Below are 280,806 nucleotides of genomic sequence, written 5' to 3'. Positions count from 1 at the left end.
AGTTTTCGAGAAAGAAGTAATTTTCCACGAATTTGATTTCGATACCTCAGATTTAGAACTTGAAGTCTCGAAATCAACCATCTAACAACTTCGTGTGGCAAGGGTGTTTTTTTCTTTCATTATTATCTCACAAGTTCGATGACTGATTGAGCTCAAATACTCACAGGTTTATTATTTTATGCATATGTTGAGATACACCAACTGTAAAGGCTAGTCTTTGACAATTACCAATAGTGTCCACTGCCTTTGAAACAAGCCCACTGTTATACGATCATGTACAAACATGTTTTTCATATAAATGTAAACTAATTATATAACAATACATGTAATCAGTACTCCATTATTGTTCTCTGCTATATACAATGTCGGTAAATAAATAATTATATAACTATGGTACATTATAACTGCATCTTTAACTGTAATAACCATGTACACGTATATCTTGATTCATTTAACATTTTGCCTGTGGAAGGAGCAAAACTAATGAAAATATTAACAATAAGATGTCAAGAAGATTACTTTTTTATGAAACTTGTGAAAATATCACCGAAATGTTGAACTGATTCACTGCAGCGGGCTGCATGCATAAGAGTTCATTCTTTCATTCATTCAAAATGGTTTGTCGAAAATACTTCTTGACAAATATTTAAAATGGGAAAATGGTTCGATAAGATCTCGCATCGCAGCAAAAGGCTGAATTGCAATTGATTCACAGTAAAAAACACAATAATAATAATGAAACGTCTGCATTAGAATTTGTACAACTAATATCTGCTAAGGAAAAACTATCATGAGAATGCTTTCGGACGCAGATGAAGCTTTTATTCCTGACAGTTGAATAAAAAATAATCATGACGAAATTAGCAACACTCACAATCACTTATAACAGTTCTCTAGTGTAGACATGTGTTAAAAACATCTCGTCCATCCAGGCAGTCTCACAGGCAGCGCAGTCCTGCACCATGCGCATGTGCTGTATGCAGTATGTTTTCCCAATGGTGTTGGTTTGGGTGAGAGTCCAATCAAACTATTCAACGTTGGTGGCGTCCCCCCTCCCATCCTCCGGCCGTTTTGAACAAACTGACAATAAAATCAAGTTTAATGTAACCAAACAATCCATTGTTATTAGTGGCTTCTTACAGGCACCGGATACTGTTGGTAATTACTCAAAATAATTGCTAATAACATAAAAACTAACTTGGTAACGAGTAAATGGAGAGTGGATAGTATTAGACCATTGTGAGAAACGGCTCCCTCTGAAGTAACGTAGTTTTCGAGAAAAAAAGTAATTCTCCACGATTTTGATTTCAATACTTTGAGCATCTGAGCACACAACTTCGTGTGACAACGGTGTTTTTTCTTTCATTTATTATCGCGCAACTTCGACGACCAAATGAGCTCAAATTTTCACAAATTGTTGTTTTATGCATATGTTGAGATACACCAAATGAGAAGACTGGTCTTTGACAATTACCAAAGCTGTCCAGTGTCTTTAAAGACGTGTTGTGTCTGTGTTGACGGAAGGGCCCGTTTTTGAATGACTCTGTGTCCCACTGACAACCAACTGATTAGTCTTCTTTCGTCTCGTCTGACGTTGCTTCTTTGAACGACTGTAATGCTCATTAAGAAGGTTATGTACCCGCTTTGTAAAGCAGAAACTGAGAAAGATCAAAACGCCTTGTGAAGAGTTTAAGATGTCAAAGATGAAGATGACTGCGTATCCGTCTATGATTTGCATTAAGAACCCTAGTATCCAAGAGAGTCCCATTAGAACGCACAGCTGGAAAAGACAAAATAAGATAAAATAATAGCAACATTAAAATTATAGGAGTGGCAAGATGGAGCTAAACCGTATAACTGATTTTGAAAGCGCACATAATGCAAAATTAAAGGCAAAGTATTTTTTGAACGGTTAGATTGCTTTAATCCTATTAATATAGATAGAATAAAACGCAGTGAAAACTTCATGTCAAAAGGTGGTAGCGTTTATGAAAATTGCGGACCCTCCGTCGAGGTTATGATGTCCGCAAAGGAAGAATAATCCGCAATGGGAAGACACAATCTGATAAACCTATCCGACAGTTTCTCAGATTCAACTTTTGGAGGATAAAACCTGATAGTACTTTATTTGCATTACCGCAAGTGAAATGATTTTTAAAATACTATCTACTATCGAAATGTTAAAAAGCTGCTTTGTAACCCCATAATTTAAAGTGTGTGATTACCAAACGTAGGCCGTCCCTTTAAAAATATAACGTTGGATAACTATGGTGGTTGACAGACAGGTTACTGTGGTATTTTGGAATGACGACATCTCGGTTTGATTGCTATTATATATTTGTTAAATGTAAAATACAAAAAAAAGTCTTTACCCTGATGTAAATAAGGAGCTCCACTTTGACCTCTTGAAGTCGCGTCTCACTTCTCGCTGCACGAGTAGAGCTTCGAGATCTTCTCAGAAAAACTACGGTGTATACGAAGAAACATATACTGAGAGCAAGGGTTAAGGCGACTGGGATACCAAAGGCGTATAAGTTAACTAATGGACTCACTATGTAACACCTGGTCTGGTCTACGTATATTGGACCGGCACTGGTATACTGACAGAAGTGTAGTGTGATACATATTGCAACGATTACCAGTGGTACACCCCAGGCAAATAGCATATATAGAAGTAGTGGTTTCGTTGGTGACTCGTGGGTCTTATTGACCACTTTACTGCTGAGAGTTCGTGCAACATTGCAAGACAAAACAGCCATCCACATGAACGCTGCCAGCCATGTGAAGTGGATTAGGGGGGCCGCGATGAGACACAGCGTTGGTACATCGAGTAATTGCCCCGAGAGTAAGAGGAGGAGATTTGCTATAAAGAGCGCCCCCACAAGGTTCATGATGGACAGACCTGCCAAGTTGCGCAGTGGTGGTAGTAGGGAGTAAATGAGGAATGTTACAGCAAGAGCAATGACTGATAGAGTGTAGAGTATATAGCTAAGGTATATCAATGCGAGGGCCGTAGCATTCTGTGGTTGTGGACCGGTCAGATAGTCAGCACAAATGACTGCACTTCCATCTGCAAGAAGAACGTACGCGTCGTGAGGTATAGAAACATCAGATGGGATATACTTTAACACTGTTACATTCCCTTCTGCTGACAGCACAAACTCAGTTGAATTCAACGCCATGAGTGAAGTGCATGTTAGTTTGATTTCAAGACAAGCCTCATCAATCCCATAGACATGGTAGTCATTCATTACATTGTAATCAAACTGTCTAATACGAAATACGTCATTCCTGGTGACGTAACCATGGAAAAGGTCAAGTCCACTGGTGTTAAAATCTTTACAAGTCTGCGCGGGAAGAATACTTTGTAGTTCTAAAAACAGAACAAACTGAGAAATATTACAAATACTAGATTTGTAACTCAAGATGACGCTCTGAATGCTATCCACGACTGTTTTGTTTCCTGCTAGAAAATTCACGGTAAGCAACTCTACTGTTGATGAGTTATTTAGTGTTGCGTCCCAAAAGACGATACCAAAAGTATCAACAAGAAACAACCGTAGACAATCCACCAAACCAACGTTGACTGTATTATTTGGGTTGAATGCAAACTCCTGAACTGCTACAGGTGCTGACGTTGAGGGCACTGTCTTTTCAACACACTCGTTTCCTTGGATTTCGAACCCAGAATTACAAGTCAACGCTCTGCAGCTACTGAGAAAAGGATCAAAGATCTCTCCCGTTGTACAGGAAACGATGCTATCGCTTAAAGTGTTATCGCTCTTAAAGTTAAAGAGCAAATCAAGAGTTAGAATGCCAGTAAAACTCTCACACGTTTCAAAACACCTTGACCATGGATCCGTGACGTCACATCTATCTACGCACAAGAAATAGTCACATGACTCTCTGAGTGTGAGACTGACGTTATTGCACATTGCGCAATAGGGATTGCGATAATTGGTTATGGTTGAACCAATGACAGGCCGGTAAGCTAGAGGTCCAACATAGCTCTCTGAGTGTGAGACTGACGTTATTGCACATTGCGCAATAGGGATTGCGATAATTGGTTATGGTTGAACCAATGACAGGCCGGTAAGCTAGAGGTCCAACATAGCTCAGACAACCCTGTTCCGTTTCGCTTTCACTAAACTCATCCAAACAAGTATTTATGGTAGGTGCTGAACACCTCCGAACTTCCCCTTCTATACTACTTGGAACTTGAACCATAAAGTCACCAGTAAATAAACCTGGAAGTTCAGTGTCGTTAAAGTTTGGAACATAGGATTTTGCACCATACACGTTATAGGCTGCATGGACCGACCATGGTAGCATGTTATCATACGATTCTCCATTGCATATAGCACAGTATATATTTCTGTATTGATATAGCGAGTCATTATTGTACACTGGTAGAGAGCCAATGATATCCTCTCCATTCCATGGCATTTTACATAAGTCTCTTATTCCGCCCTCTAACCAAGATTCTGGGCAAACACTGATTAAATAATACCCAACATATTTTCCATAAAGGCTCGGCAACGCAATGCATTGATACCACTCCACAGGGAGACCTTGTAGTGACGTAGGTGGGGGAAGTCCTTCCGGGTTACAGTTTATCTGGTAGTCATAGCAACAATCACCAAGAGCCTGGCAAAGTTGATCACAATGACATCCGATCCTAGGAGTGTTGTTTTCGATGGTTTGCGCACACTCAGTACCACAAAGATCATTGATTCCACATAGTCCAACACGGAATCCAAACTCACTGGTTTCTATGGAAACATAATATAATCAACATCTTAAGATCAGATTTATATATTTAAGAGTTATGTTAAGACCTTGTTTAAAATGAAATAAAATAAATTAAATTCACTTCAATTCAATTAAATTCACTTTATTATTCCCTATGGGATATTCAAACAAAACGTACTCTGAGTTAATTTCTGTGAGATTTGATATCTAACATTTGAGTTTTCGTTTTTTAAGTTCCATGACCCAGTTTTGGCCGATTTTATATTTTGAATTTTATTCGTTATATTTCACTTTATAAATCCTATTTATAAAATTATTATTATTTATTTTTTTGTCTCAACGAATTAAGACAGATCTACGACCAGTTTTCACGAGGAGACATTGTTTTCTAAAATCGGGATGTGGTCTTTTGTCGGGCAAATCTGTATTTGCATAATGTCGTCACAAGACCATCACCGCGCACTCACTGTGGTAAATGAAAACCTATCATTGGCTAATACATGTAGTTGTGTGTGGAAAGACAAGCTAGTCTGAACATCTGACGTCACACTGTTAGGCTGGTGAAAGCAAGTAGGTCCAACCTGTTTTTAACCTTGCGGATGAGATCAGGGTACCAGTCTACGTGCACGCGTGCTATGTCCATTATTTGACTGCATTGCATTGCATTGACAGCCAATGATCTAATTCTTACCTGTTCCACATGATATTCTTGGTATTATGCTACATGTTGAACGCACCAAGCCCAACCCACACTCTATAAGATTAGTTTCATTTCCCACACATCCAACCTCGGATATGATCACTCTATCGGGAACATCTATAGGGTCTAGAGTGGAGACGTAGATGTTCTTGGTCTCAACAGCAAATGAGAAACCAAGATGGCGGCAAGCAGATTCAGTATCTCTATGATCCCATAGGTTACCAGCACACACAGAGCTCCATTGTTGACTGCTTGTACAACGTGCTTGCAGTGTGCCTGTAAATGAAGATATCGGGTTGGCCAGACGTAGCTCCAAATCACCGGGATCTATATGACGACGATAAGTGAGAGCAAATAAGTTGGTTTCACTAACAATAATAATATGTAATTACATTTACGATATTGAAATCGGTACAGACGTATCCCCATACGTTTGCTTGGGCACTGGCCTGGTGACCAGTCTGTTTTCTTTGTCTTTTTCTTCCACTTTGTGCTTTTTAACATGTGTTCTGCGCCTTTGATCATTTTGTATGTGAGGGGCGCAATATAAATTTGAAATGTTATTATTATTATTAGCCGACTGTATTATTAGCCGACGCCCGAAGTCAATTATTGTTTCTGTTATCGTACTGGATGGACCCCAAAGTGCCAAGATTAACAAGGCAGAGGGCGCCCTATCTAGGAGTTAAATTTGTTAGACTAAACAATTGAAAACATCAATACAAACCCTCTGTTTTATAGTGATTGTGATATTTTCTTTATTTCATATTAATTTGACCTTGTCAACAACACTATTAAAACAAGTTAAGTATTAAAATCAAATGTTGTTGGATATAATTTACAAGTTAATTCGGCCTTTTTGATCGGTCGTGATGACTATTGAAATATTTTGTATTAACCACTGCTGAACCATCTAACCCTGACATGTCTATAAACTCACGGGCAGGCACACACTGTGCTCTCACAGGGTAAGCTTCATTTGAAACTGCGAGCGGCATGTAGTAGTGCTACACACATCGTCTTGTGTGTATTGCAGCACATTAGCGAAGGCCACTTCACTTTCGGACAATGTGAAATCCAGCCATTGTAGCATGTATTGAATTATAGTCAATTGTTTGCCACCTATTCATGATGACAATTTGTTAAATAAACACATTGAGCGCAGCTGTTGAAATTCACTGGTATTTAATATACATGTATGTGCAACTCCTACCTTCTAATACAAACAAAATACACATGCTTCGGTTATCAGCAGTGGGGCTAGATTTTGCTGGTAGATGTAAGCTGGCTGGGGTCAAAGGTTCTTTGAAAGAAAGAATACTGAGTAGACTACAGTCGGTGTCCTGTAGAATCCTCAGTCATTGTGAATGGTGGTAGTCTCCAATGCACTGCACCTGGTGAGACCACACTAATACCGGACGTCTGAGCTCTCTTAAAAAAGCTGTCGATCAAAACGTGTGTGCGGTAGGGTTTTATTATATTACCTCTTGATTCACTCGTGGCCCTACAGTACTAGACGTAAAATTGTTATAATACTATTACTATAATTACAAGTAGCATCATTTTCAGGAATAGGAACGATATTACACTAGCTAGGGGTCAATGGATGGATATGGTATGTTCTTTTAGCGTATATAGCAACTGACTTAAGTTAAACGAACTCAAGAAATATTCAAGGACAGAGCCCTTAATTGTTCATGTACCATGATTGTACGTTGTACGGGATGCGACACTTCTCATGAAGTTTCCATTGCCTCTGACTCGGGAGGATCCTTAAAGGAACACGTTTGCCTTGGATCGGACGAGTTGGTGTATAAAAAGCGTTTGTAACCGTTTATTATGAAATGCATGGTTAGAAAGATGTTGTAAAAGTAGAAAACAATGATCCACGGGTTGCTTCGAAATTGCGTGGTTTTCATTTTACTTTGCGAACTAACACGGTCGGCCATTTATGGGAGTCAAAAATTTGACTACCATAAATGGCCACTTAGTCGACGAGGTTAAAGAAAAACCGTGCATTTTCGAGGCATGTTTGTGTGGATCATTGTATTCTACTTTTACAACATCTTTCTCACTTCAGTTCAGTTCAATAATACGTTTATTCCATATTATTCTTGTTGAAAAAAAAAACAATTGTGAGAATTTTACTACCCATATGCATTTTAAAACAAACGGTTACTGAAACGCTTTTCAAAGACCAACTCGAATAATCCAGGGACGTATTAAGGGTGCTTGATTGGTGGAATGCAGAAAGGCAAAGTGCTACCATAACTATTATTTGGAGAACTGTGCTGAAGACAAGACAACTGGAACTTAAACAAATTGGGGATTTTAAGCCAGTTTCTTCTTCCGGGTCAACTTGACCCGAAAACGGGTCAACAAAACAGGACTCGGAATCCGGGTCAATTTTGACCCGGGTGTTTTTCGTGTGTATATCTGCCTTTAACGACATTATGCAATTGGACCGACATTTGCTTTCATATTATGATTGGTACAGCAAGTCTATGTTCTTTTTTGTCCTGACCAGCGAGAGCTTGTATCGTGTGAGAACTAAGGTCCCGACAATGTGTACTTAGTTTGTGTGTAAAGTAAACAAAACACAGATAGCATTCTCTTTTGCTTGTTTTTTATTTTGTCTGTTTTTTTATGCATGATCATCAGACAGCAAATAACACATTTTACAGAAAACGATCTTTGAGTTGGAAGTTATTAATACAGACATCTATTTAAATAGGTCTTGCTTATGTCGCCTGATGCTATTAAAGGTAAAAACAAATTGCGGAGGAAACGTTAGTTGTAATTAGGCTGTAAAAGCAATTCATTCTCAGGTTTAGAGATCATTTTAAACTTAAGGTATTCAAACAAACTGTCTATGGTTGTAATATTTTATGCCAAAATTGAATGGTATAATATTTCTGAATCTACAAAAATAACTAATGGCCTGCTGAATCGACCTAGGCCTTTGATCGAGAAAGACCCCGCTATGGTCGAAACGCCAGGTCATTTAATACTGTTTTATAACATCGGGCCTTTATTGGTAAGCAGTCAGCTATTATTCCATTTTCTTCACTTCTGAAATTCTTAATGATTTTAACATCTTTTGACACAATGGGCGCTACCGTGATTTTATCAAATCTCCTTCATATCATCAACAAAGATGGACTGCGATAATGTTTTAATTATTAATTTATTGGGTGGTTTTGTTTACTCGGGGACCAGATTTATGAATCCACTGTTCCCCACCCCTATAGGGCCAATGAGACATGACAAACGTCGACAATAAAAGAGATAACAAACTAAATGTCTATACATTTTAGCCAAACAGTATTGTACCCCAAAGTTATATTGAACTAATTAGGGAGTTATAACTTAAATAAATACAAAACATTACGTCCAAGTTCGTTATATATCGTAAAAAGTAAAAAGTTTTGGGGATAAGACACTGGACACGTTTGGTAATTGTCAAAGACCAGTCTGCTCACTTGGTCTCAACATATGCACAAAATAACAAACCTGTGAAAATTTGAGCTCAATTAACCGTCGAAGTTGCGAGATAAAAAAGAAAGAAAAAACACCCTTGTCAAACGAAGTTGTGTGCTTTCAGATGCTTGATTTCGAGACCTCAAAAGCTAATTCTGAGGTATCGGATTCAAATTCGTGGAAATTACTTCACGTTAATACTTACTTCAGAGGGAGCAGTTTCTCACAATGTTTTATATTATCAACAGCTCCCCATCTTTACCAAGTAAGGTTTTGTGCTATAATAACTATTTTGAGTAATTACCAATAGTGTACACTGCCTTTAAGTGATGATTTATCTTTTACAATACTTCAGATCTGTTTTGGTTTGGAAAGATAGTCTTCAACAACAACAACGACAATGGGATGGAAATTAGCAGTCAGTGTTCTACTGATTGGTGTATTAGCTGCCTACATGAGTGGCATCTTCAGCTCACCACCAAGTCCCCCTGAGATAGGGGATGGGTGGTGGGGACGAGGTGAAAGACCAACAACCAAAGAGGATACATCCATCAGAAAGTTCAAGATCAATGTTACTGACGAAGACATGGACGATTTGAAAGGTGGGTTAGGGTCAAGTCACACTGCAGCGATAACGAAAATGATAACGAAAACCACGCACAGAGTACTCATTCTATTGGTTGAATTGTTCCGCACAGAATACGCACATCCACTCATCCAACCAATCGAGGGCGTGCATTTTTAACGTTCTCATTTTTGTTCTCGTTTTTGTTCTCGTTTTCGTTCTCGTTATCGGGGCCTGTGTGACCGGGCCTTTATAATGATGAGCAATCTATCCTTTGTACTGTATCGAGCTCATCTTAGCATATTTTTTAGTAGAGCAAAATAATTACCTTACGTTTCGACCCTGGCAGATCTTTCATTTTACCTCAAACTTTATAAATATGTTGCCCTTCTATCCTTATTCAGATCGTTTGAGAAAGACCCGATGGTTTGAGAGTGTTGAAGAAACCAAGTTTCATTTTGGTATCAAACCAGAATACATGAAGTCAATACAGGAATACTGGCTCAACGAATACGAGTAAGTTTAATATCTCCAATCAATCAAGAACAGTTAGTTATCTATAAGCCGTAGATTGAAAACCTCCGTATGACCTATATGGTATGACAATGGTATAAGCCTGGGAGGCCTTTACCCCTCCCCCACCCCCTCCCCTTATGCATTATGACCTCTATGGTATGACAATGGTATAAGCCTGGGAGGCCTTTACCCCTCCCCCACCCCCTCCCCTTATGCATTATGACCTCTATGGTATGACAATGGTATAAGCCTGGGAGGCCTTTACCCCTCCCCCACCCCCTCCCCTTATGCATTATGAACTATATGGTATGGCAATGGTATAAGCCTGGGAGGCCTTTGCCCCTCCCCACCCCCTCCCCTTATGCATTATGAACTCTATGGTATGACAATGGTATTAACCTGGGAGGCCTTTACCCCTCCCCACCCCCTCCCCTTATGCATTATGAATTCTATGGTATGACAATGGTATAAGCCTGGGAGGCCTTTACCCCTCCCCCACCCCCTCCCCTTATGCATTATGAACTCTATGGTATGACAATGGTATAAGCCTGGGAGGCCTTTATCCCTCCCCACCCCCTTCCCTTATGCATTATGTTGGGATACACCAAGTGTAGACTGGTCTTTGACAAATTACCAAAGGTGTCCAGTGATAACAAGACAAGTAGTACTTGCACCTTGTTGGCATTACAGGGGAAAATCAATTCTCGCTCAAAAACATGGTATAAGACACAATTTAAATAACTTAATTGTTCTATTTTCAAACAAACAGTTGGCGTAAACAAGAGAAGGTTCTGAACAAGTATCCACAGTTTAAGACAAATATTGAAGGAATTGATATCCACTTTGTACGAGCCACACCCAGTAAGCTGAAACCTGGACAGAAAGCAAAACCAATACTGATGGTGCATGGATGGCCAGGATCGTTCTACGAGTTCAGTAAAGTATGTCTCTCATCGTTTTCATTCAGAGATGTATTTCACGACCACAGAGTGTGCATGTTTCGCGTAATTTGTTCGTTAAGTTTTAACGTAATTTCACGCCCAATATGCAGATTCAGAAGTGTTTGTTTTAAAACAGCATCATCTGTCAAAATTAGTTCTTAGAAACATTCTAAATAAAATCTTTCGGCAAATCATTGGCACATGATTAAAAAACAGCATAATGTTTATTTTTTGTATGCTATTTGACTTGTAAGTAATGGTCGAAGTAGTCGAAATAAACGAGACGTCGCCACCAATTTACCACAACAAGGGCGCCCTTGCAATCAATCTCCGTTATGACGTCACATCACTGGGATTCTTGTTACATGTTATTCTGTATCAATCTGTCTTACCGCGTGTATTTTTTTGCATCTCAGATCATTCCAATGTTAATCGACCCGACTAATCATGGTGGGACGGATGCGGACGTCTTTGAAGTCATCTGCCCGTCTCTTCCCGGTTATGGCTTCTCTGAGGCTGCGCATAAGAAAGGTTTAATGTTGTATCTTATCATTGTCTGGTCTCAATTATTTAAAGGGAACGCAGGATTGGGCGATTAAAAAGTATAATATAAATACTTACATGCTTCGAAAGAGTGTGGCTTTCCTTTACTACGTGAACTAACACGAAGTCACTTAATAGGGCTAAAACTGCTCCCCAAAATGGCGGACCGTGTTTTAGGCTGTGTCTGCGACATCGGCTACAGCTATGGCTAGATCGTATGCGTTTGCCTAAAACTAACACTGGCAGATGCGCAAGATCTATAGCTGTAGCTCTAGCCGAAGTCATTCTGGACTCGACATAAGTCACAAGTAAGAAGAGAATGACTTAAATTCGAGCATATCAACTGTGTGGATCATAAATTAATTTCTACTTTAAAAAAAGACCTTTCCAACCATTAATTCACAAGCGTGTTTTTATCACTGTAACTTGTCCCTTTAAAATCTATTAGACGCTTTATATACTCCATCTGAGACAAATTTATTCATTCCAATTCTCTGTAATAATGGTAAATGTAAATATTATTTGAATATTGTTATGTAATGTGCCCTATAGGCTTATCATTTCTCGTTGTTGGGTGGTTTGTAGATAGCTTTTTGATAAGGGAAATATCCAAAACGGGAACATTGTTTGTGTCATTCAGGCCTAATTCATCCAAAAAGTTATTTCAAATTGATGTCACCTTGCAAACTATACCATCCCAGATATTAGGGCAGAGGCTATCTGCTAATGTTTCCATTTGTTTTTCGTTTGTCTTAAAAATCCCATTCCTCTAAAACCAGCTAAAGAGTTCCAGAGACTTCAATAGAGGGAGTATAGCCTACTACATATACACTGCATCTTATCAGGCACCAAATTTTGCAATGCACAGAACTTTATGGCATATGATTTGGGATTCAACGAGGACAAAATTAGTAGAGTTTGAACCAACAACCTCAGTTTTACTTGCGGCGTCATACCAACTGAGCTATCTACCCCTTTGTTGGCGCGGACTCTGACATTGTCTGTCGCTGTTCTGCGTCCCTGTGCAGTTGATTTTCTGATATCTGCTCGGATTTAAAGAGTTTTATTCTATTGCACATTAGGTCTGAACGCGAAGGAAATTGGACGTATATTCCACAAGTTGATGACTCGATTGGAGTTTGACAATTACTACATTCAAGGAGGTGACTGGGGCGGTCTAATTGTTGACCTTATGGCTGGTATGTTTCCAAGGTAACGAGTAAACAAATACTTATCTAGTTCAAGTTATGTTGGTTAAGTCATGTGAGTGTGGGTTCGAATCCCGATACTCTAATTGCTTCTCTTCACCCAGGGGTGGATTTCACAAAGGTAGTCCTAACTTAGGACTAGTCCTATATAGGCAATGCTAAGAGATAGGACCAGTCCTAATTTAGGATGAGTTACTGGTCCTAACTTAGGACCAGTCCTATCTCTTAGCATTGCCTAGGACTAGTTTTGTGAAATCCACCCCAGGGCGTATAAAATGGGTACCTGCGAGGGTAGAGGTTCGATATTGCGTATAAAACCACCGGGGCGCCATACGGTTGCCCGGGTTTACTCCCTAGCGGCCCAGGGTACTAATGTAAAGAGCATTGAGACGGTTACTGTCAAATGCACTCTTATTATCAGAACTAGTTATTCTTATCTGAACAACTAATTTGCCAAAAATAATTTATGAACTGACATTTCGACGCTGGCAAAGTTGTTCACGAAAGGTAGTTGACAAGACAACACAGAGAGAATGAGAAAACACAGGGAAAAAACAAGGAAAAACCATTATTGGGGAGACCAATAATTGTTGGTAAAATTTACGTAATGGATAAACCAAACTTAGTATAATACATGTACTCATCTAGCGTTGTATAGAGAATCACGTGCTTGATATCAGCGTTTTGATTAAACCTTGCTCGTTATAAGAAAGTACTCATATCAGTATCGTTTCAAAGACTTAAATCATTATTTCTCAACTTGGAAACTATCTTGTATGATCGTCTGGACAAATGCAGTTAAACACCTGATGGGACCAGCCAAATTTAATGTCTAAATAGTCCTGACGGATAGACCTTTCACTAAACACAAACCACTTCATATCAGTTTAAAGGCAGTGGACACTATTGGTAATTACTCAAAATAAATATTAGTATAAAACTTTACCCAGTAATGATTAATGGGGAGAGGTTGATGGTATAAAACATTGGGAGAAACGGCTCCCTCTGAAGTGACATAGTTTTTGAGAAAGAAGTATTTTTCCACGAATTTGATTTCGAGACCTCAAGTTTAGAATTTGAGGTCTCGAAATCAACCATCTAAAAGCACACAACTTCGTGTGACAAGGGTGTTTTTGTTCCATTATTATCTCGCAACTTCGACGACCGATTGAGCTCAAATTGGCACATGTTTGTTATTTTATGCATATGTTGAGATACACCAAGTGAGAAGACTGGTCTTTGACAATTACCAATAGTGTCCACTGTCTTTAAGTATATACGTCCCATAAATAAGGGAATCAATGTGTGGTGAAGAGGTTTTCAACTAGTGGTTAAAACTTGCCGAGGCCTGGTTCTTGATAATTTTACCGAAACGAAGTCGAGGTAAATTATCAAGAACCAGGCCTCGGCGGGTTTAAATCACTAGTTGAAAACCGATTCAACACACTTTGATTCCCATTCATGAATACCTTTTCGGTCAAAAAACTACACACTTTTTGTAAAAAAAAAAATAAATACAAACATTATAATTGTTCAATGATTTCTTTCAACACAACACCCCTCCAGCTACATGAAATGGTAAGGCCCTCGGGTAAACAACTCCTTATAAGAAGATTGCTGTGCGCGTCGCGCGTATCGCGTGATGTGGCACTACTGCCCCGGCCGTTGCTCTCGACCAATAGGAATGAAGAAACTGTCTTATAAGCACAGGTGCAAGCTCGCGTGTCACGCCCATGTTTCAACACTTTTTACTGGTCATCATCAAAGGTTTAAACACCCCCACGTGACGGGCTCTCCACCAATAGGACTAGCGAAACTGTCTTAGGTATTTATTAATAATACTTTAACAAAACAACCGTGTTAGTCTGAAAGATAAAACACTCCAGGGAATGTGCAAAAACTATAGGATGTTAAATTGAATCTTCTTGGTATACTTAATTATTTGCCAACACCAACATGGAATTATTTATTCCCATTACTATAATTATCGTTGGTGACATTAACACCGTGTCGATGTTGTCGCATGCTGATACCAAGAAAATCAATTTAACACCCCATTTTTTGCAGTGTGGTAGCATTAACTGCTCCTTTTGATGCAACAACTACTTCATTAGATGCAATGAAGGGGACAAGCCAATACCATTATTATACAAGAAAGTAACGGGTGAACGAATCCGATTAACAAGAGAGGTGACAATGTTGAAGAAAAAAAACCTAGAACAAATATTGACAGTGTGAAATTAAGATGGACTAGTAAACAACTTATTGCCCCAATTTCATAAAGGACTACTTGATGTAAGCACAAAATGTGCTTACAAGAATTACCATCCAAACTGTACATTTTGTTACTGGTATCCTGCTCATTTCTGCTACGCAGAACATTCTTAAGCAACATTTCCTGCTTAAGCAGCTCTATGAAATTGGGTCTGGTCCTGCTGGCTAGTCACTAAAGACGTTAAAGTCAAACCTTAATGATGAGTGTTTTGTTTCATTTCTTTCTTTTATTAATAGTCATATCAGAGGAATGCATAGTAACTTCATCACAGTGCAGCCGAGTTTAAGTCAGATGATCCTAGTCAAGATATTTCCCTCTATCGTGCTAGATGATGAAGCATACGCAAGGGCTTTGCCAAGTTTTGAAAATCTTGGTTTTTGGTTGCAGGAGACGGGATACCTGCATATCCAGGCCACCAAACCTGATACTGTTGGTAAGAAGTTTAAACCATTCAAATTTTAATTTGGGTTTTACTATAACGGTCGGCCATTTATGGGAGTCAACATTTTGATATGACGGGGTAAAAAGAAAACCACGCAATTTCGAGGCATATTTGTGTAGATCGTTGTATTCTACTTTTACATCATCTTTCTAACCATATGCATTTTATAACAAACGGTCACAAAACGCTTTTCAAAGACCAACTCGACCGATCCAAAGCAACGTGTTCCTTTAAATCATTCACACAATTTTAACATTGACCTTTATTCAGGACACGCCCTCACCGACTCCCCAGTTGGGCTCGCTGCTTACATCATTGAGAAGTTTTCTGTTTGGACCAATTACGATTGGATTGACTTAGACGACGGTGGACTGGATGGCTATTGGTCCAAAGATGATCTGCTAAACAACGTCATGATCTATTGGGTGTCGGGATGCATTACGTCATCATTGCGCCTGTACAAAGAGACCATTTCCAAGTCTTTTGAATTGGCCAAGTGAGTTGATATGATAGTTAATAAATAGTTAACTGCATGATGGGGGCTGTGTCGTCATGATCAAAGCAGGCTTTTGGTTGTATAAGGATTAATATGTACTCCATTCACATACCATAATAACAATACAAATGGCCGATTGTGAGACTTCTGAACGCTAGGTGGCAGCAGACTTACTAGGTAAACTGTCATTGTATAAGTAATTCTGAGCATGTACACATCCAAGAATAATGGATTAACCTGGAAAGTCTGCTGCCACCTAGCGTCCCAAACATCTACCGTTCATTCAGCTTCTGATAATTCGGGTTGTTTATAAGATGGAGTTTACATTTGCAAGTCAGGTGCATTACTGCATGGAAGACCGTAGCTCAGGTTATTTATTGAGTCTGATAGGCTATAATCGGTGTAGACTAAAAAGGAAATAATGTTCTTATACTTTTATTTATTTGCAGTTTCATAAACACAGTTCCCGTTGGTTTAGCGGATGTACCCAATGAGTTGGGTAGATGTCAGCGTAATTGGGCGGCAACTCACTACACTGATATCGTTTCGTATAAGACGTACGTACGAGGTGGTCACTTTGCTGCCCTCGAGGTGCCGGAACTACTTGCCGAAGACATCCGACAGTTTGTTCAGCAAGTGGAGATACGTCCGCCGAAACAGACAAAGTAGCAAGGCCAATCGTACTTCACGTGAAATTAGTTTAGTTTGCTTTCAAATTGTACTGAGCAAGGTTGCTGTAATTGTATAACAAATAATGTAATGCTCAGTAGACATTGGAGTGTGAAACTTTTCAGTGACCAATACAAGTATTATCACTCTTGATTTAATTGAAGTTGAATATTTCTGCTGTAGGTATGGATCCCATGTGACATTCATTCAATCTAGCATACCTTGCTGAACGATGGTCACAGTTTCCACTCCCTAAAAGGCAGCGTATACACCCGCATGTATAGGCGTACATTTGCAAAACACATCGTTTCCAACGGTAGTCAGAATTTCCGCTAGTCTTTGGGGCACAGGAGACGGATGCATTTCTTTATGTTGAACTAGTGGTAGCAATGGTGGTGGTGGTGGCGGTATGAGGGACGGCGGAAGAGCGAGTACACACAACCTATCCATTGCCAAGTCATCTATGATCAATCTATTGATTGCTAACATACACCAAGGCGTACACCATTTCAATTACATCATCAATTCAGTTCAGGAGATCTTCCTTCCATTCTTAAACGTTTCTATCTTAACATGTTTAACCACGGGGTTAGGCTAAAGTTATCAATAAATAAATCCACTTAGCCCCCCCCCCCCACATTTACCAATAACTGGGCGGTATGTAACTCAGTGAGAAACATCATTGCTGCTTCCCCCTCTTCTACATCCAGGCTTGATCCGATTCCCACATGGTTTTTGAAGATGTGTTTAGGCGAGCTCGTTCCTATCATCACGAATATCGTCAATCATTATCTGCTGCATGGTCATTTCCAAGAAGCAATGAAACATGCCCACATCACTCCCTTGCTTAAGAAACCTAACCTGGACACAGAACAACTCAAGAACTACAGGCCCATTGCAAACCTGCCGTTTCTTTCAAAGACAATAGAACGTGCAGCCGCTGCCCAACTTCAAAATTACCTCACCGACAACAATCTTCATGGACACTTCCAGTCCGCTTACAGAAAACATCATAGTGTTGAGACTGCCCTTCTACGTGTTCAAAACGACCTACTCCTGGATGCCGATAAGGGGCAAGAAGCTATTCTTGTCCTCCTTGAGTATTCATCTGCCTTCGACACGATCGACCATAACAGCATGCTTCAGCGTCTTACGAACAGATACAGCGTGTCCGGTCACGCTATCGGTTGGTTTGAATCCTATCTAGAAAATCGCACCCAGAGTGTCGTCATCAATGGTGCTCTTTCGAACCCTCAAGTGCCATTCTGCGGTGTTCCTCAAGGATCTGTTTCTGGACCGTTATGTTTCACTCTCTACACATCCCCCTCGAAGACATCATCGAGGGCCATGATATCAATAGAATGTTGTACGCCGACGACACCCAGGTATACGTCATCACTAACGTCATCAACAAACTAAAATTGAATGAAGAGAAGACCGAGGTCATTCACATTACATCTCGCTTCAGAAGCTATAGCACACTTTCACCTATCTTAATTGGCAGTTTTCCAATAGAACCGGTTCAGAGAGTACGAGATCTCGGTGTCACTTTTCAGAACGATCTTCGAACGGACATCCATGTGAAAAATATCTGCAAAACTTCGTACCTCGCATTACACAAAATTGGACAAATTCGCAATCTTCTTGACAAATCCACCACGGAAAAACTGGTTCACGCCTTCATTACATCCCGCCTTGATTTTTGTAATAGTCTTCTTCTCGGTCTACCTGACTCCGGTATCTCCAAACTTCAGCGAGTTCAGAACTCAGCAGCCAGATTGGTCACACGATCCAAAACCTGTGACCACATTTCATCTATTTTCTCGGACTTGCACTGGCTTCCGGTTAGACAACGGATTGCTTACAAAACCCTTATTCTGACATACAGCTGTATCCATGTCCACGCACCTACATACTTGCAAAAACTTGTTCACAAATACCAGCCTTCTCGAAATCTCCGCTCTCAATCACAATCTCTACTTGCCTGTTCATCCGCTTCTACTAAGTCTTACGGCCAGCGTGCATTTTCTACGTCTTCTACTCTTTGGAACAAACTCCCCCGCAATATCAAAGACGCTAAAACTCTGGATAAATTCAAACGCCTTCTCAAAACTCTCTTGTTAAACTCCAACTAGTTTTGTCTGTTTTTTCTTTCTGACTTTGTACAGCGCATTGGGACTCCGTGTGTAATGCGCTTTAAAAAAAAAAACGGTGTATTATTATTCTTATGTATAGTTCTGCGAGTGAATTATATATTACAGTGCAAAGTTCATTGTTCATTATTTAGAACCGGGCGTACGCCAAGTGGAATAATTAGTAACCATGTGACATTTATCAGGTGGCGGCCTGCTGCACACTCATGGACGTTATTTTTAGGTTTCCGTACGTCCCTTACGTTTACGTTATGGTATATACCGACTGAGACGAAAGCTGTTTTCGTGACATGTTTCAACTCATTTTTCAAAAACTGCAGCACTAGTACCTCGGCAAGTAGTATTTAAAGGGAAACATTCGACCACCACTATCTTCAAACCGCGTAAGTTTAATGTAAATCTGTGGACATTGTGTTTTGTGTACCCGCAGTCTTTAATGGAAAAAAATGGAAGATTTGAAATTTTGTGAAGATTGCACCTTCAGTTTTAATCCACTTTTTGTGTGTATTTTGTTATGGGAGGGAACACGACGCTTGTTCGTCTGATACTTTCTTTATAAAACGGCAATTATCATAGAAAGTCATGACTGAAGTAAATTTAATTTCTTTCTAGAATTTCCTGCAACATTGAAGGACATTCTATTCTTAGCATTGTCAATTTATTTTGAGACTCATCTGCACAGTTTCAGGTGGAGAGAATATTTCTGTATATTAATGACAGTAAATTGGATGTAAATTATTTTCTACATATTTGGACCAAACAAAACTTTCTGATTTTTTAAAGATAAAAATAAAAGAACAATACTCTGAATATCTATTGGTTTTGTTTGTATTATAAGCCAACAACATGGCGCTTTAATATGGCACGTAGAAAGATGGATCGAGTCCCAATGGAGATATAGTTTGAATACTTGAGATCAGTAGGAAAGGTTGAATATCAACTGAATAATTGATAATTGGGCACAACGCGTCAATCAATTGATCATCCCAGCTTGAGGGCAGTGGAAACTATAGGTAAATACTCTAAATAATTATTAGCATAAAACCTTACGTGGTAACGAGTAATGGGAAGTAACGTAGTTTTCCGGAATGAAGTAATATTCCAAGATTTCGATTTCGAGACCTCTGAATCTGAAAGCACATCCGTGTGACAAGGGTATTTTTGTTCTTCCATTATTACCTCGCAACTTCGACGACCAATCGAGTTAAAATTTTCACGGGTGTCATATATTATTTAATGCATATGAGACACACCAAGTGAGAAGACTGGTCTTTGACAATTACCTATAGTGCCCAGTGTCTTTCAATCTGTATTTGTGTAGTGTTGCTCCACAACATGACAATATTAAAAGAACCGCTTATGTAAACTGCACTGGGGAGCTGTTGTTAGGATCGACCTCTTTAAAGGAGTTTAGCTTCAGAGAAAGAGGGAATTGTTCAACACAAACTCAAATAATTTTCGAACGACAAAAGTGCGGCAATTAAAATGAGTCGGTGACAAACGTCGAATTTATTGATAATAGTTTGCAGCACTTTAAGCATTTCAAAATGACAACGCTGGAAAACAGTTGCTAACGAATAATGTATAACAATAACTTGCTTAGTCACTATGTACAACTTGCATTTGAATTCCTCAGGTGATATCCAATGGATTGGGGCAAGCCTTTGCATAGAAACCACCAGATGAACAAACCCTGGTAGCATTGTGCCATACATATCCATTCAAAATGGTGTATGGGTGTTCACCTCTTCCGTAAATCGCAAAAGCTTGCCCGTGGTCCTGTGACATAGCAACTGTCTTGATAAAAATTCAAATTTAAGTGGTTACTTGTGATCAAGCACGTGCTTGTATTAGACAGACAATATTTAAAGACCCTGGACACTTCTGGCAAAGACTAGTATTCTCACTCGGTGCATCTCAACATGCACAAAATAACAAACCTGCGAAAATTTTAACTAAGTTGGTTGTTGCGAAGATAGTAATGCAAGACAAACACGCTTGTTACACGAAGTTGTGTGCTTTCAAATGCTTTCGGGACCTCATAATCTAATTCTGTGATCTCGAACTCAAATTCAAATAAAATTATTTTAATGGAAAATTACTTCTTTATTCAAAACTACGTAACTTTAGAGGGAGCAATTTCTCTGATTATTTAGTGTCCATACAGTGCCTTTAAATATAACTCCCAAAATGACGTGTAGGTGATCTTCGCAATATTGAGCTTACGATTGAGGTCGCCCATTATGTAGCAGAGCTTCCCCTCATTGGTATCCTTTCAAGGCAATACATCTGTTTTAAAGTCACCAAGCGGGGTACCAGGAGATTATCAAAGATCAGTTACAAACGCTGAATTTCAAGTTGCTTATAAACATGGCTTCCCAGACCGCCGGGTCTTTGAAGACTCTTTATTTCTCTAGAGAAATGTACTTATTGGAAATTAGATAGACTTCAATGGGTGAACAAGTTGGTAAGTTTTCATAGGTAGATAACCTCGACTCATAACACTCACTAGATATAAAGACCACATCAGCCCAGTCCTTCATTCCTTGCATTGGCTGCCCATTGAATCTTGTATCATATTTAAAATATTGTTGTTTGTCTTTCATTGTGTCCACGGTTCTGCCCCTGAATATAATATCAGTCTCATTCAACGCTATGTTCCCTCCAGGCGTCTCCATTCTTTGGATTCCGGCTTACTTGCAGTGCCCAAAACGCGCACTAACTGGGGGGACAGGTCCTTTGTGCACGCTGGACCATTCCTATGGAATCAGTTGCCAAAACACATTCGGGATAGTGGCACCGTGGACACATTTAAAGACAAATTGAAATTTCATTTGTTTCAAACAGCTTTTCAGTAGTTTATTTCTTTTGTTTTCCTAATGTTCCCTCTTCCCTCTGTTGATTTGTTTCTGCTTTCTTCTTTTCATGCGCTTTGAGCACCTTTTTAGGTGGATACATGCGCAATATAAATTGTCCTTTTTATTATTATTATTATTATTATTATTATTATTATTATTATTATTATTATTATTATTATTATTATTATTATTATTATTATTATTATTATTATTATTATTATTATTATTATACGATCGAGGGGCTTCTATAAACCACGTTTCAGTAATAATATCAGTATGTATTTGTTACACTTTCTGTGAACGGTTCATTGAAAGTACAAACTCTAGTCATGTATAATTTATGTGACAACAGGAAAAATCCTTGGATTTTTTTTTCTTTTTCCACTTTGTTTTGAACGTCAATTTGGTTAATGGTTCTTTTGACTAATTTGGTTAATGGTTCTTTTGATTGTTCAGTTGACGAATCCCACTTTAAGGGAACATTACAGAATTGGTTTTTGCTAATAAAACAGTTGCTGGCAGTATGAGCACTTTAAGTAATCCACCATAATATACAAAAACTGACAAACTTGTAGAAGTTTGAGATCGATCGGCCATCTGGGTCACGAAAGAAAAGTGAAGAACCGATTACAAGTTTTGCATTGCATCGATGCCAAAATAAAAATGAATAAAACGCTCACTGAGAAATATTTCAAGGGATGTTTTCAACTATCATAATCACTAGACCATGGAGGAATAAATTATTCCTAATTATTCTAATTTATTCCTCCATGATTAGACCGTATAACTTTTACGTAAATCTGTGATCTTCACAATTTTTGTTTCTTACCAATTCTGTAACGTTCCTTTAAAATTATACCAATAATACAGGTTTCTTGCTGTAGAGCACCTGTCCAATCTTTTCACCTTGCTTTACTCAGCGTAGACCCATTTCTATAATTGGTGCTGAATATGGGTCACAATGCTACTGATAGTCAATTCCGCGCTACCAGAATAAATTATGCCAAAGTATGTGGCCAGGTGTACGTTTTTTTTTTTTTCTCACTTCTTTTATTCTCACTGATGCATGACGACAGCTGGGGTACAAGTAGATAACTTCACAGCAGATTGACGATCAGCTCTTGTCCAACACGTACAACTGTATTCACACATTCATGGCGGAAGGAAGAGAAGGAGCTCGAACGATCCGCAAAACCGCAGAGTAACAAAAGAATACCCTGACAATGCCCCTGTCTGACCAGTGGAAAAAGATAGGACACCTCCAGCTGGACGGCCTAATAACGAGCAGGATTACCTCTCTTTGTACAGAACGTGCAGTACCGCCGCTCTGCACCGTTGCCTTCGTGTAAAGTTGAATCATTGGAGACAAGAATTGTGAATATACATGTTTTCAATTACCGTTTGTGGTGTTTCACTGAAACATCGTGGCATATTTTTACATTTTTTTTTTACTTTCCGGTCACTAGCGGTGGTTCAAAATTTTGGTATTAGCATACGAGGGTGATTGGTATTCAATTGAGTTTTTCGATTTGGTGGGCACAAGTGTACACAAATTTTATCAGGTCTCAAAAAAGTTGTTTTTCTGTATTATATCCATACGACATACGACACGTAGTTGAGTGAAGAACCAAGTGCGCACGCGCAAACTCACATACGTGAGGTCGCCTATTGTCTGTATAAGGTATGTGGGTGATTACGAGGTGTCGTTAAACGACCGCGGTACCACGGGTTCGACTTTTGAAGTCCCTTCGTTCGAGCTCCATCTCTTCTTCCTCCATGGTTAAAGGCAGTGGACACTAATTACTCAAAATAATTATTAGCATAAAGCCTTACTTGGTAACGAGTAATGGGGAGAGGTTGATAGTATAAAGCATTCTTAGAAACGGCTCCCTTTGAAGTGACGTAGTTTTCGAGAAAGAAGTAATTTTCCACGAATTTGATATCGAGACCTCAAGTTTAGAATATGAGGTCTCGAAATCAAGCATCAGAGAGCACAGAACTTTGTGTGACAAGGGTGTTTTTTCTTTCATTGTTATCTCGCAAATTCGACAACCGATTGAGCTCAAATTTTCACAGGTTTGTTATTTTATGCATAATGTTGAGATACATTAAAGGAACACGTTGCCTTGGATCGGTCGAGTTGGTATTTGAAAATCGTTCTGTAACCGTTTGTTGTAAAATGTATATGGTTAGAACTACACAAATATGCCTCGAAATTGCGTAGTTTTCTTTTTACCCTGTCGACTAACACGGTCGGCCATTTATGGGAGTCAACATTTTGACTCCCATAAATGGCCGACCGTGATAGTTCGCGACGTAAAAAGAAAACCGTGCAGTTTCGAGTGATACTTGGGTGGATCATTATATTTGATGAGAAAAACTATGTCGGTAACTGAACATGGATGGCACTGCTGGAGCTCCGTGGCTATAGCACGCACATTTTATTTTGAGCATTCTGTTGGACATAATTTTGTTATTTCCTTGTCCCTAAAGAACCTCCCCATAGACTCTGTAGACAATATTCCTTAGAGCACACCAGTTAGATTTCCCCTCTTCGGAAATCTTTAATTTTGTTTTCCCTTTTTGGTTTTGTTCTCGCGGTCCTCATGTAGTGATAAATCAATTTGATATTAGAATCGACATACACATACTTGGGTTATGACAAGCTTGTCTGATAGTGATCGATGTGGTATACTCCGCTACTTACGAATTCATTGTATAGTGGGAAGGTACGCAATGTGGTGTTAGTGTCACCGATCTCAGCTCTCAGCTCTCAGCTCTCAGCTCTCAGCTCAGTGGATTTCAAATTGGAGTAACTACTGGAGTCTGGGCTCGCACTGCGTATTAAGTAAAGTGCAATACCTACCAAAAAGTGTAGTTGCTTGGAGCATGCATGTTTGATATATCCAAGGTCAGATCGTAAGACGGACTTTGCAAGCAAGTACATACATGTTGTAGTAGGATGTATGCTAGTCTTGGTGCAAGACGTTTCTCGTTTCACGCACACCACGGCCAATTCACCGACAGCGCCCGCACCGACTCAAACGTTTTGCACCAAGACTAGGTGTATGCCCGCTTTATGTGAGTGGAGAGATTCAACTGCCCGAAGCTAAGTGGTAGCAGTGACCCACAGGAGACCCTTGGCCATCCTTGCTCTATATACATTGACATAACGACGGTGAAATAAGTGGGTGAGACTGTGCGACTTCAATCGGCAGGTAAGCAAAGACTAAGATATGACTTTATTCTATTTTACCATTTTGACTTTTAGCAATCAGTTGAAATGTCTATGTTTATGGTATGAACTTGCAGACAAAATTTTCTGACTTCTTATGTTTTTACACTTTAATACGCAATGTTTTGCTCCGCCTGGAGTGTTGGTCAATGCTTCAACTCAGAGGCGTATATGAGTGGACTGTGGGGGTCTTTATGTATTATGTTTGTTTTTGCACAATACAAATACACATAAATAAATGATAAACTCCACATCTTTTAATTTTTTTTATCAAATGACATACATTTTTATTTGCCTGGAATTGCCTCCTTTTCATTATTGTGTTTTGCCTTTAGATTCTTAAATTGTGTTGAGCTATAGGCTATACTTCTGATAAGGCTACGTTATTATTATTACTACTTCAACAAGTATCGTCGTGTGATGTTGGCACATATTCAATTTACAGGTCTGTGTAGCAAAAAAGGTTGAATTGCAACGATTTTCGACAGATGTCTCATAACGAAAAGCATATAAACATTTTCTGATATTATCACGGACAAAACACAAGCATGAACAAAATGGTGTAAAAATCTTTTATCAAAGGTCACGATGCAGGTTAAGGCACACCATGGAGGTAGAAATTCCCCCATGTCTTGGCCCAGCGTCTAAAAATTAGTGTAGGCCCTACCCAGTGTACCGTATAATACCTAATAAAAAGGTACGGAAAGCTTCAAATTAAAATAAAAGCACTATATACCCGACACGTAGACCTACCTCCCCCCCCCCCCCCCATCACGATGGCCCCTCGACCTAGCCTATCAAGTCTTGGTTATGTCGCTGGTTAAACGGGATGGGGTCATAGTTAATGTTGAGCGGGGCACAAATAATAACATGACCAGCAGTTAGCTTTCTATGGTTGTTATTCATCAACGACAAGCAACATACATTAAACGTGTTTGTGTATGTCTAGTGTTATGCATAATGCACTTAATGTTACCGCCTATGTCTGGGGCCCTCGGAAGGTTTAGCAACTATCTGACTGCAATCCACAGTAACCTACATTCTTGTGCTCGTTCAAGCTCTTTGTCCATTGTTTGAGCCATCAATGAGTTGTCGGTTTCAATTGACCAATTTAGTTCTTTTGCCCTTAAATTCCAGTGTCCCATCATAACCATTGTAGCTTTTGTTTATGTGTATGCTGGTGTATGTAGGCCTAATCTCCTTGTGCACTATTCTGATGCATTTAGGGTTAAGGGAACTCTGGGAAAAGTGTTGCGTGCGAACTGGACATTACATCCAAAATAGAAATATTTATATTGTTAATTACGCGCGCAACATTAGCATTTTACAGTCTGTAATATCGAGATATCTCTATTAATTAAATGAGGAGATTATCTCTTCTTCTTTTTTTTCATGGAGAAATTATTGTCTCTAATATTAAAAGATTAATATTAAGACTGATGCTATAAATATAATATGGACTAGACTAAAACTAGCTTGACTGATATTATTATTGTTTCCTGTATTCATCTTTTTAAGTCAAAAGATTGAGGTACTTATCATTGTATTGCCTCTCCCATACCTGCTGCAAGCGTATGGTGGCACTCAACTACGTCACTAATCAGTTCACCTTCAACATACAGTTCCCTATTATTATGGTTTGCATGTACAGATTGACATGTATCAATAATTCAACTGCATTTAATTGCCCTGGTAGACAGTTTTTAACAGGGCTAAGATTTATCTGGGGGCGGGCGGGGCCTATGCCACCAATTATAATAACGAATCGGACAGTACAGGTTAATAATTAATGTTACTTGCTCTACGAAGAAATTAGCGACGGTTTCTTCACTGCGTTTCCCTTTAAAATGTGATGTAAATTATGTATAGTGTTCCAGACACAGTAGGCTAATTGCTTGCAGTCGTACACGTCCAAACTGGCATTGAATAGTAATTAGAGAAAAATAAGTTGCAGTTTGTCGTTTGTAGAGATCGTTGGATGATAACACAGACTGTGTCAATCAATGAAGATTTTGTAATAATTATTTTTTTTAGGGGGGGGGGGGTAGGGCATTATCAGAAACTGGACAGCATCGTCTTATGTTCTAACGGCACTTTGTCAAAATTGTGGAGCCTGACAAATACATAGCAGATTGAAAGGTTTTAAACTGAGCTCCAGACACATTAAATTAGTAAATGTGGACAGTTCTCACATAGATTTGACATCATGAAAACCCAATTAAGGCGTAACTTGGTCACTACAATCGAACAGGCTGTATCACTTTAAAGGCAGTGGACACTATTGGTAATTACCCAATTAGCAATAAAAACCTTACTTGGTGACGAGTAATGGGGAGAGGTTGATGGTATAAAACATTGTGAGAAACGGCACCCTCTGAAGTGACATAGTTTTCAAGAAAGACGTAATTTTCCACGAATTTGATTTCGAGACCTCAGATTTAAAACTTGAGGTCACGAAATCAACCATCTAAACGCACACAACTTCGCGTGAAAAGGGTGTTTTTCTGTCATTATTATCTCGCAAGTTCGATGACCGATTGAGCTCACAGGTTTGTTATTTTATGCATATGTTGAGATACACCAAGTGTGAAGACTAGTTTTTGACAATTACCAATAGTGTCCACTTCCTTTAATCAGACAGTAATTACTGAACCAATTACAATGGTAGTGTACGGATTAACTTCGATTATATAATTGTTTATTTTGATTTGTCCTTTGATTTTTACTTTTCACAGAACAAATTCGACCTTAAAGGCAGTGAACACAATTGGTAAATACTCAACACAGTTATTGGCATAAAACCTCACTTTGTCATGAGTAAAGGGGGGAGGTTGATAGTATAAAACTCTGTGTGAAACGGCCTTCCTCTGAAGTGACGTAGTTTTCGGGAACGAAGTAATTTTCCACGAATTCGAGACCTCAGTATTAGAATTTGAAGTCACGAAATCAAGCATCTGAAAGCACACAACTTTGTGTGACCAGGGTGTTTTATCTTTCATTATTATCTCGCAACTTCGATGACCAAATTGAGCTCAAAACTTCACAAACCCTTTTATTATTTTATGCATGTTGAGATACACCAACAAGTGAGAAGACTGGTCTTTGACAATAATTACCAATAGTGTCCATTGTCTTTAACTTTTGTTGTGATCATTAGTAGAAATTAGACTGAATATGATGTAAAAGGGCAATTAATTGTTTCCACATCAATTGGTTATATAATGCTGAAACAATCATGAAAATTGGCGCAAAAACAGCCGTCAACATCAGTGATGACTAAAACCCATAAAACCTCGCGAAAACTTCTACGCCACCTATCTTGTGCACAAAATAATTACCAGAGTTCACACATGCGCACAAAGTAAACTTTTCCACAGAACGTAGCGCTAGGCGGCGCTATACGATCTTTGGTTTGTATCCACACACACAGTAAAGTACACCACACACAGTACACGTGTAGTTCACAGCCAGCACAATCTTCAATCAGGTGAGGCTACCAAACTTTCTTCGTTGTTTTAAACTTTTCATTTAATCATTTTAATTCATTCATATCAATCCATGCTTATGCTCATTACATCCGCAAACATCCATAGGTACTTATTGTGCTGTAGATTTAAGGAATTTCATTGCGTAAAATTTGTAAATTTACAGTCTGAAAATTTGTAATTATTGTGTGGGTCTCAAAATTGAAGTGGACGTTATGTTGCAGTACACTCGTGCACGCGTAATCGTGTACATGTAAATGTGTATAATAGGAGTTAATGTTCGTTGCTATAATGGACGGATGTATGTAAGACAATCACTGTTGGAAATGAATAGTGTGTTTGTTGTTGGGCGCTCAATGATGTAGTTTAAACTGTGTGTGACTGTACTCATAATCCCCGTTGACCAAGTTATTCTGTGTCACTGCCATTAGGACCTACATGTATAACAGAGTCTAGAGTTAATTGAGATTGTATAAGACGAGGCTCAAACTGTATTAAAGTTAGTAAGAGCAGAACTCTTCAAAGTCACCTGGAAATAGATTTGTTTTTTCTTTCAAACATAAGAGTATATGCTTACAAACAATAAAACAATTGTTTTAGTAATTGTTTGCTACCCCTTTTGTGACGTCAATCGAGGCAGACTTTGCCTGCAATGCGTATAGTAAACACACGTGCAAAGTACATGTACGTCCAAGTCGTGAGTTGGTACATTTCAAAAAGTGTTTTTCTGCATTCAGCAGCAATACACCTGGTCGGCATTGCCGGAAAAAAAAAAAAAAAAAAAATTTGGAAACGTACAAACTCACGACTTGGTCCGTACATGTACTTTGCAATTGTGTTTACTCTACGCATTACAGGCAAAGTCTGCCTCGATGACGTCACAAACAGCGCCCTCTCAGGTCGGGGTCTACTCTTAAATTTGTAAATAACATAAGAACTGATTTTTTAAAACTTTAGTTAACTGTTTATTTACATTCCACTCATCAAAACACATATATTAATGACAAAAGCTTTATTTTGAAAAAATACCACTTCAGGTGACTTTAACCCTGGTGACTTCACAACTCTCACTTCCTTCCAGGTCGCATTGAGAGGGGAAGGAACCGTCTAGTATTTTATTTACTTCACCTGTACAACATACATCCTGTGAATATATTCTGTACATGAGAGTTGGAGAGCGGGCATAACCTCGCAGTGCGATCTTCACACCATACCTGTATAAAGTCTTTAAGTCTGCATTGTACTTGGAAGATGTATTGCACTAATGCACTGCAGTTAATCCTATAATATACTAATGGATAAAATGAGTAGAATATCGGTAGGGTTTTCATGGCAGGTGTCTTGAATTATGCAACTCATGTGAAATTGTTTACATGTAAATGGCCGTAGTAGTTGCTGGTTCGAATGTACTAATCTGTATTCCTCACTACTTCCTGCACAAACCTTCAACAGATCAATGTGTAGTTTAACCATATTGATTGTATTGTGACATCGCTTGTTGTGAAATCAGCCCCCCCCCCCCCTGGAAATACTTGTTAGTCGATGGAAACGAACTGCAAAATACAATTACACTTCGAAACGTTGGACAATCTTGTTAGCATGGGCAGTCAATGAACCAAAGCGTTGTTGCAACCAACAAGTTCTCGATTTTAGCATCGAGAGAAAGCAGAGGAAAAAAAACCTTCCTGATAAAAGGTTATAAGTACTCCTATTTTTCATTTCTTTTAAAACCTTTTTTTCTCAATTTTAAGCAAAACCTTATCTAGATGTCAAATCCGTATCAATGTAGCGCTATCTGCATGCAGAATACAAACACCATTATTATGATTTAAGAAGAAATTCGATACACAGAATATTTTCATCGTGAATTGTGGTTTTAATGCGTTAGAGTTTTACGGTTTATAGTTTACAATGAATGAAATCATTCAATAATTTATTACCAAGATTTAAGTAACATTAATGGTGAATCTATCATAGAGTTCTTTAACAATTACAAGTCTCTAACCCTTGGCAGCACTGCCCCTTGACTCTGGAATGATTTCCTAATACAGTGCTAGTCTTGATTAGTGACGTTCATTTTGTTAACGTAGTCACCGATATACTGTCCACGATTTACTGTCCACGGCACGAATTACTGGAGAAGAGATAGTTTCACACAAGCATCCGGCTTTTTCTTCCTTTCGTTAAACTGAAGTAAAATGGTCAATCGACAGTTTCCTTTGCGTTTTTGTTGAACACTGCAAGATCTGTCGAGATGCAAAGGTTAGGTATGGTACATGCCAAACAAGGCAGTGTCCAAAGTATGGTCAACTTCTTCATCAGAATGGTTGGGCAAGTCAAAAGCCCAATCTGACAAGATCGTCTTGTGATTGATTGTACAGTTCTTCTCCGGAAGACGATCGGAGCATCTGGTCGAAACGTCGAGTTGAAACCAACAGTTCTTTTTCAGAACCACCATAATTCCTTGGGAGATTATCATGTTGTTACCGCTAACTTTATATTATAGTGTCCAGTTCGTGTTTTGAGGCAGTCGAGTGTTTTCCATCGAGCCTATGGGCCTTTTAGGCTAGAGGCTATAGGCTTTCATCATCAGTGGGGTTATTCCCATTACAGGTTGAGGATGGTCCTCCTCAAGCTTTTCTATTCAGAGTTCGATTCTGGTTTCTTCCGGAGATTTTGTTAGGTGTTGGACATGTTTTTTTTTTAAGAAGACTTCTTGATTTTTGCCGTGCGGCTGGATGATGACATCCATGGATGGTTGGTTGGTATCGTTCACCACAATTAACACGCTGCTTCGATCCCGATGTATTTCAGCCTTGCCCAGTCCATCCGCGTGTCAGCCTCCCAAACATCTGTTGTTGCGCCCTCTACCGGTGACTAATCTAACCAAACAGCGTGACCAATCAAGACAAACACAGTGCATCAGCTACTCCTCTTCCGTAAAGCTTTTAAGAACTCTGAAAACTCAGCTTTGTAGGCTCTGATCAGAACTGTGTTACATCCTTGAAGAGTACGATCGAGCGCAACTCTTCGTCAGTCTTCAAGTTTAACTTTTTTTCAAATTGACGTAACATTTCTAATAATATTTAGAATGGTACGTCATCGAACGTTTTATGGTCAGTCTGTACACTTGTGTACATGTAGTTTTTATAAGGGATGTTAAATTTGCATCAGGGGTAAATAATATTAATGTTGGTTATACCCCATACGTCGATGTGTGTTAGCACTGTATACTTAACTTTCCCGAGTCCTGTGAAAAAATATCACAAACATGTAATTTTTAGTTCATTCCCTATTTTGTTTGGCATTCAATCAAAACCACACATTTATTGTATTAAATTGTTAAAATGTACTCTTCGTTAGTATTCAAATGTAATATTTTTCAAAATCCAAAAACGTTCTATTGACGTAACATTTCTAATAATATTTATAGAATGGTACGTCATCGAACGTTTTATGGTCACTAAGTACATTTTAGTACATTTGATTTTAAGTTCATTCCCTATTTGATATGGTATTCAACCAAAATCACATTGAATTTGACCTTTTGACAGGCAAGAACATTCCCCAATGAAATGAACAGACCAATGTCCGATGACGTCCCGTTTGGAATTACACTCTGAAAGACCTTAAAATTAAACTACAGTACACATTTTTTTGTTTTAATTTTGGTTAGAGACTTCAATTTTAACATCAGGTTATGAGAACTCTATCTTGGAAAATAAATGATCACAAAGTGGAATTTGACCCGAGAGCATTTCTTAAAAAACGCTTGATATTCACTTTGGAAATTATTGGCAATGCAAACTGTTGCTTGGATGCCTACAGCAGCTTTAGATAGTATAAAGCATGTTGAGAAACACCTCACTTCTACAAGTGTGATTATGTTAAAAGATATCAGCTTGATGTCTACAGCAGCTCTAGATAGTATAAAGCATGTTGAGAAACACCTCACTTCTACAAGTGTGATTATGTTAAAAGATATCAGCTTGATGTCTACAGCAGCTCTAGATAGTATAAAGCATGTTGAGAAACACCTCACTTCTACAAGTGTGATTATGTTAAAAGATATCAGCTTGATGTGCACCAAAAGTTGAATCTGAGAAGCTTTACCGCATAACGTTTCTCAGATTGTGTTTGTCTATAAGGGATTATTTTTCCTGCGTGGACATCGCTCTGGATTGTCGGCGATATCACAAAAATCGTGACAAACTTTTTACAGATTAGTTTGTTGGTCTACATGTACATTTATATAGGACTATAGCAACCGAACGGTTATAACGACAAGTAGTTATTTATTGTATATATTCAAATACTATATTATGTGGTTAGTCGGCTAAATATGTACCAATCGTGGGTCCGATTTTATATCTTAAAATTGTATGAACGATGACAATAATATTTACCGGGTACCAACCGGCTGGTATCAAACGCGGGATAGTCACAATAGCTTTATTCCATAGCTTGACATGGCAACACTATAAACATAAACTGACAAACCTGTAGAAGTTTGATCAGATTATGGAAACCGAGTACACATTTTGCATGACATCGATTTAAAAACAAATGAATAAAACGCTCAATGAGCGATAAACTTTAACTCCAAACAGGAAGATAGGTTTACATATTATTTCTAAGGCAGAAATATTTTAAGGGATATTTATAATATCATTATCATTAAACTATGTAAGTTTTATGAAATCTGTGATCTTAGAGGTTTTTTTCTTACCAATTCTGTAATGTCCCTTTAATGTATAATAATTAATATTTGTTGTGCATTACCTAAACAATTTTAAATAATAAGTGACTTTTTAACATGCCGAGATATTGGTTGGAGATATTTGGGTTCATTAATTACCCAGTATTGATCTATTATTCCCTTAACTATTTATATTATTAATGGCTTCTTACATAGCGCTCATCCGTCACCCCGTCACGCTCAAGGCGCTTCAACGTTTGGTAGTTTCCTGCAATGTGTATTAGACTACCTATGACGTATGGTATCTACTCCTTTAAGTCAAAACACCATGTTATGATTTACAAGATAATGTGGCACAATGTGACAATTATCGGGGCGTCTCCGACTTTATCCCAAGAGAGCAAACAGGCAAAAATCAGTAATACCTATCATAATTTGTGTGGGTTTTTTTCCAAATAATTTTGAAAATCTTAAAGCTGTTTCACATTGTATTAAATACATTTTTTTAATTTGATGTTTGTTTGTAGTTGCTGGGTACCTCGGAAAAAACAGTGTTTCACTGAGAGGTCTCCCCAGGGTAAAGAAGAAATGCGTAAAATAAATAAATAAATCACATCTTTGACCTGATCCCGCTATTATATTATGTGGAACGGTCCATTCTAGGAAATTAATTAATTTTAGCCCCTAGACATCTGACGTTGAAGTTTTGTCGAGTTTTGTCGAGTTTTGTTGCTTAAAAGTGCAAGTAAATAATCAGTGATGTTTAATGTTGTATATGAAGAAAAATGTTTTTATATACAAACATTATCGAGTGCTAAAATGGTAGCTATAAACGATTATCATAGTATTTACTTCGTACAGATGAACTTGTGTTACCAAGAGCAGTTTGTACCGAGTGCCAAATGGCCGGTATGAACGATGTTCAAAGCACAGATGAACTTGAATAAACAATGAATGTAGTTTTACCGAGTGCCAAGTGGCTGGTATGAACTATGTTCATAGTAAAGATGAACTTGCGTTAACAATGGTAGTTTTTACCAATGGCCCAAACGGCTGGTATGAACTATGTTCATAGTACAGATGAACATGAAAAAACAATGAATGTAGTTTTACCGAGTGCCAAATAGCTGGTATCAACGATGTACACATAGTGTAGATGAACTTGTATTAACATTGGTAGTTTTTACCGAGTGCCAATTGGCTGATATCCATGAGGTTCACTTCATAGTGGAGATGAACCTATATTAACAATGGTAGTTTTTACCGAGTTTTTCTTTTGCCGGGTGCAATTCTAGGATTGTTTTTGATTAGAGCAAATAAATTTATATCAGCGACATTTTATATTTGTGTTACTTACTTCAGACGATGTACATATTAGTTTTTAACATAAGTGATTATAAACTTATATCAACATTGATATTTTAAATAATTCGTGCGTTCGATAAGCTTTCCTCGGTTGAACCTAGTATGGTCATCGTGTTTAGCCTCTTATAGCAACCGATCCAACTTCCGTTTCCCGCAACCAATGCATCTTGGGACAACCGACCGGAACTATTCCAAAGTGTGCGGTAATTCTGAAACTTGTGGATTAACGAACAGATAGTAAACTAAAGAGTTCAGGCTAAAACTGCAACGTAAATTGTTAAATCCAACGTTGCTACAAAAGCATCAACGGAAACGAAAAACTTTAATAATCAAAATTCGCTGGTGTAGGGGTGAAAATGTATGTCAAACGTACTTAAAGACCTCCGCTGAGTTAAAAACAAGAAACGTATCGTTGTGAGTACTTGGGTCAGATCCGAGTGAGCCCCAACAATGACGTAAATTCTACTCAAACCCACTGGGGTCGGACCCTTGACCCGGGGAGGTTATCGAACGCACCATTATAGTTTTACAATAACGACTATAATATTCACGACGATATTGAATATGTAGGTTTACCAAGCGCAGACGACACAGTTTTTAATTGGTGCTGATAACTTTCTTTTTCAATTTTTTTTTTCAATAATATATAATTTTACTATGTGCATTGTAAGTATTGTTTGAAGCTTTGCATGTTGTGGGGAAATAAGAAGAAACTATACATAAATAGTAAACTTGCGGGTACAACCATTTGTAAATATTTTAGGATGAGATGTAAATTGTTTAACTCTTTGCTGATAAACATAATAACTTAACAGCACTTAATCACACCGATGGTGTCTCAAAGCGCTCAGTGTTTATATAACAAGTTATGTGGAGCTACAGTTTTGAAAGATGAGAACTATACTAGTTCTTTGCTCCCACCATGCAATGGTTTACACTATACTGGCACAACATGCAATGGTTAAGTGTTCTGCTTGAGAAACAGGTGCCACGACCAGGACTCGAACCCACACTCTGCTGATTAGAAACACCACAGCTTGAGTCCGATGTTCTCATTTGCTCGGACACGATACGCCACCGACGCTAATTCACCAAAAGTGCAAACGATGTATATAGTTTTTACCTCATGCAGATATTACAGCTGTCACATTGATAATTAATATATAGTTTTGCTAAATGCAGACAATGTACACGTACATAGTTTCCAGTGTTTTCAGATAAACGTATATCAATGGTGTAAATGAACTTATTCTTCAAGCAGGCTTGAATCATTGTTCTGGTTGGCCAATATAGTTTTGCCAAGTGCAGGCGACGTAAACGGTTTTTACTCGGTGCAGATAAACTTACATCATCAGTGATATTTAATATATAGTTTTACAGAGTGCAGACGTTGTACGTATTGTGCATAAACTTTTATCAACGATGTTTATAATACACTTGGTGAAGATAACTTATATCAACATTGATGTTTATGAAATAGTTTCACAAAGTGTACACGATGTACACATATACTTGGTGAAGATATACTTATATTAACATTGATGTTAATGTTTATGTTTATGAATTAAGCTCACAAAGTATAGCAATGTACACATTTAAACTTGGTGAAGATTTACTTTGGTGTTTATGAAATAGTTTCACCAAGTGCAAACGATTTGCACATTTTATAATTGGTAAAGATATACTTTATAAAATAGCTAGTGCAGACGATGTACATATTTGTAACGTGGTGAATGGAGACATTAATATCAATGATATTATTTAAGGTTAAAGTTTTACCAAGTGCAGACATTATTCCTAGTTTTACTTTGTGCAGATAACCTTAAAATATATCAACGATGATATTTTTTAAAAAAAATTGTCAAGCCCATCTATAGAAGAAGGAAACCTCTGATTTCAAACTCGGGTGGTTGGGACTCCTAGCCTTGGCAGCCGACCTATAGAAGAAGGAAACCTCTGATTTCAAACTCGGGTGGTTGGGACTCTTGGCCTTGGCAGCCCACCTATAGAAGAAGGAAACCTCTGATTTCAAACTCGGGTGGTTGTGACTCTTAGCCTTGGCAGCCCATCTATAGAAGAAGGAAACCTCTGATTTCAAACTCGGGTGGTTGTGACTCTTAGCCTTGGCAGCCCACCTATAGAAGAAGGAAACCTCTGAATTCAAACTCGGGTGGTTGGGACTCTTAGCCTTGGCAGCCCACCTATAGAAGAAGGAAGCCTCTGATTTCAAACTCGGGTGGTTGGGACTCTTAGCCTTGGCAGCCCACCTATAGAAGAAGGAAACCTCTGATTTCAAACTCGGGTGGTTGGAACTCTTAGCCTTGGCAGCCCATCTATAGAAGAAGGAAACCTCTGATTTCAAACTCGGGTGGTTGGAACTCTTAGCCTTGGCAGCCGACCTATAGAAGAAGGAAACCTCTGATTTCAAACTCGGGTGGTTGGGACTCTTAGCCTTGGCAGCCCACCTATAGAAGAAGGAAACCTCTGATTTCAAACTCGGGTGGTTGGGACTCTTAGCCTTGGCAGCCGACCTATAGAAGAAGGAAACCTCTGATTTCGAACTCGGGTGGTTGGGACTCTTAGCCTTGGCAGCCCACCTATAGAAGAAGGAAACCTCTGATTTCAAACTCGGGTGGTTGGGACTCTTAGCCTTGGCAGCCCACCTATAGAAGAAGGAAACCTCTGATTTCAAACTCGGGTGGTTGGGACTCTTAGCCTTGGCAGCCGACCTATAGAAGAAGGAAACCTCTGATTTCGAACTCGGGTGGTTGGGACTCTTAGCCTTGGCAGCCCACCTATAGAAGAAGGAAACCTCTGAATTCAAACTCGGGTGGTTGTGACTCTTAGCCTTGGCAGCCCACCTATAGAAGAAGGAAACCTCTGATTTCAAACTCGGGTGGTTGGAACTCTTAGCCTTGGCAGCCGACCTATAGAAGAAGGAAACCTCTGAATTCAAACTCGGGTGGTTGGGACTCTTAGCCTTGGCAGCCGACCTATAGAAGAAGGAAACCTCTGAATTCAAACTCGGGTGGTTGGGACTCTTAGCCTTGGCAGCCCACCTATAGAAGAAGGAAACCTCTGAATTCAAACTCGGGTGGTTGGAACTCTTAGCCTTGGCAGCCCACCTATAGAAGAAGGAAACCTCTGATTTCAAACTCGGGTGGTTGGGACTCTTAGCCTTGGCAGCCGACCTATAGAAGAAGGAAACCTCTGATTTCAAACTCGGGTGGTTGGGACTCTTAGCCTTGGCAGCCCACCTATAGAAGAAGGAAACCTCTGATTTCAAACTCGGGTGGTTGGAACTCTTAGCCTTGGCAGCCCACCTATAGAAGAAGGAAACCTCTGAATTCAAACTCGGGTGGTTGGGACTCTTAGCCTTGGCAGCCCACCTATAGAAGAAGGAAACCTCTGATTTCAAACTCGGGTGGTTGTGACTCTTAGCCTTGGCAGCCCACCTATAGAAGAAGGAAACCTCTGATTTCAAACTCGGGTGGTTGGGACTCTTAGCCTTGGCAGCCCACCTATAGAAGAAGGAAACCTCTGATTTCAAACTCGGGTGGTTGGGACTCTTAGCCTTGGCAGCCCACCTATAGAAGAAGGAAACCTCTGATTTCAAACTCGGGTGGTTGGAACTCTTAGCCTTGGCAGCCCACCTATAGAAGAAGGAAACCTCTGAATTCAAACTCGGGTGGTTGGGACTCTTAGCCTTGGCAGCCCACCTATAGAAGAAGGAAACCTCTGATTTCAAACTCGGGTGGTTGTGACTCTTAGCCTTGGCAGCCCACCTATAGAAGAAGGAAACCTCTGATTTCAAACTCGGGTGGTTGGGACTCTTAGCCTTGGCAGCCGACCTATAGAAGAAGGAAACCTCTGAATTCAAACTCGGGTGGTTGGGACTCTTAGCCTTGGCAGCCGACCTATAGAAGAAGGAAACCTCTGAATTCAAACTCGGGTGGTTGGGACTCTTAGCCTTGGCAGCCCACCTATAGAAGAAGGAAACCTCTGATTTCAAACTCGGGTGGTTGGGACTCCTAGCCTTGGCAGCCCACCTATAGAAGAAGGAAACCTCTGATTTCAAACTCGGGTGGTTGTGACTCTTAGCCTTGGCAGCCCACCTATAGAAGAAGGAAGCCTCTGATTTCAAACTCGGGTGGTTGTGACTCTTAGCCTTGGCAGCCCACCTATAGAAGAAGGAAACCTCTGATTTCAAACCCTAGTGCCTCCAGATCTGTATGGGGTATCAACAGTAACCGAACACAGTCATCAGCGCTGGGCAGCAGCAATGCGCTCGGACAGCAGTTTATCACTGGCTTCACTGCGGAATGGGAGAGACTCGGACACCACCCATTCTATGTCAGAAAATTCACTAATAACATAGAAGAGTATGGGATAGTGTTAGATCCTGATATCTTACCAGAGTTAATCACTTCAAGGATCTACAAGATTCAACTTTCCTGGTTTGACCACAATGGGAATGAAAAACAAAATGCATCCTACTTCAAACAGCAACTGAGAAAAAATAGACGGGGTAGGACTCGGAAGAGGTGTGAAAATTACATCATCCTTCTTCAGTGACGAATTTCAGTCTATCAGAAACGGCCTCTCTTCTGCCACATCTGTTGCAGTTCAACGACCCGTCCTTGGACTCGTCCTTGAATTCCTATAGCTTGCGACGTAGAAGTAGGTGGGATTATTTCATGTGGACCATGGAAAGGCAAGGTATCGCCGTTTTAGTTCTGCTTGACCTCAGTGCCGCTTTTGGCGCGATTGACCACAATGTGTTACTTGCTCGGATGGAAGAACTGCAGTTCTATTCCACTGAAGTGGTTCACATCATACCTGTCTGGAAGAACGCAACGTCTTCATATCAACAACCAGGTCTCGCAACCACGTGAGCTTCTGTCTGGTGTTCCACAAGGGTCGATCCTTGGGCCCCTGCTGTTTTTTGATATACACTCTTCCTCTTGAACAGATCATTCGTAAACATGGCTTGGTACTACACATGTACACAGACGACACACAGATTTACACTTATATCTGCCCTGTCTTCTGAGGTCCTTCAAAATGTGTCAAAAGTCGAAGACTGCATAACTGAGGTACATGCCTGGATGTCAACTAGTTTTCCCAAACTCAAGGCTGACAAGACCGAGGTAATAGCGATCCGTTTCAGAGCACAACTCGCAAAGTTTAATCTCCAATCAGTGAAAGTTGCAGGAGTCGACGTCTTAGTCGAAACCAAGCCAGTCAGAAATCTTGGAGTCGTGTTTGGCCATGCGATGACCATGTCCGCGCAAGTTTCAAGCATCATCAAGGCTGCCAACTTCTACCTCACTGACATCGGCTGGTCCCGCAAACTACTGATTGTCGACGCAACCAAGCTTCCAGTGCACACTGGTCACTTCATGACTCGACAACAGTCTTCTGATTGGAGTCAGTCAAAAATAATCTCAAAAGGAGGCTAAATAATGATTAACGAACTGCAGCTGGACTCATCACAAAGAAACGCAAGTTCGACTCTATCACCCGGAACTCGTCAAACTACAATGGCTCCCAATCCAACAAAGGATCGACTTCAAGGCCATCATTCTCATGTTTAAGGCCATTTATCAACAAGCCCCTCATTACATCAAAGACATTCTGCAAGTTAGTGCTGAACGGAGACTCCTTCGGTCAAACAGCTCATGTTCACAATACTTTTTAGTGCCAAGAACAAGTCAAATCACTTTTGCTGATAGAGCCTCCTCGATATTTTTGGACCCAAGCTCTGGATAAACTAATTTCCGATCACATCAGGGACTCAACATCATTCGACACATTCAAGGCACTTCTGAAAGCCCACTTGTTTCAGGAGGCCTACCATCAACGACTTTTTATTTCTTCTGTGCCGTAGCTTCTTTGAGCAAACTTTTGATTTAGGCGCTTAACAAATGTTGTTTGATTGATTGATTGATTTATCATTATAAACAACACCCTGAACCCGGAACATCGGAGAGCGCAAGATAGGCAAGAGTGCAGAGTGAACATTCGTGGAGGCAACTTCCTGCGGGATTGTGCAAGATTGACTGATTGACTGATACAGTGGAGTCGATACACGTAGTTAATACTTAGTGCAAATCTTGTATCAACGATGGTATTTTTACATCTAGTTTACCGAATGCAGACGGTGTACATGGTCTTTACTTGGTGCGGATAAACTTTATTCACTATTGATATTTAGTACCACTGGCAGTCAATATAAACAGTTTGTACGTAAGTCATCATCTAAACAATGATATTGAATAGCAACTGGTAGTATTTACAAATTGCCAAATGTTTGATATCCATAGTTTTAATTAGTGCAGCTATTTTATCACTGTGGATATGCAGTATAGTTTTCACCAAGTACAGTTCAATAAAAGTAATTTAAAGACCTGCTTGAACGAAAATGTCAAGTCGGGAACTTTGCTGAATTCCACTTAAAATGTTTTCGATGAATAAGGAAAACAATCATTTTGTATGCCCTTGTCCAGAGCTTTTCTGCGAGTTTTGCGAAAATTCCCGTTACGTAATCACTCTCAAAACGTCATAAGTAGATAAAGCCGCTTTGTTGCAGCGTGGATGTATAACAAAGCAAACTCCCACAAATGACGTCAGCGGCATTGTCCTTTGACGCCCGCTCTCAACGGCAGAAGTGTTTTTAGTTTTTCGAAAAACCTTTAGGTAGGGGCCTGATTTTTTACTCGATAATTACGAGAATTTCAGAAGTGTACACATATCAAAATGACCTTAAAATGGTGAACAAGTGCATTATAAACAAGTAAAAATACCATTTCAGTTGAAAACATTCCGCTCAGGTAGCTGTTTAAACGAGGTTATGTACAGTAGTCTGTTATACCGAGCGCCAGAGTAACAACTTTGGTTATAGAGTTTTTTGGTGTTTTGTTTAATGCCCGGTTTTAATGATGCAAACAAAAAGTTAATTTCGACCCTCAAGACAATAAATAAGAAAACCATTTTTAGTTTTCTGAAACACATTCAATATTCAGTTCCTTGAATGTACTCATTTTAAATTCTGCCTGGGACGTGTTGTTGAACTTGGTTGGACCTGTTACAGCGTGTACTACATGGGCATAGGACGGCAATACAGGCTCTGCGTAGCTGTGTGTATTTGAATCCATATACAATTGGATTTATGACAGAGTTACATGAAATCAATATAGAGTTGATTTTAGAAAGGCATTCCGATAAGTCGTAATTACCACCAAAATAATTAGTGTAAATTATTAACAGCCTTAACATTTGACCTGGCAGAATGAGAATGAAGAAGGCTGCTACGACGAAGCTAAGAGCTTGAGTGACTTTCTTGTGAGCTCGATAAAGCTCTTGAGGTGGCCCCTGGACTCCTTGTTCTTCAAGATGTCGAGCTCCTGACTTCAAATTTACCAAGATCTTGATGTACATGAAAGCCAGTACAATGCAAGGCAATACAAACGTCGCGAATGTTCTCACTACTTCTAGTACAAGCAAACCTGGGTACTTGTCGTATGTTGGTATTGTGCAGTTATCGGATACGTACAGGATGATAAAGGCTATTGTTGTCGGCAACTCATACAGAAGCGGTAACACCCAGGTAGAACACAACATACTGATGATCTTTCTTCTTGTCAAGAAACTCGAATGCTGGAATGGGTGAATGATCCCAATGTAGCGTTCGAATGTTGCTAAAGTCAGACTCAGTATTGAGCATGTATATAAACTTTTCACAAAGTAGCCGTACATGAAATGGGAGTTGAAATTGAAGATGAATGATGGAGTGCAATATCCGAATATACCGATTTTGGAACGGAAATGAAGTCCAAAGTAAAGCTCCAAGAAAGCCATGAGTGACACGCATGCGTCTGCCGAAGCCAAGTTGAAAAGAAGGCAGTTGGTTACATTATGCATTGATTTAGTTTTTGCAATTGTCAAACACACTAGAAGATTCCCGATTACACCAACCGAACCCTGTACCGCCATGACATACTGTAACACGACAAGGGCTTGTTCCATCGTGGCAAATAAATTTCAAATCTGCCGTAAAAGTTAAAATTCGTACAACGGCCCAGTGCAGGAATCTAATTACTGTTTGTAGAATAGGTGGAGTAACACAAAGTCCCTGGTTGAGATTTAGTATTGGTGAAGATTTGGAACAAGATGAAACATCTGCTTTTTCAAACTCTGAAGAGATTGAGAGTCATATAGAGAGCCTGGTCAGGCCTTTATACAGATTCCTCCGCTAGATATGGTATGTACTGGTATCCTCACCACACGTTACATCGTTAGTTGACGCACTATAAATAGCAATTTTGAAAATCGCGTACCAAAAGAAGGTATAAAGGGAGCTTCAGATTCCTAACAATGAATAATTTGCCGATGGAAAAATGGAATTGCAAACTAGAAGAACAAGATGGCGTAATCAATGACTAATTTTGTTAATGTCTTGGTAAATAATCTTGTTAGAGAACGTATTAATTTTGGATCTACATTAATTGTTTGTGTATGTGCAGTTACAGTCGAGTAGTGTTATAAATTACATGCAAGAATAAGGTTTGGATTGTATTACATCAGAATCGCGGCAAGGTGTCAATGATCCAAAGTTGATTCTAACGGCCTGACGTTTCGATCCTAGCGGAGTTTTTATTGAATGCTACATGGCAAACAGACATGAACAGGGGCAACTATTAGTATAACATGAGCAGTGAAGTTGATTTGGATTGAGTTAGAAATCACACAGGAAAAGCCAGGGTTAAACGATGAAAAGCCAGAGCTGAGGAGCAGGCAGCAATCCTTTCATCTTGGAAGTGTTTTTCAGAGAAGTTACACCAAAAGTACCGATGATGGCTGTGTTTGTGACCTGCTCCCGTATACTTTGGATTTCAATAATATCGCTACGGCGTTGACACCCCGTACAGTCAACAGGAAATAAGTTTCATTTTATATGTTTCATACTGAAATATTCAATGTACAATTCCTTGAATCGACTTTAATGTTTAAATTCTGCCTTGGCAGCTTGTTTAACTTGATTGGACCTGGTACAGCGTGTACTACATGGGCATATGATAGCAATACATGCTCTACGTAGCTGCGTGTATTTGAATCCATACAAAATTGGATTTATGGCAGAGTTGGATGTTATCAACATGGAAGCGATTTTACTCAGGGATTCAGATAAATCGTAATTACCACCAAACGTGCCAGTGTAAACTATTAAGAGCCTTAAGATTTGACCTGGCAGAATGAGAATGAAGAAGGCTCCTATGACGAAGCTAAGAGCTTGAGTGACTTTCTTGTGAGCTCGATACAGTTCTTGAGGTAGCCCCTGGACTCCTTGTTCTTCAAGATGTTGAGCTCCTGACTTCAAATTGATCATGATCTTGATGTACATGAAAGCCAGTACAATACAAGACAATACAAACGTCGCGATTGTTTTCACTACTTCTTGTATGAGCGAACCTGGGTACTTGTCATTTGTTGGTATTGTGCAGTTATCGGATACGTACAGGATGATAAAGGCTACTGTAAACGGTATCTCAGTAAGAAACAAAATCACCCAGACGGAACACAGCAAAATAATGATCTTTCTTCTTGTCAAGAAACTCGAATGCTGGAATGGGTGAATGATCCCAATGTAGCGTTCGAGGGTTGCTAAAGTCAGACTCAGTATTGAGCATGTAAAAATACTTCTCTCGAAGCATTTGAGTATGAAATGGCAGGCGAAGTTGTAAATGAATGATGGGGTGCAGTAAACGACTATACCGATTCCGTGAAGGAAATAACGTCCAATGACAAGTTCCAAGGAGGCAATAACTGAAACGCAGGCGTCTACCGAAGCCAGGTTAAAAAGCAGGCAGTTTGTTACATTATGCATTGATTTAGTTTTTGCAATTGTCAAACACACTAGAAGATTCCCGATTACACCAACGCAACCCTGTGCCGGCGTCATTACAGATGATAGCTTGGCATTCATTTGTTCCATAGTGACACGTAAAAATCAACTCTGTTGTTTTTATTTAAACTTCAGACTACGGCCCAGTGCAGGAAACTATCAGCTTGTAGATTGTGTGGAGTAATACAGTTCCTGGTTAAGATTTAGTATTGATGAAGGTTTTAAAATAAACGAAACATCTGCTTCCTTCAAACTCTGAAGAGATTTAGAGTCAAGCAGAGAGCCTGATCAGGCCTTTATACAGATTCCTCCCCTAGATATGGCATGTACAGGTCACCTAACCACACGTTGCATCGTCAGTTGACGCAATACCACACTACCATAAATAGCATTAGTGTAGCTTGTGTGTCGAAAAAGGTACCAAGGGAGTTACAGGATCCGATCAAAAAAATAATTTACGAAAGGACAACAATTAAATGGCAAAAAATGAGAAAATTACCTCTCAGTATGATCAATGACTAATTTTTAATGAATTGTGTGTTTACTAGTCTTTCTTTGATATTTGATCTACTTTTAATTGCGTTTTGGGGGGAAAATCCAAGTTGAATTGAACAATAGCATTAATGCAGTAAGGATTATCGGCATGACTAGTCCAAATACTTAATTTTGTCTGGGTTAAAACTTGCCGGGGTGTACTAATTGTTCAGTAACGACATGTTTGTGCATATTAATTGGTGGTTATTGTTGGAAGTCTGTTGAATGCTCGGTCTTATTCTTCTTCAAAACCTTTACTGAAACAACCCGCTCATGATGTTTCCACTGTATGAAATCGGATCCCCTTCAACGTAATTTGTTGACTTTCCCCATTTCGCCTCTCCTTTAAACCCCATCCACGCCAGCCAACCCCTCTTTTTAAGAACGAAGAACGCTTCAGAAAATGTCTTCACGCAACTATGGTATCGATGTCGTATGGATATAATAAAGAAGAAAAAACTGTTTTGAGATCTGATACAAAATATGTACGCGTTCGCCCACCAAAACGAAAAACACAATTGAATACCAACCACTCTTGTGTGCTAATACCCATATTTTGAACCACCGCTAGTGACAGGAAAGTCGCTTAAAATGTAAAAATATTCTATGATATTTCCATGAAAACACCACAAGCAGTAAATGAAGAAGTCAATCACAACTCACCTTTTACACTTCCGATTTTCATGTGGAAAAAACCCCTACAGAACCGGCAAAAAATAACGCCATCAATCCTCGCGAGTCACTCCCTTCAGGTACGGATCATCGTCGGATAACATGGCTCGTTATAACTGACTGCACTCAGGCCATGGAAATGCAACAAGAAATGGGTTCTCCAAGTGTGGACCAGGACCCCAGACTATGTACCACCTATTGAACTGTGGCTTGCTGCATATAACACATATAGGGTGTAGGAACTCGCAGAGACCAATGACAATGTACTCCAAGTTGCCCAACATTAGCACTTGTGTGATGACACGGAATGTTGATCCATCACTCGCACAAGCTGATCAACTACATGAGTTATCACCATCTTCATGAGCCTATGCAGTCTGCATGTAAGCGCTTTCACAGCATCGAAACAGCACTCACTCTGGTTCATAAACGACATCATGTAGACCATGGAAAAGCAAGGTATCTGCTTGACCTCAGTACCGCTTTTGGCACGATCGACCACAATGTGTTACCAGCTCGGGTGGAAGAACTGCTGGGAGTGAAGGATGTTCCACTGAAGTGGTTCACATCATACCTGTCTGGAAGAACCCAACGTTTTCATATCAACAATCAGTTTTCGCAACCTCATGAGCTGATGTCTGGTGTTCCACAAGGGTCATCCTTGGTCCCCTGCTGTTTTTGATCCTGGAGTCATGTTTGGCCATGCGATGACGATGTCCGCACAAGTTTCAAGCATCATCAAGGCTGCCAACTTCTACCTCACTGACATCGGCTGGGCCCGCAGACTACTGACTGTCGACGCAACCAAGCTTGCAGTGCACACTTTGGTCACGTTAAGACTCGACTACAGCCTTCTGATTGGAGTAAGCCAAAATCTCAAAAGGAGGCTAAATATAGATTAACGAACTGCAGCTAGACTCATCACAAAGAAACGCAAGTTCGACTCTTTCACCCCGGAACTCATCAAACTACACTGGCTCCCAATCCAACAAATGATCGATTTCAAGGTCATCGTTTTCATGTTCAAGGCCTTACATCAACAAGCCCCTCATTACATCATGAACATTCTGCAAGTTGGTGCTGAACGGAGACTTCTTTTGTCATCAAATAGCTCATGTTCACCATTCTTTGTAGTGCCAAGAACAAGTCACATCACTTTTGCTGATAGAGCCTTCTCGGTTAACAGACCCAACCTCTGCATCAACTTCCAAATCACACCAGGGGTCGATTTCACTAACGCGTTTTGGTCATCGCAAACGCCGAAATCGATCGCTAAATCTAAAATCCATCGCAACTTAGTAATGGATTTTTAGCCGACGATTTCACTAAAACTTAACGATGAATATACTTGTCGCAAAGTTTTATTTTGCGATGACAGTCTTGCGATGACATGTTAGTGGTCGCAAGGTAAAAGTTCATCGCAAACTTATGATACATTGCGCCATTCTGTGCTTATAGCTATAGCGGTGTACGTTTTGACTGTCCGTGATTTAGAGTAAAATGAGTGGCGCTACATTATTTTAGTCTTGCGGTCTTTTACCTGGTAGACTCAGATTGCCGATGACAACTATCAGCGACGCAACTGCAGCAAAGAGCCCCTTAATATCGGTAAAAAGGAGATACTATATGGGTTCGATTATTTTAACCATCATTTTAAGAAAAAATGTGTAATGTATTGGCAAATTAACAGTGTGAAGCTTAGTATTATTAGACAGATATGTCAGTATGTTCATCAATCCCACCGTTACAACAGATTTACGAAAACTGTTTATTAAAATCTAAAATTATAATAGAGGCCAAAGGCCTATAAATGCTTTAACCCTTTGTAAATGAATGCCTAAACATCGTCCACAATAGTTCGTATGCACCAACATGACAACGATTCACATATAAACTGCACAATGCCATTTCATTTCGAGCGACGACCGACGATTTTGTCGCGGGATGTCAAAGGTCACTACTTTTAGCCTCGTACAAAAACTTTATTTCCCTTTTAACGTCATCGCAATTGCAATGACCTTAGTGAAACGCAGAATTAGCGACATCGCAATTGCGATTGATTTGAGGTTTGCGATCTCATCGCAAGTGTGTTAGCGATGATCGCAAACATAGACGTTAGTGAAATCGGCCCCAGGGACACAACATTCGACACATTCAAGACACTTCTGAAAGCCCACTTGTTTCAGAAGGCCTACCATCGGTGACTTTTTTTTTCTTCTGTGCCTCAGCGCCTTTGAGCAATCTTTTTTTAGGCGCTAAACCAATTATTTATGATTGATTGGTACAAAAACTCACACGCTCATCTCACGAACTAAATTTCCAAATCCTCCAAACAAACAAGGACGGCTACAAACAATCTCTCTACCCACGCACTTTCCCCAAATGGAACATACTACCACGAGAAGCAAAAATGGCCCAAGATTTCCCAGAACTTAAGATCATGCTAGAAAAAGGGAAAAATTTAGCAAAACATGTAAGACTGCACGCCAACAGCCACATCTCAGGCGGTTTGTGCAGTAAAAATATCAAGATCAAGAAGGTCAAACGTCAAATCATTTAACTATTATTTATTTTATGTTTGCATATACCCTGAGGCCCTTTTGGTTGATAAGCAGTTTGCAACAGCTTATTCTATGTTCAATCTTTCATTTAGTACAGATAATTATGTATCAGTAGTGATAAGTAGTTTTTACCTAGTTTAAAGCAGCTGGTATTGACGATGTTTAAACTATTTACTGAGTAATGCAGATAAATAAATTTGCATTACAGTAGTATTCAAATAAGTTTTACAAAGTGAAAAAAAATTAGATCGTATTGCTGTTAAACGGTGACATTAACGATGTACCTAGTTGGTACCTAGTGCAGATTAACTATGTCAAAGAATAGCGTAACAAAAACATATCCATAATGATGTAATGGCTGACCAATAGGTCTGTATTTCTTCTGATAAATAGCTTCATCAATTTGATTTCTTTGAGAAAAATTAATGCTACTTAGGGGGCAATGTTTCAACACGGCAGTCTATCTTGCCAGAATTCGAACCCTTGTAAGTAAGGTATACGTTTGGTAATAACTCTGAAAATTAAATAAAATAAAGTAAATAGTTCAACTTGAAAATTATTGTCTTTCCAAACTGAAAGATAGCATGAACAGTTGAAAATACGTTATCTTTCAATTTACAATAACATTTTCCAGCTACGAAAAATCACTTTAGTAGCACAATTTATTGTTAGCTGAGCAAACTGACGTTATACTCGATAATATTGCAAGCACTAATAGATGCCTATATATTTTGTAGAACAATCATAAAATGTGACCAACCGTCTATTACGGGATTAGATAGATTAACTAGGGTAGTGAGAAATCCAGTTCATTGAAACTGTGTTACATAACCAATTGGGGAAGAAGTTTAAGTCAAGGAATAGACTCTTAAATGTAGATTCGTGAATACAGTGTACTCGCCTTCGGCTCGTACATTCTATTCACGAATCTACACTTTCTCGTCCATTCTCCTTAACATAACATAAGGAAAATTTTATCTACCTGGAAATATTCACTCCGGACTTTCGGCGATATCTCAAAATTGTGAACAAACACATTATGAAATAAATGTTGAAAGTTAAACGGTTACTGTTTACAACATTTGTACATGATTAAACAATCAGTCGTTTCTAAAATCCAAATGCAAACCTTGCCTTTAAAATTACTATGAGAGCATTTCAGAATTAACTTTGTGGCAGAAACATTCAGTGTACAGCTCTTTGAATCGACTATTTTTAAGTTGTGCCTTGAACGTCTTGTTGAACTTGGTTGGACCTGTTACAGCGTGTACTACATGGGCATATAATGGCAATACAGGCTCTACGTAGCTGTGTGTATTTGAAACCATACACTATTGGGTTTATGGCAGAGTTTGTCGTAGTCGCTGTGGACGAGATTTTAGCGAGCAAATCGGATAAAACATAATTACCACCAAAGTAATTAGTGTAAACTATTAAATGCTTTAAGATTTGACCTGGCAAAATGAGTAAGAAGAAGGCTGCTACGACGAAGCTGAGAGCTTGTGTGACTTTCTTGTGAGCTCGATAAAGCTCTTGAGGTGGCCCCTGGACTCCTTGTTCTTCAAGATGTTGAGCTCCTGACTTCAAATTGATCATGATCTTGATGTACATGAAAGCCAGTACAATACAAGGCAATACAAACGTCGCGAATGATTTCACTACTCCTTGTATGAGCAAACCTGGGTACTTGTCGTTTGTTGGTATTGTGCAGTTTTCGGATACGTACAGCATTGTGAAGGCTACTACAAACGGTATCTCAGCAAGAAAGGGAGCGACCCAAACGGAACACAGCAAAATAATGATCTTTCTTCTTGTCAAGAAACTCGAATGCTGGAATGGGTGAACGATCCCAATGTAGCGTTCGAATGTTGCTAAAGTCAGGCTCAGTATTGAGCATGTATAAAAACTTCTCTCGAAGCCTTTGATAATGAAATGGCAGGCGAAGTTGTAGATGAATGATGGAGTGCAGTAACCGACCACACCCATTCTGGAACCGAAAAACCCGGCAAGGGATGTTTCCGAACAAGCCATAAATGAAACACAGGCGTCTGCGAAAGCCAGGTTGAAGAGCAGGCAGTTTGTTACATTATACATTGATTTAGTTTTTGCAATTGTCAAACACACTAGAAGATTCCCGATAACTCCAACGGAACCCTCTGCCATCATCACATATGGTAGCACGACGGTAGGTGGTGCCATAATGAACTTCAAGTGAGGAGTTGTAAAATTTCAGACAACGGCCCAGTGCAGGAAACTAACTGCTTGTATATTGTGTGGAGTCCCTGCGTGAGATTTGGTATTATTTGATGAACACTTTGAACAAGACGAAACATCTGCTTTCTTCAAACTCTGAAGAGATTTAGAGTCAACCAGAGCGCCTGGTCAGGCCTTTATACAGATTCCTCCGCTAGATATGATATGTACAGGCAACATAACCACGTGTTGCATCGTTAGAAGACGTGATACCGAACTCATAAAAAAGCAATAATGAAAATTGTGAAACTTAAGGAGATGTCAAGGGAGTTTCAGAGACCGAGCAACAAATAATTGGAAAGTCCGGTTGAATAAAAACGTTGAATGACAGGCATGAATACTCGGCATGGGTGTCCGGCTTGAATATTCATCGTTAGTTGAAGTTATACCAAACTTATTATTGAATAACAATATTGAAAACTGTGAAAAATAAGTAGGTGTCAAAGAATTTTAGGATCCAGGCAAGCAATGATTTAAGATTTTGAGTAGATTTATGTCATTTGATCTACCGTAATTGTTTTGGTGGAAAAGTCAAGTTAAATAAACAATATTCCGGCATGAATATTCAGCATGAATATCTGGCATGAATGCTCGGCTTGAATACTGAGCGTAATTCTTCGGCATGAAAATTTAGCAATAATGTTCGGTGTAAGGATTCGGCAGGAAGATTCGGCATAAATTATTGTCAAGAATGTTCAGCATGAATATTCGGCAAGAATGAATGACTTCTAATCTGGGAGAAAGTGTTTCTGTCCGGGTGACAACCTTAGCGATGGTGCCAATGTAAGTAATAACAATAATAACGAAAACATAAATAACAATTTAAGAACAAAAAAACAAAGGCTGAAAAGAACAAATCTAAGTAATTAATCATTAACAAACCTAAGAAATTAAAAACCAACAATACAATTATAAAAACACACTAAAAAATCTGGAAATGAACCATCCCTAAAACCTGGACCACCCAGAAGCAAATCTAAGCAAACAAGCTACAATATAGAGTAAACTTAAACCAAACTGTAACTAAAACCTGGAAGGCAGTACAAACATTTAAGAAACAAGTGGGTCTAAGGATTTTGAAGGAAGCCAGTAGCAGTTCTAAACAAACACATTACAACAATAAGTAAATTAAAACTTAAACTAAACAGTAACCAAAACCTAGAAGGCATTACATTCATTTAAGAAACAAGTGGGTCTTCAAACGGGTTTTGAAGGAAGCAATGGATATGGACGAGGTAATTTCAGTCGGCAGGCAGTTCCGAAGTGAAGTGGTAGAGGGTGTATTGAACGGCCTCCCCCTCAACAGTGTACTGGTCATGTATGGTTAGGCTAACTTTCCCCTTTTTTTCCTCACGTCCTCCTTTCCAACCGTACCTTCATCTCCTTCGTAGTCATTCCCCAGTGTCTGAAAGCGGTTGACCACCACCTCAACGGTGTACTGGTCATGTAGGGTTAGGCTAACTCTCCCCTTTGCTTCATTCCTCACGTCCTCCTTTCCAACCGTACCTTCATCACCTTCGTAATCATTCCCCAGTGTCTGGAAGCGGTTGACCACCACCTCAACAGTGTACTGGTCATGTATGGTTAGGCTAACTCTCCCCTTTGCTTCATTTCTCACGTCCTCCTTTCCAACCGTACCTTCATCTCCTTCGTAGTCATTCCCAGTGTCTGGAAGCGGTTGACCACCACCTCAACAGTGTACTGGTCATGTATGGTTAGGCTAACTCTCCCCTTTGCTTCATTCCTCACGTCCTCCTTTCCAACCGTACCTTCATCTCCTTCGTAATCATTCTCCAGTGTCTGGAAGCGGTTGACCACTCCCTCAACAGTGTACTGGTCATGTATGGTTAGGCTAACTCTCCCCTTTGCTTCTTCCCTACGTCCTCCTTTCCAACCGTACCTTCATCACCTTCGTAATCATTCTCCAGTGTCTGGAAGCGGTTGACCACCACCTCAACAGTGTACTGGTCATGTATGGTTGGGCTAACTTTTCCCCTTTGCTTCATTCCTCACGTCCTCCTTTCCAACCGTACCTTCATCTCCTTCGTAATCATTCCCCAGTGTCTGGAAGCGGTTGACCACCACCTCCACAGTGTTCTGGTCCTGTATGGTTAGGCTAACTTTCCCCTTTTCTTTTCCTCACGTCCTCCTTTCCAACCGTACCTTCATCTCCTTCGTAATCATTCTCCAGTGTCTGGAAGCGGTTGACCGCACCCCTACAGTGTACTGGTCATGTATGGTTAGGCTAACTCTCCCCCTTGCTTCTTCCCTACGTCCTCCTTTCCAACCGTACCTTCATCTCCTTCGTAATCATTCTCCAGTGTCTGGAAGCGGTTGACCACCACCTCAACTGTGTACTGGTCATGAATGGTACGGCTAACTCTCCCCTTTGCTTCTTCCCTACGTCCTCCTTTCCAACCCTAACCTTCATCTCCTTCGTAGTCATTCCCCAGTGTCTGGAAGCGGTTGACCATCACCTAAACTGTGTACTGGTCATGTATGGTACGGCTAACTCTCCCCTTTGCTTCTTCCCTACGTCCTCCTTTCCAACCGTACCTTCATCTCCTTCGTAGTCATTCCCCAGTGTCTGGAAGCGGTTGAGCACCACCCCCACAGTGTACTGGTCCTGTATGGTTGGGCTAACTCTCCCCTTTGCTTCTTCCCTACGTCCTCCTTTCCAACCGTACCTTCATCTCCTTCGTAATCATTCTCCAGTGTCTGGAAGCGGTTGACCACCACCTCAACTGTGTACTGGTCATGAATGGTACGGCTAACTCTCCCCTTTGCTTCTTCCATACGTCCTCCTTTCCAACCCTAACCTTCATCTCCTTCGTAGTCATTCCCCAGTGTCTGGAAGCGGTTGACCATCACCTCAACTGTGTACTGGTCATGTATGGTACGGCTAACTCTCCCCTTTGCTTCTTCCCTACGTCCTCCTTTCCAACCGTACCTTCATCTCCTTCGTAGTCATTCCCCAGTGTCTGGAAGCGGTTGACCACCACCCCCACAGTGTACTGTTCCTGTATGGTTTGGCTAACTCTCCCCTTTGCTTCTTCCCTACGTCCTCCTTTCCAACCGTACCTTCATCTCCTTCGTAATCATTCTCCAGTGTCTGGAAGCGGTTGACCACCACCTCAACAGTGTACTGGTCATGTATGGTTAGGCTAACTCTCCCCCTTGCTTCTTCCCTACGTCCTCCTTTCCAACCGTACCTTCATCTCCTTCGTAATCATTCTCCCGTGTCTGGAAGCGGTTGACCACCACCTCCACAGTGTACTGGTCCTGTATGGTTAGGCTAACTTTCCCTTTTGCTTCTTCCCTACGTCCTCCTTTCCAACCGTACCTTCATATCCTTCGTAATCATTCTCCAGTGTCTGGAAGCGGTTGACCACCACCCCAACGGTGTACTGGTCCTGTATGGTACAGCTAACTCTCCCCTGTGCTTCTTCCCTACGTCCTCCTTTCCAACCGTACCTTCATCTCCTTCGTAGTCGTTCCCCAGTGTCTGGAAGCGGTTGACCACCACCTCAACAGTGTACTGGTCATGTATGGTTAGGCTAACTCTCCCCTTTGCTTCATTCCTCACGTCCTCCTTTCCAACCGTACCTTCATCTCCTTCGTAATCATTCTCCAGTGTCTGGAAGCGGTTGACCACCACCTCAACAGTGTACTGGTCATGTATGGTTAGGCTAACTCTCCCCCTTGCTTCTTCCCTACGTCCTCCTTTCCAACCGTACCTTCATCTCCTTCGTAATCATTCTCCAGTGTCTGGAAGCGGTTGACCACCACCTCAACAGTGTAAGTCATGTATGGTTAGGCTAACTTTCCCCTTTGCTTCTTCCCTACGTCCTCCTTTCCAACCGTACCTTCATATCCTTCGTAATCATTCTCCAGTGTCTGGAAGCGGTTGACCACCACCTCAACGGTGTACTGGTCCAGTATGGAACGGCTAACTCTCCCCTTTGCTTCTTCCCTACGTCCTCTTTCCAACCGTACCTTCATATCCTTCGTAATCATTCTCCAGTGTCTGGAAGCAGTTGACCACCACCTCAACAGTGTACTGGTCATGTATGGTACGGCTAACTCTCCCCCTTGCTTCTTCCCTACGTCCTCCTTTCCAACCGTACCTTCATCTCCTTCGTAATCGTTCTCCAGTGTCTGGAAGCGGTTGACCACCACCTCAACAGTGTAAGTCATGTATGGTTAGGCTAACTTTCCCCCTTTGCTTCTTCCCTACGTCCTCCTTTCCAACCGTGCCTTCATATCCTTCGTAATCATTCTCCAGTGTCTGGAAGCGGTTGACCACCACCTCAACGGTGTACCGGTCCTGTATGGTTGGGCTAACTTTCCCCTTTGCTTCATTCCTCACGTCCTCCTTTCCAACCGTACCTTCATCTCCTTCGTAATCATTCCCCAGTGTCTGGAAGCGGTTGACCACCACCTCCACAGTGTACTGGTCATGTATGGTTAGGCTAACTCTCCCCTTTGCTTCTTCCCTACGTCCTCCTTTCCAACCGTACCTTCATATCCTTCGTAATCATTCTCCAGTGTCTGGAAGCGGTTGACCACCACCTCAACAGTGTACTGGTCATGTATGGTTAGGCTAACTCTCCCCTTTTCTTTTCCTCACTTCCTCCTTTCCAATCGTACCTTCATCTTCTTCGTAAACATTCCCCGGTGACTGGAAGCGGTTGACCACCTCAACAGTGTAAGTCATGTATGGTACAGCTAACTCTCCCCTTTGCTTCATTCCTCACGTCCTCTTTTCCAACCGTACCTTCATCTCCCTGGTAATCATGCCCCAGTGTCTGGAAGCGGTTGACCACCACCTTGCCTCCACAGTGTACTTGTCCTGTATTGTTGGGCTAACTCTCCCCTTTCCTTCATTTCTCACCGTACCTTCATCTCCTTCGTAGTCATTCCTCAGTGTCTGGAATCGGTTGACCACCACCCCCCACAGTTTACTGGTCATGTAGCTCAGGTCGGGAAGTAAAGCACTTTCAGTCAATCTTGTCTTTGGAGCTGGTTGAAAGTCAATAGCATCACCAACTTCTTTCCTTTAAGAAGGGGGCGCAGTGGACATGACACTGTAGTCAGACTTATCCCTATCGGATAGGTTTAAGGACCTGTCGTCATACTGCCTCAAAGGGCCAGGATCTCGGTCAGTTGCTGATCTCCGGCAGACTTCTGCCGCTGAAAGCTGTAAAGGAATTAATATATATTATTTTGCCTCAATATGCTTTTCATTGCCAAAACCAGTCATGGGGCGCCGCTTACCCCACCGTTATTTTCTTCACCATGCTATGACAAATAAATGTATGATAAATAGATCCATGTTCCCCAATCTCTAATCATCTTACCGGAAGCATCACGATACACACATGGCTCTTACTAGGGTTAAAAATGATTTACTGATGAGGATGAATTTCCAACATTCTGCTTGTCCTTTTAGACCTGAGTGCAGCGTTCGATTCTGTTGATCAATTGACACGTCTTCAGTCTAAATGTGGAGTCACTGACAAGGCCCTTGATTGGTTTTCGTCATATTTGTCAGATATAAGTCAACGTGTAACCATTCAAGGTACCTTATCAACTGTGGTGTTCCTCAGGGATTCTGCATAGGACCATTTTTATTTATTGTCTATGCCTCTAAATTGTTTGACATCGTAGAGAATCATTTTCCTGATGTCCATTGCTATGACGATGACACTCAGTTGTATCTATCTTTTAGACCCGACGACGACAAATCTTGTCAAGCTGCTGTGACTATAATCACAGATTTCATTAGGGATATCAGGTAAAATTAAAGGTTTAAGGGTTGCAATCATTTATCCGGGGTTTTCAATTTTAGATGAGGCTAAAAGCTAAGTTTCAAGAACCAACCTACTCAAAGTTGAAGTGTAAAAAGGGTTGAGTTTTCAGTCAATGTATTCGGTTCGATTTCATCAAGCACCCTAGGGACTATATATTGTTTCGAGTATATTATTCAACTGTCTTTGTATGCCGTGGGGAGTTTATTCAGTTACATGCAGTCCAACGATAATTGGATCACATTGGATTCAACCACGTGCTTTCTGTGCTGACTGCGCATGATAAATGCGATCTTGCTTCATTCAAGTCATGTTCTACCAATGCATTGTGAGCCATCGATCACGCACATTTAGTGATTCTGAAATTTTTAAAGGACCTGGGCCCAATATCATGGTCTTGCTTACCGTAAGCACAGAATCGGCGCTTACGGAAGCAGGGAATGCTGTGCTTACGGCAAGCGTATTTCACGGGTTAGCAGCTAGTTTTGACTTCTGCGCGTGCGTACTCCACGTTACTAGGCATTCTATGCTTACAAGGCTAGCGCAGAAATTCGGCGCTTGTAAGTAAGCTGGGCATCGGTGATCGTAAGCGCAGAATTCGGAGGTAAGCAGAGCCATAAAATTGGGCCCTGGACGCGTTTGGTTATTAATCAAAATAATGATGCATAAAAACTTAGTTGGTAACGAGTCGAGCTGTTGACAGTATAAAGCATTGTGTAAAAACACCTCCCTCTGAAGTAACGTAGTTTTTGACAAAGAGGTAAATTCTCACTCAAAGAAAGACTTCTGGCTTGACGCTTTCCTCAGTCATCCTAAAACACATACCTTTTGTGTAACAAGGTTGTTGATTATTTCATTTTTTTACTGCAACTTCGACGATCAATTTTTCGCAGATCCTGGTATTGGATGCATATGGTTGGATACACCAAGTGAGAGTACTGGTCTTTGTGACAGTTACAAAAACTGTCCAGTTTCTTTAGGTATGAATGTCCACGTTTAGTTCAAAATAAAGCGGCGATAATCTCAAGCTTCAAAAATCAATTGAATAACCTGCTACTGTATTACAATCATCGCCAGATCGTCATCGGTACATACAATTGTCACTGAGATTTTTGTTCCATTATTTATTTTGAGCTGCCCTGAAAGGTGTGTTAAAATTTAAATTTTATTTTTTATAGGTTTCACGTTGGGTTTAAGTTTTTCGTGTGTTTTTGTGGGGTTTTTTTCATATTAAGCTTTATGTAATTTGACATCTGATGACGTCATCACGACGTCATTGATCAAGTAGCGCATTTGTGTAAATGTTCATGTATATGCCAAGTTTAGAAGTTCAATTCAGTTTCAATCTTGAGTTATGCTGAGGAGCAGAGTTTCAAGACTTCACAAGATTGTATCTTTCGTAAGTTGCTAAAGTCAAACTTAGTATTACTGAGCTTGCTTAAAACCATTAGACACTTTCGGTCAACAGTGTTGTCCAAAGGCCCAAACTTCGTGTATCACAACTTATATATAAAATAACAAACCTGTGAAAATTTAGGCTCAATGGGTCATCGGAGTCGGGATAACGGAAAATAACGGAAAAACCCACGCTTGTTTCCGCACGTTTCGCCGCCTCATGACATGTGTTTAAAATAAATCTGTAATTCTCGATATCGAGAATTGATAATTGTTGTAATGTTTTCTCTAAAAGTAAAGCGTTTCATGGAGTAATATTTCATGAGAAGTTTTTCACCATTACCATCTGTAAACCCTGTTGTAAATCTGTGAACTTTTTTCTTTTTTCTTTTCCGAACGTGTCCAATGGCTTTTAAAAAAACTCCTTCCCTCGAAACATTTGATAAGCTGTTAAATGAAGATGAAAGTTGGGTTGCAGTCTTCGAAACTACCGATATACCAGTGAATGGTAGCAATAATTAAAGCCAATTACACAGGAGTCTACCGAAGCCAGGTTAAAAAGCAGGCAGTTGGTTACATCATGCATTGATTAAGGTGTTTGCGATTGTCAAACATGTGGAGATTTCCGATAACACTAAAGGAAACCTAGGGCCAAGTCAAAGTTTGTTCTTAATCTTGTTCATGGTTGCATGAGTGATATTTAAGTTTATATCGAGCAATGTAGTATCCCTGTTTAAAAAAAATAGATGAAAAATCTGCTTTGAAGAGATTGAGAGTCAACCAGAGAGCCTGGTCAGGCCTTTATACAGATTCCTCCCCTTGATATGGTATGTACAGGTAGCCTGACCACTTACTTGGTGCGAATAGTCTCGAATGATAAATTTTGAGTTTCGTTTTGAGCTTGTGGTACCATGAGGTGCTCACTTACATCAAGATTTGAGCCGGTTTACTTTCTGGCAGAGCAAATCTCAGTCTTTTATACACAATTCCCAGCGGAAAACGTTAATCAAATTTATTTGAATTTAACATCCAAACTGTGGAATTTATTTTTTCAAAGAGAGTATAATGTGAGATTTATTATGTTAAAAGATACAAATACAAAGAATCGCACTTTAATTGATTGATTAAACTCTTTGTAATTCGCCGCGTACTGAAGTAAACAACTGTGTTAGGTTTATAATCTCATATTATCTATACTGTGTATTAAATTTGTGTATGTAACATTATGATGATTATTAAATTCTGGAAAAAGTAATTATGATAGACAGGGTGAAATTGGAGACAAACTCGAATGGAAGGCCCACTCTGCTTTTACATATGAAAGTTAATTATTGAGGATACCGGTAAAGTTTACTTTAAAGATCCCTTAAAATAGTTTGAAGAAGTCCGCTCCGTGTCGTTCTCCGTATAGTTTATTTAAACCCAAGTATTCAACTTTAGAAAACAAAAAGATAAATTGTTGTTTCGTTGTGTGTGTGTTTTTTTTTGTGTTTTTTTTGGTACAGTGTTGTTAATAAACTAAAGGCAGTACGATTGGATAATTGGAACATACGCCACAGATTAGCGGGCGTTGGGCACATCTTTCTGGATGCGTCTAAGGCCCGTTTTCGTGATATGGGACTTGTTTACTTTTATGGTTAATCATGTTGGTTCAACAAAAGGTCTACTATTTTGCTAGGAAGCAGCTATGGGAACGAGGTTGTGTGTTACCACTTCCACTTCCGTGCATTTTTGGTGTGTGTCATCTCGTCATACGATCTCTCGGTTAACGATCCCTTCTATGCTAACGTATAACCATTTGGCGTGACTATATGCATTATGGTGATATTGTCATTTCCTGTTTGTAATTCAACGTGTTTCATGGTTTAAAAGAAACAAAAGTCAGTGCACTATAGGGTCATTCCTTATAATAATGATTGAAATCTGTTTTCTGATTTGCAGAAGTTGAAGTCGATTTACCAGTTTGAATCTAAGGACACGTTTTCAAGACAGACTCGTCCATTACCGACTAGACGCTGATTAACATGGCTTTAATGCTAGTAGCAGTCGGGGTGTTGTCTGCCGGGGTTCTGATTGTGTATTTGAGTGGTGCTTTTAGACGCTCTTCTGGTCCCCCCCGTAACATAGTGCCAGTGTTAGATGGGTGGTGGGGACGAGGCAAAAAACCAGAGGAGGAGGAAGATGCGGCAATTAGGGAATTCAAGCTGGAGGTATCTGCTGAAGAATTGGAAGATCTTAATGGTGAGAATCCTTCCTATAGTTCAATGTACTTGTTTGTATTGTTGAATCACAGAGGCGTGTTGTAAACAAGATTGGAGAGCTAAGACATATGTAACTCCAGTGTTCATACTTTTTTTAGTCAAGCATAGTTTTTAGCCAGTGACAATTTGGGCTTCATCTTTGCTTAGGTATAATAAAGTGAAAAACCAAGCTCGGAAACCAGCATGTTAACAACATGTCCTTGTTGTGACAACCAATATCAGTTGCTTTGCATTTTTCACATTTTAGTTTCATTCAAAATATGACTTCATTTCAGAGGGAAATATGTCACAGAAGAATGGTTCGAGTATAACTTCATAGTCTGTTTGAATTTAACAGATGTTAATAGACGTTTTTACAGTATTAAGGTTCGATATTTCTGTCGAATTTTATCGGCTTTCTGGAAAAAAAAATGGAAGAGCAAACAAATATCTTGTTTTCTTGTTAGATCGTTTGAGAAAGGCCCGATGGTTTGAGAGTGTTGAAGAAACCAAGTTTCATTTTGGTATCAAACCAGAATACATGAAGTTAATACAGGAATACTGGCTCAACGAATACGAGTAAGTACGATTTGAAACTTTTCACGATGGAAGTAAAATTCGATTGCCTCTAGCTACTTGGTAAGACACTGCTCTGGAATTGCAAAGGTCGTGGGTTCGAATCCCACCCGAGTAACATGGGATATTTTTTAAGGGAGTCGGGAAAGTACAACACACATCGGTGTATTTGAAAAAAAAAAAAAAATTAAATATTTTTTATCCCCGATGCAAATTTTACATCTCTTATAATATGGAAGTATAATTATTTAGGCGGGTTTGCTTTCGGTTCTGAAAAGAACCGATTGTTGAAAACTCAACGTTTCGATTCATACGCCCTGATTGTCTTCAGAATGTTAGGGCTAAGTCTAAAAGTGAAAAATAAGCAAAGATTTTATATGGAAATAAAGTCAGATTATGTGGTTTTTTTTCTTCTAATTTGTCGATTCGATTTCTTGTAAAATTTTTGGTTCTGTTTTGGGGTTGTTCACTTCTTTAAAGACTAGCATGAACAACAACGAACATTTGGTGAGGTTCAATAGAAATGTTTTCTACCAATAAAGATATTGAGTTCCTATGACATTTAACAAGTATTTAATCGTTTAAAGGGCAGATATTTTGAATGCCCTCCTATGGTTCTTTTAAGAAAGTTTCGCAAAAAAAACTGTTACGTCAGTGAAGTTAGGTCATAATTGTTATTTTCAGACGATCTACATGACCCTATGCATAACGCTATAATTATTTGTGTTCGTTTTAAGTTGGCGTAAACAAGAGAAGCGTCTGAACAAGTATCCACAGTTTAAGACAAATATTGAAGGAATTGATATCCACTTTGTACGAGCCACACCCAGTAAGCTGAAACCTGGACAGAGAGCAAAACCAATAATGATGGTGCATGGATGGCCAGGATCGTTCTACGAGTTCTTTAAGGTAAAGGGCTTTATAATGAAACATGTTCAGTCTCCAATTTAACATGCTAGATTTTTAGTATTTTTAAAAGCTTTTCTTGGTATGGACAAATAGGAAGAAGTTATTAATAAATAGCAAACTTGCGGGTACAATCATATTTAAATCTCTTTAGTGTGAGTGTTTGCTTTGAAAAGAGCCGGTGTGTGTTTTTTCATGAAGACGAGCAGAGTATACTGTTCGAAAACGGCATTTTTAGAGTTAACACTCACACAAAATCAAGAGATTTACACATGGTTGTACACGCAATTTCACTTGCTTATGGTTTCATCCTGTGCTAGTATTTCATGTTCTCATGTGAATGTGGAGACAATCACTGCGCTTTAATTCCAGTAATGTTAGCGGTTGAGTAATTTGTGCTTACTCACCAGCCACATTCAATTCAGTCACTAAGACATACAGGGCAGGTCACTGTCTCTACCCCACACGAGAGTGGGTATCAGGAGTTTGTCATTTGTTAGTAGGAATCAGAACGAACGAAGTATAGATTGTTAATCATACATAAAGAATTCTAAAATCGCCAATTATTTATCACTAAGACCTGGTTCATACTTCTTGTGAAGCAAATGTTCTTGCGTCACAATTTGAAGGGGACCACGTGCCGATTAATTCGCTTCGAAAGTGTAAACAATAATACATTATTTATTTTAAATAACAAATTCTCAATATCGGGATCCTTTACGTAATGGGACATGACAGTGTGAGGATCACCAGTGACATTGTGATCACTCCTTAACAAAATAACAGATCAATACACACACCGAAAATATGCTTTCTTGCATGCATAGTGCATACCCAAAGTTGACATTGCACTGTGATTTTTAAAGAGTCATTGATAAATATATTAAAAAATAATAATAATAATAAATATAATCTTATTGCTACGTATAGGTCATAAGGTTGCTCATTCTATCATTTAATTACACCCCCATGTGACCAGTCTTTGAGAAACTAGAGTGCCTAAACTCACTAAGTGAGTTTTTTATTTATATTTGACAACTCAGATTATTCCAATGTTAATCGACCCGACTAATCATGGAGGGACTGATGTGGACGTATTTGAAGTAATCTGCCCATCTCTTCCCGGGTACGGCTTCTCTGAGGCTGCGCATAAACAAGGTTGGTAGATAAAGTCAAAGGTTTTTAATTCCAAACAGAAATAAGTCCTTCAAACAAACAGCCAGTATACCACTAATTGAATTGCACATCGCGGGTACTTTCTCTACTAAGATTGATTAGAACCCACACGCGCAACACGGGAAGACGTTCAAATTCGAATCAAAAAAGGGTATCCTCTACAAACTAAATTCATGATTTTTTTAGTAACGGGGAGTACGCGCGCGCACAAGCATTGACGTTAATGCGGAACTCCACTCTTCCGTAAGCGTTAATTCTTCGCTTACGGTAAGCAGAGCCATACAATATAGGCCATGTGATCAATATTAGTGCTCTGTAGTCACTGTTGACCTTAGCGTTGCTGATTCATATCCGGACAGGCACCAGTTGTTGTAGTGTTGACAACCTATACTTCAAAAACCAGGATCAAAAACAGCTTTCTGTTGGTCAATTTACTAAGCCTTGTTCGAAGAGCCCTACTCGCTCGCAATGTAAGTAAGCCTTCTACTGCGAATCAACTGCTTGTCATCAGCTCTCTCTTTGCTTAAAGGATTTGGGTATTTTTTTTGTAACACAAAACACAATGTCCACAAGGTTACTTTAAACTTACACCGTTTGAAGATAATAATAGTAGAAAGCGTACCTTAAAATATTAGTTGCTGCTGAGGTGCTCTAGTTTTTTGAGAAATGAGTAAAACACTCATGAAACTACGTTTTGACATGTTAAAATAAGCCGTCTCATGATCACTGAGACGAAAATTGTTTTCATGACATTGTTTTACTCATTTCTCAAACATTCTAGCACCTCAGCAAGTAATATTTCAGGGCTGTGTTGCCTTGGATCGGACGAGTTGGTCTATAAAAAGCGTTTGAAACCGTTTGTTATGAAATGTATATGGTTAGAAAGATGTTTTAAAAGTAGAATATAATAATCCACACAAGTATCTCTCAAAATTGCACGGTTTTCTTTTTACGTCGCGAACTATCACGGTCGGCCATTTATGGGAGTCAAAATTTTGACTCCGATAAATGGCCGACCGTGTGATTGGACGAGGTGACAAAAAACAAACACGCAATTTCGAGGCATATTTGTGTAGATCATCGTATTCTTCCTTCACATCATATTTCTAACCATATGCATTTTATAATAAACGGTCACAAAAACGCTTTTCAAAGAGCAACTCGACCGATCCAAAGCAACGTGTTCCTTTTTCTTACAAAAAGTACAAAGCTCCATAGCTGTTTGTTATGTTCTCTTATTATTTCTTGGGCATTGATCTGTATAAATAACTTATTACTGGTACGTTTTGCATTATCGGTTTGTTTTGTTTTGTTTCTTTGTCTTTGCTTATTGTTGTCGTACTATTTCAGGGGCTGCTACCAACATGCCTCGGCTTGTTTGAACAGCCTCCTTACTCAAAGCTTAGAGTTTTAAGAACAATTGCAATATTATTATCATTGGCCATGCTTCCACTTTGCTTGTATTGTACTTTCATATTGTCCAATGATTCTGTCTTATCTTATTATGAGTACGGAAATAGATATTAGATTAAATTGAATTCAATTCAATTATAGAAGGGTGTATGATAATACGCATTGACGTTCTGCAAATGCTATATATATATTATTGATTCATATAATTATTTAGAACATAACATACTTTCATATTATTTTTTATTTTATTGTTATTTTAATACAGCATCCAACAGCGCAAGCGCCAATTAAAGGGTTGAATAAAGATTTGTATCTTGTTTAAAATGTAAACACGTATATTATAATGGTCTAGGTCTGAACGTGAGGGAGATTGGCCGTATTTTCCACAAGTTGATGCTTCGATTGGGGTTTGAAAGTTACTACCTTCAAGGAGGTGATTGGGGGTCTATGGTGATTGATCAGACGGCTGGAATGTTCCCAAAGTAAGACACTTATTTTTCTCATTCACTCATTCACTTAATCACTCAATCACTCACTCACTCATTCACTCACTCAATCAGTCGACCCAAGCTGTCACATTGCCGCATGTTTGAGTAGTCGGGCTTGATGTCTGCCAGGCCACATAACTCTATCCTAACGTTCAACCGATTAGCTCCTCACTTACTCCTGCGCGTCCTCAATCAGGGTCTTGAGTATGGACTTGCTGGGTCTTCCAGGACCCCGCCTGCTTTGGGATGATGGGCATCCACACGATGACAATTATTGTTGTCAAGACAGCAAGTTTACTCTCATGTGAATTCAAATATGTCCATAAAACTGATTTAATGAAACTGGAAGGAAATGGATATTGGTACCACATCCTCGGTTGAATGGAAAGATTTGAGTTCACACATAGTTCACTTTGATTATTTGCTGTTTAAAACACACAAGAGTCAGGAAGGTAAAGTGCTTTCTGCTCTACCAGCCAGGCTCCTAGTGGATGATACCCATGCCTACATCCATCTGGACTGTCAAGGGGGTAACCCTGTTTCAGCCCCAGGAGTAGGTAGCAACGTTCCTCTGGTTTCAGTTGATTTAGTTGACAGCCCAAAATCAGTTACGTGTAGCCCTCACATTACAGTGGCCTTTTGGCCGTGTGACGTGGAAGCGATATCTCATGAACAAGGTCACGTTATGACCTCTTTCCTATCGTGTCACTTCCCGCTGCAGTAGAAAACCGGAACAGATTGAAACCAAAAAAGAATTTTGGACTCAGATTTCACTCTGTGATCTTGGTCTTTTTGATAAGCTTACCTAGTGACTCAATCAAGCTTAGGCCGTTATACGGTATTGGTCAAAGTACAACAAACACCATTGTTATAACATGATACTTTTTGTGAAATATTTTCGAAGAATATTTCATATTGGACAAAAAGTGTAAATGAAATTTTAAAGAAAACACAACAGCTTGTAAATTTAAGGCCAACTTGCAGATATGACATGACAATGTGCTGGCTTACTAAATAGGAATTGTGAAAATGTTTTATTATTTTATCCTGGCCAACACAACGGATTAAAGGCAGTGGACACTATTGGTAATTACTCAAAATAATTATTAGCATAAAACCTTTCTTGGTGACGAGTAATGTGGAGAGGTAGATGGTATAAAACATTGTGAGAAACTGCTCCCTCTGAAGTGCCATAGTTTCCGAGAGAGAAGTAATTTTCCACGAATTTGATTTCCAAATGTGAAGGCTAGTCTTTGACAATTACCAATAGTGTCCACTGCCTTTAAGCCTGGTTGATCACTCAAAATATGAACACTGTCTTTGGATATTATGTTAGTATAAAGCTCAACCACTCGATTAGGCATTTACAGGTAAGTTTTATACAGAACTGCAATCCTGTATAACGTCATTTAACGTCATATCAGAGGAAAACTTAGTGCAATCTTGGGCCTTTTTTATCAAGCCGTTAGAGCGAGGCGCCTGTACGACTAATGTACTGGTTTGAGTCTCAAACCGCGCATTATGGATAGGGAAGTTGAACATTATTTTGTTTTAAAGGCAATGGACACTATTGGTAATTGTCAAAGACTAGTCTTCACAGTTGGTGTATCTCAACACATGCATAACATAACAAACCTGTGAAAATTTGAGCTCAGTCGGTCGTCGAAGTTGCGAGACAATGAAAGAAAAAACACCTTTGTCACCCGAAGTATAATGTTTTCATTTTGTGTAGGCGCCTTGATCGGTTTTCTGGAAAAGTGCGCATTATAAATCCATATTATTATTATTATTATTATTAAGTTGGGTGCTTTCAAATGCTTGATTTCTATACATTTCTTTAAAGGTTGTGGACACTATTGGTAATTACTCAATAATTATTATCATAAAAACATTCTTGCTTACGAGTAAATGGGGAGAGGTTGATAGTAAAAATATTGACTGCTTCGAGTGCTATGGTTAAAACTATGACTCCCGAGGTGACCCCCGGAGCGTTCTATTTTCCCGAGGCGAAGCCGAAGGAAAATAGAACGCTCCGGGGATCACCGAGGGAGTCATAGTTTTAACCATTGCACGAGTAAAATCAGTCAATATTTGTTTTATAACACCCCAAACATTTCTAAATACTGTACTATTATTATTAAGTTACGACCTGAATGCTACAATCCACGGACGACGCGAATACAGATTGCAAACAATTTTACTGTGCTGCATGTAGTGTCGTGCAATCCGAAATGGTTGCAGGCTATTAATTTATCATCCTCGTACACGCACCGGACGTCTGGGTACTGTACACCGTGTGCTAGTCTTCGGACTAGCGCATGGCAAACCGACGCACTATCACACGGCCGCCGCCTAGCAAAACTAAAGCATTTCATGTGACGCGCTCTAAACCAATGAGCAGGCAGAATACTTGTAAGGGGTGTTATAATATAAAACATTGTGAGAAACAGCTCCCTCTGAAGTAACGTAGTTTTCGAGAAAGAAGTATTTTTCCACGAACTTGATTTCGAGACCTCAAATTCTAAATCTGAGGTCTTGAAATCAAGTTCGTGGAAAAATACTTCTTTCTCGAAAACTACGTTACTTCAGAGGGAGCTGTTTCTCACAATGTTTTATACTGTAAACCTCTCCCCATTTACTCGTAAGCAAGAAAGGTTTTATGATAATAATTATTGAGTAATAACCAATAGTGTCCACAGCCTTTAAAGAAATGTATAGAAAGCCTTTACTAATTGAGGTTGATCATGCGGACTCAATTCAATCTAGTTAACGTAAGTTTACTTCATGTTTTTGACATAGGCGTACTATAACTGGTAACGTAGCGAGCACCATTACAACACGAAAACGTGTAAAAAAAAACAGCTATTCTAAAGAGAAACAATATTTCTGAGTATGTTTCCCATCGACAGACAAAACTTTCACATGGTAAGGACAGAGGATACTTAAAACACAGAGAGGCCAAAAAACTTACAACAATTATCGGAAATCATATATGAATGTGTCAATAAAAGGGCCTTTTGGAACGTATGTTCAATATACAAGTTTGTTATGCAAAAGGTAGTAATAGTAGTTGGCAGACGTCTGTCGCGGACGACGTATTGGTTCCAATTTATGAAAAAAGATTGACTTGAATAAAAGTAAGACGTCTTGAAATCAGGACGATGGACCAATACGTCAGGTCAAACCTCGGCAAATGTACAATAATAAAAGACACATGTAAACAGTGAAATAATGTTTGAAATGAATAACGTTTTAGGCAGGTGGAACAAAATATACAATATGATTTAATATTGCATTTTAGGCAGGTGGTCCAGCTAGGTAATTTTATTAAAACTGATCAATTCCGTTCTTATTTTGCTGTCAATTTAAGGTAACATTTCGTGTGTTTTTTTTTTTTTTTTATTAGACACGTGCGTGGAATGCACAGTAATTTTACTTCACAACTCGCTCCATTGAGTCAGGTGGTACTCGGCAAGCTGGTCCCGTCTCTTGTCCTAGATGACGAATCGTATGGTAAATTTCTTCCAAGTTGGAGTCGTATTGTTTTCGGGTTGAAGGAGTTTGGGTATCTACATTTGAATGCAACTAAACCAGACACTATCGGTAAGTCTATTCCTGAACCTATTACTTCCATCGGACATTAATATTTTACAGTTTGAATTGTAGACTTTTGGAAAGTACTTTTTCACAATTCACGCCAGTTGTGTGCTTGCTCAGGCCTACGTTCGCAATACTGAGCATGTGTGCGCACGCTCATAGCTGCACAAAACGGACCTTAATCTGCCACCAGCGTCTCAAAAGTCTCCCATTGGTAAACGAATGAATGTTTGATCTGACGTCATTGCTATTTATATTGTTAGATAATACGGATGTTCTGTTGGGGTTGGGGTTGGTTTTGTTCACGTGGGCAAGCCGCAAATTAGTGCGTGTGTGTGTGTGTGCTACAAACGCCTGTACAGATGACATTTCATGTTTACATTTTACTTTCAGGACACGCCCTCACCGACTCCCCAATTGGGCTCGCTGCTTACATCATTGAGAAGTTTTCTGTTTGGACCAATTACGATTGGATTGACTTGGACGACGGCGGACTGGATGGCTATTGGTCGAAAGATGATCTGCTAAATAACGTCATGATCTATTGGGTGTCAGGATGCATTACGTCATCATTGCGTCTGTACAAAGAGACCATTCCAAGATCGTCTGAGCTTAAAAAGTAAGTAAAGTATTTTGTTCTGATTTGCCATTCCTGAGGTCAACCATTGGAAACGTGTGGGTGACGCGCTGCACACTACTCTCAGCCAATAGACCTTTATCACGTGTGGGTGACGCGCTGCACACTACTCTCAGCCAATAGACCTTAATCACGTATGGGTGACGCGCTGCACACTACTCTCAGCCAATAGACCTTAATCACGTGTGGGTGACACGCTGCACACTACTCTCAGCCAATAGACATTTATCACGTGTGGGTGACGCGCTGCACACTACTCTCAGCCAATAGACCTTCATCACGTGTGGGTGACGCGCTGCACACTACTCTCAGCCAATAGACCTTAATCACGTGTGGGTGACGCGCTGCATACTACTCTCAGCCAATCGACCTTTATCATGGTGCAGCCATCTTGAATTTCTCCCATTGAAATCAACATTTCCAAACTGAGGCTGGAAAAACAAAATAGTCTGGTTCTTATTTGCAAAAAGATTATTAGCATTCATTACTGTACATTGATACGAGGAACGTGACCAATATGGAGACAGCATGATAAAAGTCTAGAATATGTCTCCATTGACCTCAGTAAGGGCGTTTCTGAGCTTGTAACGTAATTTTCAATGGGTGTCGTAGAAACATCTACACCTTCTAAGTAACATTGATGAGCCTATTTGCCACACCTATTTAAAGTGTCTTCGAACAAAGTGTCGCAGTTCGAGCTGTTTGCTACGCTTGTCGAAGTTCAAATCAAGATCAAATGAATTTACGCATAGTTAAAATTACCGTAATAAATCGAAGTAATCTTCTTTTAGGCCTACACAGAGAAAATTCCAATATAATTTTGTTCAAATGTGCTGAACAATAAATGTTGATAAAAATACAAGAAAATAGACAATATGCAATATGATGGTAGAACAATCCACTTTGATATGTTTCTTTATTTCTTTGCAGGTTCATAAACACCGTTCCAACTGGTTTGGCTGATCTTCCAAATGATCTTAACCGAAGCCAACGTAACTGGGCAGCCCGTCACTTCAGCAACATTATCACCTATCGAACCTACCCAACCGGCGGCCATTTTGCAGCATTAGAAGTCCCTAAGTTACTTGCAGAAGACGTCAGAAATTTTGTGCAAAAGGTAGAAGAACTTTACCCAGAAGTAATGTCGTCGGAGTCATAATTAAATGTGATTCATAATATCATGATTCTATGATAGAAAGGTTTGAAGCAAAATTAATGATCGTTTAGAGTGTATCCAATGGGGTTGGAAAAGGTTAACCGAGACAGTACTCAATATTTGTCAACAGATTTTGATTGTTTTCAATGTTAATACAAATTTTTCAAATTCGTCATGCATTAGTTTCAGAGAGACATGACATTGATCATTATCTGACTGCGCGTTTTGGAACCAGTTTTTAAAATAAGATTGTTATAACTATGAACGTGAAACATGGCGTACCAAACGGAAAGGCTCGTGGGGTCAAGGTCGTAAGGGAAAGGCTGGTGGGGTCACCGACTAAGGGAAAGGCTCGTGAAGTTAGCTCGCGGGCCAAGGGAAATGCCCGTGGAGTCGAGCTCGTACCCAAGGGAAAGGCTGGCGGGGTCGAGCTTGTACCAAAGGGAAGTGCCCGTGGAGTCGAGCTCGTACCCAAGGGAAAGGCTGGCGGGGTCGAGCTTGTACCGAAGGGAAGTGCCCGTGGAGTCGAGCTCGTACCCAATCAAGTTTGTTTTCTGTGTTTTACTTTAGAAGGAGCCCTCAAACGATACTGGTACAGATACTGCTTTTCAGAACCGTTGGGTACGATCAATTAATATGATAAACTTGCAGTGACGTATTAAGCTTTATATGTGTTTGATTGATCCGAGTTGACGTTTGACAGCTGCACATGCCGTCACCTGCATATGATTATAGGTGAAAGGTGAAGATGAACGGGGATTGGCCGATTATTTCTGTTATACTGACTGGAGCGGATTGGCGGCCATTTTGAAACACCCAAAAGATGCACATAGCGGGTAATCAAACTACGATGTATTTTTTACTTTAAAGAGTGCATTTTCTCACATAAACATGTTGTTTTTCCCAGTGCTTATTTATATGCACACACTGTTGGTATATGATATTAAAAACAAATAAACAATCGCGAAAAATAGACAGCATGTCTTTCCACAAACATGGTATAATCTATTATTGCAGTTTTTCCCGCACAAGCAGATATTTTGCTAAATAATTTCGGCTATAAAAAATAGGATTGTATGCAGATATTTGCAGTTTTGGGTGTTTCAAAATGGCGTCCTTTGTGACTTCATTGAACGCACTCGACCCGCTATGAGATCAGTGGGATTGACTTACGCTATAGAGGCCACTCTCTGGCGTTATTTACGAGCCTCGAAGTGTGACGTCAGATGTTCGGTCTACCACCTCAACCCACACCATCCCCCAAGCAAAATCTTTTTACATCCCATACCTCTTGCCAGTGTTAGGTGCACCATCACGGGTTTCAATGGTTCCTTGAAATCTATCCAAGATGGAAAATTGTTGCTCTTGGAAAAGTACTTTGTAATGGAAAAAAATGACACATGATCACGTAATGAAGTATAAACATCGTCCCTATGATTACACAAACTTATTTAATTTGATTTGTATGGTATACTTATACAATCATATATTATTATAATTACATTTTAAATGAAACATTTTCTGAGTGTGCATTCTTCGTCCATTTTAAAGTGTTCACGTTGATTTAGGTAGACTTGTTATTATATTTGTAATAATAGAAGAAGTTTGTTCAAAGATCGCCGTATGTGGAACAGAATCTCCTACCACAACGTCCAGGCCTCCATATGCTTGCAGTTTTCAATTAAAGTTATGCAGACTGTTTTAAAATACTAAAGTTTAGCTGTGCACTTATTTATTTTAAGGCAGTGGACACTATAGGTAATTACTTAAAATAATTATTTTTATCTTTCTTGGTCACGAGCAATGGGGAAAGGTTGATGGTATAAAACATTGTGAGAAACGGCTCCCTCTGAAGTGCCATAGTTTTCGAGAAAGAAGTAATTTTCCACGAATTTGATTTCGATACCTCAGATTTAGAACTTGAAGTCTCGAAATCAACCATCTAACAACTTCGTGTGGCAAGGGTGTTTTTTTCTTTCATTATTATCTCACAAGTTCGATGACTGATTGAGCTCAAATACTCACAGGTTTGTTATTTTATGCATATGTTGAGATACACCAACTGTAAAGGCTAGTCTTTGACAATTACCAATAGTGTCCACTGCCTTTGAAACAAGCCCACTGTTTAACGATCATGTACAAACATGTTTTTCATATAAATGTAAACTAATTATCTAACAATACATGTAATCAGTACTCCATTATTGTTCTCTGCTATATACAATGTCGGTAAATAAATAATTATATAACTATGGTACATTATAACTGCATCTTTAACTGTAATAACCATGTACACGTATATCTTGATTCATTTAACATTTTGCCTGTGGAAGGAGCAAAACTAATGAAAATATTAACAATAAGATGTCAAGAAGATTACTTTTTTATGAAACTTGTGAAAATATCACCGAAATGTTGAATTGATTCACTGCAGCGGGCTGCATGCATAAGAGTTCATTCTTTCATTCATTCAAAATGGTTTGTCGAAAATACTTCTTGACAAATATTTAAAATGGGAAAATGGTTCGATAAGATCTCGCATCGCAGCAAAAGGCTGAATTGCAATTGATTCACAGTAAAAAACAAAATAATAATAATGAAACGTCTGCATTAGAATTTGTACAACTAATATCTGCTAAGGAAAAACTATCATGAGAATGCTTTCGGACGCAGATGAATCTTTTATTTCTGACAGTTGAATGAAAAGTAATCATGACGAAATTAGCAACACTCACAATCACTTATAACAGTTCTCTAGTGTAGACATGTGTTAAAAACATCTCGTCCATCCAGGCAGTCTCACAGGCAGCGCAGTCCTGCACCATGCGCATGTGCTGTATGCAGTATGTTTTCCCAATGGTGTTGGTTTGGGTGAGAGTCCAATCAAACTATTCAACGTTGGTGGCGTTACCCCCCCCCCCCTCCCATCCTCCGGCCGTTTTGAACAAACTGACAATAAAATCAGGTTTAATGTAACCAAACAATCCATTGTTATTAGTGGCTTTTTACAGGCACCGGATACTGTTGGTAATTACTCAAAATAATTGCTAATAACATAAAAACTAACTTGGTAACGAGTAAATGGAGAGTGGATAGTATTAGACCATTGTGAGAAACGGCTCCCTCTGAAGTAACGTAGTTTTCGAGAAAAAAAAAGTAATTCTCCACGATTTTGATTTCAATACTTTGAGCATCTGAGCACACAACTTCGTGTGACAACGGTGTTTTTTCTTTCATTTATTATCGCGCAACTTCGACGACCAAATGAGCTCAAATTTTCACAAGTTTGTTGTTTTATGCATATGTTGAGATACACCAAATGAGAAGACTGGTCTTTGACAATTACCAAAGCTGTCCAGTGTCTTTAAAGACGTGTTGTGTTTGTGTTGACGGAAGGGCCCGTCTTTGAATGACTCTGTGTCCCACTGACAACCAACTGATTAGTCTTCTTTCGTCTCGTCTGACGTTGCTTCTTTGAACGACTGTAATGCTCATTAAGAAGGTTATGTACCCGCTTTGTAAAGCAGAAACTGAGAAAGATCAAAACGCCTTGTGAAGAGTTTAAGATGACAAAGATGAAGATGACTGCGTATCCGTCTATGATTTGGATTAAGAATCCTAGTACCCAAGAGAGTCCCATTAGAACGCACAGCTGGAAAAGACAAAAGAAGATAAAATAATAGCAACATTAAAATTATAGGAGTGGCAAGATGGAGCTAAACCGTATAACTGATTTTGAAAGCGCACATAATGCAAAATTAAAGGCAAAGTATTTTTTGAACGGTTAGGTTGCTTTAATCCTATTAATATAGATAGAATAAAACGCAGTGAAAACTTCATGTCAAAAGGTGGTAGCGTTTATGAAAATCGCGGACCCTCCGTCGAGGTTATGATGTCCGCAAAGGAAGAATAATCCGCAATGGGAAGACACAATCTGATAAACCTATCCGACAGTTTCTCGGATTCAACTTTTGGAGGATAAAAACTGATAGTACTTTATTTGCATTACCGCAAGTGAAATGATTTTCAAAATACTATCTACTATCGAAATGTTAAAAAGCTGCTTTGTAACCCCATAATTTAAAGTGTGTGATTACCAAACGTAGGCCGTCCCTTTAAAAATATAACGTTGGATAACTATGGTGGTTGACAGACAGGTTACTGTGGTATTTTGGAATGACGACATCTCGGTTTGATTGCTATTATATATTTGTTAAATGTAAAATACAAAAAAAAGTCTTTACCCTGATGTAAATAAGGAGCTCCACTTTGACCTCTTGAAGTCGCGTCTCACTTCTCGCTGCACGAGTAGAGCTTCGAGATCTTCTCAGAAAAACTACGGTGTATACGAAGAAACATATACTGAGAGCAAGGGTTAAGGCGACTGGGATACCAAAGGCGTATAAGTTAACTAATGGACTCACTATGTAACACCTGGTCTGGTCTACGTATATTGGACCGGCACTGGTACACTGACAGAAGTGTAGTGTGATACATATAGCAACGATTACCAGTGGTACACCCCAGGCAAATAGCATATATAGAAGTAGTGGTTTCGTTGGTGACTCGTGGGTCTTATTGACCACTTTACTGCTGAGAGTTCGTGCAACATTGCATGACAAAACAGCCATCCACACGAACGCTGCCAGCCATGTGAAGTGGATTAGGGGGGCCGCAATGAGACACAGCGTTGGTACATCGAGTAATTGCCCCGAGAGTAAGAGGAGGAGATTTGCTATAAAGAGCGCCCCCACAAGGTTCATGATGGACAGACCTGCCAAGTTGCGCAGTGGTGGTAGTAGGGAGTAAATGAGGAATGTTACAGCAAGAGCAATGACTGATAGAGTGTAGAGTATATAGCTAAGGTATATCAATGCGAGGGCCGTAGCATTCTGTGGTTGTGGACCGGTCAGATAGTCAGCACAAATGACTGCACTTCCATCTGCAAGAAGAACGTACGCGTCGTGAGGTATAGAAACATCAGATGGGATATACTTTAGCACTGTTACATTCCCTTCCGCTGACAGCACAAACTCAGTTGAATTCAACGCCACGAGTGAAGTGCATGTTAGTTTGATTTCAAGACAAGCCTCATCAATCCCATAGACATGGTAGTCAGTCATTAAATTGTAATCAAACTGTCTAATACGAAATACGTCATTCCTGGTGACGTAACCATGGAAAAGGTCAAGTCCACTGGTGTTAAAATCTTTACAAGTCTGCGCGGGAAGAATACTTTGTAGTTCTAAAAACAGAACAAACTGAGAAATATTACAAATACTAGATTTGTAACTCAAGATGACGCTCTGAATGCTATCCACGACTGTTTTGTTTCCTGCTAGAAAATTCACGGTAAGCAACTCTACTGTTGATGAGTTATTTAGTGTTGCGTCCCAAAAGACGATACCAAAAGTATCAACAAGAAACAACCGTAGACAATCCACCAAACCAACGTTGACTGTATTATTTGGGTTGAATGCAAACTCCTGAACTGCTACAGGTGCTGACGTTGAGGGCACTGTCTTTTCAACACACTCGTTTCCTTGGATTTCGAACCCAGAATTACAAGTCAACGCTCTGCAGCTACTGAGAAAAGGATCAAAGATCTCTCCCGTTGTACAGGAAACGATGTTATCGCTTAAAGTGTTATCGCTCTTAAAGTTAAAGAGCAAATCAAGAGTTAGAATGCCAGTAAAACTCTCACACGTTTCAAAACACCTTGACCATGGATCCGTGACGTCACATCTATCTACGCACAAGAAATAGTCACATGACTCTCTGAGTGTGAGAGTGACGTTATTGCACATTGCGCAATAGGGATTGCGATAATTGGTTATGGTTGAACCAATGACAGGCCGGTAAGCTAGAGGTCCAACATAGCTCAGACAACCCTGTTCCGTTTCGCTTTCACTAAACTCATCCAAACAAGTATTTATGGTAGGTGCTGAACACCTCCGAACTTCCCCTTCTATACTACTTGGAACTTGAACCATAAAGTCACCAGTAAATAAACCTGGAAGTTCAGTGTCGTTAAAGTTTGGAACATAGGATTTTGCACCATACACGTTATAGGCTGCATGGACCGACCATGGTAGCATGTTATCATACGATTCTCCATTGCATATAGCACAGTATATATTTCTGTATTGATATAGCGAGTCATTATTGTACACTGGTAGAGAGCCAATGATATCCTCTCCATTCCATGGCATTTTACATAAGTCTCTTATTCCGCCCTCTAACCAAGATTCTGGGCAAACACTGATTAAATAATACCCAACATATTTTCCATAAAGGCTCGGCAACGCAACGCATTGGTACCACTCCACAGGGAGACCTTGTAGTGATGTATGTGGGGGGAGTCCTTCCGGGTTACAGTTTATCTGGTAGTCATAGCAACAATCACCAAGAGCCTGGCAAAGTTGATCACAATGACATCTGATCCTAGGAGTGTTGTTTTCGATGGTTTGCGCACACTCAGTACCACAAAGATCATTGATTCCACATAGTCCAACACGGAATCCAAACTCACTGGTTTCTATGGAAACATAATAATAACCAACATCTTAAGATCAGATTTATATATTTAAGAGTTATGTTAAGACCTTGTTTAAAATGAAATAAAATAAATTAAATTCACTTCAATTCAATTAAATTCACTTTATTATTCCCTATGGGATATTCAAACAAAACGTACTCTGAGTTAATTTCTGTGAGATTTGATATCTAACATTTGAGTTTTCGTTTTTGAAGTTCCATGACCCAGTTTTGGCCGATTTTATATTTTGAATTTTGTTCGTTATATTTCACTTTATAAATCCTATTTATAAAATTATTATTATTTATTTTTTTGTCTCAACGAATTAAGACAGATCTACGACCAGTTTTCACGAGGAGACATTGTTTTCTAAAATCGGGATGTGGTCTTTTGGCGGGCAAATCTGTATTTGCATAATGTCGTCACAAGACCATCACCGCGCACTCACTGTGGTAAATGAAAACCTATCATTGGCTAATACATGTAGTTGTGTGTGGAAAGACAAGCTAGTCTGAACATCTGACGTCACACTGTTAGGCTGGTGAAAGTAAATAGGTCCAACCTGTTTTTAACCTTGCGGATGAGATCAGGGTACCAGTCTACGTGCACGCGTGCTATGTCCATTATTTGACTGCATTGCATTGCCTTGACAGCCAATGATCTAATTCTTACCTGTTCCACATGATATTCTTGGTATTATGCTACATGTTGAACGCACCAAGCCCAACCCACACTCTATAAGATTAGTTTCATTTCCCACACATCCAACCTCGGATATGATCACTCTATCGGGAACATCTATAGGGTCTAGAGTGGAGACGTAGATGTTCTTGGTCTCAACAGCAAATGAGAAACCAAGATGGCGGCAAGCAGATTCAGTATCTCTATGATCCCATAGGTTACCAGCACACACAGAGCTCCATTGTTGATTGCTTGTACAACGTGCTTGCAGTGTGCCTGTAAATGAAGATATCGGGTTGGCCAGACGTAGCTCCAAATCACCGGGATCTATATGACGACGATAAATGAGAGCAAATAAGTTGGTTTCACTAACAATAATAATATGTAATTACATTTACGATATTGAAATCGGTACAGACGTATCCCCATACGTTTGCTTGGGCACTGGCCTGGTGACCAGTCTGTTTTCTTTGTCTTTTTCTTCCACTTTGTGCTTTTTAACATGATTGTGTTCTGCGCCTTTGATCATTTTGTATGTGAGGGGCGCAATATAAATTTTAAATGTTATTATTATTATTAGCCGACTGTATTATTAGCCGACGCCCGAAGTCAAACTATTTCTGTTATAGTACTGGATGGACCCCAAAGTGCCAAGAAGTCTGAGTGTTTTGCATGTAGTCTGCAACATTCATCTAGATGTGATCAGTTTTTTAAATCTAAGTATAAATTATTGGCACGATTTGATATAAAAGACCTAAAGGAGAGGTATTGCAAGTGTACTCATCTGAGTGTTAAAGGCAGTGGTAATTGGTAATTACTCAAAATAATTATTAGCATGTAACCTTTCTGACTACGAGTAATGGGGAGAAGTTGATGGTATAAAACATTGTGAGAAACAGCTCCCTCTGAAGAGACACAGTTTTCGAGAAAGAAGTAATTTTCCATGAATTTGATTTCGAGACCTCAGAATTAGAATTTGAGGTCTCGAAATCAAGCATCTGAAAGCGCACATTTTTTTTGTTTCTTTCATTATTATCTCGCAACTTCGACGACCGACTGAGCTCAAATTTTCACAGTTTGGTTATTTTATGCATTTTTATGTTGAGATACAATATCTGTGAAGACTAGCCTTTGACAATTACCAATAGTGGCCAGTGTCTTTAAAGTCATTTTAAACACTTTCGAGAAACAAAAGTGAGTTACCTACCTCTTCAGTAGACCAGTCAGAATATGAACATTTATTCATGAACGTTTATTAATGCTACTGTTTCCATCCAATAAACCGAAAAGGAAAACTAAACCTGATATTTATATTTGATTACCTGATGTACAGCGCAACCAAACATCCTGACTGTGTGTGCATGTACTTCCGCCGAACCCAATCAGGGTGCAGTCTATCTCGTAAGGTACTCTAGCTCCAATACAAGCACCAAAATTAACATCTTCAATTGTGCCCAAATCTGTACTTGGGTTGGTACTTTCAAACTCAGCCGCAATGCCGAAATCACAAGCGACTTTGTATCCCATTCGAGCGCAGAGTGCAAAGGCGATAGTTGTATCTACGTCATCACTGCAGACAGTTGACCATGAGGCGTCCGGCACCACTGTGTGTTTTACCTGTAAGCGACCTTCAGTTGGGCTGCTGCCTCCAGTTAGGCGGAACTCATCCGCTGATATCGAACCTGTTGATGTACATTTATTACTCTTCGATTACATAAAACATAAATGAACATTACAAACATTTTTTTCAGATGACAACCCTCAAACGTCTCTAAAATGCAATGCTGTGACGTCACATAATTACGATTATAATTTTAAGTGGTTTAGAAGTTGCTTTGACTGCAGCCACAATGTGTAAACCGGTCTCTTGGAAGATAAAGTGAGAGGGGTAAACAACTGAACAGCAACATTATTTATTCTATGTGTTTTGTCTGCATTACTGAAATGTTACAAGAACAGTTTAAGTGCAAACTGCCTGTCTGCAAGAGGCCTACCAAGAAAACCAAAAACGTTTGTAGCGAGTTGCTTTAATTTGTTTAAATAGAGTGATGTCGTCTGCTACTTGTACGGTTTATCGCAGTTCACAATGCAAAAAGGGTGATTTTAATGCTTATAATAGTCATTCATTGATTTACAAACTATAGTTAACTTACCTTGTGTTATTGTTGGTGGTATGACCTGAAGATCACATGACCTGGCTATCACCAGAATCAGAAAAATAATCCACTCAATCATTGTGACGAAAAGAATATTCTGTTAGAAAAACAATTGCAAAAAAAAACATTTAGGTACAAAGTGAGATCCAATATTATTATATTCTATACACCAACATTTCCCAAGATGAAGGAATTGCTGCCTGCTTTTCAGCTCTGACTAAGAGTGGTCACACATCACCGCCCATTTCAGACATTGTATCCCTCATGCAACATGTTCTAACAAAAAACAACTTTTCTTTCATGGGTAAGAATTTCCTACAGGTACAGGGCACTGCAATGGGCACACGTATGGCACCATCAATGGCGTGCCTTTTCATGAGCCATCTTGAACAGCGCATGTTGGCATCAGCCCCTTGCCGTCCCTGGGTCTGGTGGCGCTATATCGATGACATCTTTTTCATGGACAAGCGATGAAGGAAGCCTTAAAGCTTTCATTAATCACATAAATTCCTTCCACAGGACCATCAAATTCACGAGCGAATACTCAACCAAGGATACACACTTTCTGGATGTCAAGGTTCTCAAGACGGATGAAGGCTTAATCACAGATCTCTTCGTTAAACCCACAGATAAACACCAATACCTACATTCCACGAGCTGTCACCCCGACACTGCAAAACCAGCATAGCCTACAGTCAGGCCCTCAGACTCCGTCGAATCTGTTCTAATGATTCTGATTTTATCCACCACTCACAGGAACTTAAGAAACACCTTGTTTCCAGGGGTCATAGCTCTCTAGCAGTCCATCGAGCTATCCAGAAAGTCAAGGCTCGTTCTAGGGAGTCACTTTCCAAAGGACCCAAGAAACAACAGAGTCCTACGGGAAAAGTTCATTTTGTTGTCACTTTCCACCCTCACTTCCTCCCATTCGTAAAATAACCAGTTCTAACCATCATATTCTTCACACATCAGATCGACTTCAACGTGCTGTACAGGAAGAACCCATAGTCGCCTACAGACGCCCACCAAGTCTCAGGGATCTTATTGTCCGAGCAGAAGTCCCTCCCATTAATGATGATGTTAATCCCCCTCTACCACAGGGAACTTTTAGGTGTTCCAACATCTCCAAATGCATCGTCTGTAGACAACACATCAGGGAATCGGACTCCTTCACCAGTAACACCGGTGGTACCACCCATAAGACAAGGGGTCATGTCACCTGCACCACCACTAATCTCATTTATCTCATATCTTGCAGAGTCTGTGGTGTTCAATAAATACAATGTATAGGTGAAACAAGAACTACACTCAAGAGGCGTTTTTCCGGCCACAGATCTACAGTCAAGACCCAAAAGCTAGATACACCTGTAGGTCATCACTTCAATCTTCCTAATCACTCCATTTCTGACATGATTTTACAGGGCATAGAGGCACTAGGCAACCACAGAGAGACAGTTCGTTTGAGTAGGGAGAAACTCTGGATTAGACGCCTCCAGACCATTCAACCCCATGGTCTGAACATCCAAGAAGGAAACGACTAATAAACCTTTTGTTTTGCCATCTCCTTTTTCCCCATAGCCTTTTAGCCTGAGCCTCGTTCACTAATTAATGACTTTTTTACCCCACCTCCCCACCCTTGATGTTGTCCTTTGTGTTTCCATCTTCTTGCTTGTGGTCAAGCCAGTCCCTTCCCTTCACCCCCCCCCCCCCCCTTTTTTGTCCCCCTATTCATTGTTTACCCCCTGCTTTTTTATGTATGCTTTCTAACCCCAGTTATGTATTTCCACTTCACTGCTTATGTTTACTTAGTTACCTGTTCATGTTTGTTGTGTTGTCATTTAGCCTTCGAGAAAGACTCTGCTAGGGTCGAAATGTCAGGCCATTAACTATTTTTTGCATTATTCAATTAATTGAACATTAAAGATGCTATGTCATATTTTTGGCCGAATTGACCCAAAAATTTTGATTTAAAATTCAATAGGTATTTTGATGGGGATCGAGAAGGTTACAAGCTTTCATTTGAGCCATTGCTCGAAAAAGTCCGCCAATTATTAGTATCAGTGAAATAAAGTGCTCAAAAATAGTTTTTGTCGGGATCCCGACAATATATCACGTGACCAATTCTTATGTGTTTTATAAGAAAATAAAAAAAAAATTCGTGGTTCCTGACCATTACAAGTAAAAGTTAAACTTTTTTCGTTAGAGCGGGTGATACTCTTTGAAATACCATTCTCTCAAAAAACATATTTTTTAATGTTTGGGGCCAAAAATCTGACATAGCGTCTTTAACATTTTATTGAATATTACGTAAATACAAAGTTTATGTTTTCGGTTACTACCAGCAACACAATCCTTGATATATTTACCTTTTGTAAGCGATCGTAATTTGGATTAAAATATTGCCTTGTAATGAGTGGTTTCAGGTTTACGCGACATCAATATGGCGTGTTCACGGCAACACACCGCTCTGACGAATCGCCCTTTTCCATTTGGACGTTTTGATTTCGCACTTACTACCTGTTGTATCAAGTGACTGGACTTTGCTGTGTCCAGTGTGTTTATAATTGACATAGTTAGGCCATGGTTGGGCAACGAGTCAGGGCCAAATCAGCATAAAATAATATTTCATGACAAGATGACTACTCAGTTTTAAAAATTCAATCAATCATGAGGATTTCTTTGTGTTACATATCCGCCGACTGGTATCGGTAAACACATCTCCCCTGGCTAAGCCCATCACATGTAACCTACTATGACTGCTATGTTTTGAAAGGATTTAATTTGCAAATTTATTGTTTATGCATTGCTATATTTCTATCTGTTGTATAAATCATAACTACTTAGTGGTTCATAACTTAATATTTGAAAGGGAAAAAAAAGGTCGACATTGTTGTGGCGCCCATTATATACTTCGAGAAAACCCGTAACAAAAAACGGCATCTTACTTATAAAGATCACTACTGCAATGCGATAGGAAACGTGACAAAGTATAATAATAATATCACATATCACTTTGAAGAGAACGAGGTGCTCTTCCCAACGATATACAGTTTGTTGTAAGCGGGTTTAAAACATAATTGCCAGGCTTACCTTAATTGACGGAGTAATGACGTTTGACGGATTGACGACTCTGTCTTTCGGGAGTAAACTAACTTATAGCGAATTTGACAACATGAACAACCCATAGTGGTTTTGTTGCATTTGCTGGTATGTGTTAACAGTTCACACTGAGTAATCAGTTGGCCTTGGTAACCATTTCCGTTCACGGGCCAATGAGTTTTGTTCTATTTCTACTATGTATACACTTCTAGGTCTATTATGTACGTAGTCTATTTACGTCAATAAAGGTCAAGGTGAGATATTAAGGCCCATCTTCTGTTTACCCAGATGTAGCATCACTACACATTCTATTATTTGTCTCAGATGTGTTGATTTCACCGTAGTTATTGTTTCATTTTTAATATGAAAATAGCAAATAAACAATGCGTGTTTCTTGTTTTCTTTTCATTTTTTCTTTTCTTTGTTGCTAATGTCAATCAAAATGTTCGTCATTATAGAGCCTGCATTAAAAATCAAGTGTTAACAATGCCAACTACTTTTTCGACTGAAATTGTACTTTCTGTAAGTTAGCCTATCATAATTGCCTTTATTTCATGTAGTGATTTCACACCATGTTTACAAAAATAACCAATAACAAAAATAAGAGCTGGCTTTGGAAGAAGGTTATATCTTACACTAGCGTATGATTATTTTGACAAAAACAAGCTAAAAAAAAACGTGGCAAATCTCAAAACTTGTTGACTTATTTATGTGGCAATTACTACGAATATAGAATATCCCATTGAAGTGTGGCATCACGCCCTGCCATGAAGTCTACAATGTCGTTCTTTTTAACCTTCTGAGCATGCAACCGACAAATGGGACGTGGAACTTGGACCAGCTTCATTTTCCATTTTTTAACCACAACCTGTGTGGATTGATCAGCATCACACTCCACATCACACTTCCCCAAACTATTTCCTGTCTTCCTCGATTAGTAGACCATGAACCATAGAGGCATCCATGCATGAACCAAGTGTCAGCCAGGGAGAAACCACGTGGGATTCCGGTGTGGCGGCCAGTGAATGACCACCGCACATAAACAAGGCCGGCCCCATTTAATGTCATTTATGCCTATTACACGACATGTATATGACAACACCGATGTACATCGCTCTCTCTAAGTAGCTAGGCAACATTGAAACAAGTCGCCTACAGATGAGCGTTTCACGGAGTAGCGAAACGCCTCTCTGTCGCGAGGGATGGGCTCCGACCCCCCCCCCCCCCCCCCGGATGACTTGTGTGCACAGTAGTCGTACGATGTGACAGTGTGTCTACGGGTGGGTCATGCGGTGTGATTACACGCACCACGCACGGTGAATACGGGTGGGTTTACAGCGGCTTCTTTTCAGAGCGAATAAAGCAAGCAACGCTACGAACGACATTGCAAGGATTTGATAAAAGAACAGGCCAATTCCATTTATATGACGTAGTTTTGACGGAAAGAGCCAATTTTGACGGAACTAGGAAACAAAATATTGCAATGTCGTTTGGTTTGGGAAAAAACATTCGCCCCCGGCCTCACGACTACGGTACATTTAAACATTTAACAATAATTCGTGATAGCAGAAGTGTCAGGTCTCTCTATCCCTACAAAGATAAACGACTTGTCTACAAGACTATTGTAATGTTCAACTTCGTTTTCATTATTAGGATCGTCTCATATCGTACCCTGCATAGGGCTTCTGATGTCGGAGTTACCCTTATGGGAACGAGGATACAAACAGGCCAAGTTTAGTCAGGTCCCATGAAAATAATGCTTTAAAGAAAGACATCAATCAGTTGGGTACTATACTGCCTAAACAGTAGGTGTTATTATTGTCGTTTTGATGTCGTGTGCGTGATAAGAAGTGTGAAAAATATGGCTGCATTTTTGAGGTTTTTAGAGTTCTCCAACTGCATTGTCTGTTTTTCTGACAGAGATTGTACGGCTTGAAGTGGTCACGAGAGACCGCACGTTACAAATGGTGGGTGTTTAAGTCAAAATATTCACCTAAACTGAGAGTCAAACTTGAAAAATTAGACTTTGAATTGATTGATTGACTTGACTTGAGAGTTGTGTACAATTCTACAGAGGGCGCTATATATGGTAATGGGGGTGTCATTACTCCTTTACCCCTTTTTAAACTATAAAAAATAAACAATAATAAAGCAAAGTGTATAAAAACTTAAACTTTTATTAACCACTTTAACTTTCACTGCATACAATATGAATTAAACAATTGGATAACTTTCCGTATCCGTATACTATTATGTTATGATGTATTGGTTGTATCGTAGCGTCATACGTTATCGACCCTCATATGTTTTCGGTCCCCAACTTTGATTCCCGTTTACAAAAACTTAAACTTAAAATTCCTGTGTATAAAAACATAACTTTTATTAACCACTTAACATTCACTGCATATTAAACAATCGGATAACTTTCAGTATCCGTATTTTATGTTATTGTTATGATGTATCGTAGCGTTATACGTTATCGACCCTCATATGTTTTCGGTCCCCAACTTTGATTCCCGTTGACCGCGAAATTGTGCAAGCTGCACCGGTGACAAGCTATGCAGTTTACTCACGGTCTGTATTTTCATCAGGCTTAATCATGCTGAGAAAAAAGTTTCCTGTCGTTGGTTATGCTCAAACATTTATAAAATGATTGATTTTTGGTACTAATCACTAGTGCATTATTAATATTATGCCAACATTCAAATGAGTCAAAGAAACATCATCCAACCTCAAAAGTTCAAAACAAAATTACTATCTTCTAGATTGAGTTTCATTCTGCTTTAGTCACTAGATGGATCACGTGAGGTGGTTACTATTTGGGATTCTATGGTGTGCAAATGTGGGGAAAATATTAAAATATTTTAAGTGAAAATGACAACAATTTTTTGGTTTGATTTACTGCATACTGTAATAAATTACTAGCTTCTGAATATTCAATAAAATACCAACCAATGAAAGGTGTGAAAACATGACGTTGCTCCAATGTCGTGCATGCATAAACACTGTTCATGGCGGACTGTCTCTCGCAACGTAAAACCAAAACTTTAAAAATTTCAACACACCATGAAGTGAAAGTGTTATTGTGAAAAAATTGGATAGATTATTTAAAAAAAAAAAATTTAGTATTTGATTGTGAACATTTTTGCTGTTATCCTACTGAAAACCCATGACACCAGGACATGGCATGTATGTATGGCGCCACCACTTTATCACTCTGTCTCAATTTTACAAAAGGGATATCTCATTGAGGTAAATTAGATACCATCTTTTCATATCGAATGAAAAAGTGTACCGCCATACGGAAACTTTTCCAAACAATCTTTAGAAATGCTCTTCTGCCTGGCGGTATATAAATATAATTTTTCAGGACTTTTCAGAACATAGTAATAATAATATCTATGCAAGTAGTGAGTAAGTGAGTAAGTGGTGAGTAAGTGAGTAAGTGGTGAGTAAGTGAGTAAGTGTGCCCATAGCATCATAATAATAATATCTATGCAAGTAGTGAGTAAGTGAGTAAGTGGTGAGTAAGTGAGTAAGTGAGTAAGTGGTGAGTAAGTGATTAAGTGGTGAGTAAGTGAGTAAGTGGTGAGTAAGTGGTGAGTAAGTGAGTAAGTGTGCCCATAGCATCATTTTGGGTAGGAATTATAGTAATAATAATATCTATGCAAGTGGTGAGTAAGTGAGTAAGTGTGCCCATAGCATCATTTTGGGTAGGAATTATAGTAATAATAATATCTATGCAAGTGGTGAGTAAGTGAGTAAGTGTGCCCATAGCATCATTTTGGGTAGGAATTATAGTAATAATAATATCTATGCAAGTGGTGAGTAAGTGAGTAAGTGTGCCCATAGCATCATTTTGGGTAGGAATTATGACATCATGTATACATATTAAGACCAAGAGAGGCGTATGTAATTAACATTGTTAATAACAAGGGGAATGTACTTTGTGTTTTGGCAGCCAGCTAGTCTACACAAATTACAGATTACAATGAAAAACAATTATGGCCGCTTGTCAATCTCAGGTGTAATCCTTGATTCATAAAACATCACAATCTGTAGTCAAGAATGACGACACAATCTGGGAAATGGGGACTTTGAGAATTCTAGTGCATTCCTTCTTTGAAGCTTAGCATTAGTACATAATAGGGGTACGGACAGACCTTGAACTTCCTTCTTGATGGGGAACAGTAATTTCCCTCTAAGGGGCAATTCTACGAGGAAAATGTAAATTTTGTAGTGGAACTTTTCAAAGGGCACCACAGCAAAAACAATTGATGTGTGTGTCGTGGGTTATGATGAGGGTACCATTCCTACTTACATGTACATACTGATAATGATGTTGCAATTCAATTCTATTCAATTCAAAAAGCTTGAATATTCCTCAGTAGGCAATTACATCAGTTGACCAGCTCCAAATAAAAACATTAACAAATATGGCTATAAATATTGACAAAATACAATTATTTAAAAGTATAAAGATTATCTGACAAAATGAGCAAGCAGGTGTAAAAAATGGTTGAAACCACAGCAAAGTGAGTACATATAAAAAAACATTAATTGAACGACATTATTATGAACCACAAAACAAATTATAGGCCTACTACAGTGTAAACAGATAAGCAGTGGCAAACCAGACCTTCAAATAGCTGGATTCATAACTTCATTTAGTTAAAGTCACCTGGAAGTGGTATTTGTTCAAAAAAAAAGCTTTTGTCACTAATATATGTGTTTTGATGAGTGGAATGTGAATAAACAGTTAACTAATGTTTTAAAAAATCAGTTCTTATGTTATTTACAAATTTAAGAGTAGACCCCGACCCGAGAGGGCGCTCTTCGTGACGTCAATCGAGGCAGACTTTGCCTGTAATGCAGAGAGTAAACACAATTGCAAAGTACATATACAGACCAAATCGTGAGTTTGTACGTTTAAATTTTTTTTTTTTCTGGCAATGCCGACCAGGTGTATTGCTGCTGAATGCAGAAAAACACTTTTTGAAATGTACCAGCTCACGACTTGGACGTACATGTACTTTGCACGTGTGTTTACTATACGCATTGCAGGCAAAGTCTGCTTCGATTGACGTCACTAAAGGGGTAGGCAGAGTCAGCCATCCAAACAACTTTATATATTTTTTAAACATATAAATCGTGACAAACAATTACTAAAAAAATTATTTTATTGTTCGTAAGCATATACTCTTATGTTTGAAAGAAAAAAAATCCTATTTCCAGGTGACTTTAACACTACTAATTTGCCATTCTCCAGAGATACTTTGCTTGTTTCACTCCCATGCTTGTTGACATGAGTACTAGGTTTTATTTTGTACAAGTTTCATTTCCTTAAAAAATTATTTTGTCTCCTTTACCCTAACTGTGAATGCATTTAGGCTCAGGAAGAGCATTTCATCTGCCGAGAAACATTTCAGGAGGATCAAGAAGAAGATGAGATTGATCTTCCTGATGATGAGGCAAACCTGGAGAAACAACTGTCTAGTTTCCGCCAGCAGTGGAAAGAAGAACTAGCCGGTAGTCTGGACACAGAGACCAACGGTCAACCAAAGAAGAATGAAGATGAAAATAAAGGGGTAGACCAGGTGGCTAGTGGTCAACCTAGTTGGAATGTAAAGCAAGGTCAGAGAAAAACCACTGGTCAGTCATTGGGAACCAGTGGTCATCAAGTAGAGAAAGAGCTGGAGATTGTCGGTGGTCAAGAAGAGCAGACCAGCACTGATAATAGATCTGCCAAATTGACAGCCAGCAGTTATCAGAGATCAGAGAAGGTAACAGCAGATGATGGCAGTCAACAGGTCTGCAGTGATGCGCAAGGTTCTATTACAGACAAGGTAGCCAGTCTTCAGGCTTCAGGTTCAAGTAATCTTTCCTTGCAGACCCAAGAGAGTCCAGTGAATGGTGAGTGGATTCAGAATATTTCCGTTCTTAATAGCACATATCAATGTGAGGTCCCTACTTTCAGTATTTCCTCCAAGGTATGTGGAGCTACGTGTTGAAGTTTGAGACCTACTCCTTTTACATTACAGGGTGTTGTGGCACAATATGCTGCCAATCAAACCAGGAACACCTGGCAAACTTTTAACGATAAGTGCACTGGGTTCTTTTATGTGCATTACACAATACACAGAACCAGTGGTCTTGCGTCCCATCTGAAGGACAAAGCAACACTGGTTAAGTTTCCTGCTTAAAGGCACTGGGGTGGATTTCACAAAGGTAGTCCTAACTTAGGACTAGTCCTAGGCAATGCTAAGAGGTAGGGTCAGTCCTAAGTTAGGATGAGTTACTTGTCCTAACTTAGGACCAGTCCTATCTCTTAGCATTGCCTAGGACTAGTCCTAAGTTAGGACTACCTTTGTGAAATCCACCCCTGGACACTATTGGTAATTACTCAAAATAATTGTTACATGTTGCATAAAAACTTACTCGGCAACAAGCAATGGAGAGCTGTTGATAGTATAAAACATTGTGAGAAATGGGCTCCTCTGGAGTAGCATAGGTTTTTTTTTTTAAGGTAATTTCTCACTAAAATATTAAAATACTTCAGGCCTGAAGCCTTTTTTATGCATCTGAATACTGGTCTTGGACAATTACCAACAGTGTCCAGTGTCTTTAAGAACACAAGTGTCACAATCGGGACTCTGCTGATCAGAAACACCAGATCTTGAGTCCAGCACTCTTCTGCTCGGCCACACTAGCTACCAGTTTAATACTACCTTTAACAAGTCTTGACAGGTGTACATTTGTTTATGTTTACAGATAGCTCTTGATACCTTTTGTTGTACCATTGTCAGTCTTGATACCCAGTGTTTGTGGGAGATTTTCTAACCCACTTGTGTCTTCTTGTTGTAGATGAATCTCTGTCAACCAAAACTAGGAGAGAAAGCGAGATGTCAGTAGCTGACATCGAGAAAGAGGATGACGATAGTGATCGAGAAAACATTCAGGCCAAGGTACATACAATCTGTTCCGGGTAGAACTTGTATTATTATGTTGATTGACAAGAATTAAGTATACACGGACATGGACAGGAATAGGCCAACACAAACGAATAAACAATTGTGACATGGAAACATTTTTCTCTAGGTTCTCTGATTTCTTCCTCAAATATACTCAGTAATCACAGGTACATTGTACTTACATAATTGTATTGTATCTTGATGGGAAAATAAGTCGACCGTTTCCGTTGAGACCCAGATCAGCACTGACCGCCCTCTCCAGATCTTGTGGGAATCCAAGCCTGTGATTCCAGGATTGGCGCACAAGGTGCCTGGATTCCCAGGGGCTCCAGATGTTTTGCGGTCAGTGCTGCCTGTGAACTCCTTTGAACTATCTTTATTCTTGATTGTGTTATTTCAAACCTTAGGATTCACATCACTGGTGAAGGACCTCCCTGAGGAACAGAAACTTCCAAAAGATGATCAAAAAGTCAATGACAATGTTGATGAGACACTTGGGCCAAGTCAAGATCTGTCTTTCAAGTTACATTTATATAATTTTTCTTTTAGGCAAAGGCTCTGTTCATCCAAGGTGTACATGCAGAGAGAAAAGGCAAACTGACAGAAGGTAAAATATTCTTATTTAATATAAATGTGACGTGTCCTGACCGAGCGTTCAATCCCACTGGACTCAAGCTCTTGTGTTTCTGATCAATCAGTAGAGTGTGGGTTTGAGTTCCTTTCTTGCCACTTTCTTGCCACGATTGGACGTCAAGCTGTTGGTCCATCATGTAACAGAACACAGTTACAGTTAACATTAAGAGAAGGGGTTCAAAAACTTCTAAAACATGTCTAGAAATATTTTTAAGGACTTTCCGACGTCCATAGATAAAGTACTGTAAAAAACTAATTCTAATTAATGATGGTATTTTTCTGCTAATGAAATCAAGTGGCTGAGACCTCACTTATGTTTTTTTCCAACAGAGTTCTAAATTATTCTAACCCATGATCGTATTTCAGCTATCTGTAAATATCGTCACGCTATTCAGCTCATGCCTGATGTGGAGTCTAAGATCACTGATTATACCATCAACCGAGCCATGCAAGATGAAGATGATGATATTCAAGACGGGTAAGCCAAAATTAGGGTTTCCCTTAACCCTAACCCTAACTAACCATCAACCCTAACCATCAACCGAGCCATGCAAGATGAATCTGATGATATTCAAGACAGGTAAGCCAGATTAAGGGTTTACCTTAACCATGACCATAACCCTAACCATCAACCATAACCATAAACCTTGCCGTGCAAGAGGAGGATGATGATATTCTAGACGGGTAAGCCAGATTAAGGGTTTACCTTAACCATGACCATAACCCTAACCCTAACCATCAACCCTAACCATCAATCGTTACCATCAGTCGTGCCATGCAAGAGGAAGATGATGATATTCAGGACGGGTAAGCCAGATTAAGGGTTTACCTTAACCATGCCCATAACCCTAACCATCAACCATAACCATAAACTGTGCCATACAAGATGAAGATGATGATATCCAAGACGGGTAAGCCGGATTAAGGGTAATTCAACCTGTAGTGGCTAAAGATATATTGACAGGGGTTGGTGGATGTAGCTTCATGTACTTTTAGCTTGGGCGGTTCCAGAAATTTGGGGCTCGGTTCCGGTTCTGAAAAAAAGCTCGGTTCTGAGACATACCCGGTTCCAATTCAATATAAAACATAAGCCGCCCGTCCTGAGCTCACACACACACAATTGAGCCGATCTATTTTAACTGAAAAAAAAAACCAAGTCAATCAGACATCGGTCCCAAGCTCACACAAACACAATTGGAGCCGATCTATTTTAATCCAAAATACCCACCCCAAGTCAGTCAGACATCGGCCACTGAGCGCCTATTCTCCCTGCATAAACAAGTCTTAAGTACATAACCCTGCATGAAACAGCCAACCCACATAGTGCATGTAGTGTGCCGACTGTGTATGTGTACTGCACAATAGTACTGTGTGTTGTGGATGGGGCAAGTTTCTATGAATATGGATATACCAGCAGCCAATCAAAACGTACTTACTGACTGTTTGGATCTTGGACTCTGTATATCTGCATACCGTAGGTATAGGAGGGGAGTGCATTGTACATGTATATATGCAGCCACGTGTGATGTCTTCTCAATGTGTGTGTTGGTGGAAATTCACTGTCGAGTCACCGCATGTATTGCTTGTGTGTACTGTACATTTTGTTGTACATGCAGTAGCCTTGCTCAAGGCAGTCGAATTATTCACTCCAAAAAAAGACCGACGCTGTATAAAAACCCACCCGTAGTCACTGTGCATAACATCGCACAACACTATGCCCCCGTACACTATCCGCATGCAGAGGCCGTCAGGTCAACAGCCTTGTAGGGTCTGTGTTGAAGCCACTGACCTCATTACTATAATAAGCAAAGAGTTCCACGGTCAGCTCATTACCATAATGCCCGTGAAAGACGAGACATGTCTACATCACACACCACCACCACGGACGCTCAGCGAGCATGATAGGCGTGCGTGATTGGACGTCAAAATAAATGATTCATTTGCCTCACATCCTGTGTTGTCTGATAGGTCTGACGAAAGATATACACATTCATGGACTGCATACTAGCATATCCGAGAGCCCCCCAATTTTTTCAATACAACACATTAAACCCGGAAGTTACAGACCCGACAAGGCTGTCAGCCTGACGGCCTCCGCATGCGGTTATAGTGGTACGAGTGCGGATGACTTATGTGCACAGTAGTCGTAGGATGTGACAGTGTGTATACGGGTGGGTCATGCGGTGTGATCGCACGCACCACGCACAGGGTATACGGGTAGGTTTACAGAGGCGCCTTTTGGGAGCGAATAATGCGACTGCCTTGAGCAAGGCTATACATGCAGCCAAATGTGATATTTAATACTCATGTCGGCTTGAAGCCTTTGCTATGTATTTGCGGTCAATGCTTTCAACATCAAGCCTCAATTTTTAAAGCTGGATCGGTCCCTAGACCGGCTCCACAGAGACATTTATAATTGGGACCCGGTCTTTTAAAATCAGAACCGTCAAAAGCGGGTACTCGGTTCCACAGAAGAGTGGACCCGCGGGTTTGGTTCTCAATTTGGAACCGGGTAGAACTGGGTAACCGAAGGGACCGCCCAAGCTTAATGTATTTGAGACTTTCTTCCAACATTTGATACCTTTAGTTGTTCTTGGTTTGAGTCTCAACCTTGCTGTCTTTTGTTGAGCACTGACTAAACATATTGATATAAACACTGGGAGGGAGGACTATCATGTTTGAGGCGTTGCATGGTATCATTTATTTAGTTTGTATTCTGCTGTGTAGGTTTGGTAGGGTTTTTTCAAACTCGATTTAGGAATTCTGGATACTTCTTAGTTCTGAAATTGATTGTCCATTGATTACTACCTGAGTGAGTGATAGGAAATCGGCTGGGTTGCATCTCTTGCTTAGTGGATTAAGGAGACTTACTTACCTACCACAGGGTGAGTTACCTGAGTGAGTGATAGGAAATCGGCTGGGTTGCATCTCTTGCTTAGTGGATTAAGGAGACTTCTTGTTATTTACTTACCTACCACAGGGTGAGTTCCTAATTGGACTCAACATTTTGCAACCTGCTCTAGCCATCGTCAAGAGAAAGTATAATTTGATTATTTTTCTGCATTTTTCAGGTACCAAGATGATGACAGTGATAACGATACTCAAGATGATGGAATGGAGGACTTGGTATCGGAATTAAAGTCACTGACTACAAATGATATCAAGTCTCACTGTGATCCTAAGTTCCCTCAGTCGGTAAGAGCTAAATCTTTCTTCAATAGTTCCCTTGCAATAAGTCGCCACTCGCTAAAAAAATGCACTCAATGAGGCCAAATAGCGCACTTACTGCAGCCTAAAACATAACATAACATAACAATTCAAATTTATAAGGCGCAATTGAGCGCACTAGAAAGAAATTAACTTGGAAAAAGGTGAGTCTTAAGGACTTTACAAAAAGCAGAAAGAGTAGTGGATTCGCTAATGGCACTTGGAAGAATGTTCCAAATCATTGGCCCAGCCACACTGAAAGCCTTTTGACCTAGAATTTTGTTTGCTCGGGGAACATTCAAGCAAGTGATGTCAAGTGTGGACCGAAGAAATCGTGGAGGAGTGTAATGTGACAGTAAAGTGGTATTGAGGTGTAGTTTTGTTAAAGCATTTAAAAACGAGAAGAGCAATCTTAAAATGGATTCGTTCTCTAATCGGTAGCCAATGAAGTTCCCTAAGTGATGGGGTAATATGTTCTCTCAAGGGTGTGGAACATATTAAACGAGCTGCACTATTTTGTAATCTTTGAACTCTGTCAAACTCATATGACGTTGCACCAAATAAAAGGAGATTGCCATAGTCAAAACAAGAGGGGACGAAAAGCGCCCTGGAGACCAAAAAAAGCACATTGACTGAGGCCAAAGGAAGCAAATCATTGGAAAATAGCAGTTCTTTGTGAAGAACATATTCACTTGACCTCAGCTTCCTGTAGCGTTTTGCGTTATGCAGGGGTCCATATCACAAGCCTTGGGATAGTCATGGGAAATACAAAGGGAAAAACTTACACTGACGGCGGCTGTCAGGGTTTCCTTTAACTTCTTTTAGTGACTGGTCACTAGCAGCACTAGCGTTGTAGATAGTTTCTGTGCTCTGTAAATGTATTTATGCTTATTGTTACCAGTTACATTGTAATTTCACAAGTCCATCAGCTTTTTTACCTATCCTAATGGTCCTTAAAGTATAATACTTGCATACAAGTTTACTCAGTAATAATTAACTGAGAACTGGTTATAGTATAAAACGAGAAATGACTCTCTCTGAAGAAACATAGTTTTTGAGAAAGAGGTAATTTCTCATTAATATGAATCAGAGAAAGACTTCTTAAAGCACATGTATTTATGCAACAAGGGTGTTTTTTCTTTCTTTATTTTTTTGCAACTTTGAAGACTAATTTCGCCCAAATTTTCACATGTGTGTTATTTATGCATTATATGTTTGGATGTAAATAGTAAGAATACTGGTCTTTGACAATTACCAACAGTGTCCAGTGCCTTCAAAATTAAGCCCTGTTATTTTACATCTTTTAGAGTACACACATCTCATCACTGCCGATTGAGCTTCTTCTGTACATCTTTCGTTGGGTGGTGTCCAGTGACTTGGATTTGAGATCCCTGGAAGTACTTTCCTCTGTGTGTCGTGGATTTTATGTCTGTGCAAGAGACCCATCCCTGTGGCATAGAGCTTGTCTTAGGTAAGAGAAGAACTCTTCCTGAAGCAACAGGCAATGTTTGGAGTACAAGTAAAGGGACCCATGGGGCATAGAGCTTGTCTTGGGTAAGAGGTACCCCAACTAGAAGACCCTTCCTGATGCAACAGGCAATGTTTTGAGTGAGAGTAAATGATTCATGGGGTATAGAGCTTGTCTTGGGTAAGAGGTACCCCAACTAGAAGACCCTTCCTGAAGCAACAGGCAATGTTTTGAGTGAGAGTAAATGATTCATGGGGCACAGAGCTTGTCTTGGGTAAGAGGTTCCCTAACTAGAAGACCCTTCTAGATGCAACAGGCAACGTTTCAGTAAGTACTTAGTAAAGTACCTTACCCTCTGACATAGTGCTTAATTAATCCTTTTTCGTTTTTATTTGTAGTCTCTGGGGTCGGAATTGCTGCAAGACAAAAGACTACAGCAGCTGGCGGCAGATGTATCTGGAGCGCCCTCACCCTAACTTCAACGGTGTGTACATCACTAAGAATACGTACTTCAGACAAGGTGAAACAGACCTTGATGGGTTGTATCGACCGTGGCACATGGTGGAATATTATCGCTATGTCAGGATGTTTCCTGATGGTAAGTCATTAGCTGTGAATGAATTGAGGATCTGTGGCTAAAGGTAATGGCTACTGGGGCGGTAGTGATATATAAAGGAAGGATGAGATCAAGCCAATAGCCAAAGCAGTTATGAGAGACATAGCCAAAGCTATAGATTTCATCACAACAAAAACTATTCCCTTGAATATGTCAACATTTGTTACATTTTCTTTGTCTCACTCTTATCATGTTGATTTTTTCCTTGGTGTTTCTTTGAGTGGTCGGGTTGGTGTAGCAGTAGCTATCTTCGCCTTCAACATCTAGGACCCCTGTTCAGACCCCTGTTCAGATCACGTCGGGGGCACTTTGTAGATTTGGTTTTCAGTCACTACCTGACTGCATGGGTTTTCCCTGGATTATTTCTGTAGGGTTTTTCTCCCACATCTAAAACTGAAACTTCCTTCCTTGTCTTCTCTTAATTGGGTTCTTGGCTAGTACAGTGATTAAGTTTGCTTCTCTCAATTGGGTTCTTGGCTAGTACAGTAATTTAGTTTGCTTCTCTCAATTGGGTTCTTGGCTAGTACAGTAATTTAGTTTGCTTCTCTCAATTGGGTTCTTGGCTAGTACAGTAATTTAGTTTGCTTCTCTCAATTGGGTTCTTGGCTAGTACAGTAATTTAGTTTGCTTCTCTCAATTGGGATCTTGGCTAGTACAGTAATTTAGTTTGCTTCTCTCAATTGGGTTCTTGGCTAGTACAGTAATTTAGTTTGCTTCTCTCAATTGGGATCTTGGCTAGTACAGTAATTTAGTTTGCTTCTCTCAATTGGGTTCTTGGCTAGTACAGTAATTTAGTTTGCTTCTCTCAATTGGGTTCTTGGCTAGTACAGTAATTTAGTTTGCTTCTCTCAATTGGGTTCTTGGCTAGTACAGTAATTTAGTTTGCTTCTCTCAATTGGGTTCTTGGCTAGTACAGTGATTAAGTTTGCTTCTCTCAATTGGGTTCTTGGCTAGTACAGTAATTTAGTTTGCTTCTCTCAATTGGGTTCTTGGCTAGTACAGTAATTTAGTTTGCTTCTCTCAATTGGGTTCTTGGCTAGTACAGTAATTTAGTTTGCTTCTCTCAATTGGGTTCTTGGCTAGTACAGTGATTAAGTTTGCTTCTCTCAATTGGGTTCTTGGCTAGTACAGTAATTTAGTTTGCTTCTCTCAATTGGATTCTTGGCTAGTACAGTAATTTAGTTTGCTTCTCTCAATTGGGTTCTTGGCTAGTACAGTAATTTAGTTTGCTTCTCTCAATTGGGTTCTTGGCTAGTACAGTAATTTAGTTTGCTTCTCTCAATTGGGTTCTTGGCTAGTACAGTAATTTAGTTTGCTTCTCTCAATTGGGTTCTTGGCTAGTACAGTAATTTAGTTTGCTTCTCTCGATTGGGTTCTTGGCTAGTACAGTAATTTAGTTTGCTTCTCTCAATTGGGTTCTTGGCTAGTACAGTAATTTAGTTTCCTTTAAAAGTCTTATTGTCTGTGATGGATTAGATGTCTGTGGTTATAATGTGTTCCAATCTTTAAAAACTGTTTTGCGTATGAATGAATAAACCCCCGGAAGTGATTGAGAGCGCCCTCACGCGGTCAAAAATATGGCCCATTGGGTTCTTGGCTAGTACAGTAATTTAGTTTGCTTCTCTCAATTGGATTCTTGGCTGGTACAGTAATTTAGTTTGCTTCTCTCAATTGGGTTCTTGGCTAGTACAGTGATTAAGTTTGCTTCTCTCAATTGGGTTCTTGGCTAGTACAGTAATTTAGTTTGCTTCTCTCAATTGGGTTCTTGGCTAGTACAGTAATTTAGTTTGCTTCTCTCAATTGGGTTCTTGGCTAGTACAGTGATTAAGTTTGCTTCTCTCAATTGGGTTCTTGGCTAGTACAGTAATTTAGTTTGCTTCTCTCAATTGGGTTCTTGGCTAGTACAGTGATTTAGTTTGCTTCTCTCAATTGGGTTCTTGGCTAGTACAGTGATTAAGTTTGCTTCTCTCAATTGGGTTCTTGGCTAGTACAGTAATTTAGTTTGCTTCTCTCAATTGGGTTCTTGGCTAGTACAGTAATTTAGTTTGCTTCTCTCAATTGGGTTCTTGGCTAGTACAGTGATAAAGTTTTGTTTCTCTCCATGGGGATCTTGGCTAGTACAGTGATTAAGTTTGCTTCTCTCAATTGGGTTCTTGGCTAGTACAGTGATTAAGTTTGCTTCTCTCAATTGGGTTCTTGGCTAGTACAGTAATTTAGTTTGCTTCTCTCAATTGGGTTCTTGGCTAGTACAGTAATTTAGTTTGCTTCTCTCAATTGGGTTCTTGGCTAGTACAGTGATTAAGTTTGCTTCTCTCAATTGGGTTCTTGGCTAGTACAGTAATTTAGTTTGCTTCTCTCAATTGGGTTCTTGGCTAGTACAGTGATTAAGTTTGCTTCTCTCAATTGGGTTCTTGGCTAGTACAGTGATTAAGTTTGCTTCTCTCAATTGGGTTCTTGGCTAGTACAGTAATTTAGTTTGCTTCTCTCAATTGGGTTCTTGGCTAGTACAGTAATTTAGTTTGCTTCTCTCAATTGGGTTCTTGGCTAGTACAGTGATTAAGTTTGCTTCTCTTAATTGGGTTCTTGGCTAGTACAGTAATTTAGTTTGCTTCTCTCAATTGGGTTCTTGGCTAGTACAGTGATTAAGTTTGCTTCTCTCACTTGGGTTCTTGGCTAGTACAGTAATTTAGTTTGCTTCTCTCAATTGGGTTCTTGGCTAGTACAGTAATTTAGTTTGCTTCTCTCAATTGGATTCTTGGCTAGTACAGTAATTTAGTTTGCTTCTCTCAATTGGATTCTTGGCTAGTACAGTAATTTAGTTTGCTTCTCTCAATTGGGTTCTTGGCTAGTACAGTAATTTAGTTTGCTTCTCTCAATTGGGTTCTTGGCTAGTACAATAATTTAGTTTGCTTCTCTCAATTGGGTTCTTGGCTAGTACAGTGATTAAGTTTGCTTCTCTTAATTGGGTTCTTGGCTAGTACAGTAATTTAGTTTGCTTCTCTCAATTGGGTTCTTGGCTAGTACAGTAATTTAGTTTGCTTCTCTCAATTGGGTTCTTGGCTAGTACAGTAATTTAGTTTGCTTCTCTCAATTGGGTTCTTGGCTAGTACAGTAATTTAGTTTGCTTCTCTCAATTGGGTTCTTGGCTAGTACAGTAATTTAGTTTGCTTCTCTCAATTGGGTTCTTGGCTAGTACAGTAATTTAGTTTGCTTCTCTCAATTGGATTCTTGGCTAGTACAGTAATTTAGTTTGCTTCTCTCAATTGGGTTCTTGGCTAGTACAGTAATTTAGTTTGCTTCTCTCAATTGGGTTCTTGGCTAGTACAGTAATTTAGTTTGCTTCTCTCAATTGGGTTCTTGGCTAGTACAGTGATTAAGTTTGCTGTTCTGAGAGTGCTTGGCATCACAACCAGAACAAATTAAATGAAATAAAAACCTTCTTCCCCCTAACCCCCCCCCCCCCCCCCCTTCTTTGTCATTCCCTTGTTGTGTCTATGTGCATTTCAGATGAACACTCATTTTAAGATCACTTAGCATTTTGTGAAATCTTAAGCCCTGACTTAATGTTTGATTACAGGTGTAATAATGATGTACAGTGCACCAGATGAGCCTAAGCTGGTTGTCAGTAAAATCAAGAATAAGAATTCATCTTTACCAGGCATTCTGATTGGACAGTATGGGATTGTAGATGACATGGTAAGCTCTATCAGGCATTCTGATTGGACAGTATGGGATTGTAGATGACATGGTAAGCTCTATCAGGCATTCTGATTGGACAGTAAGGGATTGTAGATGACATGATAAGCTCTGTCAGGCATTCTGATTGGACAGTATAGGATTGTAGATGACATGGTAATCTCTATCAGGCATTCTGATTGGACAGTATGGGGTTGTAGATGCCTGGTAAGCTCTATCATGCATTCTGATTGGACAGTATGGGATTGTAGATGACCTGGTAAGCTCTATCAGGCATTCTGATTGGACAGTATGGGATTGTAGATGACATGGTAAGCTCTATCATGCATTCTGATTGGACAGTATGGGATTGTAGATGACATGGTAAGCTCTATCAGGCATTCTGATTGGACAGTATGGGATTGTAGATGACATGATAAGCTCTATCATGCATTCTGATTGGACAGTATGGGATTGTAGATGACCTGGTAAGCTCTATCAGACAATCTGATTGGACAGTATGGGGTTGTAGTTGACTTAGTAACAGTGTTGTAGACTCGATTGAGTGATTTGGACTTGAGTCGAACTCAAGTCGCCAATTTTACTGACCTACTTGTGTCTTGACTTGACATGTGCACAAATTACTTGATAGTTGAGAAAGGACTTGATTTTATCCCAATGCAATTATTGTTTAAAATAAATGTTGCAAAATCGAGTCTTCTGTATCAACGATGCAAGTGGCGATCCCGTTGTTTTCGAGTGCTCTTGTTATACGGCTGAATCTTAAATTTACAAGGATAACAGAATTTGTATTGTGTTTAAGTTTGTCGTGATTTGTCTGGCCAAAGTTTGACTTAAAGGGAAGGTACACGTTTGGTAATTACTCAAAACAAATATTCACTTAAAACCGACTTGGTGACAAGCATTGGAGAGCTGTTGATAGTATGAAACATTGTGGGAAATGACTCCCTCTGAAGTAGCGTAGTTTTTGAGAAAGAGGTAATTTCTCACTAAAATAAACTTTTATTCCTATCTGAAAGCACACAAATTTGTCCAACAAGGGTGGTTTTTCTTGCATAATTTTCTCGCAACTTCGATGACCGATTTAGCCCAAATTTTCACAGGTTTGTTATTTTATGCTTATGATGGGATACACCAACTGGTCTTTGACGATAACCAAACGTGTCAGTGACTTTAAGACTTGACTTGACTTGACTTGAGCAAAGTCTGTGATAAAGTGAATTCTTTTGATGTTTCAGGTTAAAGCAATACTTCGTAGAGAGAATACCGTGGACTATGAATCTGGATTCAATCGCTACATCAGGTTCAAACGCAACAAGAATGTGAAAAATGACATCAGCTACACATTCCACTTGGTGAGTTAAGAAAAAATGGTTATGACAGGCACGATATTCTAATTCCTACTTAAATCTGAATTCCACATTTTTGTTTGTCCTTGGGGAAAATCAGACAAATTGTGATTAAATAGCCTTAAAGGTCCATTGAAGGATTCGACTTGTGTACATTTAGGTCAGCCCTCTTGTACTCCATCAAAGATTCCCACTGTTTTCCAATGAGCAAATGTCAAGGCTGTTATGAACAATGTAAACAAGATCATGTTTGAAGAAAAGAATTAAGGAGCATGAAGGAATGTTGGTTCTATGAAGAACCAGGTTTTGTGAGTAAACATTTGTTCCCTTTGTTTTTATACAGGAATTTAGTGTGCGATCTGCCGGCCATCATCCAAACTGCAAGTTGGAATGGAAGAGCTATTGGTGTCAAACCCACCACAGGTATCTATTTATTTCCTCAAAACCTTCAAAAATTGAGAAGATAAAAAAGATAAAAGTACATCAAATTTACAGTAAAAGGTATAAAAACACATAAATTAAAGAAACAGAATAACCCTGACACTCTACGACGACCCCAGACCATCTACTTACGTTTCATCCTATTTCGATTAGCAATTTCTCCTTTACCAGAAGTGCCCCCCCCCCCCAAAAAAAAAAAGGAGTAGGTGGCAATTTGCCCCAGTCTGGTGGCAGTTGATTTGGGTCAATAGCCCAAATCAGTTAAGTGTAGTCCTCACGCCAGCCTTGTGATGTCGGGCGATCTATCATAAAATAACTTGTGTAAAGTGTTCTTATTTGTATTATTAGTATGTTGCTGCCTTGCTAAACTTGTTCTTGTTTCCCCAAACAGACCCACTGGTAATACTAGCGTTGCAGACTTTGAAGTAGATGGCTATAAACCACTCATATTCAGCCGAGTAAAGAGCTACACTGTCAACACAGACAAACCCATGTAGACTCTACATCAACGTGATCAAGGAGTGTGTCAAGCTAGGAGGTGTAAGGGCAGAGAGACGACCATGCTGAATCTACTTCACATAAGAAGTTTGTCAATGGCATAGGGTTTTAATCTAATTGTGATTTTCCTACTCTAAAAATGAGTGCTATGTAATCTTTGTGTGTAAAGACTGTCAAATAAAGTTATAGCAAGAAAGTTTAAGAAAGAACAAATCCACACAGCAAAGCACAATGTAGGTAGATAAGATACACATGAGCATCATGATGATGCTACCATCAATCGTCATCTGAATATACATTGATATTTTGTTCCTATTCTTTGGTGCAACTTTTCTTTATGCTGCTACAATCTTGTTTTTCTTCTCAACTAGCAACCAAATTGAGGCTCGAAGGAAACAATAGTCTGATTCCTTTTTATGAAATGAGAAGTAGACAAGCCAGTAAATGCCAGTATTCCTTTGTCTGTACAGGGAACCTGACACACTACATGTCGTGGTGAAGGTTTATAATCTGCAGAGAAACACCATTCAGTGTACATGTAGAACCAAAATATGTACATTATGGAAGCTTTGGTTGGAAATCAAGTCTTAAAAAATAGTCTTTGCACCTTGAAGACTAAACAATATTATGCCATGCGCCGATTTTTGACCGTTTTCATGGCTATAATAATGGTTTATTTTGGAGGTTTTATTGTCCATGATGCATGTGATGGTGTTTCCAGTCTTTAATAACTGTTTTGGGTATAAATTAATAAACCCCCTGAAGTGATACAAATAATGTTTGAGAGCGCTTTCACGCAGTCAACAATTCTGGGATTTTCTTGTGTTCTTGCATTGTAGCAGAATATACTCAATTGGTGAAATTTCCATTTCACTTGGCTTTGCCTCATGAAATAGAATAGTCCAGATTTCACTTGGTGATTATATTATGTGACAATACACACCCATGTATTTGTAGGATTTAGCTCTAAACTCAGAGATAACTTTGTTTTGGCAAGTTGTGAATTCTAGGGAATACTTTCAGAGAAGTTTCATGGACTGAGAAGAGAGCCACTTTCTTTTAAAAAAAAGTGAACTTTTATCAGAAACTGATGACTGCTTTTAAAGTTCATGGTTTGGTTAGTGTTTACATTGGATGTTCATAGCACACCCTTTAAAGCCATTGGACCCTTTCGGTAAACAGTGTTGTCCAAGGCCCACACTTTGTGTACCACAACTTCTATATCAAATAACAAACCTGTGAAAATTTAGGCTCAATCGGTCATCGGAGTCGGGAGAAAACAACGGAAAAACCCACCCTTGTTTCTGCGCGTTTCGCCGTGTCATGACATGTGTTTAAAATAAATCCGTAATTCTCGTTAACGAGAATTTATATTGTTTTGCTGTTTTCTCAAAAAGTAAAGCATTTCATGGAATATTTCAAGAGAAGTCTTTCACCATTGCCTTCTGTAAACCCTGTAAGTTATTTGTAAATCTGTGAACTTTTTTTTTTTTTTTTTCTGAACCGAAAGGGTCCAATGGCTTTAACTAAAGGTTCTTTAGATTCAATTCAAGTACTAATAACATATTTCCTATAAAGCGCATTTTATAGTAGGCATCTTTAAGCTTTACATTAGTGCCCTGGTCATTAACCTTAATGTTGTTTTTTAAACTGATCAGTTTGGGGTTTTAAGGAATTTTTATAAGAGATTTTAGTAAGCAAATCATGATGCTATTTTTTATTTTCTCAAAGCAATTTCTGAAGTGATGATGAAGTGCACAAATTTGAAGGAAATAACTATTTTAAGAATAAGTGATGTTTGAAGCTTTTCCAGTTGTGGCTCAGAAGAAAAACTATTAAACATGTAGAAGTAAACTCAAATTGCATTGGTTGGACGGCTCTACGTCCCTCATGATAGATACAGAGACGATGCTGATGACGAGTAAACTTGCGTAACTGTACAAGAATGGTGTTAATGATTCTTGGAGAACCGTGTGAACTAAGAATCGCCGTTGTCTTGAACATCCTGCTCATCTTCAGGAGAATACCAGACTGCTGAAACTGCTGATGATGCTTTGGTATCGAGTAGGGCTTGAAACTAATTATCAGCCAAAATTCAATTAGGTTTATATTTTTGCAACAGGTGCCCCACTCATTTTGAGCTTAGCAAAGTAATTTGCTAAGCAGTATTTTCTGCTTTTTTAACACTTTGGTTAAATTAGGCACAGTTCTTTTGGGCAAATATATTTGCTGGATTGTACTTCAAACGGTGTAATCATGCACAATAATATTGTACTTTAAAGCCGCCTTACTGTAGGGGACTGGATGCTAACAATACTAATGGAAAAATACACAGATCATTGTAGTATTTTTAATCTGTTTTTATTGGAGAATGGAAGTTAGTTACTCTTTAATAGTCAGTTGTTTTTTGTTAAGGCAAGTCCAATTTTCTAGCAAGTCCATAGGATGCATTGTTCATTTTAGCTAAGGAGAAACTTGTTTAGCATCAATTTGATTGCCTAATGTTGTTGACATGTAATAATGTTTTCAGTAATATAATGTTCGCGGTTACAATCAAAACATGTATCCACTGCAATCAAAATATAAATTTCAGGCAAGATTAATGTATGGAAATTTTTGTACATAATAAAAAAAAATATTAAAAAAACAAGTTTGATGTGATTTTTGTACTTTGTAAAAGTTTAAACAGAGCTAGCGGCCATAGTTAAATGGTTATTGTTCAAGCTTACATCCTAGAGAGGGCAGAGCCATTTTCATTTTGCAAACGGCACTTTCATTGGGAAATCTTAAGTCTATAGACATGATAGATGAGAAAATACACCGATCCATTAGGCTCTGCCCACCTCGCAAGTGTGAGAAAGAACATGTGAGCCTCTCCAATGCTATTCTGCACATATCAGACTTTTGGTTGTGCAATGGGTTGTGATTGGTCAATACGCAATGGGGCGGAGCTTAATGGACCAGAACAAGGGCAACAGAGATTGTGACATCTGTGTAATGCCCCTTATTTTTGACCGCGCGAGGGCGCTATATATAGTATTTTGATCACTTCCGGGGGTACACGCGATTCGCCCTGCACAAATTAATAGGCGTTCTGTCACTTTTGTTGCGCCGTAGTTTCAATTTGCTTTAGAGGTGGATTATAACGGCTCCTTTAAAAGTTTTATTGTCTGTGATGGATTAGATGTCTGTGGTTATAATGTGTTCCAATCTTTAAAAACTGTTTTGCGTTTGAATGAATATACCCCCGGAAGTGATTGAGAGCGCCCTCACGCGGTCAAAAATATGGCCCATTCCAGTCATGAGAGTTCAAGGCTGCATTATCAAGCACCAGTCTCACCAATCCTCGGTCAAATTCATCTAACTTGTTGGATTAATGTTTTTATAAAATTTATTTTCACCCAAGGTTTTTTATTATTTTGTTCAGGTGTATCAAAACCCTTGCATATAAATCTGAATTCATAAATACCTCGGACAGTTTCGCTATTCCTATTGGTGGAGAGCGCGTCACGTGGGTGTGTATAAACCTGTTCTTTTAAGAGTTTCTTCATTCTTATTGGTCGAGAGCAACGGCTGAAACAGTTGTGCCACATCATGCGTGACGCGCACAGCATTACCTGAGGGCGGCGGAGGGCTTTACCATTTCATAGCTGGAGGGGTGTTGTGTTGAAAGAAATCATTGAATCATTAAAATTTTTGCATTTATTTGACTTTTTTACCAAAAAGTGTTGATGTTTTTGACCGAAAAGGTATTTATGAATGGAAATCAAAGTGTGTTGTATCGGTTTTCAACTAGTGGTTTAAATCCGTCGAGGCCTGGTTCTTGATAATTTACCTCGACTTTGTCTCGGTAAAATTACCAAGAACCAGGCCTTGTTGGGATTAAACCACTCGTTGAAAACCTCTTCACCGCACATTGATTCCCTTTTATTTAACTTAATCCTTACTAATGCATAAGAATATCTTACTGAAAAATATAAGATTTTTTCCTTATTTCATGCCATCTAAAATCAAGAAAAGGTCAAGCACACAATAAAGTAATGCCTTCTTGAAGTAGTGCAGTTATGTTTCATCTAGTTTCTTCACTCGGTCACAAATATTCTTATATTTCATAAGTTGAATTTGAGCTTTCCAGAAGTCCATGTAAACCCACATTAAACATCCTTGTTTTCCTCCGTCATGATTTACATCTCCACAATGTTTATCATTCCTTAGAATATCCTGCATTCCTTTATACAAACCTAGTTCCTTATCATAAGACTTAGAGTATGTTAAATCTTTCAGCTCTTTCTCAACTGGAAAACGGTTCTCCCGACTTGTGAACATATTGCAGAAAATCTGTTGTCGCTCTTTGAGTAAGGGTCGGAGGTCATCTAACTCTAGCATCATCCTCTCAGTGACGAGTTCTTCTTGTCTCTGAATGTCCTCAATTGCAAGTTTCCTTTGGAACGATGTCATTCTATCGCTAGTTTGCTCCAATGGCCCCCTTGGTGCAGCAGCGTTGTTTACTTGAGTTTCTGCCTCCTTTTTGTGTTGCTCTTGCTTCTCAGAAAGTTGAGATAATTGAATGGATACCCGTCGCTCAGCTAACCAACCTGATAAAAGAATCAAAAGATAATCAAGGCACTGTACTCAATTTGTATCATATGGTACAACACCAGTATGTTGACTAACTGGTAGACAGCTTTCTCTGCTCTCCCCTCCCCCCCCCCCCTTCAGGCTAGCCCACCTTGTTGGGTCATTATGACTCTTTTTTAACATGAGTCTTAGTCATAGTTGCTATGAGAAGACTGACGTTAACATAACAGAGAGCCACCATAATAAGTGCAGGCATAATATTAGGTACTCTGGGAAACGCTTTGATTGAGTATATGTGGGCTGTCTGTGCTGACATAATAATGTAGGCGCGTGCATGCATTTGACTTGGGAGTAAAGTTTAAGCAATTATACTTGACAACTGTAAAACTGCTGTTGGTTCTCTCCCACATAATCACTACTGGTATTACTTCCATTGTAATAGATTTCTAAATCTTGAACAAAATCTTTAATTAAAATCTTTAAAAAGAAGCAGACTTTATTCAAAATTATTTCATATATTGGTAATCATTCACCAATAAAAAAAGTGGATGCAGGAAGTAGAAGTGGCATGAGCTGTGAGGCAATGCGACTGATCCTCCTTGCGATTGGTTCTTCAGTTGGGGGGATGTTTAGATTATTCTCCTCCATGTTTGGTGCATAACATTCAGGCTCTTCCTATTATCGTCACCAAATCCTGACCAGAAAGAATAAATTGAAGCAAAACATGATGGTGTGTTATGGGTAGGCCTAATTGCTTCTAGTTCTACCATAGAGTATAAAGTACTCTATGGTTCTACAGAACTCCTCTCACAAGGTAGCCAAGTTATACTCCTAGAAAATAAGGCTCCCCTTGAGTTCCTAGAAGTAGCCAAGTTATACTCCTAGAAAATAAGGCTCCCCTCGAGTTCCTAGAAGTAGCCAAGTTATACTCCTAGAAAATAAGGCTCCCCTCGAGTTCCTAGAAGTAGCCAAGTTATACTCCTAGAAAATAAGGCTCCCCTCGAGTTCCTAGAAGTAGCCAAGTTATACTTCTAGAAACTATAAGGGTCCCCCGTAGTTTCTAGAAGTAGCCAAGTTATACTTCTAGAAACTATAAGGCTCCCCTCGAGTTCCTAGAAGTAGCCAAGTTATACTTCTAGAAACTATAAGGCTCCCCTCAAGTTTCTAGAAGTAGCCAAGTTATTCTAGAAACTATAAGGCTCCCCCGTAGTTTCTAGAAGTAGCCAAATTATATCTTCTAGAAACTGTAATTGGCTCCCCCGTAGTTTCTAGAAGTAACCGAGTTATACATCTAGAAACTGTAACGCTCCCCATAGTTTTTAGAATAGTAGAAAAGTAGCCAATTTATAATTCTTTCTGGAAATAGTTGGAATTGAAAAAGAAAAAAATGGAAAAAAAACGTTGATTGGACCACAAAATTTGTGTTTGTATTATATATTGTGGTGAATATAACATCTCCACCTACATCTACGATGGTACTCAGCAAAGTGCCCCGCCCCGGCCCCATCCTCACACACCCCGCCCACTTCCTAGCTAGAATATTAAACGAACTGACTGAAGTAATTAAGTGAGAGTGGAAATGAGGTTCGATCACTTGTCGTCAGGGCAGCGGAACGAAACTCTATTAAAGTTCCGACATAGCATGTCAAGCCTTCTAACACGATCCCAATAATCAATAATAATACAAGATATAAAAAAATTCAAAGATGTAAACAAATTCACCTGTCCCGACGATAAACAAACGCCCCGCGGCAGCAGGTACATTCGACTGTTGCATGGGAGTGCATGCATACCCCCTCTGTCGGCCCCCCCCCCCCCCACCCCCATCCAATCAATTATTTATCCGCTAAAACGACACTTTTAATTGGTTATTTTGCCCAGCATTCTTACTGTTGAGCCAATGGGAACGGACTAGACAGTTTATATGGAATGATACCAGCCTAAAGCTAGCCGCATATTTGGCCCTAATCCATCGCGATCCATGTACATGTACTATGTAGTACAAGGTAGCGAAGTGTGTGTGTTTTTTTAGAGGCTTGGCATTTTATGACGTTCCAATTGCCATCTTTACAGTACACACACACAAAACTACTGCTGATTCTTTTTCCCGTCGCATTTTTTTGTCTTAAGTTGCATTTTTTTCCATGTCGCGTTGATGTTTTCATTTTAAACTAACATGAAAACAAAAATTTAATTAAAATTTAATTTCAAAATGTTTAATACATGACACCCATCCCATAGAGCTATATAAAAGAACTTAGAGCTATATAAAAGAAGGGTCTTATTATTAGCTCTATGATGACACCCTATTTCGTATCTCCCATTGCAATCTAATTCTACCTCCATGGTTTCCCTAACCACAATTATTTTGTCCACGGTTCTTACAATGTGTGTTCGCAATATATATCTTGCTAATTAATTGCTGCTTGTCTTTCTTGTTCGTTCCACTTTTTATTTACTTCTTTTTCTTTATTTCTCTGTACAAGTTTTGTTTAAGTTTCGATATCTCTCAGTGTTATGTTATTGTTAATACCCCATCCATGGTTTTGGGGAGGCAGAAATTTCACCGCCTTGTACTGCATGGATATTGTTTTCCTGAATACGCAACCAAACGGCGGATGGGAATTATGGCCCAATATTCGGCTAGCTTCGGGGATGGTTCTCGAAATAAAGTCTAGTCCGCGCCTCTTCCTTTATGTTGCGTAATGTCACTCGTTTACATTAAACGTCAATAAATGCTGGGCTACCAGACTCTTCGAGATATCTCGAGAACAAACTAGAAAAGTTTTTGGTCGAATAAAGTCCACTGGCCAGCTTGATTGCTCTCATAAAAGGTTTTTGAAATCTAGTCCATCATGTCAAAGCATCGTGTTTTTTCAGAGGGTCTGTTTAGTAGTTCTAATCGACCAATAACTATTGACGATCCGTTACCAGACGGCTGGGAAATGTTGATTGATCCAGAATCTCAATTTCCATTTTTCGTGGATCATCGAAATCACAGGACGAGTTGGAAAGATCCAAGGCGCGTCAAAGCGCTACAGGTAAATATCTACTCTAATACTCTTTTTCTATTTTGAACAGAACTTTTAAGGGACGGAAAAGTTTGATAATTAAAGAAGCTTCGTGATACAACCATTGTTTTGTTCTTCTTCCTTTATAATATTACAGTCGGGCAGTTCCATCAATATTAATTTTTAATTTTGGTTTTTTACCCATACACCGATGTGTGTTAGCACTGTATACTCAGTACTTTCCCGAGTCCTGTGAAAAAATATCACAGGCATGTTACTCGGGTGGGATTCGAACCCACGACCCTTGCAATTCTAGTGTCTTACCAACTAGACTACCGAGGTTGCCCGGCAGCTAGAGGCAGTTCGAATCCTATTTTTTGGCAGCGGGTACCGCAACGATATAAAATAGATGTTAAATTTGCATCGGGGATAAAGAATATTAATTTTGGTTTTTACCCATACACCGATGTGTGTTAGCACTGTATACTCAGTACTTTCCCGAGTCCTGTGAAAAAATATCACAGGCATGTTACTCGGGTGGGATTCGAACCCACGACCCTTGCAATTCTAGAGCAGTGTCTTACCAACTAGACTACCGAAGTTCCATCAAGTTGATTTCACGTGTACCAAAACACACAAACACACAGCCCCGAAAAAAGAGAACGAAATATATTAAATCATAACTCACATTTTGTACAACTCAAAACTATGAGACTTGACAGCAGGCAGGAGCATTCTCTCCTCGTGCTTACATTTCAAAAATATTTGAAATCGGATGAATGGTTTCGGAGATATTGTAAAAAATAGAGAGCAACGACAAAAACCGGAAGCTTGGCCTCGCGTGCAGCGCCCATTCGTTTGTGCATGACGTCACCTATGAACCCCGTGGACTACGGATTTCGGAAATCTTCGGAAAGCGCCGAAGAAGCCCGAAGACGGTTTTTTGCAATGAGGGAGCACATCTTCACACAAAATGAGATAACGATTACATCATCGTGTAGCTGATAAAATTCCGCACATGGTACATCTAGTCGCATAGCTTTTACCATAAAAACCTATTTTTGTCGGCGTTTTCCGTTTTTTGAATCAAGATTTCTTCCAGAGAAAATCATCAAAATTGAATGCGACTTTGTCAGTGCTAATTCCCATAATTTTAAGTTTAACTTGTGAAAATTTGGGGGTGTCCCTATTTACCGGAAAACACCAGAAAATACCGGAAAATACTGGAAAACTACCGGAAAACACCGGATAACACTTGAAAACTACCGGAAAACACCAGAAAACACCGGAAAACTACCGGAAAACACCAGAAATCACCAGAAATTACCGGAAAATACCGGGAAACTACCGGGAAATACCGGAAAATACCTGAATAACTGCGCCGAAACACGACAGAGCAGCCAGCGGGCGTAGCTAAACACAGGAATACGTATACGAAGAACTGAGGAATAATTAAACTTATCACAGTCCTTCCTTTATCTGTCTTCGTATACACCAATACATAGTACACCATAGTCCTTTCTCTATGAATACACTAACACGTACACAAAAAGTAATGCCGACGTAACTTCTTACATTAAAGTTGTACGTTTTTTTATAAACCCCACTGAAAATAGAGACAGATAAAGGAAGGACTGTGATAAGTTTAATTATTCCTCAGTTCTTCGTATACGTATTCCTGTGTTTAGCTAGCTACGCCCGCTGGCTGCTCTGTCGTGTTTTGGCGCTGTTATTCAGGTATTTTCTGGGTTTTTTGGGGGTATTTTCCGGTAATTTCTGGTGTTTTCCGGTAGTTTTCTGGTGTTTTCTGGTATTTTCCGGTAATTTCTGGTGTTTTCCGGTAGTTTTCTGGTGTTTTCCGGTAGTTTTCCGGTAGTTTTCCTGTGTTTTCCGGTAGTTTTTCGGTAGTTTTCCGGTGTTTTCCGGTATTTTCTGGTGTTTTCCGGTAAATAGTGACACCGAAATTTGGTGTAATTTGATTATGTGTTCTTTAAGCTTGGGCGGTTCCAGAAATTTGGGGCTCGGTTCCGGTTCCAAAAAAAAGCTCGGTTCTGAGACATACCCGGTTCCACTCTTTATAAAACATAAGCCCCCCGTCCCGAGCTCACACACACACAATTGAGCCGATCTATTTTAACTGCAAATAACCAAGTTAATCAGACATCGGTCCGGAGCTCACACACACACACATACACACACACAATTGGAGCCGATTTATTTTTAACGAAAAATTAATACCAGAATACCCACCAAGTCAATCAGACATCGTGCCACCGAGCACCTATTCTCCGTGCATTTATACAAGTCTTTGATTTGGCCGGCAACAGGACGTCCGAAGTGCAGTACATGCAGTGTGCCGCTCTGTACATAGAAGTGTACATGCCTGTACATGCATACAGTACTGTGTGTTTTGTGCATGGGACAAGCTTTTATGAATATGGATATATCGGCAGCCAATCACAACGTGCTGTCTGGTTGGACTTTGGACTCTGTATATCTCAGCATATGCATGCATCTGTGCACTGTGTGTTGTATAATAATGCAGCCACATGTGATAGTTGATGCTTATGTCGGCTTGAAGCCTTTGCACAGTGTATCTGCGGTCACCGTTTTCAACATCAAGCCTCAATTTCTGGAGCCGGTTCGTCCCAGGATCGGCTCCACAGAGTCTTTTATAATTGGGACTCGGTCTTTTGAAATCGGAACCGACAAAAGCGGGTACCCGGTTCCACAGAAGAGTGGAACCGCCGGTCCAGTTTTCAATTTGGAACCGGGTAGAACCGGGTAACCGAAGGAACCGCCCAAGCTTAGTGTTCTTCTCCCTCCAAGAGGTTTTGTTCAACCATTTCTTGCAAAGTTGTCCTAAATACGCACGATTGTACATGTAAGCTTGGGCGATATCACGATATCATCGAATATCGCGATATTAATTTGGAAACGATTTCGATATCGGATGGATTTGGTTTTAATCGAAATATCGATATATCGCGATATATCGCAATAATCGTGATAATCGCGATATATCGCGATGTATTTGCTAGCTGAGACATCTTGCACCCCATAGGTATGGAGTAAAACCAGAAGAATAGGTAATTAGAACACCTCTCTTATGCTATGACTGTCTCTTCTACAACTTTCACTTGGAGTTTGAAGACTGATGATGTCAAATTTAATTAATCGCGATTATATCGAATATCGCGATATATTGCCGGCGATATATCGTGAATAAAATAAATCGATATCGCCCAAGCTTATGTACATGTACTTCCGTACATCTTCGTGTTTCCGTGATGTGCCACCACAAGAGGGCGTGTGTTACCATAAGTTTGATAGGCCGGGGCTCTAATTATTATGTTTCGTCTTGGTTGAGGGAAAGCTGCCCGATCTTGTTTTTGGTAATTTCCACGTTCCAAATTGATAATAACAGACTGCTCATCTTGAGTCAAAAGAAACTAGTATTTATTATCTTTTTTCAAGGCCTATACTAATAGAAACGAAAGTAGAACAAAAAATTGATTGTAATGTAGCCACTAGTTTTTAGAAATTGTCTTTGTAAATATAACAATAATAATCGATGTGTACCAATGCCTTCATCCTCAAGTTTTTTAAAGATTGTTCTAAATTTTTACTGTATTAATGCTACAATTTTAAATCAAAGGATCAACTGATCTTAAATTAAAGAAAACATTCCAGTCATAAACTCTTCAATTTTATTCCAATCTGGTTAATTTAATAATGCTATTTGTTGACATAATTAATAAAGAATATTCACACAAACACCTGCAAAACTTAACACATATTTAATTTTTATAGTTAACAATTTCCACCACGATGCCGCTCCTCAGTTTGATTCACAAAATATTACTTTTTGCTAGTGCCGCGCAGCACAGTTTGTAAACCTCCCCATTGGTAGAGGGCGCTCGTCTATAGTGCTCCCTCTATTGCCATAGGCTGTGCATTAAACTTGGCCGTAGCCGATATGAAGAAAAACATAACAATTGAACTTGAACACAGGTACGTTTTTTGCACGATCCACGCTCATTAAAAACGATATATCTCTGCAACCAAACATGCGATTTCAAAATTTTAAATTGATTTTTACTCCTTAGAATACACCTTAAGAGACCACATCTTGTCAGAGAAAACATCACATGCATTAAATTTCACTGAAACTGCCTAATTACAGTGCTGTTTTGTTAAGTTGTTGTTGAGTTTAGTTAACTTATATTATAAAAAGGCAGTGGACACAGTATTGAAAATTGGTAATTAAATTAGGCATTAAATTTAGTTATCCTTACTTTTTAGTCAGGGCCTCTCAAAATAATTATTTATATTAGCATTAGAAAAACCTTCTTTGTGACGTGTAATGGGGAGTGGTTGATGGTAGGCCGGCTACAAAATAATTAGTGAGAAACGGCTCCCTTTGAACTGAAGTGCCATAGTTTTCAAGAAAGAAGTATTTTATTTTGGTTTCCACAAATTTGATTTTGAGACACCTCAGATTTAGAATTTGAGGTCTCGAAATCAAGCATCTGAATGCACACAACTTCGTGTGACAAGGTAGTGGCGGCTTTCCGCTGTTGGGTGTCAATAAATAAATAAAATAAATCAGATAAATAAAAAATGTAACCCTCCTGCCGATGGCAGAGCCGGAGGTTTACGAAGCTTACTCGAGTGAAAAAGGCGAAATAGTTTAGTCACCAGATTTGCTCAATTTTTTACCACTTTCAAAAATCATGCCACAAATTCTAGGAAAGCGAACTTAATCCTCAGTGTCTCATGAATAACACTCAAAAACACAATTGAGCGAAACAGTCACAATTGTCCCAGGTTCTATTTTGAACCTGTCACAGCGCCATTTTGTGCTTCCGGATATGTTCAAAGCTTTATTTTTTGGTCACTAAGCGCTTAGCCCCAGGTACCAGCCAATTCTATTGACGACATGCCGAGCCGCGGCCGAGTTGGACTCATGTAGAGTGACAGTGAGAGTCAGATTCATCAAAGTTAGTGATGTGGAAATGGTCACTAGCAAGACGTCTGCTGTATCTGAGCTTCTAAAAGTAGGCTTTTACTGCTGCGAGAATAAGCCTGTTGTGAGAAAGACACAAAGTGTGAAATATGGAACTTTTTCGGTTTCCAAACTAAACCAGAGGCTGCGTTCAAAATTATGAACAGCTCCAAAGTTAGGTGTGCTGTGTGTGTGAGACGCTGATCAGCAGGTAAGTAATACAACCGCCTAAGAAGTCATCTAAGGGCTAAAGGACGCAAAGTTAGGTGTGCTGTGTGTGTGAGACGCTGATCAGCAGGTAACTAATACAACCGCCTAAGAAGTCATCTAAGGGCTAAAGGACGCAAATTCTATGAGTTAAATTTCAAAGGCACTCCTTCAATTGAATTAACAGATTGCTATCAAGAAAGCTGAACAATATGCAGCAAGCAGCTCTCAATGTGCTCACCAATGCCGTGCTTACCACTTGGCATGCGACATGAGGCCAATTTACACTGTTGAGGTGCCTGGCTTTGTACAAATGCTCAAGAAATTCGATAGCCGATACGTCCTGCCTTCCCAGGAAACATTCTCTTCATCGATTATTCCAGACATGTACGAGGAGCTGCGTTCCGCCACCGTCGGCCCATTTACTGAGTTTGCCAAGGCATATACGCATTGACAACACATCTATGGACGGCCCAAAACATGACACAATTTCTCGGCGTCACTTTCCATACAATAGATAATGACTGGGATTTGAAAACTACACCCTTGAGAATATCGAGTGCCTCCATCCCCACACGCTGCCCACACGGCTGACTGTATCGCTTGGAGCTTACAGAGCGTCCTTGACGATTGGAATCTGAAATCATCACACTTGTCGGCCATTACTAAGGACAATACAGAGAATATGACAAAGCCTGTCAATGACCTTGAATGGGGCCATCTTCCTTGTTTTGGGCACTGCCTGAATTTGGTTGTGAGGGCTGGCCTGGATACTTATATCCATGTTCATACAGCGCTGGCAAGGCGTACAAAACTGGTGCAGGGTTCGAAATTAGCGGTCGCCCGATCGCCAAATGCGAGTGAAAATAGCGGCGGGCGACTGAAAACCCTTTCTCACTAGCCCGCCGGGCGAGTCAAATAATTATTCCTTTTCACATATAAATGAGGGTTCAGTGGCAAAATCCCACAGAAAACTTTTACTAAAGCTTTTAAATTAGTAAGTTTGACAATTCTAGATACTTGCTAGATTTAATTTTGTCGTGACCGGGACCGGAATTGCTGTTGTTCGTTTCAGAAAACACGTACAATCAATTGAAAACACGATGCACAAACCACATGGTGCCGAGTATCCTCACAGTACACGGTCGCCCACTGGTGGTACGTGCATGCAGTATGCACAGCACGAGCACATACACAACGCACACAGTCGTCCAAAGTCCATTCTGACCAACTCTCTGCACGCTGTGATTGGCCGTTGATGGCTGTTAATAATTCCATATTCATTATGTTCTTGACTAGACTTCAATGCAGTACACAATCACGAACGGAGTAAAGAATTGCCGAACGTTGTGCATAATGACTTCAGACTGTGCACAATGTACAGCCTTGGACAACCAACAACATGGACAACTTTTGCCAACAGAGGGCGTTGCGGGGCAAAGTTCATTGAATTATTTCTCGATGTGCGTTGTTGACTGATCGTTGATTCATGAAGATTTTGTTGCAAACGGAGTTCAAAACATGTTCAAATCAACCGACCCCCTAACCACGCAGTCATTAAAGTTGTTGTTGATGGAAAAGGGATAGTTTAAGGTAAAAATTCAGATATAAAATCCTCAAAAAAATCCTCATTTTTAAGGGCTTCACTTTCGTGGTTTTTTTTTTTTTTTTTTTTTATTTTGTGTATAATTACATGTGGGCTAGTGAAAAAACCTGCGGGCGATCAAGAATTTTGGTTGACTCGCCCGGCGGGCGATTGGAAAAAAAAGTTAAGGGAAACCCCTGTGGTGGAACTGGTGCACAGGAGTGCAAATGCCAGTTACTCACTAACTCAAAAACAAGAAATGCTTGGCGTGCCTCGAAACAAGCTTATGGATGTTAAGACAGGGTGAAATTCAACCCTAGATATGCTTGCCCACATTGTGGAGCAACAGCAGGCAATGTGCTATGCTCCTTGAACTCCAGCATCAAAAACTCACCATGCTCTCCACTGATGAACTCAAAACTATCGAGCAACTTGTTAAAGGCAGTGGACACTATTGGTACTTACTCAAAAGAATTATTAGCATAAAACCTTTCTTGATGACGAGTAATAGGGAGAGGTTGATGGTATAAAACATTGTGAGAAATGGCACCCTCTGAAGTGCCATAGTTTCCGAGAGAGAAGTTATTTTCCACAAATTTGATTTCGAGACCTCAGATTTAGAACTTGAGGTCTCGAAATCAACCATCTAAATGCACACACCTTCGTGTAACAAGGGTGTTTTTTTCTTTCATTCATACCTCGCAAGTTCGATGATCGATTGAGCTCAAATTTTCATAGGTTTGTTATTTTATGCATATGTTGAGATACACCAACTGTGAAGGGGTAGTCTGACAATTACCAACAGTGTCCACTGCCTTTAAGCCCGGTTCATACTTCCTGCGAATGCGAATACGAAGGGAATTTGACATAAATTTGACATCACAACCCTCCTTTCGCAGCGATATTCGCAAGTGATTTGAACAAAGTTGAACTGCTGCGAATTATTCGTTGCGAATTTGTGACGTCAACATTCGTATCGCATTCGCATTCGCAGGAAGTCTGAACCGGGCTTTAAGCTTGGGCGATATCGATTTATTTTATTCACAATACATGTATATCGCCGACAATATATCGCGATATTCGATATAATCACGGTTAATTAAATTTGACATCATCAGTTTTTAAACTCCCAATGAAAGTTGTAGAAGAGACAGTCACAGCATAAGAGAGGTGTTCTAATGACCTATTCTTCTGGTTTTACTCCAAACCTATGGGGTGCAAGATGTCTCAGCTAGGAAATACATCGCAATATTGCGATACTTGATCGTTATCGCGATATATTACGATATATCGCGATATATCGATATTTCGATTAAAACCAAATCGATCCGATATCGAAATCGTTTCCAAATTAATATCGCGATATTTGATTATATCGTGGTATCGCCCAAGCTTAGGCTTAACTCTTCTAATGAAGGATATGATTGAATTCTTCAGCGGATCGCATGTCACCGTTTCTGTTTTTTTTTTCCCTACTTTACATCGCTTAGAACAAAGTTTAAAAAAGGCAGAGGATGACACGCAGGCAGTGGCTGCTTGGAAGCAGGCAATGCACAGGAAACTGACCGATATTTACCACCTTCACTGTGTGGAGGAAACTCTTCAGCTTTGCAGCTTTTTTTATCCCGACTTTAAAATTTTACTCTTCTAGAAGACGAAAGCACTGTGATGGCAAGGATAATCCGATGTGCTCGAACGAAAACCTGGTAAAATCCCTTTTACAAAATGGTTGGTCTGGTTCTTGCTCTATGGTCCAACCATTCGGCTATTTTCTGGGCCCAATTTCATCGGTCTGCTTACCATAAGCATAGAATCGGTGCTTGTTGAAGCAGGGAGTTCTGTTAACAGGGAATTTTGGCTCCAGGTTACTAGGCGTTCTACATTACTATAGGCATTTTACGCTTGCGGTGCTTGCACGTACATGTAAGCGAAGAATGTTAATTGTAAGCACAGAATTCGGCAGTAAGTAGAGCCATGAAATGGCTTTGGTGTTTTGGAGTATAACTGTTGTTTGTAACACTGGTTCCAACTGTTACAGAGGCATGTAAATGGATGAGTGCTTGTTGTCAATGTTCCAGTTTTTTCTTTCTACAATGTCTACTGCTGATGTGTGGAACTGTTGAATCATGGAAACATTTTTCTCACAGACTTTTTCTTTAATTTAAAGTTTTTTTATTTGTTGTTAACTGAAGTACATGTGTATTCACCATTTTGTTTTTGTTTTCATTTCATTTTTCTCAGGCCTTTATGGATTCAGCTATTGGAGGAGACAATTTCTTCAAAAGTTCATTTGAAAGTCAGAATCCATTTTTTCAAAGTCGGTTGGATCCAGGATGGGGTTCCAGTCAGCCAGCGGGATTTAGCCGTAGCCCCATGGGAAGCCCCTCAATGCAACGTCATTCTAATATCAGACGCTCTACAAGCCCTCAGCCTGCTGGGCGGTCTACCCCAACGCTAGACAGTCAGATGAATAGAATGCATGCCCAAGATGCTGCTCGAGCCTTCATGGAAGGTAGCATGCCTGGGCAACAGCAACAGGTGTATTCATCAAGTCCAAGAAGAAACGATGGATTCTCATCTCGTCAGCATGCCCCTGATCAAGGCAGACGAGCCCACCATGAAGAGAGTTATTCTAAACCAGAACGTGACTATAGTTCAGAAGGAGAGAGAGTTTACAATATACCAATCAGAGTAGAAGGGAGAGATTATTTAAACAGGCCGTCAAATTCACGACCTGGTGTATATCAAGAGCCGGGTCATAGTAGAGAGGAGTACGCAAGATCACCGCCTCAAGGAATTCCTAAATCTGCTCCTGGTAACAATTATGAGCATGATCCCCAAAGACATTCCAGGCAGGAGTATCGATACCAACAAGATCAGCCGCAGTCTCAATCAGAGCCGCATCAAGACCCTCAGGTAACACCTTTAACGAATGTACAACAACAAAGCAGCAACCAAGATACTAAGAGTCAAGATGTTAAAGATTCTCAAGAGAAGCAAGGCCAGAAATCACCATCTGAGAAGCCAACCACTGAGAAGAAAACTGACGGATTGGAGGAGAGGGGTGAAACGAAACAACCGACAGAGAATCTAAAAGATCCTCCAGAAGAATCCAAACCAGATCCTCCTCAAATTATGCGCATCCAAAACATCCTTAAGAAAATCTTGGCAATCTGTCAAGAAGTTGAGGACTTCCATGGTCGTCGTGGCACCAAGGATTACCTTCGGATTGAGGAGATGTTGATGAGACAAATGATTGAGTTGGATAATATTGACACTATGGGAGATGAACGTATCCGTGGTCAACGCAGAATGGCTGTTGTGACGGCACAGACTTTGTTATCAAGATTAGAGAAGAAGGCACTACCTGCTGATTTTTAGTTTAGGTCTTTGGTTTTCACTTTTGAGCAATAAGAATTGGTGTTGAAACTTCATAATAATGGTCTGGTTTTTTACTAACTCTTTTTTTTATCAACTACGCTCTATTTAATATTTTAATAAGTGATCAAAACTTTGATTTGCAACCTTATATAGAAGGTACATCTTTGTTTTAGTGAAGGGAAATGAACAACTTCATCACTCAGAAGTCATTTATTCCGATCTCCTACACTGTACCCACTGCTGATATTTTACTGACTTTGTACAAACAAAACAGTATTAAGACAATCGCCTTGATGCCCAAGAAATGTTCTTGAAAGTACAAATTAATGGTAAATTCCTCTTGAGGTGCCCAGGCCCTGTTGTCAAATTTCCTCATGGCACCTTCAACAATTGCCGTGGTGCCGTGTGACAAATTTTTAAAAACTCTCATAGAGTACCACTTACCAGAGAAAAATTGCCTTGCCCCTACAAGACCAAAGTTCAAGGCCCGGTGCCCTTATCAATGTATAAAACTATCTTGCTCTTACAACATGTACAATAACCTTGGTTTGCTGTTGATCTACACAAGTTACTAAATCTACAACAAAAAGAGCACAAAGTTGTCTCATGTTTCGACCCCAGCAGAGTCTTTCTCAAAGGCTAAAAAAGTTCATTGTTTTGTGCTGTTGACAATGTCACTTAACATGCTAAATGCAATAGATCTGTTCTCTACTTGCATCAAGTAAAATGCACATCACTGGGTCAAAGGTTTTTACTGTAGTTAGAAATGTTAAATATATTCAAAGGTTTGTTAAAAGTTGTCGGCAGAAAGTGTGACAAGTACATGTATTTAATAGTTAAAAAGTGTCTTAATATAAAAAGAAGTACTGTTAATCTTGTCGAGGGTGAAGCCAATATTGCAGATTAGAGGCACGGCACACTTGTATGGTAGTTGTAAACTGCATCAACACTTTACATAATAAAAGTGTTTAAAGATAATGTGCTTCCTTCTGTAAAGAGTTTTATAATGTCTTTAACAATACATGGATGATGTTTTTTTGGTTTTTTTAAGACTACAAAGTTGAGATGGGTGGAAAACACCACTACATATAGGGTGTCAAGAAACCGACCACCCTCGGTCAGTTACCCGGCAAAATTCCATCAATTACACTGACCAGCGAAACTGTCAGCAGTGGCAATGTGTTTTCAATTACACTGACCAGCGAAACTGTCAGCAGTGGCAATGTGTTTTCAATTACACTGACCAGCGAAACTGTCAGCAGTGGCAATGTGTTTTCAATTACACTGACCAGCGAAACTGTCAGCAGTGGCAATGTGTTTTCAATTACACTGACCAGCGAAACTGTCAGCAGTGGCAATGTGTTTTCAATTACACTGACCAGCGAAACTGTCAGCAGTGGCAATGTGTTTTCAATTACACTGACCAGCGAAACTGTCAGCAGTGGCAATGTGTTTTCAATTACACTGACCAGCGAAACTGTCAGCAGTGGCAATGTGTTTTCAATTACACTGACCAGCGAAACTGTCAGCAGTGGCAATGTGTTTTCAATTACACTGACCAGCGAAACTGTCAGCAGTGGCAATGTGTTTTCAATTACACTGACCAGCGAAACTGTCAGCAGTGGCAATGTGTTTTCAATTACACTGACCAGCGAAACTGTCAGCAGTGGCAATGTGTTTTCAATTACACTGACCAGCGAAACTGTCAGCAGTGGCAATGTGTTTTCAATTACACTGACTAGCGAAACTGTCAGCAGTGGCAATGTGTTTTCAATTACACTGACCAGCGAAACTGTCAGCAGTGGCAATGTGTTTTCAATTACACTGACCAGCGAAACTGTCAGCAGTGGCAATGTGTTTTCAATTACACTGACCAGCGAAACTGTCAGCAGTGGCAATGTGTTTTCAATTACACTGACCAGCGAAACTGTCAGCAGTGGCAATGTGTTTTCAATTACACTGACCAGCGAAACTGTCAGCAGTGGCAATGTGTTTTCAATTACACTGACTAGCGAAACTGTCAGCAGTGGCAATGTGTTTTCAATTACACTGACCAGCGAAACTGTCAGCAGTGGCAATGTGTTTTCAATTACACTGACCAGCGAAACTGTCAGCAGTGGCAATGTGTTTTCAATTACACTGACCAGCGAAACTGTCAGCAGTGGCAATGTGTTTTCAATTACACTGACCAGCGAAACTGTCAGCAGTGGCAATGTGTTTTCAATTACACTGACCAGCGAAACTGTCAGCAGTGGCAATGTGTTTTCAATTACACTGACCAGCGAAACTGTCAGCAGTGGCAATGTGTTTTCTGATCGTCTTGGCTTTGTGGTCTTACCAAAAGAAAACCAAAACGTCCTTAGTGTACTTTCTTCATTGACAGGTTTAGCTCGTTTAGCTGAATCTTGCATGTCAAACAGTACGTCCTTAGTGTGCTTTCTTCATTGACAGGTTTAGCTCGTTTAGCTGAATCTTGCATGTCAAACAGTTGACTTCAAACATTCACAGGTTTAGCTCGTTTAGCTGAATCTTGCATGTCAAACAGTTGACTTCAAACATTCACAGGTTCAGCTCGTTTAGCTGAATCTTGCATGTCAAACAGTTGACTTCAAACATTTAATAATTAAAAAAGTGTTCTTCATTTACATAAATAATTTACAGTTATTGTTTTCTGGTGAAATCTCAAATCTCTGCAAACTGAAATTGGAAGTATTGTAAAAGTTTTGTTTTGAAAAGATGAAACACTAAGCTTTAATGTGATCAACGGAGATGAGGTGATAAAAGCTTTATAGATTAAATGTAGAATTTGAAAATAGAGGAAGAATCGATGGTTGATGTTTTTACGCACTTTTCACATTTTGCTTTAAAATTTTGTTATGACGTATGATTTAAAATTCATTATGTTACCATCCAGTATAAAATATCCAACTGTTTACAAAATTCAGCATTGATAATCAGTTGCCAACTAATCCTTGGGTTTTGCTCATAAACCCTTGGGTTAATTGTTCAAGGAATTGATTGTAACAAATTGATTGCCGATTCCCAGGTTGTATCATAAACTTGGGCGTGATCCCTGGCTACACGGCAGTTACAGGTTTAACAGCTTTGTCTTGGCACAAAGATTGACAAATAGAGAGACAGCCAACATTTGGCTTCAGAGGTTTTAGGTTCAAGTCCTGCTCTCGCCATTTTTTCTTTATTCTATCAAGAATTATTTAAAACTTACCCATTCAGAATTTATTGTGACACAACTTGTAAAGTAAAGAATAGAGACAGTAAAGGTTCACTGCTCAGTTGTCAAATGTACAGTCTATGAATTCTAAGGAAATAAGTATATAAGTCAAAAGAGTGTATAACTTATTTTTGAAATGTTAAGATGTTATTTATTCTATGACAAAGTGAAAATAATGTTTGTATGAATTAGGGAGGAATACAGTGTTATCATTTCATTGGCATTAACGTATCATGGTATAGCATTACAGGTAATTACATTGAGCTGTTTATATACTTTGTAAGCTGGACTTGCCAATCTTGATTTGGGTTTAACAAAACTTGTACTTCAGAGTGTACACTTTAGTTTCTCTGATCGTACCCCTCCACCTTGAAGTCATTGGCTGTCCATGACCCTTGGTGATGAGGTTGACGATCAGAAAAAACTACTGGTATTCTCTGAAGAAGTGGCACTAAATGTAATTGAGTTTGAACCAAGGACTGGAATAAAGGTGATTGGATGTGCACATTATTATTAATGGTTTATTTAATCTGAATAAAAAATATTTTAAAAAGGTCGACAACATTCAATTTTACAAAGTTTTTACAGTCCATTACATCCATTTCTTAAGTACTATTGTCCAAAGTGATTTCTGCAGTTTGAAATTTACAGTATTTTTAGGGCATGTTATGTTGGGTAGATTCTTACAGGTGAATATTTGTCTTATTTTGAAAAATGCTTGAACTCTTCAAGTTAACTTCTGTCACCATATATGCCGTAAGTCTTCCTGCAACTATTATAATTCCTACCATGAATATTCAACATCTATTCCCACAGATATGAGTATTCAATGTTCAATCCTGTGGACTGATAATCTGAATAACTCAAGATCATATTTCTACATGTAAGTCAAGTCAGTTCAAATTCTTTGTAAAATTATTCTGAATTAACTGATAGAATGTAAGACAAGAGGCCGATTTCACAAAGAGTTAGGATAAATCTGAATCGTGTATCAATTCATATTTTATTAAGGTGTGCATGATTTCACAATACAAATCACTATGGTGATACTGAATCTTAAAAATCAAACCCTGAGTCTGATTTCACATAGAGCCGAGATGGATAATATTGTTACTACAGTGTATTATTTTGTATTGTGACATCACCTGTGCTGATATTATTCAGTAGTATAATGACAGTGTGTGAAACTTATAATAACATGTTAAGCCATGAGACAAACAGCTGGTTTCAGAACCTTCAGAAAAAAAAGTATTCATATTAAAGTTTTTTAATAATCTTTGGAGAAATAAACATGTATTTAGTAAGACAGTGTTTTTAAAATGTCTCCTGCGCTACCAAAGTGTTTCTCCAAACTGCCTGTAAAATCAGCTCAATGGATAACATCCTTAGTCAAATTAAAGATTGTGCAAACGAATTTGAGTTTATGTACAGTTTATGTACGCATGCATTGTATTCATGAAAAAATATCTTTTTTTAAGGTTACATTTTTTAAATTAAACCATAAAGTTTGTCCAAATATATTTTTGTACAATATTGCTTGTACATTTGTCTATTTATGATAATTTAAGCCAAGTTTTGGAAACTGCGGCCTACTGTGGATGCCATTTTTTTTTTCTTAAAGTTTAACAAAACTGCGTGTGTACACGAGGCTCTGTCAGTTTTTACTTTTATTTGAAAATGAGATCTAACAAATTGTATTCATGCCTTTTTCATTTACAATGTACAGTGCATTTACATTATTAGTTGATCTATGCAATTGGTAGAAGTGTGTGGTCAACTTGTACAGATTATAAATATGTAACTAAATAGATTTAAAGCATGCATGTCAAAAATGTTGACTAATCTGTAATTGAAGCCAGTGCCTATATTGTGTTACACAACTCATTTTGTTCAGCTGGATAAAGTAGGTTGTGAACACACTATAGTGTTTCCTGTATGTACTGTACATGTCATAATGGATGACTAGTGCATCGTTGATCATGATGATATGATGATGATTTAAAGGGCGAGGCAACTTGTTGGCAACCAAGAGCACTACATACTACATATACATGACCACTTTGGTAGTACACATGCCTGAATTACGTGCAGTCCACAGTAGAGGCAAAGGCCTCTGTTGCACCTAGACCCAATTTTATAGATCTGCGTAGCGGCTGATGCGATTTCCATTTTATAGCGCTGACCAGAAGCACACGAGAAAGCGTGCTAACCTTCCGGTGGCCACTGCACAAACATGAATGACGTCACAATGCAAATCCATGGTGAATGTGCAATATGGCTGCCTAAGTTTTCTGTTAGTCTATGAAATATGCGTACACCTTAGAAAATATTGATGCTACAGTAAGCATGAAATGTGCTTACCGATAAGCAGCGCTATGAGATTGGGCTCTGGTCTTGCTCTTGGTAGTGCTTCAAAAGTCTCCCATAAACTTTCAAATTTTCCTATGGAACTGCCCTTTGCAAAATGAAAATGGTCTTGCCCTCTCAAAGATGAAATTCAGGCCTGCCACATGAGTAATTAGTGCAATCAATGTTTTTTAAATCAACAAGAAAAGTACATGAACATTGAGATGTGAATGCCTTTTCTTCTTGGCGATTGACTGGTTGCCTGTGACTGGTTGCCTGGGACTGGTTGCCTGTGACTGGTTGCCTGGGACTGGTTGCCTGGGACTGGTTGCCTGTGACTGGTTGCCTGTGACTGGTTGCCTGGGACTGGTTGCCTGTGACTGGTTGCCTGGGACTGGTTGCCTGTGACTGGTTGCCTGGGACTGGTTGCCTGTGACTGGTTGCCTGGGACTGGTTGCCTGGGACTGGTTGCCTGGGACTGGTTGCCTGTGACTGGTTGCCTGGGACTGGTTGCCTGGGACTGGTTGCCTGGGACTGGTTGCCTGGGACTGGTTGCCTGTGACTGGTTGCCTGGGACTGGTTGCCTGTGACTGGTTGCCTGGGACTGGTTGCCTGTGACTGGTTGCCTGGGACTGGTTGCCTGTGACTGGTTGCCTGGGACTGGTTGCCTGTGACTGGTTGCCTGGGACTGGTTGCCTGGGACTGGTTGCCTGTGACTGGTTGCCTGTGACTGGTTGCCTGGGACTGGTTGCCTGGGACTGGTTGCCTGGGACTGGTTGCCTGGGACTGGTTGCCTGTGACTGGTTGCCTGGGACTGGTTGCCTGGGACTGGTTGCCTGGGACTGGTTGCCTGGGACTGGTTGCCTGTGACTGGTTGCCTGGGACTGGTTGCCTGTGACTGGTTGCCTGGGACTGGTTGCCTGTGACTGGTTGCCTGTGACTGGTTGCCTGTGACTGGTTGCCTGTGACTGGTTGCCTGGGACTGGTTGCCTGTTACTGGTTGCCTGGGACTGGTTGCCTGTGACTGGTTGCCTGTGACTGGTTGCCTGGGACTGGTTGCCTGGGACTGGTTGCCTGGGACTGGTTGCCTGGGACTGGTTGCCTGTGACTGGTTGCCTGGGACTGGTTGCCTGTGACTGGTTGCCTGGGACTGGTTGCCTGTGACTGGTTGCCTGGGACTGGTTGCCTGTGACTGGTTGCCTGTGACTGGTTGCCTGTGACTGGTTGCCTGGGACTGGTTGCCTGGGACTGGTTGCCTGTGACTGGTTGCCTGTGACTGGTTGCCTGGGACTGGTTGCCTGGGACTGGTTGCCTGTGACTGGTTGCCTGGGACTGGTTGCCTGGGACTGGTTGCCTGGGACTGGTTGCCTGGGACTGGTTGCCTGTGACTGGTTGCCTGGGACTGGTTGCCTGTGACTGGTTGCCTGTGACTGGTTGCCTGTGACTGGTTGCCTGGGACTGGTTGCCTGGGACTGGTTGCCTGTGACTGGTTGCCTGTGACTGGTTGCCTGTGACTGGTTGCCTGTGACTGGTTGCCTGGGACTGGTTGCCTGGGACTGGTTGCCTGTGACTGGTTGCCTGGGACTGGTTGCCTGGGACTGGTTGCCTGGGACTGGTTGCCTGGGACTGGTTGCCTGTGACTGGTTGCCTGGGACTGGTTGCCTGTGACTGGTTGCCTGTGACTGGTTGCCTGGGACTGGTTGCCTGGGACTGGTTGCCTGGGACTGGTTGCCTGGGACTGGTTGCCTGTGACTGGTTGCCTGTGACTGGTTGCCTGGGACTAGTTGCCTGTGACTGGTTGCCTGTGACTGGTTGCCTGTGACTGGTTGCCTGGGACTGGTTGCCTGGGACTGGTTGCCTGGGACTGGTTGCCTGGGACTGGTTGCCTGTGACTGGTTGCCTGTGACTGGTTGCCTGGGACTGGTTGCCTGGGACTGGTTGCCTGGGACTGGTTGCCTGGGACTGGTTGCCTGTGACTGGTTGCCTGGGACTGGTTGCCTGGGACTGGTTGCCTGGGACTGGTTGCCTGTGACTGGTTGCCTGTAAATTGCCTCGTGTGACATGACACATTGTGCTCAACTCCTGCCAAACATTCAGTGTGAAAACAGCCCTGTAACATTTAAATTTGTATCGCATTTAAATAGCAAGGAAGTATGAACCGAGCTTATGTCTATGAAGAATTATCTTGTTAAGGTCAGACAATGTCCTTCAATTCCAGCTGCTCCAAACTTATCTTAAATGTTATCTTTGTATTCTTGAGCTCTTACTCTATGGTGGGATGAGCAATGAAGGTTGAATGGTTATGCTTTCAAAATGTGGTGATTAATTGATGACGGTTTCACATCAAATTAAAATAAATTATTTATCTGAGTGTTAAAAGGAGACAGTCTTTGAGAATGTAAAAACATTGACTTCTTGAGAGGTGTTTTTGATTAAAAAACAAACAACTCATAATCCCCTTATATACATTTACAGAAGTTTGATTGCAGTTACAGATTTAAAAAGGATTTAGAATAAAATATGAAAAAGACTTGAATAGGAGTTCACACAAAATAATATAAATAAATTTATAAAGGGACAGTTTAATGAAATTTATGACATAAATGCAAACTGCAAGTCTCTTGAAACAGTCACAAATTAATGTTGTGTACATTGACATTTCAAAATTTGATAATAATGGAATTATATAACATGTTTTCTTTTGAATATATGATAGCCAGTAACTTAAATGTGCTGATTGCGTGAAATTAAAGAATTGACATTTTTGTCTTGTGACTGTGGCAGGACTCGTTACATTATTGTGTTATTACACATACAATGTAGCTGTCACACAAGCAGATGGAATACAGAATAATAGCGCTTCTGCGTCCCATATCCAACATGGTTGAATCCCCGGATGGGACACAGAGGCACTATATGTTGGAATCCCTGAATAATAGCGCTTCTGCGTCCCATATCCAACATGGTTGAATCCCCGGATGGGACACAGAGGCACTATATGGTGGAATCCCTGAGCGTGAGTGGTAACAGGTTTATCTTCTAGCAAACTTGCAAACAGCTTATTAACTCTTTGTGAAGTTAACGTGAGGTTGAAGATCGACCAATTTGAATGACGAGATTTAAGTTTGCTTGAAGATACTGCCTTAATACAAGTTTATGATGCATGTTCTGACCAGTGTGGGTGAGAACTATAATAGTGTATCAAGTATGCAACTACCTTGTTGAAGAATGAGCCTTCTGATTCTAAGTTGTAGGTTACTTCCGATGTAAAGACATTTGTAATTTTGCACTATACAGCATTTGGGCAATGTATTTGCTATGCCAGAAATCCTCTTTCATGGGTCTTTGAAGTGCACAATTTTACACACTGTATTGTTAGTATACGCATGGAATGTTCCAGTAAACTGTGCCATAAAATGGAGGCCCAGATATCTAGAAAATTATTCTGCACTTTATAATTAAAGCATATTTCACAGGGTAGTCAGGTAGTAGGGAATGTGTGCTTTGTGCATTGTGTGTGTACTTCAAAGCATATTTCACAGGGTAGTAGGGAATGTGTGCTTTGTGCATTGTGTGTGTACTTCAATCACAATGTTCCACAGACCCATGACAATAGGCCCTGGTAACCATGGTAACTTTTAGTGCATTGTTATTGCTAGTATGTATTCAGTATTTGAATAATAAAGTACATGTATTCCCGAAAGTACATGTAGTGTTCAACTCAGAATGGTGGAGTCATTTTAGTGAGTTATTTTGGCTTTATTACAATGTATTGTATGCAACTGTTGTCAGGCAACTTGGAGGCAACCAACTGCAGTGCATGCTACAGGACCACTCTGGTAGCATATGACACATTTTTTTAACATTGTCTTACGATCAACAAGAAAAATACGTGAACATTCAAATGTGAATGCCTTTCCTTCTTGGAGATTGCCTGGAACTGGTTGCTTGTAAATTGGCTCGTTTGACATGGCCCTTAGAAATAACATTGCAATTTAACATCTATTAAATCGTTTTCAGTACTCGCTGCTAAACATTCAAACTGCCTCTAGCCACCAGGCAATCTCGGTGGGTTAATGACACTGCTCTAGAATTGCAAAGGTCGTGGGTTCGAATCCCATCCGAGTAATATACCTGTGATTTTTTCACCGAACTGAGTGTACCGAGTGTACAGTGCTATAACACATCAGTGTTTATGGGTAAAAATAGAAAATTAATATTTTAGAAGTGGTTTACAATACTTCAGTGACTCAAGGGATGGTTTGTATTCACTCGTCCAATTCAATTAAGACATTTTAATTCTGGGGGTAACATTCTAAAGAATTGCCCTCATCATTCATTATCAATCATGTTCCCTGTCTGCTTATAATGATAACTGCATCTGTGAACAGACTAATAAACCATTGAGGGCCGGCTGTGACTTTGTCGCTGCTTGCTACATGTTTAAGTAAACCCTTACCTTATCTGTCATGGTATTTCATGTAGAGGATTTCTGAAGATGGGCATTTAAAACAGCATCATAATTTCAAAAACTCTCAACCCTTACCCTATCCCTTAGTCTATAACCCCTTGTCCTATCCCATATGACCCTAATCTTAACCCTAATTCTATCTATAATTCTATTCATTAACCTATCCCTGTCCCTACAACCCTATCCCTAACCCTAAACCTAACTGCCTAACCCTAAACCTAACTGCCTAACCCTATCCATAACCTTATCCTGTCAATAACCCTAACCCCAACCATAACCCTATTCATAACCCTAACCCCAACCCTAACCCTAACCCTAACCCTAACCCTAACCCCAACCCTATATAACTCTTATCCCAATCATTGCTGTATCCCTAACCCCAACCCTTGTTTTAACCCTATCTATAACGCCTACCATCCCTAACCATACATTCATGTATTTTGAACAATATTCTTGAAACAATTTCCATATTAAATAATAATCCTTGGCCTTAAAGGCAGTGGACACTATTGGAATTACTCAAAACAATTATTATCATAAAACCTTTCTTGATTACGAGTAATCAGGTAATGGGAAGAGGTTGATCAATTTAGTACAAAACATTGTGAGAAACTGCTTCCTCTGAAGTGACATAGTTTTCGAGATAGAAATAATTTTCCACGAACTTTATTTCGAGACCTCAGATATAAAACTTTGAGGTCTCGAAATCAAGCATCTGAAAGCAAACAACTTTGTGTGACCATGGTGTGACAAGGTTATTTTTCTTTCATTAATATCTTGCAACTTCGACGACCGATTGAGCTCAAATTTTCACAGGTTTGTTATTCTATGCATATATTGAGATACACTAACTGTGAAGACTAGTCTTTGACAATTACCAATAGTGTCTAGTGTCTTTAACCTAGTCAAAATCCCTTAAAAACATCCATAACATTCCAACTGTGGTCAACATGGTAAATGTACAATAACAGGTTTTCTCAGTGGGTTGTGGGTGGGGGGGGGGTAGAAGTAAACAAAGACACTGAACTTGTATATTTTCTTTCTTTCTTTCTAGTTTATTACAACCAGTAAAATTCAGTTACATTAATAACTAAGCTTTAGAATTACTTGTAAATACTATTGACCATTCCTTTAAAACCAATATTCCTACATGTATAATTCGTGTAAGTATTCACCATTTTACTCAACGTTGGTGAAAGCATCTTTCAAGAAGCACCTGGATTCATCCTGAAGAAACTATCCAGCTCAAGCTCTCTGACGACAGGAGCTGGAATCAACTTGTGAGAATATTTTAACTGGTTTGTTGTCTGTTTGGTAAATTCTTTCCCTCAAACATTCTAAAGAAATTCAAATTTTATACAAAATGTGTTTGCACGCAGTAGCAACATCACACAATTCTAGTATTATTTAACTGTAATCTACAGAAAATGAAGTGGGTTTTTGTTTGTAGTAGGTTTACCATTTGTGACCACCCTTTATCCAGTACAATGTTTTGTATACATGTAATACAGTTTTGCAAACATTCTATCACAGAGAATTACAGAGTAAGGAAAATTTCCTTAATACAGCCTCCTGGTTACCAGCCACTGTAACGCAATGTATTCTGCATTCAACTGGTTCCCTGCTTGATTTAATGTTCTTTCAATGGGTATTGGCTACAACATCATTTATGATAAACAGCAATTTATCCTAAAAACAATGTCATTATTCATACAAATAAATCTGAAATTGCTATAATTATACAAAATCTACTTTGGGTCATGATAATCATCAAACTTCTTGATTTTTTCATTTTTAATTGATATTAAAATTGCATCAAGAATAAAGAATACTATTTTGTTTCACCCGTGCAACATTTTATGTAAAGCACTGTAAACTCAGTACCGTGGATTGTTTTCAATGGACTTGGGAAAGTATTGAGAACACAGTGCTTATCCCTGTAAGGGTAAAACAATGAAATGTTTTGATTTTTGTTTTTAGAGTAAGATAGATGTACAGTTAGATGTCAGTCAGTTTTGAAAAATTATCAAAAACAATTAGGTATTTACAGAAAGTTCTAAAATGATAAGCTTGACCATTTCCAATATTTAAACGTAGAATTTTAAAAACAGAAGAAAGTTGAGGGTATCGTAAAACAAAGTTTGAAAATAAGATTGATATCTTTAAATGTGTTTGCAAAGAAACATAAACTATAATTGTATACACAGACAGAAATAACGATGCTTTATGCTGCAAATAAATTAAATGATAATTTTAAAGCTTTGCAAAATATGGATTGGTTGCTTTGTTTACTGTTCAGGTTTGAATTCATAACCCCCCCCCCCCCCCCCCCCCCCCCTTTATACTGTGTTAGTCTCAGCTAGGCTCAACTGTATGTGTATGATTTTGTAAATGCCATATGTTAAAGCAATGGGAATTAAAGTTCAGAAACATGTTCAAGAACAGCCTGCAAGACTTACACATCTAGAGCAAGTCATAAACGATTAATGTTATATCTGCACATCTTTTTATGAAACTTCCTTTCCTATAGCAGTCATCTACAGCTAAGTTTAGTGTTTTAAACCAAAGAAAGATGGCATTTTAATTACAAAACTCTCCCGCATAAAAACCAAATTTAATATTTTGATTTTCACAATATTGACAAATTTGCATTCCCCATATCTACAACAGAAACTAATTCCCTTGCATTGGAAGTTTGCATCTCCACAACCATCCTTAGTAATTCATTGTAATTCTATTAGTCTAGGATCTTTCAATAATACGTAAAAACTTGTTCAAGTGAAAATAAAACACAATACGGTGAGTAAACAAGCCACTTTTAATCAAACGTAAAACCAGGACAATATTTTGCTCATGGCGGTTCTGTGGTGAGCAATTCTTTTCTGCTCACACTTTTTGAGACAAGTTTACTTGAAACAGTAATAGTATTGATATAATTATTCATTTTGTAGCCGACCAACCAACCTGAAGGACACTTGGGCAGATCACAAAAAACATGATGCCCTGGCCTGAACCTAAAACTCCTACTTTCCCCTAGTCTAGGCTGCCCTGGGCCCAATGTCATAAAACCTGTAAGCACAAATAAGTGCTTACCACAGAACAATTTTGCTTAGCAGAAACTTGGTACCAGCTAAATTCCCCATCATTACACTGTTTCAACTGGTGCCCCAACTCAATGCTCTGGGGTCTGATATTGAAGTTGGCTTACCCATCTAAGCATGAACAAGAAAATCTGCAAATGATTATTTAATAAGAGCGAACGGCTGGTGGGACTGTAGAGCAATCTTGTTGGTCCAGGGTCTTGTCTATAACTGGTCTGTACACCAAGTCAACCTACAGATACAACAAGAAGACAATATTAAACCTAGTTTACTTTACAAGTGGAAACAAGTTGGAGTATTGTTGTTAGCTGGTCAGAAGGCCTAGATCTGATTTTAGGATTACAGGCATTGTCTACAACAGCCTACATGTGTGTTGTCTGAAAGACTTTACGAACAATCCAACCCAGAAAATTGATGTTTGATTAAGACAAGAGGGTTTGTAAAGTACATTGCAAACAAAGACTCAAAATAAATAACGGGATGTTCTGAGAACATAGGCTAAAATGAGCTCAATTAAAATTTCTTGTCAATAGAAATCTTTAAAGTTTTCTTTGGTACATGTGTTTACTACTGATACTGAGTTTTGGGATCTGACAACTTTTTAACCAATAATGATGATAAATATACCAAAAGGAACTGAATGCATAACTGAATAACATAAATAAATGATAAGTTGAATATTTGATGGATGATAAATTTGCATCGCGATAAAGAATATTCATTGTGGTTGTACCCATATACACTCAGTACACTCAGCACTTTCCCTGAGTTTTGTGAACAAAAATCACAGGCATGTAACTCGGGTGGGATTCAAACCCACGACCTTTCCGATTCAACAGCAGTGTCTTACCAACATGACCACGTAGATTGCCCGGTAGCTAGAGGCAATACACGCTGCAAAAACATTGAATATTTGCTTAATTGATTGATTGATTATTGAATAGGACGAATCCTTACCTTTCCTGTATCCACATTCATATTACTGAGTGTGTGTTTTCTCCAGTGTTCTCAACTGATTGATTGATTGATTATTTGCTTAATAGACTGATTGATTGATTGTTGAATAGGACGGCTCCTTACCTTTCCTGTATCCACATTCATATTATTGAGTTTGTGTTTTCTCCAGTGTTCTTAACTGATTGATTGATTGCTTATTGAATTGGACGGCTCCTTACCTTTCCTGTATCCACATTCATATTACTGAGTGTGTGTTTTCTCCAGTGTTCTTAACTGATTGATTGATTGTTGAATAGGACGGCTCCTTACCTTTCCTGTATCCACATTCATATTACTGAGTGTGTGTTTTCTCCAGTGTTCTTAACTGATTGATTGATTGCTTATTGAATTGGACGGCTCCTTACCTTTCCTGTATCCACATTCATATTACTGAGTGTGTGTTTTCTCCAGCATTCTTAACTGATTGATTGATTGAATTGGACGACTCCTTACCTTTCCTGTATCCACATTCATATTACTGAGTGTGTGTTTTCTCCAGTGTTCTCAACTGATTGATTGATTGCTTATTGAATAGGACGGCTCCTTACCTTTCCTGTATCCACACTCATATTACTGAGTGTGTGTTTTCTCCAGTGTTCTTAACTGATTGATTGATTGATTGTTGAATTGGACGGCTCCTTACCTTTCCTGTATCCACATTCATATTACTGAGTGTGTGTTTTCTCCAGTGTTCTGAACCGATTGATTGATTGCTTATTGAATTGGACGGCTCCTTACCTTTCCTGTATCCACATTCATATTATTGAGTTTGTGTTTTCTCCAGTGTTCTTAACTGATTGATTGATTGCTTATTGAATTGGACGGCTCCTTACCTTTCCTGTATCCACATTCATATTACTGAGTGTGTGTTTTCTCCAGTGTTCTGAACCGATTGATTGATTGCTTATTGAATTGGACGGCTCCTTACCTTTCCTGTATCCACATTCATATTACTGAGTGTGTGTTTTCTCCAGTGTTCTGAACCGATTGATTGATTGCTTATTGAATTGGACGGCTCCTTACCTTTCCTGTATCCACATTCATATTATTGAGTTTGTGTTTTCTCCAGTGTTCTTAACTGATTGATTGATTGCTTATTGAATTGGACGGCTCCTTACCTTTCCTGTATCCACATTCATATTACTGAGTGTGTGTTTTCTCCAGTGTTCTTAACTGATTGATTGATTGTTGAATAGGACGGCTCCTTACCTTTCCTGTATCCACATTCATATTACTGAGTGTGTGTTTTCTCCAGTGTTCTTAACTGATTGATTGATTGCTTATTGAATTGGACGGCTCCTTACCTTTCCTGTATCCACATTCATATTACTGAGTGTGTGTTTTCTCCAGTGTTCTCAACTGATTGATTGATTGCTTATTGAATAGGACGGCTCCTTACCTTTCCTGTATCCACACTCATATTACTGAGTGTGTGTTTTCTCCAGTGTTCTTAACTGATTGATTGATTGATTGTTGAATAGGACGGCTCCTTACCTTTCCTGTATCCACATTCATATTACTGAGTGGGTGTTTTCTCCAGTGTTCTCAACTGATTGATTGATTGCTTATTGAATAGGACGGCTCCTTACCTTTCCTGTATCCACATTCATATTACTGAGTGTGTGTTTTCTCCAGTGTTCTTAACTGATTGATTGATTGCTTATTGAATTGGACGGCTCCTTACCTTTCCTGTATCCACATTCATATTACTGAGTGTGTGTTTTCTCCAGTGTTCTGAACCGATTGATTGATTGCTTATTGAATTGGATGGCTCCTTACCTTTCCTGTATCCACATTCATATTACTGAGTGTGTGTTTTCTCCAGCGTTCTCAACTGATTGATTGATTGCTTATTGAATTGGACGGCTCCTTACCTTTCCTGTATCCACATTCATATTACTGAGTGTGTGTTTTCTCCAGTGTTCTTCATATGTTTTAGGTGTCTGTCCTTCAACTGGTTTGCTGTAATCGTACTCATCAATACGAGTCTAAAGGAAAGAAATGAAATCAGTTTTATCAACACAAAACAAGTGAAGATGAAAGAATAAAATCAGCCTCGTCATTGTTTCATGCAAAATAATAAATCTCAGCACAATCTCATTGTACTTTAATACAAGTAAAGATGAAAGAATAAAATTTGCTTCGTCAATGCTTCATGCAAAATAATAAATCCCAGAACAATTTCATCATACTACAATGCTAGTCTAGATACAAATAAAATCAGCTTTGTCAGCGAGGTGTAGACATCTTTTCTTCCTAGCGCATCTCTCATCTTATCATACTCATCAGTATGAGTGAAGATGGAAGAAATCAAATTAGCTTCGTCAATGCTTCATGCAAACAATAAGTCTCAGAACGATTTCACCAAACTACAACAAGAGTCTAGATACAAATAAAATCAGCTTTGTCAGCCAGGTGTAGATTTCTTTTCTTCCTAGATCTTCAATTTGTGTATGTTTAAAATACACATGTACAAAATGTTCAAACCCTTCACAAAAGTGCTCACCAAGGCATGAGTTATTTTCGACCCTCTGGGTCTCATATGAAAGTTGACACCATAAGCTATCCATACATATAAACCTTTTCCCACAGAATCAAACATTTTATTATTCGGCAGCCATTTCAAAAGTGTATTTCTTTTTTTGAGACACCCGGAGGTATGCTATTTCCTTTCCCATAATCACAATTGTAATGGGTCAACAACTAATGAAGTCATAGCCCATGCACGTCTCAATGCGCATGATTGTGCAAAGATTCTAGGTTTAATGTAGTATAGTTACTTGTAAACTAAAACCAGGCATGATATGATGTCCTTGGGAAAACATAGGAATGTTTTATTGAGTACAAGGGCTGACTGTACATGGTGTAGGCTTTCATAGACACTTCAGGCTATTTAATCACAATTTTACAGGTTTTTCCTAAGGGCGAAAAAATCAGATATCAGAGTGAAGAAGAAAGAATGCCTGTACAACACAGCATCCATCTTGAGAGCTTGACTTTTGTTAATAGTGTTTTTTTGTTTCCCAAGATGTACTGCAGTATACGTTTAAGAGATTTATCGTTTAAGATGACACCAGTGTGTCACTCCTCACCCCTAAGCATATTCTACTTCTACAGACTCTTACCTTGAAATCTTCCCTTGCATGAGCTCCTCTGCTTTCCTTCCTTGCTTCAGCGCTGACCATTGTCTGGACAGAGTTTAACATCAAGTTCTGTAACTCCAAGGCCTCTATTAGATCTGTGTTCCACACAATACCACGATCGTACAACTAGACAACAAAAAACAAAGAAAATTGTTAGATCAGTGTTTATTAACACAATACCACGATCGTACACAGCAATACAAAAAGAAGATTGTTAGATCTGTGTTTCACACAATACCACGATTGTACAACTAGACAACAAAGAATTAAAGAAGAATTTGAAGCTTTGCATGGTGTGAGTATTATTAGCTGAAGTTTTCTGTACCATCATGTGATTGTGAAATTCTCTTCTGAGTGGTGTTGGTTTTGAAAGAACTGGTGGTTGACAACTCAACGTTTTGATCAAAGTCCGATCAAAGCGAGTTTAGTTATCAACCACCGGTTCTTTTCAGAACCAACATGACTCGAGAGAGACTTCCACATTGTGCTACCACAAACCTCACCTAAAGAATTATAAACAAAGTCAGTGTTCTAAGCAATACAATGATTGTACAACGATCCAACAAAGTATCAACACAGGAGAGTTATCAGAACTGATTTCTATACCACAATCATAGATACATGTAGGTTGTATGACATTCTTTATGATACCTGATGGGATGTTTCTATATCAATTTGTAGCAAACTAATCACTGTCAGTGAGTAGAAGGTTGCAAGACACAAGAAACAATGAAGACGTAGTGTGAATGTAATACCTTCATATCTTGCATGGTGCCGTACGCATCGCTAATAAGATCAACTCCTTCCTTCAGAGTCTCTCCAGTTCGGAATACTGCAGCATTGTTCTGCATTATCTGAAATTAGGAGAGAAAAAAAACAACCTCAAAACACAAATCATTGTAATCAGGGCATTGCAAATTGGAGAAAACAGTAAAATAAATAACATCAACCATGACTTAGTGCAATACGCCCTTGCTTTAGTGAAGATGTAAAGATGTTGATGACACTAAACCAAGATGCTCTTTTAGAGCCAATTCTTCCCAAGACGGTATAAATACTAGGTACAGACTGTTACTAATAGCCAAAGATGTAACATAAAGGTATTAACAGGATTGGTGGAGCTCACAAATTTAAATACTCACAGACAGTGTTTATGTTTTTTCTTGGGAACAACCGCATAAATAAAATAACAAACCTGTGAAAATTGTTGTTTTATATTACAAGAAACTTACTCTCTGCATGTTTAGTTTGACTATCAAGCAAGTGAGGGGTTTGTTTATTATGAATTATTCATGAAACTTACTCTCTGCATGTTGAGTCTAATATCAGCAACCTTCATGCTTCCATCGGCGTAGCGGAGTTTATCAATGTTAGCTACAGAGGCTTCACCAGCATCCTACAATACAACACAGAAAATGACATGAATAATTATGGTAAGGTCGTGGGTTCGAATCCCACCCAAGATTTGCTTGTGGATTTTTGGAAAAGCTCACTGAGAACCAATTGCTTAATACACACATCGGTGTGGGTAACAAGAAAATAAACTAACATCTATAAACTTATTATGTCATTTTATCTTCCAGTACACACTAATCCTGGAGGGTGGTATAAAAACATATATACTACTTTCTCTGTTTTTATTGCACAGTGCGTATTGCGAGTGTCAATGCGTCACGCTCCGTATATGGACAGTGCAAAAAATACATTATAAACTTTGTGCGCGTGCATGCTGTTCGTCGTGAAATAACGCTCTGAAATTTTAAGCTTTGTGCGTTGCACGTGAGACTGGAAGATAAATTCGTTATAACACGTGCGCTCATAGAATACAAAAAAGTATAGCGCGTCTGCGTCCCATATCCAACTCCACCTTCGGCTTCATTGGATATGGGACGCAGAAGCGCTGTATTTTTCCGTATTCCACTCACGCTTGTGTGATAACTTATTATATACAAAGCAATCTGTATATTATCATCAGCACTGAGAACTTAACTGAGGTTCGAGAGAGTCTGAGATGATTTTTCTCAACTTACCGGTTTAATGTCTGGCAGAGCTTCCCCTGGTTTATTGATCTCTGTAATAGTATGAGCACAGGCTCGACCAAACACCACAAGATCAAGAAGAGAGTTAGCTCCTAGTCGATTAGCTCCATGAACTGAAGCACAAGCTGCTTCACCACAAGCATATAGACCGGGGACTACATGATCCTCCTCATTCTCATACTTAATCACCTGTAAATAAACAAAGACAATTTAGTCCTCAACACCAAGATCTAGAAGAGAGTTAGCACCTAGTCGATTAGCTCCATGAACTGAAGCACAAGCTGCTTCACCACAAGCATATAGACCTGGGACTACATGATCCTCCTCATTCTCATACTTAATCACCTGTTAATAAACAAAGACAATTTAGTCCTCAACACAAAGATCAAGACAAGAGTAATAGCTCCTAGATTGCAAAATTGTTTGTCAATCAGTATTGTTTGAAGCTTTGCATGGTGTGGAGAAATAAGAAGGAACTAAAAATAAATAGTAAACTGGCGGGTACAACCATGTGTACATCTCCTGAAGGCAGAAGCCAAGCAGAGTATTCTGTTCAAAGCGTTGAGACCAAAATGGCTCTTCTCAGAGCCAACACTCACTCATAAGAGATTTACACATGGTTGTACCCGCAAGTTTACTATTTATTTATAGTTCCTTCTTGTTTGTCAATCAGTTTAGGAGTGTTCAGTTTTATTGTCATCACAAAGAGAAACTATCATTTAACTCCCTACCTGACCCCTGAAGTTGGTTGGTACTCCGCCCATGTTATAATGCACAGTTGGCAATACAGGTACGGGATCCCTGGTAACATCAACACCAGCAAAGATCTGAGCAGTTTCTGAGATTCCTGGAAGACGACTCGCTAACTGCTCAGGAGGAAGATGAGAAAGCTGGAGGTAAACATGATCATTCTGAGGACCACAACCACGCCCTTCTCGAATCTCAATCGTCATTGAACGAGAGACAACATCACGAGATGCAAGATCTTTGGCTGTAGGAGCGTAACGTTCCATGAAACGTTCTCCTTCACTGTTAAGTAGGTAAGCTCCTTCACCACGGCAACCCTCGGTGATCAGACAACCAGCACCATAGATACCTTACGGAAAATCAGAATATACTTGAGTTAAAGTTTGATATGATTTGCAGTTTAAATTTGAAAACTACAATTACCTTAATTAATAAAGTACAAAACATTAATTGAGGATAGGTATTCAAACAAGGATTTTGGTCTAGTGCAAAAACATGCTTTTGCATGTACAATATTATAATTTTTATTCAAACCGGAGGGAAACGATTCAAGGGGAGACTAAATCACAATTATTATGGTTAATAATCTGTTTCAGCTGTTGTTTAGTCTAGTTGGTTAGACATCTGCTCTCGATTGGTAAAGGTTGTGCGTTTGAATCCAACTAGAGTATTATATGTATATGATTTTGTTAACAGAACTCAGGAAAGTACTGAGTAGCGAGTATACAGTGTCGTTGTAAGGGTAAAAAAATAATAATAATAATATTCTAATTTAACGACTCAAACTAATAGCAGATTCATCTCAAACGGCCTTTTTTGAGATCTGGCGGACACAATAATACGACACAATTAGGTATGTGGGTAAATTAGTCTGTAGACACCCAAATCACACGGTGTACTCCTAAAGTGTCGTACCATACCTCAAAAAGACAAATGGAATGTGGTAAACCTTCTAACCTGTTGGATGGAACTGAACAAATTCCATATCTTCATTAGCGAGGCCAGCTCTGGTTAACATAGCAGTCCCATCACCAGTACAAGTATGAGCTGAGGTACAACTGAAATAGGCTCGGCCATAACCCCTGAAAATAAGCAACACCTTTTAAGGGTTAACAAGGTGCTTTGGCACATTCAGCGACTACAAGAAACAACGAGGCAAAAGTGTAAAGGTTCTTTTACTTGCATTACACAACACACAGGACCTGTAGCTTTCTGACCCAAGTGAAACAAGCAAACAATAATAGTTGCTTTATCCCCAGTAGCTAAAATGGTATTCTTAGTCTACGTACTCAGCTAGACTTACCCAGTAGCTAAGATGGTATTCTTAGTCTATGTACTCAGCTAGACTTACCCAGTAGCTAAAATGGTATTCTTAGTCTACGTACTCAGCTAGACTTACCCAGTAGCTGAAATGGTATTCTTAGTCTACGTACTCAGCTAGACTTACCCAGTAGCTAAGATGGTATTCTTAGTCTACGTACTCAGCTAGACTTACCCAGTAGCTGAAATGGTATTCTTAGTCTACGTACTCAGCTAGACTTACCCAGTAGCTAAAATGGTATTCTTAGTCTACATACTCAGCTAGACTTACCCAGTAGCTAAGATGGTATTCTTAGATCTGATTCGATGAATAGTTCCATCTTCAAGACACAGAGCAGTCACCCCTCGGCATTCTCCGTCTTCCATTATCAAATCCAAGGCAAAATATTCAATGAAGTAGTTGCAATCATAGCGGAGGGACTGAAATCAAATGAGAAACAATTTGTTGAAAAGAAAAACTAAATAGATTTAGAAGCTTATGTCCAGGCATTGACTATTGTATAGGTCAAATAACTGTCAACCTTGAACATCCCCTACTCACTAGGAGGAAATATTGACCAACCTGTCCATATAGAGTATGAAGAAGTGAATGTCCAGTCCTATCAGCCACAGCACAGCATCGATGAGCTTGACCACCTTTACCATAATCATAACTCTGACCACCAAACGCTCTCTGGTAGATCTTACCCTCCTCAGTTCGACTGAAGGGCATGCCGTAATTCTCAAGCTGTTGACAAATTATAATTATTAGTTTAAACAAAAGTATATGATTACTGGTGTTTTCCAAATCAGTTAAAACACTTTACTGCATCCATTTCATGGTGTTACAAAAAACTTGTTTAGGATTAAATGCTAAGAATGTACTCCATAGTGTGAGTTGATATACATGTACTGTCAGCTCATTTCAAAGCCAAAACAGCTCATGAGAAAAATGTCAATGGTGCTACCTCAAACTTCTATAGATTTTGAGTTGTTAAACCGTCAGTGCTTTAAAATACCATGAGAAATACCATGCCACTACCACACAGCACACCTGTAAAGATTTAGAGTTATCAAACTGCCAGCTCATGTCAGAGCCATTACGATTCATCAGCGGTAATTCCACAGTGCTAACACAAACCTCCCTAGAATTGTGACTTGTTACACCACCAGCTCTTATCAGAGCCAACACAACTTTAAAGACATTCTCAAAGTGCTACCTCAATACTCTCGTACAGATGTTCCTGAACCTCTAAATTGCTCTGAAACAATGTAAAGTTTGAATTTCAAATCGTCTTGTCAGTGCAAAAGCGTCCACTAAAAAAAACACTCATAATGTGCAAGCTTGAAATTGTTAAAACATTGTATCTTGCCAAAAATTGCCTGTTTGTATACACAAAAACAAGTACACGCTGAGATACAACCTTTTTTCACACAGTATTTCGTGCCAGGTACATTGTTTTTGCCAAGTCCAGATAGAATGTTTTGCACTATTAAATGCAGTGATATGTTAACACTATTTGATTATGTTAAACTACCTCAATAACAGCCTTAGGTGCCTCCTCTGTCATGTAGTGGATGGCATCTTGATCTCCCAACCAATCAGATCCCTTCACTGTGTCATACCTACAGAAATATGCAAAAATGTAAATACGTGCAAAGTGACTTCCACAACTCCTAACCAATCAGATCCCTTCACTGTGTCATACCTACAGAAATATGCAAATATGTAAACACATGCAGAGTGATTTCTACAACTCCTGACCAATCAAGTCATACTCTTGAGTTTGGGGATGGCTCAAATTTTACAATACAATAGTTTGGAAAATATTTCAGGTCAGGCTTAGTATTTCATCTTTAAGAGGGGAGGCCATTGTCATAATTATTTGCAAAGGCCAGCTCCACTGAAATATCTAAAAGTCTGTGGGAAACTTCCAAATCAAGGGACACCAAGGCCTAGAGCAGGGAAAACAGAGGCCATGGCTTCCTGGTAATTCCAGGCCTTTAAGATGGATAGGATAAGTTTCCTGTAATTAAAAAAATACAAATAGTTAGCGGCCTATCTTTTGACCCTCGCAGGGTCTTTCTCAAAGGCTATTTTCTAATTACACAAAACAACTGCAACTTGGAATACCCATCTACTACATGTAATATCTACAAAACAACTGCAACTTGGAATACCCATCTACTACATGTAATATCTACAAAACAACTGCAACTTGGAATACCCATCTACTACATGTAATACCTACAAAACAACTGCAACTTGGAATACCCATCTACTACATGTAAACAACTGCAACTTGGAATACCCATCTACTACATGTAAACAACTGCAACTTGGAATACCCATCTACTACATGTACATGTAATATCTACAAAACAACTGCAACTTGGAATACCCATCTACTACATGTACATGTAATATCTACAAAACAACTGCAACTTGGAATACCCATCTACTACATGTAATATCTACAAAACAACTGCAACTTGGAATACCCATCTACTACATGTAATATCTACAAAACGACTGCAACTTGGAATACCCATCTACTACATGTAAACAACTGCAACTTGGAATACCCATCTACTACATGTAAACAACTGCAACTTGGAATACCCATCTACTACATGTACATGTAATATCTACAAAACAACTGCAACTTGGAATACCCATCTACTACACGTAATATCTACAATGTAGTATATGACAAAGATATTGTAATCACTCCAATGCAAGGTCGACAGATCTATTTAGAAAATTTTCCAGATTGCAAAAATACTTGTTCAGTTGTTATCCTCTGGTTTCAATCATTATGTTGAAGATAGATAGTTTGGTTTATTGTTTTTTACACTTATGGCCAATGGCTAAATTACAGTAAAAATTACAATTTATTTATATTCAAATCCCAACAATAACTCAACTTACATGTGCCATCTCCAGTTATCTGGCTCCATATTACCAAGTGCTGCATTTATACCACCCTGTAACAAACAAATAATGATAATGAACTTTTAAACTTGGGTACTTATAAATCAAATTAGGTTTCAAAACATCACTTAAATTGAATCCAATTCAAACATCACTTAAATTAGGTTTTGTCTAGATCTCGAAAATACCCTGGGAAAAAACTATGATTTTGAATTTTGCACAATAAATGACGGAAAGTTTGTTTATACACGTGAAATAAGGGGAATTGACATTTCAGGCTGTGCCCTACATGTGTAACTTGGTAAGTAAGGGAGCGTGTCAAATGTCAGGTCTGTTCCCGGCACCTATGAATATCCCTGTCTAAGTGCCTGCATCCAGTAGATGACCAGAATGGTCCATTGGACTAGGACATTGTATCAAACTACATTAACATGAGAGAGTATATATATATGTATTGACCAAACCAACAGCGGACGAGCCGCCAATTACAGGAAAGGATACAAAAAACAATTAGAAATATTCATATAGCCTATATTAAAACAATCTGATATGTACAAAGTTAAGGATTAAAATAGAATCATCTTAGGAAAGAAAATTAAAGCATACATTGAAGATGTTTGCTTTTTGATGTTACAATGTAATGTTCCGGCGGAATGTTCAGCACAAAACTTGCTAAGCACAGAAAAGTATTGCTTAATAGAAACAGGTTACCAGCCAAAATTACATGAAGTTTACATTGTTGTGACTGGTGCCTCACTTAATTTTTATTAGCAAAGAAATTGGTCTGGACCTGATGATGCAGATGAATCAATATCCTTTTCAACAGATTAGAATCTTAATTTTACCTGAGCAGCTACTGTGTGGGATCTTGTAGGAAACAGCTTAGAGATACAAGCAGTCTTGAATCCTTCATGAGCGAGACCAAATGCAGCCCTTAAGCCAGCACCTCCTGCTCCAACCACAACAGCATCAAATGTATGGTCAACAACTGGGTAGTCCCTGGAAATCTAATCAACAAAAATACATCCTCCTTCGTTTCATTTTATTTATTAAATTTGCTGGTAAAGATAAATAGTACATTTATAAAATTGATACAATCTATAAGAGAAAACAACAACAGAACAGCAATGTAGATGTTTAGCACTGTGATGAATTTCAGAAGAAGAAAATTATGAATTATAGGTTGATCTTTCGATGTTTCATTAGATATAAACAACTACACTCAAAAGACATCTTCATGTTTGACTTAAAATCAATTCTTCTTTACAAAGTGGTCTCTACATTACAGACTGTGAACATTTTTTCACTGACATGTTATAAATTAGACAAAATCAAAAACAGAGAAAAACTCAAATAAGTTTACTTACAGATCCTGTTTTAGCATCCCCTCCTGTCTGTCTTCCCTCTACTGTAAAATGGAACGGCCTTGCACCAAGTGGAGATGTGATCTGATGGTAAAAGAGCCATTATTTTGTTTTAAATAACTTTGTAAATTGTGGTGACCGTGAGAGTAAAAATCAAACTAAACCCATGGAGCAATAAGCTAGTTTATTGCTCTTCTGTGCAAAACAAACTTTAAAAAAATATTTTAAAAATTTAATTATAGAGAGGGCTGCATATTACAATGGGGAAAATATACAATACTGTGTAGGGCTGGAATAAATGCTCATAATGTTTGGAGGACCAGAAAATAATGTGTAACAAGATCAGAAGCATTTTGAGAAAAAAAAAACTTTCTGGCATTCGCCAGCGCTTATCATGCGTTTAACTGTTTTTTATTGAACAAGCACTAAATCAAGAGCAAAGAGAAGATTTATCTCAAGTTTCTACAGGGGTTTCAATTGAACTTCTTTTGTTAGTAATACAAACCTTTTCAGAATATTCTTGCTTTATGGGAAGAGAACAAACTTTAGAAAAGGGGGCATTATGAGCAATCAATGCAGAACGTGTCAGTTAAGGATGGTTTTGTTATCTCTCTGCATTACCTACACTCATGTTCACACATCATCCAAAGATTGTATATGAAAGACCTGGTAATTTGGTGTCAGGACACTTGGTACCACGACGTCCTTCTTACAAGACACTTCAGAACATGTCAGTTAAGGATGGTTTGTTATCTCTCTGCATTACCTACACTCATGTTCACACATCATCCAAAGATTGTATATGAAAGACCTGGTAATTTGGTGTCAGGACACTTGGTACCACGACGTCCTTCTTACAAGACACTTCAGAACATGTCAGTTAAGGATGGTTTGTTATCTCTCTGCATTACCTACACTCATGTTCACATCATCCAAAGATTGTATATGAAAGACCTGGTAATTTGGTGTCAGGACACTTGGTACCATGACACCCTTCTTACAAGACACTTCAGAACATGTCAGTTAAGGATGGTTTGTTATCTCTCTGCATTACCTACACTCATGTTCACACATCATCCAAAGATTGTATATGAAAGACCTGGTAATTTGGTGTCAGGACACTTGGTACCATAACACCCTTCTTACAAGACACTTCATACCTTCTCACAAGACACTTCTTACTCTGCATCGTTTATGATTATTTTGTGCTTTGTGATCAGATGAATATACAATAATGGCAAATCAAAACAATTCATATTTTTTTGTTGGGACCAAGGAGCAATTTTGACGGTTGCATGATTGTTTGACTTAAAAAGAATTTTAAAAATACATGCGGAAGATGTTGTCCTTGGCGGACATTAACTTTTTATCAATATAAACCACAAGGGAAACTGACTGGGTAAATTTTGAAATGATTTTTGGGGTTGAACAAAGAATTGACTAGAGTGGGATTCGAACCAACAACCTCCGGATTAACGTGCAGGCGCTGAGGCTATGGTCTTCAAGCAAAATCATGATAAACATGTGCGTATTAGAAATTAGGGTGGACCGACACAAGTGTAATCTGTGTGTTTCGTAAGGGGTCATGAACTTCTATTGAGTACGTAGGTCGGAGTACGGTGGGAGAGGTCAATGGCACGAGTGGCGGGTCTTTTTGACCACTCCAGTAGCAGCGGGCTTGTCGCTGGGCAGAGGCAGGCAAATCCCGTGGTGGCTGGGCGGTGCCTGTGTGCATGCAGCGTCTGCATGCCACGGCTTGTTTCTCGGGCGAGGCCCAGGAAGCCAGTCAGTGTGATTTTGGTAAGCGATGGAGTAAGAAGTGTTATCTCAAGCAGGGGTTGTGTGGCGGGCTGTGGAATACAGGATGGAAGTTTCGGTGCTGCGGTAAATCCGCCGGGACACGCTGCTGCCTCCGACCCATTTTCTCCCTATTCCCTTTTTAAAATTTGATTTGTTTCACTTTTCAATACGCGCTAAGAGCAAGCTTTAGAGTTAGGTGAACACATTCAGCCGGTTTATACTGCCGGGTGGCTCGTAGATAAGGCGGCAGAATTTTTTTATTTCTTAGCTGCATGAGGAAAGGGTGTGGACGTGTGGCTAAGGATTCAGCTAGCCTTGGCCACACAAGTGGGGCTAAAAAATATTGTGAATAAAATGAAGACACCTGCTGGCTGTAGAGTAATACACAGAGTCTCACTTGCAGTCACTGCAGATATTTCTTCTACGTATGGCTTCACCGGGAAACCATTCTTTGTCGTTTGCCTTGAAAACAGGAAAAACTCAAAACAAATAGGACCAGTTGAAGTCATTGAAGATCGGTGTGTGGAGTGAAAATTTCAATGTCCATCATCAAGTTTTAATTTATGTTTGCATAGTTAATATAAACAAATGAAGACAATTAGGGCATCGGTTGATATATCGCATCATTATTTTTTTCCCAATTCAGAGAAAAAAAACATAATACCGTGAAAACTGGTAAGACTAAGAGGAGAAGAATATAATTTATTATATTTATAAAATTAAAAACAACAAAAATTATAAAAAGTTATAAAAATCACAATGATATAGCGTCGATTAAAACTGACTAAAATTTAACGAAACAATTCACATGGAGCAATACTTACCGATTTTGCAATTAAATTTGCAAAGGAGCGACGGGGTAACTTCAAAAGCGAAGCCATTCTTTTCAATTAGGCATAGATTCACTCTAACTGCTTACGTGATGATTCTGTTCTGACTTTCTTCTGGGCTGTGTACGACCGATTTGTGCACAACTCAACCGTGCAACAAAACCTAGGCTGGTGCCGTAACCTTTGTCCTTACTATTGTGCGCAATCACAAAGTGGTAAGACAAGGACTATGACTTTCTTACATAAAAATAAAAAAGACTGTATAGAGGGCGCTATTTCACCTTTTCATTACGTAAGTAAAAGTTTTGTCAACTGATTTTTTTTATCAGTTGAAAAACTGTCATTGCAGGGGAAATGATCCAAAAGTATGTCCATCCTATGGCGGATGGCCACTTAATGTATCGCCATTGTGCCAAACGTTCAAGGGAGAGATCCGTAAAGATGGGGTTTGCCATAGACCTTATGCATTGACGTCATCCAGCCGCCATCTTTGAGGTCAAACGGTGACGAAACAATCGAAACGCACATAGATTGGCCAATGAACAACCTCCTTTTGACCTCAATGCGGGGGCGCCGTACTGAAATGACGTCATGTGCATAAGGTCTATTGTGGGCAGGAGATTGTGTGTCCCCCCCCCCCCCCACCGCGCCCAGCCGGAGACTATTCGGTCCCCCATGGCAAACTGTGTAAAAAGTTCTTTTAAATCGTCCTCCTCAGCCCAACTATTTCTACCTCCATGATATAATTATTATCTCCAATTGGGGGACAAATATCCGGCACAGAAGTTCATCTTTATCAGTGTCACCCACACAATGCTCAACAGTACAAAAACAAATGCATTTTGCGATTTCGGCCTACCGATCGACTTTGCATGACTTTTTAGTCACATTTCCGATCCAAAACATAATAATAAACAAACCTTCCAAAACACTTTTACCGCTTTTACCGCTTTTGATCAACCACGAAAACTCTCATAACTCAAACATTTTGATTTGCTGTCGCTTTTCCTGTTACACTGTGACATCTACGGTGGGTCTGGGAAATATAAATAAAAAACATACATAAAACTTAAAAAGCGCAAACTCTGGAAGTGTCCCTCGGCCACGGCTTAAAGGCAGTGGACACTATTGGTAATTGTCAAAGACTAGTCTTCACAGTTGGTGTATCTCAACATATGCATAAAAGAACAAACCTGTGAAAATTTGAGCTCATTGGTCGTCGAAAATGCGAGATAATAATGAAAGAATAAACACCCTTGTCACAAGTTGTATGCGTTTTAGATGGTTGATTTCGAGACCTCTAGTTCTAAATCTGAGCTCTCGAAATCAAATTTGTGGCAAATTACTTCTTTCTCAAAAACTATGGCACTTCAGAGGTAGCCGTTTCTCGCAATGTTTTATACCATCTACCTCTCCCCATTACTCGTTACCAATCAAGGTTTTATGCTAATAATTATTTTGAGTAATTACCAATAGTGTCCACTGCCTTTAACAAGCCACCTGCAAACAATACATGATGAATATTGGTAAACATCTCTTATGCCCTTTGCTAAGGGAATAAAAGGGTAGCGACACGGCCGTTTAAACAGGCAGGGTCGAATTGCCGTGTGATAAAGGCCCGAGCCGAAGGCCGTGAAAGAACTATGTAGCTATAACAACCCTTTTATTCCCATTCATAAATATACCTTTTTGGTTAAAAGGCGTAATATTAAGTAATTAAGAAACTCTGTAAAACTTTACGTTTCCGACGTGCTTGATGAGCTCTAGCTGTATGTTTCTACCTCCGTGGTATGTACATCCCGTGTGTTGCATGCCTATTTCTTTCACACACAGCGAGGCCAACTCACCGACAGCGCCTGCATCGCCCGTAACAAGAAACGTTTTGCACCAAGACTAGCGCGGAGTATCCGCTCACAACCGGTTGTAAACACTGGTCATTATCAAAGGTTTTAAACACCCACACGTGACGCACTCTCCACCAATAGGAATAGCGAAACTGTCTGAGGTATTTATGAATTAAATTTAATAACATGTTAAAACAAAAGATGTGTTATAGTCATCTGCAGTGTACAAGGCTAGAATGGCTCCTCATTATCGGGCACGCCCTTCAGGCATCATTGCTTCTTTACATTCAATTTTTTTGTTTACCCGCCACCCGATTCCATATCCACGACAATGTGTTCCCACATGTATGTTTGTCTGCTGTAGACCTACTTCGTAATGCAGGTAAAAACATTTCCCTGAGACACTGTTTTATTGTAACACTTATCAAAGTTTCTAATCTAAGTCAAAATAATAATAAGTAAGCTCTTAAAATAGTCAGGCATTTACGACGTTTTAAAGTATACGAAATTTTCAAGAGATTATAATCACTCAAAACAATATTAAGTAAGCTCTTCAAGAGATTATAATCACTTATACGTGCATTTTGAACAAAATCGATTCAGTGAGTTGATTTTCCACTCGCACTTGGAACAACTTTAAACGATCCGCAGTCGATGGGGTCGAGGTCGTAGTGGACCAAGCATCTCCATAAATTCGCAGCGGCTTAGAGGGGGGGGGGAGGGGATGAGATAATTACTTATTTTATTGCAACAATTATTCAGCTCCCCGGACCCCCCCCCCCCCCGATTTAAAAAAATCCCTTTCACCCTCTTTTCCCTTGAGTAGGGTGGGGCCGGCTACTTGAACATTGTGAGTGTGAAAACACATGAAAAGGCGACAGGCGTTAAATTGAACATTCAAACATGGAAGTTTCAATCCCAAAAGTCCAGGTTTCAAACTAATTTTTGGGAAGGGGGCAAGGGGGCACAAAGTGGGGCGTGCTTCCCATTCTTTTAGACTGTACGCGGGGGATGGTTGTAAGGGGAAAAATACATTTCACCCGGCAAAGAAAAAATTAATTATTGCGAATCGGCCTTTTTCCCCTTCATGCACTTTGTAGGTTTGCAGTTTGCACCGTATTTTAAAACCAATCCACCTTTATAGCGGACATCTTTGTAATTGATGCCATACTTAGTGTCATCTCGAAAACAAACTGAACATACATTGTGCTGGAAAGGAACTGAACACATTAATATTGGTAATAATCATTGTCAAACAAACTAGTTTAACTAGTTTAACAAACTAGTTTAACTAGTTTAACAAACTAGTTTAACTAGTTTAACAAACTAGTTTAACTAGTTTGTCTCTTTGTGTATCCCGACATTATGTATTAACAAGAAAATGTTGGCTCAATATTGGTTAAGAGAGTATTATTGCAACAAAAACCGTCATTGTTTAGTTTGTGTGCTTTCAGCAGATGCATTATAAAATGCTTCAGAGTGAAAAAAAGTAACCAAAAACTACGTCAAGTGAGGGAGCCGTGACCCAAAGTGTTTTATGATATTATTACACCAACAAAAAATAATAGTGTCCAGTGAACTTTTTTTGCATTGTTTTTGCGGGACTTTTGTATTCTTTATTTTTCCATTATTTTTTGTATTATTAAAGTTTGTTTATTTTTGTTGGTAGTTGTTGTTTTGTATTGAGGCGGAGCTGGCGGACCCCTCCCCGATTCGATTTATACGGGGCTTGAAGCAGAAAGTTGATACAAGGGCCGGCTGGCGGCGATGGATGATGATAAAAGAAAAGGGCGCTTAAATTTCAGACGAAGTTTGTTCACTCAGTCCGCCAAATAAGCCGGGACAGAATCTCCTGCCCACATCGCATTATGTTCTAAATTTAATGATTCATCATGTCGTCGCCATCAAACCACCCAATCATGTAGACAGCTTCTTACACCCCCCCCCCCCCACCCTCCCCCAATGATCCGTCGACCTTCGAGTAGAAATAATCCGATTTGGGCCAGAGGATCAGCAGACGGTCGTAAGTTCCTGATCCCGGATGCCATGTCTCCTCCTTCCCGGATCTGTCACACACTACAGTTATTATTTGCAGTAACCAAGGAACGCTTTGGCTGGTAGATTAAACTTACTGCACCCCTCTGGAAAACTATGTATCCTCAAGTAACCATTACAAAGCAGTAATAAACAGTGAAGTTATGTTTAATTGTATGCTACCGAATATTACTCACATAAATGTTGTGATTTATTTTTGAGAAATGTATTGACTCATACAAAACATATTTGATTTTATTCACATAGATGTAAGTTGTGCGCTTCATAGAAGGCACAGCCAACGTCCCAAATGCTTTTCAAGTAATCCATCGCGAGAGTCGCGAGCGCAAACTTCACTACACACGATTCTAAACATTGAAGACATATTGATTTATTATTGACGTTGATAAGAATGAATCCATGAAATGCACATCAAGAAGGATGATGAGTTTATTTTTCTAAACACTGTTCACTTACACATTGTGAAAAACTTTGGACTTGTTTAGTGAAAACCGAGTTTGAAGCTCCAGAATATTGAAGTGTTTTCACCGTGACTGGGGCCTTATTTACGCCGTACATTTTGTCGTTCCACCCGCCCAGCTCTTAGGTCGACTTGGTCAGCTCACCAGTGCCCTGTTGGACCGGCGTGTGGGAATTTCGTTGCGACTTAGCGAGGTTGTTCTTTTTGTATCGTTTACTCTGGATCCTCAAAATGGTGTACCTGAAGCTGACTGTTTAGGATGCTTTGAATTTGATCGTGTGAGTAAATCTATCTTAGGATAATTAAAAACGATCACATCAGTAATGACAGTTAAATAAGCATTTTATTATTAATGTCGTGACTGATGTTGTTACTTGTTACTTAATTTGACACTGTCAATGACAGTGAAGTCATGACCATAAAAATGTACAGCATGGTAAAATGTATAATTTTTTATTTTTACCCTTTAACAAAAAAAGTTTAGGCCTAGGCCTACTTGTTTAAATAATAAAGATGGTAAAATGGTTTGGTACGATTCGCCCCTTTATCGGAAATCAAAATTGTGAAAAACTCACAAACGGTAGTCGCAGTAAGTGCCACGAATTCACTGCAAACAGAGTCCAACCTGGCTACCATGGAAGGCATCTCCATGCTGGTTGTCCGTTAGTGAATGCTGCTGCCAGAGCAGAATGTGATTTGTGCCTGCTGTCACCTCGCTGAATATGGAGGGATTAAGTGGGATTGTGAAAATACTGTGACATTATTTGTTTGAGTAGACATTTGAAAAGTTGTGATAACGTACTCCTCCCGACGGCGAAGCCGGACCTTTCAGGCTTAGCCTTCAGGAGGAGGGTTACGTTATCGCAACTAACAAATTAATGAACTTTTTATTGTATCTTTCTTGAAAATTTTGCATAAATCAGCATTTTGAAGAAAAAAAAAACCAATATCATGCATCGATTAAGATTTTTTTCTACCTTGCAAATGAATAATTATTATTGTAATAATTTTGTGGTTATTTTCCAGTTGGAGGTGTGGATTTAACTTCACTGAACTTGAAGATGTGCCCAGCAAAGACACGTGACCCTAGGTCATATATCCAGCCCATTCCACTTGCTCTACCTTCAAATCAAGGGGAACAAATCTTGGCTCGCTCTGACACTCAATACAAGACAAATCGTACCTCAACAACTAATGATGAAATATTTAAGGCCAACTATGCAAGAAGGTATGTTCTGTACATGTACATCAGTTCCAAGCCAAAATTACATCTATTTTGTACATTTGTAATGTTTAGAAAAAAATTACACATTCATTCAAAAAATGCTGTTCAAAATTATCCAACAAAAGAATATTATACAGCCCTAAATGTTGTGCTTTCTTAGTATGAATAGGCAATTAATTTGTGGAAATGTTTTCAAATAAATTATTATAAACAAAAAATGTAAAGAAACTTGTCTGACAAGCATAAATGATGAGAATCTCCATGCTTGGAACAATTGTCAATGATTATGTTTGTACAGGTAATACTGTTTCAACCACATGATAAGAATTACAAGGAAACATTGTATTTTCAATGCATTTATGCATCAATTGTACAAATTTAAGACTGAACAATTGTTAATGCACATTGGATGCTATTTTTTTTTAGTGGCAACTGATGTCATTTTGCTATTCAATTCAAGTTTTATTTATATTATTTCTTTTTTCAGGCTTCATCAGATTGGTGAGCAAGGGTACCGGTCTGTAAATCACAAACCTTATCAACTACTGGGAGAACCGCTTTATCTCGAAGAGAAGAAATTAATTCTACATTCACTTGGACAAAATGGGGTAAGTTTCGCACTGTCAAGACTTTCAAAATGTTGCAGAAAAAAAGAGTTGTTGAAGTATTGGGGTGAATTATCATGATACCTGTTATAATGTGATGATCCTAACTAGTCCGTTACCCTCCATCGTTTTTAGGTGAGGATGGTGGGTAACAATCATCGCAACTAGTAACTTATGCCCAAATGCAGGTCATACCATCCTGTCCAATAGAAATAAATTATTACTCAGTTGTTTAATGCCAAGGAAACCAGAAAACACAGGCCCGATCAGCCATATTGGCCCAGGGCAGACTTTTACCTTTTTAAAGGCACTGGACACTATTGGTAATTAGGCCTACTCAAAAAAATAACATCAAAACTTACTTGCTAACAGGCAATTGGGAGCTGTTAATAGTGTACAACACATCATGAGAAAAGGTTCCCTCTGAAGTACTTAGCATAGTTTTTGAGAATGAGGTAACTTCTCACTCAAAAAATGAAATAATTAAACTGAAGCCTTTCACTATGAATCTTAAAGACACACAAAGTAATGCAACAAGGATGTTTTTCTTTCATTCTTAACTTGCAAGTTTGATGACCAATTTAACTCAAATTTTCATAGATTTGTTATGTTATGGTCTGAGACAATGACATAACGTGTGACTGTCCAGTACATGTACCTTTGACATTGAAACTTATGATAGATTGTACACTAGAGGAAGCACTCTTAAATTGAATTTAATTTTGAATAGCCTACTGACTAGAAATATCTCCCCCGCCACTCAAAAAAATAAAAAATAAAATTAACATCCACGAAATTTGAAAAAAATTAATATCTGACAAATTTGCCAGCAGCAAATGGCATATGGTGTAATAATTAACCTACTTGATATTGGTATTGATATTGGAATATCTGAAATGGGCATTCAGTAGCTCCATGGTGGCTGGTTTATAAATAGGCCAAGAGGCTAGAACCGTAGCAACAGTTGCACTTTGACTTTATGGCAAATATTGGTTTTAATCTCACTTTAAAACTCAACCAATTTCTGTCTGCTTAAATTACAGAAAATATTACACTAAACATTTACAGACAATCAATTTTTAAAAAAAAAAAAAAAAAATTGTGGAGATGTGTTTTTGTTTCTATGTAAATCAATTGCAAAAAGTAGCACTGCATTGCAATCAGTTTCATGTTGCCTCCAACCTGATTTGCAAAACAATGCTTTAGTCTTGATATTAAAAAAACAATTACCATCTGACCATGGTTTCATATTAATATTGTGTTTGGGAAGGGAGGGCTGGACGGGCTAGAATTTGTAGTTTAGAATCTATAGGCCCCTACAGTCCAGTCTCTCACTAGAAAAGTCGGGCATGATGAGATTTCCTTATTGGTGGCCCTTTGAAAAAAAAAATAATTAAAGCATAAATTCTGTGTGTACATGTACATGTGGGTCTGGCTTTTTACTCAATAAAATGTTCCAACTTTTTCCTAGGATTAAATCACCTAAAAATGAACCCCTGTATTTCTTTAAAGAAGAATGCTGGCGCCTCTTATTGTCCAATTGAGTCTAGAGATCTGTAGATTATTTGCATTTCTGCTTGGAATGAACAAACACTGCAGAATGCTTCGTCATTCACAATGTTAATAAAGCACTCTCTATTGGAAACGCTGGATCTATGTTTGCTTAGTTGTGAATCCGGCAAGCTCTAATTCCAAATCCCATCTGAATAGATGCACAATGCGCCTTTGATTAGTGACTACTGGAGAGATTTAAAAGTAAATAATTGTAAGAACAGATTTCAAAGAATTCCTACGATTGACCAGATTTTTCACTGCATGAAGTTTTTTTCGTTCAACAGCTAATCCCTACATACATTTTTTATACTTTTTTTTATGACTGCCTGTATTCATGTATGTATGTTGTTTTTAGCCAAATAAATGTATAAAGAAAAAACCCATTTTTGCTTTACTTGTTTTGCACAGACATGCCCTCACACTGCGAACTGAGAAGAACAGTTGTCCATTTCATGATTGGATGGAGAAAATGTTTTGATCTGGGCTTACAATTTCATAAAGCTGCCGTTGCGGAAAAACATTTTACTTCTAAAAGAAACATTTGTACGAAGCAAAAGTAGCAAAAGGACTCCAGTCACTGATGTGAAAGTCTTTTATTGGTTTTTAATCTTATTCTGACAAACACAATTTTGTTATGCTTAGCTGCAGCTGTTCTTTGAAATTGGGAACTGTGCTTGGTGTAGTTTAATTTTGAAGGAAGCTTTTAGTTTCCGGCTATTGCTTTGAAGTTGATGAAAACTCAAGATGACCCTCAATGGAATAAAGTGCCCAATACAAGAAAATGTATTATTTCCAGCCAAAGTAATCTGGTTTTTGTTCATTAATAGAAACTTGATGTGAGATGGTAGGCAAAGAATAAAGATAGTTCACCCCAAGTATCCCTTTTCAACTGTACACATGGTGTAAACATATAACTGTGGAAGTGTCGTGGCCGAGCGGTTAAGAGCACCGAATTCAAACTCTGGTGTTTCTGATCAGCAGAGTGTGGGTTCGAATCCCCAGCCGTGACACTGTGTCCTTGAGCAAGACACTTAACCATTGCTTCGTCCTTCGGATGGGATGTAAAGCCGTTGGTCCCATGTGTTGTGTAACGCATGTAAAAGAACCCAGTGCACTTATCGAAAAGAGAAGGGGTTCGCCCCGGTGTTCCTGGTTATGGCTGCTTAATGTGCCTTAGCACCTTGTAAACCCTTATAAGGTGCTAAATAATTGGGTCTCAGAATTCATCACTGCAATTACCTATCTTTCTGAAAGTTTGTATATACTCAGCGCCTTGAGTACCTTGTTTGGTAGATACGTGCGCTATATAAGACTTCGATATTATTATTATATATTACATTGTAGGGGACTTTAAATTTAAATGTTTTATTATAAAATACTCACAATCACTATCTACTTTTATAAACTAGTCTTTTTGTGTTCTTAAGGGGCTATTACTTTGGTTTATTTGAATTTCTAGGGTAGTATTTTTCATTCAACTTGGAGGCAACCAACTGCACTGAAATATGGCAAAAGGAACAGTTATAAAGCAGCACAAGATACATCCTTCTTGCTGTAAATTAAGATCCCTAAGAAAATAATTAGAAACTATTATTTTTTTATGTGAATAAGTTTTCCCATTGGAAATGCCCGGAACTGGTCCCATTAAATTTACATGTGGTCACATGACCTTTAATTGCACAATAACTAATTCTTGTTATAATCTTGCTATCTTTAGGCCCAGTTTGAAGAGTCTTCAGGGAGTGGTTCTGATGAGGAAGGAGATGACGAGAAAGAAAAGAAGAAAGATTCCTCCTTAATGCAACAACCCGAACAAAAACCTCCTCCAAGAAAATTTGTCTTCCGTCGGAATCATAAGAACAAGAAATCATTAAGTAAAGAAATTGTATCTGCAAGGTATGGTCTTTTTAGTTTTCAAAGGTGCATTGACAAACTTTTATCACGGTTCAAGGCGACAACTATTTTGCAGCTGAGTTTTTGAATTTAATTTACAAACTTAAATGACAGTTCATTTCATCATGTTTTATTATTTTGTACAGGAAAATGGTAAACTGGGTCAAACTTGGACATGGTGTATTTACAACAATAAGAAAAGAGGATGAAGACAGGGTATGTAATTGTCAAAAATAACACTAAACAAAAATGAAGGGAAATTGACTGGGTAAATTTTAGATGCCAAGAATAATTGACTAGATCGGGATTTGAACCTGCTGCAACCTTTGGATTAATAATCTGGTGCCCTACCAGCTGAGTAACCCCTATGTTGACGGTCTCCCTCCATCTTTGCAAGTTGTTTTTGGGGCTGCCTGTCAGCGGCCATACAACCTGTAACTATTGCAGCCAGGATCACATCCAAGCAGGTTTATTTACCACCAGAGAACCAGTAGGAGAGAGGGATCCATTCAAGGGTTACAACGCTTGAAATGACTGATAACAGTTTTTTCAACAAAGCCAAAATAAGACAAAATGTTCATGTTATGTTGTTGGTAACATTTGTCTACTAAAGAAAACATTGATGTGCTCAGCATTTAATATTAAGCTTGGAAAAACAAGTGTAACAATACCATTCATCTTGAGTTGAATAACAGATTGACTTCAAGCAATACCCTAGCACAAAACACTTTGTGCAATAATGGGCCGAGCAATATTATACACCTCTTGTTGCTATGGGTCAAGGATTCAAGTTTGATTATAAGTTGGTTAGCGTGATGCTGTTTTTGCTTGTTTTGTTCAGATGAACGCAGAGGAAAATCAAAAATTACAAGAAGCAGAACGAAGAAGAAGAGAATGGCAACCTCCAAATGTAGATAGTTCAGATGGAGATACTGATGATGAATTAGCAAGGGATGAAGATCTAAGGTTAGGAAAACCAACAGAGAGACGGACAAACAAACTAATAATAATCTAATAGACTGATTTTGTCATATTGATAACTGAGATACATGTAGATAGAGATAATGAGTTGGTTGGCAAGGGATGAAGATCCAAGGTTAGGGAAACAAACGGAGAGACGGACAGACAGACTATAGACTGGTAATGTCATCTTGATAACTCATCAGACATAGATAGAGAGATCATGAGTTGGTAAGGTGAAGATCTAAGGTTAGGAAAACAGACCGACAGAGAGACGGACATACAGACTATAGACTGGTTACGTCATGAGTTGGTAAGGGATGAAGATCTAAGGTTAGGAAAACAGACAGACAGAGAAACGGACGAACAGGAGAACAGACAGAGAGACGGACAAACAGACTATAGACTGGTTACGTCATCTTGATAACTCAGACATACATGTAGATAGAGATAATGAGTTGATAAGGAAGATCCAAGGTTAGGTTAGGAAAACAGACAGAGAGACTCAGATATTGAAAGAGCATTCAAAAAATTAGGATTTAAGCTTGAACAACAGACAAACACACAGATCTTAAAAACAGACAAACACAAAGATCTTTGAAGCAAACTTCTTTAACTCAAATTTGCATTTGGACTAATTTAAATCTTAATTCATGAATCTCATTAATAAGGAAGTGTCTTGACTTGCAGCATCTTCTTAACGCATTCAACCAATGAAGGAAAGAAAGAGGTGTCTTTCTCCCGTCCTGAGACGCACCTGTACACTCCAGCTAGCATCGTTGTCCCTCCAGCTAGCACCGTTGTCCCTCCAGCCAGCACCCTTCCTCCACCCAGCACTGCCCTCCCTCCAACTGATCATCCTGATGTTACTGATGAGCACACAGATCCAATCTCAGCACTAGGTGTGGTCAGTGAGCAGAGTGGCACTGCTACTCCGGCTAAATCCATCTTAAGTTGCTCCTCACCGGTTATCAGAAGAAGACGAAAGAAGAAGAGTAGTGAACCACCGAGGCCTTATACACCAGTTAGATCCAATATTAATGTGGAGAATGATGATGGAAGTAAAGCTAACAGGTAGGAAATATGAGATGAAAAAACATTGTTAATAGTGAACCACCATGGCCTTATACACCAATCAGATCCAATATTAATGTGGAGAATGATGATGGAAGTAAAGCTAAAAGGTAGGAAATATGAGATGAAAGAACATTGTTAATAGTGAACCACCGAGGCCTTACACACCAATTAGATCCAATATTAATGTGGAGAATGATGATGGAAGTAAAGCTAATAGGTAGGAGGCAGAATAAGATTTAAAACTTTCATCATGGATTAGCATTTTGACTCTGTCTGAAATGTTGAGACCACAGCAGCTCTTTTAAGCCCCCTCCCAACTGTCTGAAATGTTGAGACCACAGCAGCTCTTATAAGTCCCCCCCAACTGTCTGAAATGTTGAGACCACAGCAGCTCTTATAAGCCCTCTCCCAACTGTCTGAAATGTTGAGACCACAGCAGCTCTTTTAAGCCCCCCCTCCCAACTGTCTGAAATGTTGAGACCACAGCAGCTCTTTTAAGCCCCCTCCCAACTGTCTGAAATGTTGAGACCACAGCAGCTCTTTTAAGCCCCCTCCCAAATGTCTGAAATGTTGAGACCACAGCAGCTCTTTTAAGCCCCCTCCCAACTGTCTGAAATGTTGAGACCACAGCAGCTCTTTTAAGCCCCCTCCCAACTGTCTGAAATGTTGAGGCCACAGCAGCTCTTTTAAGCCCCCTCCCAACTGTCTGAAATGTTGAGACCACAGCAGCTCTTTTAAGCCCCCTCCCAACTGTCTGAAATGTTGAGACCACAGCAGCTCTTTTAAGCCCCCTCCCAACTGTCTGAAATGTTGAGACCACAGCAGCTCTTTTAAGCCCCCTCCCAACTGTCTGAAATGTTGAGGCCACAGCAGCTCTTTTAAGCCCCCTCCCAACTGTCTGAAATGTTGAGACCACAGCAGCTCTTATAAGCCCCCTCCCAACTGTCTGAAATGTTGAGACCACAGCAGCTCTTTTAAGCCCCCTCCCAACTGTCTGAAATGTTGAGACCACAGCAGCTCTTTTAAGCCCCCTCCCAACTGTCTGAAATGTTGAGGCCACAGCAGCTCTTTTAAGCCCCCTCCCAACTGTCTGAAATGTTGAGACCACAGCAGCTCTTATAAGTCCCCCCCAACTGTCTGAAATGTTGAGACCACAGCAGCTCTTTTAAGCCCCCTCCCAACTGTCTGAAATGTTGAGACCACAGCAGCTCTTTTAAGCCCCCTCCCAACTGTCTGAAATGTTGAGACCACAGCAGCTCTTTTAAGCCCCCTCCCAACTGTCTGAAATGTTGAGGCCACAGCAGCTCTTTTAAGCCCCCTCCCAACTGTCTGAAATGTTGAGACCACAGCAGCTCTTTTAAGCCCCCTCCCAACTGTCTGAAATGTTGAGACCACAGCAGCTCTTTTAAGCCCCCTCCCAACTGTCTGAAATGTTGAGACCACAGCAGCTCTTTTAAGCCCCCTCCCAACTGTCTGAAATGTTGAGACCACAGCAGCTCTTTTAAGCCCCCTCCCAAAAGACATTTACACATGGTTGTACCCACAAGTGTACTAGTTATAGATAGTTCCTGTTTTCCACAACATGCAAAGCTTCAATCATCACTTATTTAGATTGTCATTTATGTTTTACTCTCTTGCTTCAAAATTCATTGTACCAATTTTTCTGATTGATAACTCAGTTACAGACCACCTCAGCTTCTCAGCAAACCAACTTTGATTACCATACAATTTGTATGCATCTTCATTAGTTTATATACAGTTTATCAAGTGTGCTTTCAGTCAATAGACCGATCCAGTAGGCTCCGCCCACGACGCACATGTGAGCAAGAACACGTGGGGCTCTCCAACGCCTTTCTGCACAACTCTGCTGCGCGCGCCAAGATACGCGCACCATGTCGGACCTTATTTGTCGGAACCTTCGTTACATTGTGATTGGTCAATACGTAATGGGGCGGAGCTTAGTGGATCGGTCTATTGCCGTGGTGCCCTTTGCAAAGTTCCAATCCAAATCCTTGAGATGCCCCTTACCAGAGCAAAATTGGTTTGCCCGTTCAAGAGTAGAGTTCAAGGCCCGTGCTTAACATTTTGATTGATTCAAATAACAGTCTTTTATGTTGTTTTGACAGGGATGCTATATTTCGTCAGCTGTGTGCAGTTAACTGGATCTTAGAAGCAATGATGACTGAACCACCTGCTGCTATGGAACCAATTACTAAATGCTGGACCATTAAATACAAGTAAGATAGTCCTCTTGATTAGAGCATAACTGACCAAAATGTTGAGTTGTCAACCACTGGTTTTTTTCAGGACCAAAATACTACTCAAATGAGATTTTCACATGGTGTTACCACAAACCTCTCTTAGTTATAACTTCCACCATGCAAAGATTCAAATCCTACTAAGTAAATTATTGGACTTGGAAAGCACTTAAGTATTAAGCTCTATGGTGGAACGCACCTCCGCTCAGCGCACATCTATCAATTACACCAGTTTGGGAGTTGGTTCCTGTGTACACTTTTACTCCCAAAGTGGGGAACTGGATAGTTATGTGTAAGTACACTGTGTGTTGTACAATGGTTCAAGTGGTGAACTGGATAGTTGTGTGTAAGTACACTGTGTGTTGTACAATGGTTCAAGTGGTGAACTGGATAGTTGTGTGTAAGTACACTGTGTGTTGTACAATGGTTCAAGTGGTGAACTGGATAGTTATGTGTAAGTACACTGTGTGTTGTACAATGGTTCAAGTGGTGAACTGGATAGTTGTGTGTAAGTACACTGTGTGTTGTACAATGGTTCAAGTGGTGAACTGGATAGTTATGTGTAAGTACACTGTGTGTTGTACAATGGTTCAAGTGGTGAACTGGATAGTTGTGTGTAAGTACACTGTGTGTTGTACAATGGTTCAAGTGGTGAACTGGATAGTTATGTGTAAGTACACTGTGTGTTGTACAATGGTTCAAGTGGTGAACTGGATAGTTGTGTGTAAGTACACTGTGTGTTGTACAATGGTTCAAGTGGTGAACTGGATAGTTATGTGTAAGTACACTGTGTGTTGTACAATGGTTCAAGTGGTGAACTGGATAGTTATGTGTAAGTACACTGTGTGTTGTACAATGGTTCAAGTGGTGAACTGGATAGTTGTGTGTAAGTACACTGTGTGTTGTACAATGGTTCAAGTGGTGAACTGGATAGTTATGTGTAAGTACACTGTGTGTTGTACAATGGTTCAAGTGGTGAACTGGATAGTTATGTGTAAGTACACTGTGTGTTGTACAATGGTTCAAGTGGTGAACTGGATAGTTATGTGTAAGTACACTGTGTGTTGTACAATGGTTCAAGTGGTGAACTGGATAGTTATGTGTAAGTACACTGTGTGTTGTACAATGGTTCAAGTGGTGAACTGGATAGTTGTGTGTAAGTACACTGTGTGTTGTACAATGGTTCAAGTGGTGAACTGGATAGTTATGTGTAAGTACACTGTGTGTTGTACAATGGTTCAAGTGGTGAACTGGATAGTTGTGTGTAAGTACACTGTGTGTTGTACAATGGTTCAAGTGGTGAACTGGATAGTTGTGTGTAAGTACACTGTGTGTTGTACAATGGTTCAAGTGGTGAACTGGATAGTTATGTGTAAGTACACTGTGTGTTGTACAATGGTTCAAGTGGTGAACTGGATAGTTATGTGTAAGTACACTGTGTGTTGTACAATGGTTCAAGTGGTGAACTGGATAGTTATGTGTAAGTACACTGTGTGTTGTACAATGGTTCAAGTGGTGAACTGGATAGTTGTGTGTAACTGTGTGTTGTACAATGGTTCAAGTGGTGAACTGGATAGTTGTGTGTAAGTACACTGTGTGTTGTACAATGGTTCAAGTGGTGAACTGGATAGTTATGTGTAAGTACACTGTGTGTTGTACAATGGTTCAAGTGGTGAACTGGATAGTTGTGTGTAAGTACACTGTGTGTTGTACAATGGTTCAAGTGGTGAACTGGATAGTTGTGTGTAAGTACACTGTGTGTTGTACAATGGTTCAAGTGGTGAACTGGATAGTTGTGTGTAACTGTGTGTTGTACAATGGTTCAAGTGGTGAACTGGATAGTTGTGTGTAAGTACACTGTGTGTTGTACAATGGTTCAAGTGGTGAACTGGATAGTTATGTGTAAGTACACTGTGTGTTGTACAATGGTTCAAGTGGTGAACTGGATAGTTATGTGTAAGTACACTGTGTGTTGTACAATGGTTCAAGTGGTGAACTGGATAGTTATGTGTAAGTACACTGTGTGTTGTACAATGGTTCAAGTGGTGAACTGGATAGTTGTGTGTAACTGTGTGTTGTACAATGGTTCAAGTGGTGAACTGGATAGTTGTGTGTAAGTACACTGTGTGTTGTACAATGGTTCAAGTGGTGAACTGGATAGTTGTGTGTAAGTACACTGTGTGTTGTACAATGGTTCAAGTGGTGAACTGGATAGTTGTGTGTAACTGTGTGTTGTACAATGGTTCAAGTGGTGAACTGGATAGTTGTGTGTAAGTACACTGTGTGTTGTACAATGGTTCAAGTGGTGAACTGGATAGTTGTGTGTAAGTACACTGTGTGTTGTACAATGGTTCAAGTGGTGAACTGGATAGTTGTGTGTAAGTACACTGTGTGTTGTACAATGGTTCAAGTGGTGAACTGGATAGTTGTGTGTAACTGTGTGTTGTACAATGGTTCAAGTGGTGAACTGGATAGTTGTGTGTAAGTACACTGTGTGTTGTACAATGGTTCAAGTGGTGAACTGGATAGTTATGTGTAAGTACACTGTGTGTTGTACAATGGTTCAAGTGGTGAACTGGATAGTTGTGTGTAAGTACACTGTGTGTTGTACAATGGTTCAAGTGGTGAACTGGATAGTTGTGTGTAAGTACACTGTGTGTTGTACAATGGTTCAAGTGGTGAACTGGATAGTTGTGTGTAACTGTGTGTTGTACAATGGTTCAAGTGGTGAACTGGATAGTTGTGTGTAAGTACACTGTGTGTTGTACAATGGTTCAAGTGGTGAACTGGATAGTTGTGTGTAAGTACACTGTGTGTTGTACAATGGTTCAAGTGGTGAACTGGATAGTTATGTGTAAGTACACTGTGTGTTGTACAATGGTTCAAGTGGTGAACTGGATAGTTATGTGTAAGTACACTATGTGTTGTACAATGGTTCAAGTGGTGAACTGGATAGTTGTGTGTAAGTACACTGTGTGTTGTACAATGGTTCAAGTGGTGAACTGGATAGTTGTGTGTAAGTACACTGTGTGTTGTACAATGGTTCAAGTGGTGAACTGGATAGTTGTGTGTAAGTACACTGTGTGTTGTACAATGGTTCAAGTGGTGAACTGGATAGTTATGTGTAAGTACACTGTGTGTTGTACAATGGTTCAAGTGGTGAACTGGATAGTTGTGTGTAAGTACACTGTGTGTTGTACAATGGTTCAAGTGGTGAACTGGATAGTTGTGTGTAAGTACACTGTGTGTTGTACAATGGTTCAAGTGGTGAACTGGATAGTTGTGTGTAAGTACACTGTGTGTTGTACAATGGTTCAAGTGGTGAACTGGATAGTTATGTGTAAGTACACTGTGTGTTGTACAATGGTTCAAGTGGTGAACTGGATAGTTATGTGTAAGTACACTGTGTGTTGTACAATGGTTCAATATTGTACTTCTTAGTTTGTTTCAGTGACTGAACAGCATATTACCAGTTGGATTGAAATTTAGATTTCATATTATATAGTGATGTTTTGTATCACTGAACTAGTCAGCAGGACCACTTGGAGAGAATTTTGTATTGTTTTAAGTAGCATTTAGTCAGTTGGCCAATGTTGAGGGAAAATGCTAGGATCTATGGTATACAGCTGCATTCTCTAAAAAATTGACGCCTAGTCAAATGAACCAACTTAATCTCAACTTTGGATATTAGTTCCGAAATATTTTCTTTTAATTTGCCAAACAATAAGCTTTTGAAATGTGAATACTGAAGATGATTTGGATTTTCAATTTGCCCTGATTGTGGATAATAAGACCAGATAAAAAGGTTTTACCCAGGATTTGGTGAAGGGGTTTCCAAATTGTTCACTTAACATGCTTAATGCAAATAACAGATAAAACAGGCACCCAGACACCCCCTGGCTAACACTGCGCTAGTATAAACAGCTTCTTTATACTTTTTCAGAGATTTACGGCAAAACACTTTTTGTAAGACGACTGTGAAAGAAAGGAAACGTGAGAAGCTTGTTGATACAAGATGGAATTCCTTTGTCAGTAATCCAGGAGCTGGTCATCTGGTAAGCATTCTAGAAAACTTCAATGTCTCTTCTTATTTTCCTAAACACCTTTTTCCAAAAGATTTTCTCTCAAAGAGACTTTTATTTCAGTGTTTTTTAGTTATTAACATAATTTTTTTTACTCAAGTGTCAGACATAAACTAGAAACTGGAAAGCATAAACGCAGACCTTTGAAAGCTATTGTTTTTTAAACATTTTTCACCAATTGCGTGATATTTTGATGATTTTCTTTACAACATTCATCTAAAAAGTATTTTCTATATTATTGTCTATGATTCCACATCACTAAATTATGTTAACGGTTAGCCAATTTTGTCTATTTAACTGACGTTCTTACTTTTAAAAATGAGGTACTGTTTTATGACTACTTTGTATTGTATTTATTTTGAAAACGCCTAATGTTTGATTCAGTGATTTACCAATGGGTAAGTTCCTTCTAGCTTTCGTTTATTCTCTGTCCGTCAATTGCTGCTTATACAATTCATTGTAGATCAATTGAGTATTTTGTATTTATGTTTATTTGCTACTTGTTTTAAATGTTAATGCTTAAGACGGAAAGTTTGCCAAGTCTGGGTGGACAGGTAATAAATATAATGAAGAATAGACAGTTACACAACTACATGTGTTTAGCTTTGTTGTGTAGTTGTCTATCATTGTGTGCTGATTCTGCTGTGATATTTTGTTTTAATACAAGTTTAATACTACATGTACTTTACAATGTGAAGTGTAAGAATGTGAAAATAAGAAGTTACTTGACATGTCTTGAGACGTTTTATTCTTCTAACCAAATAAAAATGTCATTATACATGTATATGCACTTTTGTTTTTAAGAGTGTTTATACTTATGTGAAAACGGAGCCAATTTTTGTGATGCAACAATTGGTACACGCTGTTTTTCCAATTTTGACGCAAGCAGATTGGCTTTGCTTCCGCTGTGGTGTAAAGTACAATTTATGAATTCAGCTTTGGGCCTAGTAAGACCATAGAGAAAGACCTCAAATGTCTCTGTAAGTGCTTCTTGAAGAACAATGATTTCAGAAACTCCTCCAGAGTTTGAAGCTGTGATTGGTATTCAGTAGAATCCAGAAACATGTAGTTTGTGTTATTACTAAAACATACTATTGTTGCTTATTGTTTTGACAGTAGTTAGCACGTTTCATACTTCACGCGGAAGCGAATGCAAAGCGAACTATTGTGATACAATAAAGTACGCTTCATTTTCGCAATGTGTGTGAAGTGTGAACTGTGTTTTAAGCTTTTAAATTCAGCACTTTCACTATTTGATTTGTTGGATGTTGCACTTTATATTTAAAGGGGTGGATTTCACCAAGAGTTAAGACTAGTCTTTTATCTCGAGTTAGGACGAGTTACTCGTCCTTAACTTAGGACCAGCCATACGTTTTTTTATATCTCCTAGGAATAGTCCTTTTTGTGAAATTGACTCCACAGGCATGCCAGGTAAGTTTCCATTGTGTACGCCATTCTGAGAATGCTCACATTTTCAAGAACAATGGATTTATCTGGTAAACTGCTACTACCTAGAGTCCCCAAAAGTCTCCCATTGCAATTACATTAACTTATTTGGCACATGACAATTAAAAAAGGACTAACAGTATAACATAATTATGTCCATTTTTGTAACTCTGTAAAGAGTTTGATATTTACAGTTGTACAATGTATGAGCTACATGTTTATGTGGTGTTAATTTTTCTACAATTTTTCAGAAAACACGCAATAGTACCAAAACCTCGCAGTTTGGTCCGAACCTGACTGCCTCAATGTCCTATGGTCGAGGTACACGTCGTACGTCAGTCCAAGCATCCAGTGTGACTGCTCTACAAAAGACTGCATCTAATGTTGGATCAGTCAATCCTCTGAGTTCTGATAGTACACCAAGAAAAGAAGATGACGTGTCAGCTAGGAAGGAAGTAACGCCAGGAAAAGGTAAATTGGGTTAAATTCTTTGTTTGTTGTTTTCTTATTTGATTAAACATCCAACATCACTAGCCCCAATAACAGGATGGCTAGGAAACAAGAAGAAATGTTCAGTTTTAGATCTGGGAGGAAAACCCCTGATGGGGGAAAATCCACACAATCAGGTAGGAACTGAAAACCCAATCCACATGCAAGACTCCGGTCTGAGGTGTGATTCGAAGAGGAAAAGTAAGAAAAGAAACCACAGAGCCAACCTCACCCCCAGATCATTCTAAGGAGATAAATGGGGTAGAGACTGATGAGCCCAACATGTCATGGTTCTTGTCCAATTCTATGCCCAAGGGCATTGTGGTTAAGTCTTCACAAAACTCCTTCAAGAAAAAATGGCAATCATCAATCGGGGAAAAGTTTTCAGATCGAAGCACCAAGGCTATGGAACTCCCTACCTGAAACTGTTTAACTTCCAAACTCACATGGCATATTCAGGAATAGTTTAAAAACATATCTGTATAAAGAAGAGTTTTGTTGACTCTGTTTTCACTTATGTGATGCTACTTTAATTGATTGTTTTCAATTTGTTTTTACAGAGCAGTGCGCTAAGCAGCACCACTTAAGGTTGATACCGGCACTTCTCAGATGTCCATTATTAGTATGATTATAATGAAATACAATAACATTTAAAGATAAACTAATTTTCTATTTCATAGGTACACTGAAACTACTTGATGATATATATGAAAGTGCATCAATGGTCAGTAAGGTTGAAGAGATAGATGATGCAGCATCAAGACGGGGTGCTAGACGAGAGAGGTAACTATAATTCATAAAGAATTCATCTCTAGATCCAGTTTAAACTCCTTTTTTGTAGTTGAATGAGCCACCAAATGACCGAGCTTACTATAATTTAACATTCTGAACTTCCAAGTTTTGTATTTTGTGTTGAGAATGTGATTAAGACTTTTGAGAAATCATTGCTACACACTGGAAGCTCCCAGGGATGAGGGGAGAGGATGGGGGCAATCTTCTTGTCCGAAGGGATACCCTAGACAATTTTCATTTTTCTGAATAATATTTTAAACACTGTGGTTAAGTCACAGGGATTTTTTCCTCTAGACAAATAGAACACAATCAATCAATCAACTAATCAATCAATCAAAACAATGTATATATCGCCTGTTTTTATATCAAGATGCTTTGACATGAAAGACATACATGTACATATATAAATCATGTTACTGACACAGAAAAATGGCGTATAGAAAAAATTAGCCTCTTCTTGAAAATATTCACATTTGGGGAAGTTTTTGATGTTTTTTAAAGAGGTTGTTGTATTACAATAGTGGCAAACTTTGAACATGCACACTAACCATAGGTTAATCTCCACATTCTTGTTGTTATTTAGGTCTCCCTCTGTTGCTAGTGATCGTAGTGGTGCTTTAAGTACAGGGTCATCAGGTCAACGAACTACGGTCAGCAAAACACCTACACTATCAGTAAGTGGCTTTTTCTATCATGTAATAGTCCTACAACTTAACAATGAATGCTGACGGTCTGAAAGAAATTTTGGAAATTGTACAGATAAAGTTAAGCTTTGCAGTGAAATGGGTTTTAATTTTGATAATAAAGCATGCTTTCTACTATTCTGAGTGACTGACCTCTGTTTTTTAACTTATTGCTAAGGGAAGGAGTTTGCTCCTGTGATTTTGACAGTGGTTTCTGAATGCGCTGCAGCACCTATTTTTAGAAGATGCAACATTAAATGGGTGTCATCATTCCAAATATAGCTCTGCTCTACAAACATGACAAACATTCCTTTAGATGATCTGGACATAAACTCCAAGCTGGCAACAGCCAATCTCTCTCATCATGTATATGATTATGAATTGCACAAATCAATTCATTTCAATTCATAAACGTTTATTCCATACTCTTGTTGGAAAAAAAAACAATTGTGAGAATTAAACAGTACATAGAAATTTAACAAATCTAAAGTGCATTAAATTATATAAAAAAAACAATATAATCTAAAAGTAAATAATAAATTAATAACTAGGAATTTACTATGTACAACACAGGAGCGAGAGCATGAGGCTGTTAGATAAGCCGTGGCTTGTAGACAACAGCCTTTATACAGACACGAAAACACACAAACAAACAAAACAAACAAACAAACTAATAAACATCGAAGAAGAAACTAGGGCAAGACAATTACACAATGACAATACAAAATGCTGACAACAAAACACAAAGAATGTTAAACCAGGCTAACTGAAGACGACAAAAGAAAATAAAGAAGTGGAGAGAAAAGCTATGTTACATAGTGGGAGAGGAGGACTCTTTTGTAGGAGATCTTAAATCGACCCACGGACGGCATTGTTCTTAAATTGCTAGAGATAGCATTCCAAAGACGTGGACCAGTGAATCAAAGGGTGTTGCTAGAGTACGGAAGTTGTTAGTCATCAAGAAATTGTGATTGTTCCTGTTGAAAAATAATAATGAGCACCGTGATATGCCCAGTGCTATAGGTCGTTGAATGTAGGTCATTACTGTTGATTTTTGTGTCTTCAGAATTAAAAGTTGATGTTGTGAGAAGACATGGATAATATAATTTCTAATCTTCTATTTTTATTTTTCATTAACAGAAGAAACACCTTGAAGAGCGAGATAAGAAAGTGATTAAACCGGCTGAAAAACAGATTCATACCTGGGTGGCATCGACCAATAGGAAGCTAAGAACTATGAGGTAGGTATAGTGGTTTGTAGGTTGGTATAGTGGTTGGTAGAAACTAGGAATAAAGCAGGCAATCTAGGTTAAAGAATAAGAGTAAGTTTAGAAAATTCTGGGTACAAACACGAATAATACAAACTCCAAACCCTTGTGCCTCAACTCTAAACCCTCAAACTTAGTTTAGCATAAATGCAGTCTACTCTTAGAAAAGGAGTGGAACAAAAGCATTTGTCCTGCTCAGCTTTAACAAATGTAGAAATCAAAACAACTTGTTCATTTGGAAAAAGACGTTCAACTTGTTTGATTATTTGATCAACCTACTGGAAGTTTACAGGAAACCTGCTGACAAACTTCAGTCTTTCGCAATCCAATGAGCAAATATGATTAGGGAATGTTGAATAATCTTCCAAAGAACATAACAAAACCTCCCTCAGTAGCCATCTTTAAACTTCCCTTTAAACCTTTCTTTTTTGAGAGCTTATTGTACAGCACTATGGGCAACAGTGGATTGCACCTTATAAATATTTACAATTGACTGATTTGATTGATTGATAGATGCGTCATATTAATTGAAATGTCCAGAGTTACCTCATTAGTTTCAAAAGCCAAATTCTCATGAGACTTCTCTGTTTCTTATTGACAGTGCACCACCCAAGACAGAGTTCAAACCGATCTTCCCAAGTCAAAAACATGTTCATCTACCGTCTGAGTTACGAAGTCGCTTCGCTGACGTCACTGAAGACAAAGCTCTTATGCTTCATGATAAACTAGAAGTCTTAGAGAAGTAAGTACTTTTATAAACCATGTCAAACTAAACCATAGATTATTAAGTTACATAGAAAAGACTTTTTGTTGTTGTGTGGATTTGTTGGTCTAGTGTGGTAAAACATCTCAGCTCTTGCAATGCATAGGTCGTGGGTTCGAATCCCACCCAATTGATTTGCCTGTGGATTTGTTTCCTCAGAACTCTGGGAAAGTAACAAGTTTACAGTGCTAACAACAAAAACAAATTATGGATTTGACTTTCCAACACTCACAATTTGTTTATATTCACAGGAAGAAACTTTGGCGAAGTGAAGAGAAGTTCCGAGCGATTCGGACCAATCTTCACATCAGTTCTCAACTGGACAGAATGAAAGAAGCAGCAAGAGATAATGAAGAGTCAGCTGAAGAAAAGATGAGGAAGAAACGAGTAGAGGAAGAAAGTAAATGGTAAGGAATCAATGAATAGAAAGAAATGTCGGCAATAAAAGCCTGCAGTATCCATAGATCACGAGAATCTTTAAGGCGGTGGGCATTTTCCTGTTGGCTAGTCCCTTGTTTCAACTATTTCCTGGCATTTGTCATGGTGTAATTTTACCCCCAATCATCAATTTTATCATTGGAATTCATATCTGATGACAGAAACGTTAATTCTGAGTTCTTGGTCGTTAAAGGATTTGGTTACTTTTTTAAACAAAAAACATAATGTCCACAGATTTACATTAATCTTACCCAGTTTGAAGATAATGATGGAAGAAAGCTTCCCTCAAAATGTTACTTGCTTCATAAGAAATAGTAAAACAATGTCACAAAAAGACTTTTCGTCTCGGTCTGCATGTAAAAATGTATCAATTGGTTGATGCGTTTTTACATGCTAAAACTAAGACTAAATAATTTTGGTGACATTGTTTTACTAAGTTCTCAAAAACTCGAAGGGAAGCTTTCTACTATCATTATTTACAAACTGTTTAAGTTTCATGTAAATCTGTGGACATTCTGTAAAAAGTACCCAGACCCTTTAAAGTTTGTTTTGTAAAAAGCCTAGTCCAATTAATAATCTTTCTTGTACTTGTAACACCCTGTTACTTTGTCGAAGTTTGATCAGAAAAACTAGCTGTTTCCCCCCTCCCTTTGATTTTTGAACTAGGTGTTTTTATGTAAGCACTCACTACACACTCATTTACCTTTCTAGAATAAAATAGAAATGATGTTCATTTTGTACGAGTTGATCTTTAGGTACTTTTTTCAATAGATTCTTGATTAATTCCTTCAGGTTTCAGGAGCTAACATCTCGACTACCTTCCTATGTATTTGCTGATCGAGCCTGTACGGCCATCTTGGAGAAGCTCCAAAGCATGGGGATTATAGAGAGTCGTAAAATCACACCACAGAAGTTTCTGAATGTACTAACGGGTTTGAAGCCATGGGAACTGTGTCTGCCAGACGTCAGTGCAGCTGTAGAGGTAGGGGTTCATTGTATTAAGAATATCACATAACCAGGGGAATACTTGGTCCTTGGGAGCAAATGTTTGAACATTTTATGAAGGAAAATGTGCCGTCCTACATGTACACAAGTGTAGGCTTTAAGAGATGCGTCAGGCTATTTCTAAAAATCACCCTTTTCCCCTGATTTTATCAAGGGCAGACCAAAAAATAGAAAAATCAGAGTAGGAGGAATATGCGGGCACAATTATCAAGTTGTTTTGTTAGAAATCTCATCTCCTTACTGATGGGGTCACCCCATCAGTAAGGAGATGAGATTTCAAATGTTACTTATCACTTGATAAGAATAATTAGCAGAGTTCTTATAAAGTGCACATTTTTTAGACGGTAGACACTAGAACAAGACACTACTGAACAAATACAGAATCAGCAATTAACAAATTAATGAACTATTCCTCATTGAGTCAGACTGGCGGACTTCTAGAGTTTGTTTGATCGGTTGGGGACTGTTATTAACAAATTAATGAACTATTCCTCATTGAGTCAGACTGGCGGTCTTCTAGAGTTTGTTTGATCGGTTGGGGACTGTTATTAACAAATTAATGAACTATTCCTCATTGAGTCAGACTGGCGGACTTCTAGAGTTTGTCTGATCGGTTGGGGACTGTTATTAACAAATTAATGAACTATTCCTCATTGAGTCAGACTGGCGGACTTCTAGAGTTTGTTTGATCGGTTGGGGACTGTTATTAACAAATTAATGAACTATTCCTCATTGAGTCAGACTGGCGGACTTCTAGAGTTTGTTTGATCGGTTGGGGACTGTTATAACCAAAGGCACCCTGACCAAACATTATCTATGAGCTGAAACTTTTAACTTTGAATTGTTTCTCTTTATTTCTGCAGTTTATTCGTGAGAGAGTGACGTTGATGTCAGTGGAGGATTTTGAGGCGTGGTATCAACATGAGATTCCTGGAATCATGAGATCACAAAGTGCTCCACCAAACACCTTCCCATCATGAGCAGATATACACTGGATGAATGTGTGATGTTACGAGGTGTGGTGCTAGCACAAGGTCATAGGGAGCTTGCCTTGGCCATTATTTGTCATTACTAAACTCTGATGAACTTGGATCATAAGTGACTACGCACACAATTTGGATGAGGATTTTACACAAGCGGCTGAATTAGATTAGTTGTATTATCTTTGTGTAAATACTCGATGTTGGTGCTAAACAGCGAGTCGCACTTTACTCTGAAATAATGCTTGTAAATTGCTCCGCTGTGTGACATGGCCTTTAACTTGGCTGACATTACCAGTTAGCATTCAAAACAATACTGGTAAAGATATCAGGGATTGACGAGACTGACCTTACACAATTATAACCTTTGCATTATTTGTTCAATTTAGTCAGAAAAATGATGTTATTACAGTGAGGATTCATTGAATTCATACCTCGTTTGACTGTGCCAATAGCAAAGTATGTACAAGCTGTGTATTAGGCCTACTCTTTACAACTTTTGCATTTAGGTTCTGTGCTATTCTTCAAATCGTATCAGGTAAATTTTCAAGAACAAAGTATGTATTATGTGCTGTGTATTTAGGACTACTGTTTATATAAATGGGACTTGCATTTTGGTTCTGTGCCATTCTTTGAATTGTATCAGTCAATTGTACTAAGAACAGAGCATGTATTTATGGGCCGTTTTCAATATTGTGAATTATGTGCTATTGTATGAATCATACCGGTAAATTGTGCCAAGAACAAAGCATTTTATGTGTGGTTTGTAAACAAAATATGACTCGTCTCATTGGTTCTGTGCAGTCCTTACTTCCAGAAGGATTTTGTTAAAACCTTACACCCATTTAGCAACAATTGAATGCAAAATCTTGTGGGCTTAATGAAGTTGGTACTTAACATTCAGGTCATCATTCCTTCCAGCATTTTTAGTCAGCAAATTATTTAAATGCAACTGTGTTTTGTGGGCTCTGAAAGCCGCTATTGAGCAGTGAATTAAGATTGAGTGGAGTGTGTAGCTTCATGTCCCAAATTATTTGACATTACAATTGTTTTGTCACAGGAAAAATGTACACGTATACATGTACATGTATATTTATTAAATAGTAATAGGTTCAGAAGTTTGTTAAAAAGATAACATTTTCTGCTTGTAATGCCTTAAACAGTCACATCACTGAACAATTAAAGAAACATTACAGAATTGGTTTTGCAAACAAAAAAGTTGCTGGCAATGTAGCACTTTATGTAATCCACCATATACATAAACTGACAAACCTGTAGAAGTTTGAGATCGATCGGCAATCTGGGTCACGAGAGAAGAGTGAAAAACCGATTACAAATTGTGCATTGCATTGATGCCAAAACAAAAATGAATAAAACGCTCCCTGAGCGATAAACTCCAAATGCAAAATTAGATTATTTATTTTTCATCAAATATGAAAATTTTATGTAAATCTGTGATCTTCACGGTTTTTGTTTCTTACCAATTCTATAACGTTCCTTTAAACAGTTTTTTATTGTTTATACTGATTACTGTATTATATTTTTTTGCAGACCAATAAATTTAAAGTATGCTTTTAAACAAACATTGCTTTGTAAAAAATATCTGAATTATTGAGTCTTATATTTCTGCCTGAAAAAAGAAATCCCTTTTTGTAATACTCGCCATGTCAATTCTAACACATATCAAGACTTGTCAAACCTTTTTTTTTTTTAACTTTAAAACATTCCCTCTTTGGGATTTTACAACCAGTTAAGAAGGGACTTGGCTTGCCCGCTGCTGTTTTTTTCATGCATTTGGCGACTGCTTATTCCGAAACCCTAACATTGTTTCGATCGAAATCATTTCTGCAGAATTTTAGCAGTAGCAACAGTGTATCATTGTTAAACCTTTTCAATTCAGATGACTTTACATCATATCTAATGATCTGAATGGCGTATAAGGGAATGCCAGGAATTGTAATCACTCTGTAAAAACTTCACAAAAACAAAATGAGTTGACTGTCAACTGGCTACAAGTTGCATTTATTGTCAAATCGAAGCAGAAGTCATTACACTGTTAACTTATTAATGGTTGGTTTTATACAAATGTCCCCTTCCTGTGTGATGAAGAATGTAGGTCTAGTCTGGTACCTAGCAGTGTGCTACCTTGATCATGGTGACAATGTTATGCGTTTACTTTCCTGGGAGAAGGATACCATCGTACTGAAAGAAAAAAAAGGTGAAATTAATTACAGATTGAGCAAATTTTACAAAACCCAACCTTTAGGACATATCTGAAGTTGTGGTTACTGCTTGGGCTACAACTGTTGGTAAGGGTATTGATACTTCAAGCATGATGACACAACACTACAACTTTAGCCCTAGCTGTAACTGACAATTCAGACACAATTCAGACCTTTATGCCATAGACCTTATCGCAAATACCATTGCGCAAGCTCAGACTGTTGAATAAGGTGCATTGTGGGATAGATATGGATCAAATTTACTCACCAGCTAGACCACAATGCACCTAATTCCAAGCTTTATGCCCGCGCCCCAGTGTTTCCGAAAAGGTCAATGGCACCAGAGTTGAGGACTTATTAAGTGGCATATTAACACCATTCTACAGAGATTTAGTCCATGTTCCTCAATTATAGACTGTAAATGGATCTGTTAAACTTATCTTTATTTTTCTTCATACATTAAATTAAAGTACAAGGGCCGGCTTGTATAAGGGTCAAGGGAACCAACGCATTTTCTCCTTGGTAAAGAAAGGGCAACCTATGAAGAAATTGTCAAATTTCTACTGGCAAATTTCAAGGTCACGAAGGCAATGCCAGGGGGCATGGAAGCAATCACCTTCGTTGCCTCCAGTAAGTATTATTAGGCCTGCAAGGGTGGTTATAAAAATTTGGAAATAACAGTGAAAATAAAATAATGAAAACAAAGAGAGGGAGGGGGAAAACAAACAAACAAAAACAAAAGAAAGAAAAGAGGCTAACCTTCTGTTGGAACCACTTCATGGCTTCTTCCTTGTCGACTCTGTGCTTAGCTCCGACACGTCCCTGCTTGCGTCTCTTGTGTCTAACGTTGAATCCTGGTCGTCCAAGCACTACGTAGAAGTCCATACCGTAGATACCAATGCTAGGGTCATACTTGATACCAAGATCAATGTGTTCCTGGATGCCAAAACCAAAGTTGCCGGTACGGGAGAAATTGCCCTTCCTCAACTCGTACTCACGCACCTGATGTAAGAAAAGATAATTCTTAATAAACTATTTGGTCTGGTAAGAAAAGAGAAATCATCAGAAAGGATGCAGAATCTTGAAAGTCAAGCCAATATTACAAAACTCAAACATTCACAAAGAAGATTTACAATTGGACAACTGTGGGCCTAATAGTGACTAGGTACACACTTTGTGCTGCTCCTTAAACAAAAACAGCTTTCTGATGAACAAAGTTTGCCTACATTAGCCCAAAAACTTTGTCTAGTCTAAGATTGTTGATCATTTTCAAAACATCCAGCAAAGTTTGCCTGAACTGAAGCTTTTGAACAATCATGACGACGCGTTGAAATGAAAAGCTCATCTAACAGGCCTTGGACTTCACTCTAGTAAAGGGAACTGTATGAGGGAAATGTGAATTTGTATTCAAGTTTTTTAAAGGGCACCACAGCAAAAGCACAGGGCACCACAGCAAAAGCTGTGGGTGCCATGGGTCAATTCAAGGCTTGATCTTACCTTAAGTCCCTTCTCTAGGATCTCCTCAGCCTTGGAGCCTCTGACGGTGCAATGAACGGCAATCTTCTCATTCCTACGGATACCGAAAGATCTCACGGTGTAACGGGCTGAAATAAAAGGATATAGCAGGAAGAGTTATGTCAAAGAAGACAAGATTCAAAGAAGACAAGATTCATAGGCAACTTGGAGTCTACATAGCAGGAAGAGTTATGTCAAAGAAGACAAGATTCATAGGCAACTTGGAGTCTACATAGCAGGAAGAGTTATGTCAAAGAAGACAAGATTCAAAGAAGACAAGATTCAAAGAAGACAAGATTCAAAGAAGACAAGATTCAAAGAAGACAAGATTCAAAGAAGACAAGATTCAAAGAAGACAAGATTCATAGGCAACTTGGAGTCTACATAGCAGGAAGAGTTGTCAAAGAAGACAAGATTCAAAAAAGACAAGATTCATAGGCAACTTGGAGTCTACATAGCAGGAAGAGTTATGTCAAAGAAGACAAGATTCATAGGCAACTTGGAGTCTACATAGCAGGAAGAGTTATGTCAAAGAAGACAAGATTCATAGGCAACTTGGAGTCTACATAGCAGGAAGAGTTATGTCAAAGACAAGATTCATAGGCAACTTGGAGTCTACATAGCAGGAAGAGTTATGTCAAAGAAGACAAGATTCATAGGCAACTTTGAGTCTACATAGCAGGAAGAATTATGTCAAAGAAGACAAGATTCATAGGCAACTTGGAGTCTACATAGCAGGAAGAGTTATGTCAAAGAAGACAAGATTCATAGGCAACTTGGAGTCTACATAGCAGGAAGAGTTATGTCAAAGAAGACAAGATTCATAGGCAACTTGGAGTCTACATAGCAGGAAGAGTTATGTCAAAGAAGAAAAGATTCAAAAAAGACAAGATTCATAGGCAACTTGGGAGTCTACATAGCAGGAAGAGTTATGTCAAAGAAGACAAGATTCATAGGCAACTTGGGAGTCTACATAGCAGGAAGAGTTATGTCAAAGAAGACAAGATTCAAAGAAGACAAGATTCAAAGGCAACTTGGAGTCTACATAGCAGGAAGAGTTATGTCAAAGACAAGATTCATAGGCAACTTGGAGTCTACATAGCAGGAAGAGTTATGTCAAAGAAGACAAGATTCATAGGCAACTTGGAGTCTACACTACTGTCTATGCATGAAAAACCAATATGGGAGTAGCGAAGAGACATTTTTATCCCTAGTAACTTTATGAAACCTCAAGACCTTAGACCTGGCTGTTGAAGAGGCACAGCAGTATTCCCTTGATAAGGGGTACTTCAATGAGGGAAAAGTAAATTTGTATTGGAACTTTGCAAAGGCCAGTAATTGCCTTTTTTTCTTTGTTAATTGCCTCATGTGATATTTTCAAGTATGATAGAGTTCAGGAAACTCGAACCATCAACAAAACATTAGTTCACCCGTTTTAAAATTACCATCAATCACAACTCATAAATTGGACCACAGTTATGACTTGATTGGCTCAGACAGAATGCCATGCTGCAAGTCCTGTGGGAAACTCACAAACCTAATTCTGTTGAGGAGAATCTATACTTGCTTTTATTTGTTTGACTTTTTTGTCATAATTTAGTTTATTTATTTTCCAATATTATCTTACTCGGGCACAAAGATAAAACGGTTTAAAGCACAAGTAATTTAAAGCTTAACAACTTACATGAACCCAGTTATAAAAGAAGTATGTAATGTTTCTCCTCAAAAGTAACACTGATACCACGAAGAGACATCAGTGGGTTGCACGAGGAGAGTTTATTATAGCACATTATTCATTAAAACAGGATCACAATCACAAATATATCATGGCCTGAACCAATGTGCAAAAACAAAGTATCAATGAAACAGTTAATGTTAGATTCTGTTTGTTTGTTTTTTAGATGATTTTCCCATCAGGGAAACTCAACAAACTCCTTATTGGGGAAAAACGCTAAGCTGGCATTTTCATAAACACTGCTTTTACGTTTCAAGATGATCAGAGCATACTGATTGAAATGCTCAGCTAGCTGACACACCACTTGCTCTTTTTAGAACCAAAACTCCTAAGAGATTACATAGAGTAAATGTCACCATTAAGCCCAGTTAATACTTCATGCAAATGTCAAGCAAATGTTTACCTCAACACTCTATATTCACAGTGAATCTTTCCCAAAGAGGTGAGCACATCAAAGGCACAGGGCACAATTGCAAAGGAGAAACGTTTGGGACGCTAGGTGGCAGCAGACTTACCAAGTAAATCTATTGTTCTTGGTAATTTCCGCATGCTCAGAACTCAAAAACAATGGAACTTTACCTGGTTAGTCTGCTGCCACCTACCTAATGTTTCAAGGTCTCCTAGCCGTGGGCTATTTCGAGGCATGCCTTTGCATGAAGTAAGAACCAGACTTATATTTCAAGATCCACAAACCTTTTGAGAAGACAGGGGTCTGTCCAGTCAGTTGTTCCAGAACCTTAGCAGCTCTAGTCAGTCTATCACCGCTCTCACCAACGCAGATATTCAGGCATAGTTTGCGAATGCGCAGCTCACGCATCACATTCTGCTTCTCCTTCTTCTCCTCACCTTGAGTCTGAATTCAAAACAAATTCAAACTGTTAATTAAAGTGAATTTTGTTCCTATCCAATACTTTTCAATAATCATACCAAAATAACCTGAACTGAAGAAACAACTTTATCTGTAAATTTATTTATTTCAATTGGGTTGCCAAATTGAAATAAAGTCATGTTTTTATTGCAGGAAATGCCTAATATGGATTTTGACCAATCTGAGAATCAGAAAGCCATATCAGTTAAATATACACTGCCTTTTCATTCAAGAGTGGCTGTTCTTTTGTGACTGAAAATTAATTGTGCCATATTTGTGTGTTGGGCGCAACCTTTTCAGTTTTTTTTGCAAACTCCGTTTCTTTGCATGCAAATTTGCCCAGAATAGCTCCAGCGCAAAATTTGAACACCGCACGTTTCTTTGTCGTTCAACCATGATTTTTCCTACTTGTTGTGTGCATCTCGTTTTGATTTTTGTCCAAAGATTATGACAACAAATTGCTGCTGTTTACCCCATGAAAAATACAGTTCATTTCAATTTCGTGCCACGCAGACAACTCACAATATTTGATCGTGTGACCTGTGGGTGGGCAGATTTAATTACAAATTCTGTGCGCGCAAATACTTTAAATTGGCTTCCGCATATAAGAAAAGGATTTCAAAGATTGCGCCCAACATCTGCAATCCAAAATTTTCTTCAATAATGATAGAAAGTTTGAACAGCAGACATGATTTAAAAAAAGTTTTAAAAAATAATAAAATTAAAAATAAATACAGCCCCCCTTTCCCTTTCTACGACAAACAATATCCCTGCTAATGCTATTCCCTAGTCCTAAAATCCCATACATGATAAAATGAAGCTATATTTATATTATTTACAAGTAACGTATCAAGTCGTTTTATTTTAAGGAAGATCCATGTGATATCAAAATAAAAATAAGAGCTCATCCACATATGAAGTACACAAGCAGCCAAAATGGTTACGTTCAAAACGTAGTAAAATACACAATAATTAAGAGTCACTGCATCAACATTGAAACAAAAATAACAGATATATATCGATGGAATATGGTGTGTTCTTTCTAGCTTTTCATTTTTCCTATAGAACTTGACAAAATGTAGATTATGATAGATTTATTTTCCGTAATTTTCCTAACTTTACTCACCGCCATGTTGGCTGCGCAAAAGAACGCGTTGCATGCTGGGAAATTTATATTTCGACATTAGGCTTTTAACACATATAAAAACAAGGAATATATCGCAAGTATTTACATATAAATATAAACATTTACATACAATATTTATAATTTTCACAAAATATTAAATACAAGTGCATTAAACACAGCAAATAATTTAAAATGATTTGTTAATAATTTGATAAAATGTTAAATTTTTATAAAGAGGCTGTCATGTAAACATACATCATTCACGTTAGCAACCTGAGCCCCCCTGAGGAATTAGAGTTTTGGGCACGGAAAGTGAATTCCGATTGTTTATTCCAAGAAGTTTTATGATAATTGAGTTAAAAATGAACGGTCACGATGAGGAAGAAGATACCGGCCCCTCGGTTGACTCCACGGACCCCGAAGAGCGTATTGCTGCACGCAGAATCAGGATATCAAAACGTGTGGAAATGGCAAGAAGGTGAGAAAACTTGTCACAACTCTTGAGATTGTTCATCATTCATGTTGTTGATGATAGAGGGCGCTGTTTAATGCCTAATGGCTCTTCTTTTATTCAAAATCTTTCTTCATAAATTAAATCCATATAATGTTGCTTACATATTAATTAATAATGCATCAACATGAAAAAATAATGCAACTTGTGTTTTTACATAAAATAAAATTTTAAATCTAATTTTCTTATTCAAAAAGAGAAGCGTGTCTTTACATTTACAACTCACATCAGTCGTCAGATTTTACCCTGTCTACTCTTGACGAAGGCCGTGTCCGTTTGGACATGGCTTACGATTGAGAAGTTTAAATAACACTCACTACTCTGCTCTGCTCTGGACTGATGATTCATCTCAGCCACTATCACTTGAATTTGACGCATTGACCATAATAGAGGGCGCTTTTTCCAGACACAGACAGCTAGCTAGGGCTCTATGCGTAGGCAGGGTTTGACTTAACTGGTGCTACGCTGGTTGCTGTCGGTTGGCAATGACCACTACCTGTCGATGCTGATAAGCACGAAAGAAAATAAAGTCACTTGGACCTGTACAATAATCTAAATGCTCCATAATTTATATGAAAATTTCATACCAGACCTCCCTTTTTCATAAAGTGGCTGTCTAAAATGTTACCATTATTGTTCATTTTCATTCCTTCTTTTTTACTCAACCAAAACAGTGTTACAATTTAATAGATGCCCATTATCTGTTCTTGTATCTTTAGGGAAGCAATGGGAGAAGATCCCAACTCTTTAAAGAAAGAAGACAAGGAAGAACAGAGCAAGAGCAAACGTCAAATAGAAGATAGTAGACAGGTAAGATAAGGATCAGATGAAGATGACTGATTTGTGAGTTAGTAAAATAAGTAGAATGTAGAAGAATAAAGTCTTGTAAAATGACTTGCTTTAGTTTAGTCACAAGGTACATGTACATTTGAATTCCTCATACTATTGCGACAGTTGCTATGTCAAATGGTTCAGGGCAAGCTTTTGCATAGCAACCTCCAGATGAGTAAACCAAGGTACCATTGTGCCACACACATTTTATCTGATTTTTTGTATTTTTCCCCGTTAAATGACATCTAAAAAGGATTGTCAAAGATATCTACCACAGATTGCCTCTTGAGATTTATTCAATATTCACATTGACAACTAGAATATTTGTTCTGTTTTGATCCTAGCGTCTGACGAAACTAAAGACAGATGGTACGGAGCTAGTGTCCAATGTAAGAGTAGCAGCGGATGCAAGAGAGGCACACAGACGGACAGATGAAGAAGAAATACAAAGACAAAGGTAACCTTGACAATAGACCTTATGCATTGACGTCATCTAGCGGCCATCTTAGTGGAAAAACGTTGACGAAACAATCAAAATGCACAGATTTGTACGCGCGGCGCACAGGATTGGCCAATGAACAACCTCCTTTTGACCTCTAGATGAGGGCGCCCTACTGAAATGACGTCATGTGCATAAGGTCTATAGCAGAGACTTAGAACAAAGAGCTGTTCAAATAGCTTTATTCCACATACTGCATCTCATTGGAACTCCTTGCCTGGTGCCTCCATCCTACGATCTAGAAAGATTTAAGAGGAATATCAATTACTACCTTCAGTTCTGCTGAGTTATTTTTATCTTAAATAATGTATCCCCTTAGTATAGAGACTGGCTTTTAGCCTTGTGGGCAAACGTACAAAATAAGCAACAAAAAAAGCAGGGGCTTGTTACATGTCTTAAGAAAAGACAGTACTCTTTGTAAACCCAATTTACCTGACCTAACTCAAAAGTCTTGGCAGCGCCATGTTAGGAGTCAGTTCCCTTGGGTAGAGGAATAAGAAGGACTCACAATGCCTCCATCTTATCTTAAAGCAAAGATTCAACGCAAGATTCATAATACTTTTTGTAATGATAAAAAAGCATGACATTTGGCTTTCAGTACAGGGGTCAATTTCACAAAGATAGTTCTAACTTAGGGCTAGTCCTAGGAGTTATTGAAAACTTAAGGCTAGTCTTAAATTAGGTCGAGCAAATCAAACTAACTCGAGATAAGACATAGTCGTAACTCTTTGTTAAATCAACCCCAGGCATAAAACAACAAAAGCAACAAAGTTTTTCCTGAGCTGTTTTTTATCTTCATGTTTTCAGGAATGAGAAGCTTGAAGCAGAGGCTAAGGCAGGTCTAGAACGCTTTGAAGAGATCACTAAGAAATGGGAACAAGCCAACACACGAGATCTTCCAATGGAACTTCATGATTTACTGAAACAACAAAAGTCTCTCTCCGAGGCCATGATTGATGAAAAGAATAAACTTATTAACGACTTCCAGATGGTAAGATTCATTAACAGAATAATGAAGAATTCATTTCTTGAAAACCTTGACAAATTCCATCATTTTTTATTTGGGATAAGAGAACAATCAAATGGTCCTCATTGATTTTTTCTTTGGTACATCTATGGTAATTAGACACCATTACCAATGGTAATTAGACACCATACCAATTATTGTGTTGAAATATTCAAGACAATTAAATTTCATAAAATGAAGGCACAATTTTTATCTATTATCCACTTTCTACAAGTGCCCTTTCTTTATACAATGTTTACCTATAGAAGTGAAATAAGACTTCCATTTGTGATTTGTTGTGGTGCTTGATTTGTTTCTTGTCGCAGGAATTGAAGAGTAAAGATGACCAGTATGTCAAGGACTTGAAGAAAGAAGCTGAAGACATTGATCTTATGATTGATAGAATGGAAGAGCAGATTAAGAACTTGACTAAGGCTTATCGAGATGAGCTCACTCAGATTGAGGTAATCATTAAATTCTCAGTCTGAATTATATAGTCAGCAAAACATCCCGCTGGAAACATCACACCAACTTTTTGTAGAAAAGGCAATGAAGAACTTCTAGTTTTAGATGTATGAAAAAAAAACCTTTAGGGAAAACCCTCACAGCCAGGTAGGGACTGAAAACCCCAATCCACATGCAAGGCTCTGTTCCGGGTATCGAACCGGGGTCCACACAGGTGAAAGGCAGTGACAGAAACCACTGAGCCAGCCTGACTATCCATTATCACAGGAAATCCTACTGATTTGTTTGTAAGCATTAATCAAGATGATTTTACCCTGACTTTGGTGATGGTAGATTTGTGTTAAAATCTTAGCCAGGCTTGATTTTTATGTTCAATCAACAAGCTAGAATATTGCAGGCCATTAAAGCCATTGGACACTTTCTTAACAGAACAAAAATTAAAAGTTCACAGATTTACAAATAACTTACAGGGTTTACAGAAGGTAATGGTGAAAGACTTCTCTTGAAATATTATTCCATGAAATGCTTTACTTTTTGAGAAAACATTAAAACAATTATCAATTCTCGATATCGAGAATAACGGTTTTCCCGTTATTTTTCCCGACTCCGATGACCGATTGAGCCTAAATTTTCACAGGTTTGGTATTTTATATATAAATTGTGATACACTAAGTGTGGGCCTTATGACAATACTGTTTACCAATGTTATGCAATTGCTTTAAAGTGCGCATTTTTGTTCCTTCACACAATATTTATCAAGCAACATTCTTGCGGGCCTTTCTCTATGATTCTTGTTACCAGGCATGCAACCTTTCCTCGGATGAGCTGATTTCCTCTTTTTTTAATCTCAGTTTTACCCTTCAAAATTGAAAAATACTATACAAAATCATTGACATTTTGTAATTTCCTCTTTTTTGGTGAAGTTACAGTTGCATGCCTGTAAGTTACGCTGATACAGCTTTCTGTTTCTCCTTGAAGACACTGTGTTGCTTTTGTTTAAGACATTTTATTGCTTTCCTTTTGGAATCCAGAAATCATTTGAGACTGAGAGATTTGAACTCCTTGAAGGTAACCGGCGTAAATGGGATCAATCCATGATCGGGCGCGGTGATCAAGAATTGGAATACATGAAACAGAGAGAAAGACGAGTTGAAGAATTTGAGAAACAACTTCAACATCTACGGATACAAGACGCTGATGAGTACAACATGGTGAAGATTAAACTGGAGACCGATGTACAGGTACAAGCATTCATCAATATAGGATACACTCATGCATTCATCAATATAGAATACACTCATGCATTCATCAATATAGAATACACTCATGCATTCATCAATATAGAATACACTCATGCATTCATCAATATAGGATACACTCATGCATTCATCAATATAGGATACACTCATGCATTCATCAATATAGGATACACTCATGCATTCATCAATATAGAATACACTCATGCATTCATCAATATAGGATACACTCATGCATTCATCAATATAGGATACACTCATGCATTCATCAATATAGGATACACTCATGCATTCATCAATATAGGATACACTCATGCATTCAGGGAATCATTTGGAGGAATTAGGGTTCCAATGGAGGTACTTTATTACCTTGATTGTTGATCATTATATCAACATTGTCAGAAGAGGGTTCCCATCAAGGTATACACCTCAAATGCCCCGTTTTGAGAGTTTGTTTAAGTGCTTTAAATGAGTTGTTCCATTGTGGTTTACAAATGTGTATTTATCAGATCATTTATTCTCATAAAGTGACTTTCCCATGGGGCTACCAAACCCTCCTTAGATCAACATTCCAGTTCCGATTGCACTTTTTAAATTTTGATGACATAATTAACAAAGCATGAAAGATAGCTTATTATCATAAGTTGATTACAAATTGGTGTTTGTTTTGACCAGGTTTTAGAGCAGCAGCTTCAGCAAATGAAGGCAACCTATCAACTGAATCAAGAAAAACTGGAGTACAACTTTCAAGTCTTAAAGAAACGGGATGAAGAAAACACCATCACAAAGTCACAGCAGAAGCGCAAGATTACTAGGTCAGTGTGCGGCAACTGTCTTTGTTTTATTAATTTTGTGTTTTTACTCATATACACCGATGTGTGTTAGCACTGTATACTCAGTACTTATAGTTCTGTGAAAAAAAATCACAAGCATATTACTCAATATGGGATATGAACCCACAACCTTTATATCTAGAACAGCATCATACCAACTAGACCATTGAGATTGCCCAGTAGCTAGAGGCAGTACAAATCCTATGTTATAGCAGCAGGTACTGCAAACAATTTAATATCTTTGTAATGTTTTTGTTTTCTTGTGACTATTGGACTAGTTTCTAAAAACTTGGCTGAGTGGTATTTTTCCTTGATACTTTTAAGATAAGACAAAGGTTACGCATGGTGGAAAAATACTATGTAACTAAGGTTTGTGGTGACACCATGTAAGAAATCTCTTTTGAGTAGTGGTGGCACTGAGAAAAGCCAGTTTCTGCTCCTTGTTTCGATCAGTGTGCCCTGACCGTCTTCTGGAGAATGCTGGATTCTGCTGTGTGTTTGTGAGCTTATGTACAGTTGGCTGGGTTTCAGTGTTGAGTGGGTTTTCTGTAGCTTATTATTACTTCTCTTAACTATGATTTTTAGTTCACCCTTGGACTGTAGCCTAAAACTCCAATTTGGTTTCTAATTTTCAATCTGATTTTCACATGCAAAATGCCTGCTCTTCTCTTTACAGACTTCAAGATGTGATGAACAATCTGAAGGTAAAGTTGGCCAAACAGGAGAAGCAATATCGAGAGGAAAACCAGGGACTAGCGGACGATTATAAACGCATCACAGAGCAGTTTAAAGAATTGCAAAAGAAATCAAAGTAAGGAAGAGCTTGTATATTGGATTTTGTGGTAATACAATGTGTATATCTAAGTTGCTGTGTGGATTTTATTCCTTGAGAACTTGTCTTGCTATTTATTCTACTGCCTCGGAGTAGCTTTTGAATTTAGGAGACTGCTTAGTTCTGAAAATAAATTTCCCGCTTATTAATAAATACTACCTGGGCCGAAGGTAGAAAATCCGCCGAGACTATTTATTTTGCTTTAAAAGTGGATCAAGAGGACTTCTCGTTATTAACTTTAAGGGAGAGCTTGATTATGAAGCCATGGATAGTTCTTTTTTTGAACTGGTTGAGTTTTGAGGTTTGTTAGTATTTACCCCAGGTCACAATTCAAAATGAATTATCTCATGAATCAGACAATTCACTATGTTATTAGTTTGCTTTGTATTATTTACTTTCTTTGTTTTTATCAGACACTTTCAAGCAACGGATACAAGAAAGTTTCATGACATTTGGTGCATGAATGAGGACCAGGTCAAGATGCTGGCAACAAGTTGCTTAGAACAAGATCGTATCATCACTGAACAACAACTGGGTCTACAGTGGAAAGCGCCGGATAATATGTAAGCAAACAAAACTCCTAAAAATAAATAAGAAAGAAACATAACTAGTAATTTTGTATTGATGTACCTTGAAATTGGGGCCTAGTATGATGGCACGAACACAATTGGTAAATGGCAAAAACCAGTATTCTCACTTGGTGTATCCCAACATATGCATAAATTGACAAATTGTTGAAAATTTAGTTTCAATTCGTTATCGAAGTTGCAAGATATTAAAAAAAGAAAAACACTCTTGTTGTACAAATTTGTGGGCTTTCAGATGCCTGAGAAATGTTTGAGATCGGAAGTCTTTCTTAGATTCAAATATTTTAGTGAGAAATTACCTCTTTCCCAAAAACTACATTGCTTCATAGGGAGCCCTTTCTCACAAAGTTTTATACTATTAACAGCTCTCCATTGTTCGTTACCAGGTAAGTTTTTATGCTATAAAAACATATATTTTGAGTAAATACCAAACGTGTCCAGTTCTTTTAAGTTTTAAACCTTTTGAGTCTGATATTAACAGGTGGTTCTTGGACAATGATGGACCAATCATCAGCAAGAAGAGTCAAGAGAAAACGACTGTCACTTCCGCCCATGAAGTGTTAAAAGAAATAATGTCAACAGATGGCAGCGTGAAGGAAGATGAAGGGAGTGAGAATGGTTCAAGGAACAGCCAAGATGTGACTGGAGATGAAGAAGATGTTGTGGAGAAACCTAAAGTATCTGTGAAGACGATAAAAAGAGTCTTGGAATTACTGTGTGATGAATCCGTGAGTAGTTTCAGTTTGAGTAAAGGGAAACTGACTGGGTAAATTGTTGGAATTACTGTGTGATGAATCAGTGAGTGGTTTCAGTTTGAAGAATAATCCACAAGGGAAACTGACTGGGTACGTTTGAATAATTTGGAGTTGAACAAAGTAAAAAGCCGACTACAGCGGAACTTGAAACAATGATCTCCAGTTACGTACTGTGCTAACTGAGCTATCTAGCCCTATGTTGGTGGTCTCCCTATTTTGTCAAAAGGTATCCATTATTTTGTGCTTTAGTAACAGATTATCTGCTAAGCAGCTCTCTTTTTGTGATGTATTCAATTTTATATCTATTTTTAGTACTTCTCAAATGAAGTGTATTAATATTTGATATGTACATGAGTAAATTGACAATTTCTTGTCTTCATTTATTGCAGGGTTTCTTAGTAGAATCCAAACTAAACACACTTCTGGCTCCACTAGAGAAAGATGAACGAAGTCTAATGAAACTAGATGCCATCTTTGGGGTAAGATATCTTCATTCCTTGTCACTTTGGGTAACGTTAGCATTAAGTGCAGGGTTTCTTAGTAGAATCCAAACTAAACACACTCCTGGCTCCACTAGAGAAAGATGAACGAAGTCTAATGAAACTAGATGCCATCTTTGGGGTAAGATATCTTCATTCCTTGTCACTTTGGGTAACGTTAGCATTAAGTGCAGGGTTTCTTAGTAGAATCCAAACTAAACACACTCCTGGCTCCACTAGAGAAAGATGAACGAAGTCTAATGAAACTAGATGCCATCTTTGGGGTAAGATATCTTCATTCCTTGTCACTTTGGGTAACGCTAGCGTTAAGTGCAGGGTTTCTTAGTAGAATCCAAACTAAACACACTACTGGCTCCACTAGAGAAAGATGAATGAAGTCTAATGAAACTAGATGCCATCTTTGGGGTAAGATATCTTCATTCCTTGTCACTTTGGGTAACGTTAGCATTAAGTGCAACTAGGTTGTTTTGCATGCATTACAAATCCTAGTACAGGGTACCTACAGCGTAATGTCCCAGGCCATCCAAAGAACAAAGCGATTTGGTAAAGTATCTTGCTCAAGAATACATGTGTTCAGACTAGAACTCAAACCCCCACCCTGCTGATCAGAAACACTAGAGCTTGAGTCCAGTGCACTTGGCCACAACACGCACAAGTGTTAAGACTGGGACTCAAACCCCCACCCTGCTGATCAGAAACACTAGAGCTTGAGTCCAGTGCACTTGGCCACAACACGCACAAGTGTTAAGACTGGGACTCAAACCCCCACCCTGCTGATCAGAAACACTAGAGCTTGTGTCCAGTGCACTTGGCCACAACACGCACAAGTGTTAAGACTGGGACTCAAACCCCCACACTGCTGATCAGAAACACTAGAGCTTGAGTCCAGTGCACTTGGCCACAACACGCACAAGTGTTAAGACTGGGACTCAAACCCCCACCCTGCTGATTAGAAACACTAGAGCTTGAGTCCAGTGCACTTGGCCACAACACGCACATGTGTTCAGACTAGAACTCAAACCCCCACCCTGCTGATTAGAAACACTGGAGCTTGAGTCCAGTGCACTTGGCCACAACACGCACAAGTGTTAAGACTGGGACTCAAACCACCACCCTGCTGATCAGAAACACTAGAGCTTGAGTCCAGTGCACTTGGCCACAACACGCACAAGTGTTAAGACTGGGACTCAAACCCCCACACTGCTGATCAGAAACACTAGAGCTTGAGTCCAGTGCACTTGGCCACAACACGCACAAGTGTTAAGACTGGGACTCAAACCCACACCCTGCTGATCAGAAACACTAGAGCTTGAGTCCAGTGCACTTGGCCACAACACGCACAAGTGTTAAGACTGGGACTCAAACCCCCACACTGCTGATCAGAAACACTAGAGCTTGAGTCCAGTGCACTTGGCCACAACACGCACAAGTGTTAAGACTGGGACTCAAACCCCCACCCTGCTGATCAGAAACACTAGAGCTTGAGTCCAGTGCACTTGGCCACAACACGCACATGTGTTAAGACTAGAACTCAAACCCCCACCCTGCTGATTAGAAACACTAGAGCTTGTGTCCAGTGCACTTGGCCACAACACGCACAAGTGTTAAGACTAGAACTCAAACCCCCACCCTGCTGATTAGAAACACTAGAGCTTGTGTCCAGTGCACTTGGCCACAACACGCACAAGTGTTAAGACTGGGACTCAAACCCCCACACTGCTGATCAGAAACACTAGAGCTTGAGTCCAGTGCACTTGGCCACAACACGCACAAGTGTTAAGACTGGGACTCAAACCCCCACACTGCTGATCAGAAACACTAGAGCTTGAGTCCAGTGCACTTGGCCACAACACGCACAAGTGTTAAGACTGGGACTCAAACCCCCACCCTGCTGATTAGAAACACTAGAGCTTGAGTCCAGTGCACTTGGCCACAACACGCACAATGGTTAAGACTGGGACTCAAACCCACACCCTGCTGATTAGAAACACTAGAGCTTGAGTCCAGTGCACTTGGCCACAACACGCACATGTGTTCAGACTGGGACTCAAACCCCCACCCTGCTGATTAGAAACACTAGAGCTTGAGTCCAGTGCACTTGGCCACAACACGCACAATGGTTAAGACTGGGACTCAAACCCCCACCCTGCTGATTAGAAACACTAGAGCTTGAGTCCAGTGCACTTGGCCACAACACGCACAAGTGTTAAGACTGGGACTCAAACCCACACCCTGCTGATCAGAAACACTAGAGCTTGAGTCCAGTGCACTTGGCCACAACACGCACATGTGTTCAGACTGGGACTCAAACCCCCACCCTGCTGATCAGAAACACTAGAGCTTGAGTCCAGTGCACTTGGCCACAACACGCACAAGTGTTAAGACTGGGACTCAAACCCACACCCTGCTGATCAGAAACACTAGAGCTTGAGTCCAGTGCACTTGGCCACAACACGCACAAGTGTTAAGACTGGGACTCAAACCCCCACCCTGCTGATTAGAAACACTAGAGCTTGAGTCCAGTGCACTTGGCCACAACACGCACAAGTGTTAAGACTGGGACTCAAACCCCCACACTGCTGATCAGAAACACTAGAGCTTGAGTCCAGTGCACTTGGCCACAACACGCACAAGTGTTAAGACTGGGACTCAAACCCCCACCCTGCTGATTAGAAACACTAGAGCTTGAGTCCAGTGCACTTGGCCACAACACGCACAAGTGTTAAGACTGGGACTCAAACCCACACCCTGCTGATCAGAAACACTAGAGCTTGAGTCCAGTGCACTTGGCCACAACACGCACATGTGTTAAGACTGGGACTCAAACCCCCACACTGCTGATCAGAAACACTAGAGCTTGAGTCCAGTGCACTTGGCCACAACACGCACAAGTGTTAAGACTGGGACTCAAACCCACACCCTGCTGATTAGAAACACTAGAGCTTGAGTCCAGTGCACTTGGCCACAACACGCACATGTGTTCAGACTAGAACTCAAACCCCCACCCTGCTGATCAGAAACACTAGAGCTTGAGTCCAGTGCACTTGGCCACAACACGCACAAGTGTTAAGACTGGGACTCAAACCCCCACCCTGCTGATTAGAAACACTAGAGCTTGAGTCCAGTGCACTTGGCCACAACACGCACAAGTGTTAAGACTGGGACTCAAACCCCCACACTGCTGATCAGAAACACTAGAGCTTGAGTCCAGTGCACTTGGCCACAACACGCACAAGTGTTAAGACTAGAACTCAAACCCCCACCCTGCTGATTAGAAACACTGGAGCTTGAGTCCAGTGCACTTGGCCACAACACGCACAAGTGTTAAGACTGGGACTCAAACCACCACCCTGCTGATCAGAAACACTGGAGCTTGAGTCCAGTGCACTTGGCCACAACACGCACAAGTGTTAAGACTAGAACTCAAACCCCCACCCTGCTGATTAGAAACACTAGAGCTTGAGTCCAGTGCACTTGGCCACAACACGCACAAGTGTTCAGACTAGAACTCAAACCCCCACCCTGCTGATCAGAAACACTAGAGCTTGAGTCCAGTGCACTTGGCCACAACACGCACAAGTGTTAAGACTGGGACTCAAACCCCCACCCTGCTGATTAGAAACACTAGAGCTTGAGTCCAGTGCACTTGGCCACAACACGCACAAGTGTTAAGACTGGGACTCAAACCCACACCCTGCTGATCAGAAACACTAGAGCTTGTGTCCAGTGCACTTGGCCACAACACGCACAAGTGTTAAGACTGGGACTCAAACCCCCACACTGCTGATCAGAAACACTAGAGCTTGAGTCCAGTGCACTTGGCCACAACACGCACAAGTGTTAAGACTGGGACTCAAACCCACACCCTGCTGATCAGAAACACTGGAGCTTGAGTCCAGTGCACTTGGTCACAACACGCACAAGTGTTAAGACTGGGACTCAAACCCACACCCTGCTGATCAGAAACACTGGAGCTTGAGTCCAGTGCACTTGGCCACAACACGCACAAGTGTTAAGACTGGGACTCAAACCCACACCCTGCTGATCAGAAACACTAGAGCTTGAGTCCAGTGCACTTGGCCACAACACGCACAAGTGTTAAGACTGGGACTCAAACCCACACCCTGCTGATCAGAAACACTGGAGCTTGAGTCCAGTGCACTTGGCCACAACACGCACAAGTGTTAAGACTGGGACTCAAACCCACACCCTGCTGATCAGAAACACTGGAGCTTGAGTCCAGTGCACTTGGCCACAACACGCACAAGTGTTAAGACTGGGACTCAAACCCACACCCTGCTGATCAGAAACACTAGAGCTTGAGTCCAGTGCACTTGGCCACAACACTCACAAGTGTTAAGACTGGGACTCAAACCCACACCCTGCTGATCAGAAACACTAGAGCTTGTGTCCAGTGCACTTGGCCACAGCACGCACAAGTGTTAAGACTGGGACTCAAACCCACACCCTGCTGATCAGAAACACTGGAGCTTGAGTCCAGTGCACTTGGCCACAACACGCACAAGTGTTAAGACTGGGACTCAAACCCACACCCTGCTGATCAGAAACACTAGAGCTTGAGTCCAGTGCACCTGGCCACAACACTCACAAGTGTTAAGACTGGGACTCAAACCCACACCCTGCTGATCAGAAACACTAGAGCTTGTGTCCAGTGCACTTGGCCACAACACGCACAAGTGTTAAGACTGGGACTCAAACCCACACCCTGCTGATCAGAAACACTAGAGCTTGAGTCCAGTGCACTTGGCCACAACACGCACAAGTGTTAAGACTGGGACTCAAACCCCCACCCTGCTGATCAGAAACACTAGAGCTTGAGTCCAGTGCACTTGGCCACAACACGCACAAGTGTTAAGACTGGGACTCAAACCCCCACCCTGCTGATCAGAAACACTAGAGCTTGAGTCCAGTGCACTTGGCCACAACACGCACAAGTGTTAAGACTGGGACTCAAACCCACACCCTGCTGATCAGAAACACTAGAGCTTGAGTCCAGTGCACTTGGCCACAACACGCACAAGTGTTAAGACTGGGACTCAAACCCCCACCCTGCTGATCAGAAACACTAGAGCTTGAGTCCAGTGCACTTGGCCACAACACGCACAAGTGTTAAGACTGGGACTCAAACCCCCACCCTGCTGATCAGAAACACTAGAGCTTGAGTCCAGTGCACTTGGCCACAACACGCACAAGTGTTAAGACTGGGACTCAAACCCACACCCTGCTGATTAGAAACACTAGAGCTGGAGTCCAGTGCACTTGGCCACAACACGCACAAGTGTTAAGACTGGGACTCAAACCCCCACCCTGCTGATCAGAAACACTAGAGCTTGAGTCCAGTGCACTTGGCCACAACACGCACAAGTGTTAAGACTTGGACTCAAACCCACACCCTGCTGATCAGAAACACTAGAGCTTGAGTCCAGTGCACTTGGCAAAAACACGCACAAGTGTTAAGACTGGGACTCAAACCCACACCCTGCTGATCAGAAACACTAGAGCTTGAGTCCAGTGCACTTGGCCACAACACGCACAAGTGTTAAGACTTGGACTCAAACCCACACCCTGCTGATCAGAAACACTAGAGCTTGAGTCCAGTGCACTTGGCAAAAACACGCACAAGTGTTAAGACTGGGACTCAAACCCACACCCTGCTGATCAGAAACACTAGAGCTTGAGTCCAGTGCACTTGGCAAAAACACGCACAAGTGTTAAGACTGGGACTCAAACCCCCACCCTGCTGATCAGAAACACTAGAGCTTGAGTCCAGTGCACTTGGCCACAACACGCACAAGTGTTAAGACTGGGACTCAAACCCCCACCCTGCTGATCAGAAACACTAGAGCTTGAGTCCAGTGCACTTGGCCACAACACGCACAAGTGTTAAGACTGGGACTCAAACCCCCACCCTGCTGATCAGAAACACTAGAGCTTGAGTCCAGTGCACTTGGCCACAACACGCACAAGTGTTAAGACTGGGACTCAAACCCCCACCCTGCTGATCAGAAACACTAGAGCTTGAGTCCAGTGCACTTGGCCACAACACGCACAATGGTTAAGACTGGGACTCAAACCCCCACCCTGCTGATCAGAAACACTAGAGCTTGAGTCCAGTGCACTTGGCCACAACACGCACAAGTGTTAAGACTGGGACTCAAACCCCCACCCTGCTGATCAGAAACACTAGTGCTTGAGTCCAGTGCACTTGGCCACAACACTCACAAGTGTTAAGACTGGGACTCAAACCCACACCCTGCTGATCAGAAACACTAGAGCTTGAGTCCAGTGCACTTGGCCACAACACGCACAAGTGTTAAGACTGGGACTCAAACCCACACCCTGCTGATCAGAAACACTGGAGCTTGAGTCCAGTGCACTTGGCCACAGCAGGCACAAGTGTTAAGACTGGGACTCAAACCCACACCCTGCTGTTCAGAAACACTAGAGCTTGAGTCCAGTGCACTTGGCCACAACACGCACAAGTGTTAAGACTGGGACTCAAACCCCCACCCTGCTGATCAGAAACACTAGAGCTTGTGTCCAGTGCACTTGGCCACAACACGCACAAGTGTTAAGACTTGGACTCAAACCCCCACCCTGCTGATCAGAAACACTAGAGCTTGACTCCAGTGCACTTGGCCACAACACGCACAAGTGTTAAGACTTGGACTCAAACCCACACCCTGCTGATCAGAAACACTAGAGCTCGAGTCCAGTGCACTTGGCCACAGCACGCCTGCACATACACATTATAACTTGGAGACAGTAACTATAATCTCCAATGATATCATTTCTTTCCTCCATACAGGCTTTAGGTGTAGACACTGAGGAAGATGTACATAAATTGACAACTTACTTCATTATGCATCAACAAGCTACTGAAGTCACTGCTGCTGAGACGGCTGCTAATGAGGAAATGCTGGATGCACCATTTACTGTGGATACAGATAAACAGGTATGGTGTTGCTCTCTCCTTAAAGTGTTACTGCTGTCCTGGAGATGGTGGGTTGTAATTATGTATCTGCTCAGGATGAGCTTGAGTTGTTAGAGTGTTGCTTATCAGATGGTGTTGTTGTCAATTGTTTATCCTTCTTTCCTTTTATTTTTTCAAATAATAATGAAGTCTTGGCATGCTTTGTTTCTCTTTCAAGATATTTGCAAGAAAACACAATTTAGAAAAATAATATTAGGGATCTGGCTGATTAAGTGGTTTCTTTGGATGCCTTTCACCTCGGTGGACTCCAGTTCAAATCCTATCTTAGACCTCATATGGATTGGGTTTTCATCCACAGCTCATTCAATATTTCTTCTCATTTCCTATTCATCATTAGACTAATATTGCACTGTCAGGACTGTTGGATGATTAGTGAGGGGGTCGGATTGGTTTCATGATTTCACTGTTTAATTTCTTTAGTCGTCTCTTTATTGAATTAAACATTTTTTTTGTTTATTGTTCCTGCTCATATCAAGTAATCGTGATTCAATGGTGTTAATTATTAAGAACTTTTTTACTCCTTCAGATGGCAGTCGCTGTAGATGCCATTGCAGATCCCCAGGGTGTGACACAAAACAGAGCATCACAGGTGACACAACCCAGAGCACAAGGGATGAGGCAGGCACCAGATGGGTCTGAGACTGGAGAACAGGTAGTTGTTGTAGAACGTCTTTATAACAATCTAACAGTCTTATACCGGGCACGGTTAGGTATTGCTTAAATGGATCATTCCTCACCACTTGCAACTTAACCGAGATTTTTATTTTAAAAAAAATCTTGAAATGAAAGGGAAGAACAAGATAAAAAGTGAGCTACGTGTACCTCATGTTTCAAGTGTATGAATCTAAGCTGCCAATGGGTGATCAAGAATCCTGTTATGAAATGTGGGCCCATTGCTCGATTTCACACAAAAAATGCAATTCACTCTAAATTCCTATTAAAGGGCAGGTACACGTTTGGTAATTACTCAAAACAAATATTAACTGAAAAACTAATAGTAATCATAATAATAATAAGACTTGTAATGCGCACATATCCACCCTGCTGGGTGTTCAAGGCGCAGCTGACTTGGTAACAAGCATTGGAGAGCTGTTGATAGTATAAAACATTGTGAGAAACGGCTCCCTCTGAAGTGGCATAGATTTTGAGAAAGAGGTAATTTCTCACTTAAATAATAAAAGACTTCTAGCCAGAAGTCTTTTATTCCTATCCGAAAGCACACAAATTCGTCCAACAAGGGTGTTTTTTCTCTCATAATTTTTTTCGCATCTTCGATGACCAATTGACTCAAATTTTCACAAGCTTGTTATTCTATGCCTATGTTGGGATACACCAAGTGGACTGGTCTTTGACAATTACCAAACGTGTTCAGTGCCTTTTTACTAAGTGCGATGTCACAATACAAATCACTAAGGCAAAACTGACAACTCATCTTAAGATGATTCCTAGCGGTTTGTGAAATTGGCTTGTATATTCTTAAAATTGTGTGGTTGTCAAGTTGTAATCCAAGATGTATGTTGTCTTGAATTGTTTCTAGGATGAGTTTGCTGAAGGAGATGAAGCTGAGATATTACATGTAACTGGACGTCTTGAAGATGCTGCTGGTTCTATTCGCTCAACACGATCTGATGCAACTGAACTTATTCATCCTAATGATGTAGTTAAAGCTATCAGGCACTTTGTTGATCAGAACACTAAACCAACTAAGTAAGTTTCAAAATGAAAACATTGGCCCAATTTCTTAAAGCCGTTTCAGAAAATTCTGCTTGACAAATTTTTTGTTAAGCAAAAATTTAGTGGGGCACTGTCTCATCAACAACGTAAACTTAATGTAGTTTGGCTGGTATCTGTTTCTGTTAAGCAAGACCCTTCTTTGCTTAGCAAGTTTATTGTTTACAGGCTTTATAAAATTGGACCCTGATTAGTTATCACACAAGTGCGAGCAGAGTACAGAAAAATAACAGCATTTCTCTGTCCCATATCCAATGAAGCCAAAGGCCAAGGTGGGTATGGGATGCAGAGGCACTTTGTTTTTCAGTATTCCATGTGGGCATGTTATATTACGGATTAATCTTGTAGAACAGCATGATAGAACAGGGTTTGATGTGGGCCCTACTGAATAAGTTCATATCACATTCTTGTTGTTTAACCAACTGGAATAGAGTTTGCCTGAAGTTAAACGTGTTTGTCACACTATGCACTTGTATTTGTATCAAGCTTGGAATACCAATGGAGATGCCTCACCCTAAACACACTTGAAGATTTCAAACTAACTTTGCTAATTTTTGTGATTACTTCTTTATTTGCAGAGAAAAAGTGAAGTTTCAGACGTTCCGAATCATCTCAGGAGAGGAAAGGGACGACAGGTGAGTTCAGAAAATAAAAGAAGAAAACAAAATAGACACATCTTGAAGATGTTGATATTGCCAAAGGCTGGCAGGACCAGTGAGCGTTGCTTCATTTATCAAGTCTTGAGATGTAATTTTTTAACTTTGAAAAAAATTCTGCTCTTGTCTTTTATTTGTTTTTGAGTATTTTACCCCTTTATATTGCCTTTGATGAGTGTGCATTACTTATCTGTAATACGCAATGTTGTAAGTTTCAAACAATGTCTGCTTTTATCCTGCCTTGTTTTTCTACACAGAGCTTTGAGTCTGTTTTGCGGCAAACAATGGGCTTTATAAGTTTTAATGTTATTATTATTATTATTATTATTATTATTATTATTATTATTATTATTATTATTATTATTATTATTATTATTATTATTATTATTATTATTATTATTATTATTATTATTATTATTATTATATTATTATTATTATTATTATTATTATTATTATTATTATTATTATTATTATTATTATTATTATTATTATTATTATTATTATTATTATTATTATTATTATTATTATTATTATTATTATTATTATTATTATTATTATTATTATTATTATTATTATTATTATTATTATTATTATGTAAAACTGCAGAGCCTTTGATGGAATCACACCATGAGTTAAATTACTGTAATGATTTCTGTCATGTTTATATGTTTTTTGTTTTTATTGTTTGTAGTGAGGATGCACAGTTCTGGGCAAGCTTTCCATCAGTTCTTTCTGGGAAACAGGAGAAAGTATGGAGAGCTCTCGTAGATGGATTGGAAAAATACAGGTAAACAAATCTGTCTGTTTGATAAAAAGTTTTACTACAAACTGTTAATAATCATTCAGATAGATAAATGTATAATAATTTACCACATCTTAAATTAATGGCTGCTTTATGAGCGTAAGTTTTGCATCAGGGATAAAGAATTATACAAGTAGTTTGTTTTTTGGTGTAAGGGTAAAAACAAATTATATGCTTAATGGACTGTCTGCACATGAGTTCATTTGAGTAGGGCACCCTCAGCTTTAGTTCATCACTGCCCAAGATGTGTGCTGCACTTTCAAAGATGTGCATTGTCGTTGTTGCATCAATGTTTTACCTCTAAGATGTAATTGTATTTGTTGTGTTGTCATTTAGCCTCCGAGAAAGCCTCTGCTAGGGTCGAAATGTCAGACCACTAAATATTTTGTAGGAGTTTAAATCCTTATAAATCTGTTTCCAATTTGTTTCTTTTATTTTAACAGTGATGTCCTGAATCAACGTTCTAAGCTGATCACAGAAACAGACTCTCTCCGTCAGCAGAATGCAGAATTGAGAATGCTTCTTCATCAGTACATTAATTCCAAAGTCAATCAGGAGCTAGAGATTCCTCCGACTAGAGTACTAAATCTTGATGTACCACAATAATCTTAGTACCTTCCAGCAGACCTTCTAGGACCCACACCCTACCAGAGAACTAAATCTTGATGTACCACAGCAATCTTGGTACTTTCTAGCAGATCATCTAGGACTAACACCCTGGGTTTACATGAATGTGTTGGGTTACAGTTTATATCATGGTCTAAACACTCACTCTGATTGTATCAGGGTGCTGTTCCATACAACAGGTGAAGCAAGCGCCCAACAGGCAGCTCAGGGCTGTAAACTCCCAAGGGAGCTGAGAAAGATTAAAGGGATGTTATTGGCCCTATGACCAGGGCACTAATGTAAAGCGCATTGATAAGGTTATTGTGAAATGCACTATATAAGAATTTGTTATTATTATTATTATAAAGCTGTGAGCTTCAGAAGTTATTTTGGACACCATGGCCCAATTTCATGGCAGTGCTAACCACAGAATTATGTTCTTACAGTGCCATGAAGTCAGCCATAAACACAGAATTCCGCAGTTTCAGTCTCATGAAATTGGACCCAGTTCTCCCACCTTAATCCTCATGTGTTTTATATTGTTTGCCTTGTTTATACTATCAATTGATCAGGCCCAATTTCATGGTTCTGCTTACCGTGAGCAAAGAATGGATGTTGCGGAAGCAGGGAATTCCACGCTTACTTCAAGTTATTTCACGGATTAGCAGGGAATTTTTGCTTGTGCGCGTGTGTACTCCACGTTACTAGGCATTCTTTGCCGACACAGCTAGCGCAGAATTTGGGGGTTGCACAGTAAGTTGGTAAGCACAGAATTCAGCAGAGCCATGAAAGCGGGCCCTGCTCTAATTCCACCTGTTTGATACATTATCCAGATTTTATATGTACATACTATATCTGATGTAAATAGAGTAACATGTATACAAATATGCCGTCCTGTTTGACACTTTGTAGTTGTAAAGTAAAATACTTTTAACTGGGAAATACATGTTCTTGTTATCAGTGTATAATTTACAGTAAAGCAAACATTTTGTTTGATGTTAATACCAGCTTGTGTTGTAAACCTTGCACTTGCATACAAAGGAAATGATGTACATTGTAGTGAACTTATTCTTCTCATTGTTAATATTTTTATATATTTCTGGTGTTGAAACCAAGGATGCCTCGTAAGTTTACTTCAAAAACTTGAAAACAAAATATTCATGGCATTATTATGAATGTAGACCCAATCATAAAAGATGAGTCATAGATTTTTAGATTGATAGATTGGTATTTGAATTCAATGTGTCTCTTACCAGTCAACAAAAGGATATTGGCATCATTAAACAAAGTATCGCACCCGTTTTATAAAATGGTCCAATGTTTTAAATGTGGGAAATAATAAATTTTTGTTATTCAAAATAAATTTGAGATTATGACTTTTAGCCTTCTCTTTCATGTTATTTCATGCCTTAATAGTCAGAGCCCACATTTACATGATGAGAATTGGCACTCATCAATGCTATAGAACACAGGGAGCATGACAATGGTGGTTTCAGCGAGAAATGACGTCATGTGCATAAGGTCTATTACCATAGTACCGTCAATTGCTATTGTAACATCAAACTTTGCTTAGCAACTACTATTGATTTGCAGTTTTGATCAACCATAGCTCTTTGTTGAATCCAGTGCTTGTCAATGAGACTAAAAACAGAAATCAAAGACACGGTGACTCTTGGTTATAACACTGCGCTTCTTTTTGCTTGTTTTGTTTTTGTTTTTTTTCTGTGCTTAACACACAGTAACACATTATGCAAATTACAAATAACCTGTATAAAGCAAAACAGTTAAATGACAACGTAAAGAATAAGCAAACAAAAAATTGATTTTAAAGCAAAAAACTAAATTTACAAATAAATGTCAACTGAAATTAATTTACCAAAAAATAGAGCACTGGATATAGACAATATTAACTATAAAGTGGTTATAAGCTTACCACAGCATCATAGAATGGGTAAATAAATTACACATAAATACATCGATTCATTTTTGAAATACAAAATAAAGGCATTTTTGTGCAGGAACAAAATATATAAAAAGGAAAGCATTTTAGTTGTCTGCAGGTTGTTTGTGCTATGCTTTGACCCTCGACCTTTTCAATGTGAATCAAACATAATTTAGAACTTCTCCTTTTTGGTTAAAAGAAAATAATATCCAAAAGATGTTGTCATATTCAGATAGATATTGAGCCAGGATCGGCTGGAATTAAGAAAAATATTTATTATAAAGTTCCTGCAATATTTGTTAAGAAAGCTACGTAACTATGTAAAGGTATCAAGTTTTTTATGAGATGCATGAAGTACATCTCATAATGTCAACAATTATCAAATATAGAGGGCAGTTTTTTTGTGATAAACAGAAATCTTTCTCTTAAATTGCAACCATTGTTTAGGTCCAAATCACCATTTTCTGTTTATCGGCTGAATGAGATTGGTCAATTTGTCCGTATCCGAATCTATTTCTCAGCTACAGTTTTCAAACCTTGGTACAGTTCCACAGAGATGTTTACCCCAGAATTCTGCACTTATCGCACCCTGTATTTCCATGGCTCGATGCAAGGCATAAAAGAAGAAGTGAAATACTGTACACACAGAAAGGGGCTTCTTTTGTGTTTCTTTTCATGTTAATATTTGTCAGCAGTTATAAACAGAAACCAATATAAATAGTCTGCCTTGAATGAATTTAGTCTAGCCTTGAAATCTAGACCTATTGCCAACTATTGTTGACCTTCCGCCGGGTCATTGAACTCAATTCTCACCACAGAATGTACACATAAAGAACAAATAAAAGCTTTCTCAGCACTATTTATCAACATAAAAACTACTTTTTGTACAACTATTTTTACAATCATACAGTACTGTGTTATTAACATCAAGGGGTTGTCTTTAAGAAGTTAATTTACATCATATTTAATGTCACCATTTTATAATCTGGTCTTTTGTTTGTACATGAAGCATAGCTTCCACTATAGGCAAATATATTACAAAAAACCCATTGTCATTGAATTGAACCGAAGGTTACAAAATATGATGGATTTGGCATTTAATGCTTAATCTTTATTCAGGTTAAGAACCTACTTTTGCTGAACATAACAATACAAGCAAAATGCACCCACATTGCAAAAGATAGAGACCTTATGACATCGGGGACATTTGTTTTGATACTCTTATAGAGTGAAATTTAAAACACATGGTCTTTACATTTCAAAGAGGAATTAGTGTGGGGTCCAAAGGTCTTGATTGAATATCAGGACAAAGAAAAATGACATGCACTGGACAGATTTCAAAATACAGTGGCATTTGACATCTTTTAAACACGAGGTTAAAGACTTGCATTACTTGATCTCACTCTCGTAAGGACCCTACCTATTGACAAATGAGTGCATCACCAAACTGAATTGGACCTTGGAACCCCCCTTTAAGGTCCACAGCTTTCATGTGCCACGAAGTAACCCATAGCACCCACAGCAATTACCATGGCGACCTGTTCCTTTTGCTTTGTTGCCCTGTGCAAGGTTCCAATACAAAGTCCTTTTGCTTTGTTGCCCTGTGCAAGGTTCCAATACAAAGTCCTTTTGCTTTGTTGCCCTGTGCAAGGTTCCAATACAAAGTCCTTTTGCTTTGTTGCCCTGTGCAAGGTTCCAATACAAAGTCCTTTTGCTTTGTTGCCCTGTGCAAGGTTCCAATACAAAGTCCTTTTGCTTTGTTGCCCTGTGCAAGGTTCCAATACAAAGTTATAACTACCTCATACAGGTGCCCCTGACCAGAGGGAAATTGCTATGCCCCTCCAAGAGCCACGTTCAAGGCCTGCAAACCTGTCCACTCAGAAGACAATGAGCCACGTTCAAGGCCTGCAAACCTGTCCACTCAGAAGACAATGAGCCACGTTCAAGGCCTGCAAACCTGTCCACTCAGAAGACAATGAGCCACGTTCAAGGCCTGCAAACCTGTCCACTCAGAAGACAATGAGCCACGTTCAAGGCCTGCAAAACTGTCCACTCAGAAGACAATGAGCCACGTTCAAGGCCTGCAAACCTGTCCACTCAGAAGACAATTTGTCAAGGTTTACGATCAAACCAATGCAAGCCACACCTTCAATTAGAATTCGATGCATTTGGGTTGGGTCACAGCTCAAGCAAATCCTGAAAAAGTACCTACTATATTTGGCATTATCCTGATATAAAAATACACATTGCATTGAGCCAGCAATGGACACTAGAAAACTGTTCATGCACAAATACATTGTATAAAGATATGTACGGAGACAATAACACCAACACGTACACTAACAATCACAAATGCTGGGCTTTTTCAAACCTCGACTCGAGCTCCAGTTTGGGCTTAAGCTCTGGTTTTGGGCTCCCTCATCAATTATGGAACAGTGTACATTTTGCACACAGTGTTTGCAACATCAAATGAAGCCCAGAGCGGAGCCTGTTTGGAAAAAGCCTCAGTAAATTAACATTCAATTAGTTGCCAACCTATGGGTCAAGTTTTATTTATTTGTACAGTAATAAGTCAAGGCACAAGACTTTCTTGTGGGATAAGGTAATGAGGAAGTCAATTGAGTTTGTATTTAAATAGTACACTTGATGTCTTATAATAAGGAGAAGGTACAACAAGAGTCAACACTTCAAACAAAGTCTGTCCTAGTCACTCGTTGTTCCATCCAGTAGAAACTCTAACTAACAGAAGGTTTCCAGAGAAAAAATATCAATCATTTTCCAAACAAAATGGAAATGTTTTGGACGGAATGTTAATCTCAGGATGGTTGATATTTGTAGCAGTAAGTCATGCTGACCGGCAGATTTAACATGAGTTATTTTGTAACTCGGTTGTTGAGTTGCTGTACCTTTTCTTTATAAAGACGATATTTACAAAAGTAACTTTACACACTGCTAACTTCTTTGTCATGTTCCCTGCGTTCACTAGCAACAATGAATACAAAATATCATTGTACTGCAATGGGACACCAGACTATAATGCCTCCCAGCCTCATTCTGGTTACAATGGCCCTTATCAAAACCACAGTTTCATTAAACTTGGGCTCCTTACTCAAACCTAGGCCCAATTTCATGGCTCTGTTTGACGTAAGCAAAGAATCGGCTCTTACAGAAGCAGGAAACTCAGCGCTTACGTCAAACGAATTTCGCGGGTTAGCAGGGAATTTTTGCTTACAAGTGCACGAGCATACTCCACATTACTAGACATTCTTTGCTTACACGGATAGCACAGAAATTTGGCACTTGCACAATAAGCGATAAATGGTGATAGTAAGCATGGCATTCAGTCGTAAGCAGAGCTGTGAAATTGGGCCATGTCTGGTGTCTAAGCCAGAGCCAAAGCCATAGCTTAAGCCATAGTTTCCAAAACAGCCATTGATTGAAATGAGAGAATATTACAAAATGGCTACACCATGGTGTGACCATCATGGCCTTGTTCCCTGTACACCAAGTGACAATTATAGTTCTGAGTGTCATTACTTGGACTACTTTTCTGTTCCAGCCTCTGTATGACATGAATGAGAGATTCACAAGATGGCCGCTGCATGAGTTAGGTCTACAACAATTAATTTATACAACATTTACAATGATAAATATACTGTCACTTTTACTATAAAAACAAAAAAATATACAAAATTATAATTCATTTAAAGAAATTAACATTTGATTATTGTTGTTAAACCTATACAAGTTTGTTCTACTTTGTGACACTCATAATAGTAAAAGGTACAGTAGCAGGAACCGAGTACTTAGCGACTATTAGCAGCATTACCCCTCGGATACAAAATACATGCCAAAAGATGCTTAGCAAAGTTAGCATCTCTACGGATTGATCCTTCTACATCATTCAAATGATAAAGGCACTTTGCTAACTTTTAACATGGAAGAGGTGTTTTTCAGGGTTTTGCCGGGGTAATGTTACATCATGTTTTGAATCCATGCTTTGACGGCTCAGGGAAAATGTCTGGATGTCTTCATAAAGACTAAATTGACTTCAAAAGAACTGCTAGAAAAATTAAATTGAAGATGGGTTTTACCCATAATACAGACCTAATGGTCTACATCAAACAATTAAGTACATGGCTTGGCTTTGTAGCCAGGGGAAACTCTGCTAATAAGATGAAAGGTTTTAAAGATTCATAAAGGTACTGGGCAGTATTTTGTACAAAGCACCAAGATTCATCTCAAGTTGAGTTGTCTCATATTGCCATAGTAATTTGCATTACTCTTGCATGATCCAGAATGAATCTACAACCTACAAATACATTTATAGATCTGTTGATCTAACACCAACATTAAGAGAAGGCATACTTCTTGGGCTATCCAACGTGGTAAGATGAGAAGTCCTATCACTGTCTAGACGTAGGGACTGAGGTCGATCAACTTCAACCTCTGTTAAAGAAACGGCTGGTTGCAGTTCACCCAGCTGATGAAGCTGAGATGAAGACGATTCAAAAATCTCTTCTGAGCAACTTTTACTTTTCAAGTCTACACTTTGAGATGTAGAGGCAGAGAAGTTCCCTTCACAGCTACACTCTGATGGGCATTCACTATCTGCAATCACTGCGCTTAACTCTGAGTTGATTGAATCGTTGATGCTGACTGTATCCATGTTACTGCATGGTGCTTCAGAGATTCTATCGCTGATTTTGACGCTATTCTTCTTGCCACTACGACTTCTACTCTTTGTATTCTTGGTTTTACGCATGACGCTGGTTGGATTGCTGGTACTAACACTGCTCTTTAATTCCCAGATATCTTCACTTGGTCCATTGCGTCTTTCCTCTTGAGTGCCAACGACACCTGTAGGACCACTAGATGTGTGAGTCAGTATGCTGTGCTCTGCACTGCTGTTACTCCCACTGCTTAATCTAGATTTGTAACCAGGTCTCTCAATGTCCAGCTGTACTTCCAGAGAGTCATTCCCAAGTGAAGTAATGTTGTTTTCTAAAGAAAAGATAACAGTCCAGTTAGAATCAGATGTTTCATAATGTCTACATGGAGTTGCCTTCATTTTTACCAGGGTGGGTGTAGGTTAGACAAGTTTCCACAAGCTTAGTTTGTGACTTTTTGTAAAAACAAAATTCATATGATAAGGATCTAAGTGTGAATTAAGTCAAACATTGAATGCAATTCTTTTGTGCATTGACAAAAATATCACTTGGTAATAAGATCTGGCCTTTCATTGCACAAGTTGAAGCTGAACTCAGATTTCACCTTGTGATGATATTCTGTGACATGCACCTACATCTTGCAATACTTGTATATTACCCACTGATATTTAGCAATAATGTACTTGTACAAATTGGCATGCTTTAATCAAATAAACTCTTGGAATTCATCATGTTCATGCACTGAACTACATAGTTAAATTACTGAGAATTTGTACCTGTGTCTATTTGCAGGGTACCAGCTACAGCAGCTACACTGCAGTTACCGCATAGACTAATGGAAGCTGATTCACTGCTAAGGCTAGTAGCGCTTTGGTTGCTATGGTCAACCTCTGCATGAACATCCAACCTAAAAGAGAACAAACAAACAATCAATAATAAAAACATTGCTTCTGAGGTCTCATGATCAGGGATGAGATTCATTCCTAAGTAAAAACAGTCTGAAACTACGCTCTTAAATTATAGCAGTTTAACTGGAATGATGGCATTTCCACCTTCTAACCCTGGAGTTACAGATTCTAAGGAGCTTTTGGCAACAGTATCCTCAGCACTAGAGAGGTAGACCAAAAGTCCAGGTTTTATTTCTAAAAATAACATATGTTTTTGTCACCAAGCAGATACAGAAAAGTCTGAATTCGGATAATTATTGTTTAATGCCTGTGAAACTTTGCTCTATATTTTAGGAAATTGACTGAAATGACGGTGCTTCCCATTTGTAATAACCCCTGAAGTCATAGATTTCAAGGAGCTTCTGTAAACAGTATTCTCAACACTAGAGAACCAGATCCAATAGCAGGTTGTATCTATAAATAACAGCTATTTCTGTCACCAAAAAGATACAAAAAACAGTACGAATTCAGATAAGAATTTCTCATCCCAATGTAGCACACAGTAAGATAAATGGCGTTAAGTATAAAGAAAGGAGTTTGTAGATCAAACATTGAATGAGTACCTACATCCTTTCCGTCACTGTGGTCTAGTGGTTAGACTGCAGGACTTTCAATCACAAGGTTGTGGGTTCAAATCCCCCAAGCTTACAGCCAATTTCACAATGACTAGAACAAATTTTGTCGCTTAGTTACATACCAAACATTTTTGATTTGTGCAATTCATAATCACCTATAGATGTTTGTATGAGAGAGATGGCTGTTTTTATCCCCTTGTGGGAGTTTGCCGTGTTCCCTTGATGGGAAGATCCTTCCCTGGTTGCCACTTACCTATGAGAGTGAAGTACTAATGGTCCAACACCACCACTACCAGACAGGCTACCAGTTAGACTAGCTCCAGCTATAGCTCTTGTGCTTGCATTATCACTGACTGTATCATCACCTATGACTCCAGCAACCTCTAAATGACTAGAACTCTCTCTAGTCATTGATGCTTCACCAATGCTTGCATTCACAACTGCACTGTTCACATCAGGGTTTATCTCTGAAATATAAATATATGAAAATATATCAGGTTGGATTCGAACCTCAACATTTTATAATCTACATGTAGGCCAGGGGTGGACTTCACAATGAGTAAAGACTAACCTTATCTCGAGTTAGGATGAGTAACTTAGGACTAGCCGTAAGTTTTTATCATCTCCTAGGACTAGTCCTAAGTTAGGACTAGCCTAGGGGTGGACTTCACAATGAGTAAAGACTAACCTTATCTCGAGTTAGGATGAGTAACTTAAGACTAGCCTTAAGTTTTTGTCATCTCCTAGGACTAGTCCTAAGTTAGGACTAGTCCTAGGGGTGGACTTCACAATGAGTAAAGACTAACCTTATCTCGAGTTAGGATGAGTAACTTAAGACTAGCCTCAAGTTTTTATCATCTCCTAGGACTAGTCCTAAGTTAGGACTAGTCCTAGGGGTGGACTTCACAATGAGTAAAGACTAACCTTATCTCGAGTTAGGATGAGTAACTTAAGACTAGCTTAAGTTTTTATCATCTCCTAGGACTAGTCCTAAGTTAGGACTAGTCCTAGGGGTGGACTTCACAATGAGTAAAGACTTACCTTATATCGAGTTAGGATGAGTAACTTAGGACTAGCCTTAAGTTTTTATCATCTCCTAGGACTAGTCCTAAGTTAGGACTAGTCCTAGTGGTGGACTTCACAATGAGTAAAGACTAACCTTATCTCGAGTTAGGATGAGTAACTTAAGACTAGCCTCAAGTTTTTATCATCTCCTAGGACTAGTCCTAAGTTAGGACTAGTCCTAGGGGTGGACTTCACAATGAGTAAAGACTAACCTTATCTCGAGTTAGGATGAGTAACTTAAGACTAGCTTAAGTTTTTATCATCTCCTAGGACTAGTCCTAAGTTAGGACTAGTCCTAGGGGTGGACTTCACAATGAGTAAAGACTTACCTTATATCGAGTTAGGATGAGTAACTTAGGACTAGCCTTAAGTTTTTATCATCTCCTAGGACTAGTCCTAAGTTAGGACTAGTCCTAGTGGTGGACTTCACAATGAGTAAAGACTAACCTTATCTCGAGTTAGGATGAGTAACTTAAGACTAGCCTTAAGTTTTTATCATCTCCTAGGACTAGTCCTAAGTTAGGACTAGTCCTAGGGGTGGACTTCACAATGAGTAAAGACTAACCTTATCTCGAGTTAGGATGAGTAACTTAAGACTAGCCTTAAGTTTTTACCATCTCCTAGGACTAGTCCTAAGTTAGGACTAGTCCTAAGTTAGGACTAGTCCTAAGTTAGGACTAGTCCTAAGTAAGGACTAGTCCTAAGTTAGGACTAGTCCTAAGTAAGGACTAGTCCTAAGTTAGGACTAGTCCTAAGTTAGGACTAGTCATAAGTTAGGACTAGTCATAAGTTAGGACTAGTCCTAAGTTAGGACTAGTCATAAGTTAGGACTAGTCCTAAGTTAGGACTAGTCCTAAGTTAGGACTAGTCCTAAGTAAGGACTATCTTTGTGAAATCAACCCCTGATGTCTTACCACTAGACCAACAAGCCTTTCCTTTTATAAGAAATCAGTTTTAATTGTATACAAATCAGAATGCACCTTGTAAACAGTAAGTGGTGCATAGCTGTAAAGCTAAACTTGTAACTATTCTTTATTCCTACCGCAATAATTACAGAAGTAGAATTAACCGCTATCACTACCAAGTTACCGTACAATGCACAAATGCTGTGCAATGGTTAACAACAAAGTGCAATGGTTAACAATAAAGCACGATGGTTTAGCATAAAAAAGACATTTCTTACTCAAAATATAAATTAAGTATTTACTTAAAAGTTCATTATGAATTCACCAAAAAACATATAAAACAGGGTAAAGATAACAACATGACAATAATAATAATATCAATGGTAACAATGGTACAAATGTTACAGACATGTTCAGGTTTTACAACCCGAACACACTGGTGTAACTGACTTGTGTTATTAAAAGTTATCACACAAGCGCGAGTGGAATCGGAAAAATATTGCGCTTCTGCGTCCCATAACCAACTCGGCCTTCGGCCTCGTTGGATATGTTGGATATGTTGGATATGATCAGTTCACTGGTGTAGTCATTAGTACAACATCACACACAAAAGCAGGCAAGTTTTCAGGAGTTTGGGTTATTATGGATATAATTAAATCACATAAAGATGAATAGACACTGATAGAGATTGAAGAGATGATCTCAGGATCTGAATTACTGTCTCTGACAAATTGGATTGCTCGCATTAATACTGGTTCAATACTTCCTGCCATTGTGAATGCAAAGTGTATTTGAACGTCACATGGCTGTTTTGCAGAAAGTGTTTCACAGGAGTTGAACACAGTTCAACTGTTGCGAATTATTTGTTGTGAATTTGTGAAGTCAAAATTTGTATTGCATTCCCATTCACCAATCTATAGACTGTGCCTTACATAAGAGTTTCCCGGGGGCCAGTTCCACAAAAAGAGTTTTAAAAGGTTGATCTTAACTGCCAATCAATCTTACTTGCAAGCAAAGTGTGATGCCATAGGCCTAATACATATTAATATGGTAATACTGACAACTAATCTCTAATGAATGAATCTTAGATGAAATCAAGCCCTAGATTGACTTTTCTATATTTTTCTACTCTGTTGACAATTCTTTATCCTTACCTGATGTATTACCAGGAGTAATTGCACCCACATCATTGTCATCTTCAAAGTCAATTCTAACTCCTCCTTTATCTCCAGTTGTTACACCACATCCTCCACTACGACATAAAGACACTGGTACAACGCCATAAACATACGCAAGAAGAATAGGCACTCCGATACCTGTAGGTTATATACACACATAATAGCAATAATTAGTTTCTGATTTCAATACGCTCTTGGAGTCAAGATAAGTGCTTTGCGTATACGCGCTCAGGGCTTCAGACGAGAGAACGTACATTGTAGCCTCAAGCCAAATCCAAACCTGAAGTATTTGCAAAAGGGCCTAGGACTCACAGAACCCTAACTAGATTAGTTATCACACAGGTGCGGATTAAATACAACAAATATAGCGAATTGAGAGGGCAAGGCCATTTTGGTTTTGCAAAGGGCACTTTAACTGGAAAAGCTTAAAGTCAATGCGAAACTTTTGTAGGGGCACCACGGCCAAGCCAAGGGGCAACAGAGGGCATGGTCCTGGTGGCCAGTGTGTTATTCTAGATCTGGGTTAATAGAGACACATTTCATTGAATTATTCAGAAAATCAGAGTTTTAAATATTTGAGGTACATGTAATCTGAGCAAGCATAGAGTTGTCTGGATAAAGCTCTTACCAACTGTTAATGCTGCTATTACAGGGGAGACTAGTACAGACATGGTAACACTACCAGCAATTGCCAAGTTACGATGATGTCTTGATGTTCCAGAGTACTTGCCATGAACCTAGGAAATAAACAGACAAACATTTATATTACACAGGTTCATGTACACTCTTAAACTTCATATTAAAACCTCAAGTACATTAAACTTATGAAGATACAAGAAAGGTTAGTCTTGCATTTGAGACTTCAAAAACAGAGCCTAACTGCTTTAAAAAGAATGTGTAGAAAATGCAAAGAGGAAAATGCAGTACATGACAGATTTCAACCTCCCTAATAATTAAAAACGAAAAGAAAAAAAAGGTGTGGATGACCATTTAATTTGTGTTTCTTTTGATTTTGTTTCTTCTTTTAATGAAACCCTGACTAAATAACTTAAAGACAACAAACGTCATTTTCATTCTCTTTTGAAAAAATGATATGTCTTCACCCTGAATAGACCAGACTATGCAAACCAAGGCAGTAAGCAATTGGCTAGTAACCAACCATGCTCTATCTCTCAAGGGAAATAAAGTGATTAGCATTGCAGGTGCAACCAGCATCCCTACTGCATCTTACAATAATGGACAACCCACAGGACTTCAACAACCCTCAAAAAATGACATTCCAAAAATGTTCCAAGACATAATTTGATAATTTGTTATTCGATTTGCACCAGTTTTTATAAAGAAAGACGTCATCCAACGTCAACTGCTTAATGAGGACATTCTGATGATGTACTTGGAAGGTCTTAAAATGACGTGATTGATACTCAACAACTCAAGATGTTTTTCTCCTCCTCATATTCAACTGTGTCTGAATCTAAGAAGGTTCATTCCAATTAGTAGTATACAGAAGTAATCACTCCCAGGGTGATGTTTGTGCATTTTGACTCTTACATCATTTTGACTCTTAGTCTTACATCATTTGTTGATGATTATAAATACAGGATTCACATCAAGAAGTCTGTGCATACGTAAGGCCTATTAAGGCCTACGTGCATTTGTGCCATTACAGTGTGTGTGTATTGTCAAATGTAAAGTCCCTGCAACTCAATGGTCTTATAACTTAATGGCCTTAATGAGCCTGTACCACTTTCTTAAGAAATTAGTTTGTTAACATGTAACATGGTGCATACACATACTGGTAATGGTAAAACAAGTTGTTAATTCAGGACAAAATAATTTCAACAAGTGACAAGTGTCCATTTAGGTTACAAGGGCATGAGACGTGTACCTTAATGTACACACGGTGACATTATGTACATGGTGATATAAAGTCTATGGACAAGGACATTGTACATACATTGATGACATTTTTACTAAAGACAATGTATGAACAAGCAAGACACGGGCGGATGTGGATGTATTTTTATATAGTAGGCCTATGCATAACAAAGACATGATGACATGTACATGTACATGTATATTAATGACATGAAAAAATAAGTGTTAATGTACAGCATGGAGGTAGAAATTAAGGACATGCATGGGCAAGGTGACATCCATCACTGGGCATGGTGACATCCATCACTGGGCAAGGTGACATCCATCACTGGGCAAGGTGACATCCATCACTGGGCAAGGTGACATCCATCACTGGGCAAGGTGACATCCATCACTGTACATGGTGACATCCATCACTGGGCAAGGTGACATCCATCACTGTACATGGTGACATCCATCACTGTACATGGGCAAGGTGACATCCATCACTGGGCATGGTGACATCCATCACTGGGCAAGGTGACATCCATCACTGGGCAAGGTGCGACCATCACTGGGCAAGGTGACATCCATCACTGGGCATGGTGACATCCATCACTGTACATGGTGACATCCATCACTGTACATGGGCAAGGTGACATCCATCACTGTACATGGGCAAGGTGACATCCATCACTGGGCATGGTGACATCCATCACTGGGCAAGGTGACATCCATCACTGGGCAAGGTGACATCCATCACTGGGCAAGGTGACATCCATCACTGGGCAAGGTGACATCCATCACTGGGCAAGGTGACGTCCATCACTGGGCATGGTGACATCCATCACTGGGCATGGTGACATCCATCACTGTACATGGGCAAGGTGACATCCATCACTGGGCAAGGTGACATCCATCACTGGGCAAGGTGACGTCCATCACTGGGCATGGTGACATCCATCACTGGGCATGGTGACATCCATCACTGGGCATGGGCAAGGTGACATCCATCACTGTACATGGGCAAGGTGACATCCATCACTGTACATGGGCAAGGTGACATCCATCACTGTACATGGGCAAGGTGACATCCATCACTGGGCATGGTGACATCCATCACTGTACATGGTGACATCCATCACTGTACATGGGCAAGGTGACATCCATCACTGTACATGGGCAAGGTGGCATCCATCACTGTACATGGGCATGGTGACATCCATCACTGGGCATGGGCAAGGTGACATCCATCACTGTACATGGGCAAGGTGACATCCATCACTGTACATGGGCAAGGTGACATCCATCACTGGGCATGGGCAAGGTGACATCCATCACTGTACATGGGCAAGGTGACATCAATCACTGTACATGGGCAAGGTGACATCCATCACTGTACATGGGCAAGGTGACATCCATCACTGTACATGGGCAAGGTGACATCCATCACTGTACATGGGCAAGGTGACATCCATCACTGTACATGGGCAAGGTGACATCCATCACTGGGCATGGGCAAGGTGACATCCATCACTGTACATGGGCAAGGTGACATCAATCACTGTACATGGGCAAGGTGACATCCATCACTGTACATGGGCAAGGTGACATCCATCACTGTACATGGGCAAGGTGACATCCATCACTGTACATGGGCAAGGTGACATCCATCACTGGGCATGGTGACATCCATCACTGTACATGATGCTAATGATGACAATTATCTCCATGAAAACATACAAAGAGACATGGTCCAATATTGGCTATTTGCAGTCACTAGATGACAATATTATCTCCATGAAAACATACAAAGAGACATGGTCAAATATTGGCTATTTGCAGTCACTATACATACATCATGTGTACAAACGGTTATGACGTACATTAAACAGGTTAATAATCAACAGTTATTTTCAATTACATGCTAATGATGAAGGCTTAAACTCTAATAGCAGACTACAAGTACTTGTACATGTATGTTGACATTATATTGTGAGCACTTTTTTTAATAACCCTGACCACAATGAAGTCAATATCTAGTTTACGTAATCTCAAACTGACTTATGTTGATAATATGTATGAAGGGAAGTAGTAAAAATGTTAGCTTCAGTTACATGTACTATACAATACAATACAATACATTACAATACAATACAATACAATACAATACAATACAATACAATACATTACAATCAAACTTGCAAGGGAAATTCCTTTGGCCTCATTGCTCACATGAAAACACGGTCACCTGTGTTATTACACACTCAGTTTAGTGTGTTTATTTACATGAGACATATTTGAGTGTTATCACACACTCAGTTTAGTGTGTTTATTTACATGAGACATGTTTGAGTGTTATTACACACTCAGTTTAGTGTGTTTATTTACATGAGACATGTTTGAGTACTATTACACACTCAGTTTAGTGTGTTTATTTACATGAGACATGTTTGAGTTGTTATTACACACTCAGTTTAGTGTGTTTATTTACATGAGACATGTTTGAGTGTTATTACACACTCAGTTTATAGGGCCACTGATTTTCCGCGATCGCGGAAAACGGACGGAATTCGCGGAATCCGCCCTTTGAAACGGAAAACGGGATTTCAGAAAATTTGATTTTTTTAAATTTTTTTCTTGACGCCAAAACTATTGAAATTGCATTCTTTATTAAGATTCTTTTTGTTAAACTAAAAAGGCATCAGAAATCAGACCATTAAAAAGTACGAGATCGTAATCGTGGATCATTCTGTTCTACTTCACATCATCCTCAATGTTTACACACATGATGTACACACGTTGGGCATTATTCGCGGCACATTTTAAACATTTTTTGTTCACCCAAATTGCTTTTTCTCCCTCTCTTTTACAAACAATAATACACAAACTAGCTTACCTATGATCTATAAGAACACATACAATGTTTTTTCATCTCGGAAAGGTCTAAAATAAAACCGTAAACTGTCAACATTCTGTCGCCAAAGCGAAAACAAAATGGCTGACATTTTGTTTGTGGATGGAGAATGGTCACGTCCATAGACTTGTTCCCAAGTCTTTGATCATGTTGAAACAGCGCCCTCTTGTGGATACACTCCTGTCATTAGCCTACAATGTGGCTGATGCAGAGAATCAACTGCAGTTTTAGACTTGGAATCAAGTCTATCACATCATGTGCATTGATACTGCAGTCACATGTTTTTGTTTCATCGACTTCAGTATACAAAATAATCCACAATTATAAAAAAAGTATTTTTTTGAAATTTGTCAGTTCAAATGAACATTTTACGAAGTCAACATTAACAGTGCAACTTATCTCAAATTGATTTTTATAAGTGTGTCCCTGGGTATTAAACAACCTTTTATCTAATTAAAAAAACATGAAACGGAATTTTTTGTGCCTGAAACGGAATTCATGTTTTTGCCAAACGGAATTTGCACTTTTCTGAAACGGAAAATCAGTGGCCCTAAGTTTAGTGTGTTTATTTACATGAGACATGTTTGAGTGTTATTACACACTCAGTTTAGTGTGTTTATTTACATGAGACATGTTTGAGTGTTATTACACACTCAGTTTAGTGTGTTTATTTACATGAGACATGTTTGAGTGTTATTACACACTCAGTTTAGTGTGTTTATTTACATGAGACATGTTTGAGTGTTATTACACACTCAGTTTAGTGTGTTTATTTACATGAGACATGTTTGAGTGTTATTACACACTCAGTTTAGTGTGTTTATTTACATGAGACATGTTTGAGTATTATTACACACTCAGTTTAGTGTGTTTATTTACATGAGACATGTTTGAGTTGTTATTACACACTCAGTTTAGTGTGTTTATTTACATGAGACATGTTTGAGTGTTATTACACACTCAGTTTAGTGTGTTTATTTACATGAGACATGTTTGAGTGTTATTACACACTCAGTTTAGTGTGTTTATTTACATGAGACATGTTTGAGTGTTATTACACACTCAGTTTAGTGTGTTTATTTACATGAGACATGTTTGAGTGTTATTACACACTCAGTTTAGTGTGTTTATTTACATGAGACATGTGTGAGTGTTATTACACACTCAGTTTAGTGTGTTTATTTACATGAGACATGTTTGAGTGTTATTACACACTCAGTTTAGTGTGTTTATTTACATGAGACATGTTTGAGTATTATTACACACTCAGTTTAGTGTGTTTATTTACATGAGACATGTTTGAGTTGTTATTACACACTCAGTTTAGTGTGTTTATTTACATGAGACATGTTCAAAAGAAAAGAGCAGAGCCCAATCCCAGAGCTGCTTACTGTAGTGTAATACTAATCAGATTTATTCTTACTCATCTAGCAGAACATGTGCAAAGCCTACTACATGTATTAGCAAGAAAATAAGGCTCACAGCTGGTATGTTGTCCAATGTATTGCATTGCTATACCAGTCACTTGGGTGTATTTCAGCTAGTGCACATAGAAAGAAAATCCCACAGTAAGCACAAAATCAGTGTCTTTGAGCAGCTCTATAAAATTGGCTAGATCAATAGACCTTGAGCCAAATTTTATTTTATCATGAGAGATGCATCCATGCAATTCTGGCCATTGACAGAAACCTTTTATAAAAAGTATTGCATTTGCATGCAAAATAAATAGAGGCCTACCATTACCTAACATGGACCTTTTTTTGCTAAACGTTTTCATTTAGATCAAGTTTTGATAAATTGTTGTATGTTACCCAGTACATATTGTATTTGTATTCTGTTGTGTTTTTCTCTTCTTCATTGATTTCATTTTAAGAAAGGAAAGAGAATCCCGAATGTTTGAAGTATACTTGTGAAACACTGATTCAATTAAATTTTTAAATCATTCTTAAGGCAAAGTTAATAATTTCCTGACTCATAACAAGTACACTTCCTCAATTTAGAATCATATTTCCTATAAATAGCACTAATGGATCCCCAAAATGTTTATTGACTTCAATTACTAATTTATTACAAATCCACATCAAACAGCATAATTATGATAATAGGAAGCAAGAAGACATTTAGTTTCAGATGTGGGAGAAAAACTGCAATTAGGAAAACCCACACATTCAGGTCAACAACATGCGATGTATGAGCTTTTGTCTGTAATGGGATTTGAACCAGGGTCAATCGAGGTGAAAGGCAGGGAAATGCTGAGCCAACCTGATCCCCTTGCTATGTACACATGCATAATAGACATTTAGTAAGATACACCATGGAGGAAGAAATACCTCCATGGATACACACACTAACCATAGTGCATAAAGATCAGTTCATTTCTAAACAAGCAAAGAAATCACAAACCACTTTGGGTTTTTCACTCTCTCCGCTTATCTCAGAAACTTGATGGTCAAATGGAAGAATTGACATTTAGTATTCAAATTAGACGCATCCTATTCAAAGCTCAGGCACAAAAGGCAATTGTCTCATCCCAAATTTAGCTCAACCAAAGAATCCATGTACATGTAGCTAGACTCAGTCAAAATAGAAATTTAATTTTTTACTGAAAAATAAAAAGCCTGCATCGATTCACTTGGAGAGTTCGATATGTTTGGTTAATACAGCACCGCTTGAAACCCTATACTGTATCACTATCGGATGTCTTCATACATTACATATCAAAGTAGCACACAAAGTACGCACAGGTTGTAAGCTTAAACCCTTAAGATTCAGCTAAAACAGCCAAGACAAAAACCAGAAGGAGAGAAAACAGCCAAGAAGACAAAAAACCACAAGGCATGCAAGGAGAGAAGACAGTGATATCTTGTCAGTATTTCAATTCCATCTGATCCATCATCTCACGTTACCACCAATCCTCTCTCATCTCTAGTCCACATCTTTCAAGGAAAAGCTCATGTAGATACTTGATCAATATTTGCTTAGATTTTGAATAAATAGTCTTGTCATCTGTGGTGAAGATGAGAGAGTTGATTATGTGAGACACTTTGCCTGTCCATGTGTTCCCTTGAGATGTGTGCTACTGTGTTGTTCTGTGACGTGCATTTTACTCTTCGCTTGTCCCCACCGCCGTCAAGTCTCTAGAGTATAGACAATTCCTAAAATAACCTCAAACTCCCCGGAAATGGAGTGTGGATGACAGCGATTGCGCATTTTGCATTCAATTTGTCAAATGACGTAGCTAACAAAATGGCCTGAACACAACTGAAATGGCTGCGTTATTTTAGGCATGATGCACTCATTGATGCTATGGTAGACGTCAAATACCAAGTTTCCATGGAAATACATTTTGAATTATATGTTTTGTGTATGCATTGATTTTAGAGAGTTACAGGTGTAGGAAACTTGTTTGTTTCTGAAAGCTCAGCTCTAGGGAGATGCTTTACATGTACTTGATAACCGATTGTATGACCGTACACAGGTACAGCAGGGCTTAATTCCCTACAGCTGCAGAGAATTCTGCTTATAATTTGTTTAGCATTAAAATATTAAGCCCTAAAAAACCTCAAAGCCTTGTGGTAAACTACATGTATTTAAATATAATTTTGTTTGCTAAGCGAAAATAAGCAGGAAACCAGTCGCAAATAGAACACATGGTATTTTGGCTGCTTCTGGTTGTAAGCAAAATTGTTTGGTGCTCTGCGACTTTTTTGTGTTGTATGAAATTGCGCAGCGTGACAAATTACACATTAAATTAATTGTGTTGTGTCTGTAACACACAGTACTCTAGAAGCTAAGCTTAGGTCGTTAAGACAGACAGTGTACTATGTACATCTATGTACACAGTACATGTATGTTACATCACAATAAACTACTCATTCTGCAGAGTAATCTTAATAATGTTTGTGTAACCAGAGGGCAAGGACGATGTAACCCTGTAGTGCCTAACCAGAGGGCAAGGACGATGTAACCCTGTAGTGCCATGTGTGTATCATCACAATAAACTAGTCATTCTGCAGAGTAATCTTAATAATGTTTGTGTAACCAGAGGGCAAGGACGATGTAACCCTGTAGTGCCTAACCAGAGGGCAAGGACGATGTAACCCTGTAGTGCCATGTGTGTATCATCACAATAAACTAGTCATTCTGCAGAGTAATCTTAATAATGTTTGTGTAACCAGAGGGCAAGGACGATGTAACCCTGTAGTGCCTAACCAGAGGGCAAGGACGATGTAACCCTGTAGTGCCTAACCAGAGGGCAAGGACGATGTAACCCTGTAGTGCCTAACCAGAGGGCAAGGACGATGTAACCCTGTAGTGCCTAACCAGAGGGCAAGGACGATGTAACCCTGTAGTGCCTAACCAGAGGGCAAGGACGATGTAACCCTGTAGTGCCTAACCAGAGGGCAAGGACGATGTAACCCTGTAGTGCCTCACCAGAGGGCAAGGACGATGTAACCCTGTAGTGCCATGTGTGTATCATCACAATAAACTACTCATTCTGCAGAGTAATCTTAATAATGTTTGTGTAACCAGAGGGCAAGGACGATGTAACCCTGTAGTGCCTCACCAGAGGGCAAGGACGATGTAACCCTGTAGTGCCATGTGTGTATCATCACAATAAACTACTCATTCTGCAGAGTAATCTTAATAATGTTTGTGTAACCAGAGGGCAAGGACGATGTAACCCTGTAGTGCCTAACCAGAGGGCAAGGACGATGTAACCCTGTAGTGCCTAACCAGAGGGCAAGGACGATGTAACCCTGTAGTGCCTAACCAGAGGGCAAGGACGATGTAACCCTGTAGTGCCTAACCAGAGGGCAAGGACGATGTAACCCTGTAGTGCCTCACCAGAGGGCAAGGACGATGTAACCCTGTAGTGCCTAACCAGAGGGCAAGGACGATGTAACCCTGTAGTGCCTAACCAGAGGGCAAGGACGATGTAACCCTGTAGTGCCTAACCAGAGGGCAAGGACGATGTAACCGTGTAGTGCCTAACCAGAGGGCAAGGACGATGTAACCCTGTAATGCCATATGTGTATCATCACAATAAATTACTCATTCTGCAGAGTAATCTTAATAATGTTTGTGTAACCAGAGGGCAAGGACGATGTAACCCTGTAGTGCCTAACCAGAGGGCAAGGACGATGTAACCCTGTAGTGCCTAACCAGAGGGCAAGGACGATGTAACCCTGTAGTGCCTAACCAGAGGACAAGGACGATGTAACCCTGTAGTGCCGTGTGGTATCATCCCAATGCCATGTTTGGAAGGAGATCTCTAGGTTTGTTTATCATTGACTTTTCAAGGAAATTATGCCATGGTTTATTAAACTAGCAAACAGCATCAAAGCCAAAGTTAAACAAAACATTTTTTTAACACATTTTGTCCAAACAAGTAGAATGGGTGACACTATTGACGTTCAAATGCCAGCATTTCAGAGAGATATTTGCATTTTTAAGCAAGTACTGCCTATCACTTCTGTTCCTACCAAACTAAAAAAGAACACAGGATTTATCATGCATTGATTTTTAAAAACAAACATTGATTTTTTGTTTGAATTATGAATTTCATGGGCTTATTAATTGGATTGTTGGGTTAGTGTACTAGTCTGGATCTTAAAGGCAGTGTACACTATTGGTAATTGTCAAAGACTAGCCTTCACAGTTGGTGTATCTCAACATATATGCATAAAATAACAAACCTGTGAAAATTTGAGCTCAATCAGTCATCAAACTTGCGAGATAATAATGAAAGAAAAAACACCCTGGTCACATGAAGTTGTGTGCGTTAAGATAGATGATTTCGAGACCTCAAGTTCTAAATCACAATCACAGAGAAGTCCCTATGCGCTTTGAGTTGAAAACAAAAGAGAAGTAAAAGTTAATAGAGATAGGAAGTAAATACAAAAGCAAAATTTAGTTGATACAGAAAGAAGTACTGAAGGCTATAGACTGTGCAAGTCTCGCGCAAGTCTCGCGTATATTTGAACTTCCGGGACCTTATGGAGTTTTACGTTGGGGAGATTTTGTTTCGTCCATTATTTTAGTTTAACGTGACTGATGACCATAAAAATTACATATGTTGTTGAAAATGTAATACTAATTAACAACATATAGAAAAGTACAAATGAATTCAATAAAATAACTAAGAAAAACCGATATGAAAACATGACCTTAGGTCAAATTACTTAAACAAAATTAAGAATTTTTGCCCATCTCCGATCACGAAACTTATGCAGACGCTTGTTTTTTTTTCGCGCGGGATGAACAGCCTTTTCATTGGTCATTTAAGCGTCAGCTTCCTTTTTAAACTGCGTCACGCAGTAATCTAACGCCCTCGCGAATATTGTGCGTTCGCGTAAAACCCAGCTTTCGAATATTTCACAGTCGGGCATATATTTGCAACAGGGGTTTCAAAAAATTTAAGATCAAATAAACATTTTTCTTTTGTCAGTACATAAACTATAACCGATTTATTTATAGCAGTAGCCTGTACTATTGGCATTGATCCAATATGTCCCCAGACAATCTCTACACAGTGAAACAAGAACTCATGACAAATTGAGATTAAATCCATTGATAAATAATGAAACAAAAAGTCTGATGTTACATCAATGTAAACAGAACACGATGTTTCTGGAATGATCAGTTACAATGAATACATCAATTATGGACATTGGACACTATTGGTAATTGTCAAAGACCAGTCTTCCCACTTGGTGTATCTCAACATTTGCATAAAATAACAAACCAGTGACAATTTGAGCTCAGTTGGTTGTCGAAGTTGCGAGATAATAATGAAAGAAAAACACCCTTCTTGTCACCCAAAGTTGTGTGCTTTCAGCAGCTTGATTTTGAGAACTCAAAGTTACTTCTTTCGCGAAAACTATGTTACTTCAGAAGGAGCTGTTTCTCAGAATGTGTTATACTGTCAACAGCTCCCCATTACTTGATACCAAGTAAAGTTTTATGCTAATAATTATTTTGAGTAATTGCCAATAGTGTCCACTGCCTTTAAAGGAACACATTGTCTTGGATCGGTCGAGTTGGTCTTTCAAAAGCGTTGTAACCGTTTGTTATAAAATGCATGATTAGAAAGATATTTTAAAAGTAGAATATAATGATCCACACGAGTATCACTCGAATTTGCGTGGTTTTCCTTTAACCTTGTCGACAAACACAGTCGGCCATTTATGGGAGTCAAATTTTTTACTCCCATAAATGGCCGACCGTGTTAGTTCGCAAAGTAAAAGGAAAACCACGCAATTTCGAGGCAAATGTGTGTGGATCATTGTATTCTACTTTTAAAACATCTTTCTAACCATATGCATTTTATAACATATGGTTTCAAACGCTTTTCGAAGACTAACTCGACCGATCCAAGGCAACGTGTTCCTCTAAGTGGAGAAGTCATCAAATAAACAAAGAAAATCAGACCATAGAGTAGATGAAGGAAAACTCCATGCTCAGACCCATATTAAACACAGAAGTGAGGACTACAGTGTAGCAACAAGTAAATACTGCACAGAATTCAACTGTGACAATCATACAAGAGATCAAACACAGAAGTTAAAGTTGCAGACAGTAAGGAAATAATACTTTGAAATCAGCCATTATCAAAAGAAATCAAACAGTAATGTCAATGACGTTAGACACATCCAATAAATAAGTTGTTGAAATCAAGTGTTATAATCACAGATCAAACACAGTAGTGGAGACTTAACAGCAATGCAGAGTTTGATTAGGTACTATGTATAAAGCTATCACTAACTCTAACCTTTGATCATAATTATTGCCCTTAACGACGGTTCATGCACATTAGTTAATGATCTGTTAGTTTTAAAATTGTATGAACCCAGAAAATAAGAAATAAATTCATTTTGAATATCAATCATTGATAACCTTTTTGTCACTAAAATGGGACCACCTAATTTTACAATCATCATGGAGTTGGAGAAAAGATCCCAAGATGCATTTACACAAATGTATTCAACTCATTGAATCCTTAAAACCTACAGGACATTACAGCATGCATGTATCTAGGTATAGTATAGAGTAGGCACCATCACATTGACATCAGGATGCAGTTATGTATTCCACCTATCACATAAATAGCCTTGAATGTGGTACGACTTTGTTTATTTGTTTTGTCAATCAGTGAAGCTTTTCTGTTGTTATAATTCTGTATGTCCAACCCAAAGTTTGCTATCAATGTTACAGACAATGCATGAGAATTGTGTTAATCGAGTGTCTACATTTAAGTGTGTGGGTTGCTCTATACCCATGTTTGATTGGGAGTCATTTCAGCCAAGAAATCAATCTTAAAATGCTAAGAAGAAAGCAAAAAAGGAACAGAATAACCTTCAACCCCACCTAACCCCAAAACCATAAATCACAACTGCAATCAGATACAAGAGTGGTGCAAAATTTTACATGTTCAATATTGTAGAGATACTCATTTAGAGATCATCATTACATGGTGTTACCGCAAACCTTTTCATATCGTATTTCCACCATGCAAAGTTTCAAATCCTACTTGTGTTCTACATCTGCACTAAGTTTCCAATCATACAATAATAAATGCTTTCTTATGTAGCACTTTATCACACTCTATGGACATGTGTTAAAGGGCTCATGTAATTTGTGTTTTAACAATAACAGGATAGTCAGAGCTGTGTTGTTAATTATGAGACCCGTTGTAGCACCTTCTAATGGTACATGTCCATGTATTAGACTGGGTACAAATTGTGAAAATGTGCATATTTAAAGTGCTGAAGGCAAATTGTGTTAATTTATGGCATACACATTTTTTAGGGGTATTGAGGGGTGCTGAGCTCGAATTTGCTGTATGCCAAGCTAAAAAATGTCCCATAATGCCTCAAAATCCCAAAATCCAAGATGGCCGCCACTGACACGTTAAAATACATTAATATGCATATCTTTTTTACTAAACAAGGTAGAAACTTAAATAAAATGTCCTTCTGTAGGTTATCATGTATGGGGAATCCAATGAAATCAACAATTTTACAATAAAATATGAAGAAATTGATTAAAACTCATATTTAATGCCAAAAAATGTGTTTTTTTGTTAAACATTTACATAAAATAAAAATAAAATAAAAAAACTCCAGTACGTTATAATCCTAAGAATCCTAAACAAGGTAGAAAATTAAATTGAATTTCCTTTTTACGGTTATCATGTATGGGGAATCCAATGCCACAAGCAGTTTTGAGATAACATTGTGAGAAACTGGTTTAAAGTTGTATTTAATGCAAAAAGTTCTCTAAAGATTGTTAATTTTCCGACCAAAGATCCGAAGGCTCATCGTTCTCCTTCCTCACCAGGAACATAGACGGCTTGACAGGAAGCACATCTGAACAGCAAAAACAAATAAAAAGACAGTCCATTTGGTTAAAAGGGCATATATTTGGCTTAAGTGGAAAACCTCCAAGTAACACTGACACACACTTTATACCAAAACCAAAATTTGACATGCAAATTTTGTTGTAAAATGACAGCAATGGCAAAACTTTAATTGTGAGTAATTTACATGAGCTTACCATATCTGCGGTAGATGTAGATGTGCACATGTGAACTCATTCCTGGTCGTCATGGGTGTTCCGGCAGTTGTCATCAAGTTTCCTGCAGTTGCACGCCTCGATGCATTTCATGCGAGCTTTCCTGCAGCTGCAGCGCAGGCTAAGGCACCCCTTTGTACAACCACATGAGGTGATCTCCCTGCAAGCTTTAGGGATAGGTGGCAGAGAGAGTAGCCATGGCACTAACTGACCGTCCAGGTGCATCCATCCCATTTCGGTCACTGGAGGAAGATCAGGATGCGGCAAGTGTGCTTGATTCCAGACACTTGCTTGATAGTGTGAACGCATGATGTGAAACTTTGCTGCATCTGAGGTTGGTGGCAGAGTCTCTTGTGCATGACCAATACAAAACAACTTGACTCGTGCTTTGTTGCATGTATCTACTTTAGGGACGCCATATATTTTACAGATGAATTTTTCGGTTGATATAGCGATTTCTTTTGTGAGAGGGCCTCTGCCAAGGCCAACCAGATCAGTGTGATGCTGCTCGAACACTTTCCAGGCTGTTTTCTTCCCGTGGCAACTAAACTGAGAAACACTATCACAGCCGGTTACAGCATGGAATGCAAGTAGTGTGTCCACTAGATCTGGAGATAACAGATTTCGAATTTCATGAACTGGGAAATACTTTGGAGCCTTCGATGTCCCGGCTTTCATGTAGAGAGATGTACATCCCATTCTGTCATAATGTGCTAGAAGTAAAAGAAGCACATCTGTATCACGTACTGACACAACTATCGTTTTCATATTAGCATGGATGCAATGCAAAATCAGCCGGGTATCAGCTTCTTCGTGGTCAGCTCTCAGAGAGGAAACTTCAAGATCTGGATCAGATGACTTGACAGTGGTCGCTTCGGCGAACCCCCCAGCTACTACAACCACTGGTTTATCTGTCGGGTTGTATTCAATCAGGTGGTTTGAAAGTAGTTGTGCGAGGTCTGCTTTATTTTCCTCGAGAGCCATGAAGCTGGACCAGTCTGACGGGAGAGGAACTGAAGATTCATTTTCTATTACACGGCGTACTGGTCGGTGGCGCTGCTTCCGTTTGGTCCTTGTACCTGCTTTGATTGACTCTCCTTGGTACCTGTCGAAGACTACGTCGATCCTCTGGTATTCTGCTCCCATCTTAAACACAGTGTTAGCAAATGTGTTGGCATAGTCTCCAAACGTTCTAATGTCAGGGGGCTTTCCAACTGCCATTACCAGTGCTTGGCCATCAATAAGCAGGCAGCTGGGCTGATTGAGTGTAACATTTGCTGGAGTTTGGACTTGTTGTGTCAGAATGTTTGCTAACACAGACTTGTTGGTAGAATGTAGACTACCACTAGTTGTGGCCAAAGATAGTGGGATGGTCATAAGTTCATGCTGGAGGATGTTTTCTAGGTTAACCTCACGCCCCGCTTTATAAGCTGTTAAAAGCCTTTGCAGAATGTTCCTGTCCACTTTGATAGTGTTTTGCTTGCTTTTGGAAGGTTTCACAACTTCGTACAACGAGGCAAATATCTTGGCATTATTTTTTTGAATGGGTGATTTTAGATCCAGGTGCTGGTTACTTTCTGGAGGCTCACACAGACGTTTGTTTACAAAGACTGTCATTTGCGCCTGTCCGAGTTTTTCCGCACTAAGCAGAGATTCTTGAATCACAGGCGTGACCACATCCTTGGTGATTATGTTCTGCAATGTGCCACCGCCATCTTGAAACACGCCATGCTGTTTCATTGATACAACAAGTCTGCCTTCATCAGAGTCATCTTTCTCCATCCTGCATTTGGTGCACTCATTATGTGTGTACTCATCGTCTTCATCGTCCATTGTCAGGCTCAGCAATGTTTTTGTCTGAGAAGCTATGACTGTTCTCAGATTGTATGACAATGTCCATCTACTGAGTGCGGATGCTATTCTCGTGATACCTACTAGGCCTCCACTCTTTTTTCCTGTAGCGTTTAGCCATTCCGTACTTTGGTCGGCTGAAACCTGATTGAAGCGTCGATTGGCCCGTTTTACTACAAAGTTGCCTTCTTGGAACTCATGGAGGACTTCTGGTGGGAGAACCGACATCTCAGCCAAGTATACAGTACCCCACCTGGCGTAGTTAACGTGATCGTACCTGAAGAGGAATGGCAGCATACGCTTGAAGGCGTATAGGTGGAGATCCCAAGATCCATCACGTTGCGCTCTTGTGAAGCAGAGTAGGATGCTGACCATGGTCATATAGTTCCACCAGAATTCAGCATTCGGGTCATCAACTGCAAGAGCTGCCGGGAACTCTTTCATGGGCTGCTGAAATCTGTCGGTTGTCAGTTTGTTTACTATCTGTGCAATGTGGTCAGTGTCTATGGTTGTGCAGACATTTGAGAGTTCGTCTCTCAGGGTAACATCAACTCCATCTAGGTACGTATAAAGCCGTGGGAGGAGTAGTTGCCAAAGTGCCTGAAGGGTAAGTTTATGTGTCCTGATGGCACGTGCGTACCCCTTTCCTTTCATGACATTCTGCGCAGCATTGGCTCCCAAAAGATCACACCCTACCCACAGCTCACTCAGGCCAGACTCACTCATGTGTCGCCCTATTACACCAAGAAAGTTCATGGCAATGTGAAGTCCTCCCAGGCAAGGTATAAGCACATCCTTGTACTCTTCTACTGACCATTTCAATTCAAGCAGCTTTGGGTAGAGTGCCTCGTCCACTGTCAGTACAACATGCTTTTGTTCCATCGATTTGGCCACATGAAGCACTCGCTTGACAACTGTGTTCAATGTTTCGAGTTCAGATGCAGGATTCTGTATGATAGGTAGGTACCCAACTGTAGTTTTCTCAGGGTTAACAGTGCTTGCCTTTTGATTGTACAATGTCCAGGAAGGCATTGGTTTGTGAGATGACCGGGATAAGATGAACGCCATGTCAGTTGCGTGCGCATTCTGTGCTGAAAGACAATCCTCAGATGACTGTGTGAAACAATCGGCTGCAATCAAACCGCTGAATTGACGCTCCGTAATTCCTCTGTTTGATGCAGGTATGAGGTCAGTCATTGCCTCAGGGATTTGGATTGCTCCTGTCTTAGAAATATCTATTCCATTGAGGATATCATCTTCAGGTGGACCACGTTGCCAGGCGGCCACTTGAGTGGCATGGAAGGTTCCTTTTCCATCCAGAGTGTATTCATTAATGTCCACGTTGTCTGTCGAGAAATGGACGTAGCGTCCCTTTACCAGATTTTGGGGAACAACGGAACCATCGTCATCTATGGTTTCTAATGTCTTCTTTGCCAGGGCAGTGTCAAGTTTGATTACGTCTCGATAACTCATGACATGACCTGCGTTGTGAAACATGTTCACCAGCTCTTTCGAACGTGTAGCTTGATGAAGGGTACTGGCCAACCCTATATGCTTCGGAGTGAGGAACTTGTCTCCATTGGCTGTGTACATAAGATCCTGAGCAATGCTGATGATTCTAAGCCGCCGTCTGGCTTCATTCTTATCATCGTCCAGTTCATCCTCCTCCAGTAGACGCTGACCACCTAGTAACAAGTTCAGAAACATATACAGGCTATCGGGTATGCTGTTTATTGCCCTGTCTTCGCTGATGTCTATCCCTTCTGGCTTGGGATGTGACAACATGTCACCACGGATTTGCAATGCCACGTGAACCATGGTCAAGAATGTATCAGTATCTTCTTGTTCTAATGACGGGATGAGTTTATCGGTGATGCTGTCTTTTACCATCGCTGATACTGGAATATGCCGAAATTTTGTCGGAACCAATACAGTACGAGGCTCATTTCTAGGCTGATCATGCAGTACAACAACTTCAAATAAGCCCTCAAGACGGTCGGCTATTTTGTCCTTGAATGTGTTCCTTCGACTGAGAAATGAAGGTGGTATATCTATCTGAGCATTACTAGCTATTGTGCAGTATCTTTCCCACACATTTACGAGATCCAGTATATCACCTTGCTCTGCTGATTGTTCAAGTTCTTGGCAAAGCCACGCTAGCGTAATATCTGAGCTCTGGGGTGATATATTTGCTATGCGCTTGGTCCTACGTTCGAACTGGACAATGCAACTTCTGTGATATGTTCCATCTGCAGCAGTAAGATCATTCACACAAGCTAGTTGAACTCTTAAGATTTGGTCATACTTTGCTGCTTCCAATATTCTTCTGCTGACTTTCATTTCTTGTATGAGATGAAGCGTTTCACTTTGAGCCTTTTGACAAAAAATACACTGCCTCCAATCTATCTGAGGCGTTTTGCTCCGTAAGCTAACATTTTGCTGATGAGTTGATGTGGAAGCAGACGAACATTGGTTGTTAATTTCCTTCAAAGCAGCATTCCTTAACCTTTCAACTTTACATTTACTCATGTAACTAGACCGGCAGTCCTTATGCCACAAGAATGGTGGAGGTGAGTCTGTACGGAAAATTCCAGTAAGACGATCAGTTGCTTCACGGAAATTGTCATTGCTTAATTTTGACCGGAGTTGCCTTATAGTATTGACTGAAGGAAGACCATCACTGCTTACAGTCATTAGCTTTTGCTTACTAGCTTGCTGGCATATCATGCATAATTTGGGATCCAGTAACACTGGTCTTTTTCGAGGGCGTTCTGTGCTTTCAGCCATTTTTACTGATGATTTTTACTGTCAGTTACTGATGATAGATTAATTCAGACACTCTGCAACAACAAGAGTTGGCAATACAACATGTAGTAATACAATGTAATACTAAGTATTACAGAGTAAACTAATATTACAAAGTAATACAAATCAATCTAAACCAGGCCAACAAAAGAAAGAAAGGAAGTCAGCCGATGGAAGTGTGGCCTGGAATAATAATGTACAACAACTAATGGTGTTTTCTGATCCATTACATGTACATCACTTATTTTATTTTATTTTATTACGGCGTATTTGATAATACAATAATATCTTGCAATTCAAATTGCAAAGTTGGTAAGTCAATTATTCCACAACATAATTGTTTGCCAAAAAGACACCTGAAAGGTAGGTAAATTATCCCTGGATACTTAGGATTTACATACTGGAGTTTTTTATTTTATTTTTATTTTATTTAAATTTTTAACAAAAAAACACATTGTTTTGCATTAAATATGAGTTTTAATCAATTTCTTTATATTTTATTGTAAAATTGTTGATTGCATTGGATTCCCCATACATGATAACCTACAGAAGGACATTTAATTTAAGTTTCTACCTTGTTTAGTAAAAAAGATGTGCACATAAATGTATTTTAACACGTCAGTGGCGGCCATCTTGGATTTTGGGATTTTGAGGCATTATGGGACATTTTTGAGCTTGGCATACAAGAAATTCGAGCTCAGCACCCCTCAATACCCCTAAAAAACTTGTATGCCATAAATTAACACAATTTGCCTTCAGGGTTGATTTTTTTTGAAAATTTACCCAGTCTATATTACATGTAGGTGCTGTGGCGCATTCAACCTGACAGAAAAACAGTGGCATAGAACCCAATTACACAATTTGTGTAACTTATCAACTCCTCCCCACAAACGATGGTACAGGCTACAAAGACTGATTTTATGGTTGTGTTGTACTTTCACTTCTCTCTTTATAGTTTGACAGACTGAATCCAAGTCTACACATTGTGTACAATGTTTGAATACATTATACTTCCAAGTTTACAGGCGATGCTACAGGCTACACAGACTGGTTTTATGGTTGGGTTGTACTTTCACTTCTCTCTTTATAGTTTGACAGACTGAATCCGAGTCTACACATTGTGTAGTGTTTGAATATATTATACTTCTAAGTTTACAGTGTATGACTCTTCATTCCCGATCGCTGAGTGTTATTTAATCCTTTCACCAAACCCATGTTTTCAATTTGGTAAATTTCACCAAATGTCACAATAACTACAGGGGGTAACAACAGCTTTCAAACCAATGAATATAATTGCTGCTCTGTCGACTGTTGCCAGCCAGAGTAAGTTTATCCATGAGTAAAGGCAACATGCTGTGTAACTTCAAACACTGATCATTGCACACATGTGAACATGGACTCCGATGTCAAGTCCTTGATAATGTAGACAATACAAACATTAAGAGAAATAAATGATAACTTGGGATAATAAGAATGTTTTTTTTTTCATGGATAACAGATTACTTACATCCCAAACTCCTGGTATAAATCTCCTTTTTACAAGCTACAGGTACTACCTTCACCTAAAAGTATGTACATTATAGTGGGTCTTCATTTATTAATTCTGGTCATGAAGCCAAGGACTCTCACAAAAATGAATATACTAGCCAAGAACATCATCGGAAAGAAGACAGAGAAGGAAGTTTCAGTTTAGATATGGGAGGGAAACCCAAGAGAAATATTCTGACATAATAATAATATCAAAGTCTTATATAGCGCACGTATCTACCAAACAAGGTACTCAAGGCGCTGAGTATATACAAACTTTCAGAAAGATAGGTTATTGCAGTGATGAATTTTGAGACCCAATTAGTTAGCACCTTATAAGGGTTTACAAGGTGCTACGGCGCATTAAGCAGCCACAGCCAGGAACACCGGGGCAAACCCCTTCTCTTTTCGATAAGTGCACTTGGTTATTTTACATGCGAATTCCCTCACAGTCAGGTAGGGACTGAAAACACAATCCGTGTGGTGCCCCCGGTGGGATTTGAACTGGGGTCCTAAAGATGGAAGGCGAGTGGTGCCCCCGGTGGGATTTGAACCGGGGTCCTAAAGATGGAAGGCGAGTGGTGCCGCCGGTGGGATTTGAACCGGGGTCCTAAAGATGGAAGGCGAGTGGTGCCCCCGGTGGGATTTGAACTGGGGTCCTAAAGATGGAAGGCGAGTGGTGCCCCCGGTGGGATTTGAACCGGGGTCCTAAAGATGGAAGGCGAGTGGTTCCCCCGGTGGGATTTGAACTGGGGTCCTAAAGATGGAAGGCGAGTGGTGCCCCCGGTGGGATTTGAACTGGGGTCCTAAAGATGGAAGGCGAGTGGTGCCCCCGGTGGGATTTGAACTGGGGTCCTAAAGATGGAAGGCGAGTGGTGCCCCCGGTGGGATTTGAACCGGGGTCCTAAAGATGGAAGGCGAGTGGTTCCCCCGGTGGGATTTGAACTGGGGTCCTAAAGATGGAAGGCGAGTGGTGCCCCCGGTGGGATTTGAACTGGGGTCCTAAAGATGGAAGGCGAGTGGTGCCCCCGGTGGGCTTTGAACTGGGGTCCTAAAGATGGAAGGCGAGTGGTGCCCCCGGTGGGATTTGAACTGGGGTCCTAAAGATGGAAGGCGAGTGGTGCCCCCGGTGGGATTTGAACTGGGGTCCTAAAGATGGAAGGCGAGTGGTGCCCCCGGTGGGATTTGAACTGGGGTCCTAAAGATGGAAGGCGAGTGGTGCCCCCGGTGGGATTTGAACTGGGGTCCTAAAGATGGAAGGCGAGTGGTGCCCCCGTGGGATTTGAACTGGGGTCCTAAAGATGGAAGGCGAGTGGTGCCCCCCGTGGGATTTGAACTGGGGTCCTAAAGATGGAAGGCGAGTGGTGCCCCCGGTGGGATTTGAACTGGGGTCCTAAAGATGGAAGGCGAGTGGTGCCCCCGGTGGGATTTGAACCGGGGTCCTAAAGATGGAAGGCGAGTGGTTCCCCCGGTGGGATTTGAACTGGGGTCCTAAAGATGGAAGGCGAGTGGTGCCCCCGGTGGGATTTTAACTTGGGTCCTAAAGATGGAAGGCGAGTGGTGCCCCCGGTGGGATTTGAACTGGGGTCCTAAAGATGGAAGGCGAGTGGTGCCCCCGGTGGGATTTGAACTGGGGTCCTAAAGATGGAAGGCGAGTGGTGCCCCCGGTGGGATTTGAACTGGGGTCCTAAAGATGGAAGGCGAGTGGTGCCCCCCGTGGGATTTGAACTGGGGTCCTAAAGATGGAAGGCGAGTGGTGCCCCCGGTGGGACTTGAACTGGGGTCCTAAAGATGGAAGGCGAGTGGTGCCCCCGGTGGGATTTGAACTGGGGTCCTAAAGATGGAAGGCGAGTGGTGCCCCCGGTGGGATTTGAACTGGGGTCCTAAAGATGGAAGGCGAGGAAAGATACCACTCTGCCAACCTGACAGTCCTAATGATGGAACCTCAACCATGAGGAACTCTCTGCAAAAAACAGGAACATCCAAAACGATCAATAAGTAATTAAAACTGGTACAAACCTTTCTTCCTACGTAGACTGGTATTCCAATGATGATAGCAGGTATGGCTATTCCAGCAATGAGTGCTATACCCACTGGAGCACCAACTAATGTACCTAACTGCCAAAGGATCTTCTTCTTGCGACTCCATGGCTTCTTACCCCAGAAAGTACATCCAGAGGGACTAAGGGCAAAAACAAGAACAGCTAGATGAAAACTGGCACTGTGAACATGAGATTCAACAGGTCTACATGTACATGTGTTATTCTTCACAATGTTGTATTATCAAAGGTCACAATTAAGAAAGCCTTGATTAGGCCAGGGTGACTAGAAAATTACACAACAATGAAATGATCATTTCAAGTAATAAACCAAAATGTAAACTGACTGGGTAAATTTTGTAAGGTTCAAGTCTCGCTCTAGTCAATTTTTCTTTGTCCAAACTAAAATTCTTTGAAATACAAATTTAAATGCCTAAATGACACTCCTGTAAATGTTCTTTAAAAATTAAGAGCTTTTGTCCCAATAATTTGAAAATACATTGTAGGCAACTCCAATGCAAAGGTAAATCTAATTTTGAAGAAAACAGGAAAAAAACGTAATTTCAAATTTGCGAAACTAAAATTATGTAGATTTAATATTGAAACTTGCTGTATGCCTCAATGAACATTGGGTATGCATTACATTCATCATATTGACTGATATGTATTCATCATAGACATAGAGTGAATGATATTCAATTTCATTATTCAGCTGAATTTGTTGCATGCTTGGCTGATTATGGCATTAATCTCTTTTATCGTTTTAACCTTGTTACTTAGTAACACCGAGTCATAAACAGTATAAAGCCATACTACCAATTTAATTCAATCAAGGTTGCATAGAATATATTACATTCAACAATGTGTTTAATTTCAATACATGGTGATCACTGTAGGTTTGACATACATGTATGGAATGATGGCTGCTTTTCTGTACACATTAAAGGTAAATTGTAGGGTTATACTTATGCTCCAAATGTTGTCTCATTGCGTGACTTACAACAGTCAGTGTGTGTAGAGACCTTGAATCAAGATTACTTACTTGAGGTTACGTAGTCTTACATCGGACTACAGTCACTGCATGGCTTACAGAGTTTGTTCATATTATGGCTTAAGTACAAGTAGAACATTCAGTGACCAGTCTGTAATAATAGCTTGAATCAAGGCTACTCACTAGACAATAATGAAGTCTAACATCAAGGCATCAGACTACAATTTGGCCTCATTGTGTTGCTTAAAAGTAGAACATTCAGTGACCAGTCTGTAATAATAGCTTGAATGAAGGCTACTCACTAAACACGACCATAATGAAGTCTAACATCAAGGCATCAGACTACAATTTGTCCTCATTGTGTTGCTTAAAAGTAGAACATTCAGTGACCAGTCTGTAATAATAGCTTGAATCAAGGCTACTCACCTGAGGTAATGTAGATCAGATATCTCTTTCATGCAGAGCCAGCAGAACTCTGCACCACATACTGCACATGACATATGATTACATGATCCATCATCCATCTTGATTATTAGAGCAGTACATCGTGGACATGGCTTGATCTGATCAGCTGTATGGATTATCAATAATAAAGCATATTATATTATGGATTTGAAGTTGAACAAAGACAAATCTACTAAAGAGCAGGATTTGAACCAACGACCTTTGGATTCAACATGCAGGTGCTCTACCAACTGAGCTATCTAGCGCCATGTTGGCAGTCTCCCTATATGTAGTGTACATGTAGTGTACTGTACATGTATGTACACTTTCTGGCTAATAAACAAAACCATTGCATGAAATGTATAAATAACTTGGGGTTAAACAAAGACAAATTGACCAGAGTGGACTTGAACCTGTGACAGCCCTGATACTTCACGACGGCAACGACGGCAATTGCCGTCGTTGCCCCTACTGATTGCCGCAATGCCCTTCAAAAACCCAATTTTTCACGGCAATGATTGTCGTGCCCTTTTCTCAGCATTGCCGCCATGCCCTTCCTCCCGAAAACAAATTATATTCAACGTTGTCAAAGTTCGAAAAATAAGCCAAAAAGTCCCGATGTCTGTGTAAATTTCATGCAATGAAATAGACCCCAATTTCACGCACGTAAGGCACAACAGCAGATTTCAGGCCCGTTAGTAGTTGTTCTTTGCGTGCGACAAAAAAATACTCGAAACATCGAACACTAGAGGGCGTTTCGGAACAAAGCGATAGCGTGAGATTAAATGCCCTCTAGTGGTAAAATTACGCGAACCAACGCTAAACGCTATGAGACAAAGACTCGACGTGTCTGTGCATGCTGGGATAGTGGTTTTCCCCATGCTTGGTACATGTGATGTACCATCATGTACAGCATAGTCGTCGTGCACCGCATGCATTTATTCTGTCAACATCGTGTCAAAATGGAGCAGTTACGTGGGAATTTTAGCGTCTCTACGAAAAACTACACAACGTGCATGACCAATAGTAGGATTATGTGTGAACAAAAATTATTTATTGTGTATTGTAAGTAGTTGTTCTTTATTTTGTTGAATTAGATGAATGCTTTCTTTTTTCATTGGGTAACAGATAGAAAATGGAAAAATTGGAAGAACTATTTTTTACAGGCAACTCTGAGGTTTTTTTTCAAACTGCCGTTGTGCCCTTCGCAACTTTTTATGATTGCTGTGATGCCCTTCCAAATTTTTGAAAATTGCCTTAGTGCCCTAAATTTTTACAAAAAGTCAAGGCAAAACTGCCGTGCCCCTTAAAAGCTGAAGTATCAGGGCTGCTGTGACCTCTGGATTGAACTCTACCAAAGTGAACTACATTATCTCCAATATAATGTGTCTGAACTCTACCAAAGTGAACTACATTACATGTTTCTCCATCTTTGTTTGAGGGTGACAGTGAGGAGTTCAAGTTACAACTGTATACTACGACCAATATGTTAACAAAATTTCCTTTCCGTTTTGGGGAGTCAAACTACTACTTACATGATGCAGAACCCTGGCTGTAAGAGCGTGATGATTTCCTTGCGAGTCCCTGTCGTTGTTGTCTTGCAGCATCACATGTTTGATCAGGATGCCACATCTGCTTACAATGGTAACAGAAGAATGTACTGCAGCCTGGTCTCTGACACGCTAACTGTGGACAGTTGGCACAACCAGCAGCAATCACCGCAAACCTAGAAATGATTCAAGTTAACAATTTAGAACGTGCCAAGTTTCATAAAGCTTCTTACAAACACAAACAAAAGCTTACATGTAGCACAACATAATTATGCTAAACCAGAATAAGGTTACCAGCCTGATATTATGTCCTAAATGCACAATATGTAACTAGCCTCCTGCTCATTTCTGCTTAGCAGAGAATTGTTTTAAGCAAGATTTTCCGCTTACATGTAAGTGACTACATGTATATGAAATTTGGGCATAGTGTGTAACAATGGAGGCCATTGCCCTAATTGCTTTTTACCAATGAAAAAAAGCCTAGCCCCTAACAAAAATGAAATATTCAGGGTGATGTTCCCAGACATTACACAGCGTAGAGGCTAATGTCCTCTGTTGTACTCTACTTGGCCTTGGGGCCCCTTCAAAAGTTCCCCATAGATTTTCCAATAGAAGTGCCCTTTGCAAATAGAGAATGGCCTTGCCCTCTTAAAGATGAACATCTAGGCCTACATTCTGTTGCAATCTACTGGGACTTTTCATACCAGTCATGCCATTGCATGCTGGTACTCCTTTTTAAAGCATTCAATTCTATCCTTACGACACATAACCTGTGTGTCATTCCTTGTTATGGGATTTTATTATGCAGACTGCTATAAGATGAGTACTGTGTCAATAGGGAAATCATCACGTGTGTACAGGTGATGTACTGTACAATACACACTGACACACGTATGAGTAATTAGCCAAAGTGAATGACTTTAATTTTTGTTCAACATCTCTAATTACATAATTATACACTAATGACGGTGATTATCTCTGTACACGTATAGCTTCCTGTACGTACATTGTTGTAAAATACATTTATTTTAAGCATTTAAGCTTCTCATTTAATAGATCAGGAGTTCACATAGTGTATGAATTGTAGGGCCACTGATTTTCCGCGATCGCGGAAAACGGACGGAAATCGCGGAATCAGCCTTTTGAAACGGAAAACGGAGTTTTCAGTTTTTTTCAGGCCAAACCTATTGAAATTGCATTCTTTATTAATCTTCTTTTTGTTAAAACAAAAAAGCATCAAAAATCAGGTTGTTTTACGGCACGTTTTTTACATTTTTTTCCCACCCAAATCACATTTTTTGCCTACCCCTTATCAACAATATACACAAACCAGCTTACCTATGCTCTATATGAACACACACAATGATTTTTCGTTTCGGAAAGGTCTAAAATAAAACGGTAAACTGTCAACATTTTGTCCCCGAAGCGAAAACAAAATGGCTGACATTTTGTTTGTGAGGGAGAACGGTCAGGTTATTAGAATTGGTTCCAAGTCTGTGATCGTGCGTATTGGCTGAAACAGCGCCCTCTTGTGAGTTAGAGCGTGTGAAAGCACATAATGCAAGGGAATTCTGCGTGGCTGATGATGAAATAACTGCGGTGTCAGACTTGAAATCAAGTCTATCACGTCATGTGCATTGATACTGCAGTCACAGTGCTACGGCTGTTACATGTTTCTGTTGCAGTGATCTCTGATCAGTCAGTGAGTAAGTGCATTAAATTCAGAATTAAAATTTCCAACTCGTTACTCCGAAACTGAATCGGCCGTTGATTTAAATCATCATCACTGTTTTTTCCTGATAAGGGGAACCGGTATAAGGGGAACCGGTATAAGGGGAACCGGTATAAGGGGAACCGGTATAAGGGGAACCGGTTTAAGGGGAACCGGTATAAGGGGAACCGGTATAAGGGGAACCGGTATAAGGGGAATCGGTATAAGGGGAACCGTTGTATGTTTTCATTTACAAATTAATCAACAAGTAATGTAATCAATATTTTTCAGAAATTCAGTTCAAAATTAACATTTAAGAAGTCTGCATGTGCAACTTATTCAAAAGTTAAGTTTGTAAGGGACTCCCTGGGTATAAACAACCTTTTATCTAATTAAAAAACATGAAACAGAATATTTGTGCCTGAAACGGAATTTATGTTTTTGTCAAACGGAATTTGCACTTTTCTGAAACGGAAAATCAGTGGCCCTAGAATTGGCACACTGATTTCATCCACACTGCACTGTGTGGCTCATTACAATGGCTGTACATGTACTTACATGAGTTGACACATAGTCAGTCACACTCACTGAGTGGATTCCAACATGGAAATCAGTTACTCCCGCCCACCTTTCAATATACAGAATGCTGATTAATATCAGGAAAATACAGCACTACACACAGGTTCTGCTTAGACTGACCATTATAAATTCTTTGTATTTTAAGGATTGTGAATACTCTCGTTGTATGTCTAATGCCTACACATACAGTTAAATGTGCTAATACCATTATGTGTACATTGTGCAGTCAGTGTACAGCCAAACATGGCCTAAATGCATCACGTAACACACATAATACACACTTATGCAGTGCATAAAAAAAGGTCAAATCATTTTCACTGCAGTTAATGTACACACATAGAGAATCATGAGCCTAATACATGATGGTCATTTACAGTGCTGGTAGTACATGTACAATGTATATACACACACTTACACATTATATACATGTGTGTATACCTCAGCGACCCGTCTGCCTGTCATGCCTGTACAACTAAATTGTACATTGTTAGACATCATTTTCACTGCAGTTAATGTACACATATAGAGAATCATGAGCCTAATACATGATGGTCATTTACAGTGCTGGTAGTACATGTATGTACACACACTTACACATTATGTATGTATACCTCAGCGACCCGTCTGCCTGTCATGCCTGTACAACTAATATTGTACATTGTTAGACATTACTTTGAAAATACACTCAGTGACACAACCCTTTGAACATTTTAAAGACAATTTAGTCACTTTGCGATGCTCAATTGTATGATTTTCAGTTAAGAAACATCAACATCTATGCTGTAATTTGTTCCATTACAGGCATGACAGAATGGTTAAATATTGTATTTCTTTTTTCAATTTTCAATAAGCTTTATGTTTTCAAGAAAACCACAAAATGTTCAACATATCTCATCAATAACCAATACTAAAAAATATTTCGCATATTTATAACTCCTTTAAGCTTACGTGGTATATTTTGTAAATAACTCACCCACAATCAGGTGCTGGGCACCATCTGCAGTCAGGATCCATCATCAAGAGACGTCTTAAAGTGAATTCCTCATACTTATTCATTAACATCTCGTCCTGTAGGACCAACTTGATGTCATTAGGATGTAACGGTTCAGCACATTCTGGACATGCAATGTTGACTCTACTCTCTGTGATTTCAATCTTTAAGTACTGTCGAAGGCACTCTCTACAAGAGCGATGTTCACATGTCATAATGTCTGGGAACTGATCCTTCTGACGATCCATAAGACATAAAGGACACTCCATGGTGCCAGAAAACTTACTTGAAGATCCTCGTAGGTGTGAGTTGTTACGCATTGAGACAACACGACGATGTGATTTAGAGGATGGAGACGTGCTACTGTGACTTGCCGCATCTTGTAGACTTCCTCGTCGTTGTTTGGATGAACGTTGGAGGAAGCGGGGGATAAAGCTGCTCTGTTTCTTGCGCTTTACTGAGTCTGAGGTTGCTTGGGATGTAGCGGACTGGATAGAACGAGTATCAATCTCAGGACCCTTCATGTTCAGGATTGAGTGGGACAACTTCTTAAGGTCCCCCCAATTGGGATTATAATTAATGCTATCTACTGTTGTATACTTCTTCAATGGGACATGCAAGATTTCCTTTGTTGTTTATTTCAGTGCAGGCAGCCACTTTAAAGTTTTGAAAAAAATGCCCCCAAAAATCAACTAAAAGAAAACAGCAGGACTATAACAATAGTATGATTTTTCACAACAAGTACAATGGTCTAACAGTCATGTTGATTAATATTGTGTTGTTGTCCAAACTCCAGAGTTAAATGAAGAGACTGTTGTTTGCCCTCCTACTTGGGCCGATCGCTGAAGATGAATTCAAATCAAACAGCTTTCACTACAGCTCTGGATAAACTGTATAGTGTGTAGTACATACGTCATTCCACTCTTTGATTCAGGGCCATTTCAATTCACTCTAGTGTGTAGTTCCAAGTATGACTGTCCTGTAGTGGCAAAATAAAAAATACACAAATCAATCGATCAGAGTCTGGAAACGGGCTTATAATTACCATCAATATTTCATACACCTGTCCATCTATATAATATTTCAATTAAAATTATAAATTTGCTTTCAGAAGCTCTTGGGAAAGTGTGGCTTCTAAATGAATTTTGAAAGAGCATTTTTTACAATCAGGGTTCTCGCATGGATTTTTCAAAACTGAAAAGCATGAACAGTTTACAAAGGAGATTGAAGGTTCTTTTAGAGCTTGTTCAACTCATTGACTCAGGTCTCGTAAAATAAATTCTGGTCTACAATAACAATTTTTCAGCAAAAACCTCTGCAGTTTGTTTAGACCCCACCCCCCTGCAAATTCAAGCATTGGTGTATATTTACACACTGTCGAGCATTCAATTTATTACAAGCATTATTTTAAGAACGATCTCTTGACTGATGACTGATGTCACAGGTTTTCAAGGACTAATTTTGTTGTGTCTGTTTTTCTTTGTTTTGTTTTTGTTTTGTTTTTTTGTTTTTACAAAGCCTTGAACACCAAGCAGGGTGGATAAGTGCGCATGACAAGTCTTATTATTATCATTATTATTGATGAGTCACACACCATTTAGTCAAAATTCCTTAAAAATGTATTTATGTACTGTCGTACTCGTTATTTCAGACGATCACACAAATCATGAACACTGTCTGCGACTATTACAGTATGTCAGCTCTACCAATCGTGTGTAAAACCTTAACATCAAACTAGAAACGTGACAACCTCGCCCGTCCTTATTACATATTTCTCAGTTGTCATTGGAGATGTTACTATGAAGGCAAACACAATTAGTTTGTGGTTTGCTGATATTGAGTATGTGATAAAGTCATAAATGAAAGATGAGCAACCAAATATAGCACAAGTGTATTTTCTGTGAATTACATACAAAATAATGCACTTATAATGATTTTTAAGTAGGATGCAATTGACTAAAGATAAGAAGATGGTTGCTCATAGGCCCATTCTTTACTTAGTAAGTACCCATTTGAGTTTTCAGTGTTTCATTATAAATTGTTTATCATTGTTTTACCATAGCATGTATGGTGGCCTGACAACATCATCCCACTGACTGCAAACAAATCCCTCAACAAATCGTACAGGTTTTTCAATAATCGATCTTTTGGTTTTATGACTTGTTCATATCATGGTGCATGGAGCAATGGAATGAAATTCCTCTTGGCAACGAGACCACATGTGTAATAATCACTTGTTTCAGAGCTCAGTTACCCTGAGCTGTGGAGAAGAAGGAATAAGCTTTCCACTGATCATTGATTTTAGTGCCATGATATCAACAGGTCACAATATAACCCCAAATATCTATAATTGTACACATGACATAACTTTTGCTCTCCATACACTGGGGTTGGCTTGGCCAAACAATACAAACACTTCTTTGTGGGTTACAAAAACAATAATTGGGTTTAACTAACTGTATGTATGACAAGACATAGGGCCTACATGTTACATGTACATGTATGTTGTAGAATTAGGGATCTTTGATAGCTCCAACTCTATGGTTAGATTTGGGACAGTTTCTAAAATCCACTTTTGTACACTAGACATGGGACTACCCATCTACAGTACTCAATTTCAAAGCGAATGATTTACAGTGCTCTCCTTGGTCTACTAAACACAGAGGATCACTCTAATTACCAACTAATTACTCTGGCTGTTTAGTTCAGTATTGAAAACCATTCCTATTGAATACATTATAATGTATGGGCTTGTGAAGAAGCTGATGGATGACAAACTACAAATGTACAGTACATGTTACAAGGCTGACACCGAGGCATTTTCTCATCTTCTTGGTATTAAAGGGGACCCTATGAGAAAATGTTAAATTTTTTAAATAAAGGGAACATTACTATAACAGAATTGGTTTTGCTAGCAAAACAGTTGCTGGCAGTGTAAGCAAACCTGTAGAAGTTTGAGCTTGCCCGGCCATCTGCGTCACTAGAGAATAGTGAAAACCCGATTAAAAATTTTGCATTGCATTGATGACAAAATAAAAATGAATGAAATGCTCACTGAGCGATAAACTCCAAACGCGAAATTAGATTATTTATTTCTCATCAAATATGAATTTTCAGAGAAGAAATATTTCAACGGATGTTTTCTACTACCATCATCATTAGACCATGTAAGTTTTATGTAAATCTGTGATCTTCACTATTCTTTTCTTACCAATTCTGTAACCTTCCTTTAAGTAATTTAATTTTTGTTTTAATTTAAAAAGAAAAAGCTGTTTTGTTTCTTAAAACAGTGAGTCAAATAACTCAGGAACCCCAGCCAAGACAAGACTTAATTACACGTCAAATGATCAATAAAGCATTTTTTTTAAATAAAAAATAATTCAAAATGCTAGCAAAATTCACGATAAAGCTTAGAATTTGCTGTAAAAGTGAGTTAGTTTTTTTATTTAATTTTATTACAAATAAGCTTGAACTGTTTTATTTCTTACAACACATGATTAAATTACACCAACCACTCTTATGGAGATAAATAGCGCAAATGCCAAAAAGTGACATCACTGACTGGCTGTCTCATGTATCATCACATTAAAGTTCCCAACTAATGCCATGAAAGGTCCATAAAACAGCAACTCTGACTAAAACTACAAATTTACAGCAAAGTGAAAAGAAAATTTCAATCAAGGAATTTAAATATTTTTCCAATAGAAAATAATGTTTTTATGCAGAGATTTTCCTCCAGTTGTCACTCATATACTATAGGGTAGCTCATTTGTGGAGGGCAGCGCACACAGAGCGAAAGCTACGCCCGCTCAGGTTCAAAAGGTCTTAACTGATGAGTTGTCTGAACGGTCGAGCTGTCTCAATTCAATTCTTCAGCGGAAAAAAATACGGAAACAATGTCCCAGTGATCGTATAAACTGATAATGGGAGACTTTTTGAAAGCTCTGCCACTAGAGGGCAGCAGACCTACCGGGTAAGGGTGCACAACTCCTATAGCAAACAATGGTAAATGCTAAAAATTCAAAAATACTCAAAAAATATTTAGAAGTCTCTCAGCCTCTTGAAAACTAAATCAGATACATTGTCATACACTAAACTTCAGATTTCTTCTAAATTTTTTTGTTGGTCAGCATTTTGGACTTTTTGCTAATTACCCTAGAAGAAACACTCCCAAAAACTCATGCACACCACTTGTTATCCTTGGGGAACTCGTGTCCGGTACGTCCTGTTCCAGAACAGTGCGGTTTACACATGTATGCTGGCATTGTGTTATGAAAACAAAATACAGTTTGGCTAAATCTAAATTATACAAAATCAAAAACACGCAAAACACAATGTATTTGCTGTCAGTGACCATCACTCACGCTTCTCCTATTCCTAAGTTGTTGACATTACCTGGTGAATGGCAGATAGTCTACAGTTTCCCATTACCGTTGAGTATTTGTCCCTTTTTTGTCTGGTTCCGGCCCCACAGCCCCTTAAATACAACAAGCGATAAAACACAACGGAGCCAGACTGTGCAGAAAAGAGTGTACATGTAGAAGGTACGCTGTACGAGGAGAATTGTTAAGTTTGTGTTCTAGCTGCATAATGGCACCTGTGCGTGTTTCAAACAAACTATACCGGAAACCAGAGCATGCCTCATGGTGTCATGCAGGGAATGGACGCTCTCTTCACCTAGCGAGCAGAAGTGCCAACGAAATCATATCTTTTCCTTGTTGGTAGAAAAAAAATTAAAAATTAAAAAAACGGAACATGACGGGGAAATTTTAAGTGCGATAGATCAAGCCGAAAATGGGTAAATATAAACCCTATTAAACTACAGTCAGACAGTCTTTGTTTTCTTTAAAGACACACACTATTGTCAAAGACCAGTCTTCCCACTTGATACAACATAATGCACAAAATAAACCTGTAAAAACTTGAACTCAATTGGTCGTCGAAGTTGGGAGATAATAATGAAAGAAAAAACACCCTTGTCACATGGACCGAGTTGCGCACTTTCAGATGCTTGATTTGACTTCGAGACCTCAAATTCTAAATCTGAGGTCTCAAAACCAAGTTTGCTGAAAATTACTTCTTCCTCGAAAACTACGTCACTTCAGAGGGAGCCGTTTCTTCCAATAATTTTTAATTATGTCAGCAGCTCACCATTACTCATTACCAAGTAAGGTTTTATGCTAATAATCATTTTGAGTAATTACCAATAGTGTCCACTGCCTTTTATGGGAAAAACTTGATGTATCAAGTATATTCGATATTGAATTTTTGATCGGTTATTAAATAAAAACGACATTGCCGGATGTTAGTATTTGTGTCATGGTTTTGAAAGTGGTAATAATGGAGCAAATCTGTTGACTAGCTGTCAAAATTCTACGTTTTTTTTTTTACCATTCGCTCGTTCATTTTGAGTATACGTCAAAATGCATCATTCATAACCCTCTGACTTCGCCATTGGGAAGAGAGTAACGTTATCGCAACTACCAAAAACAACTAGGTTAATCTGAATCTGGATTTAATTTGGATAACTTTCCGTATGGCGCCACCACTTGTTCACTCATTTTTACAAAAAGGGATATCTCATTGAGGTAAATAAGATACTATATTATTTCATATCGAATGAAAAAGTGGTGGCGCCATACGGAAACTTTTCCGCTAATTATTATTAATGTTATAAATATAATAAGTAAATAAAATATATGTTATTAAAAAGGTATTTTTATTACTACGAGAACTGATCCAATCAAAAATGGCGTGTTTTTTTTATACACAAAAAAGTTACACATAGGCTCTACTGTACTATAGTTAAGTAGTAGTACATGTATGTAAATTGTACTTAATTTATTGAAACCATCTTGTTTAGTCATATGATATATTATTATAAAGTAATATACAGGTAGTATAATAAGTAGTTTGTTGTACTTAATAAAATAATGAGAACGGTAGATGACCAACAACAACATGTGTACTGTACTGACCGGCCTAACAGTTTTAATTTAGAAATCAAATGAAATAGAATACTGCCCGATCATCATGATCATGGCGACGAGCACGACGGTCAACTTCTTCACAAAATGTTTGCCAAAACAGACAGAAGCAGTCAACAAACTAAGGCAATATAATCAATGTCGATACTTACTTATCAAGCTTTTGCTGTCACATGGTTGTCTTCTTGATGTTGTAAATAAATGTTACGGTAAATTCTTTCACTAGTTCTACGACAACACAACAAGTAATATCTGCTTTTGATGGATGGCAACGTACATGAAGTGCGCGAGTTGCACTTAAAAAGAAGCAGGAACAAACCGTATGTACGGGGATGGTCGGACATACGTGTACATGCGCGGCCCGTATGTGATTTTGTGCTTCCACTATCGGATGACGTCATAAATTCCTGTTTGTTTACTGATGAATAATAAACACGATATTTTATTAAAAATAAATCTCCTTAAACTACTGTTTCTTTAATATAAATATGTTGAAATGTTCACTGTTTAGGTTATACTGGGTTTTATATTTATGATAACCTAGAAGTGATAATGATACTTTATTAAATTGTGTTTTTTTACGTGGTGTCCTTATACCTAGTGAAAAGGTTGTGTTCGTCACCACTTCGATATTTTCCGGGAAATTCCGGAAATAAATCTTACAAGAGGATGGCGCCCTCTAGTGGTGACAACTTTACATCACCAAATTTGGGTCATGCGCCAAACCGCGATTTTCGGGTTCAGAGCAAATCACTAAAGAACGTCAACAAGCGTCGATGTCCATCATGCATGCTGCCCTAGGAGCCGCCGCGCCAAACCTAATTTGTCTGGGATTTATTTTATTTGAGCACAGAGCATTGGTTTTTTTAGTGATAAAGTAATCCAAATAAAATTGTTTCCTTCAAAGTATTCCTTGTATGAAAAATGAATCGCTTATTTCGCAATATTTGCCTATAGTGACCTTACTGTTGAATTGACTGTTCTCCATGGGTGGACAATCAACAACAAAAATGTGACGCAAATAAGCAAAGCGATGGGGGAAAATGTGATTGGAAAAACAAATTATCAACAAAATTAAAAATACACCTGTCTTTGAAAACCTGTTCACCAAGTATTCCGACTGGACTACAGTACTATAACGTTCGCACGCGCAGCAGGCATGCCTTGGTGATTGCCGCATTGTTATGCTGAATATGAATACGAACAATAGGGGTCTCAAAATATGTACAAAATTATTTCCTAAAACTCTTGATTTTGTTGGAAACTTGCAAGGCAAAGTATAAAATTAATATTTAAAATGACCAGTATGCATCATTTCCTTCCTCTTCAACAATGACTGTACCTTGCCAGCCTGAGAAAATGCTCTGGAAGGTCACTGTGTATCTTGAGTGACGGTAGTTGACAGTATTTGACTTCAACTTGTAATTGGCGTTGCGAGCGTAGACATGTGTTTATTTTCTAAGCGGGGTACACACTGTCTGTACACGCAACATTCATAACATTAAATACAATGAATGTGTTGTGTGTTTACGGTTTCTGATACGGTTTCTGATCAGATCACGTAGACTCCAATCAGTAGGTGATTATTTCTCATCTTTTGTATTTGTAGAAACTAATATAATATTGGGTTAGTAATGCTGTACCTAGGATTTGAGGCATTGCATGGTGAGATCAATGAATGTATATTTGGTTTGCGGTAACACCATGTCACGTGTGTATCTACTTGCCAGGTAGAGTTGTTCTTAGGGAACTGTCTTGCTTTATTCTACTGCCGTGGAGTAGATAATCGGAGGTTCGGGAGACTTCTAAGTTCTGAAAAGAACTGTCCTGCTTTTTAACTATTACCAGGGCGGATGGTATAGAAATTAGACTGGACTACTACTTTAGCTTATAGGATCGTACCATTAACTGTACTGCCGCGGAGTCGGTTCTGAATTGGCCTCAACGTTTCGACTAGCTTGCTCTAGTCATCGTCAGGAGACTGTACCTCATCTAAAATAAAGTCTACTCTAAACCGCCACTTGAATTGAGTGTTGTTCTTCACCTTCTTTCACTTCTTCAGGTTCAGTAACTTGGCACTTGCCTTGTCATTAGCCTTTTCATATGCTTGTAATACAAGTTGTATATTGTAAGTTGTATTTGTAAAGTTGTTGTGTGGTATTTGTAAATGTAAGGAGCCGATCAATATTTTTAATTATATATCAAAACAATCAATCATTACTTATTATAATTTATACATTATTTATACAAATCTACTTCAGCTAGGCCTACTTCTAGAAACTAATATTATAGGCCTAACTTTATAAATAAGGCTCTCCTGGCCTGGGCCTGGGGAGCCAAGTTATAGTTTCTAGAAGTAATCTACTTGTATCTAATTTTTTCGAAGTTCTAGAAACTATAATTTCGGGAGCCTTAGTCTGTAGTTGTAAAATTGAAGTAATCAAGACTCAAGACAAGAGCAAGACAAATAAACAAACAAACAAACAAGTAATCCAGATCAAGACTAGCCCACCTTGTTGAGCTGTTAATTGCTCTCTTTTAACATCGGAATCATAACTGTATATTATTATAATTACCTCACACCAATGTGGCAACGTAGGCCCTTCCCTACTTTTTATTAAAAAAGGAAATATAAAAACAGGCAATGGTTGAATGGAGGTAACCATGGTAACATTGATATCACTATAAAGTTTCCAAATGTTCTTGTGAAAACATTGTTTTTTTCACGTTCCCTGATACTGAATATTAATAACTTTTTATTACTTTTGCATAATTTCTTTTATACATTTTTTTTAGCACACTTATCAAGAGGAAATCTGCACTTGCTTCTAATGAAGATGGACAAGTAATCTACTGGTCTTCAAACGAGGATTGTTAGGTCATGACCAACACATTGGATATAGGTACTGCCTACAATAGCTTGGCACCAAATGCAATGAAAAGAAACATTACTCAAATGAGACAAAAGACACAATACATCAGCACGCTTCCATTAAAAGGTATCAGTGGCCAATAAAAACAATGATCCCACGGATTGTTCGTCGTCGTAAAGCGTGGCTCTTCTGCATCGTTGCTATAGGAACAGTATGCTTCCTCTTTCAGTTCTTAGGGATTCACTTTCTGAGTTCCAACGATCGTAAAATAGAACAGTCATGGTATAAAAACAATAAGCCAAAGGCTCATATTAAACCAGCAATAATTGGAGTGAGACCCAACGAGGCATCTTTGTATTCACCAGACCCAGATGGAAACTTCGGGTGTTTAGATCTTACAACTAAGATTCCATTCTATAAAGTTAATGATGAGTATTGTGACTGCGTTGGTGATGGATCCGATGAACCAGGAACAGATGCTTGTCCTAATGGAAGGTAATATAACTACATGGACTATAACTCCCCTCTCTTCTCCCCCCTCGTCTCACTGGTTGTCCCCGCCCTTCTAACTTTACCCTTATTGTCCCAAATACTTCAACATGTACTATTATTACAGTAACCAATTGCCAAACTTAAGGATTCGGGGCTGAAGCCAGTAGGCCCAAATTATTATTACAACTGCTTATTAACTTTGAAAGAATTGTGATCTCAGGTCTGGAATTACACACAAGCCATGGAGGCCATGCCTACGTTGCCCCTGGTCTTGGCATTGGTGCCCCTTCAACAGTTTTCCATAGACTTTAAGATTTCCTCATGGGAGTGGCCAAAATGAAAATAGCCTTGCCCTTTCAAAGATGAACTTCTAGGCCTGCGACTCTGATGAACTCATAACAACTAGCATTTAAAAGCTTTGTAAATTTTTCAGGTTTTATTGTTTCCAAGACCAGAAGTTTATCCCATCTGGTAGAGTGAATGATGGCATATGTGACTGTTGTGATGGAAGTGAAGAATGGAACCAGTCTGCAAGCATAAGGAAGGTCAAAGGTTAGTTAGGGTCAAAGGTCATATGCCTCTTATCTATTGTTGATGTCTTTATACCCAGGTCGTGTGATGTTTTCATTTACTGATATGACCAACCCCTCTTAGGAGTGCAATTGCTTTTGGTGATTGGTTTTACCATTTGAAGAGGATGAAAACAAGTCATAGTCCTAAAATGGTTCCCTGGATTACAGCCTATAGCTACTTAACACTTCATGTTTTACACAATTTTTGTCAGTCTGAACAACTTCAATGATTAATTTTGACGTAAATTACTAAAGCAATGCCTCTAAACCCAATAGGAGACTTTCCAACGCTAGGGCGGCAGCAGACATACCGGGTAAATTTCCATTGTTTACGTAGTTCTGAACATGCGCATAATTCTGAGAACAATGGATTTACCCGGTAAGTCTGCTGCCCTCTATCGTCCCAGAAAGTCTCCCATTGAATTGTTGTTTTATTTTAGATCTTCCACACAGTAATCAAGTCAAGGTAGCTCCTTGTGAGAATGCTTGTAAGGGAAGTGTCAAGTTTGTTGCTGAACAGGAGAAGATGAGGCAGATAGGAGCCAGACTAAAGCAACAGTATATAATAGCAGGCAAAAACCACAAGGGAGAGGTTAGTTATGCGCAAACCCCTGAGGGCTATCTTTATCTAATCAAGAGGGGTGCATTTACGCAGTCGTAACCAACAACTGTTTTGGTTAAATTGGCCATTGGCTGAACACTGTCAAATGACCAAAACTGTTATTCGTTACAGCTGCAAAAATGCACCCTCGATCAAGTCACTTTTTTGTTGTATAGTTTAGTTTTGGTACACAGTTTGCTGTGATATTTTTGCTAGTTGAGCACAGCTCGGAATATACCCTTCCCTTTTTGATAGATGTGCTTTAATGTTTTACACAATGCATCACAGAGTATGAAATTGAAGCCTTTATGTTTTGTTTTCCAAACAGATGGTTCATAGCATTTTAAAGGGAAGGTACACATTTGGTAATTACTCAAAACAAATATTAACTTAAAAACTGACTTGGTAACGGTCATTGGAGAGCTGTTGATAGTACAAAACATTATGGGAAACGACTCCCTCTGAAGTAACGTGGTTTTTGAGAAAGAGGTAATTTCTCACTAAAATAATAAAAGACTTTTAGCTAGAAGTCTTTTATTCCTATCTGAAAGCACACAACTTTATCCCTCAAGGGTTATTTCTTTCATAATTTTCTCGCAACTTTGATGACCGATTGAGCCCAAATTTTCACAGGCTTATTATTTTATGCATATGATGGGATACACCAAGTGAGAAGACTGGTCTTTGACAATTACCAATAGTAGACCTTCCCTTTAATAAAATAAATGCATAATGTTTGATTCACACTATCTCTCCCTGAAGATACAGCCCTGGGGAGGCTCAGAGAAATGTTTTACCCCGACAGTTACCCTTGCGCACTGTCATATTGGGTCTCTATTACATGGGTTCCAGTTGCAGGTTTCAAGAAAACCAGGGAAAGGAAGTGTCAACACCCCTGGGTGTTGACACTTATCCCTATTCCAGAGGGGTGTTGACACTTACCCCTACTCCAGAGGGGTGTTGACACTTACCCCTACTCCATAGGGGTGTTGACACTTACCCCTACTCCAGAGGGGTGTTGACACTTACCCCTACTCCATAGGGGTGTTGACACTTACCCTTACTCCATAGGGGTGTTGACACTTACCCCTACTCCAGAGGGGTGTTGACACTTACCCCTACTCCAGAGGGGTGTTGACACTTACCCCTACTCCAGAGGGGTGTTGACACTTACCCCTACTCCAGAGGGGTGTTGACACTTACCCTTACTCCAGAGGGGTGTTGACACTTACCCCTACTCCAGAGGGGTGTTGACACTTACCCTTACTCCATAGGGGTGTTGACACTTACCCCTACTCCAGAGGGGTGTTGACACTTACCCCTACTCCAGAGGGGTGTTGACACTTACCCTTACTCCAGAGGGGTGTTGACACTAACTCCTGCTTCAGAGCATGGGTGGCTATTCTCCGGGTATGCTTTATCTCTTTTTTACATGTACTTTTCTAATTATTTATTCATTCATTTGTTAATACTTTTTATTTATTTGTTTTAATTAACTATTTATTTGTTTATTTATTTATTTGCTATTTGCTTGTCTAATTTTTGGTTTTGGGTTGTTATTTTAATTTGTGCTTTGTGTAAACAGATTATTTATATTAGTATTTATTTCAAATTATTATTATTTTCCAAAGAGAGTATTTTATATAGTGTGTTTGCTTCCCTATGTGACTGGATTAACAGGCTTTCGAGCTACAGTGTTTAATTATACTTTTGTTGATCCTGGCCATCACATTAGGGTTGTTTTATAATTTCCTGTGCCCTTATTGTTTTTCTTGCTTTGTATTTACTTTTGTACATGTACTTATAATTATCTATTTGACATACTGTCTGCTTGTATTTGTAATTGTTTATTGGTCAAATAAAGAATAAGAATAAGAATAAGAATGGCAGATGCAATTGTGTCTGCCATGCAATACTGTCCGCTCCCGACACTGTTGCATATGCAATCGTGTCCGGGGCTGTGCAAAAACCATCCGGCTGACATGTGCATGACTGTACATGTACTGTGCGCGCGAGCCTGCATGCACTTAACCTACGTATATACAGCATGAATATTCATGTATTTTATGACATTCATGACATGCACTTAGATTGTTAAAAAAAAAAAAATGGTGAAGGTGTTCCGTCGACCACAAGCATTTACTTTTTTACTGCAAGGACGGTTTTGAACGGGGGCGGACACAACTGCATATGCAATGTGTCCGAGCATATTCAAAACCGTCCGGCGGTCATTATTGCATATGCAATAATGTCCTCTGGATAGTATTGCATAGAGGACATAATTGCATGCGACACCCATTTGCCGGAGCAGATCGGTGGTAAATCATAGTGAAAAGGCGGACAATTATTCACAGGGGTGGGGGGGGGGGCAACCCTGGAAAATAGAGTAGTGCGAAAAGGCCTGTATTGTGTTCTTGTACTTTCCTGTTTTTATCCCCTTTGCATTGTAGCATAGAATAATTAGTTAATTCAACAATTTCATCGTCAAACAGCAGCATGGCCATGATTTGTTCACATGCCCCAAAGGCAGCTAATTCCCCAGGCACACCCGTGCCTATGACACTGTCATTAAACTGGGACCCGTGCTAAGCATGGATGGTATGGTAGTGTTTCCTTGAAGCTGTCAAAGTTAAGGCAAAACCATGGGAAGTAGTTTGGAGGATATGTGAAGCTAATGATGTTGATTTGTTTTTATTTTTCGTTTGATAGATATATGGCAGTAATGGAGAATACTACAAACTCAGTAAAAATTGTTTAACTCGATACATCAACTACGCTCACTATACAGTCTGTCCTTTTGAAAAAATCATCCAAGAGCAAAATGGACATTCCTTCACAATTGGCAGATCACCGTCTTGGGATAAAGATGCACAAGATGACCAGGTTGATATATTACTGATGGAAGATGGGGACAGAAAGGGATGTCCAGCTGGAACAAGAAGAAAAACTTATGTGAGTATTGTCTTTGTTATTGTGGAGCATTGTTTATTTCATTTATTTTTATTTGGGACAAACTATCAAGTAATAAACCACAAAGGAAAATGTCCAGTCATTTTCCCTTGTGGTTTATTTTTTGATACTTAATATTAAAAGGCCGCATCCCCTTCAGGTGATCCCCCGGCTGCTGCTTCCCAGGTATTATTGTAAACTTGGGTACACCGCAACTTACGGTTATATGGCTTGTGACTGGCTACCCCAAATAAAGATATTGACTAATAGGGAGAATGCAAACAAAGGGTTAGATAGCTTTAGTTGGTAGAGTGCTGGTACTTAAATCTAGAGGTTGTTGGTTCAAGTCCATTTCCAGTTAATTTGTCTTTGTTTAAACCCAAAACTTGGACGTAAATACATACATTAAAGACCATACAAAATACCCCCCTTCAGCCATCTACATTTAAAAGATCATGTATTAATTAGTACCTTACCATTTTTCTAGATTTTTACACTCATCTTGTATTTTAGAAAAAAACTAAATTTGCGACGAAAAATTACCACGCAACATAAGGGCTTCCCCAAACACGAGCGCCTTTCACCGATGGTGGCAGCAAACATATTACCAAAAATAGTAACGTGTCTGGACGTGTGGTTTCTTCGGGGTTTCTTTGGGTTTATTCGCTGCCGTCTGCACACGACCTGCTAGTGCACAGCAATGGTCTGGTTGCGAACTCATGCTGGCAAAGCTTCTCGTTGTACATATAGTCTGGTTTCATACACACTGCTTGCGGAAGTGAAGGTCGCCACACAACTGTACTGCACTTTTTAGCGGAACAAAACACAGATCGTTTTCCTAATCGCCATGATAAATACACTTCATGAAACCATTGAGAAAGGACAGTGGAACTATTAGTCATGCTTGCAAAATTTCACAGTGTCTGTTTTACAAGTTTATTCGTAAGATTCTAAGAAAAAGGTGAGGTAAATGTACCATTCTGTATTGTCCTGCCAGTGTTCAAGATCTTCGGCATTTATTATCATGTGTCTTCGGGCCTGCAGGTTCGTCGTCGTTGGCCAATTCTTGCTCAAACTGATAGGGTTCCAACCCCCAAATTTCCTCGGATTCCACTTCAGAGTCATCCTCATCGAATGGAGATGATTAATAATACGACTGTTCACAGCTTGCTTTTAATACTTCTTCATAATCGAGTTCGCTTTCAGACGTTGTTGGCTTTATTTTTTACTGTGGCTGTGTGTTGATGTTGTGTGTGCATGTGTGTGGTGCGTGATCGTCACATGTCCACCATGTACTACACAGCTTATCCGGGGCGCAGTAAACAGTCGTTTGGTTATCTCCAACGTCCAGTGACATCACCTTCAGAGCCTTTCTTAAAATGCACCCGACGGCTTTTGTTCGAGAGCAACGGCTGAAAAAGTTGTGCCACATCACGCGATACGCGCTACGCGCACAGCATTCCCTTATAAGTAGTTGTTTACCCGAGGGTGGAGGAGGGCTTTACCATTTCATAGCTGGGGGGGGGGGGGTGTTGTGTTGAAAGAAATCATTTAACAATGATAATTTTTGCATAATTTTTGACCGAAAAGGTATTTATGAATGGGAATCAAATTGTGTTGAATCGAATTTTCAACTAGTGGTTTAAACCCGCCGAGGCCTGGTTCTTGATAATTTACCTCGACTTCGTCTCGGTAAAATAATCAAGAACCAGGCCTCGTTGGGACTAAGCCACTAGTTGAAAACCTCTTCACCACACACTGATTCCCTAATCAATAATACAATAATCAGTGGCATTCCAGGGTGACCAAAACAGGGTTCAAATGACTGATGATATGTTGACCAGACCTTGAGCCTTCTTTTAACTCCTTCATTTATGTCATACATACAATCCCAAGCAAGTTGCATAGTTGCAGTTGTGTTATTTATATCTTGTTCTTAACTTACCCCATCTAATGTTATCTGTTTGATTGTGTATTGCTTCTTAGATTTACTTTGCCTGTGGATTGACAGATGACATCATTAGTGTGAAGGAAACAGATCGATGTGTTTACTCAGTGAGATGCAGCACTCCAGCAGCATGCTAATCTACGTTTATTAAGAAGCGTTTAGAATACTGCAGAATATTCCAGACGTGTCAAGGAAACAGATCATTGTGTTTACTCAGTGAGGTGCAGCACCCTAGCAGCATGCTTATCTACGTTTATTAGACGCGTCAATGACTAGAATACTGCAGAATGTTCCAGACGTGTCAAGGAAACAGATCAATGTGTTTACTCAGTGAGGTGCAGCACTCCAGCAGCATGCTAATCTACGTTTATTAAGAAGCGTCTAGATTACTGCAGAATGTTTCAGACGTGTCAAGGAAACAGATCAATGTGTTTAATCAGTTAGGTGCAGCACCCTAGCAGCATGCTAATCTACGTTTATGAGAAGCGTTTAGAATACTGCAGAACATTCCAGACGTGTCAAGAAAACAGATCATTGTGTTTACTCAGTGAGGTGCAGCACCCTAGCAGCATGCTAATCTACGTTTATGAGAAGCGTTTAGAATACTGCAGAATATTCCAGACGTGTCAAGGAAACAGATCATTGTGTTTACTCAGTGAGGTGCAGCACTCCAGCAGCATGCTAATCTACGTTTTTTAGCACGTCAATGACTAGAATACTGCAGAATGTTCCAGACAAGTCAAGGAAACAGATCAATGTGTTTACTCAGTGAGGTGCAGCACTCCAGCAGCATGCTAATCTACGTTTTTTAGCACGTCAATGACTAGAATACTGCAGAATGTTCCAGACTTATGAGGCTCTCCATTGTACTGCCTTTTTCTTCATCGATCTCATCATAACTGACCCTTCATCAATCATGGTTTTCTTGATGGAACGCCAAGCTGATCTTTCTTCCAAGGGCTTTGCTGCTTGCTTTATTGAGTGACATGAAATTTTACTGGTGTTTGATTTTCTTAGGAAACTTTTAAAAGGGCACCATGGCTGAGACCAGGGGCAACAGAGGCCTTGGCTTTGATAGCCTTCGTAATTTCCAAGTTGTTCAGAAGTCAACTGGCTCATATATTGGGATTGGACACTGAAACAGAAGTCTGGAGGACTAGACCAGATTTGCCCTTGCAGTAATAATAATAGTAATGGTGGCAGTTAGGGCCAGTTTGAATCTTTGCGAGTTTTGCAAGCAATTTAATTGATGCATTTCTTGCAACAGAGACAGAAAACTAAGGAATTTTTTGAGTGAAATGTGAAACTATGCATGAGAGTGATTTGTCTTTCATAAAATATATGTATAATTAGGAGTAATGTATCATGAATACCAGTACTAAAAACGGAGTGTATTTTTTTAGATCTTATTCTAAAAACAAAGTTGTGTAAAGTGGGAAATAGACGGGTTGAATGTACATAAGCTGTCGATAGTTGGGAATAACCTATGCATAAATATGTTGTTTACAAGGAAAGTAGATTATTATTGGTAGTACTAGTATCACGTCCAACTTCTGAAATGATACTTGCTTCTAGCTGACCTGGGCCATATTTCATAAAGCCTGTAAGCACAAAAACTGTTGAGCACAAAAAACCTTTTGTCTAGCAAAAAACGGTTACCAGCCAGAACAACTTACAGTTCCAATTGCTGCAATTGGTACCCCTGTCATTTCTTTGTGAAAACAAAACTATACAGTTTTAACCTGTCACATCTTGCTTTTAGCCAAGAAATTTGCTAAGCAGACATTTCTGCTTATTGGGCCCTGCTGTTAGGTGAAAGCACTGCCCGTATAAAAACATTTTCTTATTTTGTGGTTCATTGCAAAAAACAATAGTAGTGGGTGTGGTGTTAAGGGGTTACCAAGACGAGACACATTGGAGAAATTGATCAACTTTACATTCTAGTAATATCTTGGCGATCTTGGATTAGTTATGTGAACTGACATAAAATTTTCAATAGAGGGCGCTTTAGGATTCATTCAAAGCTGTGAATAGTAGTGACATTTAAACATAATCATGTTTAATTGCTATCAAATTGTTTGCAACAACAGTTGTGAACAATGTTTATCTTATATGGTATTTAAAATGTTTCCAATCCTTGAGCTGGTAAAATTTAAAAATACATTACTTTACAGAAACTGTTTACCAGCAAAACACCATGAAGTGTACACTGCACATGTATTGTTTGTCACCTGTTTGCATCAAATATATTTGCTTAGCAGAAAAAGTGTGTTCATCACCAGTATGATGTGAGCCCATTCCATAAAGCTTACCAATCGTACTTCTAAGCAGGGGGCCAGGCACCAACAAATACATAAAAGTATTTTGGTTAGTGAATATTATTCTGTGCTATTAAAGCAATGTGTTGTGCTCAACAGCTTTACAAAATCTGAGGTTAAATTTAATAGGTCTCTGCTTGTGCTCTTTTAAGGTATTAGACATGATTGATAGAGCTGGCAAAATAGTAACATGGTTTGTGTTCATGTGAGATTAACCACATTCAGTGATAGTGCCAGACTATTCATGGTTTGTGTTCATGTGAGATTAACCACGTACAGTGGTAGTGCCAGACTATTCATGGTTTGTGTTCATGTGAGATTAACCACGTACAGTGGTAGTGCCAGACTATTCATGGTTTGTGTTCATGTGAGATTAACTACATACAATGAAATAAACCTGTGAAAATCTGGACTTAATCCTTCAGGCGATTCGGGGGAAATGCCATGCAGAATTTACAGAACATGCAAACACATTGTCCTTAATGTTGGTTAATAATACGGTTTTGCAGGTTTTCAGATATTTTTTTCTTGAGAGGGAGATATTTTACACACGAAAACATTTCTAGTTTGAACTTCATAATCAGTAACCTTTCAGACTAAATTTAAACAATATTTGTTATCCATACCAATCATGTTTAATATTTTTAATATTCTTGTACTTGATGAAATTTCGCCAGGGTAGTTTTTATACCTAGATAGAAGTTTTGTATTTTATGGGGCGTTCAGATTATTAAATAATCTTGACACATTTTTCATCGAGAAGTTTTCTTACAATGATTCAAGGTAGGGTAAACTTAAACTGGTAATTGTCTGTTCTCTGATTAAGTTACCTCTTTCTCTAAAACTACACTATTTCCAAGGTGGTCGTTTATAAAAATGCTCTCTAGTGCTGTTTACCAAGTACTTTATGGTTATAAACTTGGAGAAAATTTACCAAAATTACACCTTTTAAAGAATTACAAATAAGGACATGAATTATGTTACGCAGTTTGAGAATATTAAAGTTTATTTTGTGTGAAGCAGGAAAAACTTAAGATGAAGTGGTGCTATTTCTTCTGTTCGGATCAGAAATGTCAAACTTAAAATAAAAAAATGAGGAAGGTCATTATATTTGGTGTCTAACTTTCAAATGATATTATTTTTGAAGAGGGCAACAAAACAAGAAAGGATGTACCATACCATTCCTGAGCACAATAATGTGTGTACAGTCGTGCAACTTTTCAGGTGATTAGCTGATTTCCCCTTTTTTCGTTCTAAACAGTGCCATATATAATAACTGAAAAACATGCTGTACAAAATTAAAGTGTGATTGGCCATTTCCTCTTTTCTTTCAATTATAAAGTTGAATATGTCTGTATATATGTACCAACTCTTTTTTAACTGAAACATAATTTGTAGGCTGCTGACAAACTTGATTTTCTGTGTTTAAAACTCATATAGTATAAGGTACGTACATATATACACTTCTACTATAAACTTTGAATTCACGATTTTGTTAAAAAATATTGATGATAAATAAAATAAGTATAACTAATTTGTGAGAAGTCTCATTCTTTGTTACACCATGTATATTTTATTTGTTTACGGGAAGGGGCCGTTTTCATTTATATAAATTTGATTAACATGTGAACTCTTTATCAGATCATATGTTGTGTGAAAATGAGAAGTAGATGGGGTGGGTGAGTTAATGAGCCTTTTGGCTGTAAACCAATCTCTTTTTCTGTGTTTTTGCTTTTTCTACAGGGCCCCCAGGGAGAACAGTGTTTTTACACTGATGGGGGCAACCCCTGTATAAATAATACCGGTACTTAATAAATAATAATAAATGATAAACAATAAATGTTAGGAATATTTACCAGCGGGAAAATATATGATATGCGAAGTTTAACTTGACTATTCTACCCCTCATCTTACTTCCATAAATCGCTCATATACATTCTAGCTGCCATGGTACTATATAGTTCGGATGATGACCCCGAAGAGAAATTGTGTTGTAAATTCAAAAGCCTAATTTAAAAAAAAGATTATCATAGTCCCCGGCGGTAAATAATGTTTGCAGCCGATCAGACAAAAGCGCGATTTCAGACTTTTAAAATCAAGTATAAGCCCGCGATTTATGTCTTTACTTTACTCTTTGAAGTATCGAAAAGGGGCTTTCCACACAGACAGGCGAGGCGCCAAGTCAACTGAGTCCTTGACTCAAAGATAGACAGTTTAAATCCCTTTACAAAATGGCAAACTTTTCAACTTTGGAAGTTTAAGCAAGCAAGTAAGCTATACAACTACAAGCTATACAAGTAAAAGTCACGTGGCTACCAAGAGGTTACGCAAGCAAAAGTCACGTGACTACCAGCTGACGTTTTCCACTTTCATCTGTAGACTGGTTCCATAACACGAACTCATGTTAAACGTCACAACCTGTCGAGTACCAGTTAAGAACTGCGTTGTAAACACGAGCACGTGATAAACGTGTATAAATAGCTGTCGCGCGCTGCAAAAGGCTAGGCACAATTTCACTGTGTGTTTGTCTTTATACAGCAGCAGATGACTGTTCTAGTAGCCGACTAGTAAAATAGTATATTTTCCTCCAAACCAGCCGTAAGTATTCAGGGTTTTTTGGTAGAAAATATGTATTTCAAAGTAGACACTTAGGACGTATCAGGGATTCAAAGATGGTCCAGCTTGGAAATTTTATGGACAGTCCTAATTGAAATTTGATGATGTATCGTACGTACTACTCTGAGTCTGACTGTACTAACTAAGTACTATACTACGACATCATCAAATTTCTACGATTCGTAGCGTCATACGTTATCGACCCTCATATGTTTTCGAACCCCAACTTTGATTCCCGTTTACCGCGAGATTGTGCAAGCTGCACCGGTGGCAGAAGCTATGCAGTTTACTCACGCCGTGAGATAGCCCTGGACCCTGGTGGTAGTGGTAGGACGTCAGTCAGTGCAGCGGCACTGCACTGCATGCAGTGGAGGAGTTCAACCTTGGCTAGGGTTAGTGAGTGACACAATTGGTTACCAAACAGGCAGCCTGGTAGATGGGACTCTTTTTTGTAGCAGCCCTGGCGACACGATTATTGGTGTATAGTTGAAAACGGTATCGCGAATCCACTAATGATTTATACCAGACACTAGTCGCTCACTCAGGTCAGGCCTTTTTTATTGCTCTCTTTTAACATAGGTCTTTTCATAGTCTCCATTTTGATAAAATCAATGTTAAAAGAGAACATGTGGTAGTCTTATTTTCGCAGTAAGAAGGTATACAGTTTTGTTGTTATTTAGTCAGTTATCATTTGATACTCATTGTTTGTCACATGTTATTTATTTTAGAATACAAGCCAGATCAACCATGAAGGGTTTTGCTATTTTCTGTCTGTTGATTGCGTCATCATCTGCTCATATTTGTCTTCTTAATCCGAACCAGAGGGGATCTCTGGAAGGACTCAATAAAGAAGGTCTGTAATTCTTCTTCTTCTACGGGCTGTCTTGTCAGACTCTTTGGGGGAGGGGATTAGCAACTTCAAGGAGAGGGCAGCATGGAATTTTGTTAATGAGAGTTTTAAGTGCATTTGTGTTGGGCTTTTGGGTTACAAATGGTTGTTACTGCCTCCTTTTTTATGGTGGTTTATTGGTGGTTTTTGCAAGGTTTTGGAGTGGCTTTTGTTTTTTAGTTGTGTGATATTAATAGAGTTTGAGTGCAATCTCCTTTTTGTAATTTTATATAATTATATTTTATTGTTGGTGGCAGGGGTCTGGTTTTACACATCTCAAGATGACGGTTTCAAATACTTTTGGATTTATTACACTTGACAGCCACTCTCCAACTTGTAATAATTGTGTATTACGTCTAAAGATTTAAAAAATAAAATAAACATAAATAAACTAAATGATTAGACCTTGAAAATGTGCGTACAGATAATAATTGTGTATTATGTCTAAAGATTTAAAAAAATAAATCAACATGGATAAAGTAAATGAATAGACCTTGCACATGTGCGCAGCATACACATAATAATTATGTCTAAAGATTTGAAATAAAACTAGAGGTACATGTACAGTTTTTGTTTACTACAAAAACAAGGTGTTCGTGGTGAGTGAGTGAATGAATTGGTGACAACATTTACCTCATCAATCCAATGACTGGTTAAGGAGTTATGATTTGTTTACAAATTAAACACCAACTTCCGGTTTGCATCGGATAAAAGGTCAAATAGGGGTTACTTTTTATGTAGCGCGTGATAAGTTTAGTAAGACCTTTTAAATGATGGATTGGTTGTAAAAATCCAATATTTGGTTTAGAAGTTATGATTTTTTCAAATATAAAGTTTCAACTTCCGTTTTGAACCGGAAGGTACTGTCAAATGAGGTCACACTTGGTAGCTTTGGTGATGTCTTTTGAGTTCTTTCTTTTGACGTATAGATGATAAAAATCAAATCATGTGGTTTAGGATTTTTTTATTTTTCAAACATTATATGTAAATTTCCAACTTTAACTGGAAGTCAAGGTCAAACAGGGTCGCATATTGTAAAGCACGTGATAAGTCTATTAAGACCTTTCAGATGATGCATAGATTGAAAAAATTCAATGTATGGTTCAGATGTTATGATTTTTTTCAAATATAAAATTTAAACATCCGGTTTGAACCGGAAGACAATTTTGTCAGGTCACAAATTATAGCGTTAGTAATGTTTTTCAAAGCCTTATCTGACGACGTTCAGATAATCAACAACTAATTTCTGGTTCTGGAGTAATATTTTTTCAAATAATTAACTGCATCTTCCTGTTTAACTGGAGGTCAAGGTTTAATAGTCAATGTTGTGTATCAGTTCTTAAGTTGTTACATACCTACATGTTCCCAATGACGTATAAATATATAAAAAATCAAATGTGTGGTTGTGAAATTATTTTTCTTTGACCAATTATTTTCAACCTCTGGTTTGAACAAGAAGCCAAGTTTAAACTGATTTCATTTGTGTAGATCCTGACTAGTTCATTAAAACCTTTCAGCTGATGTATGACTTGTAAACATTTTATAATTATGTGATGGACTACCTGAAGGTGTATAATGTATCTTATAACATCAATGCAAATGTATTCCTACTTGTAGTTTTGGTGCGAGACGTTGTTCATTATTACTCAACTATTGCGATTCACCGCGATTCACTCAGCGCTCGATGTTACTAAAAACGTTACAGCGCCCTCTTTCGCTGGACTAAAGAGAGCACTTTTGGGAATTCCCGCGCTTGCACTGCATAGCGTACATAGCGTGCGTTGTTGATCAAAATGGGGTAAACGCGTGGGTCAACAGGTGCTTTGACGTCCCTTTTCGACTGATGTAAAGGTCCAAATTTTGTTATTTCTGTGCAAAAGATTGAGCGGGATTGCTGTTTTACAATCTGAAACAAAAATTACGTTGAAATGATCAGTAGTTTTAAAAACATGAATACGATAAGATTTAAGAAATTTTCAAATTTCGTTTTGCACTAGAAGTATTAACAATATTTTACGTGTTCTGTGAAGCATTTGTCCAACTTTTAATGATCTATCCGATGATGTGTAGATTGTCAAAATCCGAATCATAGTTTTTGAGTTATGATTTTTACAAATATTAAACTTTGATCTAACGTAATTCAATTCCCGATGACGTCATAATGACGTAATTAAGTATGTGTTGTCTTGATACCTTGTTTAAGCTCATTTTTTACTCTAACTACTGGCATTCATTCATACAAAACCTGAAGCACTTCAAAGAAAAATCTTTTTGTTTCTCGCAACCGAACCTCAATGTATAAAAACAGCCTTGTTCAACGCGGTGTTACATACTGGAATAATTTGGATGGTTCTGTTAAATCTGCAATCACTCTACCTATATTCTCAAAAAAATTAAAACAATTACTACTCAATGCATATTCATTATAATTATTTCATGGCTTACTTTTGGTATATTGTTGATACACCTACATTTGTTCATTTGTTCGTATGTCCTTGTAGTCCCTTGTCTTGTGAGTCTTATTGTTTTGTTAGTCTGTCAATAGGTTAGGGTACAAAAGTCAAGGCTTCACCCAATCCTAAGTTTTGCCCTTCTGATTTGTTAATAACTTTGGCTACTGTTTACAACTGCCACTGTTAATATTTATGAAAAACCAATGATGTATTATATCATGTGAGGACAATACCGAAATAAATGTTTATTGAATTGAATTGAATTGATACTGAGGTTCAACTATCTGTTGAGTTTCAACATTCCATTCAATTTCAATCTTGAGTTATTCCGTAGAAAAGCTCAAAAGTTGTTTTTTTGACGAAAAAAACCGAAGGTGAACTTCGACCCAGGGTAAAGACCCGGATGCTAAGGTCGTACGATTTTGGCGTTAACTTTTCAAATGTTGCCCCAGTCTTGGTCTATCAGATGCGAAAACTTTGAACATCATACATTGTTGTAGCTTTCATATTCGTTGAGATACAGCAAAACGAAAATGGTCTCTTTTCAACTTTAAAAACCTTGTAATTTGACACCTAATGACGTCATCATGACGTTATGAAAACTGTGCCGTCTTCGTATTGAGGTTCAATTGTCTGGTGAGTTTCAAGGTTCAGTTTGGCTTGAATCTTGAGTTATGCTGTAGATAAGAGTTGACGGTGAAGAAGAGGAAGAAGATGGAGAAGAATAAAAAACAGAGCAATAACAATAGGTGTTCGTGCTGATTCAAACATTCCAATTTATTGTTGCTGTTCTATTTGTTTACAGAGGCTGATGTTTGTGGTTATGTGACTGAACCATGTGGGGGACAGGATCAAGAAAAACCCTTAATTGGAATCAGGTAAATATGTAACATCATTATATACTTTTATCTTCTTCGTTAGTGTTTTTAAAATGTAATTTTGTGATTGTAAAATCTAGAGAGCTCGAGGTACACTACAACTTCCGCTGTTTTTGGTTTTAACTTTTAAATGTTGGCTGAATAAATAATTCCAATTCCAATTCCAATATTTCTAATCTAATCATGACATCATTCTTTACCATTGTTTAATAGATTCAAGCTACTGGGCAATCTTGGTGGTGTAGTGGGTCAAGACACTGCTCTAGAATTGCAAGGGTCATGGGTTCACACACATGGTGGATATTGATAAAACCAAAATGAATATTCTTTAACAATGTGTTATTGTATTAAATGTGTACCTTCGAAGCAATCCTTAAATGAAACGCTGAACTAAAAGTAATAGAAAATTGTTTATTATTGCATCGTTGCAGAAGTAGTAAACTTGAAAATGAATGTAATTGATTTGGGCATGGTTTGTTCAGTGAGCCATTGGCGTCTGTGTTGTCTGTAATGAGGCGTTTCACAGTTTTTACTCCCACTTCTGCACGGCAATTGCTGTGGGGGAAGGCGACCGATGACATGCGATGGGTCACACCCCAATGGCGCAGGAACGTGGTTGTTGTGCTAGACTTGAACTCAGGGCCACCATCGGATGTTAGTTCGTCACTGATGCCGTAGGTAACAAAGATGCGACGCAGGGCAAAAATAAGTCCGGCCGCGCCCTTAGCAGATTCTTCCACAATTGGCCAGTTGCTGTATCTATCCACAGCCACCAAGTAGTGCCGGCCACGGTAGTGGAAGTAGTCGGACACAAGGCACTGGAATGGGTAGACTGGGTTGAGTGGAGGGGTGGGTGGTGCGTTCGGCTGTGAGGGTGCCATGCGGTTGCATGATGAGCAGCGAGCCCGCATCTCTGTAATAGCAGGTGTCATACCTGGCCAGAAGAATGATGATTCCGCCCGTGAACACATTTGTGAGACACCCTGATGAGCTGAGTGCAGGGCCTGAAGTATGCGATCGCGGAGGGATGGGGGGATGACAATGCGGTCGTTGTAGAGGACTACCCCCTTCAAAACTGGTCAGGCCGTCACGAAACTGGTGATACTGGCGGAGTTCAGGAGGGAGGTCTCCACGGAGCACAGGGAAGTCATCAATGAGCTCAATCAATCTTGACATGGAGGGGTCACTGACTGTAGCAAGGCGGACGTCATCCCACGTAACTGACTTAATCACATAGTGGGCCATGTCATGGTGCAGGCAGGTGCTGGGCAGGGGATAGTGGTACTCATGACGGACGAGAGAAGAATGATACTGTCAGCATAAATAAGTATAAGACTATTTGCTGATTAAAGCAATGCTGACAGGATCTGAAATTAAATAAAGAACAGGGCAACTTATAAGAAGCAAGAGTCATAGTTCTCTAATCTTATGGGTGGATTTTACAAAGAGTTAAGACTAGTCTTGTCTCGAGTTACATGTACATGTACAATAGGACGCCTAACTTAGGACTAGCCTTCAGCTTTTAATATCTCATTGTGATAGGACTAGTCCTAAGTTAGGCTTGTCCTAATTCTTTATGAAATCAACCACAGGTAATAAATGTATGTTAGAATATTGTAGCGATTTCCGTCTGGTGGTCACCAGCACAGGACGAGCGGTAGTCCTGCTGGCACTTGGGGTGAGGTCGTTAGGCAACCATATATCGCCGCATGTAATAAAAATGTGGGGGAGGGGGTCTAGAAACTGTAAGAAACTACTGACTTCCAAGGAGTGAGGGCAGAGACAAGTTACTGATTGACTATTGATCCGTTTTATTTATTATCTCTACAAAAGCACAGTAATTCCTGCTTCCCACTACGCAATCCTCCTTTCCTTAAGGCCAGAAATGGTCCCTTAAGGCAACTGACAACACTTAAGATCACCGAAATCCCTCAAGTAAATGGAAATCCCTTAAGCAACTGGAAAATCCCTTAAGCAAATGGAACTAACTTAAAGTAACTGAACCGCACTTACGGTAAAACCAAACCTGCCTTTAGGGCCTGATAAAATCCCGGACTCCTAGCAAACAATACAATGCACAATAGAATATGCCTTCAGGGCCTGATAAAATCCCGGACTCCAGAGCAAACAATACAATGCACAATAGAATGTGACCTCCTTACGGGAGTGGATTACCGCACGTCTCTACATCCAACTTGCCATAAATAACACAGAAAATAATCCAATAAAACCTACACAACTGTCGGCACCACGCACCGCAACTCCCAAAGCTCCGAACGCTAGCCCTGCTACTACTCCCGACACATAAACACACTAATCACGTCGCCTCCTTAATCCTCCCCGCCGATTATTAAACACCACTATTGAAAACACGTCTGTACCATTCGCTGTCCAGTCTGCAACTGCCAGCTACGCACTCTCCACGCACGAGGCAGCAGCGTGCTCCCCATAATGCCCCGCGGCAGCCAGCGCCCCGCCAAACCCCCTATTCGCGCGCTAAGGGCGCCTGCTCTCGTGCTAAGCCTGGAGCGCCACCGCGCGGTACCATTTCATTACAATATTATATGCTCCTTGGTGCAATTGAGCACATTGCAAAAGTGTTTTACTCATTTTGAAATAAGAGCATTGATTAAATTTGGACGATCATTAATTTGTTAAAAATAGTCCAATATTTCTGAATTCCTTCTTTTTTTATTTTCAAATTTTAGGAAAGGTTCAGACTACACTGTTGTCTTTCAGAAAAACAAGAGTCATTTTACGACGTATTCCAATGGGACATCCACCAAGGTAAAGCATGAACTCTTCAAATTAATTTGATGTTTTGGTATAAATATATGGACGTCTCACCAGTCACACATAAAAGCATGTTGCTTGAAAAGTAGCTTAATGGCTTTGTCACGTAAAAGTCTGTCTCTTGAAAAGTAGCTTAATGGCTTTGTCACGTAAAAGTCTGTCTCTTGAAAAGTAGATTAATGGCTTTGTCGCATAAAAGTCTGTCTCTTGAAAAGTAGATTAATGGCTTTGTCACGTAAAAGTCTGTCTCTTGAAAAGTACCTTAATGGCTTTGTCGAATAAAAGTCTGTCTCTTGAAAAGGAGATTAAGTTGCTGTTTAATAAAAAAAAATATGAATATGTTCCCAGACAAAGTGTAGACAGTTATGCAAGGTTGCACAATTGCCTTGATATGATGTATTCTGTACACAGGCTAAGGCCTGAGGCTTGTGCCGTTGTTAAAGCATGTATGGCACATTTTAAGGGTCTTAAGGTATTATAATGAATTTCCTCCATGGTAGGACCAAGAAAAATTGATTTGAATTTAATTGAATTGAATAACCACCTCGTGGAGGCATCACACTACATAAGCTCCTCATTCCAAGGGTCTTTAGGTATTATAATGAATTTCCTCCATGGTAGGACCAAGAAAAATTGATTTGAATTTAATTGAATTGAATAACCACCTCATGGAGGCATCACACTACATAAGCTCCTCATTCCAAGGGTCTTTAGGTATTATAATGAATTTCCTCCATGGTAGGACCAATAAAAATTGATTTGAGTTGAATTGAATTGAATAACCACCTCATGGAGGCATCACACTACATAAGCTCCTCATTCCAAGGGTCTTTAGCTATTATAATGAATTTCCTCCATGGTAGGACCAAGAAAAATTGATTTGAATTAAATTGAATTGAATAACCACCTCATGGAGGCATCACACTACATAAGCTCCTCATTCCAAGGGTCTTTATGTATTATAATGAATTTCCTCCATGGTAGGACCAATAAAAATTTATTTGAGTTGAATTGAATTGAATAACCACCTCATGGAGGCATCACACTACATAAGCTCCTCATTCCAAGGGTCTTTAGGTATTATAACCACCTCCTGAGGGCATCACACTACATAAGCTCCTCATTCCAAGGGTCTTTAGGTATTATAACCACCTCCTGAGGGCATCAAACTACATAAGCTCCTCATTCCAAGGGTCTTTAGGTATTATAACCACCTCCTGAGGGCATCACACTACATAAGCTCCTCGTTCCAAGGGTCTTTAGGTATTATAACCACCTCCTGAGGGCATCAAACTACATAAGCTCCTCATTCCAAGGGTCTTTAGGTATTATAACCACCTCCTGAGGGCATCACACTACATAAGCTCCTCATTCCAAGGGTCTTTAGGTATTATAACCACCTCCTGAGGGCATCACACTACATAAGCTCCTCACAAGGGTCTTTAGGTATTATAACCACCTCCTGAGGGCATCACACTACATAAGCTCCTCATTCCAAGGGTCTTTAGGTATTATAACCACCTCCTGAGGGCATCACACTACATAAGCTCCTCATTCCAAGGGTCTTTAGGTATTATAACCACCTCCTGAGGGCATCACACTACATAAGCTCCTCATTCCAAGGGTCTTTAGGTATTATAACCACCTCCTGAGGGCATCACACTACATAAGCTCCTCATTCCAAGGGTCTTAGGTATTATAACCACCTCCTGAGGGCATCAAACTACATAAGCTCCTCATTCCAAGGGTCTTTAGGTATTATAACCACCTCCTGAGGGCATCACACTACATAAGCTCCTCATTCCAAGGGTCTTTAGGTATTATAACCACCTCCTGAGGGCATCACACTACATAAGCTCCTCATTCCAAGGGTCTTTAGGTATTATAACCACCTCCTGAGGGCATCAAACTACATAAGCTCCTCATTCCAAGGGTCTTTAGGTATTATAACCACCTCCTGAGGGCATCAAACTACATAAGCTCCTCATTCCAAGGGTCTTTAGGTATTATAACCACCTCATGGAGGCATCACACTACATAAGCTCCTCATTCCAAGGGTCTTTAGGTATTATAACCACCTCATGGAGGCATCACACTACATAAGCTCCTCATTCCAAGGGTCTTTAGGTATTATAACCACCTCCTGAGGGCATCACACTACATAAGCTCCTCATTCCAAGGGTCTTTAGGTATTATAACCACCTCCTGAGGGCATCACACTACATAAGCTCCTCATTCCAAGGGTCTTTAGGTATTATAACCACCTCCTGAGGGCATCACACTACATAAGCTCCTCATTCCAAGGGTCTTTAGGTATTACAACCACCTCCTGAGGGCATCACACTGCATAAGCTCCTCATTCCAAGGGTCTTTAGGTATTATAACCACCTCCTGAGGGAATCACACTACATAAGCTCCTCATTCCAAGGGTCTTTAGGTATTATAACCACCTCCTGAGGGCATCACACTACATAAGCTCCTCATTCCAAGGGTCTTTAGGTATTATAGCCACCTCCTGAGGGCATCAAACTACATAAGCTCCTCATTCCAAGGGTCTTTAGGTATTATAACCACCTCCTGAGGGCATCACACTACATAAGCTCCTAATTCCAAGGGTCTTTAGGTATTATAACCACCTCATGGAGGCATCACACTACATAAGCTCCTCCTTCCAAGGGTCTTTAGGTATTATAACCACCTCCTGAGGGCATCACACTGCATAAGCTCCTCGTTCCAAGGGTCTTTAGGTATTATAACCACCTCCTGAGGGCATCACACTACATAAGCTCCTCATTCCAAGGGTCTTTAGGTATTATAACCACCTCCTGAGGGCATCACACTACATAAGCTCCTCCTTCCAAGGGTCTTTAGGTATTATAACCACCTCCTGAGGGCATCACACTGCATAAGCTCCTCGTTCCAAGGGTCTTTAGGTATTATAACCACCTCCTGAGGGCATCACACTACATAAGCTCCTCATTCCAAGGGTCTTTAGGTATTATAACCACCTCATGGAGGCATCACACTACATAAGCTCCTCATTCCAAGGGTCTTTAGGTATTATAACCACCTCATGGAGGCATCACACTACATAAGCTCCTCATTCCAAGGGTCTTTAGGTAGTATAACCACCTCCTGAGGGCATCACACTACATAAGCTCCTCATTCCAAGGGTCTTTAGGTAGTATAACCACCTCCTGAGGGCATCACACTACATAAGCTCCTCATTCCAAGGGTCTTTAGGTATTATAACCACCTCCTGAGGGCATCACACTACATAAGCTCCTCATTCCAAGGGTCTTTAGGTATTATAACCACCTCCATAGGGCATCACACTACATAAGCTCCTCATTCCAAGGGTCTTTAGGTATTATAACCACCTCCTGAGGGCATCACACTACATAAGCTCCTCATTCCAAGGGTCTTTAGGTATTATAACCACCTCCTGAGGGCATCACACTACATAAGCTCCTCATTCCAAGGGTCTTTAGGTATTATAACCACCTCCTGAGGGCATCACACTACATAAGCTCCTCCTTCCAAGGGTCTTTAGGTATTATAACCACCTCCTGAGGGCATCACACTACATAAGCTCCTCATTCCAAGGGTCTTTAGGTAGTATAACCACCTCCTGAGGGCATCACACTACATAAGCTCCTCATTCCAAGGGTCTTTAGGTATTATAACCACCTCCTGAGGGCATCACACTACATAAGCTCCTCATTCCAAGGGTCTTTAGGTATTATAACCACCTCCATAGGGCATCACACTACATAAGCTCCTCATTCCAAGGGTCTTTAGGTATTATAACCACCTCCTGAGGGCCTCACACTACATAAGCTCCTCATTCCAAGGGTCTTTAGGTATTATAACCACCTCCTGAGGGCATCAAACTACATAAGCTCCTCATTCCAAGGGTCTTTAGGTATTATAACCACCTCCTGAGGGCATCACACTACATAAGCTCCTCATTTCAAGGGTCTTTAGGTATTATAACCACCTCCTGAGGGCATCACACTACATAAGCTCCTCATTCCAAGGGTCTTTAGGTATTATAACCACCTCCATAGGGCATCACACTACATAAGCTCCTCATTCCAAGGGTCTTTAGGTATTATAACCACCTCCTGAGGGCATCACACTACATAAGCTCCTCATTCCAAGGGTCTTTAGGTATTATAACCACCTCCATAGGGCATCACACTACATAAGCTCCTCATTCCAAGGGTCTTTAGGTATTATAACCACCTCCTGAGGGCATCAAACTACATAAGCTCCTCATTCCAAGGGTCTTTAGGTATTATAACCACCTCCTGAGGGCATCACACTACATAAGCTCCTCATTCCAAGGGTCTTTAGGTATTATAACCACCTCCTGAGGGCATCACACTACATAAGCTCCTCATTCCAAGGGTCTTTAGGTATTATAACCACCTCCTGAGGGCATCAAACTACATAAGCTCCTCATTCCAAGGGTCTTTAGGTATTATAACCACCTCCTGAGGGCATCACACTACATAAGCTCCTCATTCCAAGGGTCTTTAGGTATTATAACCACCTCCTGAGGGCATCACACTACATAAGCTCCTCATTCCAAGGGTCTTTAGGTATTATAACCACCTCCTGAGGGCATCACACTACATAAGCTCCTCATTCCAAGGGTCTTTAGGTATTATAACCACCTCATGGAGGCATCACACTACATAAGCTCCTCCTTCCAAGGGTCTTTAGGTATTATAACCACCTCCTGAGGGCATCACACTGCATAAGCTCCTCGTTCCAAGGGTCTTTAGGTATTATAACCACCTCCTGAGGGCATCACACTACATAAGCTCCTCATTCCAAGGGTCTTTAGGTATTATAACCACCTCCTGAGGGCATCACACTACATAAGCTCCTCCTTCCAAGGGTCTTTAGGTATTATAACCACCTCCTGAGGGCATCACACTGCATAAGCTCCTCGTTCCAAGGGTCTTTAGGTATTATAACCACCTCCTGAGGGCATCACACTGCATAAGCTCCTCATTCCAAGGGTCTTTAGGTATTATAACCACCTCCTGAGGGCATCACACTACATAAGCTCCTCATTCCAAGGGTCTTTAGGTATTATAACCACCTCCTGAGGGCATCACACTACATAAGCTCCTCATTCCAAGGGTCTTTAGGTATTATAACCACCTCCTGAGGGCATCACACTACATAAGCTCCTCATTCCAAGGGTCTTTAGGTATTATAACCACCTCCTGAGGGCATCACACTGCATAAGCTCCTCATTCCAAGGGTCTTTAGGTATTATAACCACCTCCTGAGGGCATCACACTACATATACATGTATACGCTCCTCATATCAAGTACTGCTACTGGATCAATATTCAAGAACACTCACAATATATCCAAGAGTTTCTCAGTCTCTTGAAAACAAACCTTTTATAGTATATCATGTGTAGCTATTTGCTTTTTAGCGATATGCCATCATACAAAATATAATAATCCTCAGTAGATTAACTGTAAAAGCTCCATTGTGAAAATGTCCCTACTCCTTTTAGCGAAAATAAAGATTCGTTTTTAGAGGGCTAGTCTACATCCAAAGCTCCAGGTTGAAAGCCAACAATCCCAGGGGCTCAATAACTAATAATGTTTCAGCAACAGTTCATAAAAGACTTGAACTAAAAATCTTTGATTTACAGAATAAGTTGAGGGTTTAGATGGCCTGCAACTGTGACATCTTGGAACAAGTTCACCTCATTGTGCAAAATATTCAAGTGTGTGTTTCTATGACAAACTTCATTATAATTGTGGTAAATGTGGTGTTTTGTCTTGTAGGCGAGGGTGCAATCTGTTTCTTTAAAATTATTATTATTTTTTCATTTTTAAGTGTGCATTTTAAAAATTGTATTATTATGTCATATCTATGTTTAACTTTTGTAAAGATTCTGTAAGTTGACCTTCACGTCAAGAGTTTAGTGTCAATCTAAAACATTCATTGTTATGAGGTTTAATACAGTATTATTACCACATAAACTCAACAGGATGCTGTATGCTGTGACTGTTTGCCTGATGTGTGGCAGAGGGTGTGTCTGCCCCCCCCCCCTCCCCATCACATACTTTAAACACACTATTTTCCTCTTGTACCTAGAAGAACCCCCTCAAACCCTCAAAAGAATTCTTGTGATTCCATGCACACAATGAAGACGTAATGAGAGGGGAGAGAGGGAGGGAGAGTTAATGCCACATTTGGAGCACAACATGTGTTGTTGATATTCTTTCCTAATGTCATCTTTGTATCTGGTGTTATTATTTCTTTCATAAGAGATGGTTAAATGGTTATTTTTTCCCTATGTCTTCCCCATTATGCTGTTCCCCCTGCTAATGCTTTTATCATAACTTGTATGTTATTTTATCATGAATTTATTTCTGTTAATCCTTGGTGTTAATATTGAAGTCTTATATAGCGCACGTATCTACCAAACAAGGTACTCAAGGCGCTGAGTATATACAAACTTTCAGAAAGATAGGTAATTGCAGTGATGAATTCTGAGACCCAATTATTTAGCACCTAATAAGGGTTTACAAGGTGTTCTGGTTCGCTCATTCTTGATAGTTTGGAGGTCATCACCATGGTAACACCAGACACACCAGTACATTGCATTGATCAAATCTCTTCCTTTACTCCATCTGTTTTCATTAATTATCTCACCTTTATGCTTTTATTGACTTCTTTTACATGACTTTTACTTAACATTTGCAGCACATGGACTATAGTGTATAGTAATGCTTGTTTCTTCAGAAGTGCCTAGAAAAAGGGCCCTACTTATAACTGAATTATAAAAGTCAAAAGTGGCAGAGAGTTAATACAGCTGCATGCATACATCTGAGGCTGTGCACAGGAAGGATTGCTATTTTGTTGATGTATGCAAATTTAACTGGTCAAAACATGGTCAAATGTGAATAATTTATGCAATGTTGATTCATTTAGAAGTGATTTCTGTACTACACCAAACTATTAAAATGCCTAGCTAATGCTAGTAGTTTTTATTTAGGCCTACATTAATGCATACATTCACTGCCAAGTGAAAGGGGGTGGCAAAACATCACACAAAAATGTACACCTCGTTACATTTGAGATAATCATTTATTGTTTTCTCTTGTATTATTGTAGGGATATTTTGAGATTGGTTTCTGGACTAAACAGCAATGTAAGGTTCTGCTGAGGATCCCTGACACAGATACCCCATCTTTGTACATCTATGAGGCTACTGTTACAATGCCTGATGGGTAAGATATACCAGCGAGGTGTTCTTTTGTAATATTTTTTTTTTTTTTTAATGAGCAGGGTCTTGGCACATATTTTTTTGATGACTTTTTTTGTTACACTTGCCTTGCCCGAGACTATCAGTGCTCATAATAATTGTATTGTCTTAAGAATAGAATAAAATAAAAAATAATACAAATAGATAAAAAGATTATTTGATACTGTCACAATGCGTGGGGGTAAGATATCCAGCAAGATGTTAAGAGTCTTTAATTGAAACTTCTAGATAGCTGGAATTGATCTTACTTAATTTGGAGGATCACGTTGTGTTTAATGGTTATTTGTTAGTTAATTATTATTTTTATTGATTGATTGGATTGTTTCACAAATAAATACTTCAAGGCCTTAAGGAGGCTGAATTGAATTTTATTTTTTACATCATTAAGACATCATTAGTTATACACTTCTGTTGTCAGGATTTGACTGGTACAAATGTATCTGGTGCAAGTTCTTGTCAATTAAAACAGTTAAATTGAAGATAATTGAGACATAAAGAAGAGATAAATGTTTTTTTTAATGAATAACTCCTGCCATGTTTTTATCTTGACAGGCCTGTTGGACTTCCAGCCATCTTACAGGTAAGTCCCTCAATGATTGGCTTAACAGTCCAAACACTGATAAGCTTCAAATATAGAAATAAAACCATTTCTATTAAGTGTTGCATAAACTTATGTGGTTGCTGTTGTTTTCGGCCTCCGTTTGTTTTATGGTACTTGCACTTATTTACCCGTCTCGTTTTGATCTTTGTTTGATCTGTTGTTAATCTTTATTATTTTATCAAACAATTTGAGTATTACTTAAATACTTTCCATCTTTATTTTGTTGAGTGTGCCAGGCTATACAAGCTTTGACTTCTATTGAGCATCACTCCATACAGTTTCATTCTCTATTGACTATTCAAGTTGCTTGTTTTGTTTTGTTTTGATTTATATATAGATTAAATATTGATTGATTGATCATTGGTTGAAGTTCTTTTTCTCGAGAAAGAAACCTTCAAACCATAAATTGTAATTATTGAAGTCAAGTTCTTGACGTATGTGGATGATACCAACCCACATATGTTTTTTACTTCTGCAGTTAAACACCTAGTCTGGTCCCCTGACCAAAGATTCCTTGACGTCTCTTGTTAAAAATCTTAGGTCAGGTATCACCCATGGTAAAAAATAGAGCATGACACAACTTGTCAGGGTCGGGTGTCATCTCCAGGGAAACCATGTATGCACTAGTTGCGATGACGTAACCCTCCTCCCGACAGCCGCCAGGACGGAGGGTTACGAGATTATTTTTATCGGCAAATGACAATCTGGTTCAACACGAATAATTTCAACAGCTAGTCACCAGATTTGCCCCATTTTTATCACTTTCAAAAATCATGACACTTAATCCTCAATCAATGTCTAAATGAACACTCAAGTCAAAACACCTTTGACTTTTGAGAAAATATTTTTGAAGAAAAAGGACAAAAACTTACCAGATCCCGGAGCGATTTCCCAGGTTTATATATTTTGAACTTGTCGCATTGCTTTGCAAACGCTTTATTTAGGCACTGCATTGGCTTTAAATAACAATAGCTGGCATAAAAACTCCTGGATCTACGGCCGACAGGACTGACATTATGATTCCGTACCGAACATCAACGGTACTGTCCGAATGTTGACGAAAACACGTTCGGAACATTTTGGATAACTTCGAAAAAGGAGGAATTCCTCCTTTTTGGTCACGTGATTTTGGGTGATACCGGACCCTAAATTCGACAGAGCCGAATCGGAGATTTTTGGGTCTGGGAACCAGACTATTAAACACCAATTCTTTTGAAATTAAATCTCATCATACAATCTTCTTAAAGCCATTGGACCCTTTCGGTAAACAGTGTTGTCCAAGGCCCACACTTTGTGTACCACAACTTCTATATCAAATAACAAACCTGTGAAAATTTAGGCTCAATCGGTCATCGGAGTCGGGAGAAAACAACGGAAAAACCCACCCTTGTTTCCGCGCGTTTCGCCGTGTCATGACATGTGTTTCAAATAAATCCGTAATTCTCGTTAACGAGAATGTTATATTGTTTTGCTGTTTTCTCAAAAAGTAAAGCATTTCATGGAATAATATTTCAAGAGAAGTCTTTCACCATTGCCTTCTGTAAACCCTGTAAGTTATTTGGAAATCTGTGAACTTTTTTTTTTTTTCCAGTCACCTGGAAGTGGTATTTTTTCAAAATAAAGCTTTTGTCACTAATATATGTGTTTTGATGAGTGGAATGTGAATAGACAGTTAACTAAGGTTTTAAAAAATCAGTTCTTATGTTATTTACAAATTAATTAAGAGTAGACCCTGACCCGAGAGGGCGCTGTTCGTGACGTCAATCGAGGCAGGACTTTGCCTGTAATGCGTAGAGTAAACACACTTGCAAAGTACATGTACGGACCAAGTCGTGTGTTTGTACGTGTCAACAACAAAACAAATTTGTTTTTTTCCGGCAATGCCGACCAGGTGTATTGCTTCTGAATGCAGAAAAACACTTTTTGAAATGTACCAACTCACGACTTGGACGTGCAGGGTTAGGATTGACGTCACAAAAGGGGTAGGCGGAGTCAGCCCCCCCAACAACTTTATCTATTTTTTAAACATATAAATCGTGACAAACAATTACTACAAAAATTGTTTTATTGTTCGTATGCATATACTCTTATGTTTGAAAGAAAAAAATTATATTTCCAGGTGACTTTAACTTTAATTTCTAATCAATTATTATGCTCTTGAACTCACAGGTGACTTATGCGACCGACAATCCAGATGCTCCACCCAAGTTCTACCAATGTAGTGACGTCAAGTTGATTCTATAGATCAACCCAGACCAAAAGCAGAAAGTCTGTATTACAGGGTGAGGCAAAATGAAGTTGACTGAGATTTAGGATTGAAAAACAAAATCAACAACTGACACTCAAAACGCCAGTGAAGCATTATATCAAACAAGCATCCTTTCCTGCTTTTCTGATGAAAAAGAATGAAACACATTGATTATTTCTAAGAGAAGTTATGTCTGTTTTGTTTGACTGAAAGCACTCATTGTTTGTAGCTGTCCATGGAATGTTATTGACTGAATCTACATTTGAGTACACAGTTAATATGCTTACTTTACATTTTGTTTTGTTAAGTATTCCGTAGACAGCTTGCAAAATGAGTACCTTTATTAAACTAGACATAACTGCTTTTAGGAATGATCAATTTGATGTTCTTTTTCTAACAAGCAGGAGAGAGTGCTTGTTAAATGTGTGCTTTGCTGGACCTTTCCGTGACACTTGTTTTTATTTTTTTATTTTTAAAGCATTCCCAATCCCGGTCAACTTCTTTTTGACACACCCTGTATAGAGGCACACGTAGCAACTTCTTCATTAGGGGTTGGGTTTGGGATGGGATTTAATTTCTTTCTAGAAGGTAGGGGTGGTGCTGGTAGCGGGTGTAAAGCAATTAGTTTATAAAATCATCAGAAGAAATTTACATGACAAGTTTTGTTCTTCAATTGCTTGGGTTTAGTTTCTGTATCTGTACAGTAATGATCATGTGGAGCGTTGGTGTTTGGGTTGAGTGGATTGGGTTAGACAATATAAGTCTCTAAAAGTTCAGAGAAAATAGATTTAAGACAACTTGGTTTTATGAAATCAAATTTATCTTTTATAAATGTATTGATATAAAATTCTTGAAATACAAATGTTCAAGGTCATTTGTCATAAACACAATTTGAATTTGTACACATGGTATACAATACTTGTATTTTAGGAAACCTGTTTGCCAATTACACCCGAACAGAATCATGCATACGTTAAACTCATTGAAGTTTGAACCAACTTTGTTTGAAACAATCGCTTGAAGCAGTGATAATTTCACAAGTAGTTTCTAACCTGTTCAGTTTATGTGGTTTTCTCTGTAGTTATCGGTGTTTTTAAACTCCTATCCTTGCCAGTTAACCCTAGGGTTGGTATCATATTCCTTATTATCATGCTTGAAGTTTGAAGCTGAGTGTGTAGCTCTAAGTCTAAGTTTTGGACATCTGAACTTGCTTAGTCGTTACTCAAGGTCTTGGATGGTTAGAACACATCTTCAATATTTGAATACATGTAGGCATTAAAAAACATACATTGGTTAAAAACCACATTGTAAGCCATTATATGTTAATGTTCAGCTTTAAAGTGGTCTGCTCACTATAAACCAGGGCCGCATAATTTATAAGTTTTTTTTAAGGAAAGAGTTCTAAGAATATTTGTAAGATTCGTCATCAGGTTTTTATATTAACTACATGTAGACTGAAATGTTTTTTGTAACCGACATGTCTGTGTCTATATTTGAAGAGCGTGACGGTACTATGGTTTTGTTTCTTTGCACGGTATCTTCTATAAATAAAATGAGCAACCCATTTTGATATCCTTGGTCATTGTGACTATAACTATGAAACCATGTTTGAAGATTGTGACGGTTCTAAGGGTTGCTTGTATGTTTGTTTCACTAAATGGTTTCTTCTGCACAATCCATTAATGTGTACCAAGAAGGTTCGTGCTTTATTGGCACGCGAATACACCGAGTGTTTGTTCTTTAACACATAATTGCGGAAGTGTTTTCAGGACATGGCATCGCCAACGCTTCGCTAGGGGATTTACTGTTTCACAGTGGCGATTTACAGTTTCGCCTGAGAGTTAATATTACTGTTTCGCAAGGGGGATTTTACTTGTATACATTATTAGGCTTAGTCCCGTTGTCAATGCCCGTGTAGTCTGGCAGTCAGTGATTGTGACTTAAATCGCCCGGGCGAAAAAGTAAATTTAGTATATGAATTTGTTTTTCTCATCATGTCATAAATACACTGGAATTTGATAAAATAATTATATAGGGTTGCGTGAAGTTACTCATTTGCACCATTGTCTTAAATGTGTTTCCTGTTATTCTTACAGTTTTATATGCCGTTGTACTTTCTTGGGTTAAATGTTCAAATGAAAGAGCGATCACGCTGCTGTTAAATATATATCATTATATTCAGTGTTATGGTTGAGAGAACACCAACATCCGTTAATCCAATTGTTGACGGTGGTAAAGTGATGGGAACTGTTTTTACGTGAATTCCTTTTGGGCATTTTTACGATGTGTAATAATACAGTTTGGAATATTAACGCATTCTGGCTTTTTGGATGAGTTTTATTTGGAGTAAAATGGTTTTTGTGTCACCACACAATAAGCTTTATGTCACAAGGTACCATCAGTACAAGCGTACTGTCCTGCCAAATGAGTTGGTATGATGTGCCACACTGGTTAGAAATCAATCGTGTGTATGTCTAACAATTCGACTCTCAAAAAGATCGTCTTGATTAGGCGACTTTTTGAGAGTGAATGCTACGGGGCTGGTGTGCGATGGGGACCTGCTGCCCTCTAACTCAAACCCAATGGACCCCACTGTATTGATGTAAATTTGCTGTTTTCTCGGCGTTAGACATTCAGCTGAAACTTTCTTAAGTGACTTTTGTTGTAAATGTCTGGATAGTTTGATAAAACCAGTTGTCATTGTCAAGACGGGGGGGGGACCAGCATATTATATGTCCCCCCCCCCCCACTTTTTGATTGACTGTCATTAGAAAATATGCAATAAAGTATACATAATTTTCTTGATATTATTACAATGTTCTCAAAATACATAGGCCCTATAAATCAAAATGTTTTAAAATGGTGTGAAAGAGAGGGGTTGCGTTGAGCCATTGCGCCGGACGGGAATTTGAAGGTAAAATATCTTAAAATGAAAGAAAAAGGACACAAAAACATAAAGAAATTTTACCCAATAATTTTTCGCGTAGTTGTTACAAGAAAAAAAGACTGCATACGATGTTTGAATTTGATAGAATCTCGGTTTTACATGAGGGAAACAAGTTCCCAAACTCCATCGGATGATGTTATTGTTAATTATCATCCCCCTGTGAGACGCCTCCTTGTCATATCACATCAGGAATATAGGTAAGATTCGCAAGTACTTGGACAAAAGTGCCACTGAAAAGGTCATTCACGCATTTGTTACTTCTCGTCTTGACAACGGCAATGCTCTTCTCTACAGTCTTCCTAACAACCAGATTTCCAGACTTCAACGGCTCCAAAATACTGCTGCCCGCGTTGTGACACTGTCTAGAAAATCGTGTTCTATCACCCCCATTCAGAAACAACTACACTGGCTCCCTATCTCTCAACGAATCATCTTCAAGCTGATGCTCATTGTCCACAAAGCTCTTAATGGCAAGGCTCCCCACTATATTTCTGAACTGCTTCAAGTTTACACTCCATCAAGGAATCTTCGATCAAGTTCTATGCTTCTCCTCATTGAACCCAGATCTCGACACTCGTGGGGTGACAGGTCTTTTTCTTCAGCCGCGCCACGCATCTGGAACTCTCTACCACTTAATCTTCGATCTTGTCTTTGTACTGCAAAATTTAATTCTCTTCTCAAAACTTATCTTATGTCACAGGTTTTTCAATGACTAATTTTGTTGTGTCTGTTTTTCTTTGTGTTGTGTTTTGTTTTTGTTTTGTTTTTGTTTTGTTTTTGGTTTTACTGCGCCTTGAACACCCAGCAGGGTTGATATGTGCGTATTATTTAAAAAAAAAAAAAATGGGAGACATGTA

The 280,806-nt window shown here is 39.2% G+C and overlaps 16 protein-coding genes across 23 annotated transcripts; 9 read left to right on the top strand and 7 right to left on the bottom strand.

Annotated features, from left to right (window-relative positions):
* Nucleotides 1-1,462: 1,462 nt before the first annotated feature.
* LOC117301083 lies at nt 1,463-5,831 on the bottom strand. The gene is made up of 4 exons (XM_033784965.1): nt 5,444-5,831; nt 4,030-4,772; nt 2,373-3,782; nt 1,463-1,780 (listed from the first exon to the last, which is right to left on the bottom strand). The coding sequence occupies exons 2-4, from the start codon at nt 4,444-4,446 to the stop codon at nt 1,493-1,495; spliced, it is 2,115 nt and encodes a 704-aa protein (XP_033640856.1). The 5' UTR covers nt 4,447-4,772; nt 5,444-5,831; the 3' UTR covers nt 1,463-1,492.
* Nucleotides 5,832-6,358: 527 nt separating this feature from the next.
* On the top strand, nt 6,359-19,550 carry LOC117300797 (epoxide hydrolase 1-like). Of its 3 annotated transcripts, XM_033784606.1 has the most exons (10): nt 6,359-6,916; nt 9,288-9,534; nt 9,902-10,013; nt 10,783-10,954; nt 11,371-11,485; nt 12,580-12,709; nt 15,217-15,413; nt 15,693-15,918; nt 16,368-16,395; nt 16,889-19,550. In XM_033784606.1, the coding sequence occupies exons 2-10, from the start codon at nt 9,333-9,335 to the stop codon at nt 16,961-16,963; spliced, it is 1,257 nt and encodes a 418-aa protein (XP_033640497.1). In that variant the 5' UTR covers nt 6,359-6,916; nt 9,288-9,332; the 3' UTR covers nt 16,964-19,550. The 3 variants fall into 3 exon arrangements, with proteins under 3 accessions (XP_033640497.1, XP_033640496.1, XP_033640495.1); XM_033784605.1 differs by having other exon boundaries at nt 6,361-6,907; nt 16,368-16,976; XM_033784604.1 differs by having other exon boundaries at nt 6,361-6,916; nt 16,368-16,976.
* A 21,876-nt stretch (nt 19,551-41,426) lies between these two features.
* On the bottom strand, nt 41,427-42,541 carry LOC117301082 (neuromedin-U receptor 2-like). Its single transcript, XM_033784964.1, has one exon. It carries the CDS (start codon nt 42,408-42,410, stop codon nt 41,427-41,429), a length of 984 nt encoding a protein of 327 aa, XP_033640855.1. The 5' UTR covers nt 42,411-42,541.
* An 8,490-nt stretch (nt 42,542-51,031) lies between these two features.
* Nucleotides 51,032-71,321, top strand: LOC117300781 (epoxide hydrolase 1-like). Its single transcript, XM_033784576.1, has 9 exons — nt 51,032-51,089; nt 59,453-59,752; nt 60,219-60,330; nt 61,065-61,236; nt 62,277-62,391; nt 64,175-64,304; nt 67,717-67,913; nt 68,301-68,526; nt 69,475-71,321. Exons 2-9 carry the CDS (start codon nt 59,536-59,538, stop codon nt 69,701-69,703), a joined length of 1,398 nt encoding a protein of 465 aa, XP_033640467.1. The 5' UTR covers nt 51,032-51,089; nt 59,453-59,535; the 3' UTR covers nt 69,704-71,321.
* A 1,707-nt stretch (nt 71,322-73,028) lies between these two features.
* LOC117301081 lies at nt 73,029-75,912 on the bottom strand. Its single transcript, XM_033784962.1, has 2 exons — nt 73,945-75,912; nt 73,029-73,352 (listed from the first exon to the last, which is right to left on the bottom strand). Exons 1-2 carry the CDS (start codon nt 75,910-75,912, stop codon nt 73,065-73,067), a joined length of 2,256 nt encoding a protein of 751 aa, XP_033640853.1. The 3' UTR covers nt 73,029-73,064.
* Nucleotides 75,913-84,000: 8,088 nt separating this feature from the next.
* On the top strand, nt 84,001-102,276 carry LOC117301011 (F-box only protein 9-like). The gene is made up of 12 exons (XM_033784891.1): nt 84,001-84,141; nt 87,565-88,087; nt 89,039-89,139; nt 89,695-89,752; nt 90,145-90,256; nt 92,850-92,973; nt 94,293-94,456; nt 94,852-95,051; nt 98,647-98,765; nt 100,004-100,120; nt 100,458-100,537; nt 100,947-102,276. The coding sequence occupies exons 1-12, from the start codon at nt 84,139-84,141 to the stop codon at nt 101,050-101,052; spliced, it is 1,707 nt and encodes a 568-aa protein (XP_033640782.1). The 5' UTR covers nt 84,001-84,138; the 3' UTR covers nt 101,053-102,276.
* Nucleotides 102,277-104,917: 2,641 nt separating this feature from the next.
* LOC117300915 (coiled-coil domain-containing protein 127-like) lies at nt 104,918-107,435 on the bottom strand. The gene is made up of 3 exons (XM_033784783.1): nt 107,354-107,435; nt 106,165-106,325; nt 104,918-105,648 (listed from the first exon to the last, which is right to left on the bottom strand). Exons 2-3 carry the CDS (start codon nt 106,277-106,279, stop codon nt 105,116-105,118), a joined length of 648 nt encoding a protein of 215 aa, XP_033640674.1. The 5' UTR covers nt 106,280-106,325; nt 107,354-107,435; the 3' UTR covers nt 104,918-105,115.
* A 953-nt stretch (nt 107,436-108,388) lies between these two features.
* LOC117300622 (BAG family molecular chaperone regulator 3-like) lies at nt 108,389-119,929 on the top strand. Its single transcript, XM_033784292.1, has 2 exons — nt 108,389-108,672; nt 117,684-119,929. Exons 1-2 carry the CDS (start codon nt 108,487-108,489, stop codon nt 118,821-118,823), a joined length of 1,326 nt encoding a protein of 441 aa, XP_033640183.1. The 5' UTR covers nt 108,389-108,486; the 3' UTR covers nt 118,824-119,929.
* Nucleotides 119,006-121,823, top strand: LOC117301080 (agglutinin-like protein 7). Its single transcript, XM_033784961.1, has 3 exons — nt 119,006-119,053; nt 119,916-121,274; nt 121,389-121,823. Exons 1-2 carry the CDS (start codon nt 119,006-119,008, stop codon nt 121,269-121,271), a joined length of 1,404 nt encoding a protein of 467 aa, XP_033640852.1. The 3' UTR covers nt 121,272-121,274; nt 121,389-121,823.
* Nucleotides 121,824-131,203: 9,380 nt separating this feature from the next.
* Nucleotides 131,204-147,262, bottom strand: LOC117300812 (succinate dehydrogenase [ubiquinone] flavoprotein subunit, mitochondrial-like). The gene is made up of 15 exons (XM_033784640.1): nt 147,121-147,262; nt 144,500-144,580; nt 143,978-144,139; nt 143,130-143,185; nt 141,736-141,823; nt 140,781-140,945; nt 140,490-140,638; nt 139,856-139,980; nt 138,883-139,247; nt 138,143-138,340; nt 137,416-137,508; nt 136,868-136,966; nt 136,095-136,238; nt 134,844-134,957; nt 131,204-132,205 (listed from the first exon to the last, which is right to left on the bottom strand). Exons 1-15 carry the CDS (start codon nt 147,175-147,177, stop codon nt 132,119-132,121), a joined length of 1,983 nt encoding a protein of 660 aa, XP_033640531.1. The 5' UTR covers nt 147,178-147,262; the 3' UTR covers nt 131,204-132,118.
* A 4,089-nt stretch (nt 147,263-151,351) lies between these two features.
* Nucleotides 151,352-174,258, top strand: LOC117300956 (coiled-coil domain-containing protein 60-like). Its single transcript, XM_033784827.1, has 17 exons — nt 151,352-151,763; nt 152,512-152,713; nt 153,198-153,318; nt 156,587-156,765; nt 156,909-156,978; nt 157,604-157,728; nt 158,413-158,796; nt 160,926-161,036; nt 165,001-165,112; nt 166,837-167,056; nt 167,755-167,857; nt 168,450-168,540; nt 169,690-169,790; nt 170,419-170,559; nt 170,832-170,987; nt 171,811-172,000; nt 172,887-174,258. Exons 2-17 carry the CDS (start codon nt 152,547-152,549, stop codon nt 173,001-173,003), a joined length of 2,388 nt encoding a protein of 795 aa, XP_033640718.1. The 5' UTR covers nt 151,352-151,763; nt 152,512-152,546; the 3' UTR covers nt 173,004-174,258.
* Nucleotides 174,259-174,993: 735 nt separating this feature from the next.
* On the bottom strand, nt 174,994-180,517 carry LOC117300955 (60S ribosomal protein L11). The gene is made up of 5 exons (XM_033784826.1): nt 180,470-180,517; nt 179,169-179,328; nt 176,723-176,829; nt 175,985-176,227; nt 174,994-175,205 (listed from the first exon to the last, which is right to left on the bottom strand). The coding sequence occupies exons 1-5, from the start codon at nt 180,473-180,475 to the stop codon at nt 175,176-175,178; spliced, it is 546 nt and encodes a 181-aa protein (XP_033640717.1). The 5' UTR covers nt 180,476-180,517; the 3' UTR covers nt 174,994-175,175.
* A 231-nt stretch (nt 180,518-180,748) lies between these two features.
* Nucleotides 180,749-199,641, top strand: LOC117300954 (dynein regulatory complex protein 1-like). Its single transcript, XM_033784824.1, has 17 exons — nt 180,749-180,947; nt 181,700-181,790; nt 182,156-182,268; nt 183,118-183,301; nt 183,643-183,780; nt 184,813-185,022; nt 185,713-185,852; nt 186,547-186,681; nt 187,116-187,265; nt 187,771-188,017; nt 188,434-188,523; nt 195,374-195,520; nt 196,086-196,211; nt 197,097-197,266; nt 197,869-197,925; nt 198,638-198,733; nt 199,192-199,641. Exons 1-17 carry the CDS (start codon nt 180,814-180,816, stop codon nt 199,352-199,354), a joined length of 2,391 nt encoding a protein of 796 aa, XP_033640715.1. The 5' UTR covers nt 180,749-180,813; the 3' UTR covers nt 199,355-199,641.
* A 3,368-nt stretch (nt 199,642-203,009) lies between these two features.
* Nucleotides 203,010-245,817, bottom strand: LOC117300672 (E3 ubiquitin-protein ligase RNF19A-like). The gene is made up of 10 exons (XM_033784382.1): nt 245,614-245,817; nt 239,457-240,453; nt 236,179-236,369; nt 234,626-234,770; nt 233,189-233,351; nt 211,265-211,373; nt 210,613-210,774; nt 207,742-207,955; nt 206,743-206,873; nt 203,010-206,300 (listed from the first exon to the last, which is right to left on the bottom strand). The coding sequence occupies exons 2-10, from the start codon at nt 239,996-239,998 to the stop codon at nt 205,621-205,623; spliced, it is 2,337 nt and encodes a 778-aa protein (XP_033640273.1). The 5' UTR covers nt 239,999-240,453; nt 245,614-245,817; the 3' UTR covers nt 203,010-205,620.
* Nucleotides 245,818-246,936: 1,119 nt separating this feature from the next.
* On the top strand, nt 246,937-258,748 carry LOC117300635 (glucosidase 2 subunit beta-like). 5 transcript variants are annotated; one of them, XM_033784319.1, is made up of 6 exons: nt 246,937-247,036; nt 248,258-248,829; nt 249,260-249,378; nt 249,839-249,990; nt 252,709-252,951; nt 254,935-258,748. In XM_033784319.1, the coding sequence occupies exons 2-6, from the start codon at nt 248,483-248,485 to the stop codon at nt 255,031-255,033; spliced, it is 960 nt and encodes a 319-aa protein (XP_033640210.1). In that variant the 5' UTR covers nt 246,937-247,036; nt 248,258-248,482; the 3' UTR covers nt 255,034-258,748. The 5 variants fall into 5 exon arrangements, with proteins under 5 accessions (XP_033640210.1, XP_033640209.1, XP_033640212.1 ...); XM_033784318.1 differs by having other exon boundaries at nt 246,937-247,040; XM_033784321.1 differs by lacking the exon at nt 246,937-247,036 and adding an exon at nt 247,106-247,126.
* Nucleotides 258,749-259,705: 957 nt separating this feature from the next.
* Nucleotides 259,706-279,318, top strand: LOC117300637. 2 transcript variants are annotated; one of them, XM_033784323.1, is made up of 7 exons: nt 259,706-259,812; nt 260,559-260,683; nt 263,978-264,050; nt 266,759-266,837; nt 274,003-274,118; nt 274,706-274,733; nt 276,924-279,318. In XM_033784323.1, exons 2-7 carry the CDS (start codon nt 260,578-260,580, stop codon nt 276,996-276,998), a joined length of 477 nt encoding a protein of 158 aa, XP_033640214.1. In that variant the 5' UTR covers nt 259,706-259,812; nt 260,559-260,577; the 3' UTR covers nt 276,999-279,318. The 2 variants fall into 2 exon arrangements, with proteins under 2 accessions (XP_033640214.1, XP_033640215.1); XM_033784324.1 differs by having other exon boundaries at nt 259,711-259,781.
* Nucleotides 279,319-280,806: the final 1,488 nt, after the last annotated feature.

Source organism: Asterias rubens, chromosome 16 (assembly GCF_902459465.1).
Source record: "Asterias rubens chromosome 16, eAstRub1.3, whole genome shotgun sequence".
In the NCBI taxonomy this organism is placed as follows: Eukaryota; Metazoa; Echinodermata; class Asteroidea; order Forcipulatida; family Asteriidae; genus Asterias; species Asterias rubens.
This window is presented reverse-complemented; position numbering and strand designations above follow the sequence as displayed.

Bases quoted from the DNA above. Each gene is read 5' to 3' on its own strand.
- LOC117301083 (XM_033784965.1), bottom strand. From the start codon at position 4,446: ATGCCATGGAATGGAGAGGATATCATTGGCTCTCTACCAGTGTACAAT. The intron at 3,783-4,029 runs GTCAGTCTCACA...TTTAACTTTAAG, and splicing joins ATTGCGCAATGTGCAATAAC to AGCGATAACACTTTAAGCGA. The intron at 1,781-2,372 runs GTAAAGACTTTT...TGTCTTTTCCAG, and splicing joins AGCTCCTTATTTACATCAGG to CTGTGCGTTCTAATGGGACT.
- LOC117300797 (XM_033784605.1), top strand. From the start codon at position 9,333: ATGGGATGGAAATTAGCAGTCAGTGTTCTACTGATTGGTGTATTAGCT. The intron at 12,710-15,216 runs GTAACGAGTAAA...TTTTATTAATAG, and splicing joins ATGGCTGGTATGTTTCCAAG to TCATATCAGAGGAATGCATA. The intron at 15,414-15,692 runs GTAAGAAGTTTA...ACCTTTATTCAG, and splicing joins CACCAAACCTGATACTGTTG to GACACGCCCTCACCGACTCC.
- LOC117301082 (XM_033784964.1), bottom strand. From the start codon at position 42,410: ATGGAACAAGCCCTTGTCGTGTTACAGTATGTCATGGCGGTACAGGGT.
- LOC117300781 (XM_033784576.1), top strand. From the start codon at position 59,536: ATGGCTTTAATGCTAGTAGCAGTCGGGGTGTTGTCTGCCGGGGTTCTG. The intron at 60,331-61,064 runs GTAAGTACGATT...GTTCGTTTTAAG, and splicing joins TACTGGCTCAACGAATACGA to TTGGCGTAAACAAGAGAAGC. The intron at 61,237-62,276 runs GTAAAGGGCTTT...TTGACAACTCAG, and splicing joins CGTTCTACGAGTTCTTTAAG to ATTATTCCAATGTTAATCGA.
- LOC117301081 (XM_033784962.1), bottom strand. From the start codon at position 75,912: ATGCCATGGAATGGAGAGGATATCATTGGCTCTCTACCAGTGTACAAT. The intron at 73,353-73,944 runs GTAAAGACTTTT...TGTCTTTTCCAG, and splicing joins AGCTCCTTATTTACATCAGG to CTGTGCGTTCTAATGGGACT.
- LOC117301011 (XM_033784891.1), top strand. The intron at 88,088-89,038 runs GTGAGTGGATTC...TTCTTGTTGTAG, and splicing joins CCAAGAGAGTCCAGTGAATG to ATGAATCTCTGTCAACCAAA. The intron at 90,257-92,849 runs GTAAGCCAAAAT...TGCATTTTTCAG, and splicing joins GATGATGATATTCAAGACGG to GTACCAAGATGATGACAGTG.
- LOC117300915 (XM_033784783.1), bottom strand. From the start codon at position 106,279: ATGGAGGAGAATAATCTAAACATCCCCCCAACTGAAGAACCAATCGCA. The intron at 105,649-106,164 runs GTGAATGATTAC...TTCTTTTATCAG, and splicing joins TGCATCCACTTTTTTTATTG to GTTGGTTAGCTGAGCGACGG.
- LOC117300622 (XM_033784292.1), top strand. From the start codon at position 108,487: ATGTCAAAGCATCGTGTTTTTTCAGAGGGTCTGTTTAGTAGTTCTAAT. The intron at 108,673-117,683 runs GTAAATATCTAC...CATTTTTCTCAG, and splicing joins GGCGCGTCAAAGCGCTACAG to GCCTTTATGGATTCAGCTAT.
- LOC117301080 (XM_033784961.1), top strand. From the start codon at position 119,006: ATGAACAACTTCATCACTCAGAAGTCATTTATTCCGATCTCCTACACT. The intron at 119,054-119,915 runs GTACCCACTGCT...CACTACATATAG, and splicing joins TTATTCCGATCTCCTACACT to GGTGTCAAGAAACCGACCAC.
- LOC117300812 (XM_033784640.1), bottom strand. From the start codon at position 147,177: ATGGCTTCGCTTTTGAAGTTACCCCGTCGCTCCTTTGCAAATTTAATT. The intron at 144,581-147,120 runs GTAAGTATTGCT...TTTTACCATCAG, and splicing joins CAAATTTAATTGCAAAATCG to ATCACATCTCCACTTGGTGC. The intron at 134,958-136,094 runs GTAAGAGTCTGT...TCTTTCCTTTAG, and splicing joins ATGCAAGGGAAGATTTCAAG to ACTCGTATTGATGAGTACGA.
- LOC117300956 (XM_033784827.1), top strand. From the start codon at position 152,547: ATGTGCCCAGCAAAGACACGTGACCCTAGGTCATATATCCAGCCCATT. The intron at 157,729-158,412 runs GTTAGGAAAACC...CTTGACTTGCAG, and splicing joins GCAAGGGATGAAGATCTAAG to CATCTTCTTAACGCATTCAA. The intron at 172,001-172,886 runs GTAGGGGTTCAT...TTATTTCTGCAG, and splicing joins ACGTCAGTGCAGCTGTAGAG to TTTATTCGTGAGAGAGTGAC.
- LOC117300955 (XM_033784826.1), bottom strand. The intron at 176,830-179,168 runs GTTTGTGGATCT...CTTTTATTTCAG, and splicing joins GACCCCTGTCTTCTCAAAAG to CCCGTTACACCGTGAGATCT. The intron at 176,228-176,722 runs GTAAGATCAAGC...TTCTTACATCAG, and splicing joins TCCTAGAGAAGGGACTTAAG to GTGCGTGAGTACGAGTTGAG.
- LOC117300954 (XM_033784824.1), top strand. From the start codon at position 180,814: ATGATAATTGAGTTAAAAATGAACGGTCACGATGAGGAAGAAGATACC. The intron at 188,524-195,373 runs GTAAGATATCTT...TCCTCCATACAG, and splicing joins AACTAGATGCCATCTTTGGG to GCTTTAGGTGTAGACACTGA. The intron at 197,926-198,637 runs GTGAGTTCAGAA...TATTGTTTGTAG, and splicing joins GGAGAGGAAAGGGACGACAG to TGAGGATGCACAGTTCTGGG.
- LOC117300672 (XM_033784382.1), bottom strand. From the start codon at position 239,998: ATGAAGGGTCCTGAGATTGATACTCGTTCTATCCAGTCCGCTACATCC. The intron at 236,370-239,456 runs GTGAGTTATTTA...AATCATTTCTAG, and splicing joins TGCCCAGCACCTGATTGTGG to GTTTGCGGTGATTGCTGCTG. The intron at 234,771-236,178 runs GTAAGTAGTAGT...TAATCCATACAG, and splicing joins CAGCCAGGGTTCTGCATCAT to CTGATCAGATCAAGCCATGT.
- LOC117300635 (XM_033784319.1), top strand. From the start codon at position 248,483: ATGATCCCACGGATTGTTCGTCGTCGTAAAGCGTGGCTCTTCTGCATC. The intron at 249,991-252,708 runs GTTAGTTATGCG...TTCGTTTGATAG, and splicing joins GCAAAAACCACAAGGGAGAG to ATATATGGCAGTAATGGAGA. The intron at 252,952-254,934 runs GTGAGTATTGTC...ATTGCTTCTTAG, and splicing joins GAACAAGAAGAAAAACTTAT to ATTTACTTTGCCTGTGGATT.
- LOC117300637 (XM_033784323.1), top strand. From the start codon at position 260,578: ATGAAGGGTTTTGCTATTTTCTGTCTGTTGATTGCGTCATCATCTGCT. The intron at 260,684-263,977 runs GTCTGTAATTCT...ATTTGTTTACAG, and splicing joins GGAAGGACTCAATAAAGAAG to AGGCTGATGTTTGTGGTTAT. The intron at 264,051-266,758 runs GTAAATATGTAA...TTCAAATTTTAG, and splicing joins AAACCCTTAATTGGAATCAG to GAAAGGTTCAGACTACACTG.